Source organism: Lithobates pipiens, unplaced genomic scaffold (genome assembly GCF_037356315.1).
Source record: "Lithobates pipiens isolate NorthernLeopardFrog02 unplaced genomic scaffold, aLitPip1_a1.2 Scaffold_10, whole genome shotgun sequence".
Lineage (NCBI taxonomy): Eukaryota > Metazoa > Chordata > Amphibia > Anura > Ranidae > Lithobates > Lithobates pipiens.
The window spans coordinates 183,291,983-183,580,340 of NW_027507686.1; the positions used below are offsets into that span (position 1 = coordinate 183,291,983).

The window sequence follows — 288,358 nt, forward strand, 5'->3', positions numbered from 1 at the left end:
GAATTTCCGCCAGCCAAAAATTGATAGCATGTTCTCAATTTTCCCGACAGAAAAACGTTCTATCGGAAATTCTGATCGTGTTTATGCAATTCCGACATGCCAAAAATCACACATGATCAGATTCAACTACGAGACGGAAGCTATTGGCTACTGGCTATTGAACTTCCTTTTTCTAGTCCCGTCATACGTGTTGTATGTCACCGCTTTCTAAACTATCAGAATTTGGTGTGACCGTGTGTAGGCAAGACAGCTTGAGTGGAATTCCATCAGGAAAACCATCAGAGCTTTTTCCGACGAGAATTCCGATCGTGTGTACGCGGCATTAGGCTCCTTTCTTGAATAATCAGTCTAGGGGTTTTGGTTGTTTTTGATGTTTTATTTGAGAACTTGGACATGGAAGGGTAGATAGTGGGAACTCCAGATTCAACTGATTACAGGGTGGACAACTGCTTCAACTTGACTGTGGAATTTCTATTTGCAGAAACATTGAGCAATGAGGACAGACTATTGGTTTTAAGGACACTAGCCAGTATCCCCTTTCTACTGTACCCAGTGGCTGACTTTCCTAGCACAGACTACAAAAGAACAGACCCCTAGATCTTTGTAACAAAGAGAGAAAACAATAATTGTCACGCTAAGTACTCCAAGGGCAGAAGCGAAAGCAACAACACTTGGGAGTTTAAAGTGTATAAGACCATACACAATAGCAGAAATGTATTCAAAAGTTGTGAATGTACGTGAAAAAAGGGGGCAATGGATGTTAAACTCAGAGGGACAATGGTGAACACTATTGGTCCAGATTCCATGTAAAATGGCAGTGGGGAGAAGATAATGATTAAAATGAAATGTTCAAAACAAAGTCCTTATGTCCTGGGTGGTGGCCACAGAGAATGGGATGAGGGTCTTGAACTTACACTGGAAAGGCAGCAAGCTGAAGAGCAGAAGAGACTCTGGGATAAAAGCATAGGAAAACAGAAAAGCAGCAGCAATTGTGTATCTATTTTGTATCAATTTTGAAAAAAAATTATTCTAAAAGTAATGCAAATGTAAAAGTAATGTTAAAAACAAGCACATCAAGGATGGTAAGGACCCGACCGTATGTAGTAATTACAGACCCATTTCCCTTATAAACATGGACCTTATGCTGTTCACTAAAATACTGGCAAAGAAGCTAGCCCGTCACATGGAAAACCTAATCCATCTAGATCAAGTGGGGTTTATTCCCACAAGGGAAGCCAGAGACAGTGCAACGAAAGTGCTGAACCTCATTCATATAGCTAATCAGACCCACAAACCATCTATATTTGTCAACACCGATGCTGAAAAGGCGTTTGACCGCGTTCACTGGCATTACATGTTTGTGGTCCTAAAGCATGTCGGGCTAGGGGAAACTATAATTAAATGGATTACCCAAATTTACTCAACCCCTACTGCACAGGTCAAAACTAATGGCATCCTATCAGATCCCTTACAGATCACAAACTGAACTAGACAGAGTTGTCCGCTGTCACCCCTCTTATTTGCCCTATCCCTAGAGCCATTCCTATGCAAGGTCAGACTGAACCCAGGTCAGACTGAACCCAGACATTCAAGGCCTCACAGTTGGAGACACACAATACAAAGGCTCAGTGCATGCTGACTGTTATGGAATTATTTGTGATTGGGACTCTAAAACAAAAGTTAATACTGCAGCTGTAGGAACAGATTCACAGGACGCAATCACTGTCCGTTCAGTACCAGAATGTATTATTACATGTTATTTTATACATAGATAAGAAAGGGGTGTTGTGAGATGTTATTAAAAGCTAACAAATATAACAATTGCAAGAGTAAAATGTTGAGAGGGGAGGGTTGAGTAGAGAGAGAGAGAGCTTCTAGCAGAAGATGTATCTGTGTGTTAGATGAAGGTTACAGAACACATTTCAACAGTACGAGCAAAATGGAGTCTTTTGTTCTTAAAGAAACAATACAGTGAATGTCCATGTCATTTTCCTCCTTTTGTTTATTTGACACCATTCTGTTCCGTATTACATTCAGCCAATTGCTGATAACTCCTGTTACATTGGCACAGAGAGACGGCATCTTGTTCGGCTCTCTTCTAGCTTTCTCACAATCATAGGTTCATCAAGGCTGATGGACCATTTGTTGGTACAGCGGGTAGTCACACAGAGGCATAGCCTGATGAGGAAGTAAATAACAAATAAGGGAAATAGGAACATCACAATGTAAGTGCCTAATTTCTGTAACCATGTTGCTATTCCATATAAAAAGTCACCAAAACCTCCTAAAGCCTTAAAGGGGTTCCAGCCATCTTTAGCAATATCTCAGGCCTTATTCTGTAGTTCTCTTATCGTAACAAAATGCTCTTTAATAATGTCCTCATTATCAGAAATGTATATACAACAGTCAGTGTGAAATACCTTACACATCCCACCTTGAGCTGCAGTGAGATAATTTAGCATTAATCTGTGCTCTAATACAACTTTTTTTAAGCTGAGCCATTTCTTCAGTTAATAAACCTATATCAGTGGTAGTAAGTAATAATCTCATCTACAATTCTAGTGTAATTATTTATTCTTCTCATTGCTTCAATTCCATAAACTAAAGGGTATTCTTGACTTTAATCTGGCCGCACTGTATTTTTGCGAACAGCCAAAGCAGGTGCTAACTTCACAATATAATATGTACCTGTAACATTAGTAGGAAGCCAGGCGTAAGCTTTATTTCCACATAATATGGAACTCTACGTATTGATGGTACACCTGCTCCAAAAAAACTGGAAGCAATAACATGGAATCTCAGGTAACCAATATTTTCACATATTGGGAACTGTGAGCAATTTGTACTATAAAGGGTTCTATATAGTTCTGGATCTGGGATATAATAATATTGACCATAGTTTCCTCCATAAACTGTAATCTTTTCTTCGGTGCTATCTGAATTGCCCAACCGTGTACATTTAGTGTTAAATGGGCATGTAATGTTTAAACAAATCTGTGGAGTGTCTATTTGTTTTGAAACATCACATTTACTGATCTGTGCTCATTAGCTGTGAGGACTATGTATGAGCCATTTATTCTGGTTCTGTTTAGATCTGTGAAGTTGAGAGTCATTGCTATCATGGGTATTGTTCCTGTTTGGGGATGCAAGTGAGAACACACCCAGCAGTTCTCACAAACAAAAAGAAAAGAAACATCATCATAATTGTTTCAAAGAATATCATCAATTCAGGATTTTCTTGCAGTGACTGGCAGGTGGGCTTTCTTTCCAACTTGACAGCGGTTGACAACCGGTTGTCAAAAGCACCAAATGTGGTCCATCAAATTTTGGTTCTAGCTTATAAACACCTTCATGTATTTTATTCAATGTTCTTTGCAAAATCTGAACATATTCTAACAGTGAGAAGCCTGCAACTGTTGGGGAAAATATAGCTGTTTTGGGTGGCCCTCTAAATAAAATCTCATAGGGGGACAGCCCATGTGGTTGTTTAGGGGTAGTCTGTACAGAATATAGAATATAGAGCTAATGGCAAAGCTTCCACCCATCCTTTTCTTGTATCTGCTTTAATTTTTGCACATCTGTTTTTTAAGGATGATAAGGTGTATGGAAAGCTTGCTGTATGTGAAGGGATTCCATTACCTCTTTCATTACTTCCCCAGTAAAATGGGTTCCTCTGTCACTCTCAATAGTTTCAGGAACCCCATATCTACAAACTATTTTGTTCAAAATGTTCTTTGCTTTTGTTTTTGCATTTGCTTTTGCTCCCGGCCAGCACTCAGGCCAAACTGAAAACATGTCAAGGCACACTAGAGCGTACTCATAGGTGCCTATTCTGGGCATCTGAATGTAGTCTATTTGAATTCTTTGGAAAGGGAAATCTGGCTTAGGAGAATGCTTTTGGGGGAACATGGGCAGGCCTCCCGGCATTGTACAGAGCACAAGTGAGACATGAAGCACAAAACCTGGCTGCAAATGCACTAAATCCAGGTGCTATCCAATAGCAGTCAGTAAGTGCCACCATCATGCCCTTAGCAAGATGACTGAGGCCATGTGCCAGTTGCGCTAAAACTGGGTGCAAACTCCTGGGTAGGGTTGAGCCGAACACCCCCCGGTTCGGTTTGCACCAGAACCTTCGAACGGACCGAAAATTCATACAAACTTTAGAACCCCATTAAAGTCTATGGGACTCGAACGTTCAAAATCGAAAGTGCTCATTTTAAAGGCTAATATGCAAGATATTGTCCTAAAAAGGGTTTAGGGACCTGGCTCCTGCCGCAGGGGACATGGATCAATGCAAAAAAAGTTTTAAAAACTGCCATTTTTTCGGGAGCACTGATTTTAATGACGATTAAAGTGAAAAAAAAGTGTGAAATATTCCTTTAAATATCTTGCCTGGTGGGTGTCTATAGCATGCCTTTGAAGTGGCACGTGTTTCCCGTTTTTAGAACAGTCCCTGCACAAAATGACATCTAACGGAAAAAAAGTCATTTAAAACTGCTCACAGTTTTAATGCAATGTCTGGTTCTGCCAATATGGATGAAAATCATTGAGAAAAAGGGCATGAGTAGCCCCCCCGTCCCATTACCAGCCCCTTTGGGTCTTGTACGGATATTAAGGGGAGACCTGTACCCAAATAAAAAAAAAAGGAAGGCGTGGGGCCCCCAGGCCCTATATACTCAGAACAGCAGTATACAGGCGGTGCAAACAAGACAGGGACTGTGTAGGTTTGTTGTGTTAAGTAGAATCTGTTTGTAATTTTGAACTCGTTCATTTTTAAAGTGTAGCTCCAGTCAAAAAAATCTATTTTTAAGCTTTTTGGAAAACATAGGGAAGGGTTATCACCCCTGTATAATTTTTTTGACTGTCCGTCTTTTTTCATCTCACTTCCTGTTGTCATCTTCCGTTTGCAAGTAGGAGACGTTAGTAAGTTGGTTGTTTGAAAGTAGGGGCCTGCCCTATATGCTCTACATAAATTTGGCCCTAAGGTGTTGGTGTTGCCACAAGTTAACTCTGTAAGCCCTCAAAGTGACTCTTGGTGGGCGATGGAGCGCCCTGCTGTGAACTATTATATCAAGAATTGTAATTGCATGCCATTGTTGAACAGTGGTAGAAAAATTGGGCCTTTGGTGGTTGTGGTGGTGGTGGTGCTGGTGCTGGTGCCACAACACTGTAAGTCCTCACAGTTACTCTGGGTGGGTGCTGGAACAGGCCTTGCTGTGAAATATATCAAGAATTGTAATTACATGCACCTGTTAAACAGGGGCTGAAAAATTGGGCCTTAGGCACTGGTGCCACAACACTGCAACACCTCACAGAATCTCTAGTTGGAGATCAGGAATGCTGCAAAGCATTGGATCAAAAATTGTAATCACACACCCCCTGTTAAACAGGGGCTGAAAAATTGGGCCTTAGGTACTGGTGCTGGTGCCACTGTTAAACAGGGGCTGACAAATTGGGCCTTAGCCACTGGTGCTGGTGCCACGACATTGCAATCTCTCCCAGATACTCTAGTTGGAGTGCAGGAATGAGCCCTGCTGCAAAGCATTGCATCAAAAATTGTAATTACATGCCCCTGTTAAACAGGGGCTGAAAAATTGGGCCTTAGGCACTGGTGCTGGTGTCACGACACTGCAACCTCTCCTAGATAGTCTAGTTGGAGTGCAGGAATGAGCCCTGCTGCAAAGCATTGCATCATAAATTGTAATTACACGCCTTAGCCACTGGTGGCGTCACCCAGAACCAAAAATGTTCTTCCAAGCTATCAGCAGGATCATTGAGGAGGAAGAGGATAGTCAGTAAACATAACAGGACAGTCACTCAGCATCAGCATAGGCAGTCTTTCAGGGGTGTGACATTTCAAAAAAAAATATTCGGTTACATCAGCTTCAGGTGCTTGGTAGCTGGTGGTTATCCAAGACTGATTTATCTTTATGAAGGTCAGTCGATCAACCGAGTCGGTGGACAGGTGCACCCTGTGATCGGTTACAAAGCCTCCTGCAGCACTGAATGTGCGTTCCGAAAGAACTCTGGATGCAGGACAGGCTATTAGCTCAATTGCATACTGTGCAAGCTCTGGCCAGTGATCCATCCTCAAGACCCAGTAAGCTAGAGAATTTTCGGCGGGAACGGTGTCCAAGTCTTACCTTGCCCCTAGGTATTCCTGCACCATGTAAATCAGATGCTGGCGATGGTTGCTGGAACCGATCATACCTTGGGGCTGCGGACTAAAAAATTGTCTGAACGCATCGATCAGACGGCCACCTTCTCCACCGCTCCTTCTGTGACTGACTGAAGCCTCAGCAACACGTTGTCCAGAATAAAGAAAAAAGGTGAGATTGCGCTATGGATCAAACACAATGGGTAAGAGCTGCCTCTACCTTATATGTCCAACCTGTTGAGGTGGGCCTATGCTAGTATGAAAAGGAGTTAAGTAGAGTTGGTGCTATACCTTTAAGTGGTGAGTATAAAAAACTTTCCAAAAAAAATGAACAATATTAGAAATAGAGAATTAATAATTATGTTCCTTTATGCCATGAATATACTCCTCCTATGGTGTACTACAATGGAAAAATCCTGGTGACAATATTTAATATGTCAGGGCGCCGTGTCCTCTGAATTAATTTATACCGTAAGTGCACCCCTCTTACTGGGTATTACAATAGGTGAATCGGTGACAATATTTAAAAGTATTGCCTCCCCTGAATCAATTTGTGCGTCCCTCCCAACCTTGCAAAATGTGGGAAAAAAAATATTAAGTAAATAAAAATTGCGGTGTATAGTAATACGTATCTGAGATCGATATCTAATGTCCAGTTTTCAACAGTAAACAATCATTATACGTACATGCATGCCTCTAGTATATAAACTGATAGATGATAAACAGTTGACTGTACAAGGGTGCATGCATATGGTAATGTGCATGAATAAAGCAAGTGAGGTAAAAAAATTCTACATAAATAGTCCCAAAAAAGTTTTTTTTTAAAGTGACTTGTGCAGACTTTCTGTAGTTATTTCAAAGGTGGAAAGAGCTCCCGGTGCGCTTTTCTGTGAAAATAAATGATATTGCGCTCACCAGATACCCTGCCCCTGTGGGGGGGGGGTAGATTCGCCGTCACAGTGTAAGCCCCTGTGCCGCTCTCTGGTGTTTCCCTGGGAGTTTAATTTCTCATCCACTGGTATAAATGCCTCATTCATATATTCAATAAAAAAGAAAGGTGAGGGAGATAATAGTCCAGGATATCTCCAGAGCAAAGGGATAACCATATATACAAAATAGTTCATATGCAATATGCTTTCCTAGAATAGGGTCAAATATAGTATATACCTAAAATGATCCCCTAGCGTATTGGAAGGTCAGATTTATAACAGTTCTTGGGAACATGGTCATACCGTTTAAGGGTTCTGGAATTCACTTAAAAGGAATACCACTAGTTTCACAAGATTGGGTCTAACATTCAAAAGATTACCATTCTATTTAGTATAAAGAACCTGAATTCTTATATAAGTAGGATGGTGCTTAACAAAATACAATAGCCCAATGGGTTCCTAGATCGCAGTACATGTCTTTTTTCTCTTATTGCACACAAAATTTAAGCAAAGAATTTTTTCATGTCACCTTTCTTACCTTCCCCTTCCCCAAAGGAGGCAAGTGGATAAATAATTATAGCAATACTATCTTGGAATAAATTTAACACAAATTTTGGATTTTTTCCCAATGGTTTGGCCCTTAGGATCTTTTTGTCCTGTTTGTTTTTTCCCACTTATAGGAATATTATGTGGAATAGACCTAATACAAAACATTGTATTCATTGATGGCCCTCTGCTGCATGTGCAGCCGCTGCAGCATGGCCAACGTTCCATTCCTGGCTTAAGCTGGCATGGCGTCAACCACCTCTCAGCCTGCCCCTTTAGAGCTGACAAAATATCTGACCCAGTGTGGCTCTACAATATCTGTTGCTGATGCTGTTTTCAGTTGGGTGATTTTATCCTTTATTCCCTCAATCTGAGTGATACTCAGTGGGTACTGTTTAATCTGTGGGAGATGGGCTCCTGGTTTAATTTTTATCATGACTGGGGTGCAATCCAGCAGACCTACATCATATTTGCTGGCGCTCCATAAATCAGCAGGAATCACTTTCAATTCTAGTGGAAATGGCGGAGTGAAGTCTTGGATTAAAAATACTCCACAGGCAGAATTTAAAACTTCTCCTGACTGACTACTGACCACTTGGACTCCTGTAGGAGTTTAGTCTATGTTTGCTAAAATTTGGTTCAAAATGTCAGCTCCCTAAAGATTGTTAGGAACTGTGTCTGAAACTAACACTTTAGTGACAATTTCTGTTTGCTGTCCTACCCTGAGTTTAGGTGGCTTGGACTCAACCAAATTTAGTAGATGTCCCGGTTAGGCCAACACCAGAGATAACATTTGTAGGTAATAGTCCTGGAGGAAAGTCCTCTATATTAAAAACACTTTGGCTTTCACCAGTATCTATTAAACAGGTTAATTCTATTTCTCCTCCAGGATAGGGGAGTTCTTGTGAAAATACTTTTACTCTGGCCTCTGGATCATTTTCTCCATAATTTAACATGACTGATACTGGCATGCCATTTTCCTATGCCTGATCCAATGCTTTTGGCAGAAAACTGGGATCAGCATGAGGTGCCTCTAAGCTCCTTTCAGGTTCCTTTCCAGTCTACGGTCAGGATGATGGCAGAATTTGTCTATGTGTCCTTCTCCATTACAATTGTAGCATATAGTTGGTTCCAGATTGCCATGGTTTATGAAATTCCCTTTGCCTCTTCCTTTTCCTCTCTGCTTCCCCATGTACATAACCTTGGGTTTGCTGTCTTTTTGGTTAATCCTGTTTTCTATGGATAACAGGATAGGCAGGAAGTCTCGAATAGACATATTGCCTGCCTCAGGCCTTGCTGTGAACATCTTTTCTTTCAACTGGGGTATTAAACCATCAAGAAACATTTGTTTCACCAGTTGTGAAGATGGACTTGCAGTTTCTCACACCTTCTTTTCCTCTATTTTAAGGCCTGCTTCCTCAGCCATATTGCTTAACTGCCTCCAATAAGCCCCTGCTGCTTCCTCTTTCCCTTGCTTAGCATTCATAAATTGAGCATGTCTGGTTAGTCAATATATTTGGGGCAATTTTTCCTTCAATTTCTCACAAACCTCCCATTCACTAACCATCTTATCTAGATTTTTGACATGTACACCACATTCTTTACGTATATAGCCAAACATGTTGCTTCCCACTGCTTTAATAAGAAGCTGATGAATGTCAGTAGCAGAAGCCTCATATGCTTCCTGTGTAGCACTAAGTTTGTATGCAATCCCAATTGGATTCTTTCTAGGATCTCAAAATCCCTCTAATATGACTCTCATTTCTTGGGGACTAAAAGGTACATGCCATTTAATTTGAGACTTACTGTCAACAGCATTACCTTCAAAAACGAATTGGGTTCTGACAGAATAAATAACAACAGATTGCTCTGTGCCAGGGGAAAAGGGGTGGTGTCTCTCTTCCTTCTCTCTTCATCTTGCTGCCACAATTGATTTATGACAATCATCTGTTTCTAGTATATGAGCCAAATCCCTCTTTGTAAGTTGATATGGGGCTATTAAACCTCTGCTCTCTACTATATTGCCCAGCTCATTTTTTGTGTGCGCCATGCAATCTAATGCTTGTGCTTTTTTTGGGTGGACCCCTTAAAGCCAAACTGGCAGCCACATAAGGTGGGGGGTCCTCCTCTATAGAGTCTTCTGGCCAAACATATTAAATTTGGCCATTACTTTTATTAAACATCTCTGTCAAGCCAGTTTGATTTGCTACTTTAACTTCTGTCCTCCACGTGCAAGCTATTCTCCACATTCCTTCACTGCACAGTAGTGGGCCATAATCATGCAGAAAGTTTGCCATGCTTGTAAATCAAAAGTCCCTGCAGATTTTAAAGGTTTAGTTGTTCCCTTTGTCCATTCTACCCATTTACTGTATCTAGGCGCTCAGTATAGGCGGACCCGTACCTACGCTTCATATAATCTCCAGCGCTAATCTTGCGCTGGGCATTTTCAGAAGGCCTCTCACTCTTCTTCTCTACTTGTGCCTATACCCTCTTGCCTCTAAAACAAATTGTACAGCAAATCTGCAGATTTACAATAGTCTCCACTTATCTACATGGATAGAAGGGGTGGTGTAAGAAGTTATTAAAAACTAACAAATAGATATATGTTATTAAAAGCTAACAAATAGAAGTATATTATTGAAAGCTATCAAACGGAACACAAACCCATCTATCTCACTGCGGAACCTTCTCCAAGAATTTGACATTTATGTAACCATATCCAATTTGAAAATTAATTATACCAAATCAGAGGCGATGGGTGCCAGAATACCATCTATCCTCATGTTCACACTCCGCTCTAGTTTTAATTTTAAATGGACATCCTCCACCTTCACATATCTAGGTACCTTGATCCCAGCTGACTTAAAGAGGAAGCAAAGCCAAGCTATAAAAAAAAAAAATAGACCCTGCAAGGCAATGGCATAATGAGCTAGTATGCATAGCATAATGGCATGATCGCCGTTAGCAGTGGCATGCTCAGTATGCCTGCACGCTGATGTCTACGGCGCATGCGCTGTAGATAGCGGTGCCTGTCTTTTGCAAATATCTCCTAAACCGTGTGGTAAAATGAAGGCTTACCTGTAGGTAAAAGTGGTCTGTAAGGGTTTACAACCACTTTAACCCGCACTTTGGACCTGAACTTCCCTCCCCTACTGACCAAGACTCAAGCCCTGCTAGACTCATGGCAAAAAGGTCTGCATTCATGGTTTGGCAGATGTAACCTGATTAACCACTTGCTTACTGGGCACTTAAACACCCTTCCTGCCCAGACCAATTTTCAGCTTTCGGTGCTCTCACACTTTGAATGACAATTACTCAGTCATGCAACACTGTACCCAAATTTATTTTTTGTCCTTTTTTTCCCACAAATAGAGCTTTCTTTTGGTGGTATTTGATCACCTCTGGGGTTTTTATTTTTTGCGCTATAAATGAAAAAAGACCGAAAATTTAGAAAAAAAACGCATATTTATTTGTTTCTGTGACAGAATTATGCAAATTATAAATTTTTCTTCATAAATTTTGGCCACAATTTATACTGCTACATATCTTCGGTAAAAATAACCCAAATTAGTGGATATTATTTGGTCTTTGTGAAAGTTAGAGAGTCTACAAGCTGGGGTGGGTGGCACTGGGGCGGATGGCACTGGGGCAGGATGGCACTGGGGCAGGATGGCACTGCTGGGTGAGGATGGATGGCACTGCTGGGTGAGGATGGATGGCACTGCTGGGTGAGGATGGCACTTTTTTTTTTTTTACTTTTACTGCAGCCGTTCATCTCTCCCCTCTCACACGCTGTCTGTGTGAGGAGGGAGAGCGGCGCTGAGAGATGATCTCATATGTTTACATATGAGATCATCTCCCATTTGACACGCCGATCGCGCTGTAAACGGCCGCTGTGATTGGCCGTTTACAGCGATCTGTGTTTGCCTGTCCCCGGGGGACACGGCGAACACAGAACTTCCGCGATGCGTGCCCGCGGCGGCACGCATTGCGGAAGTAAACATTAGGACGTCCAGGGACGGCCTCCCGGACGAACGCGCCTGCCCTACGGCCGTCATTCGGCTATAGGGCGGGCGCGAGGTGGTTAAGATGTGCATCCTACCCAAATTTCTATACTTATTACAGACACTTCCAATCTCAATTCCCTTGCAGTTCTTTAAAAAAATACATGCGCAATGTAATACTTTTATTTGGGCAAACAAGAAACCGCGCTTACCCTGCAGCCTTCTGTCCCTCCCCAAGCTTATTGGGGGCCTGGCGGTTCCCGATGTGAGGAAATACTACCAGGCTGCTCACTTGGGCAGGGTCATTGATTGGTGCCGTCATCAGGAATCCAAATTATGGACACATTTGGGACATTTTTGTGAGCCCGTGAGGTAAGGGCACATCCATCCACATATTGGATAAATAGGAGGATTAAGTCACTGCACATGTATGCCTGCATGGATCACTGAAGTTCAAAGCTAGTGCTTCCCCTTAGAACACAGCACGTCCACAGGACTGAATATCCCAGACTGATTACCAGCACCTTATTTTTATGTGTTTATCATTTCACTTGTGTTGTAACGTTTTTTTGCTGCTAGCACTATTTGCACTTTAGAAACACCGCATGGAACATGCATTTTGTTATATTGGATTGATTGTTATCTGTATTTTTTTCACTTGCCACTTTATAAACACTGCATGGAACATGCATTTTGTTATATTGGATTGATTGATATCTGTGTTTTTTCCACTTGGCATGTCACATGGGATTGTGCTTATGTGATTATTCTCACTGTACACTTTTAGTCATATATTTTGGACTATCACCTTAAGTTATATACTCATTTATTATCAGCATATTTTATTGCAGTTTTGCACAGCACCCACGATTTGTATGTCTATTGTTTCAGGCATTCATCCATTACTGTGAGTTTTTATTTGTATGGCACTCTATCAGATTCTATATTTGATTGCCACTTTCTAACATTTATTTTAGTTTAGCACGTACTGAACAAGGATTTGTGCACACCCAGACACATATAATTTTACACTAGCACTTTTTGACCTTTACCCTTTTATCCTTTACCTGCATACTCATCTGTTCCCCTTCCCCCTCCCTGCCCTTTCTTCCCCTTCCCCTTTTTCTTTTCTCCTTCCCTCTCTTTCTCCCCCTTTCCCCTCCCCCCTCCCTCTCCCTCTCCCCTCCTTTCTTGTATTCCCCCATTTGCGCAACACTAAAACCACTTAATCGATATTGCCCAGGGAGCAGGTGAAGCTCCCTTCAGTGTTTGCAGCATCCCTCTATTCCCCTTGGCAAGGTGGTTGGCGCAGAGGTACTTTATACACTAATTGTTTGCTACCCACTTTTCCTTCCCACCTTTGCTGCCACCATGGACATATTTTCATTCTTGGATAAACGACAAATTAATCTGGAGGAAATTTTTAGTACCACCATCCCTAGCAAAAAAAGCAACGACCTGGAGAGCCTAATGAGGAGATTGGGCCATGCTATGGAGAAGAAAGTCAATCTATGGTGGGATATAGTAACTTTTGAACAATACATGAAAGACAGTATTGTCCCGAGAAGACTAAGATGGGACATAACCCCTAATGATGGACTCATGGATCAGGAATCCATCAATGAATGGTTCAAGTTCTTCAATGAGAAAGGCTTAGAATTACTTGCCTTCCTATTAGAAAGAAAAAAGAAGAAATTGAGACTAATAGAGGAATTGATCTCTCAGATTAAAAGGGACCTGGAACCCTGGAAGGATAAGGCTGAATTCCTTACTCTCACATCACAATTGAACAAGGATCTCACTAAAAGGGATAAAGAAGTCCAACAGAAAAAAAGTAAAAAATACATCAGGGACATAAATGATTTTAAAACGGATCATACTTTTAAATGGCAGAACCATCATAACCAAGCAGACCCAATATCTACGTACTCAACACCAGAGAAAACAGTGAGAGTTAACCCCCCCCCCAACCAAGCAGAAATGACACACAACATCTACCTCAAGATGACCATCAAAATCACAGAGGGGAAACCACAGAACATCAAAGATATGATGAAAGACATATTACTTACCAACAATATACACCGTATAATAATGAAAGAAGATACCAACAGGAAAGGACCCCAAGAAATGGCTGGAAAAAGCCATTTTGGAAAAACTTTAGGAAGAATAATTATAAACAAAAACCTGTATATGAACAGAGGCCCCCATACGAACAGAGAGATGAAAGAAGATACCCACAAACGTACAGGGGGACACCCTATCACAACAGGGATCGCCCACAAGATACAAATAGACTAAGAGCGAGAAGCCCAGAATACCAACACCAATATGATAGAAGAGATGGAGATGGCAGAGGACCACAAACACAAGGGCTGTACAGACCATATGAGAGGAGCCCAACCCGAACGCACAATTATGAGAGAAGAGATGGAGACAACAGAGGTCCACAACCACATAGTTCATATAGACCGCACGAGAGGAGTCCAATCCGAACCTATAACTATTATGCGCCCCTATTAAACAGACCAGAGAAAGATAGACCCGACAGAGGACAACACTCAGACACAGAACATGACAGGTCTTTTTTGGAACGGGGCAGGGAAAACCACCCGGTAAGAAATGCCGAAGAAATGAGATACGTAAGACGCACCCCAGAAAGAAGAGAGGACGAAGAGGAGGGAAGAGAGTACAAAAGAAAAAGAGAGTGAAAGGAGGAGGCATTTTTAATCTTAGTGGGAAACAACTTACACATGAGGAAATGGTACATTAGACAAGGGTCTCAAATATGCCCCCATAAAAAATTTAGATAAATTTCAGACATATATAGGCATTCAGAAGTATATAAGGAAACTCAACATCAAGAAATACATTGCCAGTAACCCTTGCAAAACCAAAATATCCCACACCAATGACAATACCCTACATAGTACCTTGAGGAATAAATCTACCTTCAATCCACCAGCAAAAGATAATAAACACATCGATGTGTTTAAGAGAATTGTAACAGACGAATTAAAGTCTCTAAAAATCAGAAAGAAAGAAGACCCCAAACACATCAAGAGTGGAATTCGGAAACTAACAAAAAGAAAAGACCTGGTAATCCGACCAGCGGATAAAGGGGGAGGAATTGTGATCCTCTCCAAGGAACAATATAATTTAAGTATGGAAAAATTATTAGAAGATGAAAACACATACACACGTCTACCAAGTAACCCTATGTTCAGATGCAGAAAGGCACTAGAACAAGTAGTCCACTTGGGTCTTAAAAGGGAAATCTTGACTAAGAAAGAAGCAAAATATCTCATACCGGAATCGTGTCGTACTCCCATTATATATACAGTCCCGAAAATACATAAAGACCAGAGTAATCCCCCACCAAGACCAATAGTCAATGGGATAGATTCATTAACATCACGCATAGGACAATACATCGACTTTTATTTACAACCCGCAGTCCAGAAGACACAAGCATATTTAAGGGACACTAAACAAATTCTACAAATACTAGACAATCTCCCTGTCAATGAAGAACCGTGGCTCTTGGCCACAGCAGATGTAGCTTCTTTATACACAGTAATTTTACATCACCAAGCATGTGAGGCAGTAAAATGGGGACTGAGGAAATATACAACCTTACCATGTAGTCAGAGGAAATATATAATAAAATGCCTGGATTTTACTTTGAAAAATAGCTATTTTTGGTACAACCGCAATTACTTTTTACAAAAAACAGGGGTGGCTATGGGAGCCAAATTTGCCCCAAGTGTGGCGGGCCTATTTATGGCGCAATGGGAAGAAGAAGAGGCACTAAAAAACATCCCAGAAGACTTACATCTATACAAGAGGAATATTGATGACATAATAATAATATGGAAGGGTAAGAAGGAATCACTCATCAACTTCCTAGTAGGCCTGAATACCAATAACAGAAATATCCAATTAACATGGGAGATCAGCGATAAGAATATCAAATTTCTAGATTTAGAAATTATACAGAAGGACAACAAAATTTCCTCCCAAACACACTTTAAAGAGGTAGACAGGAACAGTTACCTTCCAATAGGAAGTTGCCATCATAACAACTGGCTGTTCAATATACCCAAAGGACAATTAATGCGAATAAAGCGGAACTGCACTGACGATCAAATTTTCAAAGTACAAGCAGAAACCCTGAGAGATAAATTCTTGGAAAAAGGATATGACAATAAATTTATCAATAAAAAGATCATGGAAGTTGCGGAGATAGACCGAAAAACACTACTAGAAGATAAACTGAAACATATACCTAAAGACGATGTAGTACCAATTATCCTCGACTATAGTTCCCAATTTAAAGAAGTGGAGAAAATCATCAGACGAAATTGGAATATCTTACTAGCAGACCAACAGCTACAACAGATACCCCCTTCAAAACCCAAATTTATATATAGGCGGGCTCCGACTATTCGAGACAAGCTAGTAAAAAATGTCCCGGATCCCCCTAAAAATAACTTTTCATTCTTTACTGGAAAAGGTTTCTTTCCTTGTAGAAGATGTTATGCTTGTTTAAAAACGGGATGCCAGAATAAGAAACGAAAGGAGTTCACATCTACAACTACTGGAAACACATATGAGATAAGAGATTTTATAAGTTGCAACACTGAGGGAGCGGTCTACGCACTGGAGTGCAATTGCGGCCTCCAGTACGTGGGCCGCACAAAAAGACCCCTTAGAGTTCGTCTGAAGGAACATGTAAAGAACATCTCAAAAGGCTTCGACAAGCACAGTGTATCCAGGCACTTTGCTGCTGTCCACAACAAAGACCCATCCCAACTAAAATTTTGGGGCATAGAACCTTACACCAAACATTGGCGCGGAGGACACAAAGTCAGAACATTAAGCCAATTGGAATCGAAGTGGATTTTCACCTTAGACACTTTTGCCCCTCAAGGGTTAAATATAGAGTTTGACCTGAACTGTTTCATCAGCGATTTTTAATACATACATGTTTTTTCATTAAACTCCTCCCACTAAATTTTAATCATTTTTGCCTGTTATGAGTGCTTTATCTAACCTTTAAAGTCATTATATATTTTTTACATTTTTATATTTATTAATATTTTTAATAATTAATTCGGATAAACCTCTCCTCCTTTAATTATGTGTACACCGATGTACAAACACATTTACACTCTCTCCCCCTAACATAACCGACAGATTTTATATTTATATAAGTGCACATTGACGTAAATTTATTTATACTCTCCTCTCTCAATTCACCTTGGCGCGTTATATTAGTTCTATGCTCTATTTTACATACACAAATCTAGTTTTTATCTAATATAGCTTCCATATTTTAATATATTTCTAATTTTTAGGCATGCATATTGATACAAATATACTTTTTCCTCTCACATTATATTTTATAGTTTTTATATATACCTTGGTGCAGCATACTATTTTTTATATTTTTCATTTCCACATATTTAAAAGGGTATTTTTATATAATATTGTATTTCACTGCACTTTATATGAGCCCAGCGATATATTTCAAGGTGCTGAGTAGTCCCCTGGTGTCACTCTCCCTCTAACCTGAGCTTGGTGTAATTTAGCTTGATATACCTCCAATTCAATGAATGCTGGTATATTTCCGGCGACATACCTTACCAAAAATGGCCGCCATGGAACTTCCTGTTCCGGTCTACAAGAAAATGGCCACCGTAAGTACGAACGATCAGCATAAAAACACAACTCCTTTCTCTCTATTCATTTCCCTGAAGAAGTCACGTGACGGTGACGAATGCGCAAGGAAGGAAGTGAGAGAGACACTAGGAAGGACATTGGAACGCACCGTTCGTTACTCTGCTTGTTGCTCTATTACTGCAGTTTTTATTCACTCAGAATGTGAGTACCCTGTCACTATACTTAAATAAAATTCAATTGGTTGAAACTACTACACTATGGGACATTATCTTTTTATCTTGTGAGGCATACCTATCCCAGGAACAGGAGCCAGTTACCCACCTATACTATTAAGGCTGTAACCTCACAGCCGTGAGGCATACCTATCCCAGGAACAGGAGCCAGTTACCCACCTATACTATTAAGGCTGTAACCTCACAGCCGTGAGGTAAGGGCACATCCATCCACGTATTGGATAAATAGGAGGATTAAGTCACTGCACATGTATGCCTGCATGGATCACTGAAGTTCAAAGCTAGTGCTTCCCCTTAGAACACAGCACGTCCACAGGACTGAATATCCCAGACTGATTACCAGCACCTTATTTTTATGTGTTTATCATTTCACTTGTGTTGTAACGTTTTTTTGCTGCTAGCACTATTTGCACTTTAGAAACACCGCATGGAACATGCATTTTGTTATATTGGATTGATTGTTATCTGTATTTTTTTCACTTGCCACTTTATAAACACTGCATGGAACATGCATTTTGTTATATTGGATTGATTGATATCTGTGTTTTTTCCACTTGGCATGTCACATGGGATTGTGCTTATGTGATTATTCTCACTGTACACTTTTAGTCATATATTTTGGACTATCACCTTAAGTTATATACTCATTTATTGTCAGCATATTTTATTGCAGTTTTGCACAGCACCCACGATTTGTATGTCTATTGTTTCAGGCATTCATCCATTACTGTGAGTTTTTATTTGTATGGCACTCTATCAGAATCTATATTTGATTGCCACTTTCTAACATTTATTTTAGTTTAGCACGTACTGAACAAGGATTTGTGCACACCCAGACACATATAATTTTGCACTAGCACTTTTTGACCTTTACCCTTTTATCCTTTACCTGCATACTCATCTGTTCACCTTCCCCCTCCCTGCCCTTTCTTCCCCTTCCCCTTTTTCTTTTCTCCTTCCCTCTCTTTCTCCCCCTCCCTCTCCCCACCTTTCTTGTATTCCCCCATTTGCGCAACACTAAAACCACTTAATCGACATGCACACACCTCCCCCCGTCACATGCACACACCCCCAGTCACAAACACACACCCCCTAGTGACATGCACACACCTCCCCCAGTCACATGTTCACCCCCCCTAGTGACATGCACACACCCCCCCATTCACATGCACGCACCTCCCCCAGTCACATGTTAACACCCCCCAGTCACCTGCATGTACACTCCAATCACATGTTCACCCCCCTAGTGACATGCACACACCCCCCCAGTCACATGTTTACCCCCCCCCTAGTGACATGCACACACCCCCCATTCACATACCTCCTCCAGTCACATGCTCACACCCCCCAGTCACATGCATGTACCCTCCAATCACATGTTCACCCCCCCTAGTGACATGCACACACCCCCCATTCACATGCACACACCTCCCCCAGTCTAATGCCTGTACCCTCCAATCACATGTTCTCCCCCTCTAGTGACATGCACACACCTCCCCCCGTCACATGCACACACCTCCCCCCGTCACATGCACACACCTCCCCCCGTCACATGTTCACCCCCTAGTGACATGCACACACCCCCCCAGTCACATGCTCACACCCCCCCAGTCACCTGCATGTACCCTCCAATCACATGTTCACCCCCTAGTGACATGCGCACACACCCCCAGTCACATGTTCACCCCCCTAGTGACATTCACACACCCCCCCAGTCACATGTTCACCCCCCTAGTGACATTCACACACACCCCCAGTCACATGTTCACCCCCCTAGTGACATGCACACTCCCCCCAGTCACATGCACACACCTCCCCGTCACATGCACACACCTCCCCTAGTGACATGCACACACACCCCCAGTCACATGTTCACCCCCTAGTGACATGCACACACCCCCCAGTCACATGTTCACCCCCTAGTGACATGCACACACCCCCCCAGTCACATGTTCACCCCCCTAGTGATAGGCACACACCTCCCCCCGTCACATGCACACACCTCCCCCCGTCACATGCACACACCTCCCCCCGTCACATGCACACACCTCCCCCGTCACATGCACACACCCCCCAGTCACATACACACACCCCCATCACATGTGCCCCCAGTCACATGTTCACCCCCCCCAGTGACATGCACACACCCCCCCAGTCACATGCTCACACCCCCCCAGTCACCTGCATGTACCCTCTAATCACATGTTCACCCCCCTAGTGACATGCACACACCTCCCCATCACATGTTCACCCCCCCTAGTGACATGCACACACCCCCTCAGTCACATGTTCACCCCCTAGTGACATGCACACACCCCCCAGTCACATGTTCACCCCCTAGTGACATGCACACACCCCCCCAGTCACATGTTCACCCCCCTAGTGATATGCACACACCTCTCCCCGTCACATGCACACACCTCCCCCCGTCACATGCACACACCTCCCCCCGTCACATGCACACACCTCCCCCAGTCACATACACACACCCCCATCACATGTGCCCCCAGTCACATGTTCACCCCCCCTAGTGACATGCACACACACCCCCAGTCACCTGCATGTACCCTCCAATCACATGTTCACCCCCCTAGTGACATGCACACACCCCCAGTCACATGTTTAACCCCCTAGTGACATTCACACGCACCCCCAGTCACATGTTCACCCCCCTAGTGACATGCACACACCCCCGTCACATGCACACACCCCCTAGTGACATGCACACACCCCCCGTCACATGCACACACCTCCTAGTGACATGCACACACCCCCCATTCACATGCACACACCTCCCCCAGTCACATGCTCACACCCCCCCAGTCACATGCATGTACCCTCCAATCACATGTTCACCCCCCCTAGTGACATGCACACCCCCCATTCACATGCACACACCTCCCTCAGTCACATGTTCACCCCCCTAGTGACATGCACACACCCCCCATTCACATGCATGTACCCTCCAATCACATGTTCACCCCCCCCCCTAGTGACATGCACACACCCCCCATTCACATGCACACACCTCCCCCAGTCACATGCATGTACCCTCCAATCACATGTTCACCCCCCTAGTGACATGCACACACCCCCAGTCACATATTCACCCCCCTAGTGACATGCACACACCCCCCATTCACATGTACCTCACACATAAAGGCTATGTCCCCTCACAGCTCGTCAGCACATCCTCAGCTCACTGAGCTCAGTAGTCAGTCGGCTGCACACAGACAGGCTACAGCGAGAGGACTGGAATTGGCTCCGCCTCCACCACAGAAGCCCTGCCCTGGAAGGAGGGTGGACTCGCAAACCTGCTGAGGTGCTAGCTGTACCCAGCCTTTGCACAAGATATCAGCTCAAGGGACAGACATCATTTTCTGGCGGGGCTGTGAGGGGCGGGGCAGTTGCTAGTCTCTGTCGGCTGTTCCAATGGAGACTGGGCAGTCATCTCATGGGGCGTGGTGTAACAGAGCAGAAAGGAGGAGGAGGACTGTTTGTAAACTGAAGGAGGTGGGCACAAAGCTCCCCTGCGCTGACTGTACTAGGATTGATGCAGGAGGATAGTAGAGGCAGCTCTTTAGGCAAACTAGGCGGTGACGAGGCTCCTGAGAGGGCGAGGCCCTTGAGAGGGCGAGGCCTTAGGCCATCACCTAATTTGCCTAATTAGAGAGCCGCCTCTGCGTACAGCAAGTACGACGGGACTAGAAAAAGGAAGTTCAAGACCCAGTGTGCCACCCTTTGGCCTCATTCTGCTAATCTCATGTTAGTAGAAGTTTGGTTAAAGGTTAAAGAAGTTCGCTTTTCAGACTCCAGCTTATTCTGATCATTTTACTGCTGTTCAGTTTGTGCTTGTGGGTTTGTATCTGGATTTAGTGCGTGTTGGTCAGTTCATATCTGTATTTCAGTGCGTTCTGGTCCGCTCGTTACTGATCTTCAGCTCGTTCTTCATAGGCCTTGCTGTTCTTCAGTGCATTCGTTTAAGTTCGTTCTGACCAGCCTACCATTTTGAAACCATGATGCAGGTACGTACTCTTTGTCGAGTTCGTGCTGTGTGGGGGCTTGGTGTTGGGGTTCATACTTTGACCTGAGCCCAGTCCATGAACAGGACGAGGAGGAGTTCATGGACCAAGAATTGGTTACTCCAGTGTGACCAATTCTCGCACATACCTTTGCTTCGTGAGATTCAGGAGAATAATCCTGAGGATTTCAGGAATTATCTCAGGATGACAGACCCCGTTTTTTACCATCTGTTGGTTTGCTGACCCCTTATATCAGTAAGCAGGATATCTGCATGCGGCAAGCCATCACTCCGGAGGAGAAGCTAGTCGCCACCTTGTGGTGGCGACTGGGAGAAGTCTACAGGACCTCAAGTTCTTGACAGCATTTCCCTCCAGGCTCTGGGGATCATTATTCCAGAAACCTGTTCTGCCATCATCCAGGTCCTGCAGACGGATTATAATGAGGTGCGTTTTCTCCTTTAACATCACATTTATGTATTTAATGTTTGCTAATGTATTGTATTTATTTCATAATTCCCTAATTATCATGATTGGAATATGCTGTAAATGTCCCCTTTATCCTCATGCATGCTGGAAGCTCTTTTAATACTCCCTTTTTGGCCTACATGCATATTTGCCCTCACTAACCTCCCCTGCATGCTATCCAGGGCCCATATACACCTATAGCCTAGTCACTTTAACAATGTATATTGTCAGCTCCATTGTACTGCTTTCCCCGAAACACCCCCTAAAATGTGTCCAAATGTAATGTGTGTCCTTAAATGAATTTAGAACACCCCTCCCCCCCCCCCAAATGTGTCCAAATGTAATGCGTGCCCTTAAATTAATTTATAAACCCCCCACCCCCTAAAATGTGTCCAAATGTAACGTGCGTCCTTAAATTAATTTAGAACCCTCCCCCACCCCCTACAATTTGTTCAAATGTAATGTGTGTCCTTACATTAATTTGGAACCCTCCCCCAGCCCCTAAAATGTGTCCAAATGTAATGTGTGTCCTTAAATTAATTTAGAACCCTCCCCCACCCCCTAAAATGTGTCCAAATGTAATGTGTGTCCTTAAATTCAGGAAGATTGCCTGAGGCTTTTTTTGGGCTCCCAAAGTCACCTCAGTTTTACCAACATCCCCAGACTGGTGGCCTGGCATTGCCACCTGATGCGGACAATGTGGAAGGACTCCCCTTTGTCTTTATTGCTGATGAAGCGTTCGGTCTGGGCAAGCACCTGATGAGGTCATTCCCCCAAAGGACCCTCACCCCGGAGAGGAGGGTTTTAACCAAATGCTGCCTGGGCCATAGTTGAAAGATGGCTACAGTGCAGTCGGCTTGTTCTGGGAGGGCGTCCATGGACCCTCATCCTGAACTCGCACTTTCCGCATGCCCCCTGGGGTGTGCTCGCGGAAGTGTTCATGCTCGCCGGGTTCACGAGACCCAGCGCAACACGGATCGTGGTAATGGGCCAATGATATCGGCCCTTTAGCATGTGATCGCTCCCTCCAATGAGGAAGCAATCAGAATGTAAACAAACTGGGGTCATGCAGAGGTCCCAGCTCTCTTCTCTCTTCACACCGATATAGCATGCGAGGAGAACAGAGAGATCGAGAGCAATAGAAAGTTCACAGTGTACAACAGTGCCCAGCAGTGCCACACAAGTACTAATCTGTGTCCTACAGTGCCACAACACTACCCATCCATGCCCCTACAGTACCCATCTGTCCACCAGTGCCACAACAATACCCATTAGTGCCACTATAGTACCCATCAGTGCCACTATAGTACCCATCAGTGCCACTAGTGTCCATCAGTGCCACTACAAGCTCATCAGTGCCACAACAAGGCTCATCAGTGCCATATTGGTTCCACCAGTGCCCATCAGTGCCACTTCAGTCTCAATCGGTGCCACCGGTGCCACTACAGTGTTCATCAGTGCTCCATCAGTGCCACTACAGTGCCCAGTGCCACTACAGTGCTCATCTGTGCCACCAGTGCCCACTGGTGCCATGTCAGTGCCCAATGCCAGTAAAGTGCTCATTAGTGCCATCAGTGCCACATCAGTGCCACTAGTGTCCATCAGTGTCACTGCAAGGCTCATCAGTGCCACTACAAGGCTTATCAGTGCCACATCGGTGCCACCAGTGCTACTTCAGTGCCCATCTGTGCCGCCAGTGCCCATCAGTGCCACTTCAGTGCGCATCTTTCCCACCAATGCCACTACAGTGCCCATCAGTGCTCCATCATGCCAGACCAGTGCTCATTGGTGCCACCAGTGCTCAACGGTGCCACCAGTGCCAATCTGTGCCTTGTCAGTTCCCAGGGCCACTACAGTGCTCATCAGTGCCACATTAGTGCCATCAGTACACATCAGCGCCACTATAGTGCTTATCTGCACCACTTCAGCGCTCATCAGTGCCATTAGAGAGCCCAATAGTGCTCATCAGTGCCACCATATCAGTGAATTCTCATCAGCGCCCATCAGCGCCACCATATCAGTGCACATCAGTGCAGCCTCAGTGTGGTGCATTAGTGTACATCAGTGCACCCTCATCAGTTCCCAGCAGTGCACCCTCATCAGAACCCAGCAGTGCACCCTCATCAGAACCCAGCAGTGCACCCTCATCAGAACCCAGCAGTGCACCCTCATCAGAACCCAGCAGTGCACCCTCATCAGAACCCAGCAGTGCAGTACATTAGACCAGCTTCATCAGCACCCATCAGTGCAACCATATCTGTCCAAGTGTCCCTACCACAGCAGTTTGTCACCACATCCCACAGTCACCAGTGTGGTGGAAAAAAAAATTCTGCTGAGGAGGCATACCAACAGTTTTGCTTGACTGACGAGAGCAGCAGGGAGCTCTCTGAGTCTGCGTCTGATTCTGGTTTATTATATGAACCCATTGTAAGCAGTGGGTCTGATACAGAATAGGACGAAGAGCAAAGTGTGCCCATGAAAAGAAGGCGTTCTGCCATGGAGCAGAAGGCTACCACAAGTAGTGCTGTGGCATCAACCAGTAGCTCAGTGCCATCCACCAGAAATGCAGTTGCATCAACTAGCAGCTCAGTGACATCCACCAGTAGCACAGTGCCATCCAGAAGAAATGAAGTACCACTACAGCAAAGGCCAAGAACCAGCGGGGTGTCATCTCGGCCCCAAAGTGTTAGGACCCATGCAGGCCTTCCCTATGCCCTTGAAAACCCTCTGTGGCTTCCCCCTAGTTCAAGAGCAGCAAACATCCCCCCTTTCACCACCCAGCCAGGTGTTCAGGTGAACACAGAGAATTTTGCCCCTATTGATTTTTTAAAATTACATTTTTACCCAAGACCTATTATCCTCCATCGTGGCCCAGTGCAACCTCTATGCACAACAAATTATAACGCGCAACCCTGGATCAAGTTATGCCCGTCCCTATGAGTGGAGAGCATTGACAGTGGAGAAATTAAAATTATTCCTAGGCCTAACATTCAATATGGGACTCACAAAAAAATTAGTTATACTCCTATTGGTCCACCAACCCGATCCACCACATACCAATCTATTCCTCCATTATGCCAAGATCAAGATACCTCATGATAATGCGTTTCCTCCATTACAATGACAACACCCAGTACCCTCCCCGAAATGACCCATCACATGACAAATTATTTAAAATTCGGGCACTTCTAAATTTTTTCTCAGAGAAATTCCCCCCCGGCTATTTATCCCCGACCAAAATATCTCTGTGGATGAGTCATTGGTCCACTTCACAGGCAGGCTTGGTATCAAGCAGTTTATCCACAGCAAAAGGGCCCGATATGGGGTTAAGCTCTACAAGCTATGCGACCGAGAAACGGGGTATATCTATGCCTTCCGGGTGTACGAAGGGAGGGACACCCAACTGCATCCCCCTGAATGTCCAGAGCCAGCGGAAAGGTTGTTTGGGAGCGTGTATATCCACTCCTTGGAAAGGGTTACCACTTTTATGTGGATAATTACTATACAAGCTTATCCCTCTTTCGCAATCTTTACTGCAAGAACACTCCAGCGTGTGGTACAGTGTGAGCCAATAGGAAGGGCTTCCCTAAAAGGCTGGTTACTGAAAGACTATGACAAGGGGAGACAGCGTCTTTGTGGAATGATATTGGCTCTCAGGTGGAGGGACAGACAAAACGTCCACATGCTCACAACGATCCACAACGACACCTACGTGGAAACCCCCAGAAGAAACGGCCCAATCCAGAAAGCAAAATGTGTCCATGACTATAATTTGTTCATGGGAGGAGTCGACTTCAATGATCAGATGATCGAACCCTACCTTCCCACAAGAAAAAGCTTTTGGTATAAAAAAAGTCTCCATTTATCTTTTTCAGTTTGGCCATTTACAATAGTTTTGTTATGTACCGTAAATCTACAGAGAGCCCCGTATCTTATCTTCAGTACCAAGAAGAAATAACCTCCACCCTTTTGTACCCTGATGGCCCTCAAGAAAGCATTCGCTTGGATTCAGTGAGCAGACTCCACAAACGCCACTTTCCTGAGAGACTCCCCCGCCATGAAACAGGCCGGAAACATCAGAAGAAATGCCGGGTGTGCACCAGATGAGGAGCTAGAAAAGACACAGTGTATTATTGTCCCCAATGTCCTTCCCAACCAGGCCTTTGTATTGGTAAATGTTTCCGCCGTTACCATACTTCTCTACATTATTAGGAAAGTATGGTAAACATAATTGTCATTTACCGCCACACTCCTTTATGCCACTGTACATACCACTGCCTTCTCCAAAACTGACCCTGGCCTGCTAAACTACCACGCTTCTGCCTAACGCTAAATTGTACCTACCTCTGCCTGCTCTGGAACTGACCCTGGACTTTTTGACCATGTTTTTTGCTTTCCTCCTTGACTGGTCTTTTACTCTGCTACTGGAGTAGCGGGCTTCATAACACAGGGGTCTCACATACGTGAGGGGCTCCAGAATTGTTTTTCTGGATGAAGAAAAATTTTTTTTTAGCTTTCTCATTCCCGGATTAGGGTCTGGAGACTCGGAGGCTTCAAAGAGATTTGGGTGGGAGAAGCCTCAACCCTGTCACCATTCTTTCCTGGCCAGCTACTTGAACCATGTTCCTGCTTACTACACGGCCCAATATTTTGCCACTGCTGGCAATGTCTTTGCTTGCACTGACCCTGGACTGTATATGGACAGTATCCCTGCCTGTTCTGATTATGGACAATATTCCTGCCTGTTGCCTGGACAATTCCATTCCCTGTCGCTGACCACGTCCCTACCTGCTGCCTGGATTAGGGCTCTCCTCCTGTGGACAACTGCACTACTAAAACCACAGGTAATCTTGCTTACCCTTTCCTCAGCAGAATGTATTTTAGGGTGTAATTCTTCGTATGTTCATGCTATGTGTTAAAAATATAAAGGGCCTTCAAAAATGTGATAGAATGTAAGGAAATTAGATGTGTAGTTAATGCTCCTAGAACACTTGAATGTGCTACTTCAATGTTGGGCCTCTGTATGTGGCCAGGCTGTGGAAAAGTCTTACAAATGTGGTATCGTCATACTCAGGAGGAGTAACGGAATATATTTTGGGATGTCATTTTTGCTATGTACATGCTATGTGTTGGAAATATCTTAGAATTTGACAACTTTGTGTAAAAAGAAAATGCGTTTTCATTTTTTCCACATCTTCCACAAACTTCTGCAAAAAAAATAACCGTTCAAAAACTAATTATGCCTCATAGATTATACGTTGGGGTGTTTGTTTTCCAAAATGGGGTCATTTGTGGGCGTTTCCATTGTCCTGGTGCTCCAGGACCTTCAAAAGTGAGATAGATCGTCATGTGTAATTTTGCTCCTATAATGCCTGGAGGTGCTTGGATATTAGGCCTCTGTATGTGGCCAGGCTGTTTAAAAGTCTCCCACATGTGGTATCGTGGTATACTCAGGAGGAGCAGCAGAATATATTTTGGGGTGTCATTTGTGGAATGTACATGCCATGTTAGAGAAATAACCTGTTATAATGACAATTTGGTGTGAAAAAAAAAGATGCCTCTTTCTAAATACCTTGGAATGTCTAATTTGCAAAAAGGGGTCATTTTGTGAGTATTTGTACTTTCCTGGCTTGTTAGGGTCTCAAGAAATGAGAAAAGCCTCACTACATCAGGTGTGATCAGATGTGATCAATTTTCAGTGATTGGCACCATTGCTTGTAGTCACACAGACTAAATGATATCCACTAACTTGGGTTATTTTTTACCAAAGATATGTAGCAGTATACATTTTGGCCCAAATGTGTGAAGAAAAATTACTTATTTGCAAAATTGTATAATGGAAATGAAGAAAAATTAATTTTTTTACAAAATGTTCGGTCTTTTTTCATTTATAGCACAGAAAATAAAAAACCCAGAGGTGATCAAATACCACCAAAAGAAAGCTCTATTTGTGTGAAAAAAAAGGACGAAAAATTAATATGGGTACAGTGTTGCACGTAATTGTCATTCAAAGTGTGAGTGCACAGAAAACTGAAAATTGGTCTGGTTAGGAAGGGGGTATAAGTGCCCAGTGGTCAAGTGGTTAACTACTGGCTGGCCAGAGCGAGAAGAGTCATTGAGAATACCTTCGGGATAATGGCCAGCTGATTCCGCCTGTTTCTGACAGCAATCCATAAGGCGGATTATGGGTAGGGGGCCATTGCAATGCCAGACAATGTATAACATTTTTAGTAATTACATTTTTTTTCTGATAAAATCTAGAATTTGATTTATCTGTTTATTTGTCTCCTATGTTCTCCTAGTACACTTGTAGTGCCACGTGGATTTTCTTTTAGTAAATAAGCCCCATTGTCACTGTAAACACAAAATGACTTACAAAACTGGTACTGAAAGAAGAAGCCAAACGTTGTATTTCAAAATGTTTACTATGTGCACATTCACACATGTGCGTTTATAAAATGTGTTAAACTTTTTTTGGTTTTTCTCAATTTTTAAATTACACACACATTGTAATCCAAAATATACACCCATCTTCCCTCCCCCCCCCCGTATGATTAAAAAAATAAAAATAAAAAATAATAAACAATATATTATCCAATAGCCCCAATCACAAAAACAATTAAAAAACCGAAAGTCTCCATTATGTAGCAAAAAAAAAAAAAAAAGAGAAAAAAATAAAAATTAAGGGGGGAATCAAACAGTTGCCTGGGTATTCCTATAGAGAAAGTCCAAGTCTATAATCATCATTCTTCTTGCCCATTAAGTTCTCTTTTAATGACGGGGAGTCCACTCCCTCCATGGTAACATCTCTGTCCATACTGGAACCTCTATAGCCTCTGTTCCCAAAAAGTGAGATAAATCTGGTAGCTGGTCAAAGTCATGCCAGTAAAAACTATGCTCCTCCTTTTTAATATGTAACAAAAGAGGATACCCCCATTGATATGTGGCACCCTTAGAGCGAATTAAATCCAATAAGGGTTTCAGCATCCGGCGCCTATTTTTTGTCTGGGGACATAAATCTGGATACACTTGTATTTCAGCCCCCTTATATACCACTGAGCCTTTCTGCCAAATTGCCATTATTATGTCCTCTCTCACTCTAAAAAAGTGTATCCGACACAGCATATCCCGAGGCTTAGCATAGTCTATATTACTGGCAGTGGGGATTCTATGTACACGGTCTATTTCAATCATATTTTCAGGAGGATTATCCAATATTTGATTAAAGATCTCAGATACTATTTCACGTAGATTCATCCCCATACTTTTTTCAGGTGATGGTAGAAGAGATTACGGGTGTGAGGCTTGGAGATAATCCAGTGGCTTATTTACTTCACGACATCTCGATATCAAATGAGAAGTATGAAAACTCACTGTTAAAACATCTGCTTACTGCAGCCAAAGCATGTATCCCAGCTATGTGGAAAAGTAATATACCCCCCTCCAGATCCGAATGGGTGGGTAGGATCTCAGAGATCCAACAAATGGAGGATCTGACTATGACACTGAAAGAAAAAGAGGAAAAATATCGGAAGATCTGGGCCCCATATTTGCAATACAGGGAGCGGGTCATTTTGGCTCATAGAGGATGAGGACTGAGGGGGGGAGGAAGGAGAGGAATGGACATTTTTTTTATCTTCTCTTCTCTTTTGGGTGTCCCTATCTTTAAATGGGTGATACCGGGAGAGGGGATGGGATTGGGGGGAGGGATTGGGGAGGGATAGAAAGAAAATGGTATATATTTGTAATGGAAGAATGTGAAGGCAATTCGAAAATGAATATTGTGTGATAATAACGTAACTGTAGGTTATTGGATACATTTCTTGATGAGAAGGGTTCATTACTGCTTTGTAATGACATAAAGAAAAGGAAAAATAAAGAATAATAAAAAAAAAAATGTCTTGACATTGCCTTCATCAGATGGGGTGATGTCACCCCTGTAAAAGACAAATTTTGAAGATGCACACAAATTGGGAGTGCAAATGGGTAATGTCAACATATGCTATCTCCCATCATGGGGATCAATGGACGTGCTTTGTGGGTGCAATCCCTTCCTCTCACCTACAAGCTTTATGAGGAAGGTGTTGCACCCACAAAACATGTACATTGAGATCCCCTGATGGCAGATAGCATATGTTGACACACCGTGTGCATCTATAAAATTTGGCTTTTAAAATGTACAAATATAAAAAAAAGAATCTGGTCATCTAAAAAGAAAATGAAGAACATGATCAATTTTATTTTAGGGGAAAAGGGATTATATTCTCCCCAATCATGTTCTTAATTTCCTGCTGCATTATGTGCAGGCGATTGCACATTTCGATCTCCCCATTCCACGCCATTTTGATAATGAGGGTTTGGCTGCTGGCGCTAGTAAAAGGTTCCACTACTTCACCTTCCACAACCAGAACATCACCTAAAATTGATGAAAAAATATGTATTTAGAAATATGCAGGCATACATAGATTACCTGAAGCCGGGGTGTCAGACACTCACCTGGTGGGGTTCCCATGTTGCCCACTTCCGCCACCTCTCCTTCCTCCACATCCTTGGGGAGGCTGGGGCTTACTTGCCATTCAGGCTGGCAAGGTCGGGGGTCCCTGGGATCCTGTTGCCTGAGTTTTTTTCTCTACTATGAGAATGAAACAAAAGGTATACTTAGCAAACAGATATTTGAGTCCAGAAATAGGAATATGAACATTGCTTTGAAGTGGTGTACAATTGTCTGTTTGAGAAGAGAGCCAAGTTGAAGACATGGTCAAAATTCCCTTTTAACCAAACTGTTATACTTATCTTTTTTGGCCAAGTTCCACAGATGGAGACACCCCAAGTATCCCCTGGAGCACCCGTGTGGGTTACCCTAAAAAAAATTCTCTGGTGTCCCACACCAGTGCTCTTGAGTCCAGATGTGTAAACAGCTGCCGAGTGTCCTCTCCTTACATTCCACTGAATCAAGTTTGCAATTCATTCTAATTTCAAAGACATCTACACAACAATATCCTAAATTTCTTTTAATAGGACAAATTATCTTGACCAAAATCCTGTACCAGCTAAATACATCGTATTTATTGGCAAATGAATGATGTTTCCTACAAACAATGTTTTCTACAAACAATTACTGTGCCCAGGAACATGAAAGTAGCCATTTCAAACTGTACAACAGTAAAGAAAAGCACATGGCGCAGCATACAAATTAATTATCATAACAAGAACACAAGACAAGTACTTACTTTTTTGAAGTACCTTCTTGATTCTTCAATACTGATCCAGCTCCCTCAGTTTAAGGTCAGACTAGCGCTTTCTTAATTGGTCTTTAGACCGTCCTACCCCAAAATGCAGCTCCAAATGGTTCACAACTGAGGACATTATTAGGACATAAATTGTGATGGGTGTACGGATCATTTTTGCCATCATAATCCTCCCACTTTAAAATGTCTTCCATCTTCACCATTTCTTCAAAGGCCATGTTGGTGGCCTTCAATCGCCTCCTGAATCCAGATGTTTGGGGCTCTGGGCTTTCCTTCGCGCAAGTTCCACAATATGTCTCCACCATTTTTATCAATATACTCCTACTGCGCCCCGAAGAGAGAAGGGGAGGGGAATATTCGTGAAAAAGAACATCAGGGGCAGGTGACGCAGGCGGAGTTTGACACATGCACAGTGTATATAAAGCTAACACGCATCTGTCGTGCGTCCGATCTGTGTGTCAAATGAACGCCAGTGGTGAGCGTCCTAAACTAAGGTAACATTTGAACTTGGCCCATCACAGTGGCCTATACTGCTTCATGTTGGAGGCCTATATTGGGTATAATAAGATAATAAGAGTTTAGACTGTGTTTTTATCTTGTGTATTGTCTTACAGAAAAAATTAATCCGTTTAACCACTTTCAGACCGGACCATTTTGCTGGTAAATGACCAGAGGTCAATTTACACTTTGGCACTGCGCTGCTTTAACTGGTAATTGCGCGGTCATGCAATGTTGTACCCAAACGAAATTTGCGTCCTTTTCTTTCCACAAATAGAGCTTTCTTTTAAAGGTATTTGACTGACTCTGCGATTTTTATTTTTTGCGATATAAACGTAAAAAGACCGCAAATTTTGAAAAAAAATGATATTTTCTACTTTTTGTTATTAGAAAAATCCAATAAACTCAATTTTAGTCATACATTTAGGCCAAAATGTATTCAGCCACATGTCTTTGGTAAAAAAAAAGTCAATAACTGTATATTTATTGGTTTGCGCAAAAGTTGTCACATCTACAAACTAAGGTACGTTTTCTGGAATTTACGCAGCTTTTAGTTTACGACTGCCTATCTCATTTCTTGAGGTGCTAAAATGGCAGGGCAGTACAAAACCCCCCCAAATGACCCCATTTTGGAAAGTAGACCCCCTAAGGAAATTGATAAGTGGCATGTTGAGCCCATTGAATATTTTTTTTTTTTTTTACACAAAGTTGTCATTAAATGATATATTGCTCACACATGCTATGGGCATATGTGAAATGACACCCCAAAATAAATTCTGCTGCTTCTCCTGAGTACGGGGATACCACATATGTGGTACTTTTTGGGAGCCTAGCCGCGTACGGGGCCCCGAAAACCAAGCACCGCCTTCAGGCTTTCTAAGGGCGTAAATTTTTGATTTCACTTTTCACTACCTATTACAGTTTTGAAGGCCATAAAATGCCAAGATGGCACAAAACCCCCACAAATGACCCCATTTTAGAAAGTAGACACCCCAAGCTATTTGCTGAGAGGCATGTTGAGTCCATGGAATATTTTATATTTTGCCACAAGTTGCGGTAAACTTACAAACTTTTTTTTTTTTTTTTTTTACACAAAGTTGTCACTAAATGATATATTGCTCACACATGCTATGGGTATATGTGAAATGACACCCCAAAATAAATTCTGCTGCTTCTCCTGAGTACGGGGATACCACATATGTGGGACTTTTTGGGAGCCTAGCCGCGTACGGGGCCCCGAAAACCAAGCACCGCCTTCAGGCTTTCTAAGGGCGTTACAGTTTTGAAGGCCATAAAATGCCAAGATGGCACAAACCCCCCCCAAATGACTCCATTTTGGAAAGTAGACACCCCGAAATTTACGGGTACACTAGTGAGACTAGGTAATAAATGGCGGGTGCCCTGAAACTATAAAAAAATAACTAACCAACCAGCGTCACCTGTAACAGTTATATGGTGATCACTGGTGAAAGGGTTAACTAGGGGGCAATCAGGGGGCTTTATGCGGTAGTATATGGGGGTCCCTGGCGCTATAAAAAGCTGCGGCAAACCTAAATACCTACCTGCCTAACTAGCGTCACCTGTGACACTAATACAGCGATCAGAAAAACAATCTCTTATTAGGCTGGGTTCACACTGGAGCGATGCGGGAACGCCACGAATCCGCGGCGGGTTCCCGCATCGCATGCCTCCCGGCGGCAGTTCACACTGCCCTATGCGAACTGCTGGGAGTGTCAGTGAAATGTTAATGACACCCCCAGATCAGTTTGCATATCGCAGTGCGATCTGCAAACTCGGATCGCATGGTGTGAACACCCATGCGATCCGATTCTGCTGCGGACCAAAAAAAGGGTCCCGTGCGAATTTGCGGCGGGTGCGGAGGGTGGGGCGAATGGCTGAACTCGAATCGCAGAGATCGGATGTGATTTGCACTGCAGTGCGGTGCGAATCACATCCGTTCTCATAAACCGCTGCAATGTGAACCCAGCCTTAGTGACACTGGCGACGGGGGGTGATCACGGGGTTAAACCTTTATTGGGGGGGTTAGGGGGGTACATTAGAACTAAAGGGGGCTAACCCTAACTGCCCTAACAGTTATTACAGTCACAAATGACACCAATGCAAAAAAAAAAAAATGCATTGGTGTCACTGTGACTGGGGGGGCAGGGGTAATTGGGGGGGGTGATCGGGGGGTAAAGGGGGGGTGTGAGTGTGCCTGGCATGTTCTACTGTGAAGTGTCGTGTTGGTGCAACTCACCGATCCTCTCTGCTCGGTGCCGGAACGAAAAATACCGACACGAGGAGAGATTACATCACTTCCTCTGCCTGTGTTTACATTACAGGAGAGGAAGTGATGTCACAAAGGACAATCAAATAAGAACACAGTGCTATAAGAAGCTAGGAGGGTGCTGCTCACCCCAAGTAGATACAAATAGAACTAGTTCCCCCACAAGCGGGGTTTTTAGGCAGCAAGAGACAGTAATAGAAGCCAATAGAAGTAGTATAAAAGGTATTTTAATAATAATGATTGGTAAAAACAAACATGAGCTTCACCTGAACACTTGGATAACAGACAAAATCATGTATATAAAGTACATATAATGTCACATGGAAGTAAAATAACAGACACAACTATGTTACACTGTATGAGTAGATAACAGTGAAAGCATAAAGCTAACGCGTTTCGACCCCAGAAGGGGTCTTCTTCAGAGATGGTGGTCTGTTAAAAGAAAAACAAGATTACACTGAATAAATAAATCCGGTGTTATACATATTAGGGATACCCAATATCAATTTAAAAATGGTTTACCCAATAATGTACTTCCAGGTAGGTAAGATGGATTGTAGTGCTTCAGAAGAAAGGTTCTCCCATAAGGCAATGTCTCAATTTCCTTTACACATCTTGAGTGGTACTTGGTCCGTATGTATTGCCAAGATGCCAGACGGAAGAAGAGGCAGTGTCACATATCCACTGACGTGACTCACGGGAGGTCACACTATTGCCTTGCCCCCCAGAGGAGGAAACTCCGGGGGGGTAGGTGCGAGTAAGGGTACACCGAAGATATGGCGGGTCACACCTGCAGCAAAATCCCAACAGTGGCAAAAAATTAATTAATTAAATAATTGAAAGCAAGGATTATTTAGTGTTGGAGACATGGAGTGCATACATAATATGGGGATAATAGTATCATATCCCCGTTATGTATGCCAAGGGTTGTGCACATGTACACATATACATATACACACTTGCACCCCCAATTGTCCAAATGTCCATATAACATGCTTTCTAAAACCCGGACAAAGAGAGAAAGAAGAGGGGGGAAAAAGAAACCACGCCTGGGAATCCAAGGAGCCTAAGAAAGAGGGGAACAAAGGAAAAAATGGCCTAGGATGAGTGAGTGTGCAAATGTGTGTCAGTGTGTGAGCTCTAGTACACAGAAAAAGAGGGACGGGAGAAAAAGAAAAATGGAGAAGAAAAAGAGGAATAAAGGTGATGGAAAGTGAACTGTGTGAAAACGGTGTGAGTATGCGCTTAAACAGAGTAAGAAAAAGTGCGCAAAGGAATAGTGAGAAAGTGAAAACATGAGTAAATAATAATATATGCGGGTCATACAACAAACAAACAAAAAAGACACCACATGTGAAAGTGTGCAAAAACAAGATGCGCTGAACTAGGTGACAGTGGTAAGGGACATAATCAATAAGAGTGTCAAGTGCATAATGATATATACATATAAGAAAAGTGTGTAAATGTGATGTGTGAGAAAATACCACATCGGTGTATTAGCGTCATTGGAATAGCCAGGCAGGTGGTGAGGTTATTACCTGAATTGTAAGACCTAATAGGAAACTGTTCCAGAAGGTAAAGATGAGGGACGGCGACTTAGGCGTTAATCCACAAGTGGTAACTGGCGCAGTCCCTACAACGTATTTCCTGAAGTCCGATCTGTAAATTAGTTTAGATCAGTCCTCATATTGAACAGCCAGTAAAAAGGGCTTGTTTTGTGCAAGGCGCATCGTGATCCTAGGTAGATTGCCCATAGGGTCATCGCGTGTCTTTTTGGAAAACAGAAGATCCTTACGAGGTAGGGTTACCACCCTATTAAACGCCCTCCGTAAACATGAGCGGCTGTACCCGCGTGCTAAGAATCTAATCTGAAGTTTATAAGCTTCTTCTCTGAAGAGGCTATCATTGGAGCAATTCCTGCGAAGACGCAGGTACTGCCCATATGGTATGGACTGTTTTAAGGCGATGGGATGGAAGCTGTCGGCATGTAGCACCGTATTGCCCGCTGTGCTCTTCCGGTATAGTGAGGTGTAAATAGAATTTTCTGGGGTGCGGCCTATGATGACATCCAAGAACGTAATGCTCTGGGTGTCATACATCATGGTAAATTTTAAATTGTACTTATTTGTATTGATACAGGATTCAAATTCCAATAAAGCCTTCTCTGATCCCTCCCAGATGATGAGGACATCATCGATGTACCGGCGCCACATAGCAATGTGACGCGTGTACCCGACAAGGCCCTCACCACCCAGGAGGGATTTTTCCCACTCCCCCAGGTACAGGTTGGCGTAAGCCGGGGCACAACACGTACCCATGGCCACGCCCTGCACCTGGAGGTAGTGGGAATTGTCGAATAGAAAAAAATTATGATGTAAGATGTAATTCAAACCATTTGCGATGAACTCATTCACCTCACATGCATATTTACCGCTGGTTTGGAGTAGGTTCCGTATCACTTCAACCCCACAATTGTGTGGGATGGAGCTATATAGAGCCTCCACATCAATGGCCACCAGAATAGACTTGTCAGTTAGGGTATAGTTTTCGGCCTTCCAGGACGCCGGGGCGGCCACACGAGGCTGATCCTATTCAGGCAGCCAACACGTTTGGATACGCCGACTGATCGGTGGGCGTTTGCACCTGCAGCCAATCTCCAGGCTTTATATACGAACCTTCATTCATAGGAGGTGTATATTCATCCAGGAGGAAAGAAACCTGTACCCGTGGTTAGGTGAGCACTTATTTCCCCTTTGTACTTGACCTATACTTGGTGATATACTGCACCAAAACAAGCCCTTTTTACTGGCTGTTCAATATGAGGACTGATCTAAACTAATTTACAGATCGGACTTCAGGAAATACGTTGTAGGGACTGCGCCAGTTACCACTTGTGGATTAACGCCTAAGTCGCCGTCCCTCATCTTTACCTTCTGGAACAGTTTCCTATTAGGTCTTACAATTCAGGTAATAACCTCACCACCTGCCTGGCTATTCCAATGACGCTAATACACCGATGTGGTATTTTCTCACACATCACATTTACACACTTTTCTTATATGTATATATCATTATGCACTTGACACTCTTATTGATTATGTCCCTTACCACTGTCACCTAGTTCAGCGCATCTTGTTTTTGCACACTTTCACATGTGGTGTCTTTTTTGTTTGTTTGTTGTATGACCCGCATATATTATTATTTACTCATGTTTTCACTTTCTCACTATTCCTTTGCGCACTTTTTCTTACTCTGTTTAAGCGCATACTCACACCGTTTTCACACAGTTCACTTTCCATCACCTTTATTCCTCTTTTTCTTCTCCATTTTTCTTTTTCTCCCGTCCCTCTTTTTCTGTGTACTAGAGCTCACACACTGACACACATTTGCACACTCACTCATCCTAGGCCATTTTTTCCTTTGTTCCCCTCTTTCTTAGGCTCCTTGGATTCCCAGGCGTGGTTTCTTTTTCCCCCCTCTTCTTTCTCTCTTTGTCCGGGTTTTAGAAAGCATGTTATATGGACATTTGGACAATTGGGGGTGCAAGTGTGTATATGTATATGTGTACATGTGCACAACCCTTGGCATACATAACGGGGATATGATACTATTATCCCCATATTATGTATGCACTCCATGTCTCCAACACTAAATAATCCTTGCTTTCAATTATTTAATTAATTTTTTGCCACTGTTGGGATTTTGCTGCAGGTGTGACCCGCCATATCTTCGGTGTACCCTTACTCGCACCTACCCCCCCGGAGTTTCCTCCTCTGGGGGGCAAGGCAATAGTGTGACCTCCCGTGAGTCACGTCAGTGGGTATGTGACACTGCCTCTTCTTCCGTCTGGCATCTTGGCAATACATACGGACCAAGTACCACTCAAGATGTGTAAAGGAAATTGAGACATTGCCTTATGGGAGAACCTTTCTTCTGAAGCACTACAATCCATCTTACCTACCTGGAAGTACATTATTGGGTAAACCATTTTTAAATTGATATTGGGTATCCCTAATATGTATAACACCGGATTTATTTATTCAGTGTAATCTTGTTTTTCTTTTAACAGACCACCATCTCTGAAGAAGACCCCTTCTGGGGTCGAAACGCGTTAGCTTTATGCTTTCACTGTTATCTACTCATACAGTGTAACATAGTTGTGTCTGTTATTTTACTTCCATGTGACATTATATGTACTTTATATACATGATTTTGTCTGTTATCCAAGTGTTCAGGTGAAGCTCATGTTTGTTTTTACCAATCATTATTATTAAAATACCTTTTATACTACTTCTATTGGCTTCTATTACTGTCTCTTGCTGCCTAAAAACCCCGCTTGTGGGGGAACTAGTTCTATATGTATCTACTTGGGGTGAGCAGCACCCTCCTAGCTTCTTATAGCACTGTGTTCTTATTTGATTGTTAATCAGACTGGGTGGATAAACACCCTTTTCCTTTTCTTCCTTTCTCTTTTTTCTTTTTCTCTTTTCTTTTCTCTTCATACGATCCCTTTCCTTTTCTCTCCCCCGAATTGAACACAGGAGGGTTCAAACATGAGCTTGGCCTAGCATAACTAACATTGAGGAATTGATTTGTCCTTATATGTATATTTTTATGCAAACATTGTTATGGTAAATAAGAATATGTTTCAAGGTAATGATTGGGATCTGTTGATGTTAGGGTATGAAACAGAATTTGAGAAAAATGATCGGGTTGATACTGAGATTACTACTTTGACTTTCAAACTAATGAGAACACTTGAAAGAAAATCAGCACTATTTTGGCACATCAAATCGTTCGAAAGATATAAGAATGAAAAGATTAACCCATTGGGTCTCAGGGTCCAAATTTTTCCAAATATAGATCTAATTAGCAATGAATGTAAAACAGAATGGGAGGCCAACCTAAATGCTTGCTCTCAGCAAATGATGACTATCCTTGTCAAGGAGTACACCAGGCAGATTGAACTCCTCGACAAGGAGATTCACACCTTGGAAATGGCTTTACAACCCTATGCGTCACATACCCTAGCTGTAGAAACCCGGACCAAACTCCGGGATGACTTATCCATCTATAATAAAAATATTTTACGCAAGAAGGAATCCAAATACTGGAGGGATAAATTTGCCTTCTCAGAGGGACGAGCCTATAAATGGAGTATTAATACACAATCCAAAAAGAATGTTAATGGAAAGATACATCTTCCCAATAAGAACACAAATAAATCCAAGGACCTGTCTAAACCTAATGAACCAACTAAACAGGTGCAAAAATCACGGGGAAAGTTTAAAAGGAACCGTAGCAACAAAGATTCCCCTGAAGGTAACACTAAAAAACGCATTACCGATAACACCCCAACAGGGAGACCCGAGAACGGTCGGGATCTGCATGCAGATGCACAGGAGGCATTTGCATTTGGGGAAGTTCCATGCAAATACCCCGACGACATAGGCACTTCCACACGTGACAATGGGTCACGCAGTGGGAGAGAGAGGGATGCCCCGATATTCCAAGGGGAACCTAATCGTAATATCGAGGCTATTTGTAACAATGGGACATCTAATGGACATGCTAGGGACATTGTAGCACCCAGCCTAGAACTATGTCAGAGCTCTTTAAACCCGAAACGGGGATTTCCCTCACCCCATCCAAACAAGGGAACAGGAAATTTGGACGCATTTGTCACACGGATTCAGGTGAATCACTCAGTGTGATTAATCTTTCGTCCTATGCACTATCTACGGTTGAAAGCGATGTTCTGGCACGCGGCCTGACATTTTGCCCACAGGCAAACCTAGACCCCTTCGGGGCCATTATTGATATCCAACTATTTGCACGCAGGCTCCTACTAAAAAGCCTGCATGCAAAAAGTATTACCGACATCGATATTACCGACTGGTCAAGGTTTAGTATGAGGGAATTTAAGGCCCTACGGGACTTAACACTCCTATACGAAGAAAACAACACAGTGGACCTTATAGACCAAATAGACTTGGAAGCGCTACTCGAAAAGGCTGATGAATCCACACATAGAATTCAGCATAATTTTAAGAAACCCTCAGGGAAATTTCCTCCCTTGAGTTTAAACTCAAATATCGACATATTTGTTAAATTAGTAGCTAGGGACATCTGTAAATTGGCATACAGGAAATCGGATCCTGATAATCTAAACAAAGAGGAAGCTAAAGCCCTTGATATGCTGACAAAAAATGCCAACATTACAATAAAACCCTCCGATAAGGGGGGGAACGTAGTCCTAATGGATAATTCGGACTACGTACGGATGTGTCAAGATATCTTAGACAACAAAGAATGGTACAAGGTCATTTCAAATAAACTAATACAGACCTACTATGATAAATTCTACAATTTCATTGACACAGCTCTTACTAAGGGAGGCATTACAAGGGAACAACATGCCTTTGTTAGAACGAAACATCCTAGGGTACCTACCTTTTACAGCTTACCCAAGATCCACAAATGTCAATCACGACCACCCGGTCGGCCGATTGTCTCGGGGAGAGGTGGAATAGCTGAAAATCTCAGCAAAGTCATCGACTCATATTTGCAACCATTTGTCACATGTATGCCCTCGTATGTGAAGGATACGACACATCTGTTACAGACAATCGAAAACTATACCCTAACTGACAAGTCTCTTCTGGTGGCCATTGATGTGGAGGCTCTATATAGCTCCATCCCACACAATTGTGGGGTTGAAGTGATACGGAACCTACTCCAAACCAGCGGTAAATATGCATGTGAGGTGAATGAGTTCATCGCAAATGGTTTGAATTACATCTTACATCATAATTTTTTTCTATTCGACAATTCCCACTACCTCCAGGTGCAGGGCGTGGCCATGGGTACGTGTTGTGCCCCGGCTTACGCCAACCTGTACCTGGGGGAGTGGGAAAAATCCCTCCTGGGTGGTGAGGGCCTTGTCGGGTACACGCGTCACATTGCTATGTGGCGCCGGTACATCGATGATGTCCTCATCATCTGGGAGGGATCAGAGACGGCTTTATTGGAATTTGAATCCTGTATCAATACAAATAAGTACAATTTAAAATTTACCATGATGTATGACACCCAGAGCATTACGTTCTTGGATGTCATCATAGGCCGCACCCCAGAAAATTCTATTTACACCTCACTATACCGGAAGAGCACAGCGGGCAATACGGTGCTACATGCTGACAGCTTCCATCCCATCGCCTTAAAACAGTCCATACCATATGGGCAGTACCTGCCTCTTCGCAGGAATTGCTCCAATGATAGCCTCTTCAGAGAAGAAGCTTATAAACTTCAGATTAGATTCTTAGCACGCGGGTACAGCCGCTCATGTTTACGGAGGGCGTTTAATAGGGTGGTAACCCTACCTCGTAAGGATCTTCTGTTTTCCAAAAAGACACGCGATGACCCTATGGGCAATCTACCTAGGATCACGATGCGCTTTACCAAACAACATAACATTATTTACAACATTATTCAAAAATATTGGCCCATCCTAACTGATGATCCCAAAATTGGACGTCTTGTTGCTACACGTCCCTCTATTTCTTTCAAGAGGGCTACATCACTGCACGACAGATTAGTGCAAAGTGAGTATATGCGGCAAAGAGATCCAAACACTGTTCAGTTTTTGGCTCTTTTCCTTGCAACCATTGCTCATGCTGTAAGTACATTAGACGGGATAAGATCTTTTGCCTACCAAATGGTGGCATCTTTCGACCTATTCATTTTGTAAACTGCCAAACACGTGGAATAGTATATCTTATGGAATGCGAATGTGGGGCATACTATGTGGGTAAAACCAAGCAGGAATTCCACCGTCGCATATCCAAACACGTGTACAGTATGGAAATCGGCAATTATTATTTGCCAGTTGGTCGACATGTTGTAACAGTACATAACTATAAGATGCCGAAATTTACATTTGTGGCCTTAGATCGCATACACATACCGGCCCGGGGTGGGGATTGGAACAAGGCCTTATTGCAACGGGAACAGAGGTGGATACACAACTTGGACGCCACCTCTGCCCCGGGCTTAAACGAATCGATCTCTTTTGCCCCCTTCCTCAAAGGTTTTTCCTCTGGAAGAACACAATAAAGCCTCCCTTGCTTTGCAGTGGGGGCCTCACCTCTCCCCTACCCGGGCCTCTCCCTTTTTCCCTTCATCACTACATCTCAGGCTCTTTTTCGGTATCCGCCAACAGATTACTCTGGATTGTTTTGTATATGCAATGTATCCTTATACCAATAATTACCCAGAAAAACCATGTGTCTAACTGTCATGCGTTTCAATTGATGTACATTTTACTATAGTTTGCATATTTGCTCCGTTCAGGCTCTTGATAGAGACTTATATTTACATGACAATAGATGCCATTAAACTTTGAAGAGTATTATGGAAATATACAACTTGATTGGTGAATTCCACTTGGCTTTTTGTGATGGTATGCCCCGACCTGCCATCTACCTCTCTTTTTCCCCCACCCTTGGATCTTCTTCCCCTTCACGAGCACAACCTCCTTTTTAATTTCATTTTTTTTAATTTCATTTTTTTAATTTCATTTTTTTTAATTTATTTATTTATTTATTTATTTATTTTTTCCTCTTGAAGATCCCGGGTGGGTGCTTAGGGGGTACCTGGCTAGTCTCGGCCTTTTGACATCACTTAATATTAATTTTTACTTTATAACAACTTTTTTTCTTCCGGTGAGAATATGTCTCTCTTTCCTCGAAATCTCCAACGGTCCTTTGCCGAGTTACAGAGGGGAGGAGGGGCTAATGTGTCTGCCCCCTGCTCTGACTCCCCGGCAAGGGCAGGAGGGGTTTCTGCCTGTATTTTACGGACAGGCCTCTCCATTGGTTCCCCCTCCCCCCTTGTGGAGGGATGGTGGACATATATTCCCTTGCCGGTGGCATCCTCGGACACTTCCGGGCGCGTACCTCGGGCGCGTCCGCTCGTTTGGGCGAACGTGCGTGATATATACTTCGCGGGCGTCCGTTCGATCGAACGGACGTGCGCGACGTTGTGACGCCACGTTTTTGCGACGGAAGTGACGAAATTTCGGGGCCGGTTTCCGGCCTTCCAGGACGCCGGGGCGGCCACACGAGGCTGATCCTATTCAGGCAGCCAACACGTTTGGATACGCCGACTGATCGGTGGGCGTTTGCACCTGCAGCCAATCTCCAGGCTTTATATACGAACCTTCATTCATAGGAGGTGTATATTCATCCAGGAGGAAAGAAACCTGTACCCGTGGTTAGGTGAGCACTTATTTCCCCTTTGTACTTGACCTATACTTGGTGATATACTGCACCAAAACAAGCCCATTTTACTGGCTGTTCAATATGAGGACTGATCTAAACTAATTTACAGATCGGACTTCAGGAAATACGTTGTAGGGACTGCGCCAGTTACCACTTGTGGATTAACGCCTAAGTCGCCGTCCCTCATCTTTACCTTCTGGAACAGTTTCCTATTAGGTCTTACAATTCAGGTAATAACCTCACCACCTGCCTGGCTATTCCAATGACGCTAATACACCGATGTGGTATTTTCTCACACATCACATTTACACACTTTTCTTATATGTATATATCATTATGCACTTGACACTCTTATTGATTATGTCCCTTACCACTGTCACCTAGTTCAGCGCATCTTGTTTTTGCACACTTTCACATGTGGTGTCTTTTTTGTTTGTTTGTTGTATGACCCGCATATATTATTATTTACTCATGTTTTCACTTTCTCACTATTCCTTTGCGCACTTTTTCTTACTCTGTTTAAGCGCATACTCACACCGTTTTCACACAGTTCACTTTCCATCACCTTTATTCCTCTTTTTCTTCTCCATTTTTCTTTTTCTCCCGTCCCTCTTTTTCTGTGTACTAGAGCTCACACACTGACACACATTTGCACACTCCCTCATCCTAGGCCATTTTTTCCTTTGTTCCCCTCTTTCTTAGGCTCCTTGGATTCCCAGGCGTGGTTTCTTTTTCCCCCCTCTTCTTTCTCTCTTTGTCCGGGTTTTAGAAAGCATGTTATATGGACATTTGGACAATTGGGGGTGCAAGTGTGTATATGTATATGTGTACATGTGCACAACCCTTGGCATACATAACGGGGATATGATACTATTATCCCCATATTATGTATGCACTCCATGTCTCCAACACTAAATAATCCTTGCTTTCAATTATTTAATTAATTAATTTTTTGCCACTGTTGGGATTTTGCTGCAGGTGTGACCCGCCATATCTTCGGTGTACCCTTACTCGCACCTACCCCCCCGGAGTTTCCTCCTCTGGGGGGCAAGGCAATAGTGTGACCTCCCGTGAGTCACGTCAGTGGGTATGTGACACTGCCTCTTCTTCCGTCTGGCATCTTGGCAATACATACGGACCAAGTACCACTCAAGATGTGTAAAGGAAATTGAGACATTGCCTTATGGGAGAACCTTTCTTCTGAAGCACTACAATCCATCTTACCTACCTGGAAGTACATTATTGGGTAAACCATTTTTAAATTGATATTGGGTATCCCTAATATGTATAACACCGGATTTATTTATTCAGTGTAATCTTGTTTTTCTTTTAACAGACCACCATCTCTGAAGAAGACCCCTTCTGGGGTCGAAACGCGTTAGCTTTATGCTTTCACTGTTATCTACTCATACAGTGTAACATAGTTGTGTCTGTTATTTTACTTCCATGTGACATTATATGTACTTTATATACATGATTTTGTCTGTTATCCAAGTGTTCAGGTGAAGCTCATGTTTGTTTTTACCAATCATTATTATTAAAATACCTTTTATACTACTTCTATTGGCTTCTATTACTGTCTCTTGCTGCCTAAAAACCCCGCTTGTGGGGGAACTAGTTCTATGTGATGTCACAAAGGATTTCCATTCGTCGGGAGCGATCGCGAGGGGGTGGCCATGAATGAATGGCCGCCCCCTCATCCCGGATCGCTCCCGAACGAATACCGACCGCCGCAGGCACCGGGGGGGGCCCCCCACCCGCGGGAAGGCAGGGACTTATATATACGCCCATATGCCTGCCCGTGCCATTCTGTCGACGTATATCGTCGTGCGGCGGTCGGCAAGTGGTTAAGGAACCAGAATTTCTGTCAAGTTTTATTGACAACTACAGGGAGATGAGGAATCTGTGGGGACTTGTGAACAGACGTAAACTTCGTGTGAACTTTAGGACCCTATTAAAGTCTACGGGACTCGGACGTTCAAAATCTAAAGTGCTTATTTTAAAGGCTAATATGCAAGTTACTGTCCTAAAAAGTGTTTGGGGACCTGGGTCCTGCCCCAGGGGACACGTATCAATGCAAATAAATGTTTTAAAAATTGCCTTTTTCGGGAGCAGTGATTTTAATAATGATTAAAGTGAAACAATGAAAGTGTAATATTCCTTTAAATTTCGTACCTGGGGGGTGTCTATAGTATACCTGTGAAGGGGCGCATGTTTCACGTGCTTAGAACTGTCCCTGCACAAAGTGTCATTTCTGCAGAAAAAAAAGTCATTTAAAATCACTCGCTGCTATAATGAATTTTCGGCTCCCGTAATACAGAGAACACTCATTGAAAATCATTGATTAAAAAAAAAAGCTTGGGGTTCCCCCAAATTCAATTACCAGGCACTTCAGGTCTGGTATGGATATTAACAGGAACCCCGCGTCAAATTAAAAAAAAAATTGATGTGGGGGTCCCCCTAAAAATCCATACCAGACCCTTTATCCGAGCATGCAACCTGGCAGGCCGCAGGAAAAGAGGGGGGATGAGAGAGTGCCCCCCTCCTGAACAGTACCAGGCCACATGCCCTCAACATTGGGAGGGTGCTTTGGGGTCCCCCCCAAAACACCATCTCACCATGTTGATGGGGACAAGGGCCTCATCCCCACAACCCTGGCCTGTGGTTGTGGGGGTCTGCGGGCCGGGGGCTTATCAGAATCTGGAAGCCCCCTTTAACAAGGGGAACACCAGATCCCGGCTCCCCCTGTTTGAAATGGTAAGGGGGTAAAAAAGTACCCCTGTCATTTCACAAAGAAAGTGTAAAAAAAAGTTAAATAAGACAAACACACTTTTAAAAAATTCCTTTATTAAAAATAAAAAAAATAAAAAAAAGATTCCAGCAGTGGTAATCCACTCTTGCTATCCAGCGACGGATCATCATCTCTCCGGGGGCCAGTGATGGCTGATCTGATCCAGCGATGGGTGATCTCTCAGTCCAGTGCAGTCCATTCATGCATTCTCTGTCTCCACTGTTGGAGACACTGCAGGATCCCGGCGGCCTGACGTTTCTTATATGAGGAGGGCGAAAAAAATGTAAAAATATTCCCCATGGGATTTTTTAGCAGAAAATTGAGAGACATCAAAAAAATGTCCAAGATATTTTATTACTTATAGAACACTAAGTGACAAATATCACAATAGATAAGCATGATAGGATTAAAATATAAGCTTTGGTGTGACAATAAAGATCCGCAAGCTTTTTTACAATGATACTGAGTTTACAATCCTAAGTATAATATATCTCCGTTCAATCAAAGATCTCTCCTTATGGGTTCCCAAATTTTCTTTACATGTTATACCAGAACCACTTAAAGAGGAAGTAAACCCTGATGAGTTTACTTCCTCTTTCATTCCCTGCAAAGGTAAAGCATAATGGACTACTGTGCATCGCATAGTAGTCCATTATGTGTCACTTACCTGACACAGGAGCCAGCGAAGTCACCGCTGTCCCCTGTAGTCCACGGCATCCATCTTCTCGGTGGGTCTCGCTGCTCCGCCGCTGTCATTCGGCGAAGCTGCGATGACGTCACTCCCGCGCATGTGCACGGGAGCTGCCACTCGCGGCATATCACCGTTGACCGTGGCGCACTCAGTGCGCCTGCGCGCCGCTGTCTACGGCGCATGCGCTGTAGACAGCAGTGCCTGTCTTTCAGCAAATATCTCCTAAACCGTGTAGGTTTAGGAGATATTTCATGGACCTACAGGTAAGCCTTAATCTAGGCTTACCTGTAGGTCAAAGTGTGTTGTAAGGGTTTACAACCGCTTTAATACAGGGAAATACCCCAATGCATTTAGACTTGGAACTAGTCACAGTCTTCTTCAGGGGGTTCTTTATTTCTACCAATGTAACAAGTAAATAATTAATATAAAATACAATATCATTGAACAGGCACCTATACAGACATCTCCATATATTTACCCTTTCCATAAGTGATGTGTGTGCAAGCCAGAAGCTCTCATAACATCCAATTCCGCTGAAGGCAAACCCGAACTGTCCACACCCTGCTATCCATGTCCACACAGTCCCCCGGGGAGGAAAGAGGAAGAAGATAGTTTTCTACAGGAACCGGGGAGCCTTGTGGGACCTACAAGCGGTCACAAAGCTTTTGAGGCTTCCACCATCCAAACAGAGGAACGGAGAATTGCACCTCCTGGCCATTATGCATGGCCCGTTCGTGGCCGCCTTGGCGTTCTGGAAGACGCTAATTGCGTCCCAGGGAACCCCCTGACGTTGCCGTCGCAACAGCATGACGTCAGAGGTGAGGGATAACTTGCGCATGTGCAGCACGCCGCAACATCCCAACCCGGCCACCCGCACGTGCGCTAACATCCCCTCACTAGACAAGACTGCGCACGCGCAAGACGGGCATCAAGCCGGAAACCAAATGGCGGTGCTCACGCCCACTCCTCCCCCACCTCCAGGTCCGGCGGCGATCACAGGATGGCACTGGCACTGGGATCGCCCGGCGGTCGTTTCACGGTGAATTTCGGCTGTTCGCGGTCCGCCCGATCGGCAGACTATTGCCGCCGTTCGCCCGGCGGACTTCCATGTTTACTGTGTAAAAGAACTTTGACCTGTGATGACACATCCATCATGGGGTACAGGACAGCCAATTAAGACATTACAGCACATGGACTGGTATAGGTGTAGTTCAGGATATAGGTTTGAGGCACTGCTGTGCTACTGATTGTTGCAGCAGCCTGAGTGTCTTTTGTTAGTTTAGAGAAAGGGACAGGACGGTGTGTGCTGCAGGGACAGTCAGTTTAATCATTAGCTGTTACTATCAGGTCCACAAAAGTGCTATTCAAGTTATTGTTCCAGCAGCCTCTGTTTTGTCAGTTTATATAGTGTAATATTTGGGGGTTATTTTAGCTTAAAGGTAGAGCTTACCAGTGAGCTGGATCCACACCAGATGTCGTTTAAGGGCTCGTAGGCCCACTTTTATTAAAGAAAGAAAAGTCAGATAACAAAATAGTTGCCCACACAGGGGTTTCAGCTTTCCACAGCAGTAATGTATGTAGAACCAAAAATACCAAGCCACCTGGCTCTCTTTAGCAGCACTGCTGCTCAGACTTCTGCTGCAGCCCTCTTGGCTCTTTAACAGAGTTCCTGTACACCCAGTACCTCAGCACTCTTTAACAGCTTCTCTTTCAGCCCACAAGCTTGGACCCTCTGTCTGCTCTGACAGACCGACCTGTGCAGACATGCACACTTCTTCTCCCTTGCACGCCTGGACTCCTCGGGAGGGTGGAGCCCAGAACCATGGTGTTGGCTTTGTTTTAAGCCCAAGACCCACCTGTGCAATCATCCAGCCAGACTTCTGGCTGTTCCCAAAACCCGGTCCCAGGATTGGAGATTCCGAACTACCACATATCCCCCCCCTTTGTTTCGACCCAGAGGGCGGAACACCCAAGTTACTTTTGGCACCTCTGTGCCAGATACCATTTACAGAAGTACCCTCCTGTCCAACCTCGCTTCTCCTAACGGGGAACTCCACCCAATGCCTCCTTTGGGGTCTCCCTCTAAGCCTTACTGTCACTCTGCTATGAGCTTTGATGCGACCTTCCCAACTTTTCTTCCGAGTGAATTTCCATAAGCACTTCCTCTCCTGAAATCTAAATGGGTTCCCGTTGGTCTTTCTACCAACCCTTCTGCCTCCACGCTTCAGTTTCCCAGGTTTCCCCAAAACTCTCTCAGCAGTACTGTTCCGAGACTGTAGGGGGCCCATTTCTATAGTGTTTAGAACGGAAACCCACCTCTTATTTCTGGTACTTGACGCAGCAGTCACTAACTGATTACCAGGTTTACCTGTACCTTTGGACACCACATTATCATGTACCATTAACACATTATTTGGTTCATCATTGACAGACATATTCAAACCAACATTAGACCTCTCAATGTTGCACATGTCACCAATGCCTTTTTTTTCAAAATTTGCTAGGGCAGAGTCTGCAGAGGGCACACATACTGGAGGGCCGCCATCACCCACAGGAACCTCACAGGACGCCACCTCTCCTGGGTTCACCCACTCTGCAGGCAGCTGTCCTACCACTTGACCCGTTCTGATGCCATCTGTATTTTTATCCACCGGAACAGGCAAGCTCTGGTCTGATCCACATACAATTTTTATCACGCTCCTTGCCCATTCCCCTGTCCCGGGGACCTTATTAGGTTTGTCACCTAAACCAACCATTGGACTGGGGACCCCAGTCTCTTTAACCACCTTTGTTTGAGCCCTGGTCAGGATCTCTGCTGCTTTCAGGTCCACACGTGGCCCTTCCACCTCATGTGGTTTTTCTACTGGTGCAGTATACACGCCCTTCACCAACAACTGACCAGCACCACACTGGACCATAGCAGCAGAAATGCTTCCCATCTGGCTGTTAGGAGGTGTAACCACAGACATTTTAGGCTTATTTTCAACTTCTCCAATATCTGTCTCAAATATTTCTTCTGGAGCTAATCTAGCAGCATACGTAGCGGCAACTTTTAACAAAAGTAGCAAATTTAGGAATAAATCATTCATTTCCTGTATTGCTTTGCTCTGTACAGCCTGCCATAAAGTGCTCCACCTAGTGGTACTCCGCAGTACCGGACCATCAGACTGTGGAGGAGACACACTAGTATAGATTGGTTGTACATCCCAAAGTTCAAGCATCTCTTTTAATGCTTTGGTGAATAACCAGGCCCTTGACTCCAGACCTAAGTCCTTCCTGGGGATTTTCATGACACTGGGGATGCAGAGAGACTCACTTGCTGAGACTTGAAAAGTTGCAACGTTTAACGGAACCTCCTCCCGGCTGGAGGTAAACACAGCCTGGTGCTCCACCAGAGCGCTGCCAGGTGCTGGACTTATACACAACTTCTCAGGCCCAGCATCAGTGAACTGCTCCAGAACATTACTAGTGACAACGTCACGTTGACACTCCATGCCAACCTCAGTTTTGTGGGTCACGGACAATGCCTCTGCTGTGCCCTTATTTGGTTCATCCTGCTCACCAGGGTTAACCCCTGCAGCAGCCATCGCGCCCTCAGGTACAAGCTGTTCTGCAGCCCCTCCTGCTGGCCCAGCAGAAACCGTGTCCACCTTATCTTTGTGCATAAAAGCCTCATCTATCAGGGAGATAAGATTTTTGCTCCAACTATCCCAATCTGTTGTATGTGCGCTCCCTTCTGCGGTACTCCTCAGCACCGATCCATCTGCCCAAGGAGACACATAAGAACAGACTGGCTTAGTTGCAGACTCATTACACCAATCATTGTAAATCATGTCAGACTGTGGTAGCACAGGTTGCAATACACCATATTCACCACCTTTCTCAGCTTGCATTTCATAAGCCTCACACACCTTTGCATTTTCCACAGGTTGTGTTAATCTACCATTTACCTGCACATTTTTAGTACTAGCAGCTTGCACTAACACATTACCATTACACGGTACAGTTCCATTCTGTCCCACCAGAGTGACATCGCAGTTGTCCAGGGCAACCTCTGACTCCAACACATGAAGTTCCCTGGAGATTCCTGTGGACAACTGTGCTGTCTTACCACCAGTTGCTACAGGCAACGGCCCATTTTTGATAACCCCAGGTTCTTTCAGAGCAAAAGTTTTCCCAACAGCATTAAACTTTTCATTAACAGTAACACTTATAGCATTTTTCGCATTTGTAGGCTGTCCTAGCCCATGGTCAACTTGAGCCTGATAGTCACTAGACACAACACTTTTAGTCATCAACACAGGTTCTATTTGGATTTTAACCCTTGCATTCCCACTATATAGGGAAAAGTCATTCTCAAGTGCACATTCAGTGGCCCCACTAACTGGGGTCACTCTCACATCATCATGGACAGTCTCGTAACCAGTCCTTTTATACATGAAATCAGCAGTTCCAGCCATCATTTCATTAAAGACAGTCTTACCCACCGCAGTAGTTGGTGTCACCATCTTCATTTGAGTACGTTGTCTTATGCACCAGTCCTCTGCTGCACTTTTACTGGCCAATTCCTCCTGGTGGCCATGGGATGAAACTACAGCAGGCATCTCCCACTGTTTAGCACCCCCTGCAGGCACAACAGGAAACTTCTTGTTGCTAGGGGTGACTGCAAACATATTTTCACCGGAATCTGGTCCTACAGACAAAACTCTCTCAGCAACATTATCTTCAGCTGTATTCCACAACCTAGGGCAAGAAAACCTGCCATGCCCCAGCTGGCCACATTCCAGGCATGGTACTGGACGATTTTTTTTCCAAAGCGATTCTCTCCTGGTGATTCCCAGCTGGCCGGAATGCACAGGCCTCTTTGTGGGGACGCTGAACCAAACCTCTACTGCAGCTCCTTTCAGGCATAAATTTCACTCCGGTTGCCATGGGAGACCGCACTCTCCCAGCAGAACTTTGCTGGCTCTCTCCAACATGATAAATTGGCTCCTCCTTAAGCCACTTTCCACGATCCTTATTAGACATAGCCCATGGTACAGAGACAGCCCGACTGGCTTCCTCTGCGTTGCTATGGGCAACCACTCTCATCCTCAGCCTTTGATCAGCCTCTCTCCTTGCATATAGCATGGGCTTCTCTCTGCTGGATCCCATCTCATGCTGTGACACATTCACATCTTTCACAATAGCTGTTGTTTTAACTGCAGCAGCTTTGCCAGGGGCAACAACAGCCCTCTTCCAGTTATGGACATCCAGCGGCTTTCCCCTTGCACTGAGGGTTGGCTTCCTTTCCTCTGTAGCTTGGTTCAGTGCTGCTAAATGCCGCTTGCACCAATCCACTGCAGATTCAAATGCTGGTGGACTCTCCATAACAGCAGTCACCTGTGCACTCATTGCACCAGTGTTGCTAGGGACAACCCCAGCCCTTTTTCTCCTTGATAAACTCTGATCAGGTATGTATGGGGCTCGTTCGGGCGGTAACATCCCCTCCAACCACAGAGCTCTGTCTCTCATTTCAGCAAACCTGGCTTCTTTTAAGAGCTTTGACCGCCCCATACTTAGAGACTCCAGAACAACTTTACACCGTCCAGGAAAATGAAAGTGTCTCTTTTAAAGCAAGTTGCTTTTCTCTTCATGCAAGCTTTCCTCACCTGCACATTGCACACACTGATTGTGCTGTCTCATACACACAAACACAGTTCATAGTAAGAGAAAAAAAAAATTTGACTTTTCATTCACAGGTACACCACCTGCAACACGCAATGCCTTTTGCCTGGCTGCACTTCCACACACAGCCAATAGTTCCTGACTTGAACTTACTGTAGAGCAAGGACCCGGATTCCACCGTCTTCTGCCCGCATTCGAACACCACTTGTAATATTTGGGGGTTATTTTAGCTTAAAGGTAGAGCTTACCAGTGAGCTGGATCCACACCAGATGTCGTTTAAGGGCTCGTAGGCCCACTTTTATTAAAGAAAGAAAAGTCAGATAACAAAATAGTTGCCCACACAGGGGTTTCAGCTTTCCACAGCAGTAATGTATGTAGAACCAAAAATACCAAGCCACCTGGCTCTCTTTAGCAGCACTGCTGCTCAGACTTCTGCTGCAGCCCTCTTGGCTCTTTAACAGAGTTCCTGTACACCCAGTACCTCAGCACTCTTTAACAGCTTCTCTTTCAGCCCACAAGCTTGGACCCTCTGTCTGCTCTGACAGACCGACCTGTGCAGACATGCACACTTCTTCTCCCTTGCACGCCTGGACTCCTCGGGAGGGTGGAGCCCAGAACCATGGTGTTGGCTTTGTTTTAAGCCCAAGACCCACCTGTGCAATCATCCAGCCAGACTTCTGGCTGTTCCCAAAACCCGGTCCCAGGATTGGAGATTCCGAACTACCACAATAGGGACAGGCAGGAAGCTGTGTGTGAGGCAGTGAGGGTCAGTTTAATCAGTAGCTGTTACTATATTAGGTCCACAAAGGTTCTTTTCAGGACTGGTATGGTAATAGGCTTGTACACGTATAATATTCTTTCTTCCAAATATAGAAAGAATATTATACTTGACTGCTGCCCTTCTGCTGCAGTCTGCTAATCAGTCACAACCTACTTGTTCCATAAAGGTCCTTATAAGGACTGGTAAGGTCTAGGGTGCTACAGTACATAGGGTTGAGTGAGGTACAGTTTGCTAATCTGTAAGGACTGGTATAGGTCCACAATACATAGGGTTGAGGTGCACTACTGCTGACCGCTGCCCTATACCGCAGCAGTCCTTCATCAGTATAGGGACTGATGTACAGTCTGCTAATCAGTCACACACAACCTCCTTGTTCCACAAAGGTCCTTATAAGGACTGGTAACTTGGTCTAGGGTGCTACAGTACATAGGGTAGAGTGAGGTACAGTGTGCTATTCTATAAGGACTGGTATAGGTCCACAATACATAGGGTTGAGGTGCACTACTGCTGACCGCTGCCCTTTACTGCAGCAGTCCTTCATCAGTATAGGGACTGACGTACAGTCTGCTAATCAGTCACACACAACCTACTTGTTCCACAAAGGTCCTTATAAGGACTGGTAACTTGGTCTAGGGTGCTACAGTACATAGGGTTGAGTGAGGTACAGTCTGCTATTCTGTAGGACTGGTATAGGTCCACAATACATAGGGTTGAGGTGCACTACTGCTGACCGCTGTCCTATACTGCAGCAGTCCTTCATCAGTATAGGGACTGACGTACAGTCTGCTAATCAGTCACACACAACCTACTTGTTCCACAAAGGTCCTTATAAGGACTGGTAACTTGGTCTAGGGTGCTACAGTACATAGGGTTGAGTGAGGTACAGTCTGCTATTCCGTAAGGACTGGTATAGGTCCACAATACATAGGGTTGAGGTGCACTACTGCTGACCGCTGCCCTATACTGCAGCAGTCCTTCATCAGTATAGGGACTGAGAGTTTTGTCACAGGGTAATTTAAAAAATGACAGGCAGAGGAAGAGGCAGGCCCTTCAGCAGGGGTGGTAGGGGTAGGGCAGGAGCAACAGGCTTGAGCCAAAGTGGGAAGTTGCAGAAGGTGCATTCAATTCATTTAAAGGACGCACCAGACTTGGTTGAGTGGCTCACTCAGCCTTACTCTTCTGCACTCTCCTCATCCTCTTGATCTGCACCCTCTTCTCAACTCTCTGCTATGTGCACCCCAAAGACACTACCACCAACAACACCACCACCACCACATACCTTCCGCTTGAGTCACAGGAATTATTTTCCGATCCATATCAAGACATTTCTGATGCGCAGCCACTCTTGATATTGGATCAGGAAGAGGAGGTAGCAAAAACCGCTACTCAGCAGTCTGACGACAGTACCCAGATCAGCCCAAGGAGGAGGTTGGTCCCCGGTGTTGTTGCCTACTCCGAGATCTCTACTTATGGCGGTGGGGAAGGTGACGTCGATAATGATGTGTCTAGTGATGTCACGTGGGTGCCCACAAGAGATGAAGAGGAGGGGAGTTCAGAGGGAGATATGGACCAGCAGATAGGGAGGAGAAGCAGGAATAACTTACATTGCACAGGAGGGACATAGCAGACTGCAAATGTATCAGGAGCGAGTCATCGACCATGTACGGTCACATCTGGCGCTCCCAGGACACCGGCACATGGCTCCGCAGTGTGGGCTTTTTTTAACGTGTCCGCTGCTGACAATAGCGTTGCCATCTGCAATCTTTGCAGTCAACGCATTAGTCGCAGTAAGCCCAACACTCACCTAGGGATGACCGCCTTAAGAAGGCACATGAGCAGCCATCACCGAGCCCAGTGGGAGCAACGGAACACACAAAGCCACACTCCAGGCTCTCACCATCCAGCCTCGTCTTCTACTTCTCCTTCTCCTCTCTCCTCACAATTGTCCTCCACTCCACCTTTCATCACGCCAAGCTCACATTTTTCTGCAAAAAGGCAGGCTTCCGTGGGCCTAATGTTCAAGCGTAAAAAAATGATGACGCCGGATAACCCTCTTGCCCATCGGTTGACGGCTGATTTGTCAGAACTCATAGCCCACCAACTACTGCCATATAAACTGGTGGACTCGGAGGCCTTTCGCAAATTTGTGGCCATTGGAACACCTCAATGGAAGGTCCCAGGAAGGAAGTAATTCTCACAGAAGGGCATCCCAGAGCTATATGGCCATGTTCAGCGGCATGTGAATGTATCTCTGGCACACAGTGTCGGTGCCAAGATACATCTGACCACAGACACGTGGTCTAGCAAACACGGGCAGGGAAGGTATATCACTTTTACTGCCCACTGGGTGAACCTTCTGACGGCCGTCAAGCATGTAACCCATGGCATCCGTGTAGATTTGGTTTTACCGCCACGGATTGCATGCAGGCCTGACTCTTCTTCTTCTCCTCCTCCTACTCCATCCTCCTCCCTCTCCTCCTCGGCTGACTCCTCCTTTTCCGCTGCTAGCGTCTCTTCCGCTGCGCCACCCAAGCTCCCCAGAACCTATTCGACATGCCAGGGGAGATGTTGCCATGCCGTGCTGCGTCTGTTGTGCCTGGAAGCCAAGAGCCACACTGGCCCGGCACTCCTTTCAGCTTTGCGTTCACAGGCAGATCAGTGGCTAACACCGCTCAATATGACAGTTGGTAAAGTGGTGTGTGACAACGGTGCCAATCTGCTTAGCGCATTGAAACAGGGTAAAATCACGCACGTGCCATGCATGGCACACGTCTTAAACTTGGTCGTGCAGCGATTCGTTGTCAAATACCCTGGGGTCCAGGACATCTTGCGGCAGGCAAGGAAAATCCCGGCCCATTTCACAAGATCTTACACAGCCATGGCTCGCCTTGCTGACATTCAGTGGTGACACAATCTGCCGGTCAGACGTCTTATTTGCGATTGCCCGACGCGATGGAACTCAACCTTCTATATGCTTGATAGGCTGCTCCAGCAGAAACGTACAGTTAACGTCTACCTGTATGAACTCTGCGGCAGAACCGGTTCTGGGGAGCTGGGTTTTTTTTCACCGCGCCAGTGGCTGCTCATGCGCGACGCATGCAGACTTCCATTTGAGGAGATCACCAAACTGGTCAGTCACAGCCATGGCGCCATCAGTGACATGGTACCTTATGCCTTCTTTATGGAGTGTGCTTTGCGTCGTGTCATTGATCAAGCTGTGGAGGAGCAGGAGCGGGAAGATGAGGAAGTCGCAATGCTGGACGAATTCCCATGGGGGGCTACTCTATCTGAGACAAGTCAACAACAGGAGTCTGAAGAGGAGTCAGAGGAGGATGGTTCCGGGGCGGATGAGGAGGAGCAAGAAGAGCATGCTTTAAACCTTTCTGGGATCCCTGTTGTGCTTGGAGGGGGAGAGGAGAATGAAGAGGATGACATTATCCTGGATGATGAGCAGGAGCCAGGCCACCACACCGCTTCCAGTTTACTGCAAATGGGGGCCTTCATGCTCCAGTGTTTTAATAGGGACCCCCGTATAAAAAGCATAAGGTCAAGGACCAGTACTGGGTGGCAACGTACTTAGACCCCCAGTACAAACACAAAATGGCAGAAATGTTACCGCCGTCACAGAGGGCTGGCAGAATGGAGCACTTCCAGGCCTTGCTTTGAAAAATGCTGCATTCTGCCTTTGCGTGCGCTGGCAGAGGAGCAACTCCCACTCCCAGAGAAGAAGTTGCGGGTACCAATCCAACAGCGCCTGCAAGAAGAGGCCGGTTTGAAGATGTGTTGGTGACTTCGGATATGAGGTCATTCTTTCAGCCGACCCATCGACAGATGTCATCCGGATCCAGCATCAGGGAATGCCTAGACCGTCAGGTGTCCGACTATATCGGGTTAACGGCCAATGTGGACGCTCTGAGGAGTGATGAACCCCTGGACTACTGGGTGGGCAGGCTTGACCTCTGGCCAAAGCTTGCCCAATTTGCAATCGAACTGTTGGCTTGCCCCTCATCCAGTGTCCTGTCCGATCGTGACCGATAAGCGTACTCGCCTAGCTCATGACAGTGTTAACTACCTCACATTTCTAAAAATGAATGAGGCATGGATCTCGGAGGAATTCAACACATGTGACCAGTAGACCATGTATATGTCTATAAACAATTTTTTTAATCGAGCACACAGACCTTCTTTCTTCATTTGGCTCACTTCCTTGTCCAAAAAAAGCACACCGTACTATATGCCCGTACCCTCCTCTTTGAAGAGGTTGAGCAGTGTCATATTTCTACTGGGGCTGCTTATTATGAGGGGCTCCCACCATCCCTGTGCTGTGCTGACATCCTCCTGGGGCTGTACCTCTGCTGTGCATATTATGAGGGGCTCCCACCATCCCTGTGCTGTGCTGACTTCCTCCTGGGGCTGTACCTCTGCTGTGCATATTTTGAGGTGCTTCCACCATCCCTGTGCTATGCTCATTATGAGGGGCTCCCACCATCCCTGTGCTGTGCTGACTTCCTCCTGGGGCTGCTTATTATGAGGGGCTCCCACCATCCCTGTGCTATGCTTATTATGAGGGGCTCCCAGCATCCCTGTGCTGTGCCGAATTCCACCTGGGGCTGCTTATTATGAGGGGCTCCCACCATCCCTGTGCTATGCTGACATCCTCCTGGGGCTGCTTATTATGAGGGGCTCCCACCATCCCTGTGCTATGCTCATTATGAGGGGCTCCCACCATCCCTGTGCTATGCTCATTATGAGGGGCTCCCACCATCCCTGTGCTATGCTCATTATGAGGGGATCCCACCATCCCTGTGCTATGCTCATTATGAGGGGCTCCCACCATCCCTGTGCTATGCTGACTTCCTCCTGGGGCTGCTTACGGTGCAGGTGTCAGTGCTGTATATCACAGTGCTGATGTCAGTACTCTCTATCACGGTGCTGCTGTCAGTGCTGTATATCACGGTGCTGGTGTTAGTGCTTTATGTCACGCTGCTGATGTCAGTGCTCTCTATCATGGTGCTGTTGTCAGATGACTCTATCACGGTGCAGGTGTCATTGCTGTATGTCACGCTGCTGACGTCAGTGCTCTCTATCACGGTGCTGCTGTCAGTGCTATATTTCACGGTGCTGGTGTTAGTGCTTTATGTCACGCTGCTGATGTCAGTGCTCTCTATCACGGTGCTGCTGTCAGTGCTGTATATGACGGTGCTGGTGTTAGTGCTTTATGTCACGCTGCTGATGTCAGTGCTCTCTATCACGGTGCTGTTGTCAGATGACTCTATCACGGTGCAGGTGTTATTGCTGTATGTCACGCTGCTGGTGATCATCTCCTGCACCCTCTTCTTTGCCAACCCTGACCTTCCCTCTCCTCCATTGCCTTCATGCGCTCCACAGTCCTGAATTGTCACAACAATTTCCCATATAAAAAAAAAATGCTTGTAGTTGTCGATCCCAGATTCACCTCATACATGTGTGATGTCATTGGCCATGTGGTGGGACTATGTTTGCACAGCTATTAATTATTTTGTGGCTGCAAATTTGACCTGTAGGTTTGCGAAGTTCGCCTCCCATTGAAGTCAATGGGGCCCGCCGCAAACGTTCCGGTTCGCGGTCCGCGTTCGCAAAACGTCCCGTCAGAAGTTTGTCCATCACTACCCGGGACTGTCCCGGGAAATTCGGGACAGTTGGCAACTATGCCAAGGTATACAGGGAGGTATCGCTACAACCCTCCTTCTCTGCTCTGGTCTATCTGGTCTCTCTGTTTGTCTCTCTCCAGACTGAGTGCTCCTGGAATACACCTTGCTCGTGTCCACACCCGTCCACAGCGCACCTGTTCACTGATGTGCTTCAGCCCCTCCTGGTATAATACAGCTAAGGCAATCAACGAAGGCATGGGGGAAAAAATAAGCGTAGAGCTAAACTAGCCCACTCACATGGTCTTCCATCTCAGGCCACTTCCTCTCCACTTGAGAGAGCAGCATCTTTAACTACTTAACCACTTGCCGACCTCCTGCTCACCATCAATCGGCGGCAGAATGGCACTCCTGTGTGAATCGCCGTAGTTGTATGGCGGGCACTTTAAGGAGTATAGGGGGCACGTGCCACATGACGTAGGAGCCCATGCGCGTGGCCAGTGCCCACTATGGCTGACGGCTACCCGTGATTGCTCCTGAGAAGGAGAGAATGGAGATCTGTCAATGTAAATAGACAGATCTCCATTCTGTCAGGGGTGAGGAGAATGATCTGTTGTTCCTACTGCTTAGGAACAACGGTCGATCTCCTCACAAAACAAACAAAATTTACATACATTTTTTCCCACAAATAGAGATTTCTTTTGGTGGTCCTTGATCACCGCTGCGTTTTTTATTTTTTGCACTATTAACAAAATAAGAACGACAATTTTGAAATAAAAGCAATAATTTTAACTTTTTGCTATAATAAATATCCCTAAAAATATATATAAAAAAAGTCATTTTTTTGTCAGTTTAGGCCGATATGTATTCTTCTACCTATGTTTGGTAAAAAAAATCGCAATAAGTGTATATTGATTGGTTTGCGCAAAAGTTATACAAAATAGGGGATAGAGTTATAGCATTTTTATTATTTTTATTAGCATTTTTATTATTCATTTTTTTTACTAGTAATGGCGGTGATCTGCAATTTTTATCGTGACTGCGACATTATGGCGGACACATCGGACACTTTTGACACCATTTTGGGACCATTGTCATTTATACAGCGATCAGCGCCATAAAAATGCAATGATTACTGTGTAAATGGCAATGGCAGGGAAGGAGTTAAACACTAGGGGGTAATCAAGGGGTTAAGTGTGTCCTAGGAAGGTGTTCTAACTGTGCTGGGGATGGCCTACAACTCACATTACAGCGTTCACTCCTCCTGATGACAGGGAACAGTAGATCCCTGTCATGTCACTAGGCAGAACGGGGAAATTCCTTGTTTACATAGGCATCTCCCTGTTCTACCTCTCCATCCCGCAATCACGGGCCGCGGGCGAACATCAAGCTCCCAGGACCCGCAGGCACGCTCCCACGGCGGGCACGTGCACCCGATAGGTGGCAAATTTAGTGTTGAAAATATTTTTATTGAACATTTCAAGTAAAAACAATAAGACAGTAACCGTCATGAGGCAAATACAAGCAGGAACAGTAACAGGACTACATTTGTGAATGGACGGCTAACGACTATCAACCACAGTCGGTCCCGTCGGAAAGTTTGGAAAACAAGGAAAACAGCCTGTTCCCGATCCACAAGGCCACAGTAGGGAAAGAATACTCATGGGTTACTACATGAGACAACGTGTAAGTAGTATTACGAAGAAGACAGAAAGAGAGAGAGAAAAGAAAGGGAAGAGAGGAGCAAAAAAAAGAGGAACAGAGTGTTACAGGAAAAAATTAATATCAAGATGAGATGAAAGGGAAAAGGGGGGAAGGGGAAGGGATACGGGTAGGGGGGGGGAAGGGTAGGAGAGAGCCCACAGCGTCCCTACGCATTCAATATTTGTTCCATTAAGGTGTCAGAGGAAGAGAAGCGGAGCCAGATCGACCATTGAGATATAAACTTTATAAACTTGGTGTAAGTATCATTGTCCAGTGCCAACATCTCCTCCATTCTCATGGTGTCATTCATGATGGATACCCACCGTGACAATGGGGGGGTAGTCGTCGTCTTCCAATAAGCAGGTATCAGCTGCCTAGCAGAGGACATAAAAAAACGAAGCAATCTTTGTCTCTGCGATTTAATAGACCCGGGCAGTATGGAGAGTAATGCAATTTTCGGAGAGATAGGAACCGGAGTATCAGCTAGAAGATTATAACATTCAAAAACCTGTGTCCAGAAGGGGCGGATCCTCTCACAGTCCCACCAGACATGTAGATAGGTGCCGACTGAGGCTTCACAGCGCCAGCAGGTGGCTGGCGTAGACGGGAAGATTTTGTGTAAAGTAGCAGGGTCTCTGTACCATCTGGACAGCAGCTTATAGTTCTTCTCTTGAGAGTAGCAGGAGATGGTCGACTTGTGGGTGAAGTGGAAAGAGGTTTGCCATTCCGGCACAGAGATGTCTTCACCCAAATCTGCAGACCACAGCCTAGTATAAGGTGGGAGCTGATCATGCGCTAAAGTCTGTAGTAAGTTATATAAGGAGGATAGCAGGTGTTTGGGGGTTTCTGGGAGGGAGCACAATACCTCAAAGTTGGTAAGCTTGCGGTGTATTTGAGAGGAGGAGTGTAGGCGTTTGGTAAATGCGGACACCTGTAGGGCCGTGAGCCAATCTCCAGAGTCTGCCAGGGGGACCGGGGTCCCCTGAGAGGGATGTACAAATGTGAAAGCTCCGTACGCCTAAAGGGTCCTAGGGAGGCTGCCCCTGTACTTTGTGGTAAAGCAGGGTGATCAAAGAGGGACGTCAGGGGGCCCGGATCAGAGGAAAGGGTGGTGTTTAGCCCTGTCTTATACCATAATTTCAGAGAGGCCAAGGTCAATGGGGATAAGGATGTCATACTAGAGTAGTCCTGATTGTATCCCCATAGAAGAGCTCGGAGATCCACAGGAGAAAGGTCCTGTTCAACGGCCACCGAGGCCTTGCAAGGAGGACGGGGGAACCACTCTATGATGCGAGTCACAAGAGCAGCCGTGTGGTAAGTCTCAAAGTCAGGGAGGCCTGTTCCCCCCATAGTCTTCGGGAGTGTAAGCAGTTTAAATTTAACTCTGGGGAGGCCCCTGTTCCACATGAACCTGATGGCTAACGAACGCAGGGAGATGAAAAATGATTTGGGGACTTGGATGGGGATGGTTTGAAATAAATACAGGAGCTTGGGCAGGATGTCCATCTTTAGGATATTAATCCTTCCGAACCAGGGCAAGGGAGACCCCCCCCATTCCTCAAGGTCCTTCCGTATACGGTTAAGCAGGGGAATATAATTCAGGGAAAACAGGTTAGCTAGGTTGGAGGGTATAATAACCCCTAGATAAGAAATCCCCTTGGTCTGCCATTTAAATGAGAAATTGGATTTTAGAAGGGACAGTGTGGACGGGGCGAGGGATATGTTAAGGGCTTCAGTTATAGTAATGTTGATCTTGAAGTTACTATGGGTACCAAAACGTTGAAATTCTCTGAGTAGGGATGGTAGGGAGGTGTGCGGATTCTGAAGGTACACAAGGAGGTCATCAGCATACAGGGAAAGTTTGTGATGCGCAGACGGAGTTTGGATACCTAGAATGGAGGGGTTTTGTCGTATGGCACAGGTCAAATGTTCAATAATAATGACAAAGAGGAGGGGGGACAGGGGGCAGCCCTGGCGGGTACCGTTTGCAATGTCAAAGGGGGCTGATGTGGTACCGTTGACCAGGACCGTAGCCGAGGGTCGTGAATATAGGGACATAACTTTAGAGATGAAGGGAGTTCCGAGGCCAAGTTGTTGTAGGGACAGCTGTAGGAACCTCCAGCTGATCCTATCGAAGGCCTTTTCAGCGTCAAAAGATAAAAGGCAAGCTTTCAGACCTTTACGTTGGATCAGGGAGATAAGATGTATCGTCTTGGAGGTGTTGTCCCTCGCTTCTCTGCCAGGGACAAAACCCACTTGATCGTTATGAATAATTTTAGGCAATAAAGGGGACAGACGGGTAGCCAGAACTTTCGCAAATAGCTTAATATCTATGTTGAGCAGGGATATGGGTCGATAGCTGCTGCATTGGGATGGGTCCTTGCCCGGTTTAGGGATAATAGAGATGTTGGCAGATAAAGATTCCTTGGAGGGGAGGTTAAGACTGTCTACCGAATTAAAGGCCTTTGTCAGAAGGGGTGCAAGTTGTGGGGCAAATGTCTTGTAGAACCGGGGTGTAAAGCCGTCAGGACCCGGGCATTTGCCCACTTTAAGGGCTTTGATGGCCTACAGAAATTCAGAAGTAGTTAGGGGCTCATCTAGGGACGTAGCGTCTGCATCATCAATAGTGGGTAGAGCAGTTTCCATAATATAATCCTGTGTGGGGTCGGGAGAGGGGGGGGACCGGTCGGAGGGGTTTACACGCGGGAGGTTATAAAGCTGTGAATAGTATTGCCGGAAGGATTCAGATATCCCGGAGGTGTTAAACGTTTTCCTAAGGTCCGATTGGACGATAAAGGGGATAGAATGTCGTGGGGGTCTAGGGTGAATAGTTCTGGACAGGTGTTTACCACATTTATTCGCCAGGGAGTAGAAGCGATTCCGTGCTTTATCCCTGGCAATTAGGGAGTGCGCGTCTAAAAGCTGGAGCAAGTCTCTGCGGGCGTTGGAAAGCTGGACAAAAACCGTAGGGTCCAGGTCTTTTTTATGAAGGGGTTCAAGGTCCGCTATGGTAGAAAGGAGTTTGCGTATGTCATGAGCGCGGGCCTTCTTAAGGCGGGAGCCGTGTTGTATGAGGGTACCCCGGATCACACATTTGAGTGTGTCCCACTGGTTCAAAGGGGAGGTTGTGTCCGCGGAGTGGTCACCTATGAAATTTTTAATGACTTTGGAGACATCCGCCACGCACACGGAGTCCCGCAGCAGATTGTCATTAAGCCTCCAGCTCGCCCCCCGGCGGGCAACAGGGGGGCGGACTAGAGTCAGATAGATGGGGGCATGATCGGACCATAGGAGGTTACCGATCGCCGTTTGGAGAGGCGTGTCTAGAAGTGATTGCGATATGAGAAAGTGGTCCAATCTACTGTAGGAGTTGTGTGAGACTGAAAAATAACTGTAATCCCTTTCTGTGGGATGCTGGACTCGCCAGGCATCCACCAGATGGGAGGAATGGAGGAGTGATTTAATACGTGTCAAGGTGGAACAAGGTACAGAAGACTTACCCGAGGACGTGTCTGCGGATGGGGAGAGGGCAATATTGAGATCACCTCCAACAATAAAAGTCGACCCTCCAAAGGAGGATAGTCTGGTGAGGACTGAAGAGAGGAACCGAGCCTGGCCCACGTTTGGCACGTAAACGTTAGCTACTGTAAAGAGAAAATCATTTAGTTTCAGTTTCAAAAATACATAGCGGCCTGAATCGTCTATGAGAGAGTCCAGAACCTCCGGGTTAAAAGATTTATGAAAGGCAACAGATACCCCCTTGGATTTGGCCTGTGGATTAACACTGTGGAACCATTGAGGGTAGTACCTATTGCGCAGTGCCGGAATAGCTCCAGCTCGAAAATGTGTTTCCTGGAGCAACAGAATTTTCGCGCGCTTTTTGTGAAAATGGTAAAGCGTCTGGCTCCGCTTCTCGGGAGTGTTGAAACCCCTACAATTAAAGGAAGCAAAAGTTATCGACTCGTCACTAGCCATGGGGGATCATTGGGGTGGAGCTCGGGATCAATAGGATGAGTGACACTATGGGCAAACCCCATTGGGGTAAGGAACAGGAATAGAGGATGTAAAGGGGAGGTAAGGGAGGGGGGAAGGGGTGGGAGGGTAAAGGCAGAGAGAAGGCGGAGGGGAGAAGAGAAGGAAGAAGAGAGAGAAAGAACAGTACAACAACCTTGCATAGGTAGTAACAACAGTGGCAGGTATGGCAACCCATTCCCAGCACAATAAACAGAGGGACATGAAACAGGGCATTTAGAAACATCAGTGACAGGAGATGGGCCCAGTAGGTCAGGCAGAAAAGAGGAGTAGGCAAGAAAGATAAAATAAAAATAAAAACAAAAAAGGCCACTAGGTGGCTCCAAAAGGCAAACATTACAAAGAAAAGAAGCCTGTCATAAAGGCACAAATCAGTGCATCGCACAGTGATCATAGGATCACCGTGGGGCGCACAAAAAAAAAAAAAAAAAAAAAAAAAAAAAACTCCGTAAGGGGGGGGGGGGAGGAGTGTGGGATAAAAACACAGAGTCGGGCAGCTCCCAGCACCTCGGCCCCACGGGTAAACCAGTATCAGTTGCGACCTAAGGAGTAAACTAAAGAACATATTAAGCATAATCATCTTAGTGGTCATCAATAAATGCAATTGTAAACCGGCATTAAATAGAGAACATCTATGAGTCATAGGGGGAAGGACATGCAATAGGCCCAACAAAGGGGTCAGATTAAACAAAACAATAATCGTAAAGTAAGTCAAGGGCAACACGGAGGGGACCGTTGTATACAGTGGGTTGCAAAGACAAGTCTTGAGATCAGTCCAGGAACTATCAGCACAACGGAGAACCCCAACTATAGGGAAAGGGGGGAGGGGAACACAGCAACGGGGGTTATAAAAGATACGTAAAAAACCTGTAAACAGAAGGGTTAATCAACATGTGAGATATTCGACCCATATGGGTCCAAGGCCATCACAGGGGAAGGCCCCAGCGGCGGGAGGAGAAAACAGGCCCGGGGGGCCCACTGGATCGGGTCAGTCGTTGGGATCCTGAAGCTGCGGGGACCGAGGGGTGCGCTTGCGTCCTTGCTTCTGCCATTGCGGGGTGTAGGGTAGACCTGGAGTGGTCGGTGCAAACGGCCAGTCAGGTAGGGCGACTTGAGGCAGTTCAAGCGTACTAAGAAATGTAGGCAGGTCTCCCAATGTACGAAATACAGCGGTTTTACCCGCGTGGTGCACTCGGAGATGAACCGGGAAACGCCATTGGTATTTGATCTGTCTTGCTTGCAGGAGTTGCGTGAGGGGTCGTAGGGATTTCCGCAAAGCCAGTGTTTGGCGAGAGAGATCAGGAAGAAGCATGACGGGTGTGTCATTGAAGAGGATCGACTGCTGCGTGCTAGCGGCCCTCATGATGTTCTCCTTTACTTTGTAGAAATGGACACGGCACAACGTGTCACGAATGAAGGAGGGGTCAGGGGTACGGGGACCCGATGTACGGTGCACCCAGTCCAATTCGATCGGGTCATCCTTGGGTCTTTGAAGCAGTTGGTTGAAGATAGCCGTCACAGCTGCAGGCAGATTTTTGGGGTCAACCGATTCGGGAATCCCCCGTATACGTATGTTGTTGCGGCGACTGCGGTTTTCGAGGTCGTCCTGTTGGTATGAGAGCTGCTGAAGCAGGACAGTGTGAGTATTGAGGATCCGATCATGCGATTGTACGGTGTCCCGTAGGCCATCCACTGTGCTATCCACATCATCAAAACGCACCCCCACATCTTTTCTCAAGTCAGAGATCTCCTTTCGGTACGTTTCCTCGATCCGGAGTACACAATGTTCAAAGTCAGCTTTGGTGGGTAGGGACCTCATGTAGCTGTGCAGGGATCTAATCTGTGATTCCATGTCCCATCCATCCCCCGAACCTAGGGAGGCATTAGAGCGGCTTCTGGTAAGCCTGGGGGAGAGGGCAGAGTCCTCAGAGTGTGAAAGCAGACTGTGGGGTCTCACCTGAGACTGCAGAGCTGATTCAGAGCGTGCCGGGGATGGAGGGGCCGGCGTCCCCTTGGATGCCGGTCGGTGCTGTGAGGACGACCGACCATGGCCAAAATAATCATCGAGATCCCCTCCCGGGTGACGGCTATTACCGCTCTTGTGTGCTTTGGGCTTGTCTTTCCCCATGGTGCTGTGAATAGCTGGTTTACTGTCCGAAATAAGGGCCGTGGGGCCGGGGGAGCCAGGAGCTGAGCGTAGGCCCGACCTACATCTCCATACATGGGGGCAGGCCCTCACAGGTGAAAGTCCAGATCATTCAGGAGGGACTTGCATAAATCAAAACGTGGTCCTATAGTTACAGACTTGAGGTAGAGCAAGGTGACCTTCGCCGTAGTAATTCTGTGAGGTATAGTGACGTATAATCTGAGAGAATGAAAGGATTATCCAGGCAAAAGGAATGTAAAGTGGTCAGTCCCCTGCTGCAGTAGAGTAAATGAGTATACCAAGGTAGCCAGAGCAGAGTCTGTGTGCAGAGGGCTGCAGGGGATGCCTGGAACAAGGATGCCTGGAGTAGTGGACCAGGAGAGCAGGCTGGGGTCACAAACAGAGGTGGATGGAGAACCACAAGCAGGGGGACAAGTCAAATAAAACAATCCTCTGTGGAGGGGGTGGGCAATAAGGCCTGAGCCGACAGGCAAACCGCAGGAGTGGGCCAGAACATCCGCGGAGCACGTTCCCGGGCAGCAGCCGTAGGAAATCCCGGGGATCTTCAGGCCTCAGTAGGCCGCACTAGGCCGGAGCCGGCCGCGGGGCCCACCCGGGAGCCACGGGGGTCCGAAACCACCCCAATTACAATCCGGGCGGGGGGGGGATAGCTGGAGAGGGCCGATGACAGCCCCTTACCTCACCCGCCGGCGTGGCTCCGGAGGTCTCGGGCGATCCCGGAGGCCCAAGATGGCGGCGGCCGGCGGAGAAACAAACTGCAGATCCAGGCGGCTGGGAGCCCCAATTCCGGGGAAAAATCGTCTGGGATCCCGTGGCGGCACAGCGCGGACCGGGCAGATCGAGTGGTTAGGCAGATAGTGCACAATTAAAGGTGGATGGCGACGGATAGCTCCGTGGGCGGCAGGAGCTCCTCAGCTACACGTCCGTCGCCATTCACGTCAGGCCACGCCTCCCCTAGGTGGCAAATTTAAAGGGACGTATGGGTACGCCCATTTGCCTGCCTGTGCCATTCTGCCGACGTACATCTGTGTGTGGCAGTTGGCAAGCGGTTAATTTAATGAATTAAAAAATATGCATACCAAAGCAGTATACAGGGGGGATTTACTAAAACTGGAGCACCCAGAATCTGATGCAGCTATTCATGGTAGCCAATCAGCTTCTGTATCTTTAGCTTGTTCAATTAAGCTTTGACATCCAAACCTGGAAGGTGATTGGTTTCTAAGCAGAGCTGCACCAGATTTTGCACGCTTAAGTTGTAGTAAATCTCCCCCATTATGTTTTTATTTGTTTTATTTTTATTACATTTTGGAAAGAATAAACAATACAATAACATAAGCTCATATTTAGGGTGTCTGTGCTCTAATTCATTTTATTGTGTTCAGTGAATAGGTAAGGGCCATCCCCTACTTTTAGACTACATTTGCATTTTTAATGTAGTGCATTTTCATGTAACATAAGGAAAGGACTGTCCTTTATCTTCTGCTGATTGAAATATGGATTTGCAACCTTAAAGGAAGTAAAGGCACTTAAAAATAAATAAAAAAATGCAACCTGCAAAGCAAAGGCATAATGAGCTAGTATGCATAGCATACTAGCTCATTATGAATAACTTACCTGAGAACGAAGCCCCCAAAGCGGTCCTCCGTCTCTATGTTCGCCGCTGCCATGTATCCCCGGAGTGACTTCCGGGTCTCGCTGCTCCAGCTCTGTGATTCGCCGGAGCCACAATAATGTCACTCCCGCGTATGCGTATGGGAGCCGCCACGAGCGGCATATCGCCGTGATCTGCGGCCTGCCCAGTGCGCCTGAGCGCCGCTGTCTTTTTGTAAATATCTCCTAAACCGTATAGGTTTAGGAGATATTTCTTGGACCTACAGGTAAGCCTTAATCTAGGCTTACCTGTAGGTAAAAGTGGTTTGTAAGGGTTTACACCCACTTTAAGTCAGTCATGGACAGTTCAAATTTTGGTCAGTTTAGCAGGAACCAGCCGAGATTTGTATCCATGTATGGACCGGCTGAATGTACCCAAGTTGATCGATCAATCAACTTGGGTACAACCAGCATTTCAGATTTTACAAGCGATTATTGCAAGCAGCTAGTAGGGATGAGCTTCGTGTTCGAGTCGAACGTACGTTCGACTCGAACATTGGTCGTTCGGGCATTCGCCGAATTCCGAACGTTTGGGCCGTTCGCGGCAAAATTCGTGTGGCCCACAATGCACTGCGATGGCGCAGTGCATTGCTGGCTCATGATTGGCCAAGCATGCACTGTGACCCCGCATGCTTGGCCAATCGCAGCGCCAGCAGCGAGGAGAGCCATGATTGGCCACGGGCGTCCTGCCTGTGGCCAATCATAGCTCAGGCTGTGTAGTGCACGCCCCACACTATATAAGGCCGCCTTTGAGGCGGCCTCGTGTAGTGTGTTGGCATCTGAAGCAGTGGGTGTTCTGTGTACCTTCAACACAGTTACACACCAATCGTTTTTGGCTGATTTCCTATCTTGCTCTTGTGTAGTGGTTATTGTCTGTGCCCTGACCGCAGTATACACCACTATATTCACCTCATCCTATATAGCTAGTGATCTAGCTTTAATAATAGAGCTTGCAGTCAGTAGTGTTAGGAGATAGTGCGTGCTGTCTGCGTGCTCTGTACCCAGTACATACCGCTATAATCCACCTACATAGCTGTTCTCTATTTGAGCCCAATTGCCATCTGCAGGAGTTATTGGAAGTTGTGTGTGCCTCCAGCACAGCACAGTATACATCTGTATATACCCCTTTATCTCTGCTGTTTTCTGGTTATTGTCTGCGTGCCCTGACCGCAGTATACACCGTGATATTCACCTCACCTATATAGCTAGTGGTCCATCTTTAATAATAGAGCTTGCAGTCAGTAGTGTTAGGAGATAGTGCGTGCTGTCTGCGTGCTCTGTACCCAGTACATACCGCTATAATCCACCTACATAGCTGTTCTCTATTTGGGCCCAATTGTCATCTGCAGGAGTTATTGGAAGTTGTGTGTGCTTCCAGCACAGCACAGTATACATCTGTATATACCCCTTTATCTCTGCTGTTTTCTGGTTATTGTCTGCGTGCCCTGAACGCAGTATACACCGTGATATTCACCTCACCTATATAGCTAGTGGTCCATCTTTAATAATAGAGCTTGCAGTCAGTAGTGTCAGGAGATAGTGAGTGCTGTCTGCGTGCTCTGTACCCAGTACATACCGCTATAATCCACCTACATAGCTGTTCTCTATTTGGGCCCAATTGTCATCTGCAGGAGTTATTGGAAGTTGTGTGTGCTTCCAGCACAGCACAGTATACATCTGTATATACCCCTTTATCTCTGCTGTTCTATAAAAAAGGCATCTGCAGGAGTTAGTGGGTGTTGTGTGCCTCCAGCACAATATAAACTACCCAACTACTGTTTTACCCAACTCCCTTCAGGCCATTACCATGTCTGGAAGGCCAGCAAGGAGAGGCAGACAGGCGCGAGCCGATAAAAGAGGGCAAGCAGGCTCTGTGTCTAGAGACAACAGTGCTGGTCGTGGACGCGGTGCATTGTCATCAGCACGTGGCCATGGGACATGCTTGTCCTTCTTTTCTGCAGCTGGACATGTTGAACCGCAACATGCCAACGACTTGGTAGAGTGGATGACCAAGCCCTCTTCATCCTCCTCATCCTCTCTCACCCAGTCTCAGGGTAGTAGCAAAGCAGCTGCCAACACATCATCTTCCCTCCTCTCAATGTCATCATCAGTGACTCCTTCCCTAGACCCACCACGTCCTCCTGAGGAGTCTCCTGAACTCTTTGAGCACAGTGTTGGGTACATGCTCCAGGAGGATGCCCAGTGTTTGGTGGGCTCTGATGATGACACTCAGCTAGAGGAAGGCAGTAGCGTGAGCGCAGAGAGAGGGGATGCTCAAGAAGGACAGCAATCTGGCAGTCATGTTCCACAAGCTGCAGCATACTGCCAGGTTTGCTACAGCGATGAAGAGGGAGGGGATGATGAGGGCACTGACTCCACGTGGGTGCCTGGAAGGAGGGAGGAGGAGGAGGAGGAGGAGGAGGAGGCACATGTCCAACGAGGCAGGATGCCCTCCGGGGGTCAGCTTAGGGGCAGCACACCAACTGAATCACACCGCAGAGCTCCGCCTGCGCAGAGCGCTTCCTCTGCGCGTTATTCTAAAAGTTCTTTGGTGTGGGCCTTTTTTGAGACGAGTGCATCAGATCGCACCGCTGCTATTTGCAACATATGTCTCAAGCGTATCTCACGTGGCCAAAACATCAGCCGCTTGGGCACCACATGCTTGACCAGACATATGTTGACCTGCCATGCAGCTCGTTGGCAAGCGTACCTCAAAGACCCACACCAAAGAACAAAGCAGACCTCTCCTTGCTCCTCATCAGCTGGCATCTCCAACCCCACTAGACCTTCAGTCCTCTCTGAAACCTGCTCTGAGAGGAATGAAGGTGTAGAATTAGGTGTGTCACAGCCAAGTGCTTCCGGGAACTCTGCTAGTGGTACATCCACATCCGATTATAGCAGGCAAATGTCCCTGCCCCAGCTGCTGGACCGGCGGAAGAAGTTTACTCCCAGCCATCCACATGCCCAGCGGTTGAATGCTAGCTTGGCTAAATTGCTAGCACTTCAACTGCTGCCTTTTCAGTTGGTAGACTCGGTCCCCTTCCGTGAGTTTGTACAATGTGCGGTTCCTCAGTGGCAGGTCCCCAAACGCCACTTTTTCTCACGGAAGGCGATTCCGGCTCTCTACCGGCATGTGGAAGGCAATGTCCTTGCCTCGCTGGACAGGGCGGTCAGCGGTAAGGTGCATATTACCGCTGACTCATGGTCCAGCAGGCATGGACAGGGACGTTACCTGTCTTTCACGGTCCATTGGGTCACTCTTCTGGCTGCTGGGAAGGATGCAGGATAAGGTGCAGTAGTGTTGGAGGTTGTTCCGCCACCACGCCTCCAAAATGCTACTATTGGTTGTGACACACCTCTCTCCTCCACCCCCTCCTCTTCTTCTTCCTCCATGGCCTCTTCCAGTGCTCTGTCCTCAGAACCAGCGGTGCTCCGTAGGCGTTCCAGGGGCTACGCAAGTACGCAGGCAAAACGATGCCATGCCGTGCTTGCGCTGGTTTGTTTGGGGGACAGGAGCCACACTGGGGCGGATGTTTTGTCTGCTCTGCAGGGGCAGGCCGAGAGGTGGTTGACGCCACGCCAGCTTAAGCCAGGAATGGTGGTTTGCGACAATGGCACCAACCTCCTCTCCGCCCTCCGACAGGGACAACTGACCCATGTGCCCTGTGTAGCTCACGTCCTTAACCTGGTGGTGCAGCGGTTCTTGGGCAGGTACCCCGGCTTACATGATGTCCTGAAGCAGGCCAGGAAAGTCTGTGTGCATTTCCGCCGATCATTTAATGCCTGTGCTCGGCTGGCTGAGCTCCAAAAGGAGTTGAACCTGCCCAAGAACCGCCTTATATGTGACATGCCCACCAGATGGAACTCAACATTGGCCATGCTGCAGCGGCTGCACACGCAGCAGAGGGCCATCAATGAGTACCTGTGCGACTACGGCACCAGGACAGGGTCAGGGGAGCTTGCTTTTTTCTCACCACGCCAGTGGGGCATGATCAGGGATGCATGCACTGTCCTGTCACCGTTTGAGGAGGCCACAAGGATGGTGAGCAGTGACAGTGCATGCATCAGTGACACTGTACCTCTTGTCCACCTCTTGGAGCATACGCTGCGTGGAATAATGGACAGGGCACTTGAGGCAGAACAGAGGCAGGAAGAGGAGGACTTCCTTGCCTCTCAAGACCCCCTTTATCCAGACAGTGTTCCTGCTGTGCCACCCATCACACAGGAAGAGGGTGAGGAGGAGGAAGAGGAGGAGGAGGATGATTGTGTCAGCATGAAGGTGGAGGCTGGCACTCAGCATCAGCATCAGCAGCAGCAGTCTTATAGGGATGATTTACAGTCCCAAGAAACACGTGGACTTGTACGTGGCTGGGAGGAGGTAGCTGCGGATCATGTTGTCCTTAGTGACCCAGAGGACTCCGGACCGAATGCCTCAGCTAACCTACGCTGCATGGCCTCCCTGATCCTGCAAAGCCTGCGGAAGGATCCTCGTATTCTTCGGATCAAGGAGAGGGACCATTACTGGCTGGCCACTCTCCTTGATCCACGGTACAAGGGTAAGGTTGCCGACCTTATCTTGCCATCGCAGAGGGAGCAGAGGATGAGACATCTCCGGGAGGCCTTGCAGAAAGCTCTGTGCAACGCGTTCCCAGAGACTGTGAGGTCACAAACTCCTGGTCCTGGACAACGTGTTGCTGAGGCATCAGTCAGAAGGAGCGGTGGAGAAGGTGGCTGTCTGACTGATGCTTTCAGACAATTTTTTAGTCCGCAGCCCCAAGGTATGATTGGTTCCAGCACCCATCGCCAGCGTCTAATTTACATGGTGCAGGAATACCTAGGGGCAAGGTCAGACTTGGACACCTTTCCCACTGAAAATCCTCTGGCTTACTGGGTCTTGAGGATGGATCACTGGCCAGAGCTTGCACAGTATGCAATTGAGCTACTGGCCTGTCCTGCATCCAGCGTTCTTTCGGAACGCACCTTCAGTGCTGCTGGTGGCTTTGTTACCGATCACAGGGTGCGCCTGTCCACCGAATCAGTTGATCGACTGACCTTCATCAAGATGAATCAGTCTTGGATCACCCACAGCTACCAAGCACCTGAAGCTGATGTAACCGAATAATTTTTTTTGAAATACCACATCCCTTCAAGACTGCCTATGCTGATGCTGAGTGACTGTCCTGTTATGTTGATTGTCTATCCTCTTCCTCCTCCGCTGATATGTTGGAAGAACATTTTTGGTTCTGGGTGATGCCAGCAGCCCAATTTTTCTGCCCCTGTTTAACAGGGGCGTTTAATTACAATTTTTGATGCAATGCTTTGCAGCAGGGCTAATTCCTGCAATAAAACTAGAGTATATGGCAGAGGTTGGAGTGTGGTGGCACCAGCACCAGTGCCTAAGGCCCAATTTTTCTGCCCCTGATTAACAGGGGCGTTTAAGTACAATTTTTGATGCAATGCTTTGCAGCAGGGCTAATTCCTGCAATAAAACTAGAGTATATGGGAGAGGTTGCAGTGTGATGGCACCAGTGCCTAAGGCCCAATTTTTCTGCCCCTGTTTAACAGGGACATGTAATTACAATTCTTGATATAATATTTCACAGGAGGGCCCCTTCCTGTGCCCACCCAGAGTAACGGTGAGGACTTATAGTGTTGTGGCACCAGCACCACAACCACCAAAGGTCAATTTTTCTATCACTGTTCAACAATGGCATGTAATTACAATTCTTGATATAATCGTTCACAGCAGGGTGCTCCAGCGCCCACCAAGAGTCACTTTCAGGGCTTACAATGTTGTGGCAAAACCAACACCTTGTTCCGCCATTTCTGCAGAGCATATAGGGCAGGCCCCTACTTACTAACATCCAACTTACAAACATCAGACAGCAGCAAGTGAGATGAAAAAAGATGGACGACAAAACAAATTATACAGGGGTGATAACCCTTCCCTATGTTTTCCAAAAAGCTTAAAAATATTTTTTTTTTGACTGGAGCTACACTTTAAGAATGTACCAGTTGAAAATTACAAACAGATTCAACTTAACACAACAAACCTACACAGTCCCTGTCTTGTTTGCACCGCCTGTATACTGCTGTTCTGAGTATATAGGGCCTGGGGGCCACACGCATTTCCTTTTTTTAATATGGGTACGGGGTTCCCCTTAATATGCGTACAAGACCCAAATAGGCTGGTAATGGGCAGGGAGGGCTACCCATGCCATTTTTCTGAATGATTTTCAACCATATTGCAGGAACCAGATATAACATTAAAACCGCAAGCAGTTTTAAATGGTGTTATTTCCGTTTAATGTCATTTTGTGCAGGGACTGTTCTAAACACGGGAAACACGTGGCACTTCACAGGCATACTACAGACACCCCCCAGGCACCATATTTAAAGGAATATTTCACTTTTTTTTTTTCACTTTAATCGTCATTAAAATCAGTGCTCCCGCTAAAACGGCCGTTTTTAAAACCTTTTTTTGCATTGACCCATGTCCCCTGAGGCAGGAGTCAGGTCCCCAAACCCTTTTTAGGATAGTATCTTGCATATTAGCCGTTAAAATTAGCACTTTCCATTTCGAACGTTCGAGTCCCATAGACTTCAATGGGGTTCTAACGTTCGTTTCGAACGCGGGGTCCGTTCGAAAGTTCTGGTGCGAACCGAAGCGGGGGGTGTTCGGCTCATCCCTAGCAGCTAGTATAGCCACTAACAGCAATATTTGTGTTCCCCCGGCGGGGACAGGAGAACACAATGGACGGGAGAACACAATGGTTCCATGGAAGGAATTATTCTCCCATCAACACTGACAGTGATGATGGGGGAATCGAGCAATTTTCTTTCCTGTGACCCGTGTTTGCAGAAAAGAAAATCGCTCCGTCTATGTCCAGCTTTACTTGGCAGCAAAAGCTTCCACACACAAACCTCCAACTTGACGTGGCACAAATCCATAAGCTTGGCTGACAAGCCGATAATCCTCAAAGAAGCATCGTCACACAAAAAAGATTAAATAAGCAATGCCGAGCCAATGCAATAGACAGGCTTTCTCAATATCTATTCATGTCATGTTGCTGTAGAGGTTTCTCGTAACTGAGAATCTTGAGTAATGCCTACACGGGGCTCAAAATTTCAAGTCCTGAGCTACTAACCAGGCCTTAAGGGTTACTTGCCACCAGACCCAATCCCTACCATGCACCGTCCCTAATTCTGCCCCTATACAAGCCCTCATAAATGATCTCATGAAATTAAACTTAAATATTCTATGCAGAATTAAGTTACAAATATAAATATTAACAACAACTTTATCAGTGCCCACCATTGCAGCCTCAGCTCACCTGTGCCCACCATTGCAGCCTCAGCTCACCTGTGCCCACCACTGAAGCCTTAGCTCACATGTGCCCACCACTGCAGTCTCAGTTCACTTGTGCCCATTATTGCAGCCTCGCCTCACCTGTGCCCACCATTGTAGCCTCAACTCACCCGTACCCACCATTGCAGCCTCAGCTCACCTGTGCCCACCATTGCAGCCTCCGCTCACCTGTGCCCACCATTGCAGCCTCACCTGTGTCCACCATTGCAACCTCATCTCACCTGTGCCCACCATTGAAGCCTTAGCTCACCTGTGCCCACCATTGCAGCCTCAGCTTACTGTGCCCACCTTTGCAGCCTCAGCTTACTGTGCCCACCTTTGCAGCCTCAGTTCACTGTGCCCACCATTGCAGCCTCAGCTTACCTGTGCCCACCATTGCAGCCTCAGCTTACTGTGCCCACCATTGCCGCCTCAGCTCACCTGTGCCACAATTGCAGCCTCAGCTCACTGTGCCCTCCATTGCAGCCTCAGCTCACCTGTGCCCACCATTGAAGCCTTAGCTCACCTGTGCCCACCATTGCAGTCTCAGCTCACCTGTGCCCACTATCACAGCCTCGCCTCACCTCACCTGTGCCCACCATTGCAGCCTCCACTCACCTGTGCCCACCTTTGCAGCCTCAGCTTACCTGTGCCCACCATTGCAGCCTTAGCTCACCTGTGCCCACCATTGCAGTCTCAGCTCACCTGTGCCCACTATCCCAGCCTCGCCTCACCTTACCTGGGCCCACCATTGCAGCCCCCACTCACCTGTGCCCAACTTTGCAGCCTCAGCTTACCTGTGCCCACCTTTGCAGCCTCAGCTTACTGTGCCCACCTTTGCAGCCTCAGTTCACTGTGCCCACCATTGCAGCCTCAGCTTACCTGTGCCCACCATTGCAGCCTCAGCTTACTATGCCCACCATTGCCGCCTCAGCTCACCTTGTGCCACAATTGCAGCCTCAGCTCACTGTGCCCTCCATTGCAGCCTCAGCTCACCTGTGCCCACCATTGAAGCTTTAGCTCACCTGTGCCCACCATTGCAGTCTCAGCTCACCTGTGCCCACTATCACAGCCTCGCCTCACCTCACCTGTGCCCACCATTGCAGCCTCCACTCACCTGTGCCCACCTTTGCAGCCTCAGCTTACCTGTGCCCACCATTGCAGCCTTAGCTCACCTGTGCCCACCATTGCAGTCTCAGCTCACCTGTGCCCACCATTGAAGCCTTAGCTCACCTGTGCCCACCATTGCAGTCTCAGCTCACCTGTGCCCACTATTACAGCCTCGCCTCACCTCACCTGTGCCCACCATTGCAGCCTCCACTCACCTGTGCCCACCTTTGCAGCCTCAGCTTACCTGTGCCCACCATTGCAGCCTTAGCTCACCTGTGCCCACCATTGCAGTCTCAGCTCACCTGTGCCCACTATCCCAGCCTCGCCTCACCTTACCTGGGCCCACCTTTGCAGCCTCAGCTTACCTGTGCCCACCTTTGCAGCCTCAGCTTACCTGTGCCCACCTTTGCAGCCTCAGCTTACTGTGCCCACCTTTGCAGCCTCAGTTCACCTGTGCCCCAATTGCAGCCTCAGCTCACTGTGCCCTCCATTGCAGCCTCAGCTCACCTGTGCCCACCATTGAAGCCTTAGCTCACCTGTGTCCACCATTGCAGTCTCAGCTCACCTGTGCCCACTATCACAGCCTCGCCTCACCTCACCTGTGCCCACCTTTGCAGCCTCCACTCACCTGTGCCCACCTTTGCAGCCTCAGCTTACCTGTGCCCACCATTGCAGCCTTAGCTCACCTGTGCCCACCATTGCAGTCTCAGCTCACCTGTGCCCACTATCCCAGCCTCGCCTCACCTTACCTGTGCCCACCATTGCAGCCCCCACTCATCTGTGCCCACCATTGCAGCCCCCACTCACCTGTGCCCACCATTGCAGCCTTAGCTCACCTGTGCCCACTATTGCAGCCTGGCCTCACTGTGCCCACCATTGCAGTCTCAGCTCACCTGTGCCCGCCATTGCAGCCTTGGTTCGCTGTGCCCACCATTGCATCCTCAGCTCACCTGTGCCTACCATTGCAGCCTCACCTGTGCCCTCTAATGCAGCCTCAGCTCACCTGTGCCCACCATTGCAGCCTTAGCACACCTGTGCCCACCATTGCAGCCTTAGCTCACCTGTGCCCACCATTGCAGTCTCAGTTCACCTGTGCCCACTATTGCAACCTGGCCTCACTGTGCCCACCATTGCACCCTCAGCTCACCTGTGCAGAGGATCATCACAGGGAAAAGGAAAGCCGATGGATCACAGAGTTATAGCCTGCTGTTACATCTTACATTACAATTACCTCCGATTGTGATTACACACAGCCTCGCCCTCCTGACCCCACGCATGTGCCCACCATTGCAGCCTCCGCTCACCTGTGCCCACCATTGCAGCCTCAGTCTCCTGTGCCCACCATTGCAGATTCAGCTTACTGTGCCCACCATTGCAGCCTCAGTTGCCTGTGCCCACCATTGCACCCTCAGCTCATCTGTGCCCACCATTGCAGCCTCAGCTCACCTGTGCCCACCATTGCAGCCTTAGCTCACCTGTGCCCACCATTGCAGTCTCAGCTCACCTGTGCCCACTATTGCAGCCTGGCCTCAGTGTGCCCATCATTGCAGCCTCAGCTCACTGTGCCCACCATTGCAGCCTCACCTCACCTTCTCCCACCATTGCAGCCTCAGCTCACCTGTGCCCACCATTGCAGATTCAGCTTACTGTGCCCACCATTGCAGCCTCAGTTGCCTGTGCCCACCATTGCAGCCTCAGCTCACCTGTGCCCACCATTGCAGATTCAGCTTACTGTGCCCACCATTGCAGCCTCAGTTGCCTGTGCCCACCATTGCACCCTCAGCTCATCTGTGCCCACCATTGCAGCCTCAGCTCACCTGTGCCCACCATTGCAGCCTTAGCTCACCTGTGCCCACCATTGCAGTCTCAGCTCACCTGTGCCCACTATTGCAGCCTGGCCTCAGTGTGCCCATCATTGCAGCCTCAGCTCACTGTGCCCACCATTGCAGCCTCACCTCACCTTCTCCCACCATTGCAGCCTCAGCTCACCTGTGCCCACCATTGCAGATTCAGCTTACTGTGCCCACCATTGCAGCCTCAGTTGCCTGTGCCCACCATTGCAGCCTCAGCTCACCTGTGCCCACCATTGCAGATTCAGCTTACTGTGCCCACCATTGCAGCCTCAGTTGCCTGTGCCCACCATTGCACCCTCAGCTCACCTGTGCCCACCATTGCAGCCTCAGCTCACCTGTGCCCACCATTGCAGCCTCAGCTCACCTGTGCCCACCATTGCAGCCTTAGCTCACCTGTGCTCACCATTGCAGTCTCAGCTCACCTGTGCCCACTTTTGCAGCCTGGCCTCAGTGTGCCCATCATTGCAGCCTCAGCTTACTGTGCCCACCATTGCAGCCTCACCTCACCTGGTCCCACCATTGTAGCCTCAGCTCACCTGTGCCACCATTGCAGCCTCAGCTCACCAGTGCCCACAATTGCTGCCTCGCCTCACCTGTGCTTTCCATTGCAGCCTCAGTTCATCTGTGCCCACCATTGCATTCTCATCTCACTGTGCCCACCATTGCAGCCTCACCTCACCTGGGCCTTCCATTGCAGCCTCAGCTCACCTGTGTAGAGGATCATCACAGGGAAGAGGAAAGCTGCCGGATCACAGAGTTATAGCCTGCTGTTACATCTTACATTACAGTTGCCTCTGCTTGTGATTACACACAGCCCCGCCCTCCTGGCCCCATACCTGTGCCCACCATTGCAGCCTTCGCTCACCTGTGCCCGCCATTACAGCCTCAGCTCACCTGTGCTCCCCATTGCAGCCTCAGCTTACTGTACCCACCATTGCAGCCTCAGTTGCCTGTGCCCACCATTGCAGCCTCACCTCACCTGTGCCCACCATTGCAGCCTCAGCTCACCCGTGCCCACCATTGCAGCCTCACCTGTGCCCACTATTGCAGTCTCAGCTCACCTGTGCCCACCATCGCAGCCTCAGCTCATCTGTGCCCACCATTGAAGCCTTAGCTCACATGTGCCCACCATGCAGTCTCAGCTCACCTGTGCCCAACATTTCAGCCTCAGCTTACCTGTGCCACCATTGCAGCCTCAGCTTACTTGTACCACCATTGCAGCCTCAGCTCACTGTGCCCACCATTGCAGCCTCAGCTCACTGTGCCCACTATTGCAGTCTCAGCTCACCTGTGCCCACCATTGCAGCCTCACCTCACCTCACCTGTGCCCACCACCTGTCCCACCATTGCAGCCTCAGCTCACTGTGCCCTCTATTGCAGCCTCAGCTCACCTGTGCCCACCATTGCAGCCTTGCCTCACCTGTGCCTTCCATTGCAGCCTCAGCTCACCTGTGCAGAGGATCATCATGGGGAAGAGGAAAGCCACTGGATCACGGAGTGATAGCGTGCTGTTACATCTTATATTACAATTGCCTCCGCTCGTGATTACACACAACCCACCCTCCTCACCCCGCGCCTGTGATAGACAGAACGCCAGTTCAATTAACCGGGGGCGAACAATGGTAGAATGACTCCCGTTCAACCCCGCATGCTGTTGGTACTTGCCCCCCCACTCCCAGGCAACCCAGCTCCTCGCCAGAAACAATTTTCCACTCGCAAAATGCAGGTAGGCGAGTGGAAAATGTGAGGGCTGGTCTAGTACACTGGGCTGAATGTCAGGAGACATCGGCCGGTTCAATAAAAAATGATCAACGTTCGGCCTATGTGTATATTAGCCGGTCCAACAAAAGCCAGCCGTTTGGCCAGCTTCTGTCAGATGAGCATGCTGGAAAACCAGCAGCCAACCCTCTCCCGATAAGCACTCTCAGCCAATGGTAGAGAATGCTGATTGGAGTGTTCTGACAGGGGGGCCGTCCACCTGTGCGAACACAATAGCTCAGCAGGGGAGATTGCCGTATTAATGTCATATTGTTAGTACAGCGGCTCCGAACTGAGCTGTCAGTTTTCATTCAACCTGTTGAGTGGAAAAAAAATGATTATGCCCCATACACACGGTCGGATTTTTCAAAGCAGAGTTTACGCTAAATTTGAGATCTGGTTCTCAAATTTTCTGACAACATAATCCGTTAGCGTAAATTCTAATCGCGTGTACACAATTCCAACGCACGAAGTGCCACGCATGCTCAGAATAAATTATGAGACGGCAGCGCTCGGCCTGGTAAAACTAGCATTCATAATGGAGATAGCACATTCTTCACGCTGCAATTTTTAAAATAGTTTAATGCAACACTTTCTCTTCTTTATAATTAGGTTGTTTTGCTGCTGATATTCACACAGAGTTCTGACAAACTGATTTATTTATTATTTCTTTTGATCTCATGAATAATATTAATTTTGTTTTTCGTCAGATCTCAATAATAATGTTTACAATTTTTGTTACTTTTTTTTTATATTCAAGATCTAATTTTTTTTTCTACTGCTCTCCATAATAGTATTTCTCGTTTTGTGTGTCAAGTTACCACAACACCATTATTATCTTGTATTTTTTAACCTCAAGGAGGTTGGTTTGTGTTGGTGCCCTATGTTAATTTGACATTGTATTTAGGAAAAGTACCTGCCTACTCACAAACAAACTCTCCTTTTTGAAGTAAAACACATAGGAAAGTGTTTGTGAAAAAGAAATAACCATTTATTCTGGATCATAACAAAATAAAGAGGAAGGCAACGCTGGAGAAACTGGTGACATTTGTGAAGCCTTTGCAAGACACAAGACAAGACAAACCCTAATGTCAGGCAAAAACTCTCATAATCTAAACTAGGGATGAGCTTCGAGTTTAAGTCAAACTCATGTTTTGGGGTGTTCGCGGCAAATTTCGAACACCCTGTACAAGTCTATGGGAGAAATCTAAAGTGCTAATATTAAAGGCTAATATGCAAGTTATTGTCCTAAATAGTGTTTGGGGACCTGGGTCCTGCCCCAGGGGACATGGATCAATGCAAAAAAAAGTTTTAAAAATGGCCCCGAAAACCAATCACTGCCTTCAGGATTTCTAAGGGTGCAAATTTTTGATTTCACTCCTCACTACCTATCACAGTTTCGAAGGCCATAAAATGCCAAAATAACACAAACCCCCCCCCCCCCAAATGACCCCATTTTGGAAAGTAGACACCCCAAGGAAGTTGTGGAGAGGCATGTTGAGCCCATTGAATATTTTTTTTGTCCCAAGTGATTGAATAATGACACAAAAAAAAAAAAAGTTTACAAAAAGTTGTCACTAAATGATATATTGCTCACACATGCCATAGTTATATGTGGAATTGCACCCCAAAATATATTCTGCTGCTTCTCCTGAGTACGGGGATACCACATATGTGGGACTTTTTGGGAGTCTAGCTGCGTACGGCACCCCGAAAACCAATCACTGCCTTCAGGGTTTCTAAGGGTGCAAATTTTTGATTTCACTCCTCACTACCTATCACAGTTTCAAAGGCCATAAAATGCCAAAATAGCACAAAACCCACCCAAATGACCCCATTTTGGAAAGTAGACACCCCAAGCTATTTACTGAGAGGCATGTTGAGTCCATGAAATATTTTATATTTTGCCACAAGTTGCAGGAATATTAAAAATGTATTTATTTTTTTGCACAAAGTTGTCACTAAATGATATATTGCTCACATATGCTATGGGCATAAGTCAAATTACACCCCAAAATAAATTCTGCTGCTTCTCCCGAATACGGGGATACCACATGTGGGGGACTTTTTGGGAGCCTAGCCATGTACGGGACCCCGAAATTCAAGCACTGCCTTCCGGATTTAAATATAAAATGCTACCAAAAAAACTGTTAGCGATCGCAGGGATCAGGCCTGACTCTGCGATCGCTGCAGTTATGTGTTTAGTGTTTTGTAAGTGACAGTGATCGATCGATACTGCACTTGGGTGGGCTGGGCAAAGGGGCAAAACGCAGGTGCCAGCAGGTATCTGGGCTGATCCCGCTAACAATGCGTTTTTTTGGAACCCTAAACTGCTGGGGATGCTAGTATAGATCTGATCAGATCAGATATTGATCTGTTCAGATTCTATACTACTACGGGAGGTTTATGCTTTGCATGTGGGTGTTAGCGGTACTGGCACTAACCTAGCGCTGCCTGGGGCGACGCAGACCCTGACCCTAAAACCTAATTGATATCACCCGCCGGGTGATCAGGGGGTTAAACCTTTATTGGGTAATAAATGGTGGGTGCCCTGGTGCTATAAAAAGCAAACTAACCAGAGTCCCCCATAACACTTATACGGGGATCACTGGTGAAAGGGTTAACTAGGGGCAATCAGGGGGTTCACATTTTTATTAGGTAGTATATGGGGGTCCCTGGCGCTATATAAAAACCTGATGGGGAACCTAAATAACTAACTGGCTAACCAGCATCACCAGTGACACTTATACTGTGATCGCTAGTGAAAGGGTTAACTAGGGGCAATCAGGGGGTTAAAACCATTATTGGGTAGTATATGGGGGTACCTAGCGCTATAAAAACCTGGCGGTGAACCTAAAAAAATAACTAGCTACCTAGCGACATTAGTGACACTAATGCAGCGATCAGAAAAATGATCGCTTAGTGACACTGGCAAAAGGGGGTGAAAGGGTTAACTAGGGGCAATCAGGGGGTTAAAACCATTATTAGGTAGTATATCGGGGTACCTAGCGCTATAAAAACCTGGCGGTGAACCTAAAAAAAATAACTAACTACCTAGCGGCATCAGTGACACTAATGCAGCGATCAGAAAAACGATTGCTTAGTGATACTGGCAAAAGGGGGTGAAAGGGTTAACTATGGGCAATCAGGGGGTTAAAACCATTATTGGGTAGTATATCGGGGTACCTAGCGCTATAAAAACCTGGCGGTGAACCTAAAAAAATAACTAGGTACCTAGCGACACTAGCGACACTAATGCAGCGATTAGAAAAATTATCGCTTAGTGACACTGGCAAAAGGGGGTGAAAGGGTTAACTAGGGGCAATCAGGGGGTTAAAACCATTATTGGGTAGTATATCGGGGTACCTAGCGCTATAAAAACCTGGCTGTGAACCTAAAAAAATAACTAGCTACCTAGCGACACTAGCGACACTAATGCAGCAATCAGAAAAATGATCGCTTAGTGACACTTGCAAAAGGGGGTGAAAGGGTTAACTCTAGGGGCAATCAGGCGGTTAAATCTTTATTGGGGGGTGGTAGGGGGCTACCCTGGACCTAACACTAACTGCCCTGACAGTTTTTACTTTTACAACTGACACTGAATGTAAATAAATGATCACTGCAATCAGTGACACTGTGACTGGGGGGGGGGAGGGATCAGGGGGCAATTGGGGGGGTGATTTGGGGGGGTTCGTGTACCTATGTGTACCTATGTGTTAGAGTAGTGTTTGGTGCACTTACTTGTAGTCTTCTCCTCGTAGTCCGGTCAAAAAGACTGCCCCGAGGAGAATGACATCACTTCCTCCCTGCCTGTGTATACAATACACAGTGGGAGGAAGCTTCTCATTCGCCAGGAGCGATCAAGAGGGGGTGGCCAGAAACCAACGGCCATCCCCTCATCCCGGATCGCTCCTGAAGCGAACTGGACCGCCGTATCCAGCGGGAGGGGGTCCGATCGGATCCCCCACCCGCTGGAAGACAAGCACGTACATGTACGTGCTTGTGCCTGTACGTGCCATTGCAATGACGTACATTGGCAATACGGCGATCCTTAAGTGGTTACATTTTGTATCTGGGGGGTGTCTATAGTATGCCTGTGAAAGGGGCGCATGTTTCCCATGCTTAGAACTGTCCCTGCAGAAAGTGTCATTACTGCAGGAAAAAAAAGTCTTTTAAAATCACTCGCAGCTATAATGAATTGTCGGCTCCCATAATACAGAGAACACTCATTGAAAGTCATTGATAAAAAAAAAAAAAAAAAAGCGTGGGGTTCCCCCAAATTCCATTACTAGGCCCTTCAGGTCTGGTATGGATATTAAGGGGAAACCCGCGTCGAATTTAAAAAAAAATTACGTGGGGGTCCCCCTAAAAATCCATACCAGACCCTTTATCCGAGCACACAACCTGGCAGGCCTCAGGAAAAGAGGGGGGGGACAAGAGAGCGCCCCCCATCCTGAACCATACCAGGCTACATGCTCTCAACATTGGGAGGATGCTTTGGGGGTCTGTGAACCCTCAAAGCACCATGTCCCCATGTTGATGGGGACAAGGGCCTCATCCCCACAACCCTGGCCGGTAGTTGTGGGGGTCTGCGGGCGGGGGGCTTATCAGAATCTGGAAGCCCCCTTTAACAAGGGGACCCCCAGATCCTGCCACCCCCTGTTTGAAATGGTAAGGGGGTACAAAAGTACCCCTACCATTTCACAAAGAAAGTGTAAAACACACTTTTGAAAAATTCCTTTATTAAAAATAAAAAAAATAAAAAAAAGATTCCAGTGGCGGTAATCCACTCTTGCTATCCAGCGATGGATGATCATCTCTCCGGGGTCCAGCGATGGCTGATCTGATCCAGCGCAGTCCATCCATGCATTCATCTTCTGTCTCCACTGTCAGAGACACTGCAGGGTGCCGGCGCTTGGCGTTTCTTACATTAGGAGGGCAGGGCCACCCGTCACCTGACCCCACCCTCTCTGAAGCTAGTGAGGGAAGCCGGGGTTCCCCAATGACGTATGGGTGACCCCGCCCCCTCTGATGTAACGCAGGTTTCCGTTACATCAGAGGGGGCGGGGTCACCCATATGTCATTGGAGAACCCCGGCTTCATTTCAAACAGGGGTGGCTGGGATCTGGGAGTCCCCTTGTTAAAGAGGGCTTCCAGCTTCTGATAAGCCCCCCGCCCGCAGACCCCACAACCACCGGCCAGGGTTGTGGGGATGAGGCCCTTGTCCCCATCAACATGGGAACATGGTGCTTTGAGGGGTCACAGACCCCCAAAGCATCCTCCCAATATTGAGGGCATGTGGCCTGGTACGGTTCAGGAGGGGGGCGCTCTCTCGCCCCCCCCCCCTTTTCCTGCGGCCTGCCAGGTTGCGTGCTCGGATAAAGGGTCTGGTATGGATTTTTGGGGGGACACCTCATCAATTGTTTTATTTAAATTTGACGCGGGGTTCCCCTTAATATCCATACTAGACCTGAAGGGCCTGGTAATTGAATTTGGGGGAACCCCTTGCTTTTTTTTTTTATCAATGACTTTCAATGAGTGTTCTCTGTATTACGGGAGCCGACAATTCACTATAGCCGCGAGTGATTTTAAAGGACTTTTTTTTCTGCAGAAATGACACTTTGCAAGGACAGTTCTAAGCACGGGAAACATGTGCCCCTTCACAGGCATACTATAGACACCCCCCCAGGTAGGAAATTTAAAGGAATATTACACTTTTATTGTTTCACTTTAATGATTATTAAAATCATTGCTCCCGAAAAAACTGCAGTTTTTAAAACTTTTTTTTGCATTGATCCATGTCCCCTGGGGCAGGACCCAGGTCCCCAAACACTTTTTAGTACAGTAAATGGCATATTAGCCTTTAAAATTAGCACTTTAGATTTTGAACGTTCGAGTCCCATAGACTTTAATAGGGTTCTAAAGTTCACACAAAGTTTAGGTCTGTTCGCAGGTTCTGGTGCGAACCGAACAGGGGGGTGTTGGGCTCATCCTTAATCTTGACCCAATATAGGCCTCAATCTATAAGCAGTATAGGCCACTGATGCACCAAGTTAAAATTGTACCTTCGTTATAACGATCGTCGCTTCTGCTGCTCTGTCCTCCACTCACAGATCGTACATATGATGCACGCGTGTTCTGCTTTATATACACTGCACATGCATGAAACTCTTCCCACCCCTGACGTTCTTTCTAGTATATTCCCCGCCCCTTCTCTTTCAGTGGGAGAGCACATGGTGGAGAGACAACAGCACGCAGAGGAGAGCAGCAACGACAAAAAGCAGGAGCCACAAACGCCCTGATCCCAGAGGAGATTTAAGGCCTCAAATATGTCCTTTATAGAGATGTTGGACATCTTGACGAGGACCGACTATGACAGGAAGCATGGACCTTACCCAAACCCAAATGTGAGAAAAGCTAAGATCATGACTAAAGTTGTGAAGAACCTGCACAGGAATTTTGGGGTATGGTGATCCGAGGAGCAATTGAGGAAACAATGGTCAGACCTCAAATTGAGGGAGCACGATCAGTACAGAAAGATCAGGAAACTGCTTCTAAAAAGTAAGTACTTGTCGTGTGTTCCTATTATTAATTGACTTGCATGCTGCTCCATGTGCTTTTCTTTACTGTCGTACAGTTTAAAATGGCAACTTTCACGTTCAAGGGCACAGTAATAGATCGTAGGAAACATTGTTCGTTCGCCCACTTATAAGATGTTTTTCGCAGATACAGGTTAAAAGAAGTTTGTTGTCTAGATGAGTTTGTAACCAGAATGAAATGCAAACTTGATTCAATGTAAGGAGAGGACACTCAGCAGCTGTTTACACATCTGGACTAGGGATGAGCTTCGTGTTCGAGTCGAACGTACGTTCGACTCGAACATTGGCTGTTCGTCCGTTCGGCGAAATCCGAACTCTTGGTCAGTTCGCGTCAAAATTTGTGTGGCGCGCACGGCCCACAATGCACTGCGATGGCGCAGTGCATTGCTGGCTCGTGATTGGCCAAGCATGCACTGTGACCCCGCATGCTTGGCCAATCGCAGCGCCAGCAGCGAGGAGAGCCATGATTGGCCACAGGCAGGATGCCTGTGGCCAATCATAGCTCAGGCTGTGTAGGGCACGCCCCACACTATATAAGGCCGCCTTTGAGGCGGCCTCGTGTAGTGTGTTGGCATCTGAAGCAGTGGGTGTTCTGTGTACCTTCAACACAGTTACACACCAATCGTTTTTGGCTGATTTCCTATCTTGCTCTTGTGTAGTGGTTATTGTCTGTGCCCTGACCGCAGTATACACCACTATATTCACCTCACCTATATAGCTAGTGATCTAGCTTTAATAATAGAGCTTGCAGTCAGTAGTGTTAGGAGATAGTGCGTGCTGTCTGCGTGCTCTGTACCCAGTACATACCGCTATAATCCACCTACATAGCTGTTCTCTATTTGAGCCCAATTGCCATCTGCAGGAGTTATTGGAAGTTGTGTGTGCTTCCAGCACAGCACAGTATACATCTGTATATACCCCTTTATCTCTGCTGTTTTCTGGTTATTGTCTGCGTGCCCTGACCGCAGTATACACCGTGATATTCACCTCACCTATATAGCTAGTGGTCCATCTTTAATAATAGAGCTTGCAGTCAGTAGTGTCAGGAGATAGTGCGTGCTGTCTGCGTGCTCTGTACCCAGTACATACCGCTATAATCCACCTACATAGCTGTTCTCTATTTGAGCCCAATTGTCATCTGCAGGAGTTATTGGAAGTTGTGTGTGCCTCCAGCACAGCACAGTATACATCTGTATATACCCCTTTATCTCTGCTGTTTTCTGGTTATTGTCTGCTACCCTGACCGCAGTATACACCGTGATATTCACCTCACCTATATAGCTAGTGGTCCATCTTTAATAATTAAAACAATTTTTGATGCAATGCTTTGCAGCAGGGCTAATTCCTGCAATAAAACTAGAGTATATGGCAGAGGTTGGAGTGTGGTGGCACCAGCACCAGTGCCTAAGGCCCAATTTTTCTGCCCCTGTTTAACAGGGGCGTTTAAGTACAATTTTTGATGCAATGCTTTGCAGCAGGGCTAATTCCTGCAATAAAACTAGAGTATATGGCAGAGGTTGCAGTGTGATGGCACCAGCACCAGTGCCTAAGGCCCAATTTTTCTGCCCCTGTTTAACAGGGGCGTTTAAGTACAATTTTTGATGCAATGCTTTGCAGCAGGGCTAATTCCTGCAATAAAACTAGAGTATATGGCAGAGGTTGCAGTGTGGTGGCACCAGCACCAGTGCCTAAGGCCCAATTTTTCTGCCCCTGTTTAACAGGGACATGTTATTACAATTCTTGATATAATATTTCACAGGAGGGCCCCTTCCTGTGCCCACCCAGAGTAACGGTGAGGACTTATAGTGTTGTGGTACCAGCACCACAACCACCAAAGGTCAATTTTTCTACCACTGTTCAACAATGGCATGTAATTACAATTCTTGATATAATCGTTCACAGCAGGGCACTCCAGCGCCCACCAAGAGTCACTTTGAGGGCTTACAATGTTGTGGCAAAACCAACACCTTGTTCCGCCATTTCTGCAGAGCATATAGGGCAGGCCCCTACTTTCAAACATCCAACTTACAAACATCAGACAGCAGCAAGTGAGATGAAAAAAGATGGACGACAAAACAAATTATACAGGGGTGATAACCCTTCCCTATGTTTTCCAAAAAGCTTACAAATAGTTTTTTTGACTGGAGCTACACTTTAAAAATGTACCAGTTGAAAATTACAAACAGATTCAACTTAACACAACAAACCTACACAGTCCCTGTCTTGTTTGCACCGCCTGTATACTGCTGTTCTGAGTATATAGGGCCTGGGGGCCACACGCATTTCCTTTTTTTAATATGGGTACAGGGTTCCCCTTAATATGCGTACAAGACCCAAATAGGCTGGTAATGGGCAGGGAGGGCTACCCATGCCATTTTTCTGAATGATTTTCAACCATATTGCAGGAACCAGATATAACATTAAAACCGCAAGCAGTTTTAAATGGTGTTATTTCCGTTTAATGTCATTTTGTGCAGGGACTGTTCTAAACACGGGAAACATGTGGCACTTCACAGGCATACTACAGACACCCCCCAGGCACCATATTTAAAGGAATATTTCACTTTTTTTTTCACTTTAATCGTCATTAAAATCAGTGCTCCCGCCAAAACGGACGTTTTTAAAACTTTTTTTGCATTGACCCATGTCCCCTGAGGCAGGAGTCAGGTCCCCAAACCCTTTTTAGGACAATATCTTGCATATTAGCCGTTAAAATTAGCACTTTCCATTTCGAACGTTCGAGTCCCATAGACTTCAATGGGGTTCTAACGTTCGTAACGAACGTGGGGTCCGTTCGAAAGTTCTGGTGCGAACCGAACCGGGGGGTGTTCGGCTCATCCCTAATCTGGATGCAGGAACACTAGTGTGGGACACCAGAACAAACTTTTTAGGGTGACCCACACAGGTATTCCAGTGGATACTATAGGGGTCTCTACATGTGTGATACTTTAACAAAAAAGGGAAGTATTCCGTCTTCAGAAAGGAAATACAATTTTCTTCAGCTTGGAACTCTGGCAAAACAGACAATTGTAAAACACTTCCAAGCAATGTTTCATATTCCTATTTCTGCCCTCAAATATCTATGTGCTAAGTATACCGATTTTTTATTCTAATAGGGGAGAAAAGACTCTGGACATCTGAGGACACCAGGGACCCCTCACCTCCTAAAAAAGGGGAAATCCCCACAGCTCAAGCAAAGGATGTGGAGGGAGACGTTTATGAAGTGGGCGAAATTGTCACCACAACAGGTGAGTGTTGGGGACCACAGCTTCAGGTAATAGATGGATGCCTGCATATTTATAATACATGGTGTGTTTTTTTCTTTTAGGTGATGTGGATTTTGTGGAAGAAGAATCTCATTTCACAAGTGAAAGTGCCCAGATCCACATCGGGGAAAGAATGGGATGCAATCATGATTTAGAAAATATAAAGGAAAACATCAATGATGTTCAACAAAAAATCAAGAACATCATTGATGTTTTAGGCAGAATATAAAACACACAAAAATTATACAGTTTTCTCGTGTATTTTTGATTTTAAAAAAAAATTACATTTTTTTGATGTGCTATCTGCCATCACAGGATATCAATGTACGCGTTTTGTGGGTGCAACCCCTCCCTCACAACTCAATTAAGTGAGAGGAAGGGGTTGCACCCCAAAACACTTCCATTGATCCCCCATGATGGGAGCTAGCACATGTTGACGTTAGACATGGGATAAAGAGGGAAATCCCCAGTTTGAATCCCAATTTGTGTGCATCTTCAAAATTTGGCTTTTACAGGGGGGACATCACCCCATCTGATGAAGGCACTATCATCACAGTTTTGACATACTAATGTCTGATATTGCCTTCAATTTATCAAAGTTGAACTTTGTAAGTTCCTCAGTTGTTTATGTTATGCTTTGAAATATGCCTGTTTAACCAAAAAAAGGATCTTCACAATGTGAAAAAAAACTATACACCAAAGATGTTGGTTTGTTCAAAAAGCCTTTTCTAATGCACATGTGAATGTGCTTTGATTAAAATGTTTTCTACTCAACAATGTGTGGCTTCTTTTTTCAATGCTCAATAGTAATTTTTGTAGTAAGTTGGTTTTTACAGTGACAATGGGGGTTATTTATTAAAGGCAAATCCACTTTGCACTACAAGTCCAGTTTTAGTGCAGTTTCAAGTGCACTTTTGCAGTGCACTTGGAGTGCAAAGTGGATTTGCCTTTAGTAAATAACTCCCACGGTGCTTTCTAATTTGCCACAATCACTCCACAAAATTCATTCATGGTGCAGAAAATGATGAATATTTTTATCAGTAATGCATTACATACATTAACAACAAAAACAAGTTGTGTGTAGCAGACCCACAACATAATAATAGTTTGCTGAAGAAGAGAATGTGATCTCCGGCCTCAGGCCCAACTGAGGCCACATAGTTCATTGAATTTCTCCTTAAAGAGTTGTATAGAATGCAGCATGCAAGGATTATCTGGTTAAGTTTATATTCCGCCATGTTGATTGGCGTAAGGAATAGGCGGAACTGGCTGGCCATTATCCCAAAAGCGTTCTCCACCATTCTTCTGGCTCTGGCCAGACGGTACTTATAAACCCTCTGGTCCGGGGTGAGGGTCCTCATGGCTTCAAAATGGTTGGCTGGTCAGAATGAACTAACAGAAAGCACTGAAAAACATAAAGGCCGGAGCTGAAAATCATAAACGAGCAGACAAGAACACACTGAAGATCAAATACATCATAGAAATACGAACCCACAAGCACAAACTAAAGAACAATAACGATCAGAAAAGCACGAGGCTGAAAAGCGCAAATTGTCTGTCACCAAACTTCTACTAACACGAGATTAGCAGAAAGAGCTCAAAGGGTGGCGCATTTGGTATGGAACTTCCTCTTTCTAGTGCCATCGTACATGTTGTACGTCACCGCGTTCTTGATGTTCGGAATTTCCGACCAACTTTGTGTGACCGTGTATATGCAAGACAAGTTTGAGCCAACATCCGTCGGAAAAAAAAACATGGATTTTGTTGTCTGAATGTGCAATCGTGTGTACGCGGCATTAGTGTGTACGAGGCTTAAGGATATCTCATCCAAGTCGATGCAATTTTCCAGTTAAGTAAAAATAATCTTCCCCTCCCTGACTGTACACTAATTACTGCTCAGTTCTAAGTCAATTATAAACTCACTTGAGTGAATTATATGTTTTAGTTACATAGGTTGAAAAAAGAAGTTACTCATTACCTTACAGTGATTGTAAAGTTATATATATATATATATATATATATATATATATACAGTGGTGTGAAAAAGTGTTTGCCCCCTTCCTCATTTCCTGTTCCTTTGCATGTTTGTCACACTTAAGTGTTTCGGAACATCAAACCAATTTAAACAATAGTCAAGGACAACACAAGTAAACACAAAATGCAATTTGTAAATGAAGGTGTTTATTATTAAAGGTGAAAAAAAATCCAAACCATCATGGCCCTGTGTGAAAAAGTGATTGCTCCCCTTGTTAAAACATACTAGAATTGTGGTTGTCCACACCTGAGTTCAATTTCTCTAGCCACACCCAGGCCTGATTATTGCCACACCTGTTCACAATCAAGGCATCACTTAAATAGGAGCTGCTTGACACAGTAAGGTCCACCAGAAGATCCTTAAAAGCTACACATCATGCCGAGACCCAAAGAAATTCAGGAACAATTGAGAAAGAAAGTAATTGAGATCTATCAGTCTGGAAAGGGTTATAAAGCCATTTCCAAAGCTTTGGGAATCCAGCGAACCACAGTGAGAGCCATTATCCACAAATGGCGAAGACATGGAACAGTGGTGAACCTTCCCAGGATTGGCCGGCCGCCCAAAATTACCCCAAGAGCGCAGCGACGACTCATCCAAGAGGTCACAAAAGACCCCACAACAACGTCCAAGGAACTGCAGGCCTCACTTGCCTCAGTTAAGGTCAGCGTTCATGCCTCCACCATCAGGAAAAGACTGGGCAAAAATGGCCTGCATGGCAGAGTTCCAAGGAGAAAACCACTGCTGAGCAAAAAGAACATCAAAGCTCGTCTCAATTTCTCCACAACACATCTTGATGATCCCCAAGACTTTTGGGACAACATTCTGTGGACCGATGAGACAAAAGTGGAACTCTTTGGAAGGTGTGTGTCCAAGTATATCTGGCGTAGAAGGAACACTGCATTTCATAAAAAGAACATTATACCAACAGTAAAATATGGTGGTGGTAGTGTGATGGTCTGGGGCTGTTTTGCTGCTTCAGGACCTGGAAGACTTGCCGTGATAAAAGGAACTATGAATTCTGCTGTCTACCAAGAGATCCTGAAGGAGAATGTCCGACCATCTGTTCGTGTACTCAAGCTGAAACGAACTTGGGTTCTGCAGCAGGACAATGATCCTAAACACACCAGCAAGTCCACCACCGAATGGCTGAAGAAAAACAAAATGAAGACTTTGGAGTGGCCTAGCCAAAGTCCTGACCTGAATCCTATTGAGATGTTGTGGTATGACCTTAAAAAGGCCGTTCATGCTCGAAAACCCTCTAATGTAACTGAATTAGGACAATTCTGCAAAGATGAGTGGGCCAAAATTCCTCCAGGACGCTGTAAAAGCCTCATTGCACGTTATCGCAAACGCTTGGTTGCAGTTGTTGCTGCTAAGGGTGGCCCAACCAGTTATTAGGTTTAGGGGGCAATCACTTTTTCACACAGGGCCATGATGGTTTGGATTTTTTTTCACCTTTTAATAATAAACACCTTCATTTACAAATTGCATTTTGTGTTTACTTGTGTTGTCCTTGACTATTGTTTAAATTGGTTTGATGTTCCGAAACACTTAAGTGTGACAAACATGCAAAGGAACAGGAAATGAGGAAGGGGGCAAACACTTTTTCACACCACTGTATATAAGTAGTGATAAATACACATTAAATGGTATTAAATGGTGTTCATAAATATTTAATATTTATGAATAGGTGCATTATTTTACATTTAGAAACATTGAACTTTAGTCTCCACTGCTTTAACTAATCTTCCAGCAATGTCAAATCATCTTCCATGTTACAGACACCTCAAGGTATATCAACCCTATTACACATTAGACACACGTGCAATTTGTTTTGGTCCGAATACAAATTTTGTTATTCGGAGAATCGGATGTATCCGAATCTTCAAATGAAATAGTAATGAATAGTAAGGAATTTAGATGAAATCCATTAAATATAATTGTGTTTATTCATTCTCTAACGAATTCCAACTTTTCAGAACAATTAGAATTCGGAATGGTCGAAAAACGATTGTCCGATTCAAATTCTGTGTGAAGAAATAGCTGGCTGTTTAGCAGCAGGGCGGGAAGCCGGCCGTCTGCGTCTTTAACAACCATGAGTCGTCATCTGTCAGCGGGCTTCCCCACTGATAGATGAATGTAATGATAAAGAATACCTGCATTTCCCGGTAATAGATTTTTTTTTTAAAAATGGGTATCGGGTACATTGTACCCCTACCCATTCACCAATAAAGTGTCAAAAAATCAAAACCCCACGAAACTGTTTTTGACAATTCCTTTTTAAACATAAAAAAATTAAAAATAGCGTCCCTCAATGTAATTCATTGTCAATCACGACACCCTCCGGACCTGAAAAATCGAAAAAAAAAATAGAAGCGCTCCGCCTTCTGGGAGGCTACCACCATATGCCCGCTCTGCTCTTTGACAATTCTCATATAGGTAAGGGGCAGGGCCACCCGGCTACGTCACCTGGTGGCACCGCCCCTTCTAATGTGACATGGCATCACGACCCGCCCCTTACCTATATAAGAACTGTCAAAGCGCAGAGCGGGCAGACGGCAGGAGGCCTCCCAGGAGGCGGAGCGTTTTTTGTTTGTTTTGATTTTTCGGGTCCAGGGGACCTTGATGGTGGATTTACATTCAGGGGCACTCGTTTTTTAATTTTTTAATCACTTCCCTAGCCGACAATTGTCATATAAGGTCCGCAGGTGGGATCTCCCATCCTGGATAGGCGTCATATGATGTCCTCAGATTCCCGTGGTATGGGGGGCAACACACCCGCCATGTCACAGAGGAGCCGATGCACGTGCACGGCTGCTGCCATGTCCGCCAGGCACACGTGGTCGCTCGTTACAGAGCAGGACCATGGAACTGTGTGTGTAAACACACAGATCCAGATCCTGTCAGGGGAGAGGAGACCGATCGTGTTTTCATACTAGGAATGAACACTGATCGGTCTCCTCCCCTAGTCAGTTCCCTCCCCCTACAGTTAGAATCACTCCCTAGGTAACACATTTAACCCCTTGATCACCCCCTAGTGTTAACTCCTGCCAGTTACATTTATACAGTAATCAGTGCATATTTATAGCACTGATCGCTGTATAACTGTCAGTGGTCCCAAAATAATGTCAAAAATGTCCAATATGTCTGTCGCAATATCACAGTCACAATAAAAATCGCAGATCACTACCATTACTATTAAAAAATAATAATAATAATAAAAATGCCATAAATCTATCCTCTATTTTGTAGACGCTATAAATTTGCGCAAACCAAGCAATATACGCTTATCACAATTTTTTATACCAAATTATTTTTTTTTTAATGGGATATTTATTATTGCAAAAAGTAAAAAATATTGTGTTTTTTTTTCAAACTTGTCGCTCTTCTTTTGTTTATAGCACAAAAAATAAAAACCACATAAGTGATCAAATACCACCAAATGAAAGCTCTATTTGTGGGGGAAAAAATTATAAAAATGTAATTTAGGTATGGTGTTGCATGACCACACAATTGTCATTCAAACTGTTCCAGCGCTGAAAACTGAAAATTGCCATGGGCAGGAAGGAGGTGAAAATGCCCTGTATTGAAGTTGTTAATAAAGGATTTTTTTAAAACTGTCTTGTGTGGTTATTACTTTTTGACACTTTTTTGGTGAATGGGTAGGGGTACTCGATACCCATTCACATGGATCTGGGGGCCCCCTTATTAACCTTCCTAGCGGTAATCCCGAGTCTGGCTCGGGTTGGGATTTTTATTACAAGAGCGGTAACCCCGAGCCAGACTCGGGATCGCATCGCTCGATGCAGGGGAGGACACAGGGAGAGTTACTCACCTTGTCCCCTGGATCCAGCGATGTCCTCCGCGCTGTGTGATCGAGCTGTCCTCCGCTCGATTCACAGTGCCGAATGCATTCCCGAGCTCCGTTCCCTGCGACGTTACGACGTACGGGAGTGGAGAACGGCGGCAAATTCAAAAAAATAAAAACACACAAAACGCACACAGCACTGTAATCTTACAGATTACAGTGCTGTAGTAAAAAATACACACCCCCTTTGTCCCTAGTGGTCTGTGCAATGCCCTGCGTGCACTTTTATATTATAAATACTGTTTTTTACTGCCTGGAATTTGGAGATTGTCCATAGCAACCAAAACATGTCCCTTTTTCAGTTTTTTTTGGATTTGATTACATTATTGAATAATTTTTATTATTCTTTATTATATTATAAACTTTATCATACCCGGGATGTCTGCTAGACTCTGGTTTGAAGAGATTTCAGAGCGTTATTCCTAAGAATTACAGGACTACAAAATAAAAGCCAGATTTCCATGCAAAATAATTGTACCGCTTTCAGCACCTTATTCCAGACTGAATTATACTGCCAGGGAGATTAAAGGGGGCTTATAGATTCCAATAAGATCCCCACCGGCAGATCCCCCCGCCCCAAAGCACCCACCCCCCATGTAGAGGGCATGTGTCCTAGTATCGTTCAGGAGCACTCAATCGTCCCCCCCCCCCTTTTCCTAACCATCCAGGCTGCATGCTCAGATAAGGGTCCGGTATGGATTTTGGAGAGCCCTACGCTGTGTTTTTTTTTTTACATTTTTGCATTTTTACATTCTGCCGTGGGGTTCCCCTTAAAATCCATACCAGACCCAAAGATATTATTTTTATGGGGAGAATCCTAAATTTTGGGTTTTCTTTAGAGAAGGTGAATCTCCCTCCTGGGGCACAGGCAGCCATAAAAACTGACGGGGTTCTAATCCCTCTCCACTCTATCCAAAACTCAAAAAAAGTTTTGCTTTTAGTTATACTTTAACCACTTTAAGATCGCCCACCGCACATATACTGTGGCAGGCGGCTCCATTGCGGAAAACGACGTACCTGTACACCCTTTCAAGCAATAGATACTGTGGTGGTGCGCGCGGGTCTGGCAGACTCGATGTCCGCCGGCCACCCACGATCGCTGCTCAGAGAGGCAGAATGGGAATCTGCCTATGTAAACAAGGCGGATTCCTGTTCTGACAGGGGAAAACATGGAGATCTGCTGTTCTTAGTGATTAGGAACAGCGATCTCTGTGTTGCCCCAGTGATTCCAGCCCTCACACAGTTAGAACACACCCAGGGAACACAGTTAACCCCTTGATCGCCCTCTAGTGTTACCCCCTTCCCTGCCAGTGTCATTTATACATTGATCAGTGCATCTGTTTAGCACTGATTACTGAAATAATGTCACTGGTCCCCAAAAAGTGTCACTTGGGGTCAGATTTGTCCGCCGCAATGTCGCAGTCCCGCTAAAAATCACAGATCACCGCCATTATAAGTAAAAGCATAAAAAAAGTCTATAAATCTATCCCCTATTTTGTAGCCGCAAACCAATCAATATATACTGATTAAGATTTTTTTTAACCAATAATATGTAGCAGAATACATATTGGCCTAAACTGATGAATAAATTTGTTTTTTTATATATATATATTTTTGGATATGTATTATAGCAGAAAGTAAATATATTGGCTTTTTTTCAAAATTACGGTCTTTTTTGTTTATAGTGCAAAAAAAAAAAACGCAGAGGTGATCAAATTCCACCAAAAGAAAGTTCTATTTGTGGGGAAAAAAAAGGACATCAATTATCAGTTAAATTGGCGCAGTGCCTTATCGCAAAAAGTGGCATGGTCTTAAGGGGGTAAATCCTTCCAGGGCTGAAGTGGTTAACTTTATTGATATCACATAGGGGACAAATAGCTATTTATAATTCCAAATTCTTTTTAACCTCCATGGCGGTATTACTGAGTCTGGCTCGGGATGGAATTTCAGAACCAAAAGCGGTGACCGAGCCAGACTCAGGATCGCATCGTAGGATCCAGGAAGAGCTTACTTACCTTGTCCCCTGGATCCTGCAATGTCTCCCCACAGTGTGAGCGGCTCGTCCTCCGCCCGCTTCATCATGGAGCTGGGCTCCATTCCCTGTGAGTGTTGCGACGCACGGGGACGGAGTAGGGCACCAAATTCAAAAGGTGAAACACACACTATACATACAGTACACTGTAATCTTACAGATTGCATTACTGCATGAAATAATTTCACATCCCTTTTGTCCCTAGTGGTTTGTCCAGCGCCATTCATGGAGTGTTATATTATAAAAACTGTTCTTTCTGCCTGGAAATTGGAGATTGTCCATAGCAACCAAAACCGTCCCTTTAAATCAAAAGTGGTTTTAGACCAGCTAGAAAACAGCGATAATAAATTAGAAATCACTCGCAGAATTGAGCGATAGTGATTTGTGGGGAGATCCATCATCAAACACTGAAAAGTAATGACAGTTACAATTCTGCAACTGATCAAATTTCAGTGTTTTTGATTTGATTACATTATTGAATAATTTTTATTATTATTATATTATTATTTGGTAGAATTAGTTATAGTTATTTATTATATTATAATTTAGGATTTCGTTTTTCAAACTTTATCATACCCGGAATGTCTGCTAGACTGGACAGATTTAAGTGAGTTATTCCTAAGAATAACAGGCTTACAATATAAAATGCTAAATTTACATGTTAATAATGGTACCACTTTCAGCACCAAAAATCTGAAATAATCATACTGCCAGGGAGGTTAAGGAGACTTTAATGAGACATAAGGGGTCATTTAGAACCCTGATGTCTGCCCTGAAGTTAATAGTGCACAGATCATTGTCCATTAACTTCTTCCACAGCCACAGCAGCAGAGAAAGTGAAAGTCTTCTAGGTGCCTGGGGAGCCGCACGTGCTACCAGCAGCTGCCAATACAAATGAATGGCTATATGTGGCAGCACCGAGTTAAATACTGATGTCTGCTGCATTAGCATTTCCCTGCGTATGCTCATACACTGCTTTTCCCCAAACATGAAAGTGTCCTATCCAGGGAGAAGCGCAGTATGCACATGTGCAGGTAAATGCCAGAGCAAAAGGCATCTGCATCTAGCCAAGCATGGACACATAGAGCCCTTCACTTGTATTGGTGGCTGTACATGGCACATGCGGCTTCTGGGCTACTGAGAGCCCTGGGAAATGTATGCCTGAGCACATAGGGGTTGATTTACTAAAGACAAAAAGCATGTGGCATTTTGCAAGTGCAGTTGCTCCAGAGCTTTGTAAATGAGCAGAAGCAAAAATGTTGTTCTTTTTATTTTCCTTGCATGTGATTGGGTTCTCTTTACAAAGTGAAGCCTTACCTCATTGACTAAGCTCTGGAGCAACTGTACATGCAGAGGGCTACAGTGTATTTGTCTTTAGTAAATCAAACCCATAGGATCTAATAAGCATCCATGTGAATGAGGCCTAAGTAATCCAGTTTTTGTTCTTTCCATTCTGATAAGGTGCACTAAAGTATGCATGTCGCTATTCCACCTTAACATATCAAAAACAACTGTAATTTGCCAAATGCTATGAATGTTCACTTTAAACATAAACATACTATATGTGACAAGTAAAGCGGCAGGTCAAAATGCACACATGTTGTGCTTATAGAGCAAAAAGCAGAATATGTAGAGATATTTATCAAAGTGTATCAAATTGTGTACACGTACTTGTCGTAGCCACAGAAAGCACCATAATACCCTCATAGCAGCATGTGCTACGGCTAATGTTATTTCATTATTTTACAGTGTTTTATAGTGTGCCATTAAGTTATCTGCACATGATTAACGTTCCAAAAGTATGTCCAAAAGCTTTATTATCAGAGCTATCAAGTACCAATTCTGCAAGATGTACTTTACTGCTATGCTATTATTTTATTTATTGCAGAACCAGAAAAAATAATATGCCAAATAAGTCTATTGAAGAACCGTAGAGAATTCCAATGCAACCTGCGTTCACCTGCATGTAATAAAGTTTGCATTTGGTGTATGATTCTTCTATTGTGAATACCTGTTCTGACGTTACAGGTGAACTAATTTGTTCAGACTAAAAAATCCTATAATGGATATGATGTGGGAAAAGAAAAGATACACCAAAGGATCAGTGTAATCCCAACTATTACATGTTCAGATCTATTATGAAATTGAAGGCTTAAAGCTTGGTTTTTGTGTAATTAGCTGGATCAAAATTAAGTCTCTACTGATATCTCCCACTGGGAGGGTCAATACGGCTGGTCTATATAAACAGCCAGGGTAGATGGGGGAACCAGAACGCTTGTGTCCACTGTCAGTGAAGAGTGGCACCATGGGGACTATGGGTCCAGTTATTTGGATCCTTTCTACTTTGACTCTCACACATTCCTTAAGTACACCACCACCACGAGGTAAGAATTTTCACAAGCTGTTTATCTTATGGATCCAGAGGGCCAAATTTACGATAAAACTTATTGTTATACATTATGACATACTTGTTGCCAAAATTTGAGATTAATTTTTTGTTGCCTATATGTATGGTCTTATTTTTCAGGTTTGTTTTTTTCTTCCATTTCTATCCCATTTTATGTTGGGTGATCTCTAAATTTGATGACAGCCGACAAAGTTATAAAGTGACACCGTCACTTTACCCATTCAGGTCTGTAACTGTCTCCCCTAGTAGCTCATTCCCCAGCTAAGATCTGCTCATGATTGTCACTCCTTTAACACCTCTGCCAGGGCCCTCATTCTATTGCTTGAATGGAGTAGATTTTCCTGGTATGGGGGAACTTATTATCTTCCCCCTTGTGACAGCCAATGGGCCTGATCACTGTCATGTCCAACACCATCCAAAACTAAGATTCACCTAAGGTGAGCTCCTGCAGCTCCTACAGGGATTGTAGACTGGCAATTATATTTTCTTGGGGATTGGTGGGGACTATCAGCATCCACTGTCACTTTGATCTAAATATGCAAAGGTACAATGTCTCTTTAAGGAAAAGCTAAAGAATGCACATTCTGAGGTATTATTGTAATATACCAGAAGGATTGTGAGTAAGTGCTGTGCATTTTACCAGAAACATTCCAACATAATGGGCACCTTGTGCTGGATTGTAAGGGAAGATGATAGGAAGTGCAGCCAACCTGTCCTCTTATGGCACATCTCTTCAACTCTACTATTGGGCTCAGCAGTCCTCACTACAGCTGATATTGACAGAAAGGTTGTAGCTTCCTCAGTTTCTTATAAAAGTTATAAAAGGTTTTGTAATTTTCCTTTCTTGGTGCCAATCCTTGGCAGCATACTGAACCCACATAGTTTATTCCAATAATTTTGCAAGGATAGGACTGTTGTGTGGGTGTCAAAACAGTTTTGTACTGGTCCTGTGGGCTAGAAATAGTTGGTGCTACTACCACACGTACGCTGCCATAGATTGGCATCAGGAAGGGAAAATTACAAGGTTCAGTTTCTGGCTGAAGGTGGAATAAAGATATTGGGGTTGATTTATTAAAACTGGAGAGTGCAAAATCTGGTGCAGCTCTGCATAGAATAAGCTTCCAGGTTTTATTGTCAAAGCTTAACTGAACAAGCTGAAGTTAGAAGCTGATTGACTACCACGCAAAGCTGCACCAGAGTTTGCACTCTCCAGTTTTAGTAAATCAACCCCATTGTGTCACATTGTAGATGCATGTCCTATTGTGCTTTAAAGTCCATAGGTAGCAATTATAAATCCATTGTTTTTAGATCAGTCCTTATTCATACACTTGCTTTAAGAGAGAAGTGCTATGCAGTGCTACTAAGCAACAAGCACAATCTTCTAATGTAATGATTAATTAATAACTCATTCTTTAATGATTATTTCATAATAATAATTACTCCTGCCCCCATGTAAATCTGCACGCTATCCTGAGAAATATATATATTTTTTTCAAACATACAAAAACTTTTTCTTTTCCATCTTACAAATATGGCATATGTCATATATCTGTGAAGGGCACATAAGGAGCAATGCAGGATGGCCTTACTTTCTGTTATTTACATTGCATATACATTAATAACTGTAATAAAAATTTTCAAAACTATAAAGATTTATGTGTATCAAGGCCCCTGTGGTTGTAGTCCTTTTGGTCACATGTGTCCTTCGTGTATAATTTCTTCCCCTTCTTCCCTCGGCTATGCTGCAGCCATCGAGCAGAGTGGGGTACCACTGTCCCCTAACCAGCGGGGAGTGGTGTGTAATTTTAACAATAAACATTAACCATTGGGTAAAGAAACTTTAACCATTCTAATATCTGCAGGACCTATTATGTGCATAGTATATGCCTTCTGGATTATTCTAACAAGTAAAAACGCTTTCTCCCCTTCATCTATTCTTAGTTAATTTCTCTTGGCTCTGTAATCTACATTGGTGTTATTGTCGGTGCTAATCTGCCCCCTAAGATTCTATTGTGGACTAAACATAATGGTGTCAGATCAGGAGTGTCCACCCAGGGCTCTCATATGTTTTCGAATTTGCTCGGTCTACTTCGGTGTTTGTATGTAAGTTGCTCTCTGATAAGAGAGTCATTCACAGATGTAATCCATTCTGCCTGTGTGGGGGCCATTGTAGATAGCCACTTTCTAGCTATTAGTTTCCTAGCCAGGAATAATACTCTAAGAATGGTGGTGTATGTGTGTGGTGTGTAAGACAAAGCTTAGGGTTCGTTACAAGTTTGAGATTCCATTAGTGACCATATTTACCAAACCTGCCCCGTACCTTTTTAGTTTTGGGCATTTCCACAACATATGGACAAGTGTACCATTGTCAACAAGACCTTGTGGGCATAAGGGATCATCTCTTCTATGCCACTTGTGCAGTTTCTCAGGTGTACAGTAAGTACGGTGGATGATGACTAGTTGGGTAAGTTTCTGAGAGGAGGATAGTGACACTTTAAGCACATCTAATATGGTATTTCATTCCTCATACGAGACATGCCCTATGTCATCTCCCCATCCAGTCATTGTTTTAGATACCTGGCAGAGAAGGGAGCTATAGAAAGAAGAAATGTGTCCCTTCCGGGATGATGACATAATTAATTGTGTAAGCACTGTGGGCCTGGATAGTTCCCAACTGGAAGGTGTGGCCTGTGTCGTTATAGCATGTCTCAGCTGCAGGTATTGGAAAAATTAGGTATTCAGTAAATCAAATTCTGCACGGATTGATTGGAAGTCTCGAAGTATACCCCCACAATATAATTGCAGAATGAAGTTCACTCCTTTCCTTGACCAATTAGTGAAATTTTGTAGTTTGTTTAGTTCTGGGTAGTTTTGATTGTTCCATATAAGTGACCAGTTTGTATAGCCAGTGTATTGCAAGTGTTGTTTGGTTTTGTTCCATATTTTATCTATAAGCAATAGTGTGGGTTATTGGGTCCCTGAGAAACAATTTTATTTAAAACCCCATGGATGACTTTATTTGTCATTGCCACAGAAAACAAATTTTTTGCGGGAACTAATGACACATACACTAATCAGTGTCTCTTCCTGATCAAGTATTCAACATAAATATACTGTATACACTTGTTCGTTAAAGAAGACTTCTACATAAACATTACCAGTCGGCTCAATACAGTTTAATGCCACTCTAGCTTATGCAATGAAGCAAATCAAATATAATACAATTGTGAAAGTTGGGTAACACAGTCAGTATCACAATGGAAGTTGCCTTTTATTATTTTAACTAGGTCTGATCAGTATCATTTTCAACTGGAGCTGGGCTTTTCATTTTGCCTTGTCTAATTTCCTTTACCTGAAAAGGGTAGAAATCTCATTGGGGACAAACTACATATATCTCTTCACTCCTATTTATACCAATTGATACTTTTTCTAACAGTGATGAATCCGGCACACAACAACCTTGTCTGCAGCACTTGGGGAAATTTTCACTATAAGACCTTCGATGGAGAAATCTATCAGTTTGCAGGAACTTGCAACTATATATTTGCCTCAAACTGTAAAGACACATATGAAGACTTCAACATCCAGATACGACATTCTTCAAGCTCAGATAGGACAGTGGTGTCCCATGTGGTGATAAAGATTGCGGGCCTTGTCATCGAGATGAAGAAAGGTGTGATCGAAGTGGGAGGGAAAAGGTAACTGATTGAGAATGCACAGATTAATGTTAAATTGAATCCAAGCATATACAAGTTTCTATAAAACAACTTTTCTTGCAGGGTCACTCTTCCATACAGCCAGTTTGGAGTACAAATTGAGTACATCAGTGTATATGTGCAAGTTTCTTCCAAGCTGGGAGTAGCGATTTTATGGAATGAAGCTGATGCTGTCACGGTAAAAAACTTTACTCATCTCATCCACAATTATTTTCAAAAGTTTGTGTTAGTGACACACCGAATCCTTTATCAAAGTAGCTCTCTTATATCTTAATGTCCAAAGTTTTCATTGCGTTATTATAAGCAGCCCATTTAAAATTAATGAACTGTCAAGACATCTCAACACATGGAAAAATAGGTCCTGCACCACCATTTATTAAGCAGTGAGCACAACGCACAGACCATAAGTATCTGGGTGTTGTGGTGTTCCTTAATGCAGATACCTTGTAGTGAATTGTAATTCTGCATTGGGATGCAATTAACTTTGCATTGCTACAAAAAACTGCAGTACACTACCATGTGTTGGGGCAACACTTATTATAATGTGGGCCATGATGCATGCTATGGTGTGAAGAGCCCTAAATCTACCCTATCCACCATTACTATAGCTTAAGATTTGATCTGCAATGTCCAATAGTATGCTTTTCTTTAGAAATAACATTTAGGCTTTATGCACACATCTGTACAGGAACTGTACAGCATGCAGAGTCTGTATACTCATTTTCAGGGGACAAACTGCTGCTGCATACAGCCACCCATGAGATGAATTAGAAGATGTGGCTGTACGCAGTTATGCTCTAGGGGTTGTGTAAAGCACCACGTGCTCACAGACCTATGCTCTGAACACATATGATCTGTGTTCAGAGCAAACTTTAGTGTGTGGGTGCTTTGAGTAACCCCGGCGCATAATTGCATACAGCCGCATTTTTTATTCAACTTGATGGGTGGCTGTATGCAGCAGCAGTGATTATGCATTTCTACACACTGTACAGCCCGTGTATGCAGTGTGCATAAAGCCTTATACAAATGTGACTATCATTAAGAGAAACTTAATTTTGAAAGCTGTGCTCAAAATAAAACCGGCAGAGGCCAACGGACTAGTTACCAGTATTGCCTGCAGTCTTCCTGTAGCTGATCTTTCTCTATTACTGACTTACATATTATTCTGAGACTAGTAGTTACAGGTAGCAAACCCTTAAAGCATTTGTTAACCCAAAAGAATAGATCCTGTTGCTTTTTGACAAAGTTCTTGTGCTGTGTCATTTGGCCACCTGTAACGCCTAAAAAAAACCTAGCTGATCCTGCCAGTTTCTCCCCTCCTCTCTGTAAAGTGACCACGGTAACTGTGGCTGCTGAGCCCTGACACTGTGGTCAGTCTGCTGTCCTGTGTCTCCTCTGTCTCCTGTGTCCTCCTTCCCCAACCTGCAGGTCAGCTCATGCCAGTGTCACCCCATCCACTCCTGTTGCTTAACCTTCCTAGTGGTAATCCCAAGTCTGGCTCGGGTTGGGATTTTACTAACACGAGCGGTAACCCCAAGCCAGACTCGGGATCGCATCGCTGGATGCAGGGAGGACACAGGGAGAGTTACTTACCTTGTCCCCTGGATCCAGCGATGTCCTCCACGCTGTGTGATCAAGCTGTCCTCCGCTCAATTCACACAGTGCTGAATGCCTCCGAGCTCTGTTCCCTGCGACGTTTCGGCACCAAATTCAAAAAAGTAAAAAGACACATAACACACACAGCACTTTAATCTTACAGATTACAGTACTGTATTAAAAAATTACACACCTCCTTTGTCTCTAGTGGTCTGTGCAATGCCCTGCATGCACTTTTATATTATAAATACTGTTTTTTCTGCCTGAAATTTGGAGATTGTCCATAGCAACCAAAAAGTGTCCCTTTTCAGTGTTTTAGGATTTGATTACATTATTGAATGATTTTTATTATTCTTTATTATATTATAAACGTTATCATACCCGGGACGTCTGCTAGACTCTGGTTTGAACAGATTTAAAAGAGTTATTCCTAAGAATTACAGGACTACAATATAAAACGCCAAATTTTCATGCAAAATAATTGTACCGCTTTCAGCACCTAAAACCAGAATGAATCATACCGCCAGGGAGGTTAAATAACTCTAACTTGTATGCACCATCCGTGCTGTCTTCTTATGCAATGTCCCCCTCAGTGTGCGATTTATATAGAAAAAAATGCTGTAAATACCTCATGTAAGAGCCGAGATCCACGATCACATGATCGGCTGGGTGTCTCCTCCCCTCCTCCTCCCCTCCGGAGGGACATCAGCGGGAGAATCTCGGTCCCTCCCGCTGCATCTGACAGAGGAGAAAAGGAGAGATCCTGCGGATCATGTGATCGTGGCTTTTGGCTCTTACATAAGGTATTTACAGCATTTTTTTTAATAAATCACACACAGAGGCAGAGGGAGACGCATAAGGAGAAAGAGTGGATAGTTCATATTTGTTAGATTGTCTTAACCTCCCTAGCTGTATCCCCGAGCGTGACTCGGGTTTGTTTTTTTCTTGTACTATCGGTAACCCCGAGTCACGCTCGGGGTAACATTGCAGAGCGGCGAGCGGAGATCTTACCTTCTCCCTGCGCTCCAGCGATGTTCTCCACTGTCCTCCGTGTCCTCCCCTGTGATCGCCGACGCAATCGCCGGCGAGGTCACGCCATCCTGACTTCCTGGTTCCGTTCTCTGCGAGCAGCAGCGGCGCACGGGAGCGGAACTGGGCGGGAAATTCAAAAAGTTAACACAACACAAACACATAAATAGAGGTGATACATTGTAATCTGAGAGGATTACACTGTATCATCTCTATCTGACTGATAAACCATACAGTGCCCCTTGCCTCCAATAAAATAAAATATAACATGGCATCAAAAAAGCGCCAATTCGCTACAAAATCACCATTGGACCAGCTGAGTGACAGCGATAGCGACACGGAGTTGCTCGCAGAAATTAGCGATAGCGAGTCGTGGGGAGATTTGTCGTCTGACACTAACCTGGATCTGACAAGTGACAGCGGTGATGATCCTGCACCTGACCTCAGCGATGTGCGCAATTGGTGCCCTATCGACTGCGATACAGACCAGGTAGCGCCGCCAAGATTCCCTTTCACTGGATCACCTGGGATGAAGGTAGATGTCGTACGTGACAATCCTCTGGCATACCTGCAATTATTTCTCACTGAGGATGTAATTGAAAAAATTGTCACAGAGACAAATCGCTACCAGGTACAGCAATCCGCTATGCTGCATGCCAGGTTTTCCCGAAGCAGAAAGTGGGAACCAGTGACCAAAGAGGACATCTGGCAGTTCCTGGGACTCATCATTCTTCAGGGAGTGGTGGGGAAACCGCTCCAAAAATGGTACTGGACCACCAATAAATTACTGGCCACTCCGTTTTTTGGCACCGTGATGTCCGAATACAGTTTTTCCCTCATCATGAAATATTTCCATTTCACGAACAATGAAGAGTTTGATGAGGCCACGCATCCTGCACCCAAACTCAAAAAAATCTGGGAGGTATCGCAAATTATTGTGAGCAACTTCCAACGGACCTACATGCCAGAAAGGGATGTCTTCGTGGACGAAAGCTTGATGGCCTACAAGGGACGCCTGAGCTGGATACAATTTATTGCATCCAAAAGAGCGAGATTTGGCATAAAGTCCTACATGCTCTGCGAGTCATCCACCGGGTACATATGGAATTCGGTCATTTACACCGGTAAAGGCACGAAGTTCAACCCCAGGTACAGCGGCTATGGGATGGCCACATCATCAGTCCTCACACTGCTGGAGCCATTGCTGAACCAGGGATATTGTGTCACCATGGACAACTTCTATACATCTCCGGAACTTTTTGATGTTTTGCTAAAAAACAAGACCGATGCGTATGGTACTGTTAGGCCCAATCGACGTGACATGCCATCTCTGTTCTCCCGAAAAAATCAAAAAACCGGAGAAATGGTTGCCTGGCAGAAGGGTAAGATGATGGCAATGCGATGGCGAGATAAGAAGGACGTGTGTCTCATGAGTACCGTGCACAATACCGCCACTGCCATGGTCCACACCAAACGTGGGAAAGATGTGCTGAAGCCGCAAGTCGTCATAGACTATAATTGCACTATGGGAGGCGTGGACAGAGCCGATCAGGCAATTACATTTTATCCGGCTATGCGCAAGCAGCAAAAAAAATATTATAAAAAGATTTTTTGGCATCTTCTGGAGCAATGCCTTTGGAACGCATATGTCCTATATAGAGCACAGAGTCGCAAGCCTCTTATTCATGCTGATTTTACCTGGAAGGTGGCTGAGCAGATTTTCCTCCAACACCAGACACCATCAGGACCTGCGATCAGACCTGGACGACATGCTGTTGATGTTGTCAACCCAGAACGCCTAACAGGTCGTCACTTTGTGGACTACATACAACCAACCGCAAAAAAGGCAGCACCTACCAGGATGTGCGTGGTTTGCTGCTTAAAGAGAGATAGCAGTGGAAAAAAAGTCCGAAAAGAAAGCTGGTTCTATTGTCCGGATTGTGATGTTGGACTGTGTGCTGTACCTTGCTTCAAAGTGTATCACACTCAGGATGTTTATTGAATTTTCTTTGTTTGACAAATTTCATTATTTCACATTACATTATTGAATAAAATTATATTATTTATAAGATTATAATTCATGATTTTGTGTTTCTAACTTTATCACATCTGGGATGTCTACTAGAGCCTTGTTTGGTCAGGTTTTAGTAAGTAATTACTAAGAATTGCAGGCCTATGATACATAACACCAAATTTTCATGCAAAAGAATTGTACCGCTTTTGGAATAGAATTCCTGACAGAATCATACCGCCAGGGAGGTTAACAACCACTTTAATTTTACACTGGAGATATACAGATTTGAGGCTGTAGGCACAGAAGTGCCTAGGCACAGTCACATACCAGGAAGTGCACTGCTACTTTTCAGGAGGAAATACAAACAAAAGGTACATTTTGCAGGGCATTGCTAAAGCACAGTTATCATTTGTAGATGTTCAATATAAGGGTGCATTCACAGCTACCGGCTTTTGCATTTAATTGTGGCGGCTCACACGTAATCGTGCAGCGATCAGCTGCCAGTGATTAGCCCCAGGCACAGACTTCTTGTGTTCAGGGATGATCACTCTCCAGAGTTCTCCCATGCAATTGATATTGGGCGTATTCGCAGGTGTGAATGCATCCTAACATAGTAAATCTTCACTTTTTGAGTTTAGGCCCTTTTTAATGTAATTGCATGTTTATTATTAGACTTGACTAAATAATAATCAACTATTTCTTCTTTCATGCTGCCATTACTTCCTTTCTTGACAACGTTTTTGCCTATGGCAGGCATGTGACACAGAGACCTTTTATTCTTTGTATCTTACACTTATGTTAATTTGATTTACAGGTGAATGTTCCATCAAAATACATGAACAGCACATGTGGATTGTGTGGAAACATGAATGGACTGACTCAGGATGAGTTTGTGGATAAAAGTATGTTCTACTACTTATAATCCTGTATTATAACATATTCTTAGTACTTTTTTTATTTACAGAAACTCACTTTTTTTCACCGAATACAATTTTTCAACAAAGCTATTTTAAATCAAATTCATTTTATAATATAGCTATCAGCACATATTGTAGAACAGGTCACATAAATGTAGTATTATTAGTAGATAATTATCCAATCACTGTATACTAAAGCCATATTATACTGAAGATGAAATAAAAATATCAGACATAATTGGGCACAGTGGTGTTATGTGGAATTGAATCATAATGGCTTTGGGTCGAATTAAATTTGTTTTTTCAAGAAGAATTTAAGGTATGGATATTTGTACATATTTATCCATACCATACACATTATATTTACATCTGTCCATCTTGGACCAATGGAACTATAAGGCCGCGTACACACGCGGGGACTGTTCGCCCAACTTTGTCCGTCAAACAGTTTCGGCAAACAGTCCGCTCAAACTTAGCATGGACGGACATGGCCACACACGACGGACGAACAGTTTGCTGAAACCGTGCGCGATGACGTGAACGGCACGTACGACGGGACGAAAAATACGACGCCCTATACACTGCATTATAACTTTCGGCGTGTAAATCCTTTCTGAGCATGCGCGGAACTTAGTTTGACGAACAAGCCTACACACGAGCGGACTGTTCGCTGAAACAAGGTTTCAGCGGACAGTTTTTCGGAAATTCCGAAAAACCTTGTTCGTCAAACTGTCCGCTGAAACTGTCCGCTGAAAGCCCACCCACGAGCGGACTGTCCGCCCAAACACTGTTCAGCGGACAAAGTTGGGCGAACAGTCCGCCCGTGTGTACGCGGCCTTAATATACTATGGGATCCCTCTATAAGCTGGAAATCACTGTAAAAGACACCGATACTCCTTTGACATAATTTTTTATAAAATATATTGTACATACTATGTTGGTGAAAATATGTGTGTTTATACAGATATCGAGCTGACACCTGTGCAGTTTGGAAATCTGCAAAAGATGGATGGACCTACGGAGCAATGTGAAGATGTTGTACCATCTGCCCCTAAAAATTGTAGCAATCTGGTAAGATTTTAGAAAGAATTTTAAAACGAAAAGACAAAGAGAGGAATTTACTAAAATTCAAGCAGATAGAATCTACAACAGCTGTGTAAATCCAACCAATCAGCTTCTAGCATTCTAATGATAGAATGATAAAATTTTCAAAGTTTAAAGTGAAACTTTAGTCAGAAAATTAAGTCCTGATAGATCACTTTAGGCTGGCTCCTTTTGCAGGTATAGTTATGTAAAAAAATCTAAATAAGTGCCTATACTGTTTATAATCCAGTAATACACTGCTTCACCCTGCTCTGTACATACTCAGTTTCTCTCCATTTTTAGGCATTTTTAGGCACTGCTGAGTAGAGGGTGATCTGCTGACAGCCTTAAAGCAGAATTAAACCCTCCTCTCCTTTACAACCAAGGAAGCTGCTTCTGTTTGATCTGCAACTGCCATGGTGCTGCCCATGTGATCAGTTATGACACCAGCCATTTGATGGTTTGACAGTTTGGTTGAGGACACAAGCAAATATGACAGCAATCCCAGCATTCCAGGAATATAACTTTTTTTAAACTGTTAAATTGCTGGGTTTAGTTCCACTTTATGATTTACTGCTGTTATGGGGCTCTGGGCTTCAGCAAAATGGCAGCCTCCAGTAAGAAGAAACGGGAGCCATGCTGGAGGCAATTTACAACACACATTAATTTTGGTATTGTAATTATTAATGTGGAATGTATGTTTCTTGCTAAAGAACATTATTTTTTATCAAGTTGTTATGGGTAAAGTTCCACTTTAAGTGAAGAAGCTGAATTAGCTGGTTTCTGATCCAGCTGGTTACTGTGCAAAGCTACTTGAGATTCTGTCTGCTCCAGTTTTATTAAATTCTCCTCTCTCATATGTTTTATTGCTGTTCCTATAATGACTTGTAGATTCTGCTGTTAATTATGTAATAGGGTAACTGAAAAATTCCAACTCATTCTTGCACTCAAAAGGAATGCTGCTTAGCATTTTTGTGTGCACGTGATTGGACGATGGAAGTCAATGGAGTTCCACCTAATTTACTAAGCTAGGGAAAACTTCCCTTGCAAAGTTAAAGGAGTTTTTTTGGTCATAGCATACACTTTTATTTTATAATAATTAGCATTCTACTTGCAAAAGTAGAAAAACCTGGCAGTGACTGGCCCCCCAGCCCCCCCCCCCCCTGTCTTACTTACCTGAGCCCTGGAACTTCACCCGGCAGGGACACGGTGTCTCACTTCCCGGGGTTCTCGGCTCTTGATTGGATAGATTGATGGCAGAATAGCCATGGGCTCCTGCTGGGTGGCGGAGCCGAGTCATACATTTGGCGGCTATGAATGCCGAATACTGGACTCAGGAGCGTGCTCTCAAGCTAACCCCCTCAGGAGAGCACTTCTCCTAGGGGGTTATCTGATGTGGGGAGGAGCCGCAAGAGCCGCCGGAGGACACCAGAAGATGAGGTTCGGGGCCACTCTGTGCAAAGCAAGCTGCACAGTGGAGGTAAGTATGAAATGTTTGTTTGTTAAAAAAAAAACCTTACAATCGCTTTAACAATCCAATATAGGCTTGTTTTAAAAAAATCGCCTTTCATGTTTCATGCCCATCTGCTGGCCATCTTTTTCCACAACTTCCTGGATTCCCCGCGTGCTTTGCAACTGCTCTTTTGCTGTTTACTTTCGATTTCTAAGGACTACATATCCCATGGTACCTTGCTGCCTGCAAGCTATGATTCCTGTACAGACTCCATCTCCTAAAACTCTTTGCTGTAGTACAGGAGGCAGGTTCTGTGAAATGTGTGACACAGCAGTGCCTACTCACAAGGCATAGTGAAGACATGTCACAGAATTTTGAAAAATAAATGCGTGGGGACCTTCACAAGGTAAGTTTACAATCTTAACAATTATTCGGATTAATAGGAGTAGGCTAGAAATAATTGAAATAGAATGTGGAAATAAATATAAGATTTTAAATTTTGAATATATACTATATACTTTAACAGACTAATTGGTTTGGTAAATTAACCCCATAGTCCTTGTCAAAAGTAAGCTCAAAACTAGTATAGTTTTATAATGTGAACCATTATTTCCTCTTCTGCTCTTTAGGACAATTGAAACTTTTCTTGCAGTTTGCAAGATCACAGGTGAAATCATGAGCATGGATCCATTGAAATGTTGCTAATTTACACACAAGTATCCCCATTTCAAAGTGTGGAAACCATATACTGTATACGGATAGGCAATACTGCTACATAAAATGACAGTATGATGGTCTTTATTTCATGTTGGTAGTTACACATTATAATGATTACAGCCATCACTACATTCTGTCATGAGCTTAAGGTACACATACAGTATGCTTACATACAGTGCAATGTTAATGTTTTTGATCTTCTCCATGCAGAGAGAGACCTGTGTCCGCATGCTTTCCAATGCAGCCTTCGATGACTGTGACCTGCGTGTGCCTCAGGATCTGTACATCAAGGCCTGTGTGTCTGACCTCTGTAGCTGTCAGAATTCATCTGATGCCTCGTGCTTCTGTGATACCCTGTCTGAGTATTCCAGGCAGTGCACCCATGCTGGTGGGATGCCCAAAAATTGGAGAACCGGCACCATGTGTGGTAAGTACATTTTTTCTTGGCCTGTTTAATTGTCTATGTCCTTTTCTCTGCATAGGAACCAATTAGCTTATAAGTTTTATTGTCAGCTTAATTTAACAAGCTGAAGTTAGAAGCTGATTGGCTACCATGCTCAGCTGCACCAGATTTAGCACTCTCCAGTTTTAGTAAATCAACCCGATGTGATTTGTAGGTGTATGAAAGGAGTGCACATACAATGTAGTAATAATGAAGCTGATCATACACCAGTGGTGTACTTAGGTTTTGTGCTGCCCTAGGCCTGACTAAACTCGTGCACCCCCTAATTTAAATATGGTACGCCCCTTCCTGTCAAGGTCACACCCCACCCTGCCATCTATAAACCACACCCCTTCCTCTTTAGGGCCCACCTTTTCCTCCTAAAGCTCACCCTCCAGTCTATTGGAAGGCAAACTCTGCATGAAGCACAGGTAAATGCAGGTCAGAAGGAGGTCAAATGCACCTGTCAGTGAATTGACACTGAAACGTCTCAAACTGATGTCAGAACAAATGCCAGTGCTAAGTGATAACAAAGGCACTTTGTTGTGTTGGAAGTGCTCATATTCACCTGTTAAAATACCCCTAAATTACATCACATTGGGCCAGCAAATAGGGTTGGACTAAATCCATATTTGTGGATTATTGGACATACAATGGTGATCTGACCACACAGGTACCACTCTTGGTTGTCAGTGCCACTTATCCCAGGAAGAACACTGGGGATGGGGACCTGCCCAACTAATGTTCTATTTGATGGTGGTCATGTAAATTCACAAACCAGTTTCATAGTCAAAGAATTAGGACTCAATCAGGCCAAAAATAACCCAAAAATATGTCAACACACAGATTGAAAGATATTTAACCTGTGTATGTTTAATTTCAATACATTTTCCTAAATAAAACAGGAGTAACTGCATAAAGATATTCCTATAGAGGAAAAACAGCAGGTTGCAAAAACCATGCGTGAAAAAAGTACATTAAAAGTGTAGCATAAGGCAGTGGGGACTCTTTTCATGTGGGAGTCAGGAGGAGGCTGCTTTTTTTCATGCGGGGGGGGGGGGGATGCAGCAAAATGCTGCCCTCGGCCTGGTCCTTGTTGGCCTAGGCCAGGATACAGCATTGCCATACACTCTGCAATATTTTCAGGTGGTCTAATGGATTTCAGCATTTTTTAATAAATAGAATGTACTATGACCAATCCAAGCATTTTATAATGTGCTTTATAGTTCTTTGTGGCAAGTGCTCTTGCAGATTCCAAAGAAAAAGATAACAATTCTTTCACTGTTAAAAAAACATCCAAAAACGTCAGGAACCAGAGATGTTGGTGCCACCTATATGATGGTCACTGTAATGATCAGACTTTATAATGGCCCATAAGATCTGCCCATGTATGTCCCCTTATGTTGCTTTAAGAACATATCAGCAAGGATAGTTCAGAAGTAACCATAGAAAAAAACATTGATGAAAGGAGTAGTTGATACAGGAATAAACTTCCAACAGAGGTAGTAAGTTAGTCAACAGTAGGTGAATTTAAACATACTAAGGACAAACATAGAACTATACTCAAATAAAAAAAAGGTTAAAAAAAAGGGGGCAAACTCAATAGACCATTATTTTTTGGAGGACATTCTTCTGTGTTTTTATTGACCAGTTGTAAAGCCACTACTTTCTAAAATATGTCACTTTTTACTGACTTTGAGTCTCTTATTGGCAGAGAGGACCTGTCCAATGAACATGAAGTATAATGAATGCGGTTCCCCTTGTGCTGATACTTGTTCCAACTCCGAGCGGACGCTTGTTTGTGAAGATCATTGCATAGATGGCTGCTTCTGTCCACCAGGTAAAATCATTTTTATTTATTTAACAGCAAGCATTCCTTGTGTGTTTTTGGTGATTATTCTGAGTTAGGTTATTTCTACAGATATATAACATATTCAACTACTAAATCAACATCCTCTAAAGGAATGGGAAACTCAAGGGATACATAAGCTAGCGCAAATTGTTCAGGGTTCAGCTATTGGGTCATTTGCTGACTTAAGATCTGAATTCTCCTTATCAAACCGCTCATTTTACAAATATCTCCAGGTCAGACACGCAATTCAGGCCCAATTTAGATCGCAGGAGATACAGTTGATCCAGATCCCGGTGATATCTCAAATTATGTCTCGAGATACGCTTAAAGGCTTGATTTCATTCATATACACTAGGCTGGGGGATAAATTGTTAGATCGAAGTGGCATGATCAAAAGTAAAAGGAAATGGGAGAGGGACGTGGGACCAATGTCCGTACCCGACTGGGAGTGGATAATGGATCAGGGAACCAAGGTTTCTATTTCTCCGGCACAGAAAGCCTCCCAACTTTTCTTTTTTCACCGGGTATATCATACACCTAGGAAAATGTTTAAAATGGGGTGGAGAGACAATGATCAGTGGAAAAGAAAAAAAAAAAAAAAAAAACATCCTCTAAAGTTATCTGAAACTCAGTTGTTCAAAAAGGATGACAAAATGTAGGTCATTTCTTTACAGAAGTTGAGAATCTGTAGCTGTGTTCACTTTGATTATCCAATACAGGAATTTTCTTTTCACATGCTTACATATTTGAAATGAATTCAGTTTTCGGAGTGAAGATTCTCAACCCCTATAGAGCCCCTTTTGTGATGAGGGAGGGTGGCGCCAAAAAAACACATAGTTGATCTGCATTTTACCCACCCTCCACTTAAGTTGCAAAGGCAGCAGATGGGGGTGTACACATGCTGTGGTTGTGGTGCTTTGCTTTGGCTGTGGCAAAAAATGATGCCCCTGTTGTGGTCTGCAGACAGCCTGCCACCAAGCATGACCCATTCAAGCAAATAGGGGCAACATCACAACCCCCCAGCAACCATGTCCAATGCCTGTGGTTGCAGTTCAGTGATGCAGCATTTACGGGGTTAAAACAGGCAACATATCACCTCCTCACTGCCTGCAAATGTATATGAAAAGCTATCTGACTCCTAGTGTAAGCATAAAATAAGTAAACTGGCCTTAGTAAGTCATTGCAGCATTTACTGGTTATTAGTACCATAATAATAAGAGTTATTAGAACCATCTTTTAATCTCAGTCAATGTTTTTTTTCAGGAACGGTACTGGATGATGTTGATAATCGAGGTTGCATCCCTCTCAGTAAATGTTCCTGCACCTACAACAATAAGAAATTTGCACCAGGATCATTTTATACCAGCAACTGCCACAACTGGTAAGAACTAAAAATTAGCTGTGAAAGTGCTCAGTCATTTCTTGGTGTATTTCTTACCAATTTGTACAGTAATCCAGCACAAAATAACTCCTCCACTTTGCCTCTTTAGAAGAGCTTTGTGTAAAGAAGACCAGTCACTACTGATCCCTCTCCTTGTGCTATGTGACTGGTCATGTCTCCGCCCCCTTCTGTAGTTTCCTTAAAGGGAGCCTATAGCTCAAGGACCTGCTGGGCCCAATCAACAGCTCTGCTCTCTCACAACATACACTTTTTTGTACAAATTACATATTATGTAATATATTATGTTATATCTGGGTTTGCAAAGGCATTTGATGCACATTGCCTGGTTACTGAGGAATACATTTAACGTTTTTGTGCCTGGAGTTCCTCTTTGCTAGTACAGCTTTTCCTATGGGAAAGGTCTCTTTTATAAATTCTCTATCAGAATTCTTCATTAGTATCCTCTTCTCATAACTGCAAAATACTAATACATACATTTTTGAACATCAGTCTTAAATAGAAACATCTATTTTAAGTTGGAAAAGCCGTCTAAAGCTTTTTGAAATTACAAGAAATGAATTTGAGCAATAAACATGAATAATATTATTGTATCTGACTGTGTTTGCATTGTTTATTATAGCACTTGTCATGGTGGTCAGTGGAGCTGTAAGGCTTTGCCTTGTGCTGGACGCTGCTCACTTGAGGGAGGCTCACATGTCTACACCTATGATGGCGGTCACTATAACTTCCATGGAGACTGTAGCTACATCTTTACCAAGGTAACATTGCTCATCAAGCCTTCGAGTTCACAGTAGTAGCCATATGGTGAATTTTGATATGCACCATATTTACCCATTGTAGTTCTACTATAATGTTTTATGTAGTTATTTTCAGAAAAAATAAATCCTGTAAGTCAGAGATTCAATTAAAGCTGTCCATACACTTACAGATTTTTTTTTTGTTCAGCTTGAAGGTTGCATTTCCAGCTGTGGCTTCCAATGTATTCCAATATAATGGACTGGCGGCTGTCAGAATACCTGAACAGCAGCTGCATCTGATTGGATGCATTTGCTGTTTGTTTGACGATTTTCTGCCCAGCTCCATTGATTTTTTTTATTTAAAAGATATCAGGCGGGACGGTGCCAACCGGACCATCTATTTAGTGAAATTCAGCCAGTTCATCAGAAACCCCAAACAATGTGAAGTGTATGCCTAGCATAAAGCATTCAATTTTACATAAATTCTGGCAGGTGGGTAGGTGGAGCGTAATAAAACATTTTTGTTGAAGAGATGAACATGATATATTATCACTAAATTTAGATTATTTTTTTCTAATGCAAAACAAACACCAGAGTATTGCTGATCAGTAATCCTTAGAATGACGCTATTTACATACCACATTCCAATAACTCTCCCCTTGGTTCTTGCTTGTAGGACTGTGTCACAAACATGTTCACTGTGCTGGCCGAGTTGAGGAAATGTGGAGTGACCAATACCGAAACTTGTCTGAGAAGTATCACCCTGTCTTTGGTTAAAGGACAAACAGTGAGTAGTGCTCAGTGCACCAGTACAATTTACCTCTCTTTCCAGATACTGACTAAAAATATCCTTGTAGTATACAAAGTGAATATCACTTTTTGCCATTTTTTTTGCTCATTGTTAGTCCTGTTTAAAACTTGAGTTGCCCTAGCCTTTTTTTTTAGTTTGATCACTTTCCTAAATTGATGTCACCTCTGTAATCTGTAGGTTCTGACAGTGAAGTCATCAGGAACTGTGCTTCTGAATGGGATCTACGCTCGTGCACCACTAGTTACAGGTACAGAATTCTGTGTGATATCATACTGTACATTGAAAGGTGGTCATACACTGCCTAAAAAAAGGAACATTTCTGAGCCAGGCAATGAGATTTTCCAATCTGTTTCCGTATCCTTCTGGGTGCATATCTCATAGTCTGCAGGTAGCTTATTGCTTCATCTTGCCCTATTCTTGGATTGATCAAACATCCTGTGTCTAGGCTTGTGTCAGTGCCATTACCTTTGGTTGCCATTGGTTACAATTACGATTAGAATTTAGTTTTTCTTTTCTGTCTGCCACCTGCTCTGATTTTCTGCTTAAACCTCAACCATGCTGATCTACCTCTTACTCTGACCTTTGGACCATCCTGACCTTCATGTGTATCTAAACCCAAAACCAAAAATGTAATACATTGCAGCTTACTAGTCTTTGGTGTAGTGCTTTTTTTTTTTGTTTCAACCTTCTTTTGCTTTACTTTTACCTAGTAATCCTGCAAATAACTCACTTCCTGTTCCTGGGTAGTTAAGACACTCCTCCACTGTATCTATGGGGGAGTTATGGTTGTCACCCAGACTGCTTTCCTGATATGGGTTACAAACTTGTTTGTAGCTCTTCACCTCCATTATGTGAGTAGCACAGGCAATTGGTAGCTTACAGAAGATTGTCTTCAGTGCATTTCACAGGAAACGACAAGGGCACTGCTTTTCTGGCAAGATTATCGGGTATTTTGTGTACACAAATGTTCCTAGTTAGAAATAAAAAAAAGAAAGCAAATTCACCCCCTACATCTAAGGACTGGTAAGCTGTGATAAATATTTTTTTGTTCTTTGTTTTAGTTACCAATTCACTTTCACATAACTGTTTGGTACTCTGCTCTGCTTTTGTCCTACTTGAACTATTAGATGTCTCCAGCCAGGCAATTCTGAAGGTAGCACTCTGAAAGTTCTTGGCGGGATATATTTCTTGCCATTAGCAGCTCTTGTAAAGTCAAGTTTGGGGCCCATGCCTTAGTGTGGCCCTTCTGCTACCTGTTAGGATCATAGATGATCCACCTCACCTGTGATATAAATGAATGCATGTATGGTATTGATGAGGTCCTGGTGCAAGTATCTTCCTGTCTGCCATTTATAGGTAATTGTCGATTTTTGACCGGTCTACATTGCAACTATTGTCAGGAATGTACAGTGCCCTTTTAAAGGGAGTGGTGAGATTATAACTATTCCAGAAGCAGAGAATCACATACATGGGCAGGTGGATAAACTGGTTTTCAAATCCAGGAGTTAGAGGAGATAAAATATATGCAGTTCCATAATGGCAGATAAATAAGTCAGTTTTGTTTTTTTAACTGATTTGACTCTGTGTATACTGTAGAGTGCAGCATTATAATTAAATAAGCTAATCCACTGGGCCCTAATTAACCAGTTAATGAAAGAGCACAATAGATCTAAGTAGTCTTTGGTGTACACTGCAATGTTGATGCATATAACCCAAAATCATGGCATTACTAGGCAGCAATGAAAAAAAGGAATATCAATGTGGGCGAAAAAATACAATGGCAAGAATGTCAACCTGTGGCAGTTCTAAAACCTGAAATCCTCTATTCATATGGTCAGCACAGTCCCACTTCTACTTTGCAGCACAAGGTACCCTGGTCCAAATCCCAGTTAAAACACTATTTGCATGGAGTTTGCATGTTATCTCTGCACTTGTGCATGCATATATGATAGGGACCATAGACTGTAAAATCCTTGAGGGTATGGACTGCTGTGCATATATAATATGTAAGTGCTATGTGAATTGTTAGTTTTATATAAAGAAATGTACAGAGTTAATCAAACATAAATGCATGTGATGAAACAGATGGAAGCATGTCACAGCTTTTGCTTAAGAAGTACAAGTAAAATATCTACATACTATATTTCTTCTTGGATTTCCTTTGTTTATTGAATACCAGGTTGTTAATTTACATTCTTTACATTTGTCTTTTTCAGATAATTTTGCTGTGTTGCAGCCATCTTCTTTTTATCTGGTCATTCAGACCTTCAATGGGATCCAGATCCAGGTTCAGCTTGTTCCAGTCATGCAGGTCTCAGTGAGCCTGGACCCTGAGTACCAAGGAAATGCATGCGGTAAAAGTTTATCCATGTCTTTTTATTTGGGGCTTTAGTCTTTAATGTTCCTGGGAGTATAGTAAATGTGAACAGGTGTAAATAAGGCTTGATTTACCGGTGGCCCTTCGGGACACTACATTGCTTTTTATTCATTTTAACTGAATATTGTTATTTTCAATGTTTTTAGGTCTCTGTGGAGACTTCAATAAGGTCCGGACAGATGATTTTAAGTCTCTGAGTGGAGCACTTGAGGGGGCAGCAGCTTCCTTTGCCAACACCTGGAAGAGCCAGGCAGACTGCAGTGATGTGAAGGACAGTTATGAAAACCCATGTGCACTCAGTGTAGACAATGGTATGTGAGGAATCTTTTTATAAACATATTATGAGATTAAATTTTCAAATATTTTTGAATACCTTAATAATATATATTTTAGTGATTTGGGATTGTGGGGTATTAATGTAGGGTTAGCAAAGGGAGGACTTAATTGCAGAGCCAAGTGTGCAGTTTGAGGGTGCAGAGAAAACTAAATTGCAAAGCTGCTAAATCTGAATAATGGTGTCATGATCTTTTGATCATAAAACTGGTAATCTGCTTTATAGTGTGTTGAGATATGCGAGTCATACAAGTGGGAGAAATCCTGCCCTTGTAAGTTGTTGTCCGCATATGTTTATTAAGTGTGTGTATGTGTAATAGTTTGGAGTTCCTACATAGCTTAGCTTAAATTCCATTGTTTATGAGAGATTATGTAAATGTCTAATTCCTGCCCTGTGTAAGCTTCAAGTCATAACTCCGAGCTTATAGAGGACTTTCCTTACATCCATATGACCGTGCTGGGCTAATCACCAAGCATCAATATTGTCTTCCATATCCAAACCTAATGGGTATTTCTATTTGCTCCCAATGGGCAAATAGAGTACTGCTTGAGGGTTAGTGGAACATAAAATGAATCTGTGGCTTTGTTGTGCATAAAATAAACACAGGTGCACTTTATGGTAAAATTATGAATATCGTATAGACTTTCAACAAAGCTAATCTGTATAAAAAGTTGTTTAGTTATTTAATGGCATCTAACCCTTTTTTTACTAATCTTTAGAGAGGTTTGCTAAGTTTTGGTGCTCTCAGCTCTCGGACAGCAAGGGAACCTTTGCTCAGTGCCATGCTGTTGTGCATCCAGCTGTGTATGAGAAGGTGAGTGATCTGTGTTAAAGAAAAAATAAATGTGTTAGATAGTCCACATGGCAAAATAGACCATGTATGTCCATAAAAGACACTGAGATTGATTTACTAAAACTGAAGGGTGCAAAATCTGGTGCAGCCGTGCATAGTAGTCAATCAGCTTCTAACTATAGCTTGTTCCATTATATTTTGACAAAAAAATAAAAATAAAACTGACAGTTGGTTGGTTTTTATGCAGAGCTGCACCAGATTTTCCACTCCACTATCTTAAAGAAAATATGGTGTTAAATAATTTATTATGACGTTTTAGTTTACCTGCTTTTGGCAAAGCCTTATTTTTATAACTTTCCTAAATCTAAATAATGTATAACATTCAAAATCAATATAATAGCAAAATCAATAGTCATTTTAATATTTACCAATTATACTCAGTTACACAGGAATAATAAGCTATTTGTAAATGTTTTACATAAACTTTCTATAAATCAGCATATTTCTTGCAAACCTTCAGTAGACCCTCCTATTTTAAGATTGATCATTAAGAAATGATTTATAATTATGTTTTGTACCAACAGAACTGTATGTATGACAGCTGTAACTATGAGAATAGTGAAGACCGTGTTTGTGCAGCCTTATCTGCCTATGCACGGGCCTGCGCTGCTGAGGGAGTGACTCTGGTTGGATGGAGAGGCGACCTCTGCGGTATGTATGGAGGTTTTTATATGGTGGATATTATCCAAGACATTTGCATTATACCTTGACAACATTTTTTTGGCAATGATTACTTTTGAATAAAAATGTAAAGTAACATTCTGTGTATTTGAGAAATCTGTCTTCTGTTGTACAGAGAGTTTAGTATCGCAATTTTTATTTTTTAGATCAGCTCTATTACATAATGTATAAATATTATACATAAGTTTACAAAGATCTGCAAAATGTCTCAAATTTAGAATTAAGCTGTATCTTTGCTATAACTCAGCAGTTCTGGGTGTACATTTACACCCAGTATCCTAATATGAGAAGTAGTCTCCTTATTTTTGCAATTTGTGATTGAATAGGTAATGTATATACCTTCTAGTCTAAGTAGGTGCTTATGTGCTTCTTTGTTGTTGAAATATAAACATCTGTAATTTTAGGAAGGAAAATAATAACTTTTAGTTTGATTATTTCACTCAATCTTATGGAAGTTCCTGGATATTTTAAGGAACAAGTTTGAGTGGGTTTATGAGAAATAAATTAGTATAAGTTAAAAAAAAAAGAATAGAGAAAAAGGTAATTTGGATTTTTGGGGATCTAGTAGGGGGTTGTATGAAGTGTCTAGCTCTGACTCTGTGTTATATTCCATTACCTCCTTGTTTTTCTAGGTTTGGTGGTAAGTATAGATTGGTTGACACCGATCAATTGATACATATATTATATAATAAGATGCTTATTATTTTTGACAAGATTAGTACCTTGTAGTAAAATGTAAGGTTTACTTATGATATTAGAGATTCCACTCCTTTGACAAATCACCATTAAAGTGTAAAAAAAGCAAACCTGTGGGGGGAAAAGCAAAATATATAATTATCCCCGGCTTCTGCCCATTGTACCTAGGTGAAGGTGATAAAGAGATCCTGGGAACGCTGTTTGCAATGTTTTGGTCTAATTTCCTTATGAGATTTGGAATTAAGATTTTTCTAAGGGTCTCACTGGAAAGATCATTATGTAATCTTCTCCAGTGCAGAAACCAGGGGTAATTTAAGTATATTTACTAACGTTACTCCAATCGATTTTTTCACTTTTTACTATTAAATGTGACAATATGTTATGGGGTTTGGGGACCCTGATGAAATAAGGAAACCTTATATTTAAGTGTAAGGTTGGCTCTAAGACATTTTTCTAAACTTGTTTCATTTCTATATTAAAATGGCTTTATGAAAGTCAAACTTTTAAACTAGATACCTACAGAGGTGCAAGCTATCTTTTGATATTAAATCAAATATTATCTGCTGCTTTAACCAAATTTAGGGTGATTTAGGGTGAAATCCTTACAAATGAAAAAAAGTTGTCATGGCTAATGTAATTTTCATCTTTTCCAATTTTAGAAAAATACACAAAGGGCTGCCCGAAAAACAGCACTTACCAGTACTCTATTACTACTTGCCAGAAAAGCTGTCGCTCTCTCAGTGAGCCTGACCCCAGCTGCAGCTTCCATTTTTCTCCCCTGGATGGCTGTGCTTGTCCAAATGGAACATTCATTGATGACAATGGAGCCTGTGTACCAGCTGGGAACTGCCCTTGTTACTACAATGGTTCAATGGTACCCCCAGGAGAGGTCATTTATGACAATGGTGCCATGTGGTAAGCTATATAAAAACAGGGTAATCAGGGGTTTCAATACAAGCTAATACAGAATTTAAGACATTACTTCAATTTATTTTTATTTAGCTGTTTATTATTATTTACTTTTCCCATTAAGTTTTTTTTTTTTGCCAGGATGTCCCCAAAATCAGTATCTGTTTGTAAGTATAAATGGTTCCCTTCTTCACCCTCATAGATAACCCAAAGGGCATATATGCAAGGTGGTCTATGTACCACAGCATCTTCCACACACCTGCATATGTGTGTGTTTAAGTTTCTACTGCAACAAAAGATTTTATTGACGAAAATGTCCTAATGTTAACCCTGGTATATCAATTCATGAGCCTGGGTTAATTAAAACAGCTTACCGCGACTCTAATGAATACTTATGCAAATTTTGAACATTTATCAGCATGCTGGCCTAACAATATTTCACACAGTGCTGAGAATGAACCTGGATTGGTGCAGATCCTATTACCGTACTTATCAACGTATAACACGCGCCAGCGTATAACACGCACCCCAAGTTTAGGAGGGAATTTTAAGGAAAACAAATTTTAGGAGGGAAGTTTAAGGAAAAAAAACTTACATTAAAATGCCCATCAATGCAGCCTTTTCAGTGTCCATCTACAGCCTTGTCCATCATTGCAGCCAAGCCCAGTGTTCCTCTGCAGCCTTGTCCATCATTATAGCCTTGCCCAGTACCTTTTTAGCCTTGCCCAGTCTCTTTGCAGTATTTGCCTGATTTCAATTTGGCACCCATTTCCACTGACTGTGAGCGGACAGCAGAGCGGAGTGAGCGGAGCTGAGATACAGAAAGCTGAGCGTACTTCGGCTTTACTCTGCTTTTTTCACAGTCCCACCCATTTACACTGATTGCGAGAGGAGAGGAGCGAGCGCCACTGACATACAGAAAGCCGAGTGTACTTCGGCTGGACTCGGCTCTGTTCACAGTCAGGGGCGGGACTGCGAGAGGAGCCGAGACTAGCCGAAGTACATTCGGCTTTCTGTATGTCAGCGGCGCTCGCTTTTCTCGCAATCAGTGGAGGTGGGCGGGACTGCGAGAGGAGCTGAGTAAAGCCAAGTGTACTTCGGCTTTGTATATCTCGGCTCTGCTCACTCATTTCCTTAACACCCCGGGGGAGATCGGCGGGGATCGGCATATAACACGCACAATAAATACGGTACTTGGTTTAAAAAATGTTATTGTGTCTACTGCCATGGCCTATGCCTAATATCAACAGGATAGAATAGGAATAGGAAACGTTTGCTGTAATTCTTGCAATACATTTGTTTTTGTTTTGTTTTTTCCAATAACAAAGTCGGAGTTTCATTTTAATCTTCATGGTCCATATATTGTGTTTTTTTTACTTTTCTAATACAAAGCTGAGTTTAATTTCAATCTAAATGTTTCATACATTTCTGTTTACCACAACCTTTCAATGTGGTCTGCCAGTATGCACAGCAGGCATCATAAAACTGTGTTCTCTGGTGTTTTTCTTACTTCTTCTTTGTTGCCTAGGCATAGGATGAGGCTGCAACCATTTAATTATTAAATCAAACTAATGCTTTGCCCATGAAGGACAAAAGTAACAGGTTCACTTAAATGCCACTCTTCCCAGCTACATCTATGTGGCTTCATTTTGCTAACCCATTACTCCATTCAGACACCGAGATCAAAGAGAGGAAGCCCTCTGAACATAGAGCTAAAGACCCTCTCCCTACTTATGTATGACAAAGCCAGGGACATCACCAAGTTCTTTTACATGTAAGGAAGGAGAGTGTGTTTCCTTCTCCTGGTGTCTAAAAGGGAGGGAAGGAAAGAAGAGTATGTGCAGCTGGAAAAGGTGACAGTAAAATGAACCTTTTGTTTTGCCCTTCATGAGAATTTGAGATTTTGAGAATTTGAGATTCCTACTGTAAATGTGTTGCAATATGCAGAATAGCCACAATATGGCACCATTCACAATTGTGTAGACTCCTACAGTACATCCATACTGTATGTCTGTTCTTGTCTATAAGCTCCTTAATATTTTATTGGATATATAGAAAATGTCAAATGTATAAACTTTATAAAACTAAAAAAGCCTTTATTATCGTACAACTTTCAAAATGTTTAAAATGTTTCAATATTTTAGTAACAGGGTACAGCGTATAACAAAATATGCTGACAAGCACAGGTTAACATACATGTATTTGATTCTTCATTCCAGCACATGTAAGAGTGGAAGACTACGATGTGTTGGGAAAACACTCAGTATTGCAAGTAAGAAAATATTTAAAATGAGATATGATAATATACCATTACTGTTAATTGTAAATCCATCGGATTCACTCAGATGTTTAGTGACCATATAAATGCACCAGACCAAAGGCCCCACTGAATACTAAAGTGTTTTCCACATCCCTAACTGATAAAAAGGGGTATTCTTATAATAGACTAAAACTTCCAGTTACAGAGGCTGAGAGATATTTTGGGATGTACAGGCATACCCCAGTTTTAAAGAGGAAGTAAACCCTGATGAGTTTACTTCCTCTTTCATTCCCTGCAAAGGCAAAGCATAATGGACTACTATGCATCGCATAGTAGTCCATTATGTGTCACTTACCTGACACTGGCGCCAGCGATGTCACCGCTGTCCCCTGTAGTCCGGCGCATCCATCTTCTCGGTGGGGTCTCACTGCTCCGCTGCTGTCATTTGGCGAAGCCGCGATGACGCCACTCCCGTGCATGCGCACGGGAGCCGACACGTGCAGCGTCTTCGTAGTCGACGATGCCACGCTCAGTGCACCTGCGCGCCGCTGTCTATGGCGCATACGCCGTAGACAGCGGTGCCTGTCTTTCGGCAAATATCTCCTTAACTGTGTAGGTTTAGGAAATATTTCTTGGACCTGCAGGTTAGCCTTAATCTAGGCTTACCTGTAGGTCAAAGTGTGTTGTAAGGGTTTACAACCACTTTAAGTACACAATGGGGTTTATTTACTAAAGCTGGAGTGCAAAATCAGGCTCACTTCTGCATAGAAGCCAATGAGCTTCCAGGTTTTATTACCAAAGCTTAATTGAACAAGCTGGGGTTAGAAACTCATTGGTTTCTATGCAGAAGTGAGCCTGATTTTGCACTCCAGCTTTAGTAAATAAACCCCATTGTGTACTTAAAAGTGGGGTATGCCTGTACATCCTTTTGTGAGGCATCGAGAGATAAGCTTGGACAAATTCACAATACAGTTGGGCTCTATCACTGTATCAGAAATGCTAACCACCTTACCCAAAAATCTAAAGGACATCTAAAGCCAAAGCTTTTTTTTATTGTAATAAGAGTGGGGAATATGTCAGACCCCTTTAAGATTGTATTGTCCTCTTTCTCCCAATTCTGCTTGGTTTTATTTCCTGACACTGATGAAGAAAACAACATAAAGCTCCTTCCCCCTCCAGGATATGAATGTTCACACTAAACTCTGACATATGAAGGGTGATCTTAATGTCACTTGGGATTATCTTTTGAACAATGAAATAAAAATAAAAATGTATGCATTTGTTACTTATGATTATGACTAATATGCATCTCCACTCCTTGCCCTTTATTCAAAACTAAGAAACATTTCTACAGGTTTCTAAGTACCACAAAATAATCTGAAAGAGGAGAACTGCCAAAAAAGAAAAAAAAAAGTCTCATCATACTGTATATTTTCCTTAGTTACCTAAGGGTAGGCTCTCAGCAAACATAGGGGTCAGCAGGCAGAAAATGTGGATGCAGTCATATTAATTAATTTCTCATGTCATTCTTTTTTTGTGGTAAAAATTAAAGATCACAAAGAGAGATAGTGATTCCCTGTTTCTCTGCTACCTAAGGTGAGATGTTTCTCTCTCCTTGCAGCAGGGTCATTGTTAAGCTGGCCATACCCACATGACTCAATAAAAGAACTGTAAGAGATTCCTTCATCCACGCTCAAGAAAGCAGTTAGACGAATATTCCCTGCCAGCTATTGTATTCTGACAGCTGGCTTCAGCGGCTGTCAGTATACCCGAACAGTGCCTGCATCTGATTGGATACAGGCTCTGCTCAGCCAACAATTTTCTATTCAACAGATGGCTTTTGTCAAGCCGGGCTTTGGGGGTAAGGGCATTAACTGCCCAAATGTTGCCTGATTTAGCATGAATTGGCTGGAATTCCAGCCATATATAGCAACCTTAAAGCCCCATACACACTATTAGATTTTTCTGAAGATTTTTGTCTTCGGATTTACCAAAACCATGTAGTGTAAGGGCCTGCCTGATTGCATACAAATTGAAACTCCTAAGGGTTGACCTCATATTATATGGCATTGGTAAATCTGAAGACAAAAATCTGGAGCAAATCTAATAGTGTGTATGGGGTCTAAGTTTCATGTATTACAGTGTTCATTCACACCAGACATGCTGGACAAAATATGTGGCATGTATATTCTTTATAAATTTCCAACACAATTTTAAATGAATGAACTCTGACAGTTGGTGTTATGAATCCATTAATAAGCCATAAAGCTTTCCCTGCAAAACAAAATAGAGTAAGTACTTCCCTGCTCAACTGCCTGTACCTCTAAACCTCTGTTCAGAAACAGGAGTCAGGAGTGTGGATCCTCTGGTCCCACGCTGAGTCCAGTGGTTCTTTCTACCAACCTTCCTATCATTAAGGTGTCCTGTATTGACGTGAAGGTCAGCAGGGGGAACCATTGAAAGTGGCAGGGGAACAGTAGATCAGTACTCCCAGAACTATTGGTTTCTGAACAGATTTCAGGGGAAGATTTCTCTTCAGTGGAGTTGCGTTTGGCAGAGTCGAAAAAAGGTTGTAGAATCAGTATGGTATCTCACATTGTGTTTTTCTTTAGCGTGCCCAAAAAACATGGTTTATTTTGACTGTGCCAATGCGACACATGGAGCAAAAGGAGCAGAGTGTCAAAAGACATGTCAGACCCTGGACATGGAATGTGTAAGTCTCTATATACACAGCTGTCACTAATAATATTTCACAAATGTATTATACATATATTATACATATCTCACACATTAGGAGTTTCTCTTGACATTTTATTGTCCCCTTGGGTGGATCATTTTTGAATTTTGGTGTGAGAATCTAACAGGATAGTGTGGAGGTAGTGGTGATAGGCAGTGGTGGCTGGTGAAGTTTTAGGATGGGGGGGGCAAGGCCCCACTCCTCCATGTTGGCCCATCCCACTTCTCATAAGCTACACTCCTTATAGAATCCACATCATATACCAGGCTGCACATTATACACAGGGCTCTGCACATCATATACCAGGCTGCACATTATACATCGGGCTCTGCACATCATATGCCAGGCTGCGTATTAAACACAGGGCTCTGCACATCATATACCAGGCTGCACATTATACACAGAGCTCTGCACATCATATAACAAGCTGCACATTATACACAGGGCTCTGCATATCATATACCAGGCTGCACATCATATACCAGGCTGCACATCATACACAGGGCTCTGCACATCATATACCAGGCTGCACATTATACACAGGGCTCTGCACATCATATACCAGGCTGCACATTATACACAGGGCTCTGCACATCATATACCAGGCTGCACATTATACACAGGGCTCTGCACATCATATACCAGGCTGCACATTCTGTGTAGTAGTATGAGATCATACTACGATCATGGGTCACAGGTATGGCATTATAATACAATCAAGGGTCACATGTAGAACATCATACTACAATCATGGGTCACAGGTATGACATTATAATACAATCATGGGTCACAGGTATGACATCATACTACAATCATGGGTCACATGTAGAACATCATACTACAATCATGGGTCACAGATATCAGAGCATACTAGGACCATCGGTTACAGGTATGACATCATACTGCAAGCATCAGCCACAGGTATGAGAACATACTGAGATCATTGGTCACAGGTATGAGATTATACTGCGATCATTGGTCACAAGTATAAGATCTTACCACAATCATCAGTCACAGGTATGAATTTACTGAGATCACACTATGATTATCAATCACAGATGTATGTTAATGGAGATCATACTGCGATCATCGGTCGCATGGATTTACTGAGATCTTGCTGCTGTTATTGGTCACAGCACAGGTATTCATTTACTGAGATTTTACTGAGAAGAGTCACAGGTCACACATGTCCTTACCCTGACATTGTATGTGATGTGTTCTGTGAGTTGTCATTTGTTTCTGTAGACACATGCAGACAGGTGAAGGACAAGCCATGAGCTGACATCTGTAGTGTAAGGATCAGCATCCTTATGTCTCTTAGAACATTACATTTTGGCAATCTGCATTGCTGTTCTGTCTTTTTTTTTTTTTCATTGCTGTCCTCTCTTTTTTTTCTTTACCCTTATGTATACAGTAGTAATTGGCACTGAAATGTACAAGTAATGTGCACCATCTGCTGCTATCCGACCAACCGAAGTTTAACCGAGTTAATAAGCAAGGGAGGCATGGGCATGCTGCCATCCAACCACCAAAAAAATTGATTAAGTTGATGCTCGGGGGGGGGGGGGGGGGGTTCTGCTGCCGACCACCAGAATCATAATAAGTTGATAAGCTGGGCGGGGGGGGGGGGTTCTGTGGCGGCCGAACACTAAAATTTTGAGCTTTGGTTTACCTGCTGATCTACTCAGTCGGGACCCGGCGGAACCTGGTTAGACTGAGCAGCAAAGTGCCAACGTCACTTCCTTGAGTGACGTCGGAAGCGCTGGTTACTAAATCTGAGTCCATCACACCGGAAGCTTTGGCGCGATTAACCGCACCACAGAGTAAGTTTTTTTGGGGCAAATTAAGTGCCTCGTCTACAATGCAAAGTTAAATTATGAACATGACTTCCATGTTTTAAGCCCACGCGATATCCGAGGCCATTTTACTAGGGAACTAATTGTTATTTTGCAGAGGCCATCCGGATTCCTGACAGTGGAGCCACATAGACACCTGCAAGTAATAGGGCTTATAGAGTTATAAAGCTGGACTTTAGGAGGCCAAAGAACCTTTGCTTTAATAGAGATTATTATCTTAATAGAGATTATTATCTTTAAATTTACAACATCAGCTTAACTTCAAATATACTTGGTCAAGCTTAAAAAATATACAATGTAATGTTTCAAGAGCAGAGCCACATTTTCTGCATTGGTTCCTGTAATCACACAACCGTATGCTGACAAAGGAACCACCCTCACCACCTCTGCTTGGGTCACTTTTTTATGCAGAACATTTTCTCGTTTTAATGGTCCATACCCAGCTGACTGAAGTTTATATAAGATGCTTTATTTCTGCAGACAATGAGAAAAAAGCAATCAATGTACAATGAAAATCTACTTCATTGCACGTGCTGTTAATAGGCACAAACCTACTGTGCCTAATAGTGAATCTGGCTATGTTCAAGAGCCCAAGTTCTAAACATGCAATAAACAAATGCTCTAATACATCCTATAGACAGAAGATTACAGTTCCCAGGCACGGCAATGGTCCTCTATATCCAACTCTATATTCATGTCTACAAATTTCTAATGATGACTATAAAAGTGAATACAATTTCTGCTAATTACTAATTTTAAAAATTAAACATGAAGGTGACAAAGAGTATTTTTCAGATTAATCTCTACATTTCCAACAGTGTTACATTACAATCATTCAACATATACATATTTCACACTTGTAACTACAAAACAATATCTTCACGTAACCAAACTAAAGGTTTCTTTTCTTTTTTTATAACTCAGTTAAGTATTCAGTGTGCCTCTGGCTGTGTCTGTCCGAAAGGGCTTGTGCTCAATAACAATGGCAATTGTGTGCCCAAGGAAGAGTGTCCATGTATACACAATGGTGAGGTTTACTACAGCGGGGAGAGCATTCTGCAAGACTGTAATACCTGGTAAGTTATTTTACTTCACAAAGTAAGACAGTCATACATTCATTTGATGAATTCATAATACCACAGGCTGTCTTAATGTTTTCTTAATAATTGGTAAGCTATAGATACAGTTTTGACTTCCCTACTTCTTAATTGATCTCTATACAGAAAAGGTAAAAGGTAGATTAGGAATCGCTTTACATTGCCTATAATTGAGAGAGTAGCCCTAAAATGTCAGAACATTACATAGCTATATAGCTCTGTTTAAATAATAAAATGTATAGGGTCAGTCCACTCAAACCTGATAGTAACATTTTGTACTGACACAGGGAAGATAAGTAGCCCACTGTCTTTGCATATCTCTTAAGGGCACTAGTGGACAATTATCTATTCTTTAGTTCCCAGTTACACTCATCTGTTGAAAGGTTACATAGCATGGATCTTACTGGTTTAGTTGTTCTGTTTCTTTACATTTCTAAAGATTAAAGAAGAAGATGAGGAGAGTTGAAGTAAGGTTGCTAAATAAAATGTATAATTAGGTTTTAATTATAACCAGCCACACCTAGGGAGAGGTACCCTCATCAAAAGTAGTTGAAAGTCACCTATGACTCTGAAGACACTACCTCAGGGCTCTTTTCACAAAATTTTACTCAATTGTTGAAAATTATGATATCAAAGTCAATTTGAACCCAAAATTATTTATGTATAATTTTTGCTAACTCCTTTATGTTTTAGTATTTGCAAGGACCGGAAATGGCAATGTACTGAGAAAGAGTGTCACCAGACCTGTGTAGTATATGGAGAAGGGCACTATAGGACATTTGATGGCAAACGTTTTAATTTTAACGGTGTTTGCGAGTACACTCTGACACAGGTACTTAAAAGTCTATCATATGTAAAAATGTCAAGCTTACAATATAAAGTATTCATAGTCAGAACTTTGCACAGAATTAAAGGTTAACAATGTTCATGCATCTTTTTTATTGAATACACACACACGTGATCCTACCTTGTAGACACATATGCTATGGATGTGTGGAAACACGTAATGGTCTGTGAAGGCCAGACTAAAGACATTTTGAAAACAATTATGTATATTCTATTTAAAGAGGAGCACTCAAAGCTAATTTTCTCTATGTGATTGCCCACAGAGCCAATGCTTTTCAACTGCATTTTAATTTGGTACAGTCTAGTACAACCTCAACAACATCCTCAGATTCCTCCAGCTTACACAAACTTTTTTGTAAGGCCTTATCAATAATTTAAGAATAATAGTTCACATTTTACAAGTATTCCTAGAAAATTAAGGCAAATGTTGACTATAATAGGACTGTAATCAAGTGAAATAGTTCACTATAGACCATTTATATGTATAAATATTTGTTATTTATTAAAGCGTCACAAATTGTTGATTCCAATGCTTTCTTTTAATTTGTAGGACTACTGTGCATCCAACCCTGGAAATGGTTCATTCAGAATTATCTCTGAAAACATCCAATGTGGAACAACTGGGACTACCTGTTCCAAAGCCATTAAAGTGTTTTTGGGGGTGAGTACTGAGTGTTCAGAACTTCACATATATGCTACATCTCTAATACATTTCACAAACAACAACAAAATAAAATATAGCTTACCTTAAGTGTGGTAGCCACATTACTTTTTTTCAGGTTAAATACATTTTCTGCAAGTACAGAAAAAATACCTGTTGATCCTGTCAGAAACCAAGTGTCCTTATAGCTTTCTGTGCACTGAACTGAAATCGAAATCAATGTTATCAGTTTTCTCATCTATCATCTGTGAACTACAACCCCCCCATGTAATGGAGATGTGAAGAGAGGACGGTGTTTGTAGCTCAAGTTAGGATGCCAACACTGCATCTCCATAGATACAATTATACTGTAGTTTTGTGTAGCTCAACCACATGAAGCTAATAATAAGCTAATAAGCTTTTTAATTTGCCCTACATGGATTATATTATTTGGTTGCATAATAATTATTAGATTCCTGCTTTATAGTGTGTTACTTGTACTTTACAGAACTTTGAGTTGAAATTGAGTGATGGATCTTTTGAAGTAGTGCAAAGAGACACTGGTGGTGATGTCCCCTACCAGATAAGGAAGATGGGAATGTACCTGGTGATTGAAGCCAAGAATGGTTTGATCCTCATGTGGGACAAGAAGACAAGCATTCTGATCAAGTTAAGCCCAGAGTTCAAGGTAAAGAAGCTGTCATTATTCAGAAAGACAATAGTAGAGATTTACTGAAACTGGAACACTCAGAATCTGTTGAAGCTGGGCATGGAAGCCAGTTGGCTTCTAACTTCAGCTTGTTCAATTAAGCTTTGACAAAAAAAACATGGAAGCCAATTGAAATAATAAAGCTCCAGTTTAGTAAATCCTCCTTAACCACTTGCCGCCCGCCCTATTACAAATTGACGGTGGCAAAGTGGTTTCATAATCCTGACCGGACGTCATATGACGTCCTCAGGATTATGAGCCGCTGCGCGCCCCCAGTCTGACACCCGGCAACTACGATCTCGGTAAAGAGTCTCCGACAGAGACTCTTTACCACGTGATCAGCCGTGTCCAATCATGGCTGATCACAGTGTAAATGGGAAGAGCCGGTGATCGGCTTTTCCTCACTCGCGTCTGTCAGACGCGAGTAGAGGAGAGCCGATCGGCTGCTCCTCTGACAGGGGGGGTCTGTGCTGATCGATTATCAGCACAGCCCCCCCCCCCCCGAGGATGCCCACATTGGACCACCAGGGACGCCACCAGACCACCAGGGAAAAGGTAATCCTCCCTAGACCACCAGGGATGCCAGTCAGCACAATGGATGCCAATCAGTGCTCATAATGGATACCAATCAGTGCCCACAATGGGCATCACTGATTGGCATGCATTATTGTTTGGCACTGATTGGCATCCATTAGTACAGTATAACACCAATGCCGCCTATGAGTGCCCACCTGTGCCGCCTATGAGTGCCCACCTGTGCCACCTATGAGTACCCACCTGTGCCGCCTATGAGTGTCCACCTGTGCCGCCTATCAGTGCCCACCCATGCCCATCTGTGCCGCCTATCCATGCCCATCTGTGCCGCCTATACATGCCCATCTGTGCCGCCTATCCATGCCCATCTCTGCCACCCATCCATGCCAATCCGTGCCAGCTATCAGTGCCAATTTGTGCCACCTATCAGTGTCCATCCGTGTCACCCATTCGTGTCGCCCATCCGTGTCGGCTATCAGTGCCGCCTATCAGTGCCGCCTATCAGTGTCCATCAATGCCACCTCATCAGTGCCACTTCATTGGTGCCCATCAGTGCCGCCTTATCAGTGCCCATCAGTGTAGCCCCATCAGTGCCCATCAGTGAAGGAGAAAACGTACTTATTTACAAAGTTTTGAAACTGAAACAAAATAAAAACATTTTTTTTTTCAAAATTTTCGGTATTTTTTTATTTGTAGCGCAAAAAATAAAAACCGTAGAGGTGATCAAATACCACCAAAAGAAAGCTCTATTTGTGGGAAAAAAATGATAAAAATTTCATTTGAGTACAGTGTAGCATGACCGCGCAATTGTCATTCAAAGTGCGACAGCGCTGAAAGCTCAAAATTGGTCGGGGCAGGAAGGTGTTTAAGTGCCCTGTATTGAAGTGGTTAATATTGACCACCAGTTGCTACTAAGGCAATAAATGTTGTGTTCAACAAACTGTTTTTTGCAACCATCCATAAAGCACTGAATTTAGAATGTGAGGGTTTAATATTTGAATTACTCCTTCTTAATATTATAATACACTATCCTTACCGAATGCATTAGACTTTTATTTTTTTAGATGAACAAGCTCTTTATTGAAAATTGAAGGAGTATAATACAAGGAGCAACAGAATAAACACCAGTACATGATAGTACAGGACAAATAAACCCACACACAGTAAAAGGGCGAATGCACTAAACTTTTGATCAGCTACAGCTTCTATCTAGAGACTTTGACATTACAAAGCAAAGTTAATACATTTTAAAAACACACCTAACTCTGAAAATATCTAGTTTAAGGAACAATTAACATTGGATATGGTTTTATATCATCTTGCTGTATACCTTATGGATGGTTAATTAAAGCCCAACTTCAGCAAAAACTTTTCACTTAGTTTTGAATAAAGTGGCTTGGAGACTCCATCAGGTTTTATTGCTGTCAGTGTGGGGATATTTCCAGTCACTTTCTTTTTCAGAGTGAGAAAGAATTAGCACTTACAATCTATCTTTTTTTGCTGTCTATGTTCAGGGAAGAGGTACAATACAGGGGATGAGGAGAACTCTTCCAAATGGTACCACTGATCCCACCTGACAGAAATTTTAAATCATAACTCCAGCCAAAAACTTCTTGTTCATGTTTTTAAAAGGCAGAGAAAGGGTCAAAACTGTCTCTGTGGAGGAAAATAATCTGTAAAAGGGATATAGACAGTAATGAATAACTTACACATGGTATAGACTTTTGCTAAAGTTCATCAGATAAGGAAACTGAGGGCTATCTTCCTCACAGGGCCATTGACAGCAGAAAAACTGACAAATGTTATAACCCTTCCCCAGTTCATCCAAGACTAGAAAAAATAGTTTTATCTAGAGGTGCACTTTAACTTTTCTCTACTCTATAACTTTATTAATTCCCAGACAAAGGGATTTCGTCATTTGGATCCTGTGGACAATTATATCATGGTTTCCATGGTAATACCACACATATATTTTGATACCAGGCATCTCATTCAGTCTTCAGTTAAGGGGAAGATAAGCTAGTTTTTGTAGATAGCAGGGCTCTATCCAGATAGAAACACTCCTCCTCCCCCCAATATAGTAAAGGATGGTGTTTCAAACTTTCCTAAAGCTGAACCACAGCCACAAAAACTTTAATTTAAACATGTTCCTCAAAGAACACAAATCTACTTTGTGTGCACCAAATGCCTTTAAAGGCCCAGATAATTCCATGTAAAAATATGTGTGACATCACCTGTGTTGAACAAAGTTTGTGCAGAGAACACAGCTGTGGAAGGGGTTAAGCAGGTCCACCCACTACAGACTGCCTACAGAAAACTACAGAAGGGGGCAGATACAAGACCAGTCACCCTGCAAAAGGGGAGAAGTCAGCAGTGACTGGTTTTTATTACAGGAAGCGTTTGCACAAAGGAAACATTTTCCTGCACAAATGGAGGAACTTCATAAAGGATGCCAATATTCAAGTAAGAGTACACAAGCCTCTTGTATTTAAATAACATTTGCTTATCCTGGAGTACACTTTTAAAACCCCATAAAATATAGAAAAGTCCTTTCAATAGAACATCTGTATACAGATTCCATTGTTATTTGTAGAACTGTAGGATAAACATGAAGCAGCTACAAAATTTATGTGTATAATTTTTACTACCTATGCTGTGTTTTATAGCTTCTGGTGTGTGTTATATATGTATGTGTGTTATATTAACCATTTAAAAAAAATACATTTTCCATTAGGGAATTGTTTGTGGCCTCTGTGGAAATTATGATGGCAGTGTTTCCAATGATTTCACCACAAGAACACAATCAGTTGTGGTCAATGTAGAAGAATTTGGAAACAGCTGGAAAGCTTCGCCAACCTGTCCTGATGCTCAGTTTCTAAAGGATCCATGCATTGCCAATCCATACCGTCAGTCTTGGTCTCAGAAGCACTGCAGTATTATCATGGACGCAACATTCTCGAAGTGCCATTCTAAAGTGGGTTCTTATGTTTTAATAGATGTGATACCGTGTTCTAATAATTCATGTGTTAGTAATCTCACCCAAACTTAATTTTTTTTTGTTTGAATATTTGATAAATGTTTGATTTCAAAGGGAGTGGGGAAGTGGGGTCAAATTTAAAAAATTGGTCACACAGCTTAGCTGTCCATAATCTTAGCTGTTCCCTTGCATAATGCTTCCTACTGAGGTAATTTTAATTTGTGTTCCCATATTAACAGATAGAAGTTAATACTGCACACAGCTGCTAGCTATTAAACCCAGCAGTCATTTGCCGCTTTGGTTAGGAACCAATCAACGTGGTTCCCTGTATTGTGATCACAATGACAGCTATGACATGGCTGGAGCGTCTATTCCGAAAACAACTTGCAGCCTGCAAATGCCTGAAAGATGGCAATGTGCCTCAGCCTAATACTTTAATTGTCAGATCGAATTACATATTAAATGAAAAGTTATATATTTATAAATAGATATCTATCTATCTATCTATCTACATCTATATATATATATATATATATATATATATATATATATATATATATATATACGTATATATATATATATATATATATATATATATATATATATATATATATATATATATATATATATATATAGATAGATAGATAGATAGATAGATAGATACAGTATATAGAGTTATTGGAGGTTGTTTACTAAAACTTGCAAGTGCAAAATGTGATGCAGCTGTGCATGGTAGTCAATTAGCTTCTAACTTCAGCTTATTCAGTTAAGCTTTGACAATAAACCTTGGAAGCTGATTGGTTTCCATGCTGAGTTGCATCAGATTTTGCACTGTCAAGTTTTAGTAAATAAGCCTCATTGTCAAGTTAACAGATCGATATTGGGACTGCTTAATTTGGCCTGGACATTGAAGCTTTACGTTCAATACATTTTTATTGTTTGAAAAAATTATCATGACTAACATTGCTATATAAATTCCAAAACCCCAAAAGCAAACTAAAAAAAAAAAGACAAAAAAAAGAATTTATCGATATCAAGACAAGGAAACAAAAAATAAAAACAAAAGAAAAAAAACACTAACGACACTTTAGAGAATCCAACATGTGTAGCAAGTAACATAATAATGAGAAGGGTTTGCTTATTAGTCTAGAAGTGCACTTAATGCAATCAGTTACCAATAATAGTAAAACAGTAAGTCATCCTAGTTTAACCTCGATATGGGATTTCTCGTTGCTGTAAAAGAGAAGAGAAAGGAGAAAACCAGAGAGATAGATGAAAGAAAAAATGGAAAAAATGAAAAGGAGTAATAATATGGGGATAAAATCCCCAAAATAAGCAGAGAACTAGGACGAACATGTAGACATATTGGGAGCAGAATATCTCAGTGTCTGCATAGTGCATGGGGGTCAAAGACAAAAGTACGTGGATATTTGATGCCCAAGGTTCCCAAGTTCATTCAAACAGAGCACTTTGAGCATTGATAATACTAGCAATTTTTTCATGTATCATAATGACATCTAAGCTTTAATGACTCCTGGTCTCAAAAGGGTTAAAATTCCTGACAGAGAGCTGACAAAAGATTCAACCCAACAGTGTCAACCCGAAAACGAATATTTCACTTTCAAGTGAACCTGCTATATTACATTACTATCCATTTGAAATTACTGAAGTGTTTTAACTTCTCCCAAAAATTAGAGCAGTATTAAATGAATGAGCTGTTGAGGATGAAGAGTCTAACCATGATCTACTTTTAGGTTGACCCTACTCCATACCTTGAGGCTTGTGTTAGTGACACGTGTGGGTGTGACACTGGAGGAGACTGTGAGTGCTATTGTACAGCTGTCTCAGCTTATGCCACAGCTTGTAATGATGCCGGAATCTGTGTTTCATGGAGAAGCCCAGAAATATGCCGTAAGTTGACTAAGACTTATTAAGAAAACTATCATGTTATTATGCAAGCTGGTTCCAAGATATTGACAGAGGATACTGAATATTGAAGGCAGCAATAGCTAAGGAACTAGCATATCCAGAAATAGATTAGCAATTGCAGCTCTTGTATTTTTCTCATGTAAGGCTTCCTTTAAAGGTCACTCTTTCTTTGGAAAAAAAGGTGGCAACTAGGAGATTTGTTCATTTGTTACATCAGTAATTTTAATGTCGTAAAAAATGACCAAATCAACACTGCTGTAACATAAATTAAATCATATGCCAAATGTAGGGCAGACATTTGAAAACAACACATGTTATTTTAATAATTTAAAACAATTAACTTTTATTTGAGGAACTGTTCTGTTGTTTAAATAACATACTTACGGCATTTAAGGATCTTGATTCGGACTTACCCCATTCCTATGTTCTATACATCAAACTGGAGTTTCTCATTGAAAGATGAACTCCAAGCAGATAAAAATACCAATATCGTTTTTGACATCTTTATTGATATCAGCTGTCTATCCGCACTCAGATTGAGAGAGAGAGGGAGGACTAGGAAGCAATTCAATTATTCTGTTTGCACACGTGTTGACTGAGAAGGAGAAATGTAAGGTAGTGTGGAGCACATCCCAACCATGGGGCCATGACAGACCTTGAAGATCTTTTGTTTCAGACACAATACACTATATGGTACTTACTTGTATTAGCTGCTGTTGCATGTGGATGCCATGGAATTGGCCTTCAAAGTGGAAATCAGAGTTTGGAGCTGGATGGATTTTTTACAAGGTAATGGTACTTACCTTGAGCCTCCAGTGACCTATAAAAGAAAGAGTAGTACATCATTAAGTTGGAGAAACAGAAGATATCTGACACAAAAGCATCCCACCCTTCCATTCAGTGTTATGGTCCTGGGTTATGTGGTTTAGTCCCTTTAATCGAAGGGGATAGTGTAATTTAATAAATGTTATGTTCACGTTGAGCTGTAATGGCTGAGCTGAACTTAATATTAATGTTAAATGTAATGTTCTTATTTGTTACAAGTATTGGCTTGTATTTAGTTATGGTTTATGGTTAACAACATACAGGTATATAAAATGTAATACAAACATAAAAGCACACACACAAGTTGGACTTCATGGACTTGTGTCTTTTTTCAACCTCACCTACTAATTTACTATGTAACTATGTAATAATACAATTATTTCATTATGTGTTTATCATCAAAACCAATTAAAGGGCCTGCCACAATTTTCAATTTACAATGTTGTATTGTATTCTATTAATTTGGGGTTCTGTCTATGGTCCTATGAGCAGCGTATGTATTCAGGCTGCAAGCAGAGATGGCATCACTGTAATCCGGTTTATTTAGCGGTTGTATGCCCGCAGAAAAAAACGTAAGGCAAAGGCATTATGAGCTAGTATGCTACAGATAACCCTTATTATAGGCTTACCTGTAGGTAAAAATGTGAAAGTGGGGTATACAACCACTTTAAAGCTGAGTATACATGCATTTTTTTTCGTTCAACTGACACAAGAGGTTGTACTGTGAGAGCTGGGAGCCTCAACTGTCAGAATGCCCTGATCATCTCTGAAGCCAATTGACTGCAGCATCAGATTAAATTAAGTTTTCCAGCAGTTTCGTTGGGCAGAAATTGAACTGCCTATTGACTTCTGTTGAACAGTTAGGCCACACACATTTCAACATTCAGCTGGTTCCTGCTGAACTGGCCAAATATCAATACGCGTGTACTAGAGTTGGACTGATACCACTTTTTTAACGTTGAGTATGAGTATCAATACTTGTATACAAGTACTCGCCGATACTGAGTACCGACACCTTTGCAGTGCGATTTGAGCCCATAATAAGGGAATGCACTCAAATCACAATGCAAAGAATTATACGCAATTTGAACAGGTGTAAGTCCTGTCCGAATTGCATGCGGTTTCTTGAACTTCTCCTGTGTGAACCCAGGCTGAAGTCACTATGACAGACACACAGAAGCAGTGAGGGAACCGCATGTGATTCAGACTGGAATTGCACCACATTCCTGTTCAAATCACATGTGGTTCTTTGCAGTGTGATTTTAGCCCATTCATTGTGTATGGGCTCAAAACGCACCGTAAAGGTATCAGTTTTAGGTTTAAGTACTCATGCAAATGCTTAGTATCTGCACCCATACAGGTATTGGTGCAACCCTGGTGTGTACTCCAACTTAACTCTAAGGGAAAACAGGGTGTTGGTCATCTGGCAGAGCTATCTGGCAGAGATGTATACTGTAGATCACAAAAGTAGATTGGACAGAAGTCTTTTGGCAGATAAGATGACTAATATTTATCTTACTTTTCCTATCTCTAGCTATGTTCTGTGATTACTATAACCCAGAAGGAGAGTGTGAGTGGCACTATAAACCTTGTGGAGCTCCCTGCTTGAAGACTTGTAGGAACCCCAGTGGCCAATGTATGAACAACCTGCCAAGATTAGAGGGTTAGTGGAATCCATTAAAATACTTTTTATACTACATAAATAAAAGTGTTTTTGCTGTCCGTGAAGCTTCTTTACCACTCCAAATATACGCTTTTTAAAAGCATGTTTGAGTGACTGTCATTTTCTTTAAACACTGCATTTCTTTTTATATTAGTAGAATCAGAAGCTCTTTTTCTCTATAGCTAAGTAGTTAAAAATAGGGAGCTGTCACATCCCATTTCTTGTTTCATTTTAGTTTTCCTTCTATTTGCTGTAAATGTTTATGGATTTAAAGATTTTTTAAATTGTTACACATTCTATGCCAGGATGTTATCCGAAATGTCCCAAAGCGCGACCCTTCTTCGATGAAGACATCATGAAGTGTGTAGCTCAAGCAGACTGTGGCTGCTATGATGATGAAGGTGATCGGTACAATATTGGGGATATGGTACCCTCCTACAAAAACTGTGAAAGCTGGTAACTGTCTCTCTGCTTTTTATTCAGTTTATTATTATTTTATTTTGAAGTGGAAATCCTTCTAAACTCAAATTTATTTTTCAGCATTTGCACCAAGAAAGGTCTTCGCTGTCACATGGATCTCAGAGGTGGGTGCTATCCTTCATCTCTTTTTTTTGTTCTGTATTTAAATGGTAAACTTGCCCTTGGCCCCTATTGAGGAACTATGTGTCATTCTCTCCTTTATAAGAAACCTTTTTAATTAGTTACTTTGTCACCAAACTGCAGGTAAAAGCACAGAAAATCAAGTATTTGAAATTCTTAATTGTAATGTGCATTTGGACTTACCAAGGAATATGATTACTACAGAAAGAGTCAATCCCCTAGCACAGTCTCCTCCCTACTTTCACAACTTAGCCCTCTACTCTTCTGAGAATATTTAATTACTGTCTGTGCTGGCCAAGCTCTTCAGCCCCTCACTTTTACGTAGCTTATGGCAGAGGAGTGAAGGACAATAGTGTAGATTGTCACTTTGGTGACAGCTGTGATACTGTTGATGCTGCTGTCATTATATCCAAGAAAGAGGCATCCAGCAAAAGTCTTGGGGCTTTTGGATTTCTATGCAAGGGAGGCTTTTATATGTAAATAATATGCATTAAACACACATAATCTCATGGAAAGATTGTTGTTGAAATCGATAGTCTGGAAACAGGGTCCCTTTAATCACGTAAAGGTTGATTCAACTTAGCAGAAAAATCTCTGCTGAGTTGTTGAAAAGCCTGTAGGGCGTTAGTGTGCCCATGGAGAAAAAAAAATCACATTAAAACATGTCAGTGCTTTGTCCATTCAGGGAACAGCATTAAGATTACTTCAATCCCCCATTCCCATCAGCACATGCTTACCTTTCCCTCTTCACTCATGAATCATATCATTTTGGTGGTGACATTATGTTTTCTATTCAGTAATATGAATAATCAAAGAATGACAGTTTATCCTTAGGGCAGCCTAAAGCTGGGCACACACTATGAAAAAATTGGGCGAATGATCATCCGGTTTTCCTCATTGTTTCACAGCAAGTCAGAAACTGAGGAAGGAAATAATGTACAAAGGCTTTTTTTATTTTTTGTTTCTAATCATGTGCAGAATTTCATATCTGATTTTTGTCGTAAGAAAACCGTACAAAAACAATACACATAAAATAAAATAAAAATTTCTGTTCACATACGGGAAACATTTTGGAGTTTGTCCCTTTTTCATTTGCAAAGTCTGAATCAGATGTCGACAGTTGTATACAACACCTATGGAATTTTTCTTTTGATTTTCTCATAGTGTGCACCCAGCATAACACTGCCTTGCCTCTCGTTGGCCACAGAGCAGGGTACCTGTGATTAGCTGTGCTTTGCTATCAACTTTCTGTTATGTTTTGGTACATTTTCTGAAAGCACATTAAAAGTCTTGCATGCAGGACTTTTGGTGCGCTTTCAGATATTGCACCAAAACCATCGGACATAATAGAAGTCTATGGCAAAGAGCAACTAACCTGCATCAAAACCGCAGGCACACTATGATCTGCACCCACTGCAGCCAAATTGCAGTGGGGCGTTGTGAAAGTGGCATATCATATAACAAAAAGATGATAACGAACAACCTCAAATCTCTTAAAATCTCCCCAAGCATGTACATTGCTATGTACAATAAAGAGTCTCTTTACATACGCTGTACCAGTGCAATTAAAATAAAACAAAAATTGTCCAGCTGATTGGCTATTGCAAAGTCATTGAGCTGTTCCCTGATCTTTCACCACGTGTGTATAATCAAAAAGTCATCAATGCTAATTTTGAGCAATTATTTGTTCCTATGAATGCTTATGGTTTGTAATCACTCTCTTTAACTCACAGCATGCTACTGTTACTATGGCAATATGAAGTTCAACTATGGTGACATCATCTACAATACCACTGATGGAATTGGGGGATGCATAACTGCTACATGTTCATCAAATGGAACCATTAATAGAAGTGTCTATCCATGCTCAACAACGACCAAACCTGCCACTACCTTTCATTTTGATACCACAGTCAAGCATACAGAAAACATGTCCACTCCAGGTAGGATTTCATCTTGAATGTTCGTACTTAGCAGTTCCAACTACAACGTCTTTACAACAACTGCTGATTTTTCTAGTACAGGTTATAAAATAAAAATGGAGAGCACTTTCTATAAGAGATAAAGACAATTTTCCTTACATGTTTACTACATCTGGTTAGTATGTTGTACACACAACTGAACTCAGGCCAATATAAAATACATACATTAATGCAGTTCTATACTCATTAATAGATCATTAAATGCACATACTTTATGCAAGCAAATGTAAAGGTTTGACTTGGCACCAGCCTCTTGCAGTGCCTTTACAGCAAAGCTCAGACTGCAAGAAAGAGAAGCAGCATAAGGAGTCAGTCTGTTGCACTGCAGGTCTCATGTGCTCATGTACAAGGAGTGTGCTGATAGTAGAAGAAAGCAGAATGACAGAGAGGTGTTTTTCCAAGTCAGGCAGGTTTTGTGGCAGACCTGTGTAAAAGGCTCATGTGAAGAAGTGTGCTCATAGTAGAAGAACGCAGAATGTAAGAGAGGTGTTTTTCCCAGTCAGGCAGGTTTTGTGGCAGACCTATGTAAAGCTCCAGACACAATAAAGACAAATGCAAATCCATTGGCAGATAACACAGCTAACTTATAAGTACCAATCTGTGTATATATCGATGGTAGCATTCAGTTCAGCTGTAACCTAGTAATTATCTTGAAAAGCTTTATTTTATACAGGGGTATAAAAAAAAAACTAAGATCTGCACAACTGCTGCAGTTGTCAGACTGCCATTGAAATCTTGGCTGTAGCTGTACAGAACATATATGCCTCAAGGGGCATAAACATGGCCCTTCTGCATATACAGAAACAAAGAGAGAATTAGTAATAGATTACATTTAGAAATGTAAATAATTTTCTTCTTCTTTTACAAACAATGTTAACTAATACATTTACTTTTGCAGACACAATATATATATGTTGCTGAGTAATTATTATTATCTTTCTCCTTGCAGTACAAGCTTCACCAACCTCTGTGTCTTGCCTTGAAGAAGTATGTAAATGGTCAATGTGGTATGACATCACTTGTCCAACATATGGCGAAAATGAAGGAGACTTTGAAACCTTTGAGAATATAAGAAAAAAGGGCTACACTGTATGTAAAATACCATCCCTAGTAGAATGTCGAGCACATAAGCATCAACATATCTCTATTGCTGATTTGGGTCAGATTGTTACGTGCAATACATCTGTCGGTCTTGTGTGTCATAATCGAGATCAGTTCTCCCAGCTCTGCTTTAATTATGAGATCCGAGTTCTGTGCTGTAGCTTTGTGCCTTGTGGAGAATCAACCAATCCTTCTTCTTCTAACACTATTGCTCCTTCACCATTCATGACAGTAACATCAGAATTTACAACGGCCTCAACTGTCCAACCAGAAGGCACTGTTAGCAAAGCACCGATTCACTCAACCCAAGGTTTTACATCAATAAAAGCAACAGCTATATCTACTACTGAAAAGTCAAGACTAACAAGTACACCATACCAATACATATCTAAATCCCATGAAACAACTTTTACCACTCCCTGCAAAAAACAGCAATGCTCTTGGACACCTTGGTATGATGTTCATTTCCCCAGTATTGGTAACTCTGATGGAGACTTTGAGACCCTCGAGAATATCAAAGCTGCTGGCAATATTATATGTGAAAAACCAGACAATATTGAGTGTAGAGCTGAGAGATTTCCAGATAAAAGCATTACAGATGTGGGCCAGGTAGTTACTTGTGACATCACTCATGGTCTCATTTGCAATAACAAAGATCAGAATTCAAACTTTCCACTTTGCTACAATTATAGGGTTAGGTTCCTTTGTTGCTCCATGGAGGATTGTAAATCATCCACTACTTATGTCCACTCTACAATCAAGGATCACACAACAGAACATTTGAAAGAAACCAGTGCTGTATTTTCAACAATTGCTTACAAAACTACTAAAAACACCATCATATCCAGTACAGTTAAAGCAACAAAAAATCCATCAACACCTCAGACAGACCATACTACAAAAAGAGGAAAAATTACAACTTCAGAAATAAACTGTATACCTGCATGTGAGTGGTCACAGTGGTTTGATGTTAGCTTTCCTAACTTGGACAAAAATGGAGACTTTGAAACTTACGACGAAATAAAGAAGTCAGGATTTCAAATCTGTGAAGAGCCTTCGAAAATTGAGTGCAGATCTGCAGATCTCCAGGACATTCCACTGGAAGAATTACAGCAGAATGTGCAATGCAATGTTAGCTATGGCCTTGTTTGCCAAAATGAAGATCAAACTGGACCATTTCCATATTGTTACAACTATGAAATTCGTGTCTTTTGCTGTTCTGGCTGTGCATCTACAATGGTTTCACCTGCATTTACAGATCATAAGACATCTGATGTAGAGGTTCATACATATGCACCACTATCAACCAAAACAACTAAAGTTATAACAGCACCACTGGAAATGGAAACTACAAAACCCACACTGAGCACAATGAAAGTAATATCTACTACTAGTAGGGTTTCCACAATTAAATCCACTACCAAATATGGTGAGATGACAACTAAAGCTACATCTCCTAAAGTAACCAGTGCATCCCACATACCAACCACAGAACATAACCATGAGTCCACCTCTCATGAACCAGGTTTCACCAAGACAACTAAAATGTCTACAAAACCAACTGAAGTGACATTTGTCTACAAATCTACATCCAGCAACCCTACAACAAAAATAACATTTCCTAACATGCATACAGCATCTAATAAAACAACCACAGAATCCGAGGTTACATCTGCCCATAAGTCTACATCAAGAAAACCAGTAACAACAAAGGCAACATCTCAGAAAGTAAGCACGCCATCCCATGTATACACCACAGAATCTAAACATGAAGAATTCACCTCTCATAGATCAGTTTCTATTAAAATTACTAAAATGTCTACAGAATCTGGGGAAGTGACATCTGCTCACAAGACTACATCTGTGAAGCCTATTACAACCAAGGCAACATCTCATAAAGTAAGCACTGCATCCCACGAATCAACTACAGAATCTGAAGCAAAAAAATCCACCTCCCAGAGATCAATTTCTATTAAAACCACTAAAATGTCTACAGAATCAGAGGAAGTTACATCTACCCACAAGTCAACATCAAGTAAGCCTATAACAACAAAAGCGACATCTCAAAAAGTAACCACTGCATCTCACAGATCAACTACAAAATCTGAACATGAAAAATCCACCTCCCATAGACCAATTTCTATTAAAACCACTAAAATGTCTACAGAATCTGAGGAAGTGACATCTGCTCACAAGTCTACATCTATGAAGCCTATTACAACCAAGGCAACATCTCATAAGATAAGCACTGCATCCCATGAATCAACTACAGAATCTGAACATGGAAAATCCACTTCCCATGGACCAATTTCTTTGAAAACTACTAAAATGTCTACAGAATCTGGGAAAGTTACATCTGCCCACAAGTCAACATCAAGTAAGCCTATAACAACAAAAGCAACATCTCAAAAAGTAAGCACTGCATCCCACAGATCAACAACAGAATCTGAACATGAAAAATCCACCACCCATAGACCAATTTCTATTAAAACCACTAAAATGTCTACAAAATCTGGGGAAGTGACATCTGCTCACAAGTCTACATCTGTGAAGCCTATTACAACCAAGGCAACATCTCATAAGGTAAGCACTGCATCCCATAAATCAACTACAGAATCTGAACATGGAAAATCCACTTCCCATGGACCAATTTCTTTGAAAACCACTAAAATGTCTACAGAATCTGGGAAAGTTACATCTGCTCACAAGTCAACATCAAGTAAGCCTATAACAACAAAAGCGACATCTCAAAAAGTAAGCACTGCATCCGACAGATCAACTACAGAATATAAACATGAACAATCCACCTCCCATAGACCAATTTCTATTAAAACCACTAAAATGTCTACAGAATCTGGGGAAGTGACATCTGCTCACAAGTCTACATCTATGAAGCCTATTACAACCAAGGCAACATCTCATAAGGTAAGCAGTGCATCCCATGAATCAACTACAGAATCTGAACATGGAAAATCCACTTCCCATGGACCAATTTCTTTGAAAACGACTAAAATGTCTACAGAATCTGGGAAAGTTACATCTGCCCACAAGTCAACATCAAGTAAGCCTATAACAACAAAAGCAACATCTCAAAAAGTAAGCACTGCATCCCACAGATCAACTACAGAATCTGAACATGAAAAATCCACCTCCCATAGACCAATTTCTATTAAAACCACTAAAATGTCTACAGAATCTGGGGAAGTGACATCTGCTCACAAGTCTACATCTGTGAAGCCTATTACAACCAAGGCAACATCTCATAAGGTAAGCACTGCATCCCATGAATCAACTACAGAATCTGAACATGGAAAATCCACTTCCCATGGACCAATTTCTTTAAAAACCACTAAAATGTCTACAGAATCTGGGAAAGTTACATCTGCTCACAAGTCAACATCAAGTAAGCCTATAACAACAAAAGCGACATCTCAAAAAGTAAGCACTGCATCCGACAGATCAACTACAGAATTTAAACATGAAAAATCCACTTCCCATGGACCAATTTCTTTGAAAACCACTAAAATGTCTACAGAATCTGGGAAAGTTACATCTGCTCACAAGTCAACATCAAGTAAGCCTATAACAACAAAAGCGACATCTCAAAAAGTAAGCACTGCATCCGACAGATCAACTACAGAATTTAAACATGAACAATCCACCTCCCATAGACCAATTTCTATTAAAACCACTAAAATGTCTACAGAATCTGGGGAAGTGACATCTGCTCACAAGATTACATCTCTGAAGCCTATTACAACCAAGGCAACATCTCATAAAGTAAGCACTGCATTCCATGAATCAACTACAGAATCTGAACATGAAAAATCCACTTCCCATGGACCAATTTCTTTGAAAACTACTAAAATGTCTACAGAATCTGGGGAAGTTACATCTGCCCACAAGTCAACATCAAGTAAGCCTATAACAACAAAAGCGACATCTCAAAAAGTAAGCACTGCATCCCACAGATCAACTACAGAATATAAACATGAACAATCCACCTCCCATAGACCAATTTCTATTAAAACCACTAAAATGTCTACAGAATCTGGGGAAGTGACATCTGCTCACAAGACTACATCTGTGAAGCCTATTACAACCAAGGCAACATCTCATAAGGTAAGCACTGCATCCCATGAATCAACTACAGAATCTGAACATGGAAAATCCACTTCTCATGGACCAATTTCTTTGAAAACCACTAAAATGTCTACAGAATCTTGGAAAGTTACATCTGCCCACAAGTCAACATCAAGTAAGCCTATAACAACAAAAGCAACATCTCAAAAAGTAAGCACTGCATCCGACAAATCAACTACAGAATCTGAACATGAACAATCCACCTCCCATAGACCAATTTCTATTAAAACCACTAAAATGTCTACAGAATCTGGGGAAGTGACATCTGCTCACAAGTCTACATCTGTGAAGCCCATTACAACCAAGGCAACATCTCATAAGGTAAGCACTGCATCCCATGAATCAACTACAGAATCTGAACATGGAAAATCCACTTCCCGTGGACCAATTTCTTTGAAAACTACTAAAATGTCTACAGAATCTGGGGAAGTTACATCTGCCCACAAGTTAACATCAAGTAAGCCTATAATAACAAAAGCAACATCTCAAAAAGTAAGCACTGCATCCCACAGATCAACTTCAGAATCTGAACATGAACAATCCACCTCCCATAGACCAATTTCTATTAAAACCACTAAAATGTCTACAGAATCTGGGGAAGTGACATCTGCTCACAAGACTACATCTGTGAAGCCTATTACAACCAAGGCAACATCTCATAAGGTAAGCACTGCATCCCATGAATCAACAACAGAATCTGAACATGGAAAATCCACTTCCCATGGACCAATTTCTTTGAAAACTACTAAAATGTCTACAGAATCTGGGAAAGTTACATCTGCCCCCAAGTCAACATCAAGTAAGCCTATAACAACAAAAGCGACATCTCAAAAAGTAAGCACTGCATCTGACAGATCAACTACAGAATCTAAACATGAACAATCCACCTCCCATAGACCAAATTCTATTAAAACCACTAAAATGTCTACAGAATCTGGGGAAGTGACATCTGCTCACAAGACTGCATCTGTGAAGCCTATTACAACAAAGGCAACATCTCATAAAGTAAGCACTGCATCCCATAAATCAACTACAGAATCTGAACATGGAAAATCCACTTCCCATGGACCAATTTCTTTGAAAACTACTAAAATGTCTACAGAATCTGGGAAAATTACATCTGCCCACAAGTCAACATCAAGTAAGCCTATAACAACAAAAGCAACATCTCAAAAAGTAAGCACTGCATCCGACATATCAACTAAAGAATCTGAACATGAACAATCCACCTCCCATAGACCAATTTCTATTAAAACCACTAAAATGTCTACAGAATCTGGGGAATTGACATCTGCTCACAAGTCTACATCTATGAAGCCTATTACAACCAAGGCAACATCTCATAAGGTAAGCACTGCATCCCATAAATCAACTACAGAATCTGAACATGGAAAATCCACTTCCCATGGACCAATTTCTTTGAAAACTACTAAAATGTCTACAGAATCTGGGGAAGTTACATCTTCCCACAAGTCAACATCAAGTAAGCCTATAACAACAAAAGCAACATCTCAAAAAGTAAGCACTGCATCTGACAGATCAACTACAGAATCTGAACATGAACAATCCACCTCCCATAGACCAATTTCTATTAAAACCACTAAAATGTCTACAGAATCTGGGGAAGTGACATCTGCTCACAAGACTACATCTGTGAAGCCTATTACAACCAAGGCAACATCTCATAAGGTAAGCACTGCATCCCATAAATCAACAACAGAATCTGAACATGGAAAATCCACTTCCCATGGACCAATTTCTTTGAAAACTACTAAAATGTCTACAGAATCTGGGAAAGTTACATCTGCCCACAAGTCAACATCAAGTAAGCCTATAACAACAAAAGCAACATCTCAAAAAGTAAGCACTGCATCTGACAGATCAACTACAGAATCTAAACATGAACAATCCACCTCCCATAGACCAATTTCTATTAAAACCACTAAAATGTCTACAGAATCTGGGGAAGTGACATCTGCTCACAAGACTACATCTGTGAAGCCTATTACAACAAAGGCAACATCTCATAAAGTAAGCACTGCATCCCATGAATCAACTACAGAATCTGAACATGGAAAATCCACTTCCCATGGACCAATTTCTTTGAAAACTACTAAAATGTCTACAGAATCTGGGGAAGTTACATCTGCCCACAAGTCAACATCAAGTAAGCCTATAACAACAAAAGCAACATCTCAAAAAGTAAGCACTGCATCCCACAGATCAACTAGAGAATCTGAACATGAAAAATCCACCTCCCATAGACCAATTTCTATTAAAACCACTAAAATGTCGACAGAATCTGGGGAAGTGACATCTGCTCACAAGTCTACATCTGTGAAGCCTATTACAACCAAGGCAACATCTCATAAGATAAGCACTGCATCCCATGAATCAACTACAGAATCTGAACATGGAAAATCCACTTCCCATGGACCAATTTCTTTGAAAACTACTAAAATGTCTACAGAATCTGGGAAAGTTACATCTGCCCACAAGTCAACATCAAGTAAGCCTATAACAACAAAAGCAACATCTCAAAAAGTAAGCACTGCATCCCACAGATCAACAACAGAATCTGAACATGAAAAATCCACCACCCATAGACCAATTTCTATTAAAACCACTAAAATGTCTACAAAATCTGGGGAAGTGACATCTGCTCACAAGTCTACATCTGTGAAGCCTATTACAACCAAGGCAACATCTCATAAGGTAAGCACTGCATCCCATAAATCAACTACAGAATCTGAACATGGAAAATCCACTTCCCATGGACCAATTTCTTTGAAAACCACTAAAATGTCTACAGAATCTGGGAAAGTTACATCTGCTCACAAGTCAACATCAAGTAAGCCTATAACAACAAAAGCGACATCTCAAAAAGTAAGCACTGCATCCGACAGATCAACTACAGAATATAAACATGAACAATCCACCTCCCATAGACCAATTTCTATTAAAACCACTAAAATGTCTACAGAATCTGGGGAAGTGACATCTGCTCACAAGTCTACATCTATAAAGCCTATTACAACCAAGGCAACATCTCATAAGGTAAGCACTGCATCCCATGAATCAACTACAGAATCTGAACATGGAAAATCCACTTCCCATGGACCAATTTCTTTGAAAACGACTAAAATGTCTACAGAATCTGGGAAAGTTACATCTGCCCACAAGTCAACATCAAGTAAGCCTATAACAACAAAAGCAACATCTCAAAAAGTAAGCACTGCATCCCACAGATCAACTACAGAATCTGAACATGAAAAATCCACCTCCCATAGACCAATTTCTATTAAAACCACTAAAATGTCTACAGAATCTGGGGAAGTGACATCTGCTCACAAGTCTACATCTGTGAAGCCTATTACAACCAAGGCAACATCTCATAAGGTAAGCACTGCATCCCATGAATCAACTACAGAATCTGAACATGGAAAATCCACTTCCCATGGACCAATTTCTTTAAAAACCACTAAAATGTCTACAGAATCTGGGAAAGTTACATCTGCTCACAAGTCAACATCAAGTAAGCCTATAACAACAAAAGCGACATCTCAAAAAGTAAGCACTGCATCCCACAGATCAACAACAGAATCTGAACATGAACAATCCACCTCCCATAGACCAATTTCTATTAAAACCACTAAAATGTCTACAGAATCTGGGGAAGTGACATCTGCTCACAAGATTACATCTCTGAAGCCTATTTCAACCAAGGCAACATCTCATAAAGTAAGCACTGCATTCCATGAATCAACTACAGAATCTGAACATGAAAAATCCACTTCCCATGGACCAATTTCTTTGAAAACTACTAAAATGTCTACAGAATCTGGGGAAGTTACATCTGCCCACAAGTCAACATCAAGTAAGCCTATAACAACAAAAGCGACATCTCAAAAAGTAAGCACTGCATCCCACAGATCAACTACAGAATATAAACATGAACAATCCACCTCCCATAGACCAATTTCTATTAAAAGCACTAAAATGTCTACAGAATCTGGGGAAGTGACATCTGCTCACAAGACTACATCTGTGAAGCCTATTACAACCAAGGCAACATCTCATAAGGTAAGCACTGCATCCCATGAATCAACTACAGAATCTGAACAGGGAAAATCCACTTCCCATGGACCAATTTCTTTGAAAACCACTAAAATGTCTACAGAATCTGGGAAAGTTACATCTGCCCACAAGTCAACATCAAGTAAGCCTATAACAACAAAAGCAACATCTCAAAAAGTAAGCACTGCATCCCACAGATCAACTACAGAATCTGAACATGAAAAATCCACCTCCCATAGACCAATTTCTATTAAAACCACTAAAATGTCTACAGAATCTGGGGAAGTGACATCTTCTCACAAGTCTACATCTGTGAAGCCTATTACAACCAAGGCAACATCTCATAAGGTAAGCACTGCATCCCATGAATCAACTACAGAATCTGAACATGGAAAATCCACTTCTCATGGACCAATTTCTTTGAAAACCACTAAAATGTCTACAGAATCTGGGAAAGTTACATCTGCCCACAAGTCAACATCAAGTAAGCCTATAACAACAAAAGCAACATCTCAAAAAGTAAGCACTGCATCCGACAAATCAACTACAGAATCTGAACATGAACAATCCACCTCCCATAGACCAATTTCTATTAAAACCACTAAAATGTCTACAGAATCTGGGGAAGTGACATCTGCTCGCAAGTCTACATCTGTGAAGCCCATTACAACCAAGGCAACATCTCATAAGGTAAGCACTGCATCCCATGAATCAACTACAGAATCTGAACATGGAAAATCCACTTCCCGTGGACCAATTTCTTTGAAAACTACTAAAATGTCTACAGAATCTGGGGAAGTTACATCTGCCCACAAGTTAACATCAAGTAAGCCTATAACAACAAAAGCAACATCTCAAAAAGTAAGCACTGCATCCCACAGATCAACTTCAGAATCTGAACATGAACAATCCACCTCCCATAGACCAATTTCTATTAAAACCACTAAAATGTCTACAGAATCTGGGGAAGTGACATCTGCTCACAAGACTACATCTGTGAAGCCTATTACAACCAAGGCAACATCTCATAAGGTAAGCACTGCATCCAATGAATCAACAACAGAATCTGAACATGGAAAATCCACTTCCCATGGACCAATTTCTTTGAAAACTACTAAAATGTCTACAGAATCTGGGAAAGTTACATCTGCCCCCAAGACAACATCAAGTAAGCCTATAACAACAAAAGCGACATCTCAAAAAGTAAGCACTGCATCTGACAGATCAACTACAGAATCTAAACATGAACAATCCACCTCCCATAGACCAATTTCTATTAAAACCACTAAAATGTCTACAGAATCTGGGGAAGTGACATCTGCTCACAAGACTGCATCTGTGAAGCCTATTACAACAAAGGCAACATCTCATAAAGTAAGCACTGCATCCCATAAATCAACTACAGATTCTGAACATGGAAAATCCACTTCCCATGGACCAATTTCTTTGAAAACCACTAAAATGTCTACAGAATCTGGGAAAGTTACATCTGCCCACAAGTCAACATCAAGTAAGCCTATAACAACAAAAGCAACATCTCAAAAAGTAAGCACTGCATCCGACATATCAACTAAAGAATCTGAACATGAACAATCCACCTCCCATAGACCAATTTCTATTAAAACCACTAAAATGTCTACAGAATCTGGGGAATTGACATCTGCTCACAAGTCTACATCTATGAAGCCTATTACAACCAAGGCAACATCTCATAAGGTAAGCACTGCATCCCATAAATCAACTACAGAATCTGAACATGGAAAATCCACTTCCCATGGACCAATTTCTTTGAAAACTACTAAAATGTCTACAGAATCTGGGGAAGTTACATCTTCCCACAAGTCAACATCAAGTAAGCCTATAACAACAAAAGCAACATCTCAAAAAGTAAGCACTGCATCCCACAGATCAACTACAGAATCTGAACATGAACAATCCACCTCCCATAGACCAATTTCTATTAAAACCACTAAAATGTCTACAGAATCTGGGGAAGTGACATCTGCTCACAAGACTACATCTGTGAAGCCTATTACAACCAAGGCAACATCTCATAAGGTAAGCACTGCATCCCATGAATCAACAACAGAATCTGAACATGGAAAATCCACTTCCCATGGACCAATTTCTTTGAAAACTACTAAAATGTCTACAGAATCTGGGAAAGTTACATCTGCCCACAAGTCAACATCAAGTAAGCCTATAACAACAAAAGCAACGTCTCAAAAAGTAAGCACTGCATCTGACAGATCAACTACAGAATCTAAACATGAACAATCCACCTCCCATAGACCAATTTCTATTAAAACCACTAAAATGTCTACAGAATCTGGGGAAGTGACATCTGCTCACAAGACTACATCTGTGAAGCCTATTACAACAAAGGCAACATCTCATAAAGTAAGCACTGCATCCCATGAATCAACTACAGAATCTGAACATGGAAAATCCACTTCCCATGGACCAATTTCTTTGAAAACTACTAAAATGTCTACAGAATCTGGGGAAGTTACATCTGCCCACAAGTCAACATCAAGTAAGCCTATAACAACAAAAGCAACATCTCAAAAAGTAAGCACTGCATCCCACAGATCAACTAGAGAATCTGAACATGAAAAATCCACCTCCCATAGACCAATTTCTATTAAAACCACTAAAATGTCGACAGAATCTGGGGAAGTGACATCTGCTCACAAGTCTACATCTGTGAAGCCTATTACAACCAAGGCAACATCTCATAAGGTAAGCACCGCATCCCATGAATCAACTACAGAATCTGAACATGGAAAATCCACTTCCCATGGACCAATTTCTTTAAAAACCACTAAAATGTCTACAGAATCTGGGAAAGTTACATCTGCTCACAAGTCAACATCAAGTAAGCCTATAACAACAAAAGCGACATCTCAAAAAGTAAGCACTGCATCTGACAGATCAACTACAGAATCTAAACATGAACAATCCACCTCCCATAGACCAATTTCTATTAAAACCACTAAAATGTCTACAGAATCTGGGGAAGTGACATCTGCTCACAAGACTACATCTGTGAAGCCTATTACAACCAGGGCAACATCTCATAAGGTAAGCACTGCATCCCATAAATCAACTACAGAATCTGAACATGGAAAATCCACTTCCCATGGACCAATTTCTTTGAAAACCACTAAAATGTCTACAGAATCTGGAAAAGTTACATCTGCCCACCAGTCAACATCAAGTAAGCCTATTACAACAAAAGCGACATCTCAAAAAGTAAGCACTGCATCCGACAGATCAACTACAGAATTTAAACATGAAAAATCCACTTCCCATGGACCAATTTCTTTAAAAACCACTAAAATGTCTACAGAATCTGGGAAAGTTACATCTGCTCACAAGTCAACATCAAGTAAGCCTATAACAACAAAAGCGACATCTCAAAAAGTAAGCACTGCATCCGACAGATCAACTACAGAATTTAAACATGAACAATCCACCTCCCATAGACCAATTTCTATTAAAACCACTAAAATGTTTACAGAATCTGGGGAAGTGACATCTGCTCACAAGACTACATCTGTGAAGCCTATTACAACCAAGGCAACATCTCATAAAGTAAGCACTGCATCCCATGAATCAACTACAGAATCTGAACATGAAAAATCCACTTCCCATGGACCAATTTCTTTGAAAACTACTAAAATGTCTACAGAATCTGGGGAAGTTACAGCTGCCCACAAGTCAACATCAAGTAAGCCTATAACAACAAAAGCGACATCTCAAAAAGTAAGCACTGCATCCCACAGATCAACTACAGAATCTAAACATGAACAATCCACCTCCCATAGACCAATTTCTATTAAAACCACTAAAATGTCTACAGAATCTGGGGAAGTGACATCTGCTCACAAAACTACATCTGTGAAGCCTATTACAACCAGGGCAACATCTCATAAGGCAAGCACTGCATCCCATGAATCAACTACAGAATCTGAACATGGAAAATCCACTTCCCGTGGACCAATTTCTTTGAAAACTACTAAAATGTCTACAGAATCTGGGGAAGTTACATCTGCTCACAAGTCAACATCAAGTAAGCCTATAACAACAAAAGCGACATCTCAAAAAGTAAGCACTGCATCCCACAGATCAACTACAGAATCTAAACATGAACAATCCACCTCCCATAGACCAATTTCTATTAATACCACTAAAATGTCGACAGAATCTGGGGAAGTGACATCTGCTCACAAGACTACATCTGTGAAGCCTATTACTACCAAGGCAACATCTCATAAGGTAAGCACTGCATCCCATAAATCAACTACAGAATCTGAACATGGAAAATCCACTTCCCATGGACCAATTTCTTTGAAAACCACTAAAATGTCTACAGAATCTGGGAAAGTTACATCTGCCCACAAGTCAACATCAAGTAAGCCTATAACAACAAAAGCAACATCTCAAAAAGTAAGCACTGCATCCGACAGATCAACTAAAGAATCTGAACATGAACAATCCACCTCCCATAGACCAATTTCTATTAAAACCACTAAAATGTCTACAGAATCTGGGGAAGTGACATCTGCTCACAAGTCTACATCTATGAAGCCTATTACAACCAAGGCAACATCTCATAAGGTAAGCACTGCATCCCATAAATCAACTACAGAATCTGAACATGGAAAATCCACTTCCCATGGACCAATTTCTTTGAAAACTACTAAAATGTCTACAGAATCTGGGAAAGTTACATCTGCCCACAAGTCAACATCAAGTAAGCCTATAACAACAAAAGCGACATCTCAAAAAGTAAGCACTGCATCTGACAGATCAACTACAGAATCTAAACATGAACAATCCACCTCCCATAGACCAATTTCTATTAAAACCACTAAAATGTCTACAGAATCTGGGGAAGTGACATCTGCTCACAAGTCTACATCTGTGAAGCCTATTACAACCAAGGCAACATCTTATAAGGTAAGCACTGCATCCCATGAATCAACAACAGAATCTGAACATGGAAAATCCACTTCCCATGGACCAATTTCTTTGAAAACTACTAAAATGTCTACAGAATCTGGGAAAGTTACATCTGCCCACAAGTCAACATCAAGTAAGCCTATAACAACAAAAACGACATCTCAAAAAGTAAGCACTGCATCCCACAGATCAACTACAGAATCTGAACATGAAAAATCCACCTCCCATAGACCAATTTCTATTAAAACCACTAAAATGTCTACAGAATCTGGGGAAGTGACATCTGCTCACAAGTCTACATCTGTGAAGCCTATTACAACCAAGGCAACATCTCATAAGCTAAGCACTGCATCCCATGAATCAACTACAGAATCTGAACATGGAAAATCCACTTCCCATGGACCAATTTCATTGAAAACCACTAAAAGGTCTACAGAATCTGGGAAAGTTACATCTGCCCACAAGTCAACATCAAGTAAGCCTATAACAACAAAAACGACATCTCAAAAAGTAAGCACTGCATCCCACAGATCAACTACAGAATCTGAACATGGAAAATCCACTTCCCATAGACCAATTTCTATTAAAACCACTAAAAGGTCTACAGAATCTGGAGAAGTGACATCTGCTCACAAGTCTACATCTGTGAAGCCTATTACAACTAAGGCAACATCTCATAAAGTAAGCACTGCATCCCATGAATCAACTACAGAATCTGAACATGGAAAATCCACTTCCCATGGACCAATTTCTTTTAAAACCACTAAAACATCTACAGAATCTGGTGAAGTGACATCTGTCCACAGGTCTACATCATGTAACCCTAAAACCACAGCTACATCTCATAAAGTAAGCACTACATCTCCCAAATCAACTACAGAATCTGAAATTAAAAAATCCACCTCCCAGGGATCAATTTCTATTAAAACCACTAAAATATCGACAGATTCAGGTGAAGTGACATCTTCCCACAGGTCTACATCAAGTAAGCCTATAACAACAAAGACTACATCTCATAAAGTAAGTACTGAATCCTCCAGATCCACTACAGAATTTGAGCATGAAAAATCTACCTCCCATAGACCAATATCTATTAAAACCACTGAGAGGACAGCAGCGACCACCAGGGAAAAATTCAGTTCTCAACAATCTGGGTCAACCAAGCAATCAACGTCATCTACATTTGAAAGTCATAGCACTAAAAGCACTGCTACCAAGACATCACGACCAGTTACAGCAGGCACGGAATCATTTTCTACCACCAGGTGTATGTGCAATTTTAACGGAACTATAGTTTCTCCTGGTAAGTATGTTTTTAGTTTGCACAAAAATTCTAATTTAAATGCACTATTCCATTTCTTCATGTTTTCAAAAAGATGAAGATATGACATAAACAATGTATAGACTAGAACCAAAAGCTTAAGTTTTATAAACAATGTAATATGAATGAGAGATTACTTTTACAAATGAGATTGGGGCAAGTGAACCAGAAGCAGTTAAAAATAGCTGTGAACATTAGACATATACTGAGGGATAAAGCTGAAGTGGTAGAGTCCAAAAACAGTGTTTACAGGTTTTATATGCAGGAAAAATGTAAATGCCATAGCAATTCGTGTTCAAAAAATTGCAAATTGACAAGAACTTACCTTATGTACAGGATGTTAATGAGATACTACTTTTAGCAGTTCATTTTCACACAGTTTACACACAGCTTTCTCTATCATTACACACAAAATGAAGATAATGATGTAATGTTTACCTTATGCATGCTGCTGTGTTATAAATTTTGCATTTCCAGGTTGGCTGATACCAAGCATTGTTCAGCCTCTTCATGTAAATCCAGGCGGGTATGGACAGACCCCCTGTATTGCTTTGGGATACATGTAGTTGCATTTTCACACTGCCTGGGTTCACCAGTCCCCAGTAGCAAAGACATTTTCCCTTATTTGTTCATTGCATGCTGGAAAAAGTAGTCTTAGGACAGTGCACTCATGTCAAAATGTTTCAACATGATAGTTCTGCCAAAGTTTGTCTGCAGCCTACTGCACAAAGTAGGCAGAAGAGGCAGTGGTCATCACATGACCACAAGTTTTAGAGATGCATTAAAGTGGTTGTAAATCCTAACATATACCCAGTGAAGTGACTGGCCTTAGGTAGGGATGAAACAAATCCTACTACATAACTTGTACCTGTCTATCTACAGCCATCTTTCCCCTGCATCCATTCAAAGTGCAGAATTTACAAAGGATCTCTCAGCTCTGAAAAGCAGGGGTGGAAAGCTAAAGTTACATCAGTGAGGAGAGCTCTGACAGCTGATTGGAGGGAAGCGACACATGCCCCTTCACACAGGAACAGAGCTGAGGTTGTCAATCACAAGCTGTGCCCTCCCCTGTCACCAGTTTTCTCTTGGTGTCAGGAAAGCTTGTCAGAAGTGACTCATGCTGATAATAGAGGAACAGGGTAGTGGACAGAAATGACACTTAGTGCTCTGTATTGAGACAAGTACACACTATAGAGGGGTATGCTTTGTTCATATTTCATGTCTAATGTTTGCAACCACTTTAACCACTTGCCGACCGCCGCACGACGATGTACGTCGACAGAATGGCACGGGCAGGCATAAGGGCTTACATGTACGTCCTTGCCTGCCCGCGGGTCGGGGGCCCGATCGGGCCCCCGCCCGGTGCCTGCGGCGGTCGGTATTCGTTCGGGAGCGATCCCGGACGAGGGGACGGCCATTCATTCATGGCCACCCCCTCGCGAACGCTCCCGACGAATGAAAATGTCCCGTGACATCACTTCCTCTCCTGTAATGTAAACACAGGAGAGGAAGTGATGTATTCTCTCCTCCGTGACGGTATTTTTCGTTCCGGCACTGAGGAGAGAGCATCGGTGAGTTGCACAAGCACTACACTACACAGTAGAACATGCCAGGCACACTCACACCCCCCCTTTACCCCCCGATCACCCCCCAATTACCCCTGCCCCCCCCAGTCACAGTGACACCAATTGCTTTTTTTTTTTTTTTTGCATTGGTGTCATTTGTGACTGTAATAACTGTTAGGGCAGTTAGGGTTAGCCCCCTTTAGTTCTAATGTGCCCCCCTAACCCCCCCAATAAAGGTTTAACCCCGTGATCACCCCCCCTCGCCAGTGTCACTAAGGCTGGGTTCACATTGCAGCAGTTTATGAGAACGGATGTGATTCGCACCGCACTGCAGTGCAAATCACATCCGATCTCTGTGCGATTCGAGTTCAGCCATACAGATAGTATGGCTGAATTCGTGTCGCACCCGCCGCAAACTCGCACGGGACCCTTTTTTTGGTCCGCAGCAGAATCGGATCGCATGGGTGTTCACACCATGCAATCCGAGTTTGCAGATCGCACTGCGATATGCGAACTGATCTGGGGGTGTCATTAACATTTCACTGACACTCCCAGCAGTTCGCATAGGGCAGTGTGAACTGCCGCCGGGAGGCATGTGATGCGGGAACCCGCCGCGCATTCGTGGCGTTCCCACATCGCTCCAGTGTGAACCCAGCCTAATAAGCGATCGTTTTTCTGATCGCTGTATTAGTGTCACAGGTGACGCTAGTTAGGCAGGTAGGTATTTAGGTTCGCCGCAGCTTTTTATAGCGCCAGGGACCCCCATATACTACCGCATAAAGCCCCCTGATTGCCCCCTAGTTAACCCTTTCACCAGTGATCACCATATAACTGTTACAGGTGACGCTGGTTGGTTAGTTATTTTTTTTATAGTTTCAGGGCACCCGCCATTTATTACCTAGTCTCACTAGTGTACCCCTAAATTTAGGGGTGTCTACTTTCCAAAATGGGGTCATTTGGGGGGGGTTTGTGCCATCTTGGCATTTTTTTTTAAATATTCTTTATTTAAACTTCAAGGAGGTTACATAGTCCAGTTACAAACATTTTCATAAATACATATAGACATTCATCGGTGCTCAGTCCCTTTTAATCTCTACCGAAAATACAATTTCCCTAGTTTGCATAACTGAGAGCCCATTTCTTATTTATCTCTACTGTTTTTACGTATTCCACTTTCCCTCCTTTTATTTTAGTTTTTTTTTTTTCCCCTTCCCCCCCCCTCCCTCCCACCCTCCGAAAAAAAAGAAAAAAAAAAAAAAAAAAAAAAAAAAGAAGAAAAAAAAAAAAAAAAAACACCCCTTCTGCTTCCAGCCCATATAATTTACCTATTCCCACTACATGTTGATCTCCTTATCTTTCCCTATTCCCCAGCAGTTTCTTTCCCTCTTCAGAAGAGAGGAAAACATTCCATCCCGCCCATATCCTGGCATATTGCTCGCTTCTGTCTTGGGCCGAGTATATTAAATCTTCCACAGCCCCCACCTTCCTCACATTATTTAACCACATTGTTATTGTTGGTGGTTTAGAGTCTTTCCAGGAACGAGCAATGCAACCCTTAGCCTCATTAACCATGTGACACAATACCGAGCCCTTATATTTTCTTATTGGGATATGTGAGAGGTGCAACAAGAAAAAAGCCGGATCCTCCGTTATTGGATATTCTGTAAATTTTTGCATAATTTTTTGCACGTCTTTCCAATATTGTTTGATCCTGGGACATGTCCAGAAAATATGTAGTAAAGTCCCCCGTCCCCCGTTGCACCTCCAACATTGATCTGATGCTCCAGGGAAAAACCTCTGGAGCTTCGATGGGGTATAATACCACCTCGTCAACAGTTTGTAATTCAATTCCTGAATTCCAGTACAGATTGATGTGTTTAACGAGAGGTATATCATCCTTTGACGTTGATCTAATGAGAATGTCCTATCCAAGTCCCTTACCCACTTTACAAAGCATGGCATCTCATAATTATCTGGGGGGGCTATAAGCAATGTATATATCTTTGATATCGTACGAGACAGAGGTTCCTTCTCTTCACAGTAAATTTCAAATCTAGTTAGATCTTGTTTATAGTTTATTGCTGGTCCTAATGACTCAAAAAAGTGCCGGAGCTGCATTGCATGCCACATCTTCACTTCAAATTGGCCCCCTTGTTGAGTCAAAGTAGTCACTGTTGGCCAGACATTAGATTGTAAAAAATGTGATACCTGCATATACCCCTTTTCCCACAGGTTCTTAAAGTCTCTCCTCTCCATTCCTGGTTTAAAGCTGGGGTTACCTAGCACCGGAACTAATGGGGAATGCGCTGACGAAAATTTAGGGTTCTGACTAATTCTAAATCCTGTTTGTAATGTTGGGCCTATAAGCGGATGCTTTTTCATAGAATCTGGTAGATATGTATAGCACCAAATCGCTCTTCGGAGAGGTACTATACACATTTCTTGTTCTAATTCTATCCAGATCTTAAATTCTGTGTGTCGGCACCAGTCGATAATCCTCCCAATATGCACTGCCTTATAGTATTTAAGTAAATCTGGTACTGCTAAGCCTCCATCTCTTTTTAGCATAGTCATCCGACTTCTACTGATCCTCGGTCGTTTACCTGCCCAAATAAATTTCGTAAACATCGTATCTATTTTACAAAAAAAAGCAGATGGAATTTCTATTGGTAGGGCCTGTAGTAGGTATAAAAATTTTGGCAGAATACTCATTTTAATGGAGTTGCAGCGGCCAAACCATGAATGACGTCCCTGTTGCCATTTCTCTAACAATATTTTAACTGCCTTGAGAAGCGGGGGGAAATTCAACTTAAATGTCTCTTCTATTTTAACTGGGATCTGTGTGCCCAGGTATTTCAGGGCTGTCCCTACCCATTTAAATTTAAAGTTGGGTTGTAACATTTGTTGTTTTTCCCAGGGGAGGGCTACCCCCATTGCCTCTGACTTTGAATAATTGATTTTAAAATTTGCCAAAGCACCATACTCATCTATTTCCTTCATTAAATTTGGCAGTGAGATATGTGGACTAACCAGGGAGAACAGCAGATCATCTGCATAAGCAGAGATTTTATAGCTCCTATCTCCAACTTGTAGACCTTTAATATCTGCGTTTAGCCTAATTTTATTCAATAACGGTTCTATCGAGAGAGCGAACAACATAGGGGAAAGTGGGCACCCCTGTCGTGTCCCATTTGAGATTTTAATCGGTTCTGAGAGTACCCCATTGACTTTGACCACGGCCTGCGGAGAGGAGTACATTCCAGATATCCACCTTATCATATGCTCACCTAGTCCCATATGCCTCAATACTTCGAACATAAACCTCCAGTTCACCCTATCGAATGCTTTTTCAGCATCTGTACTTAAAAAAATAGAGGGCGTTCTAGTTTGATTGGCATAGTGGACCAGGTTGAGTACCTTAACAGTGTTGTCTCTCGCCTCCCTAGTAGGGATAAACCCTACTTGGTCTCGATGTACCAGTTGATTTAATAATGGTTGGAGGCGGGAGGACAACAGTTTGGTGAAAAGCTTCAGATCGCAGTTTAACAATGAGATAGGTCGGTAACTCCCACAGTCCGCAGGGTCCTTCCCTTCCTTTGGGATTACCGAGATATGAGCTCTTAGTGCATCCTGTGGGAGGGCCGCAGCTTGGCCAATTGCATTAAAGGCCTTTAGCATATGCGAACCTAAGATTGGGAGGAAACTCCTGTAGTACTGGATTGAAAATCCATCGGGCCCCGGTGCTTTCCCTTGTTTAACTGTTTTCATTACTGCATTCAACTCCTCTGTCGTTATAGGGGCTTCCAGTCTACTACGTTCCATGGAAGAAAGCCTACATAGGCCTGCTGCTGATAGATACTCCTCCATTCTAGCCTGGGGTACTCGGGGTAGTGACAAATTGTAAAGCCCAGAGTAGTATTCTCCAAATCTTTCAGCTATCTCGCTGGGTCGGGAGATCAGACGTCCATTTTCCCCTTTAATATGAGGGACATAAACCATCTTCCCCTTTTCTTTAAGTTTCCCTGCTAATGCTTTGCTACACTTATCCCCTAGTTCATACGTAATTTTCCTGCCAAACTGTATTGCCGCCTTCGCTTTACATCGGAGGAGATCTGTCAACTGTCTCCTCAGATATGCCAACTCATTTCCTATAGATGTAATTTGTATATTCTTGTGGAGAGTCTCCAACTTCTGAATTTCATCTGCTAATTTTACCATCTGTTCTTCTCTTATTTTCTTTAATCGAGAGCCATGTTTAATCAGCACTCCTCTCATTACCGCCTTGTGTGCCTCCCATATCATGCCCGGATCACTCCCCTGGGCGTCATTTATCTGGAAGTACATTTCCATTTCTTTCCCTACATCTTCCCGTATTTCGGGAATCTGCAACAAACTTTCGTTTAGCCGCCATTGGCGCCCTTTGGATAGGGCCGGGCATGACATGGATATCTGTAGTGTCACTGGTGCGTGATCAGACCACGTTATATTTCCTATCTCTACTTTCTGTACTGCTGGCAGCAAATAATGGGGTATCAGGAAGAGATCGATGCGGGAGTAGAGTTGATGTGGATTTGAAAAAAATGTATAATCTCTCTCTCCTTCGTGTAGCAACCTCCATACATCCACTAGATGCATCTCTTGCAACTTCCGCATTATCTTCCCCCTGACCCCCTTAGGGACTGATGAGACTCCCGTTGATGTGTCTTCCCTAGGGTTTAATGGTATATTCAAATCTCCTCCTAAGATCACTTTTCCTTCTGCAAATTCCATTAATTTAGTCAGGGTTTTATTTAAAAAATTATCCTGATGTACATTTGGCGCATATATAGTAGCTAACGTTACTTTTACCCCCCCTATTTGTCCCTTTATAAAAAGGAAGCGTCCATCTACATCTTTCCGCATATCCAGGAGAGCCCAGGGTATTCGGTTCGAAATTAAGATGGACACTCCCTTCGACTTCGATACTTGATTATGTACATGGTATACACATGGGAAAATCTGTTCTGGAGATACGGAAGATCACTCCTTTTGAAGTGTGTTTCTTGTATGAACGCCACGTCCGAATTGGATCGTTTTAGTTCATTAAGGAGTATCTTTCGTTTCTCCGGTACATTTAATCCTTTTGCATTTATGGAAGTTACCCTTATCTCCTCCATCTTTCCAAGGGATATAAGAAGACAGTAGTGGGCAGAAGAAAAAAAAAAAAAAAAAAAAAAAAAAACCCCAAACCCAATCTTTTCTAATCTGAATCTAACCCCCCTCCTTTCCTATCAGCCCCTAGGGGAGGCACCCCCGTTCTGAACCTCCAATTATACGGTTCGCGTGGGTGCAGACCTATTTAGGGGGTTGACTTGAATCGGCCAGAGTGCTCTGCTCCTATACCCTCCCTCCCGTCCCCCTCTTTTCTCAGCCCCTTAACTTTCTTCAGCTACACAGCACTTTTTATTTCCATATTAGAAGGAATTCCCGTCCTTTGCTATCGTAATCCCCTATTCTCTCATCCCTATCCTTCCTCCTCCTCTCTCTTCTATTCCTCTGGTCCCTTTCCCCCTTTTTCCTTCTCCTTCCCTCCTCCTCTCCTCTTCCCCTCCTCCTCTTCCCATCCTTCCTCTTCCCTCTTCTCGTTTCCTGACCTCCCTTTCCTCTCTCTCCACCGCCCCCCCCCCCAAACCCCCCTTCCAACCTTCCCCTCTCTTCCCTCTCCCCCTCTCTATCCCCCTAGAGTTTTACTTCTTTCTTATTACTTCTCTTTCATTAACTTTACTCCTCTTATTACCTCTAACTCCTATTCCTTCTATTTAGTTACTCCACAGGGTCTTCCCCATCCTATATACCCACCACACCTACCTAACCTCCCCAATTCACCCTCACAGTGACAGTGTGGATTAAAGTGCCTATACCCCGTACCTCCTCCCCCCCCTCACAATCTTCTACTTTACTACTCCCCCCCTCCTCTTAACCCCTCCTCCTACTATTTCTCTTACACACCGCTATCCTCCCACTTTAATAGGTGCCCAAATTATTTCCCCTTTCTCTTTACCCCTTTTTTTTTTTTTTTTTTCCTGTCCCTTCCTCCCCCCTTTCCCCTACTCCCCCCCCCTCTAACCCCTGTTACCCCTACTTACTTACCCTTCCCCCTTCCTCCTGTCCTATTTGTGTTGTTACCTTATCTTTTCTTGTGTTTCATTTTTCTTTTCTCATAGACCATATAACCAACAGTATAATAACTAAATACCCAAGCCCCTGGGAGCACCAAAAAAAAAAGAGAAGAAAAGAGAGAGAAAAAAAAGGGGAGTTTTTTAGATCCTTCTGCGATAGGTTGGAATTTAATGGAGGAGTTTTCTGAAGGGGTTAACCTCATTCATATCTTATACAAATTATCATATATACATATTTATATAATTCATACATATCCATATTATATTTCCTTTCCCCCTTTTTCTCATCTTCCCCCCCTCTTCCCTTACCCTTCCCCCCTTTATAAATTTTATACATTTACACCCCCCCTAAATCAAAAAATATATAGCACTTCACAGTTTTGCGTATCCTCTTTACTCATTAGTGCCCATCTTCCCATCATTGCTCCTAGTACTACCCAAATGTGTTCTTGTGTGTACTCATACAAAGACTGTGAGAAGAAAAAAAAAAAAAAAAGTAACTAAGTGAAATTATATTTCCTATTTTATATTTTATATATTTATACTGAATATTTCCCCCCCCCCTCCTATTAACTCCGTTAGAGAGGAGTAGGCAGAGAGCCCCCCTTTGGGTGTTTCCGCCTAACTTCTCTTTCTTCTCTATACACCAAAAAAAAGACAATAATTAAGAAAAAAAAAAAAAAAAAAAAAACCAATCCTTTTCTTTACCCCATCCAACCAGAAAGAAACCTAATGTGCGACTACAAAACAACAGCAAAAGAAAAAAAAAGGGGAAAATTTCCCAATCACTATCTTCCCATTCACATCCAACCCCCCTCCCCTCCCTCCCCTCCTGAAAAAAAAAAAAAAAAAAAAAAAAAAAAAAAGGGGGGGACAAAAAAGGAGGGGACCCTCAACCAATTTTCCTTCAAGGGACAGGGGAGACACTGGGGGAACCCCAAAAAAAAAAAAAAAGGAAAAGGGGGCGGGGAACCTCCAATCAGTTCCTCTGAAAAGAGAGGGGGGGCCAATCAGGGGAAAATATTTTTCAAAAAGAAACCAAAAAAGTTGGACCTAGACAGCGTCTCACCCCACCCCCCCCCACCCAATTGTTCCGCTGAAAATTGCTATCTAGTTTCTCCTCTTCTCTGGGGGTTTAAGTCCATCCCCCCTTCGAAAGGTCTTTGTTTTTTCAGGGGTCCTGTTATTGATTGGAGCCAGTTCGGAACTTCTAAGGCTTCTGTTCCTAAGAAGGAGAACAGATCCGGGAGTTCTGCCGGGTGTCGCAGACTAAAAGTCATTGCATCTTTTCTTACAGTCAACGCTATAGGGTATCCCCACTTATATGCCCCTCCAATATGTTTAATTCTGTCCAAAAGTGGGCGCATCATTGCCCTCCGCTGCAGGGTAGCCCGAGATAAGTCGGGCAATACCTTCACCTTCGCTCCATCATGCTCTATATCACCTGCCTCCCATGCTTTGCGACTTATTAACTCTTTCTGGGAGCAACGCAAGAACTTGCATATAACATCTCTCGGTCTATTTATATTTGTTGACGGGGGTCCTAGGGCTCTGTGTACCCTCTCCAACTCCCAATCCTGGGGGAGAGCGAGAGCTTGCAATTGTTGACAGATAGCTTGTACCGTAAGCTGTAGTGCGTCCCGACCTACTGTCTCAGGGATCCCCCTGAATCTCAGATTCTGACGGCGACTGCGATCTTCCAATTCCTCTATTTGCAACTGCATATTAGAGACACATAGAACATTTAAAGTCTGTACCTGCTCCAGCTGGTGTACGCGCTTCTCCAGGGATACCCTCTGATCTTCCTCCCTTAGTAGCCTGTCTGATAAATGCTGCACTTCGGTTTGAACCAACTTCATCTCCCGTCTGAGTGTATCCTCAAACCTAGACACCATTGTTTCCATATCTGCACGTGTGGGAAGCGCTTGAAACAGTGCTCTCAGTTCTGGATTTCCCATAGGTAGCTGTGCATCTCCCTGGTATTCCTGGGGGCTCTCATTTTCCTCCCTCACCTCCTCTCTCTGTAGTCCCTTCGTCTTACCCGTCTGTAGCTGGGGCGTAGATCTTCTTCGTTCCTGCAACTCGTTCGTTTCTCTTCCGGAGGACGCCGAAGCACCCTCTCTCGGCTTGTCTCCACCTCCCATTGAGTCACGTGGTCCCGCTGATTGTTTCCTGGATACCGCCGCTCTCGTATGGGGGAAGAAGCGTTCTATCTCCGGCTGTTCCTTCGGCTTTTGTCCCCCCTTCTCCTTCTTCCTCATCACCGGGTAAGCGCCTACTTTGTGGAGCTTGCTATACTTGCTCTGTGTCCCTTGCTATAACACGCTGTTTGAAGAGGGGGGATCCGTAGCATCGTACGCTCTCTGTACCGCCTTGTTTAGAGAGAGTGAGGAGGACTAGGCGCGCTGTGCTGTATCCGTAGCATTGCTGAGGGACCAGGTGGAGGGAAGGAGCATGTACGAGCGTGTGTCTCCTACTCCGCCATCTTCAAGCCACTCCCCTCCCCGCCATCTTGGCATTTTATGGCCTTCAAAACTGTAACGCCCTTAGAAAGCCTGAAGGCGGTGCTTGGTTTTCGGGGCCCCGTACGCGGCTAGGCTCCCAAAAAGTCCCACATATGTGGTATCCCCGTACTCAGGAGAAGCAGCAGAATTTATTTTGGGGTGTCATTTCACATATGCCCATGGCATGCGTGAGCAATATATCATTTAGTGACAACTTTGTGAAAAAAAAAAAAAAAAGTTTGTAATTTTCCCGCAACTTGTGGCAAAATATAAAATATTCCATGGACTCAACATGCCTCTCAGCAAATAGCTTGGGGTGTCTACTTTCTAAAATGGGGTCATTTGTGGGGGTTTTGTGCCATCTTGGCATTTTATGGCCTTCAAAACTGTAATAGGTAGTGAGGAGTGAAGTCAAATATTTACGCCCTTAGAAAACCTGAAGGCGGTTCTTGGTTTTCGGGGGCCCCGTACGCGGCTAGGCTCCCAAAAAGTCCCACATATGTGGTATCCCCGTACTCAGGAGAAGCAGCAGAATTTATTTTGGGGTGTCATTTCACATATGCCCATAGCATGTGTGAGCAATATATCATTTAGTGACAACTTTGTGAAAAAAAAATAAAAAAAAATTAAAGTTTGTAATTTTCCCGCAACTTGTGGCAAAATATAAAACATTCCATGGACTCAAAATGCCTCTCAGCAAATAGCTTGGGGTGACTACTTTCTAAAATGGGGTTATTTGTGGGGGTTTTGTGCCATCTTGGCATTTTATGGCCTTCAAAACTGTAATAGGTAGTGAGAAGTGAAATCAAAAATTTACGCCCTTAGAAAGCCTGAAGGCGGTGCTTGGTTTTCGGGGCCCCGTACGCGGCTAGGCTCCCAAAAAGTCCCACATATGTGGTATCCCCGTACTCAGGAGAAGCAGCAGAATTTATTTTGGGGTGTCATTTCACATATGCCCATAGCATGTGTGAGCAATATATCATTTAGTGACAACTTTGTGTAAAAAAAAAAAAAAAAATTTTTTTTGTCATTATTCAATCGCTTGAGGCAAAAAAATAAAATATTCAATGGGCTCAACATGCCACTTATCAATTTCCTTAGGGTGTCTACTTTCCAAAATGGGGTCATTTGGGGGGGTTTTGTACTGCCCTGCCATTTTAGCACCTCAAGAAATGAGATAGGCAGTCGTAAACTAAAAGCTGCGTAAATTCCAGAAAACGTACCTTAGTTTGTAGATGTGACAACTTTTGCGCAAACCAATAAATATACAATTATTGACTTTTTTTTTACCAAAGACATGTGGCTGAATACATTTTGGCCTAAATGTATGACTAAAATTGAGTTTATTGGATTTTTCTAATAACAAAAAGTAGAAAATATAATTTTTTTTCAAAATTTGCGGTCTTTTTACGTTTATATCGCAAAAAATAAAAATCGCAGAGGCAATCAAATACCATCAAAAGAAAGCTCTATTTGTGGGAAGAAAAGGACGCAAATTTTGTTTGGGTACAACATTGCATGACCGCGCAATTACCAGTTAAAGCAGCGCAGTGCCAAATTGTAAAAAGACCTCTGGTCATTTACCAGCAAAATGGTCCGGTCTGAAGGTGGTTAAGGTAAGTTTAAAAAATATCTACAGTATGTATATATGGGGAAGTGGGGGGGGGGGGATATATTCGTTTGCAGCCTTAAGTTGGGTTTAAAGGCAAATCTAACCCCAAGAACTATAAATTCATAAATTGCAACTTAGAAGTCATTATATGTGGTAGCTGCATTTGTCTTTGTTTCTCAGGCAGTACAGAAAAATTTGAGTATCCTTCCAGTGTACTGAACCTAAACAATTCTGTCAACCTTCCCAGCTATCTTTTGTGAATTAAACTAGGGATGCACCGAATGGGTTTTTTGGTGCCGAAACCGATACCGAAAATGAAAAATACACTAGGCCGAAAACCGAAACCGATACCGAAACAGCACCGAAACCGAAAATGGCTTTTTTTATATATTAAAAAAAAAATATATATATATATATATAAAATCGCCTTATATAGTAGTATTCATTATAGTATTCATATTCAACTGAATCATTAATTTTATGAATAAAAGAATAGTCCAGTAATGGAAAATAACAGTACTTTAATAAAGCAACCCAAATAAATTGGACAGTGGACACAGAAGATAAAATCATAAAATCAAATAAAATACAAAATTAAATGATAAATTACTACCGCATATCCTACAGTGTAGACTGCAGTCAGTGCACATTGAACCATAACAACAAAATAAATAAAAAAAATGAAATAAAATAATATAAAAATAAAACGACTAAGACTAAGTCTAAGAAGACTTAATGTCTTAGACTTTATTAATTTTCAACTTAAACCAGAAGAACTAGTAGTAATTCAGTTCTCTCCCTAAGGTGTCAGCGGCTGCATGTGCGATAAAAGTGTATGTATGTAGCTGCGGGTTACACACACAGTCATACAGTAGACCACACTGTTTTCCGGCCCCCGGGTATGAGCAGAGACATCCTGGAACACAGTCTACAGTCTGGTCTACAGCAGCGGTGTTCGGGCAATCACAGCAAGCAATGTAGACTAGTCTGTTTCTGGAAGTCTCTGCCCATATCTGGAACACAGTGTGGTATAGTGTATAGTACTGGAATATGTAGACAGCCACAGATACAGGACATACAGTTTTGCACATGCAGCGGGCTGAAAGCTTAGGGAGAGACAATCAATGACTGACAGTTTTGTCCCAACAACAAACTATAAAGAATAACAATGGCAGAAGGCTGTTATTCTGTTTCACAGTAATATATAAGTATGCTAAATGCAATAAATATTTTCCAACCTGAGAGAACTGTAGTAATTTATTTTTTCCCCCCTAAGTTCTCTCCCTAAGGTGTCAGCGGCTGCATGTGCGATAAAAGTGTATGTATGTAGCTGCGGGTTACATACACAGTCATACAGTAGACCACACTGTTTTCCGGCCCCCGGGTATGAGCAGAGACATCCTGGAACACAGTCTACACTCTGGTCTACAGCAGCGGTGCTCGGGCAATCACAGCAAGCAATGTAGACTAGTCTGTTTCTGGAAGTCTCTGCCCATATCTGGAACACAGTGTGGTATAGTGTATAGTACTGGAATATGTAGATAGCCACAGATACAGGACATACAGTTTTGCACATGCAGCGGGCTGAAAGCTTAGGGAGAGACAATCAATGACTGACAGTTTTGTCCCAACAACAAACTATGAAGAATAACAATGGCAGAAGGCTGTTATTCTGTTTCACAGTAATATATAAGTAAGTATGCTAAATGCAATAAATATTTTCCAACCTGAGAGAACTGTAGTAATTTATTTTTTCCCCCCTAAGTTCTCTCCCTAAGGTGTCAGCGGCTGCATGTGCGATAAAAGTGTATGTATGTAGCTGCAGGTTACATACACAGTCATACAGTAGACCACACTGTTTTCCGGCCCCCGGGTATGAGCAGAGACATCCTGGAACACAGTCTACAGTCTGGTCTACAGCAGCGGTGCTCGGGCAATCACAGCAAGCAATGTAGACTAGTCTGTTTCTGGAAGTCTCTGGCCATATCTGGAACACAGTGTGGTATAGTGTATAGTACTGGAATATGTGGACAGCCACAAATACAGGACATACAGTTTTGCACATGCAGCGGGCTGAAAGCTTAGGGAGAGAGAGATATAGTTTGGCCCAACAGCAACAAACTATGTATGATGTGTGTGACTGTGTACAGTACTAAAACTGGAGATCTCTTAAATTGAAGAAGTGCAAAAACTGTAGAACTACTACAATGAACAAACAACTAATGGCAGTATGGCACAACTAGACAACTGGAACATACTGGTAGTCAGTCATACTATGTTGTATGTTCCAATTGTCCAAATAGCACAGTCCAATGCCAATTCATTTACTATGTTCAACAACATGGTAAAGGAATTAGTCTATGCTACGGATTTATAAATCTATTTCAGTATAAGTGGCAGATTTAGCTTTAAGAACAAAAGTTGCTCCGCTTTCTCACAGGAGAGACGGTTTCTCTTCTCGTCAAGAATATGAGATGCTAGACTGAATAGTCTCTCACTCTCTGTACTGGTGCTTGGGGCAGATAAATATCTGCGTGCAATCTGTGCAAGCAAAGGAAAAGGTTGTTTGTTGATGCGCCAGTACACAAGGGGATTGTCACTTCTGGCGATAGGCTGTTCAGCTAAATAAATGTCCAGCTGTTGGGTAGCTGCACTTGTTGTTGCACTGCTATGGACCGGGGTGCATTCATGTAAAATTTCTTCAAACATATCAGATATGGAGGGAGCGTGTTCCTCTTCACTTGTATGCAACCGTTTCTTCTCACTTTCCTCTGTGCTACACCTCAAAACTCCTTCACCGGATGCTTCCACCACCTCCATTTGTGCCTGTATCATTTCCCAGTGCACGCTGCTTTTTCTCAACATTAAAATAATGCTCTTTAAATCGAGGATCTAGAACTGTTGCAATGCAGTACAGAGGGTTGGACTCGGTGTCTTGAAACCGGTTGGTAACAGCCTCCAGTAGAGTGGTTTTAGCCGTTTTTAAGCCATGGTCTGTTTCTATCTCTTTTCCTAGCAGACGCTTCAGTGCGGCAATCAAGGGAATAACTTCAGAAATGGAAGCATTAGTTGAGCTTATTTCTTTTGTTAACTGTTCAAATGGAGATAGAAGAGACAAACTATTTTCAACTAACATCCAATGATGTGCACTCAGTGTTGCCGGCAGCTCGTAATCTGCAATGTATGCAGCTAAAACACGCTTTTGTTCAAAAAGACTTTGCAGCATATAGTAGGTGCTGTTCCAACAAGTGGCTACATCTTGCTGCAGTCAATTCGGTGGCATTCCAAACTGTATCTGCAAAGCTTGTAATCTGGAATAAGCAAGTGGAGAATGCTTAAAGTGACCCACAATTTTTCTTCCTTTTGATACAATATCAGATATGGTGCGCTGACTCAGCAATCTTTCATTCACAGCCAATTGCAGCGTGTGTGCCATACACGGTATGCTTTTATGTTCACTGTCCTCCATTGCCTTTGCCATGTTGCGCGCATTATCTCGTACAATCAAATGCACTTTAGACTTCTCAATGTGCCAAGTGTCAAGCATGGATTTTAAAGTGTCAGCTATTGCTGCTGCAGTATGTGATCCAACAAACTCATGTGCGTTAAGTAGGATGTTTTGCAATTGAAATTTGTCATCTATCCACTGCGCTGTCAGGCTAAGCATGCTCGTTGGACTGACGTCTGAACTCCAAATGTCGGTAGTAAAACTGATTGCTATGATGTCGGTAGTCATGAGCTCTTGAACGTGTTTTCTAACACTGCAAAACAATTCAGGTAGACAGGTATCTGCAAAGTAGCGTCTGCTTGGTAGTGAGTAACGCGGCTCAATATGTTGCATAAGCCTACGGAATCCAATGTCCTCCACAACAGAGAATGGCTGGTCGTCTAATACAATAAATTCCATAATTTTATCTGTTATGGCACGAGCTTTGGGACTGTCACTTGCAAATTTTTTAACCTTTTCAAAGACCGCGGCCACAGATGGTGTTGAGCCTGAGTCACTTTTTGGAAGTGGCACTGTTTTCTTGTAATCTGAATGCTGAACTGGATGTCGTGTTTTCAGATGGTGTATCAAACCTGTTGTTGAAAAATGCCTTGGCATGGTACCCCCTCTTGAAATTTCTGCTGAGCAAAGACTACAGATTGCAAATTTGGGGTCTTTATCAGAAACTTTAAAATATTTCCACACTGCAGACATGGTCCACCTTTGCTGGTAGCGCAGAATAATAGCAAAGAATGATCTATAGTGGGAGTGAAATCTGAGGGGGAAAAGAAAAAAAAGGACGAAATTAATTTTAAAGCTAAACCCCAGGAGGCAGCTTTAAAAAATACCAAACTATCACTTTTTTTTTAAACGCTGCAGCTCTTGCCATGCAAGGTAGTTAATATGTCTGCACTGCAGTATATCTCCTGACTTGTACCAAAAGATAATATAATTGCACTGATTAAATTTCATTGCAAATGGAATGGATTGCTTGCATGCAAATTGCAATTTCATGCTATATTTAATTTTTTGGGCGCTATTCTGCAGTATAATATAATACTATAACTTCATGTGCTTGTTGTTGTACAATAAAATATATAATATATATATAGTTGTTAAATATAATATATTATATTGCGTACTGTCATGTTTTAAAAAAATGATAAATCATGTCATGTCAGTGTGCTATACTATACCAAATGACAAATTCAATGACAACAAGGGCATACATTTTATAGTATACTAGTACTACAGAATAATAAATATCATGCCATTCCATTTCAAATCAGTTTACATTTTTTTTTTTTTGCTACATCACGATGTACTGTAAGACATTTAATTAATACCATACTGCATGGCACAAAAGGCACAAAGGCGTAAGTAATACATGTTGTTTGACTGCTATGACAGTTTCAGTAGTATAGTAAAATAAATTAGTTGGATTGTTTGGCAGTTTAAGGCAAAAAGGCAATGCATTGCTCACCGGCGAATAGTAGTAATGGCAGCCATCCAGGAGGGACAGTGCCCACTGTTGTACTTCAGTATGTGCAGCCCTCTATGAAGCCGTCTCGGGTCCCAGCAGCGTCTCTCGGGTCCCAGCAGCGTCTCTCGGGTCCCAGCAGCGTCTCACAAGCACGAGGAGCGTCCGCGGGGAAGGTGCCAGCGTCTCAGCAGGGAACGTGCTTACGAGTGCGGTGTCTTATCCGCGAGGAACGTGCAAGCCGCCCACAGAACGAGTGATGTCATCCGAAGTTTCTCCCACCGCTACTGCGCATGCGCGATTTTCGGCGCCATTATCGGCAAGAATTCTCTTTCGGCAAAATGCCGAAAAGGCCATTTTCGGCCGATATGTTTCGGCGGCCGAAATTTCGGTGCATCCCTAAATTAAACAACCCTTTACCTTTCCCTTTATGTAATGTGAATGGGGAAATTGGGATATGTTAGTAGTCTTTCTTCAAGGTGATACCTTTTATTGGTTGTTTACATTGCCTAGCAAAAGAGTTTGTATTGCTGCATTGTAGCTTTCCTGACCTTTAGTTAATTGTTGTTCTAATTATTACTTATTTGTTTTCAGGCAATATTCTATATAACACAACAGACAATGAAGGCTGGTGCTTCTACGCAAGATGCAATGAGAATTGTCAGGTAGAGAGATACAGTGAACCGTGTTCTACTGTGCCTACTGTGTCAAGCAGCACCAAAACTGCTAAAACTGTGACTGTTAGCACTGCCGGTACTACCACCTCAATAACAAGAAGCACAACAAAAACACCCGCAACAAGCACTAAGACTGCACAGACGAAGACTTCAGCATCAAGTGTCAGCTTAGCGAGCACCCCAACTCCTGGCTGTAGTGCAGTTATGCCTCCAAGAAAGGTAAGGGTATACCTAGTTTTCATCTGTAACATCACTTAGATGCATATGGAATCGAATTGCAAATTATTGGTTATGTAAACTGTGAGGGGGTTAGCTCGGTAGCAGGTGTGTGTGACCCCCTGGATGGGTTCACAACACAAAGTCAGGCACAGCAGACAGCGGTGTAGGTGCAAAAAAACAAAGGATCCGGTTTATTTAGGCTACATGCAATGATACATATAACAGCCAAACAAAATAAAACAAGAAAATAAATCCTGGTCAGCTTGACCTCTAACTACACACGTAGACTCCCTGTCTAACAACTGGGTGCAGCCTTGTGCTGCCCCAGTCCCTGTCTCTATTGTAGGGGTTTGCCACACAGGCGTTAACTCACCGCACAGAACAGATCTCAGACTCCCCAGTCTATACACACAAAACTGGTTCCAGGATGGAGCATCTCCCTCTGCATGCTGGGGTTTTTTGTAGAGGCCTTAATGAGCCCACTTAATTCAGCTGGGCTCATTAACTCTTCCCCTCTAATTGTAAAAGTCTGCATAAAGCCTGAATCTAGGACACACATATTTACCATCCTGGATACAACCAGGTGATTTTACCTGCGTGCTGCCACATACCCCCCCCTCTTGTTTCAACCTTGGGGTTGTAACACAAGCAGCCAGACACGCATGTATCCGAGACAAAGCATCCACATTCCCCATTTTAACACCAGGGCGATGCTTAACTGTAAAGTTAAATTCCTGTAGGGCCAGGAACCACCTATTTACCCTTCTATTGGTCTCCTTGTTTTGAGCCATCCACTTTAAAGGAGCGTGATCAGTCACCAGGTCAAAGTGCCTACCTAGCAGATAGTACCGAAGGGAATCTAGAGCCCACTTCACTGCTAAACATTCCTTCTCAATCATGGAGTAATTTACCTCATGGGACTTCAACTTCCTGCTGAGGTAAATGACTGGGTGCTCTTCCCCGTTCCAGACCTGGGATAACACTGCTCCTAACCCAACGTCTGATGCATCAGTTTGTACCACGAAGTCCTTAGAGAAGTCTGGTGAGTACAACACTGGCTGGCTACATAAGGCTGTTTTTAAGGACTGAAATGCTTCTTCAGCCTCTGGGGACCATTTAACCATAAACGACTCTTTCCCTTTTGTCAGGTTGGTGAGGGGCACAGCCTGAGAAGCAAAATGGGGAATGAATCGTCGATAATAGCCAGCGATTCCCAGAAAGGCTCGTACCTGTTTCTTGCTGTTGGGACGTGGCCAACTCTGTATGGCCTCGACTTTATTGACTTGGGGTTTTATCACCCCCCTCCCAATAGTGTACCCAAGATATTTGGCCTCCTCCTGTCCAATGGTACACTTCTTTGGATTGGCCGTAAACCCAGCTTCCCGGATAGAGTCTAGGACTGCTTGTACTTTTGGCAAATGTGAGACCCAGTCTGTGCTATGGATAATCACATCATCCAGGTAAGCTGCAGCATATTTCTGATGGGGCCTCAGAATCTTATCCATTTTCCGCTGGAATGTTGCCGGTGCATTCTGTAACCCAAACGGCATTCTCTTATATTGGAATGCCCCATCTGGGGTTACAAACGCAGTTTTCTCCTTGGCCGACTCGGCCAGGGGAATTTGCCAATACCCTTTGGTGAGATCAAGAGTTGTCATATATCGGGCTGTTCCCAGCCGGTCAATCAACTCATCTATACGTGGCATGGGGTAGGTGTCAAATTTTGTAACTTTATTTAATTGTCTAAAATCGTTACAAAACCGCCAGCTCCCATCAGGTTTGGGCACTAGTACAATAGGACTGGACCAGTCACTCTGGGACTCCTCTATCACACCCAATTCCAGCATCCTTTGAACCTCCCCACGTATTGCCTCCCGTCGGGCCTCTGGTTTTAGTTTTACCCTTTCTCCTGGCGGGGTGATAATGTCATGCTCTACGCCAGATGTTTGTCCTGGAAGCTCAGAGAAAATCTCTTTGTTACGAAGTACAAACTCTTTAACCTCCTGTTGTTGGGGTTTCGATAAGGTGTCTGCTATTCCAACCTCAGGAACTAAGCAATCAGGCTGTACTTGTGACAAAGTCTCTGCGACTAGGGATTCCCTATCCCTCCAGGCTTTCAGCAGATTGACGTGATAGATCTGCTCCGGCTTTCGCCTTCCTGGCTGTCTAACCCTGTAGTTCACCTCACTAATTTTTTCAATTACTTCATATGGACCTTGCCATTTGGCCAGAAATTTGCTTTCAACCGTAGGGACTAGCACCAAGACCCTATCCCCCGGGGAAAAAGTACGGGTCTTGGCCCCACGGTTGTACACTCTCTGCTGTGCTAACTGCGCTTGGGTTAAATGTTCCTTTACAATTGGCATTACCTGTGCAATTCTATCTTGCATCAGGGCGACGTGCTCAATCACACTCCTGTGAGGAGAACTCTCATTTTCCCAAGTTTCCTTGGTGATATCCAGCAGCCCTCTTGGGTGTCTCCCATAGAGCAACTCGAAGGGTGAGAAACCCGTAGAGGATTGGGGTACCTCCCTAATGGCAAACATCAGATAGGGTATTAGACAATCCCAATTCTTTCCATCTCTATCCACCACCTTCTTTAACATTTGTTTTAGGGTTTTGTTGAATCTTTCAACCAACCCATCTGTTTGGGGGTGATACACAGATGTACGCATTTGCTTCACTTTGTACAACTTGCATAATTCTTTCATAACCCGGGACATAAAGGGTGTACCTTGGTCCGTAAGCAGTTCCTTACAAATACCCACGCGGCTAAAAACAAGGGATAGCTCTTTGGCTATGGTTTTGGCCGAGGTATTTCGGAGAGGAATTGCTTCCGGATAACGGGTGGCATAGTCCAATATAACCAAAATGTACTGATGCCCCCTAGCAGACTTCATTATCGGACCTACCAAATCCATTGCGATCCTCTCAAAGGGGACCTCAATGATAGGAAGAGGTACCAGTGGGTTACGGAAATGTGGCATAGGTGCCGACTTCTGACACACAGGGCAGGAGGAACAATACTTTTCTATTTCCTTCATGACCCCAGGCCAATAGAATCTCTGCAATACCCTCTCTCTGGTTTTCTCTGTCCCCAGATGACCTCCCAGAATGTGTCCATGAGCCAATTCTAACACCAACTTCCTGTAAGGTTTGGGTACTACAAGTTGCTCAATGGTTTCTTCTGCCCTTTGAGCCACTCAATATAGCAGGTCCCTTTCCATAGTGAAGTAAGGATAAGGGCAAGTCTTATCTGGGTTCACTAACTCGCCATCTACTTTCACTACATTTTCCCGTGCCTTTATTAGGGTGGGGTCTTTTAACTGTTCTGTGGCAAAATTTTCCCTGTGAACCTCAAGATCCGAAAACTCCACAGACGGCATGTTTTCATCTGAGGATGTTGGCTCCTCCCCAGTTTCTCGAGTTTCCCCCGCCAATACCGACAAGGGAAATTCAGGAGAGTCCTCACCACTCCCAGAGGAATTCTGGTCATCTTCCTGGTTTATAGGGGCACCAATGGGGGCCTCAGGACAATCCCAGAGTTCCCAGAATTTTGGAAAATCCCTTCCCACAATAGCATCATGTGGTAACTGAGACACTAACCCCACCTGATGAGAGAGGTTACCTTTGGGGGTCTCAAAAAACACTGAAGTTACAGGATACTCTCGGGTGTCCCCATGCACACAAATAACAGCCACCCTGTTCTTCCCAGAGACCTCTGTAGTAACTAATTCAGCTTTTATCAATGTTACCAGGCTACCTGAATCTAGCAACACATCAACATGTCTACCATTAATATACATTTTACATAAATGTTTCTCAGGTCCCCGAATGGCCGTGCATGCAACTGTCGCAAACAGCGACTGACGTCTCTCCCTTATAAAGTCACATTGCATAGGCTCATCCACAACTGGGCAATTGGCTGCAATATGTCCCTCTTGCCGGCAGCGGTAGCAAATAATTTTTTCCGCTGCCTCTTGCAGCCTGGGCTTCCTGGGCTGCTCCCGCCAGACCTTAGGTAGAACTCCCACCCTCTCACTCTCTCCACCCTCACCCCTTGGAGTCATCTTACCCGCCACTGGGGATGATCTGGTCTTAGGGGGGAAAGTCCGTGAGTCCCTGGAAGAGGTGGTCAAGTTCTCTGTAGCCAAGTACCTCTCAACCAGATCCACAAGTTTATCTGCATTTTCTGGGTCTCCATGGCTTACCCATTTTTGGATGGCAGTAGGAAGAGCTCTCAGGAAACGATCCATAACCACACGTTCCACAATGTTTGGTGCGGTCAAAATCTCTGGCTGCAGCCACTTCCTGCTCAGGTGAATGAGATCATACATTTGAGACCTGGGAGGTTTTCCAACCTGAAAAGTCCAGTTATGCACACGCTGAGCCCGGACTGCCAGGGTGACACCCAGCCGTGCCAATATTTCTGCTTTTAGCACCACATAGTCTTTTGCTTGGTCAGGCTCTAGGTCATAATAAGCTTTCTGCGATTCCCCAGTTAACAGAGGGGCCACCAGTCCAGCCCATTGCTCCTTAGGCCACTTTTCCCTTTCAGCAGTCCTTTCAAATGTGGTCAAAAACACCTCCGGATCATCCTCTCCAGTCATTTTTGTCAGTAAACGGCTCACACCAAAGGATGCGGTATTATTGTACCCACTTGCTTCATTGGTCTGCGGACGTTGCTGTATCAATGTCTCTATTTGCTGTTGAAAATTCTGCTCTTGCTTCTGCAACAGGTCTATGAAGCGGGCTTCAGATCGCTGCTGGGCTTGTTGCTGAGCTTCCAAACTCTGCTGCAAAGTTGCATTTGTCTGCTGCTGGGCTTGTTGCTGAGCTTCCAAACTCTGCTGCAAAGTTGCATTTGTCTGCTGCTGATTTGCATTTGCCTGCTGCTGGGCTTGTTGTTGAGCTGCAAGGCTCTTTTGTAAAGCCGCATTTGTTTGCTGCTGATTTGCATTTGCTTGCTGCTGATTTGCATTTGCTAGATCCAGCTGTCTCAGTATCTCCTCCATGCTGGCCTTTTAAAAAAAAATTGAAAAAAAGACTGCCAAAATTCTCCACCAACTGTGAGGGGGTTAGCTCGGTAGCGGGTGTGTGTGACCCCCTGGATGGGTTCACAACACAAAGTCAGGCACAGCAGACAGCGGTGTAGGTGCAAAAAAACAAAGGATCCGGTTTATTTAGGCTACATGCAATGATACATATAACAGCCAAACAAAATAAAACAAGAAAATAAATCCTGGTCAGCTTGACCTCTAACTACACACGTAGACTCCCTGTCTAACAACTGGGTGCAGCCTTGTGCTGCCCCAGTCCCTGTCTCTATTGTAGGGGTTTGCCACACAGGCATTAACTCACCGCACAGAACAGATCTCAGACTCCCCAGTCTATACACACAAAACTGGTTCCAGGATGGAGCATCTCCCTATGCATGCTGGGGTTTTTTGTAGAGGCCTTAATGAGCCCACTTAATTTAGCTGGGCTCATTAACTCTTCCCCTCTAATTGTAAAAGTCTGCATAAAGCCTGAATCTAGGACACACATATTTACCATCCTGGATACAACCAGGTGATTTTACCTGCGTGCTGCCACAAAACCAAAAATAATAAAATAGGGTCCTGTCAGTCCAATAACCCTAAAAGCTCTGTACATGCTTCAAGTAGGCATATGTAAGCACTGTATAGAAATACTGGTATATTAAGTACTACTGGCAATGCATGACTGGTCACACACACAGAAGACTTGTGATGGTCAGTGCATAATGGAAGAAATCACACATTCATACCTGCACTCAAGGCCTATGTTTGGCCTGCTGGGTTGCTACTGCCAGAGCAGGTGATATTAGTCAATGTAAACTTGGTGAATACATAGAAAATTAATTCTAGCAATATTGGTGGGAATTCATTTTGGGTTGATGAGCTTGATTGTGTGCTGGGTCATTTTTGTATTTCTCAGTATACTGCTATGCCCTTGTTCTCCTTTCCTATACTAGTTGTTATAAATGGATCTGAGAGTAACTACCATATTCAGCCATATTGGGAGAAACATAGTCTTCTCAGATGTTCAAAACTTTTTTGAACTATATTCAGCCTTTAACGATATCTTTCAACAAGCAGGGTTTATATAGCAGGTTTAGCGCAATAGCCCATCTCCAGGATAAACAGGGTAGCCGGCCAAAGAAAAGTGTGATAATTTGCAGCAGGTTCTACTGTTATAGCAGGTCAGTTTGGTAGTACTAGTCCAAGAAGGGTATTCCTCTGTTCAGTTGCCCATTATTACAGCACTGACACCCAGCGCATCCTGCAATTAGCACAAGGGTTCTTGTTGCTCTTGCTTTCAATTACAGTGTCATCTTTTATAGCGTGGGCAATGTTACCTATTTCACTCTGCATCTCTTTCAGCATTGGATAAGAAATATGGCATTCCCTTGCAAGTCAACACTGAATACAACAACCCCGTATAATAACTTTACTTCTGTCCTAACTCAACAGCAAAAAACTCCCCCAATCCTACTGTAACAATAGCAAACATTTTTGTGGAATGACCACAATCTCATATATATCCTTCTTGAGATTAAAATCCTATTAAAGGTTTAGCTTTTTAAATAAAATAAAAAAATAACAAACATGTCATACTTACCTGTTCTGTGCAATGGTTGTGCACAGAGCAGACCCAAACCTCTTCTTTTCAGGTCCCCCGTCGACGCTCCTGGCTCCTCTCCCTTGATCAGTGCTCCCAATAGCAAGCCACTTCCTTTGGGGGCACTGGTGAGTTCTTGCTCCCAAGCCCTGCTCTATGCATCCACAAGACACATAGAGCTGTGGCTCAGTCCCACCCCCACTCTCTCTTTATTGGCTCACTGACTGTGACAGTAGTTAGAGCCGATGGCTCCCATTGCTGTCTCAGCCAATGAGGAGAGGGAGTCCCAGGACAGCCGAGACTCCTAAAAACCTCAATGGATCGAGAGAGAGCTGAGTATTGGTGGGGGGAGCAGTACAAAGAAGGTTTTTTTCCTTGAATGCATGAAGGTAAACAACTTCAGCCTTTACAATCACTTTCAGATGAAGTTCCTGCAAAAGAACAAAATGGTGAAGGTGTCAATTGTAATTATTTATTTATTTTCTCCACAGGTGAATGAAACATGGATGATAGATCAATGTACCCATGCTACCTGTATTGGTCAAAACAATATTGTTGTAAACAAAAAAGAGTGTGCACCAGTTAAAAATGTGGTCTGTGCTAACCGTTTAAAGCCCAGGAAAACATTTGACGAGAGTGGCTGCTGCTATCAGAACGAGTGCGATTGTGAGTCCTACAAAGTAGATTTTTTTTGCTGCATGTAATTATTTAATTAATTTGCTGTAGTATTTGCTAAGTTCTCTTTTTTTATGCCCTTAGGTGTCTGTGGTGGTTGGGGAACATCCCATTATGTGACCTTTGATGGTACCTACTATGCTTTTAATGGCCAATGCACATATATCCTTGTTCAGCAAATCACTCCAGTCTTCGACCACTTTCGGGTTTACATTGATAATTTCGCTTGTGACCCCGATGACCCATCTTGTGTTAAGTCCCTTCATATTATGTACAATAATGAAACGATCGTCCTGACCTCTCAATCTTTGATCAGCCGAATAACAAACAAGGTAATCAATTTCACCTTCTAAATAGTTTTGTAGTTTGATAAACTGTAAACCTATCATGGTCATTTGCTGAACATTAAAGTGTATGTTATGGCAAAAATAATACATATGCAGTATATCTCTCAAATATATACACACAGAAAAATACCTGGTGATGTGCCAAAAATGCACTCAGTTCCTATTTTCTTGTTGTTGGCAACAGCACATCCTATTTTTGTGGACTCAGTGGTATTAGCTCTGCCCAAGTGTATTCTGTTAACCTACTGAATCTCTTCCCACTGCCCTCATCTGCACAACATAGGAACAAATGTTTCTGTAGTGAAGACAGAAACTGGTAATAACACCACACTGGAAGGTAGCACAGGACACAGGACAACTCTCATCAACGGGCATTTGTCACACAGATACTGTATAACAAAACATGGTTTATTTCAAAGGCTATGGCTGGCTATTTAGCAGGATTCGGCTGAGAGTTGAATTGTCTATAAGAAGGCTGAATGTACCAAGTTGATCGAGCAAATAACTTGGGTACAACCAGACTGTCGGATTTTACTTGCAATTATTGTTAGCGGCTGCTATAGCAACTAGCAATAATCACTGTCTTCTCCTGATGGGGATGAGTTCCCCTGCCCCCGTGGTTGCAGGAAAGAAATTTGCACCATCTATGGCCTTCCTAAAAGGTAGCAAATTAGAAATGTTTATTGTTAGAAGTAACATACACTTTGCATTTCGGCCAGTACTTTTTTTTCATTTCAGGTTTAGTTATTTATTACTCAGTAACTTTTCCCTTTTTATCTAACATTTTTGCATATATGTTACAGATTTATATCAACAATGAAAGAGTATACCCTGCAATCAACAAAAACGGTATAACTATTACATCCTCAGGCATTTTTATGGTAGTGGAGATACCGGAACTTGGAGCATACATCTCCTTCAATGTTCTTAGTTTCACTGTCAGGTTGCCAATCAGCAAGTTTTCAGGCAATACTGAAGGTCATTGTGGTAAGTCTCCAAAATGTTGTATTTGTTCTGTTTGTTCTGCATTATATAAATGGTCATACTAATAAATGCACCCAATTTCAATAGGAAAGTGTTCTAACAGTCAAGCAGATGATTGCATTTTGCCTAACGGGCAGCAGGCTTCATCATGTACTGAGATGGCAGGACATTGGGGAGTACCTAATCAAGACTCGTCATCATGCAGTTCCATCACCACTAGTGCCCCCACTGTTAGTAAACAGCCAACATTATCTTACTCTCCCCTCCCATCCACATACTTCTCCTCTCACTCGTCCAGTATACCTCAAACTCTACCAACTGTAGTTCCATCAACGGAAGTGTCTCTACTTCCATCAACATTTTCCACTAAGGTCCAGACAACAGAAGAACCCTGCAACACCCCTGAAGTCTGCAAGGTTATTCTGAGCAGGTGAGCTTTTTTTTACTTTAGGAATAACTGAAGTCTTGTAAAGATTTGGGTAAAATTGAAGATATGAGGGAACCATGCAATCAATGAAGACACATTATAACAGTGTCATTAAAGCCGCATAACTTATTGTAGTTGACTTTGAAGATTGTGCCACACTGCTTTACACTAAAGCCATTAACTTTTGGAATTTTCAATAGTGTCTTCAAGGAATGCCATAAAGTTGTACCACCAGAGCCATTCTTTCAAGCTTGTGTTAGTGATGGCTGCACCAAAACAGAAGGTGAGGTTTTGTGCGCCAGTTTACAAAGCTATGCTAGGCTTTGTGGAATTGAAGGTGTCTGCATCGACTGGAGAGATAGCACTAATGGCGCATGCCGTAAGTATAAATTCCGTCATAAGAACCAGTTATGCTTTGCATTTAAATTGCTAGTTACTTGCATATTACACAGATAAAGATAACTTCTTTATCTTTGTACAGCCAAGAACTGTTCCTCACACCTCGTATATAAGCCATGTGGGCCTTCCGTAGAATCCACCTGTAACTCTAAGTAAGTGTATTTTTTGTTGATTTTTTTATCTTTGTTGGGATTTTGTTTTTTTGCTCTAACTTCTGTTTTCAATTTTAGGTACAATCATGAATTTTGTAACAAGACCCAAGATTTCTTGGAAGGATGCTACTGTCCTGAGGGCACTACTAAATTCAACACCATATCAGACAAATGTGTAACCAGTTGCGGTATGTAATTTTCCATCTAGTTCAAGTATTCAGGATCTAATTGACTGCTCTGCATAGTTATAAATATACTCTCTGTTCATGCAGGATGTACTGGCCCAGATGGAATGCCTAGAGAGGTAAGGAATATAATAGTTATATAATTGGAAACAAATATGTGGCAAATAAGACTGTGAAGAATGTTAATTTACTTGCAGCCGGGAGAAACATGGGAAAGCAACTGTAAGACTTGTATCTGTGATAATGCAACAATGAGTGTGCGGTGTGCAGCAAAATCCTGTCCAATGTCTACTCCTGCATCCTGTACTGAAGAAGGATCTATGCCGGTTTCTGTACTCGACTCTTCTAACCCCTGCTGTCATATCACAGAATGCCGTAAGTACAGTGGTCGTTGTAAATTCAAATCATAGTGAAAATGTACCAGTAGACAGACTATTAAAGCATTTACATATTCTTAACTAACATTAAAAGTACTTTCATACAAGTCCCCAATCACCTCTCTAGCTGCTTGTAGGGTAAAGTAATTATATCTCAAAGAACCTAAAAGTTTACAGCAAAGACTCTAAAGTCAGTTTCAGTGAGTTTAGAACGATCTGCTATAATATAAAAAACAAACATCTGCTGTTTGTTTTACATTAGGAAGGTTGGCAGGCTGCCAAGATCTGCTCTCCATTAAAGTATATGTAAATCCTTGCTTTGTAAAACAATCCATTCAGTTTAAAATCAAAATCAAAGGCATTGTATATGCATATACAATATGCAATGTATAAACAATGTATTATGTATACATATGAAAAATATTATACTTACAGTTTTCCCCCTTTTATTATAAGTGAACACATAACCTCTGTTCTCAGCTGTATAAGGAGCTCAAATAGCTGGGGAAAGAGAAACAGCAGAACACCAATCTTCTCAGTAAATGGCTGTGCAGAGAGGTCATGTCAGCAGAAGTGTGATCATTGGAGGAGAGTAGGCTGAGTTCTAGCGCAGCTAGAAAACTGACCAGGGTGCTCTCATGCCTAGTGTGGTAAATTATTAATAGGAAAGTAAAGGGACTGGCAGGAACACCAGGGATTTCACACAAAGGAAGTAATGCAAAGAGAACAGGATATTTTTCATACAAGTACATGGTACAGCAGGCACATATCAGAAATATAAAATGTTGGGGTTACATATTCTCATTCTAGGGATGAGTGAATATGCATTGATTCAGTTTTTGCAAATCTTGCTCAAAGGTCACACACTTTGAGACGAACGCCATTAAAGTTTATAGAGGGAGGAATCTTGTTATTCGATTCCACCCATTTTTAGGGCTAATAAGCAAGAAAGCTATTTTCAAATACAATGCACAGTAAGCTGGGCACTGCCATGGGGTACGTACCGATGACAAAATGAAAGAATAAGAATAAAATGTTGGTTTGCCTACAAAGGTCTAACAGGAGCTCAGCAATATGGCTGATGTGTGCCCCCCTTCTCAACAGAAGGGTTGGGTTACCCATTTTGTTTTTAAATTATTGACTTAATGACTTGATATTGATAACTCAGCTGACCAGGTAAAAGGCTATAAACTGCATTATAAATTGCTCCCTATTTCTGATTACAAACCTTTCAGCAGAAAGTGCGGGATTTGAGAACCCAAACTTCATTCCTACTCTTCCTATAAAAAACTGATATCAGTTTGCACTTTGAAAATGAATATATGAGGTCTTGTTTTAAAGTGTTTTTTAGAAATATGGACAGATAAATTCAAATGGCAGATCCCTATCACAGGTAGCCTGAATAAACTTCCCCTTTCTCCATTACAATGTATATAGAGTGAATGATCAGTTGTTTTTCTTCCTGCTAACAGGTTGCAACATCAGTCTGTGTTCTGATGTAAAAGCAGATTGTGAGCCTGGCTATGAAGCTGTGCTGCAGATGAATGCAGGAGGTTGCTGCCCAGTCTACGAATGTGGTAAGTGATTGTCTCCTTTCTCAATATTGAGTTTCCAGTATTATGAAAATAGTCTGTTTAATTGATATTATATGTTCAGTCATTACCTAATCGTGCCCCCAAATCTCCCACTCTAGAGCATTCCCCGGCATCATGTGTTTCCTCCACCATGTTCCTATAGGGAGAAACAGTTTTCACTATTCAGTGTGGCTGGTAAAATTCCTAAAGAGGCTGCTGCTTGGAGGTCACTTTATGTAGGCATGGCCCTAAAACTACATCTACACTCAGTGAGTTTGATCTACTAAAGGCAAATAGACTGTTCACTTTGCAAGGGAAGTTACACTTTAATTAGAGCTTAGTGAATGAAATTCATCTCAGGTGGCTTCCATACAAGCAAAGATGGTGTTTCTTTTCATTTTCCTTGCACGTGAGTGAATATTCTTTACAATGTGACATGTCACCACATTCACTAAGGTCTTGGAAAATTCTCATGCAAAGCAAAATTTTACTTGCAAAGTGAACATACTATTTACCTTTAGAAAATCAACACCAGTGTGCGAACTGGATCTTTGGAGTCCAGGCAACAGCATTATTTTGTTGGATAAGAAGACAATGGGGGTTATTTACTAAAGGCATCTCCACTTTGCACTGCAAGGGCACTTGGAAGTAAAGTTGCTGTAGATCCGAGAGGGACATGCAAGAAAAATAAAAAACAGCATTTTAGCTTTGGATAATACAATCAGCAGAGCTTCCACTCATTTCAGATCTACCCCTTAGATTTACAGCGACTGCACTTCCAGTGTACTTGCAGTGCAAAGTGGATTTGCCTTTTGTAAATAACCCCCCAATGTATGCAAATAGAGTGACAGGGCATGGGGATAGGTGGAGCTCTGTCGTTCAGCAGGCAGGAATGACAACCAGTGGAGGCTGGTGCTGGAGGATTTTTGGGGGAGGGTGCAGATGGGCCCCTCCATGTCCACACTCACCCTATGAGCAGAGCCCTGCAGTGGCCATGACTCCCTTGGTGCCTTGCACAGCAGCTTCTGTATTGACCTGGTCTTCTTTCTGAGGTTCTGGGTCTTTGGCCTTCTGTCCTGATTGGTAGGGGCAAGAACCCGGAAGCTGATGGCGAGTGTTGATTAGCTGTTATCACAGGGTGGGAGTTGCTCTGCGCCTGGAGGACAACATGAAACAGGCCAACTGGGGCCTCAGGCTCCAGTTACATGCTTGTGAGGGGTTGACTGACCCTGGTCTAGACCTGTTGGTCTGGCACCATGCACAGTGCATGGCCACACACATGGAGTGAGGATTGTGTGGGCTGGGGGGGAAGCATCCCTTGTGGACCGGCCTCCACTGATGCCACACTGGATAGTAATTTAAAGGCACACTGGAATATTGTCAGATGCACAGTTATTTCTTTCTTCTTGCTGCAGTTTAAGGGATAAAGCATAGGTTTACCTGTATTGGATAGCTGTACTGAATATGTTTTGTTCCCTAACATGTACATTGATTTTGTTTATTTCTCCACAGTTCCAAAAGATGTCTGTGTTCATAATGGAACAGAGTACCAGGTAACAACAACTGTAACCCATCTCCTCTGTACCAGCCTTTGTTGCTTATATTGCTTTCTTTAGATGTACTTTGATAAATTATTTTTACTTTATTATGTTTTATCATGTTTTAGCCAGGTGGAATTGTTCCTTCTTCAAACCCCTGTGAAATGTGCATGTGTGATGGCACAATGAATATGACTTCAGAAATGCACAATATAAACTGCACTCCAGTTTTGTGTAGCACCAAATGTGCAGAGGTAAGTCTCAGAAATATAACATACCCAAGATCCTCCCTGGAAGCTACATTTTTAAGTGACACTCCCTGTGTTGTATCCCCTAGGGCTTTACTTACCAAGAAGTTCCTGGACAATGTTGTGGAACCTGTGTACAGACTCAGTGTATCATGGATCTTCCTGATAACTCCACGCATCTGCTTAATGTAAGCGCTGTAGTTTTTAGGCTATGCAAAACTTTTTAGATCTACTGAGGATTTTTTTGCCTACACATCTGTTTGTGTTTTTCTTAGCCTGGAGAAACCTGGTCACATCCTGGAGATAACTGTACTGAGTATGAATGTGTGAAAAAGAAAGGAAAATTATTGCTTGTGGCATCCAAAAGATCATGTCCAAAGATCAACCTGGATGACTGTGTACCGGTAAGTATTGAAACAGTGACAGCTTGAGCACATTTGATGTATTACCAATGCAGACTATTCACTTACCAAAGTGAGGCTGTGTTTACTTCAATTATCCATTCATGTGCAACCAACATTTTTTTTATTTCCCTTGCACTTGATTGAGCATTAAAAGTGAACACAGCTTTATCTTTCTTTAGTAAGCTAAGTGATCATTCATTTTCTTAAGTGCACAACCTCTACTCCTTAAAGTGGGGTGCCCCCTAAAATAAAAAAATTAAAAGTCAGCAGCTACAAATACTGCAGCTGCTGACTTTTAATAATCGGACACTTACCTGTCCCAGGGTCCAGCGATGCGGGGGAACGAAGCCCCCCCTCATTCCCCACTCCGCTCGCAGCGCTGGCATTCTTACTGTGGGCACCCGGCAGTGATACGCCGCAAAGTCATCTGGGACACGTGACAGGTCCCAGATGACTGTGCGGCGCGAGGGGAAGTGATGTCACCAACCTGGGCAAGGAAGAAGGCAGACTACGAGGGACCCCCTAGCAACAGGCATTTAGAGGTGAGTAAACATTTTTTTTTTCCAATTATTATTTTTTTTTATGAATTTTCTGCAATAGTAAATATATAAGTAAATTGATCCCATTAACATGAAGTAAACCTTCAGCTAATTATCATTCAATTAACAGTCACAAAAGTAAGGCTGGCCATACATTATACAACTTTCTTTTAGATTTCCTTTAGATTTACCAAAACCATATAATATGAGGTCAAACCTAAACGTTTTCAATTGGTATGCAAGCAGGCTGGCCCTTGCACCACATAGCTAAAGGTAAATCTATAGGAAAATTTAATAAGAAAATTGTATAATGCATGGCCAGCTTTACTTCTCTATTCAGTTTTAACATAACTGATAATTATCTAGCCCAGAGGTCTCAAACTGGCAGCCCTTCAGCTGTTACAAAACGACAAGTCCCATCATGCCTCAGCCTGTGGGATTCATGCTTGTAACTGTCAGCCTTGCAATGCCTCATGGGACTTGTAGTTTTGCAACAGCTGGATGGCCACCAGTTTGAGACCCCTGATCTAGCCCATTGCCTATGTTTTTTGCAGAATGATCTTGTATCCAGTCACTATTCAGTTCTTTATATATTTTGCCATTGAGTTTTGTAAATTTACAGATTATTTATTACATACAATAAATAATTTTGATTCATTCCATTACCATCTACTCTTTTATATATATATTCTTGATGGGTGAATATGTCCCATGGAAACATTGTGTTTTCCCGACAGGGAGCCACCCCTGCCAGGAGAACATAGTGATTATTGCTGGCAGCTATAGCCATTGGCAGTAATTGCATGTAAGAATCCAACATGCTGGTTGTTCCCAAGTCGATCAATTGATTGACTTGGGTACAATCAGCCTGCCCGTAGATGGTTTGAATTGTGGCTTGTCCCTGCTGAACTGGCTGAGATTTGACCATCTATGAACAGCTTTAGTGAGGATGGAAAGATGTATATGTATATTGCTAGCCTAAAAATAAACACAGTTATGATTCATAAGCTCCAATACTACTATCATATCTCTCTTTTCAGGGAACAATTGGGAAAGACAGTAAAGGATGTTGCCTAACTTGTAAGTATTTTATCTGGCTCTATTCAACGTTAAGGTTTTTCAAGAGATATATTTTATCAATGCTTTATAAAATGCTATAAACACATTTGTAAACAGATAACACACAAATCATAAAAATAAAAGAATTTGTTGTTTTTAGTTATTTTTTATGAACAAACTCATTTGAAATTATTTGAATGTCAACAAATAATGTATTGCTGGTGTATCAACTATTTCTTTAAAATGTCAGACAGGAAAAACACACGGAAAGGATCGTCATAACAATAAATTTCACTGTTATTTCATCCAGGTATCCAAGAAACAACCAAGTGTCAGAGTGTAAAAACTGAGGAGATCATCCTTCAGAATGGCTGCAAGTCTCTGAAGCCTGTAAAGATGTCCTATTGCAAAGGGGGGTGTGAAAGCTACTCCAGGTATGTCGATTGCTAATGACTAGTAGGATACTGCTGTGTAGCACACTGTATAGTTAAAATATAATTAAAGGCAAAACTTTTTTTAGTTTTGGATTGAGTGGAGAGGAATTAGAACTCCTGTCAGCTGTTATTGCTGTCTGTGCCCCCGTTAGAGAGATTCACCCTCTCTATTTGTCCTGTTTACCCTTATCACAAGTAAAGAAAATGCCAAATTTTGTGTTTTTCCCAGAACAGGAAGAGTGGGGATATCTTCCAATGGGGACACTAGTTCTGGTGACCTAGATGACAACCAGGAATTCCCTCATACGAGAAATTCACTAGAGGAAATTTCTCTCACTTTATGTTTTGGCTATGGGTCAGAAAGTGAAGAGCAATCTCCTCAATGGGAAACAGATGGCAAAAGTAAACCTGACAGGGGTTATAGCCCTCCCTAAAGCCTGGTACACATTAACAGTTCTTTCATCATGCAACTCAGCTGTACTAGTACAGCGATCTCCCCCACTGAGCTGTTGTGTTCTGACAGGGGGACGCCTCCCCCCGCCAGAGTACTCCACCATTGGCTGAGAGTGCTAATCCGCTGCCGGTCAGCTGACTTCTGTTGAACAGACCAACATACACATGGGCCGAATGTCGGCTGTTTCTTTTTGAACCGGTAAAGTCGGCCCGTGTATAACCGGCTTTACTCTATCAAATAAGAAGAAAAAAAAAGTTTAATTTTAATTTAAGCTCAATCACCAGGCCCTTGCTTATTTACCATGTTTAAAATAAATAGCAAATTGGGTTCATTTACAAAGAAAATTGGCAACACAATCACATATAAATCAGGTTGTCTCTCATTTCGAAACATGCCACATTTTCTGAGTATTTGGAACCCCTTCAGCTGCAATACTTGGCAGAAAACTGCGACAGGTATGCAAAGTTTTGAAACAGAGTAATCACTTGAGATGACGCAGATTTTCACACAAGTGATCAGGGGCAGGTTTCATTGTATTGAAGTGCTACTGTAGAGTAACACATGGATAAATTATTAATCATGCTTTCTAATTATAATGAAACTACCCCATATTCTGTCTTACTGCTCCTGTTTAGCAATTTTTTGCTGTGCAATGGAATTGGTAAACGTCCCCTGATTGTTTTTATGCACTTATAAACAGTACTGCCTATATGTACATTTTTGCCAATGGTTTTTGTTATTTTCTTCCTATGTTAAAAATACTGAGGCTCCAGCTGTTTTTGTTTATGTGGTTCATGCTCCACTCCCTATGAGATGCTTGAACCCTCTGTTAACCCTGTTTATTGCTTAAAAATCACCCTATCTTCAAAAATATATGAAATATATGCCTGCCTGAGCTTTCTTTTGTTTCTGTTTTTATGACAGTTGCATCTTAGTCTGAGTTATGTATAAATTGTATGCTTTTATTTAGGGAATCACTGAGGCCAAATTAAAATATTACTTACCGTATATCTGTACATGAGCTGATTACATTAAAGCATGGGTGAACCCCAAAAGCATACATGTAATATATTTCAGCCTATGATTCTTTAGATGTAATGCTTGCATTTGTTTTTACCTTTTCAGTCTAAGAACAATTGCAGCAAGTACACATCCTGTGAGATTAAAGGAAAGCACAAAGTGCTGTATCTTTATTTTGTAAGCTACTAGTCCCATTAATCCACCAAATAATGGAGATGAACAAAGACAGACATGTTTGAAGTTCAGTCTGTGGGACTACCATGGCTGCCTATATTGATACAGTGGAGAAATAATGCATAATAATGGCATTAAAATCAATGGCGCTTTAAATTTGATTGTCTTGTACGTGCTCGAAGGTCTGCCTAATCATATGACCATTGTGATTGGCTCCTGATCTTTATTATAAACTGAGAGCTGTCTTTGACAGTTCAGTTTCTAAGCTGGGAGCAGGCAGTGAGCACCCAGTTGTGCCAGGCGAGCACAGTGGGTACCCAGTTAAGTCACATTTGGTTTAATGACTGGACAACACTTGTTTAATTGCATTTTTTGTACATCGACTGAAAACCATGAGAATGAATGAATGCTAAATACCTATTTTGTTTATCTTCAGGTACTCAGCAAAATCCAAATCTATTGAGCACAAATGCAGTTGCTGTCGGGAGACAAAAACAGAAATAGTAACCATTAAATTAAGCTGTCCGAACGGTAATATAATCAACTACAGCTTTGTTGATATCAAGAATTGTTCCTGTGCTGTTTGCAGTAAAGAAAAAGAAGATGGAGAAGCTTCTTATGTGACAAACTCTATACCTCAAACCACTGTAAAAGTAAAGAAGGCTACAAAGCTGGCCAAGGACAGCAAAAGTCAACAATCAGAGAGCAAAGAATCAGAATCAGAGTCTATTGAAAACAAAGAGCCTGACACTAGCTCAGAGGAGACAATTAAATCTAAGCCAATATCACAGCCAGGTGGGAAACAAGTAACAAAGCAAGTCCCACAGAGCACAAAGAAAAGTCCAAATACATCAAAGAAATCCACAGAAATGTTGAAGGAAAGCAACATGCCAGGAATTGGAAAATAAGTAATATGTAAAAAAAAAAAATGTATCTTTTATTTGTGGAATTAATACTTGATCACCTAATCAAAATTTCCAGTTAAGGTTAGAGGAATGGCATTGCATTTTTGTACTCTCTGAAAATATTCTTAGCTTAGAAAAGGAAATGCGTCAACCACATCTAAGGACTGATAAGCTGCAATATATTACTTTTTGTTCTTGGGTTTAGTTATCCTTTGAATATATAACCAATGTAATTAAACCTTATGACTAAATTTATTGTACCTAAATTATGGCCTGCTGGGTGAGATTCCTTTGTGAACAATAATGTCTGTACTCAAAATGTTGTAATTTATATTTATAACGTTGATTAATAAACTTATTTTGAGCAAGTTAGCCTATTGTTTTTTTTTATGAAGGTCAGGTGTAATTTGAACTTATAATATGACTGTTCTTAGGAGCCCCTTGAATACTTTCTCTTGCTTTATCTCTTCAGCTGGGTAATTTCCACAGCCAGGCACACACTTAGGCTCATTTCTTGAATAATCAGTCTAGGGGTTTTGGCTGTTTTTGATGTTTTATTTGAGAACTTGGACAGGGAAGGGTAGATAGTGGGATACTCCAGATTCAACGGATTACAGGGTGGACAACTGCTTCAACTTGACTGTGAAATTCCTATTTGCAGCAACATGAACTCTTGAGCAATTTCTCTATGAGAAGGACAAACTATTGCTCTTCAGGACACTAGCCAGTATCCCTTTCTGCTGTACCCAGTAGGTGACTTTCCTAGAACAGAGGGGTAGCCTACATTGGTACAAAGAGAGAAAACAATAATTGTCACACTAGGTACTCCAAGGGCAGAAGCAAAAGCAACAACACCTCTATTGGGGAGTTTAAAGTGTATAAGACCATTCACAATAGCAGAAATATATTCAAAAGTTGTGAATGTATGTGAAAAAAGGGGGCAATGGATGTTAAACTCAGAGGGACAATGGGGAACACTATTGGTCCAGGTTCCAGGTAAAAAGACAGTGGGAGAAGATAATGATTAAAATGAAATGTTCAAAACAAAGTCCATAAGTCCTGGGTGGTGGCCACAGGGAATGGGATGAGGGTTTTGAGCTTACACTGGAGAGGTAGCATACTGAAGAGCAGAAGAGACTCTGGGATGAAAGCATAGCAGAACAGAATAGCAGTGCCAATCTGAGTGTAGCAATTTTGAAAACAAATGTATTCTAAAAGTAATGCACTGACTTAGAGGTGGTTAAAAACAGGCACATCTAATAAGAACAGCAGATGAGTTCCAGGGGTCCAGATCAGTATCCATGATACCTCTTTCCAGCATGCATGGGATGCCTGGAATTGGCTAGGCTGGCACCAAGTGGCGGCTGGTGCTAATTTTTTTTGGGAGGGGGGGGGGGGCGGCAAACAGTGTGCCCTTAGTGGATGGGCCGTCCCCGATGGCACCCATATTCATGCCACTGATCTGCATGAGTCACTCTTGTTCACCCAGCAATTTCCAAAACTGTATGGATACAGCTGAGTAAATGCAAATCCAATAACACTTTTTAAACACACAGGACTTCCTGGCTGCACCAATTCAATATCCTTGTTAGGCAGGTAAATTACTATGTTTTACCTTGATTTCCTGTTAAGCAGGTGGTAAAACTATGCTAACTATATACATCCTAGCAACCTACCTAGGAGGGTGCTAATATGCATTGTTAAGATTAGGAATATAAGCATTCATTGGGTATAAGCATTCATAAGCAATTTATTTGTTATTTGATAAAAAGTGAATGACACCAGCTGAGTAAATGACAATACAGATCCACTTCCAAATGTAACTATCAATTAGCAAAAGAGGGAAAGGAACCAACCAAGGGGAAGAGCCTCCTATTTGTTCATATAGGCCTTTAAGGGGTGTATATTGTCAGAGAGGCAACAAAGTAAAATTATTATATTAAAATCAAGTTAGCATTATCATAAATTAATAAAAGCATAAATCTGGTCAAGTAATGACCACATAGACTTTAACAGTGTCACAATTTCTTATGATTTCAGATTTTTAGTTCCAACGCAATTCGCAGACTTGATCTGCTTCCTCCTTTGATATCCATCTAAAGAGTCATCATTTTCTAACAAAATAATTTGAATTTCACAGTTCCAATGTTAACATAATTTGTATATAAGCCAAACAAAGCAGACTAAAAAAACACACATATGCTCACCAACTGTACATTGGGAATAGTCAATTGCTGCAGCTCAAGGATGGAAAGAGGAACACCACAGTTCCACTTCTGTCAAAAAAAGCAAAACTCGGTTTTGCTTAGCCACTTCAGCCCTGGGAGGTTTTACCCCCTTAATAACCAGGACATTTTTTGCGATTTGGCACTGCGTCACTTTAACTGACAATTGCGCAGTCATGCAACATTGTACCCAAACAGAATGTATATCCTTTTTTTCCCACTAATAGAGATTTTTTTTGGTGGTATTTGATCACCTCTGCATTTTTTATTTTTTGTGCTAAAAACAAAAAAAGACAGACTATTTTGAAAAAAAATATATTTTTTTGTTTACATTTTGCTATAATAAATATCCCCAAAAAATATATAAAAAAAAATGTCTTCATCAGTTTAGGCCAATATGTATTCTTCTACATATTTTTGGTAAAAAAAATGCAATAAGCATATATTGATTGGTTTGCGCAAATGTTATAGCGTCTATAAAATAGGGGATGGATTTATGTCATTTTTATTATTGTTTTATGTTTTTACTGGTAATGGCGGAGTTCTGAGATTTTTAGTGGGACTGCAACATTGCGGCAGACAAATCTGACTCCAAGTGACACTTTTTGGGGAACAGTGACATTATTAAGTTGATCAGTGCTATAAAAATGCACTAATCGTTGTATAAATGACACTGGCAGGGAAGAGATTAACACTAGGGGGCAATCAAGGGGTTAACTGTGTTCCCTGGGTGTGTTCTAATTGTATGGATGGATACGCCTTATTTACATTCTGTCTCTGTGTACCACAATCGATGGTGGACATCCAGTCCGCGGGGCCCACAGCACGCATGGGTGCCGCCAGCGACGTGTGCATGCCCGCAGTTTAACATGCACTGACCGACGTACGGGTACGTTGATTTGTGCAGGAGAGCCGACCTGCTGCAGTATATATACTGTTGCCAGTCGGTAAATGATTAAATAAATAAAGACGTTATATAACGATTAACGCTGTGTTTGTGGTGCATGTTCAAACCTTAATACCATAAATAATAACATATTCGATTTTTCACTCGAGGAGTATATAATACGTTTGGAAATTGTTGAAAAATGCTCAAATAATGCATTACATTTTAACTAAGCCCATTCGATTTTAGTCGACTAAATACGACTAAAACAAAAAAAAGTTGCAGATGACTAAAATGGGACTAAAACTAAAATAGCATTTTAGTCAAAAGACTAAGACTAAAACTAAATTGAAATTTACTGCCAAAATTAACACTACAGGTACCTAATGTCTGAGGATACTTGTTGGCAGGTGCAGTTAGTTTGTCTGCCACTAGATGGTACTGTTCCGATTATACTAAGGTAAGGGGCAACATGTAAATAGGTATTAGCTCCCCTTTTAGATCATCAGTGTCAGTGGGGAAAACATGCCACTGCATCACTGGTGCCAGTCTGAGGAAGACAGCTAATGTGGATAAGGGAGGGAAGGGGAGGTGGGTTCAGAGGGATGCATAGATCTAAAAAAAATCTGGGGGCTCTGAAGGAGGAAGGGGTGCTGAAAAGACTCTTTTAGACATGTAGCTATCATTGCTGCCACTCCAAAAATCTATCTGTAGCAGATAACTTTTCAGAGGGCGTTTGACAGGCAGTGGGAAGGCAGTACCTCACCTCCTTGCTGCATATTTTCACCCATTAACCCACTGCACTGCAGTCCTGTACATTGCATTGCAACTGCATCTTCTTGCTGGTATGTGGGAGGCTGTAAAAACACATCTTAGCTGCTTGCTTTTACCACTCTCCTGTCTCTGCTGTCCACCCATTTGAATAAACCCTAAGGCCTGACCACTAAGGGGGAGATTTATTAAAACTAGAGCACTCACAATCTAGTGTGGCTGTACATGACTAGTGTATAACATATATGCATTTTGCTACCAACCTATACTCCACTTACCTCCCCATTATATAATAAATAAGACCATCCCACTTTTGGAGTAAAATAGGCCGTAGCAGCCATTAATTTATTAAACTGTATAAAATATCCAAAAATATATAACTCTTTAAATAACATAAACCATAATAAAAACAGTAACAAAACAATAACATCAGTTATGACGAAAACATCAGCTCCCCCTAGTGTTGGTCTTTGCAGGTACACCAATAACCCTCAGGTTATATCCAAAAATTATGACACTGCGGTCCCTCTGACGTGAGTTATTGGGCCTCAAGCCGACAGGCTGACTCAGAGACACCCACCTACCGCAATGCCCCCATAACCAATTACCAGCTAACCTCCGTTAACTGGAGTACCACCCACAGGACCCGTACCACCGACAGAGTCTGACTCTTCATTCAGAACTCTCTTCCTCACCCACAAAGACCAAACACCAGCCACAGCTAACAAGGGTAACCCCCTTACCCTTGGGAGTCCCGCCACACACGCAACGCGCGCTGCGCTCCATCCTGTATCCCCAGTGCCCACAGATCAGTCCCCACATCATTAAAGTGCACTCCATCCTTCTTCCAGTACCGCCAAGTTTCAAATTCCAGCTCCAGATGTCTGATCCCCAAACCTCCATGCTGTATCACAAACCTGCTGATACCCCTGTTTATTTTGCGTCTGGCCCTGTTCACACCCTCCACCGACCTGGCCATCCTCCAAGACTGACGAGCCACCATGTCGGACCACACGATGATAGTGTCCGGATAAGACATAAGCAGCCGCAGTATGTCGAACTTCATGTCCCGTGTGATATCCAACATGGACCTGACTCCTAAGTCGTTGCCCCCCACATGTAAAATCAAAACATCTGGAGGCCGGTCCCGCCGTGCAAAATGGTGAACCTCCAATACCATTCTGCTCCATAACATACCCGGAAACCCCAACCAACGAACACAGGCTTCTCGGTTGGAAAACCCCAGCTGCCGCCCGTTAGGCCGGACATCTGCCCTTCTGGCCCCCCAGCAAACATATGAGTGGCCCAAAATCCAGATCAGGCACTGCACCGCATCTGGAATAAAAGAAAGACAAACGTGCCACCATGACCATCCAAAACAACTTTAACCCCAACTCAACATATCCTGAGCCCCCCAAAACCAAACTGCCATCACAACAGGTGAGGGCGGACATACAGTCTAAACCTCCTGGATTCCCACCGCCCAATGCGTTTTACTGCTTCCTTGTCCAAACCGGACCTAGCCGCTTCAGTCGCTGCCCCTATCCTGAACGAATGAGAAGAGAAACCTTTGTCCTCCAAACACATACCCCGTAAACACTTCCGGAAAACAGCGACAAACTGAAATTTGGACAGCGGGGACCCATCCACATGCAGTAATAATGAACCTGTAAACCCCGGTCTGTGATCCAAAAACCCCCTAACCGCCACCACTGGACATAAATCCGATCCCGGCAAGGGGTAGACGTACACCATCTTACCCCTGCCCGCTTGATCCATTTTTGATCTCCGCAGTCGCACCGAAACCCCGTCTGCAGCGCACTGGACGTCCTGAAACTCAATGCCCCCTTGGACTTTCTTAGACGGGCTAACCAATTCCCCAATTCTAAACACCCCAAAAAATGCCAACAGAAAAGCCGCCCTGAATAAACCCAGCTCATAGGTCGAGGCGCAAACCCCCACCAACTGCTCCAGAATGCCCCCCAGGATCGCAAAAGACACAGGTCTCCTAGCATCCTTCCGCCCAACCGAATTCTTGTAGCCTTTTATCGCCTGGCGCACCCAAAAATCCTTGGTAAAATCCGGAAGCCCCTGCCATTTGAACAGAAATGCCAAACCTGCCATTTTCTTGCTCACTGCAGCCCCTGAGGCTCCCTCCTCTATCTGTCTAGATAGGTAATACAGCACCATCCAGTGAACTACCGGGCCCGTGGGATCCTCACCCAAACCCTGAACGAAAACCCCCCATTCCTCCCATACCTTACCATATGCTCTCCATGTGGGTTCGCGCACCGACTTCCTAATCCATCCCGTGAGTCGCCCAATGCAATCGTCCACAACCAGTCGGAACAGGGCACTCCGTGTTGCTCCGCGGCCGGCGCCAACTCCCGGAAACTGTCCCACTGAAAGCGAGACAACGAATCAGCAATCACGTTCTCCACACCTGGCAAGTGCACCGCATAAATGAAGATATTCAGCTGCAAACACCGTAAAACCAGGTGTTGCCGTAGCTTGATGACCGGAGGGGACGATGCAGATACTCTGTTAATCACCTGCACCACCCCCAGGTTATCACCATGGAACCGAACCTTCCTGTCCCGGAACGATGCCCCCCAGAGCTCCACCGCCAGCACCACCGGAAACAATTCCAGCAGCACCAGATTTTTGGTGAACCCAGCATCCACCCACGACTTCGGCCAGGGGCCCGCACTCCAACAGCCCTGGAAAAAAGCTCAGAAACCTGATGCCCCCGCCGCATCAGTGAATAATTCCATATCAAAATTACTCACCGGTCCAGACATCCACAAAGCCCTTCCATTAAAGGCCTCCAGGAAACGGTGCCAAATCCGCAGATCATCCCTATGCACTTTAAGCAGCCGCACATAGTGCACAGGTGACCGCACACCTGCCGTGCTCGCCGACAGCCGCCGACAAAACACCCTACCCATTGGAAGAATTCTACAAGCAAAGTTGAGTTTCCTCAACAGTGATTGTAGAACCTTAAGCTGCACCTTGCGCTTGTCCAACAGTCCCTGAATGACGGTCTTCAGATCCCCAAGCTTGTCCTCCGGCAACCTGCATTCCATCGCTTCAGAATCCAACACAATACCCAGAAAGGTGATGACCTTCCTGGGCCCTTCCGTCTTGTCGGGTGCCAACGGGATGCCGAACCGTTCCGCTACGTGTTCCAGCTTCGCCAGCAACACCCCGCACACTCTGGAATCTGGCGGACCCACGCAGAGAAAGTCATCCAAATAATGGATAACAGAGTTCAGCCCTGCAACATCCCGCACCACCCATTCCACAAATGAGCTAAATGTTTCAAACACCGCGCACGAAATGGAGCACCCCATGGGGAGGCAACGGTCAACATAAAACATGTTGTCCCAATGACACCCCAACAACCTAAAACTTTCGGGATGGACGGGGAGCAACCGAAAAGCCGACTCAATGTCTGTTTTCGCCATCAGCGCCCCCCGCCCATATCGGCGGACTCAACTCACCGCTGCATCAAAGGACTTGTAGCTAACTGTACACTCCTCAGGATCAATGGCATCATTGACCGACCCCCCTTTCGGAAAAGACAAGTGGTGAATTAGCCGAAATTTCTGCGGTTCCTTCTTTGGAACCACCCCCAAAGGAGAAACCACAAGATCAGGGAAAGGTGCCACCCGAAAAGGGCCTCCCATCCGTCCCAACTCTACCTCCCTACGCAGCTTCATAGAAACCACGTCAGGATGCAGCAAGGCCGACTTCAGGTTCCGTGGTACCGGCGGGACCACCTCTAACCTACCCGGTATCCGAAACCCCTCTGTGAAACCCTCCTCCAATAGGCGTGCTGCCTTCCTATCCGGATACCTACCGAGAAACAGTCGCATCCTTTCCACCATCACTGGTGTCCTCCCTCTTTTGCGCAGCATCTCCAGCTCTGTTCCTGCCCTGTTTAAAGCAGCGTGACAAAGGGTGTGTTCCCCCACAGCGGGAACACTCGTGCTTGTACCGACAGGATCCGCCGAACTTACAGGATCCCTCGTTGAACTGCCAACACGTTCCCTTCTTTCTACTGGCCGATTGTCCGGGAGCGGAAGATCCACCGCCCCCCCCCCCCCTTTTTTTTTACTTACCAGAAATGCCTGTTGCTAGGCACTTTCTCCTAATCTTCCTATTCCTCCTCCGCGGAGATCTTGTGTCTTCTCCCTTCGTCGCGGCGTCTTCTGGGTAATGAGTCGCGCTGTGTTCTGGGAACTGTGTGTTCCAGAACACAGCGCGTCCCATTCAGAAAGCGCTGCGGGACTCGCGCATGCGCAGTAGCTGCGGGACTCGCGCATGCGCAGTAGGAAACGGGCAGTGAAGCCATCAGGCTCCACTGCCTGTTTCCCTTACAACGAATGGCGGCGCCAGGACCCGAGAGCCGAGGGACGGGTCGGCCTCGGGCGGCCGACATCGCGGGCGCCCTGGACAGGTGAGTGTGTTTATTAAGTCAGCAGCTGCAGTGTTTGCAGCTGCTGACTTTTTTATTTTTTTTTTTAAACGGACCTCCTCTTTAAGAACCAGCTCGGGTGAGGACACCACTGGGTGCCTGGACAGGTAAGTGCCCTAATAGGAAAAGTCAGCAGTGTCAGAAACCATTAAACAGACTGAGACAGAAGTACAATCAAATCACACTTGTTTATTAATAAAAATAAAAAGGTAAATAGAAAAAAGCGTAGTCAAGCATAGCCAGAGTCCTGTAGCCAGATCGTGTAGTCAGCCAGTCCAAAGTTCATTAACCAGATTGGGTAATCAGCCAGGCCAGAAGTCAAGGAGAGCAATCGCAAGCAGGATAAGAAGCCAGGTGGGATGTCAGCAAGCCAGTTTTGAAACAAACAGCAGGAGATGGTTCTCTGTGATGTGACCAACGAGAAGGCAAATGAAAAAGTGAGCAGGAAGGCTTTAAATAGGCAGATCAGACTAGCATCATCGGGAACAGCTGGTAACTGTGGAAAGAGAAGAGAGCTGGCAATTAGCCGACAGCTGAGCGGCCAGCCCAGAGGAGGAAGGGCTAAGCCAGCCCTGACAGTACCCCCACCCAAAGACCCCTCTCCCTCAGAGGGCCACCGGGCTTGAGGGGAGACCGTCTATGGAACTCGCGGAGGAGAACAGGGGCATGTACATCAGAGGATGAAACCCAGGAGCTTTCCTCCGGACCGTACCCCTTCCAATGCACGAGGTACTGTAAGCACCCACGGAACCTATGGAGTCAACAATGGATTGTACCTCATGCTCTTCATGGTTCTGCACAAAAGGCTCGCCAGAACCGGGAGACAAACTGACTGCCCTTGTCTGAGACAATCACCTTGGGTAGCCCATGTAAGCGAAAGATCTCCTGAGCAAAAATGGAAGCCAGTACCTTAGAGGTGGGCAACTTCTTAAATGGAACCCAATGACACATCTTTGAGAACCGGTCAACCACCATAAGGATAACAGTGTTGCCTTGAGAGTTGGGCAATTCCACAATGAAATCCATAGACAGGTGAGTCCAGAGCCTCTCTCCATTGGGTATGGGTTGTAGGAGGCCCCCTGGAAGGTGTCCTGGAGTCTTACTCTGAGCACACACGGGACAGGCAGCTACAAAGGCAGTAACATCAGCCCATAGGCCACCAGAATTGTTGGGAGATGGCCCAAATGAGTTGATTCTTCCCAGGATGGCCAGCTGCCTTGGGAGAATAGTAAGTCTGGAGTACTGCAGTACGGAGACTCACTGGGACAAAGCAGCGGTCACAACGTTTATCAAGAGGAGCATGGACCTGAGCAGCAAGAATTTTGCCACCCAAAGGAGAAGTAAGACTGGTGCGAACCGTAGCCAAGATACGATCAGGGGGAATCATAGGAACCGGAACCGACTTGGAAGTGGAGGAAAATTGTCGTGACAAGGCATCAGCCCTTACATTCTTAGTACCGGGTAAGAATGAGACTACTTCCTGCAACACAAAACCGGAGTTTTTAATAGATTTTTTTTCTCCTACTAACTTTCTATTTAGTGAATGGTGGCAGAGTTCTCTTGAGTAATAAGGCTATTTCTAGTATATGTGGATTCAAGACACTTCTATCTGGAACCTAGTATACGCACCCAATTGAACTATTTCTGCCCCTTGCACTATTTATCTTGTGGCCCTGGCCATTTTTGTCTGGCGTTCTCATATACAAATCAATTCATTTTTTACGTTTTTTATATATATTATTTATGGTTTTTGATGAATTTTTAAATTTTTGTATTTTTTCTTTTATTTTGATTGTGTGTATTTTCAGTTTTTTGATGAATTGTATGGCCTTTGGGCCGCTCTGTAATTTTAAAAAAATTTTAACGAATAAAAAGCCTTTTTTCTGGTGACACAAAGTTACTGCACTATGGAATATATTTTTTCATCTCCTTGAGGATCTACTGGCTTACCTGCTATTGACCTAAAGAGGAATCACCTGCATAACAGAGAAGTGAAACAAGGTGGATGATCTGGCTGACAAGCGCCTGGAGATTGTGATTTACACGCATAATTACCCCTTGGGGGTACAGGGATCTGGTGAGTGGGGACCTGAGGGGAGGAGCACAGAAGTCACCGATGTTTTGAATGAGCACTAATGTCACCTTATCGTCCAGACGTATGAAGATGCGTTATATATAGAACTTTCTTCCTATGGAATTTTTGTGATATTCTTGCAGACTTTTGCACATTAGAGTATAAAGAGCTTTGAGCATATGCTTTCCTTGCACTTTGGTTTTTGCACACGTTTACTTATCACTTACAATTAATTATTATTATTTTTATGGCTATATATACAGACTGTTTCTTATTGTAATTCTGTGGTATTTTGCACCTTTTTCTTGCATTTTTGCACATTTTTTGCATCTTTGCACACTCTTCCTTTTTTTTAAAAAATTTTTTACAACTTTTTCACATGTGGTGTGGACTTTATATAGTATTTAAAGCGGAGGTCCACCCTAAAGTGGACCTTCCGCTCATCGGAACCCTCCCCCCCTCCGGTGCCACAATCGGCACCTTTCAGGGGGGAGGGGGGTGCAGTTACCTGGATAATCCAGGTAACTGCACCCACTTCCGGGATAGCTCTCTGCGGAAAGGGGCGTAACTTACGCCCCTTTCCGCAAGTGCCCGCCCCTTCCCGCAAGTGCCCCACTGCCTGCTGGGAAACACACAGATCCCAGAGGCAGCGGGGATCGTCCTCATTGCGCAGCGCGGCTCGCGCATGGGCAGTAGGGAACCGGGAAATGAAGCCGAAAGGCTCCATTTCCTGATTCCCATACCCAAGATGGCGGCGGCAGCACTCGAGTGTCGATCTAGAGATCGGCTTCAGGTGCCGACATCGCGGGTGCGCTGGACAGGTAAGTGTCACTATTTTAAAAGTCAGCAGCTGCAGTATTTGTAGCTGCTGGCTTTTAAAAAAAAAAAAAAACGCGGAGTCCCGGTGGACTCCCGCTTTAACTAATCCAGTGAATCGGATTGAGACACCTGTTACACTTGTTTGGAGATTCCTAATGTGGACTGGTTGCACCATACTTAATGAGGATTGAATGAACTATATAGAGCTAGTTAAGTGTGACATCATACTGAGCTATATGGGCCAGTTATTGTTCTTTTAAGTTTTTTTACTCCGTTTTTTTGCTTTATTTTACAAACTTTAACCACTTTCAGACCGGACCAATTTGCTGGTCAAAGACCAGACCACTTTTTGCGATTCGGCACTGCGTCGCTTTAACTGACAATTGCGCGGTCATGCGACGTGGCTCCCAAACAAAATTGACGTCCTTTTTTTTCCCACAAATAGAGCTTTCTTTTGGTGGTATTTAATCACCTCTGTGGTTTTTATTTTTTGCGCTATAAACAAAAATAGAGCGACAATTTTGAAAAAAACGCATTATTTTTAACTTTTTGTTATAATAAATATCCCCCAAAAATATATAAAAAAACATTTTTTTCCCTCAGTTTAGGCCGATACGTATTCTTCTACATATTTTTGGTAAAAAAAATCGCAATAAGCGATTATTGATTGGTTTGCGCAAAAGTTATAGCGTTTACAAAATAGGGATAGTTTTATAGCATTTTTATTAATAATTTTTTTTTTTTTTTTACTAGTAATGGCGGCGATCAGCGATTTTTATTGTGACTGCGACATTGTGGGGGACCCATCGGACATTTTTGACACATTTTTGGGACCATTGTCATTTATACAGTAATCACTGCTATATAAATGCAGTGATTCCTGTGTAAATGACACTGGCAGTGAAGGGGTTAACCAGTGGGTGGCAGTGTAGGGGTTAAGTGTTCCTAGGGGCGTGTTACTAACTGTGGGGGGGTTGGGCTTTCATTTAGTGAACACTGATCTCTGCTCCAATCACATGGAGCAGAGATCAGCGTCACTAGTTGCTAGGCAGAATGGAGAAATGTTGTTTACAACGGCACTTCTCCATTCGGCCGCTCCGTGAGACGATCGCGGGGATGCCCGCGGCAATCGAGTCCGCGGGTCCCGCGACCGGACTCACGGGGGTCCCGACCAGTGCGGGAGCGCGCCGCCAGTGGCGCGCTCCCGATGGCAGGGCAGCAAATTTAAAGGGACGTACATGTACGCCCATTTGCCTGCCCGTGCCATTCTGTCGACGTACATCGTCGTGCGCTGGTCGGCAAGTGGTTAAATGGTCTTCTGATTATGTAATAATAATGTGATATACCTCAGCTATTCATACTATCCCTATTACATAGTACCCTCATAGATCTAGTAGGTGCATATAGGTAAGAGGGGGTCCACTTGGATCTTACCCTGTGACTAATACCATACACCTAAGCTATATAGAAACATATAAAATCATCCCAATTGTGTTTGAACTATATGGTTCGGTTTTTTGTACCTCGTATACTGTAGAGGACTCTGAAATCTTTTTATTCCCGTCTTCCACGGGGTATAGGTCTAACACAGCAGATAGACCTCATATTGTCTTTGATAATAAGAGTGTACCCTACAATACAATTTTTAGGTAGGTTCTCGGTCCCTATTCCTATTTATATTTCAGCTGCAAATTCACTGCCTTCAAGGGGGCTAAGAATTCGGGGGACGGCAGCAACCTATTAGACTAATACCTTAGTGTGTTTTTTTTATCTGTATTTGTTAACCTATCAGATTAACCCCTTAGCGCGGCTTCTTCTATTTTTATATAAGAATGAGACAATGTAATTAAAGCTCGACAAGAAAAGGGCCCATTGCGCCCTTCTGGGAGAGAGTCGCTTAACCTCAGACAAGAATGTAAGATTCTTATGGTCAGTAAGAATAAGAACGGGCACAGTGGTACCTTCAAGGAGATGTCTCCATTCTTTCAGGGCTAAAATGATCGCCAACAGCTCTCTGTCACCAATCTCATAATTGCACTCAGCAGGTGACAATTTCTTGGAAAAGTAACCACACGGATGCATAGCGCTCTCAGAGTTAGGACGTTGAGACAGAAGGGCTCCAACTCCTGTCTCAGAAGCATCAACTTCTAGGATAAAAGGCAACATAGGATCAGGATGTGCCAACACAGGAGCAGAAACAAAGGCAGCCTTGAGAGTCTCAAAGGCCTTAATGGACTCCGGAGACCAACTCTGTGGGTTACCGTCCTTTCTGGTCATATCAGTCAGAGGCTTGACCAGAGACGAGAAGTTACGAATAAACTTCCAATAGTAGTTGGCAAAGCCCAGGAAACGCTGCAGAGGACGTAAAACCACGGGTCAAGGCCACTGTGGGACTGCCGACAGTTTCTCTGGGTCCATCGAAAAACCAGCAGTGGAAATGACATAGCCCAGGAATGTAACCTGTTCACGATGGAACTCGCACTTCTCCAGTTTAAAATAGAGATTGTTCTCTCTTAGTTTCTGAAGTACACGACAGACATCTGTGTGGTGGCTCTCCAGGGACTTGGAAAATATGAGAATATCATCGAGATAAACCACCACACACAATTGCAACAAATCTCGGAGGACATCGTTAATAAATTCCTGAAAAACTGCCGGGGCGTTACAAAGGCCAAAAGGCATTACCAGGTATTCATAATCGTGACACGATTGAGACCCCTATATTCTATACAGGGTCTCAGTTCACCGCTCTTCTTTTTCACAAAGAAGAAACCAGCACCAGCAGAAGATGAGGACTTGCGGATGAAACCTCGAGAAAGTGCGTCAGCAACATACTCCTCCATGGCCTTATCCTCAAAGACCGACAAAGGGTAAACATGGCCACGAGGAGGTATGGCACCAGGTTGAAGGTCTGGAATGTCGGTGTGGAGGCAAACTACCAGCTTGACCTTTATCAAAGACATCGCCAAAATCACGGTACTCCTCCGGGAAGAAGGGGAGTGAAGCGGTGCACAGGACCTTGGATACCTTCAGGAAGCATGTCTCACTGCATTGTGGTGACCAGGAGAGAACCTCAGCATGGAGCCAATCAAAAGAGGGGTTGTGCCTCTGTAACCAAGGATAACCAGCAGAAATCTGGGTGAAGAAATAACTTGGAATCGGATTATCTCATGGTGAAGAGCCCCTACGGCCATGGAACCGTCTCATGAGTCACATGGGCAGGCTGTAAAGGTCTCCCATCAAGAGCCTCAATGGCAAGTGGAGTGTCACGCAGCTGCAGCGGAATCGAGTACTGTGAAACAAATGCAGCATCAATGAACAGGCCTGCAGCCCCAGAGTCGATTAGAGCCTGTATCTCGATGGACGATTCAGCCCAAGAAAGGGTGACCAAAACCAGGGGTTTATCCTTCTGGATAACTGGGGACGAAACAACGCCACCTAAGGTCTGTCCATGACACGACCTTAAGGTTCGGGCGTTCCCTGGACGGGTAGGACAAGACTTCAAAAAGTGACCTGCCTGGCCACAATAAAGGCACAATCTCTCCCTTCTCCTAAAGGCTCTCTCATCCGCAGAGAGATGCATGAAACCCAGGTGCATGGGTTCATCTTCACTGACCAACTCGGTGCCAGGAGGCATGGGAGGTGAGGGAGGCATGGGTGGGACTACAAAGCTCGGAGGCAAACATACAGGAGGCTTCCGCAAGCACTCCTTAAGAGAAAGTCTTTCTCTGAGTCTGGAGTCAATAAGGATGGCAAACGAGATCAAGCTCTTCAGCTCAGTGGGTATATCTCGGGCTGCTATCTCATCCTTGATGGAATCCGAAAGACCATGAGAAAAAGCAGCCACGAGGGCCTCATTGTTCCAAGCAACCTCTGCTGCCAGAGTACGGAATTCAATGGCGTAGTCGGCAACAGTTCTCGTACTCTGTTTGATGGACATGATGCACTTGGCATCAGAAGCGGAGCGTACGGGAACATCAAAAACCCTTTTAAAGGAGGCCACAAACTGAGGGTAACTCAAGACAACAGGTTTTTGTGTCTCCCATAGAGGGTTAGCCCAGGCCAAGGCTCTCTCAGAAAGCAAAGATATCATGAAACCTACTTTGCTTCTGTCCGTGGGAAGCGCCTGGGGCAGCATTTCGAAGTATATCTCAACCTGATTGAGAAACCCTCTCCATTGAACTGGATCGCCCCCAAATCGCTGGGGAAGTGGAGCAGAACCAGACATACCTCTTATAGAGGTAATACTCGAGGCGGGTGCCTGCACAGAGACTGGCGCAGCAGCAGGGACGGCCTGCGACTTAGGTTGTACCGGAGCAGCCACCGTGGGGGATTCCAGATGAGCCGTGCGATTCAGGAGCGTTTGTAACGCCAAGGAAAACTGAACCATGCGGTGATCTTGCTCATCCAATCTGTAAAAAATATTACCAACAAGTGGATTGACTGTATCTTCTGAATTAATGGCCTTCGCGTACTGTCAGAAACCATGAAACAGACTGAGACAGAAGTACAATCAAATCACACTTGTTTATTAATAAAAATAAAAAGGTAAATAGAAAAAAGCGTAGTCAAGCATAGCCAGAGTCCTATAGCCAGATCGGGTAGTCAGCCAGTCCAAAGTTCATTAACGAGATCGGGTAATTAGCCAGGCCAGAAGTCAGGGATCCAAGGAGAGCAACCGCAAGCAGGATAAGAAGCCAGGTGGGATGTCAGCAAGCCAGTCTTGAAACAAACAGCAGGAGATGGTTCCCTGTGATGTGACCAACGCAAAGGCAAATGGAAAAGTGAGCAGAAAGGCTTTAAATAGGCACATCAGACAAGCATCATCGGGAACAGCTGGTAACTGTGGAAAGAGAAGAGAGCTGGCAATTAGCCGACAGCTGAGCGGCCAGCCCAGAGGAGCAAGGGCTAAGCCAGCCCTGACAAGCAGCTACAGCAGTGCCAGGACAAGGTCATCCAGCACCCAAGGCAAAGATGCCAAACTGCCCCCCCCTTAGGGTTACAGTCAGGCTGTCCCCATCCCTGCAATAAACCATTGCACCCAGGGCAGCCACCCCTCCTGCCCACCGCTTGTTCCGGCCCTGAGCTACAGTATTTGTACCCGCTGACCTTTAATTTTTGGAGGGGGGCCGGCACTCAGCTTCAAGGCCGAACACAACCCATGCAAGTGAATAGGGCTGAGCTGCAACCACCCTGCAACTGCGGGCAATGCATGCAGTTTTTGTGCAGTGGTGCAGGATTTTAGGGGTTAAAACAGGCAGTAAGAATATGACATAATTCATGACCTTCTTCTGCAAGTCTTGTAGAGGGGTACATAAGACCTTGAAAATCTTGGGGTCAGTAAAAAAATCCAGGCATATATGTTTGAGACTTCGTCTATAACTGTTATTTGTCACATTTAGAGATGGGAAAGCCTTGGGGAAAAAAATGAAAAATTGTGAAAATAACATTTTTTTTCCTCATTTTTATTTTTTAAGCCATTTTTTGTTTTTATTTCCGGAAAAATTGGAATAAAAAGAAAGAAAAGTGAAATATGTTCTTTTGCAATGATAAATAATATATGTATGACATGACATTCAAACTATATACTGTAACATAAAGACCTTGCTGAAAGATTTCTGGGACTTTATGTAAAGACAAGTTCTGTCAGCTGAAGACAAGCCAATCCTGGGGTACAGTTCAAGTAATACTGTACTTCTCAATGCAATGCTCAAACAAGAGAAATATGCGTTCTGCCACTAGGGGGCACTACAGGAGAAAGGCTACAGTTTAGTTTGCTTGTGGGCTCCATCATGTACCTCCTACAATTGGGTGTTATTGGGATACAGTAGATGATAGTTTTTGTCCTCTCAGCCCTTAACTGACAGACAATAAGGTAAATTTGACAAACTTGTTTATTTTTATAATGTTTAACCCTTTCATGACTAAGCCTATTTTTGGAATTTGGTGTTTACAAGTTAAAATCCATATTTTTTGCTAGAAAATTACTTGAAACCCCCAAACATTATATATATTTTTTTAGCAGAGACTCTAGAGAATAAAACGGCGATTGTTGCAATATTTTATGTCACATGGTATTTGCGCAGCGGTGTTTTAAACGCAATTTTTTGGGAAAAGGGACACTTTCATGAATTTAAAAAAAACGAAACAGTAAAATTAGTCCAATTTTTTTGCATAATGTGAAAGATAATGTTACGCCGAGTAAATAGATACCAAACATGTCACACTTTATAATTGCACGGACTTGTGGATTGACGACAAAGTACGGTACCTAAAAATTTCAATAGACGAAGCTTTAATTTTTTTTTACGGTTACCAGGTTAGCGTGACAGGTACTCTCTCTAAAAGACCCCCCACCCCTCCTTTACACTTCAATGTATTCAGATCGCCGAAAACGGCGATTCTGAATACCGTATATATTTATATATATTGATGTCCCGATCACGGCCGCCGGTGATCGGCTTTTTTTTTTTCTCCTCGCGCTGACAGCGCGAGGAGGAATAATAGCCGATCACCGGCTCCGTTATATCACATGATCAGCTGTCATTGGCTGACAGCTGATCACATGATAAGGGGTCGGGATCGACCCCTTGCACAGATCGGTGATCAGGCGAGTCTCCTGGACTCCGATCACAGAGCGCGCCGCGCGCGCCCCTCAGGGGGCGCGCAGGCCGCTCGTGCACGGGACTACGTCAATAGACGTAGTCCCGGAAAAGGAGATCCGCGCTGTAGCCGTCATTTGGCTATAGCGCGGATCTCAAGTGGTTAAAGAGGAAGTAAACCCTGATGGATTTACTTCCTCTTTGTCTCCCTGCAAAGGTAAAGCATAATGTGCTACTATTCATCGCATAGTAGCCCATTATGTGTCACTTACCTGACACAGGAGCCAGCGATGTCACTGCTGCCCCCTGTAGCACGGAGCATCCATCTTCATCCAGGTATAGCTGCTCCAGCCACTCAAAGCGCCGGAGCAGCTATGACGTCACTACCGCGCATGTGCACGGGAGCCTCCACTAACGGCATATCGCCATTAGCAGCGGCATGCCCAGTGCACCTGCATGCGCCGTAGACAGCGGTGCCTGTCTTTTTGTAAATATCTCCTAAACCGTGTAGGTGCCCTTTTCAGAAAGTGCATAACACCTGCAGGATATAATAGAATTCTATGGCAAAGTGCAGCTAACCAACAGAAAAGCCAGAGGTGCACTGCTCTGGGTAGACCACAGCACATCAGTGAGAAAGCAGCCTTAGGCCCCTTTCACATGATCGGTCCGACCCAATCAGACCCAACATTCACCTCCTATGGAGCGGCAAATGTAAACAGACTTGTGTCTTTTTACACCTGCATACCTTCAATCCGATCCGCTAAAAGAAAAAAAACAGAAGGGGATCTGTCCCCTTCCATCTGGGCAGATTGGAGGGCCCATAGAGTAGAGTGGGCTATGTCCATGTCCGCTCTGCATAGTGTACATGGACCTGTCATCCGCCCACTCCGCTCATTGTGGCCCACAACTGGTTACCAAGTTGCTTAAGTGGCCCTTGCTCTTCTAAAGGTTGGGAACCCCTGGCCTAAACTGATGAAGGAATTTGTTTTTTTTTATACATTTTTTGGGGATATTTATTATAGCAAAAAGTAAAAAAAATATATATTTTTTTTAAAATTGTCAGTCTTTTTTTGTTAATAGCGCAAAAAAATAAAGACTGCAGAGGTGATTAAATAACACCAAAAGAAATCTCTATTTGTGGGAAAAAAGGACGTAAATTTTGTTTGGGTACAGCGTCACACGCCCGCGCAATTGTCAGTTAAAGCGACACAGTGCCGTATCGCAAAAAATTGCCCGATCAAGAAGGGGGTAAATCCTTCCGGGACTGAAGTGGTTCATTTTTCAAACTTGGTGTTTATAAGCTAAATTATTATTATTGCTAGAAAATTAAACATTATATATTTTTTTTCATACACAGTCACACTGTCACACCGTATTTGCACAGTGGTCTTACAAGCGCAATTTTTTGGGGAAAAAAGACAACAGTAAACTTAGCCCAATTTTTTTTCATATAGTGAAAGATAATGTTACACCAAGTAAATTGATACTCAACATGTCATGCATCAAATTTGTGGAATGGCGAAAAACTTTGACCCTTGAAAAGTTTTGAGTTACAGAGGAGGTGTAGTGCTAGAATTATTGCTCTCGCTCTAACAATCATGGCGCGACTTATGTATGAGTTCACTTTTGCGTGCAAGTTCAGCGGAACAGGGCTCTACTTTTTTTTTCTTATTTATTTTACTTTTTTTTTTACACTGTCCTTGTAAAATACAAATTTGGGTCTACTTTTATTCCTATTACAGGGAATGTACTGTACATTTTTTCCTTAACTGATAATTTCATACACTACCTAGTTGGATATAAATTCAATTAATTGTTTAGGTAGGTTACATAGTTATCGTTAAAGTGGGTCTAAAGGCAGCAGATGTTTTATCTTAATGCATTCTATGCATTAAAATAAAAATAAAAACTTCTGTGTTCAGCCACCCCCCAAAGCTCCCAACTGTCCCTGATTTTGAGGGACTGTCCTTGATTTAGAGCAATGTCTTTCTGTCCCTCATTTCTCCTCATTTGTCCCTCATTTTGGTCTGATCTATATAGTTGTATATAAAAATGCACTTTTTATCTTTCAAAAAGTGTTTACCAGTGATAAACTCATTCAAATTCTAAATTGTTGCATTTTTCAATTTTAAAAGCCAATATAAAGGAATAATAGTGGTAAAAAAAAAGCACTTGTGGATTTAATTAACCTTTTTTTATTATTTCCCCTTTAAGGGGGCATGGCATGGGGTGTGCCCTATGCCTGAATAAGTTTTCTAGTAGGTGTCCCTTATTCCCATCTCAAAATGTTGGGCGGTATGGCCCCCCTAATACTTACGTGAGCCCCATCTCGATCCAGCGATGTTATACAAGAGCCATAAAGTCCAGGGACTGTCCCTCCTCATTGGCTGAGATGGCAGTGGGCGCCATTGGCTTCCACTGCTGACAATCAAAGTCAGTAAGCCAATGAGGAGAGAGAGGGGGGCAGGGCAGAGCTGCAGCTCTGTGTCTGAATAGACAAACAGAGCGGTGGCTCGGTCCAGTTCTCCCCCCCCCCCCCCGTAGTGTAATGTGTGATTAAGCACATCTGAACTGTGTGAAATGCATCTACCAGGCAATCTGGTCCTGTGATTGCACTTAGGATGTCCAATAAAGGATCTTGGATCATTACTTTGGTGCACAGAGCAGGTAAGTAAACTTAAAAAAAGAAGACTTTAATATCAATATAAGTTATGAAGATCTTACGGATCATATCTGCTGAAGCCAGACATAAATCTGAGAACATTAGCCTGATCTGGCCAATTTTTTTCAGATCAGGGAAAGTTCATATGTCTGTAGGCCCTACTTGAGAGCAACAGAAATCCCTGTATAAAACCAGCCATGATTCGACAAATCTATGGGCAGGCTGGTTGTACCCAAGTTGATCCATCAATTGTCTTGGGTACAACCATTGAGTCAAAATTTTCTTTTACACCTGTGGTGGAAGGAAAGAAAATGGAATCATCTATGGTTTGGGAAGTCACTTGAAGTAGATTTTTTCATCTGATTCCTATTTCTCTCATCCATGAAAGGATGGTATCAAGAGTTGTTTGTGTGTGTTTCCTTTGTGCATACTTGTGGAACAATCTGTAATTATCTTTGACAGCCAGATTGTGCATGTATGTCCAACCAGTACGAAATGTCTGCAGATATACTAAAGCCGGTGTTCTGGCGTATAGAGTCCGGGCATCACATAGTGAGCAGACGAAGCTTCGGAAAATCTCCGAAGCTGAACGGCGCCTGCGCCGTGAGTGGAGGTGGTAGCCCCACCATCCAAGCGGACATGGGGTTGTGAATTTTAGAGGGCCCCTCGCGGGCGAGCTTCGCTCGCCACGCTTCAGGCTCGGCCTCGCTGCGCTCGGCTCTTTTTTATTCTAACTCTATGTCCACTTGGATGGTGGGGATAGAACCTGTACTCACGGCGCAGGCGCCGTTCATCCTCAGCAATTTTCGGAATCTGTGTTCCTGTGTACTGCGCATGCGCAGTACGCAGGGGACACTATCTGATGGAGGACGCTATTTGACAAGACACCGGACATGCATGTAGCAAATTCCTGATGAGCAGCTCAAAATTCGTGCTGTGGGTGGCCCATTGTCAGCTGAACAATGTCTACATCCAATCAGATTCAGGCACTGTGCAGGAATTTTGACAGCCAACACAGCAGCCGGAGATTCATCCATCCTCACTATACTATATGAATACAGTCTTTACATATACATACTGTAAATGAGTGTGTGTATGGCCAGCTTTAGGCAAACTATAGACTTCAGAAAGATCTTTCTTATGAGTGAGATTTCATACAAAAGATATTCCCATGAATGGTAATGTTCTTATCTACTAACAAGTGCCAAATATAGAAATATTTATTCCAAGTACGAGTTATGCTCATGCATATTTTTTTTTTCCTACCATCTTTTGACCTTTTTTTTATTATATTTTCCTAAAAAGGGATGTTGAATGTGAATAAATCACCCATACCACTGTCTATCTGTATAAAAGTAAAGCCTGGGGCTGCCCCAAGCATACCCCTGCATGGAGTGGAGGATTTTGGACTATCTCGGTACCCATGGATTTAGGCAGAAATATATTAAAAATAAAATTCATTAGTAGAAAAGCATGATTAAAAACAATAAAGTGAAAACCATATTCACAATACAATCAATAGTTACAGCCGTGCTTAATATTTCGAAGTTGCAGAAGAGATGTTGATGAACCCCAATATTGACATGGGGTACCAGATATAATGAAGCTTGGCGACAGTTTTCTAGGGCTCAAAATTTCAAGTCCTGAGCTACTAGCCAGGCCTTAAGAGTTACTCACTACCAGTTGCCCCACCCAAGCCCTACCCTGCACCGTCCTTAATTCCGTCCCTAAACACGCCCTCATATCTCACGAAATGACACTTAAATGTTTTATGCAGAATTAAGTTCAGTGCCTATCAGTGCAGCCTCACCAGTGCTAATCAGCACAGCCTCATCAGTGCCCATCAATGCAGCCTTGTCAGTGCCCATCAATGCAGCATGACCTGTGCCCATCATTGCCGCTTGACCTGTGCCCAGCAATGCAGCCTTACCTGTGCCCATCATTGCAGCCTCACCTGTGCCCACCATTGTAGCATGACCTGTGCCCATCATTGCAGACTCACCTGTTCCCATCATTGCAGCATAACCTTTGCCCACCATTGCAGCATAACCTTTGCCCACCATTACAGCATGACCTGTGCCCATCATAGCAGACTCACCTGTGCCCATCATTGCAGCATGACCTGTGCCCACCATTGCAGCCTCACCTGTGCCCACCATTGCAGCCTCACCTGTGCCCATCATTGCAGCCTCACCTGTGCCCATCATTGCAGCCTCACCGGTGCCCGCCATTGCAGCCTCATCTGTGCTCATCATTGCAGCGTGATCTGTGACCACCATTGCAGCATGACCAGTGCCCATCATTGCAGTGTGACCTGTGCTCATTGTTGAAGCCCCACCTGTGCCCACCATTGCTGTCTCTCCTGTGCCCGCTGTTAAATCAGGTTAGGGAGTCTCCAAACAAGACCAGAGGAGAGAGTAGATCCAAATCTTTGTAGAAGAAAATTAGGTGCTTTATTCATACACTGCAGTGGAGAGATACAACACACAAAGATATTCAGCTCTACTGGGCCAAATGAAGAAGGAAGTGTCTCTGATTTACAGGAAGAGAGAGCGGCCGGATTATCACAGGGGAAGAGAGTGTGGAGGAAGAGGAGAGCTGGTGGATCACAGAGCGCGGAAATAGCCCCGCTGTAACAGTTTACATAAGAATTGCATCTGCTCATGGTTACACACAGCCCCACCTCCTGACCTGCATCCCAGCATTGGACTGGTGTCGTTCTGTCTAACACAGGTACAGGTCAGGAGGTGGCGCTGTGTGTAACCACGAGCAGACGACAATTGTAATGTAAGCTGTTATGTCAGGCTTTATCCACCCTTTGTGATCTGGCGGCTCTCCTCTTCCTCCACGCTCACTGTCCTCGAGGAGATCAGTGGGAGAACGGCTCCCTGCCAGCGGTGCTCGCCCCCCATCTCCCTGGCAGCCCACACTCGCAAGCCCTCATTTTCTACTCGCGAAATGCGACTAGGCGAGTGCAAAATCTGAGGGCTGCTCTACACGTTTCGCAACATATGCTGCTTCTTCAGGAGAAGCCAATCAGTGTTATCTATCAAATAAATCACATTTATGATTCCATGTTTTATTGGCCATGACAAAAAGTCAGTTGTTACATTTGTATTTTTAATACATAGTGTAATGCCGCGTACACACGATCGGAATTTTGGTCGGAAAAGCTCTGATGGTTTTCCCGACAGGATTTTGCTCAAGCTGTCTTGCATACACACAGCCACACCAAATTCCGACCGTCAAGAACGCGGTGACGTACCACACATAGCACAGAACCTGCTCTCAATCTTTTGCTGGCAGAAATTTGGCTAGCAAAATACACATGGTTGCATTTTCCTACAAAAAGCTCTCATCGGTCTTTTGCTGTCCAAAATTCCGAACGTGTGTATGTGGCATAAGGTTATATTCCTACATTGTGTATATATAGTGAAGTAGCGCTAATTAGTAAACAAATCAATAAAGTGCTATGTAAGCAAAAATATATATTTTAATGAATCTCTCAAGTGCAACTCATTAAGAGAGATTCTTAAAATATGCGTTCAATATGAAATCCTATAAAGTGCATCACATCAAAATATTATTCAAATAAATGTTTGTTCAATAAAATCCAATAAAGTGCATCACATCAAAATAATATTCAAATAGATACAGTGGGAATAATCAAGTTATAATAAAGAGCCAGTGATCCCAGCCTCTCACCATCAAATTCCTTTGAGTGCTCTTTATACTCGATTATTCCCACTGTATCTATTTGAATATTATTTTGATGTGATGCACTTTATTGGATTTTATTGAACAAACATTTATTTGAATAATATTTTAATGTGATGCACTTCATAGGATTTCATATTGAACACATATTTTAAGAATCTCTCTTAATGAGTTGCACTTGAGAGATTCATTAAAATATATATTTTTGCTTACATAGCACTTTATTGATTTGTTTACTTATTAACGCTACTTCACTATATATACACATATTTAAAGGGTGTTGGCAATGCTGCAGAAGTTTAGCCGCTTTTTATATTTTATTTAGCACTTTATATCATGCACTTTATATTAAGCACTTTACTCGTCATCAATAATTTTTTGGTAGCGCATTAGTACTTTCTTTTTAATATTTTATAATCATACATTGCTTTCCTGGAAGAGCTACGGCTGCGAACAGCACAATGGGGGGGTTGGGAAAGAATGGTGGGGGAGGAGAAAAAGAGGGAGAGGAAAGAGAGGGTGGGAGAAAAATGGGAGTAGTAAAGGAAAGGGAGGAGGAATAAAAGGATTATAAATAAAAATGTATTAAAGATAAGGGTAAACATAGATTAATATAATTATCCATCCAGTAAAAAACCAAGCTAGTATATCTATGTATCTGGCATAACACCCCGGAGATCGGAGATAAGAGGCTCAGAGTAGATTCTTTTAAATTATGTTAACCGGTTCCCGACCAGCGCACGCCAATATACGTCGGCAGAATGGCACGGGCAAGCATATTGGCGTACCGGTACGTCCAATCTTCAATGCCACCCTGCCATTGCAAGCTCGCTGCCGGCGGCGCGTTCGCATGCTGGTCGGGACCCCCGTGAGTCCGGTCGCGGGCCCTGCAGACTCGATCTCCGCGGGCATATCCGCGATCATCTCACGGGACGGCTGAATGGAGGAAATGTCGTTGTAAACAGCATTTACCCATTCTGCCTAGCAACTAGTGACGCTGATCTCTGCTCCATGTGATTGGAGCAGAGATCAGTGTTCACTAAATTAAAGCCCACCCCCCCCCCCCCACAGTTAGTAACACACCCCTAGGAACACTTAACCCCTACACTGCCACCCACTGGTTAACCCCTTCACTGCCAGTGTCATTTACACAGGAATCACTGCATATATATATATGACAATGGTCCCAAAAATGTGTCAAAAATGTCCGATGTGTCCGCCATAATGTCGCAGTCACAATAAAAATCACTGATCGCCGCCATTACTAGTAAAAAAAAAAAAAAAAAATTATTAAGAAAAATGATATAAAACTATCCCTATTTTGTAAACTCTATAACTTTTGCCAAACCAATCAATAATTGCTTATTGCGATTTTTTTTTACCAAAAATATGTAGAAGAATACGTATCGGCCTAAACTGAGGGAAAACATTTTTTTTATATATTTTTGGAGATATTTATTATAACAAAAAGTAAAAAATAATGTTTTTTTTCAAAATTGTCGCTTTATTTTTGTTTATAGCGCAAAAAATAAAAACTGCAGGGGTGATCAAATACCACCAAAAGATTTGTGGGAAAAAAGGACGTCAATTTTGTTTGGGAGCCACGTCGCACGGCCGTGCAATTGTCAGTTAAAGCGACGCAGTGCCGAATCGCAAAAAGTGGTCTGGTCTTTGACCAGCAAAATGGTCCGGTCTGTAAGTGGTTAAAGAGAGCACTTTTGGGATATTCAAACAAAATAAATTATACCTAAAAATGTGTACTGCAAATGATATTTAAGAAATAATTAATTAGCGCTAGATACAATACATACGTGATCTGTATAAAAATAATCACTATAAATATAACACCCAGTGATAATGTGCTATATAATAAACAAAGTCCATTGATAAAGGTGCAAGGGAAAAAAAAAAAAATATTCATCCAATCCTTGAATCTTCCATCACGCCGACGTGTCAGTGATTCCTCTCCCAATTAAATTGCATTCACCGACACCCAACATGTTTCGTCATACCGACTTCTTCCTAGGGATTCAGTCGGTATGACGAAATATGTCGGGGGAATGGCCACACGGACATAGATTTCATTGATACTGGACATCACTGGTCGGAGTGGTTCGAAGACGGTCGGAGCGGGTCGAAGTTGGTCGGAGCAGCTGGTATATTGCTCAGGACTCGTATACCTTCCTCACGAATAGTGATCGCAGAGTGGGTGAGAGTTGAGGCACACTTCGAATCCACCGCGACTGTAGTGCACCATCGCAATTTGTTGCACACAGTTTGCTGTGAGAGGTTTTATTTGCTGGCACTAATTTTAAACATGTGAGTGGAAACATTGGAGTGTGGTTTTAATAAGTTTTAATAAATCAGTTAAATAGTATCACGCTATGCGGAGCACTTTTTTTGTTTGTTTTTCACATATGGATATGCCTGGCTGGGTTTAACCGTGTTATTGACCCAGGTGTGGTCTATCTGCTCTTTTGCCAAACACGAAAGTGGGAGGCAACATCAGCTGGTGAGTGCAATTTCATTGGGAGAGGAATCATTGACACGTCAGTGTGGTGGAAGATTGAAGGATTGGATGAATATTCATTTATTATTTTTCCAGCACCTTTATCAATGGACTTTGTTTATTATATAGCATATTATCACTGGGTGTTATATTTATAGTGATTATTTTTATACAGATTACATATTTATTGTATTGTATTATGTAGCGCTACTTAATTATTTCCTAAATATCATTTGCAGTACACATTTTTAGGTATAATTTATTTTGTTTCTATATGTTGTTTCACGAAAGTAGCAGCTGTTTTCATTTTTTTCACTTTATTGTTTCTTTGGCGCGGTGGAGGTATTGAATATTTTTTTGGGGAGGCCATTTTCAGTACCAGGAGACTAGACTTTCAGGATATTGCTTGCTGGTGAGAGGTGTAGTAGTGGTGTTTCCATAGAAATTATCCCAACAAGATCATTGCCCCTAGATGGTGTACATATATGTATATAAGAGAGAGCATATGTAATAATGTATATCAGTCTACGACATATATGCATATGCATATATATATAAAAAGGGCAGAATTGTGGCCTCCATTCAGTATCTGGGGATCCAGATAACCAGGGACCCCTCCGATTATATAGCCCTTAACATCGAACCCCTGATCTCTTAGGCCGCGTACACACGCGGGGACTGTTCGCCCAACTTTGTCCACTGAACAGTGTTTCGGCGGACAGTCCGCCCGTGTGTGGGCTTTCAGCGGACAGTTTCAGCGAACAGTTTGCTGAACAAGGTTTTTCGGAATTTCAGAAAAACTCTCTGCTGAAACTTGGTTTCAGCGAACAGTCCCCTCGTGTGTAGGCTTGTTCGTCAAACTAAGTTCCGCGCATGCTCAGAAAGGATTTACACGCCGAAAGTTGTAATGCAGTGTATAGGACGTTGTATTTTCCGTCCCGTCGTACGTGCCGTTCACGTCATCGCGCACGGTTTCAGCAAACTGTTCGTTCGTCGTGTGTGGGCAAGTCCGTCCATGCTAATTTTGAGCGGACTGTTTGCTGAAACTGTTTGACGGACAAAGTTGAGCGAACAGTCCCCGCGTGTGTACGCGGCCTTACCTAAAATCTAAAACTCAATCATGGGCCAGGCTCCCCCTCGGTGTCATGGGAAGGATAAACTTAATCAAAATGATTCTTCTCCCCAAGTTCCTCTATAAATTCTGGCAGGCTCCTACTTATATCCCCCTCAAATATTTTAAAACTATAGACACTATTCTTAACTCGTTTGTCTGGGGCTCCGGTAGGCACAAGTTGGCCTGGAATACACTTAAGAATCCTACCGATATGGGGGGTGCTGCACTCCCAGACTTTCACACCTATTATGTAGCCGCCCAGCTCTCCCACTTCTTCCACTTACACAAGATGGATGATTCCAGGTACCAGACATTGCTATGTGGGAGGTCTCATAGCTGTGCCATTCCCCCTTCCAGGTTTTATTTAGGGGGAGGGAGTCAGGCAGGAGAGTGAGGGGATGTGCCCCTCTACTGACCCAGCACAGGCGGATATGGGGCATTGCACAGAAGATGTTGGGCGCAGATTGGGTGCACTCCCATACACCCCTGTGGTACAACTCCCAGTTAAGGGAGCTTCGGGTGCTGCCGGGTGCGGGTCTCTGGGCCTCCAAAGGGGTGGTGTACTTGTATCAGGTCATCACCCCGCTGGGAGTACGCAGTTTCCGGGCGCTGCAGAGGGAGTTCGAGCTCCCCCCATATATGATATTTCGTTTTGCACAGTTGTCCCACGCCCTTCGGGCTCAATTTGAGGGGGGGTTCCCTAATCCACAGGAACTGTCAGTCGTGGGTACTATAGTTGGAGAGGAGCCCACGAAACTAATCTCGACACTTTATGACTCCCTTAGAAGACGTGCCGTGGCCGGTCTCACAGAGGTAGCAAGGTATAGGTGGGAGGAGGATGTAGGCCCGATTGAGGGGGAGGAGTGGGAGGAGATCTTAGATGTGGTTAAAAAAGTCTCCCCTAGGGTGACTGACAGGTTGACTCAATTGTACATCCTACATAAGTCTTATCTTACACCTGCCAGGATTCGCAGATATAAACCCTCCCTGGAACCGGGGTGCCCGCGCTGCGGGAGTCTCCCATGCTCCTTCTACCATTTAATGTGGTCCTGCCCAGACATTCAGGCCTTTTGGTTACAGGTAGTTCGTTTCCTGCATGACCACATGGGCTCCCCCCTCCAGGTGGACCCTAAAACTTGTTTATTGGGTCTCGAGCTAGGAGGCCCGTGGGAAACCCTCGAATGCTGTTTTCATCCAGGAAACATTGTTCAGTGCTAGGAAATGAATTGCCCGGTTGTGGATGCGGCCTGAAACCCCGACACTTAGGGCTTGGATGACTGAGGTTAATTCTACCTTGCCAATAAAGAAAGTCATATATGCACACAGGGGGTGCCCTGGCAAGTTTAATAAGGTTTGGGATCCTTGGCTTAATGACCCCGATACTTGTGGGAACTAGCTGGTGAGTCGAAACCTCTATGGGTGTGCCCTGTGAGGGATCTGTTTTCAGGCGCTACTGGGTTCCCCGTCCTGTTACTCTATTTACTCTGCAACACTGCTACGGTGCTCACACATACATACTTGACGCTGTTTTTATAGATCTGCTCTGGGTTTCTCGATGTGATGGAGCTACTTTTAAATGTTATCACCATTGGCTGTAAAATGTACCAACACCTGTAATTCTTCCTTTTTTTTTGTATACTGTGCCATTTACCAATAAACTCGTTTTGTTTAAAAAAAAAAAAAAAAAAGGGCAGAATTAAAATTTGCAATAATTCCGGTCCATTCAATGTAAGACTACGTCCAGCACATCTCGTATGAGGTAGCAAGTGCTCAAACTAAGTATACAAGTAGTATACAAGTATATGGTGTCTATAGGAGTATCTGCTGGGATAAGATTTAACTCACCATATGCTGCCTCAACACACATATATCCCCGTGGAGTGGCCACCTGACTAGGAGCCGCTCCGTGCATCCTTATGTACCTCCAATCTGGTATCACGCCCACCAGCCAGCCCCGCAATTTCTTTCCCAACCCCCCATTTCCTTTGCTATATCCCCCATTTCTCTCTCCCCCTTTCCCTTCCCCCTTCTCTTTTCCCTCTATTTGTTCCTCCCTTTCCTTCCCCTCCCCCTCCTTCTACCTTTTCAAACTTCCTCCTCCACTTTCTTCCTTTACAACTCTTCCTCCCCCCTTCCCCTTTCCCTCCCTTTTCCCTCTTTACTCCCCTCCTTTTCATTTCTCCTTTTCGATCTTTAGATTATTATTAGTAGTAGTAGTATTATTATTATTATTTTTATATTTTCAACCATTTTCTATAATGGATTATATATGGATTGAAGATACTATCCAATAATTTTTAAAATCTAGAACCCAGCGTTCCCTAGTGTCTCCTGTGTCTATTGTGGGGATTATTACCTTCGGTGCCTCTGTTGTGCTGTTTGGCAGCCGTAGCTCTTCCAGGTAAGCAATGTACAATTTTCTCCAAAAATTTACAATAACCTATATATTAAAAATACAAATATAACAATTGATTTTTTCATCATGGTTATTTAAACATGGAATTATAAATATGATTCACTTTATAGGTAACAATTATTGCCTTCTCTTGAAGAAGCAGCATATGCTGCAAAACATGTAAAGAACTGATGCCACGATTCATTATATCTGGTACCCCGTGTCAATATTGGGGTTCATCAACATCATCAACATCTCTTCTGCAACTTTGAAACATTATGCATTGCTGTAACTTTTGATTGTATTGTAAATATGGTTTTCACTTTACTGTTTTTAATCATGCATTTCTATGAATACATTATATTTATATTATATTTCTGCCTAAATCTTTGGGTATTGAGATAGTCCAAAATCCTCCACTTCCGGCCAGGGGTATGCTTGGGGCAGCCCCAGGCTTTCCTTTTCTATATAATAATATGAATGATGGTACCTACCCCTACCTAAAAAATACCTTAATTGAGGCATACCTTTAAACTACACTGTCTATCTGTAGATGGTCTTAGATGTTAGATGTGTAGTGATTAGCACTCTCACCTAGGGTTCAAATCCTAGCCACTACACTACCTGCCTGGAGTTTGCATTTCTCCCTGTGCCTGCGTGGGTTTCCTCCGGGTACTCGGGTTTCCTCCCACACTCCAAAGACATGCAGGTAGGTTAATTGGCTTCTGTCCAAAAATTGGCCCTAGTATATGAATAGGGACCTTGTTGTGGGCTCCTTGAGGGTAGGGACCGATGTGAGTGTGTAATATACAGGAATAGGAACAATTGTAGACACTCACTCAGGTTGAACTGGATGGACTGGTGTTTTTATTCAACCTTACTATCTATGTAATTATGTTCAATATGCAAAAGTCACCTACTTTCAGAGACTCAAACAATGAAATGGAAGCTATTGGTAAATAAGATCTTACATGAATAAATTTGCTTTTAAAAAGAGAACTTTGCTAAAGCAGGATTTACACAAGAAGCCTAAATGGAGGCTGGCATGTACGCACACAATTAGGGTGGTTTCAGTTTTTTTTGCCCTGGGCATTTTGAGTAAACAACCCCACAACAAACTTACATTACATTGATGAACCTTTAGATTTTCTCCCACGCTTTCCATACCGCCTGTCATGTACCTGAAGGGAGACTGAAACTACGAGGTCAGCCTCTTTTGTATCTCCAGCCCAGGTCCCGCTGAGCGTGAAACAGAAGGAGCCGAGGGACAGGAGGCACACGAGTGCCTGCAGATGAAGACCCAGAAACCTGTAGCAGGAAATTGCAGACGGTCGCAGGACTGTAGTTGCTGAGCAGGAAGTCGCAGCTGGTCACAGGACTGCAGTTGCAGAGCAGGAAGTTGCAGCTGGTCACAGGACTGTAGTGGTAGACACTCAGGTAACAGTGCTGAGTCGAGCAGGGCACCAGAGCAAGGTCACAGGGATAGCTGGGTTCTTTAACAGGCGGGCAGGAGGGTACTGGAACATCAAGCAGAGGCAAGTCAGAGGGTAAGCCAGGATTGTTAACAGACGGACAGCAGGGTACCATAATATCAGGCAGAGACGAGTCAGATGGGATGACGGGATCAGGGACCAGAGATCTGATATAGCAGATTTCAAGAGCAGTGTCAACAGGAGCCAAGGTAAGCAACAGGAATCAGATGGAACAAACACAGGTTTCAGGGTAACAGGAGCACAGCTGAAGACCAGTCAGCACCGATCAGTGGTTGAGACCCACTTTAAGTAGGCTGTCTGGCGCCAATTGGCGCTAGGGGCGCGCTCCTGCTCGTGCATACTGGGCGCCGCACATGCGCATAAGTGCGCACTGGCATCTGTAGTCGCCCATGAGCACGCGCCAGGCGATTTCTACTGGTTTCCTTACATTGCCCTCCCCTTAAGGGCTGCCTTTGTATGCCCACTAAGGAATTCTTCTGATGATCTTATGATGGAGGCAAAGATTGGCTTGAACCAATCGTCGCAGCATGCACATTAGAGCAAGATTCCCATGAATTATCTTCAGGGCAATAGCCCTTCCACTTACTAAGGAACTGAGTTTGGCCCCTTCTCTCCCTGCAATCTAGGACAGCTTCCACCTCAAATTCCTCATTCCCTTTAACCAGCAGTGCAGCATGAGTCTCAGGTTCTTGGTCAGGAAAGGGATTAGCCACAGAACGTTTCAAGACAGACACGTGAAACACCAGATGAATTCTTAGATTCTCTAGCAGGCTCAACTCAAAGGCAACAGTGTTAATCATCCTTTTTACAGAGAAGGAACCAATGTATCTTGGTCCTAACTTCTTTGAATGGCAGGCCAGTTTCAAGTTTGGGGTAGATAGCCACACCTTTTCTTTGGGTTTCAGTTCCAGATTACCTCTCCTACTTCTGTCATAGAACCACTTGTCATCTACCTGGGACTTGCAGAAACTACTTGTTAGCTCTCCAGAACTCCAGACGATCCTGTACTGCTGGTACCGGGGACTCTTGTGGAACATCAGGAAAGAAGGATGGGTGAAGCCCATAATTGGCAAAAAAAAAAGGGAGTTTGCTTGATAGAGTAGTGTATTGAATTATTGCAAGCAAACTCTGCCAATGGCAAAAGAGATGCCCAGTCGCCCTGTGAGAAAGAAAAAAAACATTGAGATATTGTTCCAGGGTCTGGTTCATTCTCTTTGTTTGGCTGTTCATCTGGGGGTGGTAGGCAAATGATAGGCACAGGTTAATGCCCAACACTTCACACAAAGCTTTCCAAAATCTGGAGGTAAATTGTACTCCACGATCTAGCATAATGTTGACAGGAATACTATGTAGATGCACCACTTCCTTGACAAAAGATGAGGCAGTCTCTGCAGCGTAAGGGGTACCTCTTAGGGGCACAAAGTTGGCCATCTTGGATAAGCGATATACTATGACATAGATGGTGGTGAATCCCTCGGATGGAGATAACTCGATGATAAAGTCTATAGGATCATGCTCCATAATTTATCTGGTACAGGGAGAGGCTCCAGCACATCCCAATTCTTGGTTCTGCCCATCTTGTTCCTTGAACATGTTGTGCAAGATCTCACATAGTCTCTGCAATACTGTATTAAGTCTGGCCACCAGAAAGAGCGAAGGACTAGCTTTGAAGTTTTGTGTACCCCAAATGCCCTGCCAGAGGATGATGGTGGCACATGTAAAGAACTGTCATCCGTAATTGTCCCGGAACAAAGATCTGTTCAGCGTGGAAGTAGAGACACTCCTTAAGTTGGAGGTGAAGTTCTTGGGAGGGAGGATGTTTCAGGACTGCTGTCTTGATTTTGGAAATGAGATCAGTTTGCAGCAAAAGGACGTTTTTAGAAGGTAAAATGGTACCAGGTCCAGGAATACTTCAGTATCTTGAAACATGCGTGAAAGAGAATCAGGCTTCCCATTCTTGGATCTGGGCTGGAAGTAATGTGAAAGCAGAAGCTTGAAAAGAAGAGAGCCTATCTGGCCTTGCGAGGTCTTAATCTTTTTCTCAAGTATTCTAGGTTTTTGTGATACGTGAATACAAGAATAGGGTGTGCGGCTCTTTGGGACAATATGGCTACCACAGCTATTTCAGAGGCATCAACCTCAAAGACGTAGGGAAAAGCAGGATCTGGGTGTTTCAGGATGGGTACAGATGTGAATAGGCCCTTCAGTTTCTCGAATGCAGTCTGAGCTTCTGAGGTCCATGAGAAGATTATGCATAGCTTGGTTAATTTGGTGATAGGGGATATGATACTGGAAAAGTCTTTAATAAATTTCCTGTAAAAATGAGCGAACCCCACAAACCACTGCACGGATTTCTTATCAGTAGGGGAAAGCCAATCAAGTACTGCAGGTACCTTCTGTGGGTCCATGGCAATTCCATCTGAACTCACACTTCTCTGCATTGGCATAGAGATGATGTTTCCTTAGTCTGCTTAACACCTTCTTCACATGAACCCGATGGGACTCTAAAGAGGTGGAAAAGATTAGAATGGCATCTAGATAAACAATAGTAAATGAATCAAGAAAGTCAAAGGGCATCACCAGGTACTCAAAGTGCCCAAAACAAAACCTAAAGGCCGCCTTCCATTCATCACCTTCTCTTATTCTGATCAGGTTATATGCTCCCCTTACTTTAGAAAATTCACAAGCTTCCCGTAGCCTCTGGAATAGTTCAGGAATAAGAGTTAAAGGGTACCAATTTTTAATGGTTACTTTATTTAAGACCCAGTAGTCAATACAAGGCCAGAGAGAGTGATCTTTCTTTTCCACAAAGAATGAAGAAGAAGATGAAGATGTTCGGATAAACCCCTTATCAAGATTTTCATTAATGTACTTCCATAAATACTCCAGTTCTAGTTCTGAGAGTGGGTAGATCCTGCCAAAGGGAATTTCTGCACCAGGTAAGAGTTCGATAGGATAATCGTACGGTCTGTGAGGGGGAAGAGTGTCAGCATTCTTATTATTGAAAATGTCCAGGAAGTCATGGTAAACAGAAGGCACAAGTTTAGCAGTTTCCGGGTCCATATTGATGCAGAGGAGCGGTTCTTCAGAAATGGGTGAAGGACGAAGGCAAAACTCTCTGCAGTAATTGGAAGGCAAGGTCACATCCCCTGTGGCCCAATTAATAGATGGAATAGAGGAGATGTAATAACATCTAAACGTAGAAGCTCACGATGCCCGGAAGTGGTGAGGCACAGGATGGGTTCGGGAGGACTGTGAAGCTGTTTTTCTTGGCACACAAGGGCAGTTCATGCATGGTTGCAAAGGCAGAGGCCACAAAACAGCTACAGGCCCCAGAGTCCACAATGGCGGAAACAGCAAGAGTCTTTCCATTTAACTGAAAAGAGACTGGCAGCAGGGTGTGACATTGGCTGGAACTTAGTGCCGCAATTGTAGCAGATGGAAGGAAAGGTTTCCTACAATGTCTTTGGGAACAAGTCTGTAGAAAGTGCCCCTCATCACCACAGTAAAGACAGAGGTTGTTGCGGCGGCGTCGAGACCATTTTTGTTGGGACAGAGGAGGCCTAGGAAAGCTGGCTTGTGGAACCTTCTTGACGTCAGAAACATTTTTAGGCATAGTTGAGAAGGAGGCAGGTAATGGGTCCATGGAACAGGAAGTCATAAGGTGAAGATTCCCAGCTCTTTCGAACTGTCTTTCATGCAGGCGACAGTCAATTTGTATACAAAGGTGGATTAAGTCATTTAGGGAGGTGGGTATTTCCATTCTGGCAAGTTCATCCTTGATGGCTTCTGACAGGCCAAAACGAAAATAGGATTTTTATAACAGCTTACCTGTAAAATCCTTTTCTTGGAGTACATCACGGGACACAGAGCCACAGTAATTACTGTATGCCTTCTTACATCCACCTGATAGAATCTGGTGAATGTACGGACTGAAGACCAAGTTGCGGCCTTACAGATTTGAGCCATGGAGGCTTGGTGATGCCCTGCCCACGAAGCACTAACAGCTGTGGTGGAGTGTGATTTGATTTAAAAAGGTGGAACTTTTCTCTTCAAACCATAAGTTTGAATAATTACTTGCCGAATCCATTTGGCAATAGTGGATTTCGATGCTGCCTGTCCTTTCCTAGGACCTTCAGGCAACACAAATAAAACATCTGTTTTGCGAACCTGAGCAGTCGCCTTCAAATAGATTTTGGAATGCTCTCACTACATCCAAAGAATGTAGTGATATTTCAGCCTTAGAACAGGGTTCTGGAAAAAATGTAAAACAATATCCTGGTTTAGGTGAAAAGTCGAGGTAGCAGCAGAATAGGAGGGAATGCATAAATCAGAGAGAACTGATCCCATGGAGTCACCAACACATCTGTTCCGCATGCGAGTGGATCCATTGTTCTTGACACAAAGTCATCGACTTTGTTGTTGAACCTGGACGCACACAGATCTACATCCAGGATCCCCCATCTTTGGCATATATAGCCAGGAAGATTCCCCCAGGGACAACTGCTGGGGACTAAGTAGTCCTCCTGCCAGTTCTCTACTCCTGGAATGAAGATTGCCGATATGCACGGCACATGCTTTTCTGCCTAGGTTAGGATCTGGTTTACCTCTCCCTGGGCTGCCTGACTTTTGGTGCCCCCCAGGAGATTGAAATAAGCCACTGCCGTGGCATTGTCAGATTAAATCCTGACAGGAGAATTTTGCAACCTGAATGTCCAGGCCCTTAGGGCTAGGTACGCTGCCCGAATCTCTAAGACGTTGATGGACAAAGTCCTTTAGGTTCTGGACCATTTTCCTTGGACCAACGTCTCTTCCAGGACTGCCCCCCAACCTGAAAGGCTGACATCTGTTGTTACCACCTTCCAGGTAACTGATAAGAAGGATTTCCCCTTCTGCAGATTCTTGGGAGCCTCCACCAACTGAGGCTCTGATGCACTTTTGGAGATAAACGCATCGGAATATCTAGTGCTTGGATCTTCTTGTTCCAAGCCGATAGGATACTGTTTTGCAGCAGTCTTGAATGAAACTGAGCATAGGGAACCGCTTCGAATGAAGCCACCATCTTCCCCAACAACCTCATATAAAGGCGGATAGAAGAATCCTTCTCTGCCCTGACCACCTGAATCTGCTCCTTTATGGTGCTGATTTTGCCTAAGAACATCCTCTTCTGGGCTGTATCTATAATCAGACCCAAGTACTCTAATCTTATTACTGGTTTTAAAGAAGATTTCTCTAGGTAGAGGACCCAACCTGGGTATTCCAGGTAGTTGACTGTGGTGACCATGCTTTATATAGTTACATAGTCAGGTTGAAAAAAGACACAAGTCCATCCAGTTCAACCAAAAAAATAAAAAATATATATAATAAATATCATACCAGCTCATATACCCAATTCTATACCCACAGTTGATCCAGAGGAAGGCAAAGAACCCCAGCAGAGCATGATCCAATTTGCTAAAGCAGGGGAAAAAATTCCTTCCTGATCCCCCGAGAGGCAATCGGATTTTCCCCGGATCAACTTTACCTATAAATTTTAGTACCCAGTTATATTATGTACACTTAGGAAATAATCCAGGCCTTTCTTAAAGCAATCCACTGAGCTGGCCATAACCACCTCTGCAGGGAGTCTATTCCACATTTTCACAGCTCTTACTGTGAAGAAACCTTTCCGTATTTGGAGATGAAATCTCTTCTCCTCTAGACGTAAAGAGTGCCCCCTTGTCCTCTTTGTTGACTTAAAGTAAATAACTCGACACCAAGTTCCCTATATGGACCTCTTATATATTTGTACATGTTGATCAAATCCCCCCTTAATCTCCTCTTATCAAGAGTGAATAAATTCAGTTCCTCTAATCTTTCCTCATAGCCTCTTATAAGTTTGGTTGCCCTTCTCTGCACTTTCTCCAGTTCCCCGATATCCTTTTTGAGAACTGGTGCCCAAAACTGAACGGCATATTCCAGATGAGGTCTTACTAATGATTTGAACAGGGGGCAAAATGATATCTCTCTCTCTGGAGTACATACCTCTCTTAATACAGGAAAGGACTTTGCTCGCTTTGGAAACTGCAGCTTGGCATTGCATGCTATTATTGAGATTATTATCTACCAAAACCCCCAGATCCTTCTCCACTATGGATTCCCCCAGTTGTACTCCCCCTAGCGTGTATGATGCATGCATATTCTTAGCCCCCAAGTGCATAACTTTACATTTCTCAACATTAAACCTCATCTGTCACATAGTCGCCCAATTAGACAGAGCATTGAGGTCGGCTTTTAAATTGGTGACATCCTGTAAGGACGTTATTGCACTGCATAGCTTGGTGTCATCTGCAAAGACGGAAATTTTACTTTTGATCCCAGACCCAATATCATCTATAAAGATATTAAAAAGCAAGGGTCCCAGCACTGAACCTTGGGGTACACCACTGATAACCTTAGACCATTCAGAGTAAGAATCATTAACCACTACTCTCTGAATTCTGTCTTTTAGCCAGTTTTCTATCCATCTACAAACTGATGTTTCCAAACCTGTAGACTTTACCTTACACATGAGCCGTGTGTGCGGAACTGTATCGAACGCTTTTGCAAAATCCAAATATATCACGTCCACCGCCACCCCTCTATCCAAGGTTTTACTTACCACCTCATAAAAAGAAATCAGGTTTTTCTGACAACTTCTGTCTTTCATAAATTCCAATCTCTTATAAGTTGGATCCTTATGCATTTGTGCATTGTCAACCGGACAAGTCAAACTTTTATTCACAGAGGATATAACAGCATCAATTGTTGGTATACTCCACATCTTAGTGAATTTTTCCTCCATAGGATAACGTGTTAAAAACTTTTTAGGAGGGAAAAAATGCTTATCTGGGTGATGCCACTCAGAATATATAAGCTTTTCCAGCAAAGAATGTACAGGAAAGGCACGCAAGGCTTGAGGAGGCGCTAGTAAACCCAAAAAAGAAGTGGGATCTTCAGTTAAGGGTATCTCAAATGTGGAGCTAACCATTTCAGTAGGAGAATGCACCAGCAACTTCTCAGCATGTCAAGCTGAAGAAGGTCCTTCCCCACTTGATCCCTCAGAAGAGGAGTCAGTCTCTCCATGGTCCCCTGAGGGGGATTCATTTCCCCCCTCCCACTGTTCCTGTTTGAGGATCATAGGTGGTAGAAGGGGACCTAATGCACTTCCTTCCATTCTGTGAAGATGCAATTAAAGTCGCTAACCTTTCCTCTAATCCACTGATAGTTGAGGAAAAAAACATCCTCAGTTACAAAGACAGGAGCTGAAGTGTCAGAAGCAATTGCAGCCCCTGATGACCCCGATGGCTCACTCTAAACAGCCTCCCTAGATCTTTCAGGGGGGGTGGTGTTGCAGAGGGGGGTTCTTAGGGCCTGAGGGTGACCCTTTTGTGCCCTTATTTTTTGAGGTATTTGTACCATTTCCTCTAGTTATGGTGCTGAGCACAAATGTGGAGGTGCAGCCAATAAAATGCACCTACTGCTGAGCAATAGTCCAGCAACTACCGCTGCTATTAAGCTCAGCCTGATGCAAAGTAAATGTGTCCTGGGAATGCCTGTGTCAACCAACACTCACATGCAACCTGTCTGCTCTGTGTCCCTCCTTTAGCTGTATGCACCTGAAAAAAGGTGCACTTTATAGCTACACAGCCGGCATTGTGGGTACTGAAGCATGCCTATGCTGCAAAGCCCCTCCCCCTTTCCTACGACCACCCACCGCACCCCCTCTCTCATTTTTCTCAAAGATACAGCTTTCCCACGCAAGCGGGTTCCGATCCGCCAGATCATATATGGAGGAGGGCTGGGGAGGAGGAGAGCTGGCAGATGGAGGACCGCCGTAATGGTGGCAGCAGCGGGAGCCACACGCCACACAGCCAACTGAGTCATGCTCCCTCTACCTCCTGGGGTGAAGCTGTCCAGGTGGGGGAACATTCCTAAAATGAAAAAAAAAACCTTCTCTGCATCTTATCTGGCGCTGGATGGGAAGTATATTGCATGGCGAATGGTACATTCTTATAGGCGGATTCTCCTTTATTGTGGTAGTGTTACATAGGTCAAATAGAATTGCAGTAGAATTGCATAGTAGTATAGAATATATATATATATATATATATATATATATATATATATATATATATATATATATATATATATATATATATATAATTATAAAAAACTCATTAGACATATAGAGATATATAGAAAATAAAGACATATCTATATATATATATATATATATATATATACACACACATTACACATATGTCCATGCACAGTGCATGTGCACATGACAAATGTATATATAAAAAGATGGCTGTAATCTAGTACAGGACACCATACAGCACCAGACGGCATCACGTCAGGGAGACGGCAGGGATAGCCAAGCAACGATTTTGGCATCCAGCCACAGACCACTGGCTGCAACATCAAACCAGCAATTGGGTCTTGAAGACCAACAGCAATTACCAATATATGACATCATCCATCTGCGTATATACATATATCCTCTTATGGTGCTGAGAGTGCTGTAATGCTGAAAGAAACCACAATAAAGGAGAATCGGCCAATAAGAATGTACCATTCACCGTGCAATATATCTCCCATCCAGTCGTTTCTCTCTATATAGACATATCACACCCTACAGACCAGTTGTGGCTGCCTAAGGCTCTGATGAAGAGTTTATTTATTTATTCCTTGTATGGGCATCAATTCATACTATTTTTATCAAATGAGATCACTGTCATTTATTTATTCATCAACATGTAGTATTTTCCTTGTATATACCAATTTGTTTGGGATAGACTTTTTTATCTTGATTAATGCATCCGACCACACGCCTTCATCCTTCCTTTTTCATACATAGCCTCTTTGACTTCCCCTAGTCAGCTTAGGCAGTGGGGCATGCTTGATCACTTTATATTTACATCATCAGGAAATACTACCACTTTTCACTAAGGCCCTCCACATCAGCACAGAAGAATATCTTTTCTGTCTAAACCGTTTGCAGCAGACAGCTGGATGAAGCCCACTGTCAGCTGATGTCACAGTCGCTGAGAGCCTGAACTGGCCGCTCCGGCCCTCTCCACAGCAAAGCACTCCAGTGAGCATGGAGCGTGGGGGGCAGAGCAGACAGAGATGACTGTCACTAGTTCTCTGACCAGGGAGTCCTGAGAACCTAGCAATCAGCGGTGTTTGATCACTCAGTTCACAGTATTAGAGCTGGTAGGAGACAGATGCAGCATCAGTGCTTACCACCTACAGTAGGTAAGTATGATTGCAATAAACAAAAAACAAATTCCCATACTTCTCTTATAAGCACCGTTCCTTGTTGGCTAAAAAAGGGAACAAATGCTTTTGGTTGAAATAGTATTTCAGGGAAAAGAACATACTATCCAGTTTTTAAGGTTCTCATTTATCCAGGTCTTGGTATAGCTAATAGTAGTTAGTCATTCAACTGAGCTTGTAAAATGTAACTTTACAGGACAATTGCTACTGGGTACACTGTCCCGTTTTCTCAGTTTTATAAAGATCCCCTATGTATTTACTATGGTCATAGTGCTGTCATATTTTCTGGACATATATCCTCTAACTGGTTTGTAGACATTTATATTGGAACACTCAACAGATTCCACTTGCCAAGCCTTATCTTTGTTTAACAATAATGTTATGCTGGGAACACCCGGCTTCCATTGTGTTGTTTGTTCATAGATAGGGATTAGCAAATGTGCCCGGGTTAGGTTTGTGGGAGGTTCAAGGAATCCAATGTAAATTCCAAAACCCCAAAGTTATCTCCAAACTCCATGGAAGTCTATAGGAAGGGAAACTAGCTATTTTCCTCTGTCCATTTTTCAAAGGGAACTGGGCACTATGTAGGATATATACCAATGAAAAGAAAAAGTGTATAATATTTAGTGGGGAAAGTGTCTTTTATGCAGTTCAAAGGGCAACATTACAAAAAAAAATCCTTTCAATTGCATGCTTAACCACTTAAGCCCCGGACCATTTTGCTGGCCGAAGACCAGAGCACTTTTTGCGATTCGGCACTGAGTCACTTTAACTGACAATTGCGCAGTCCTATGACGTGGCTCCCAAACAAAATTGACGTATTTTTTTCCCAACAAATAGAGCTTTCTTTTGGTGGTATCTGATCACCTCTGCGGTTTTTATTTTTTGCACTATAAACAAAAAAATAGCGACAATTTTTAAAAAAATGCATTATTTTTGCTATAATAAATATCCCCCAAAAATATATAAAAAACATTTTTTTTCCTCAGTTTAGGCCGATACATATTCTTCTACATATTTTTGGTAAAAAAATCACAATAAGCGTTTATTGATTGGTTTGCGCAAAAGTTATAGCGTCTACAAAATAGGGGATAGTTTTATGCCATTTAAAAAAAAAAAAAAAATTTATACTAGTAATGGCGGCAATCACTGATTTTTATTATGACTGCGACATTATGGCGGACACGTCAGACAATTTTGGCGTGATTTTGGGACCATTCACATTTATACAGCGATTAGTGCAATTAAAATTGAATTGACTACTGTGTAAATGTGACTGGCAGTGAAGGGGTTAACACTAGGTGACGTAGGGTTTAAGTGTGGCCTAGGGATGTGTTCTAACTGTAGGGGGGAGGGGCTAGCTGTGACATATCACTGATCATAGGTGCCCGTTCACACAAATGCGATGTGAGAACCCATCGCACCCGACACACACGGCAGTTCGCACTGCCATATGCGAACGGCTGGGGAGTGTCATTATATGATAACGACACCCCCATTTCAGCTCACGTATCGCACTGCGAACTGACAGTTCGGACATGAATCGGATCACATATGTGTGAATACACATGCGATCTGATTCTGGTCCGAACAGAAAAAAGGGTCCTTTGTGTGATTGGACCGAATGCGGTGCAATATCAGCCATACTATCTGTATGGCTGACATCACACCGCACCGACATCACATGTAATGTGAACAGCAGCGGCGCTGCGAATTACATGCAATGTCTGGCATTGCACTAGTATGAACCGGCACTAGCTCCCGATCACAGGGAGCTATGATCAGTGACACTGTCACTAGGCAGAACAGGGAGATGCTTCTTTACATTAGCATCTCCCCGTTCTTCCTATCCGTGTGACGATCGCGGATATCCCCATGGACATCGAGTCCACGGGACCCGTGACCCAACTCACGGAGTTCCCGGCCAGTGTGCGCGCGCATTTTCCCAGCCGTGCCATTCTGCCGATGTACATTCGCGTGCGCCGGTCGGGAACCCGTTAAAGGATGTCTTAAGGAACAATATGATATAGTCTGAGCAGCCAGGAAAGTTTGGGCAGCAAGTGTGTGCCTGTCTCCATTATAAAAAAGAGCGCCCCCCATATAGAGTTGGGGAAAAGTTTGAGCCAAGCAAAAGTTTGGCCCCAACGTCGCCTGTTTGGCAAACACCCGAATTTGCAGGGTGCTCGGCTGGATTTTCTATTACTTTAATAGCCAAATTTGACTAGTATATGCTAAATCTTATGACAATATTTTAAGCTGTGTTAGGTTGGCCATAGATGGGGTCAGTTTTAATGGGTTGCATGAAAAAAATTGACCTAATTCCCTCATCCACACATTCAAGGGGGATTTATGCCGCATACACATGATCGGACTTTCCGGCGGACTTGGTCCAGCGACCAGAGTCCGTCGGACAATTCGATCATGTGTGGGCTCCAGCAGACTTTTTCTTCCCAAAAGTCTGGTGGACCTAGAAATAAGACTGGCTTCAAATTTGTCCGCCTTTTAGCAGACAATCCGTTCGTCTGTGTGCTAGCCTGACGAACTATAACTGACGCTAAGACAGCTATTGGCTACTGGCTATGAACTTCCTTATTCTACGTCATCACGATCGAATCCGTCTGACTTTTGGAGTGATCGTGTGTGGCCAGACCCAGCTTGTCGAAAAGTCCGGTCGTGTGCATAAGGAATTCTCCACGCTGTGTCATTGTATTTTGACAGCGGGGAGACTTCCCCACCATCAGAATACACTGATTGAGAGGAAATTTTCCAGCAGCTGTGCATAAATTCCTAAGAATTACAGGACTACAATATAAAACGGCAAATTTTCATGCAAAATAATTGTACCGCTTTTAGCACCTAAAATCCGAAATAATCATACCGCCAGGGAGGTTAAAAGTTAAATGATTTCCTGTTTTTGACCTTACAGGAAATTTGAGCTGCTACAATATTATCTATTGTACAGACCAGCTGAACAGTAGACAACTTACTGCCGCAAACATTATTAAAACCAAATGCCTAACTCCAGATGTAGAGGTGATAATTCTTTATCTTGTAAGTGGTGCCACACCCACTATCTCCCTCTAATCAATGCTGATGCTGCCTAACAATACACTGTATTTCTTTGAAGGTACTGCTCTGTCTCAGACATTCTGGAGCCTCTAGTTCAGGCAGGCTGAACTCAAATGATGCAAAGTGCCATTGAATAGGATACAGAGATAATAGAAGGTAGAGAACAAATGTGCATTTACAGTCCAGATGCTGAAAAAAATTTCTTGATATAAGTGTTGTCCAAGCATGTGTGTTCACTTTGGGCATATGTGCATGTTTTGATCCATAGAGAGAGGATAGAGTACTTTGGGTCAGGGAAAAAATACATTTGGGAAAACATCTTGTCTGGGGAGAATGCTGGTCTAGGAAATGGCAGGAAGGACTTACAGACCTATCTGACCATGACCAGAAAGACCATGTGAACATTCTCTTACATGCATATGCACCTTAGTTATGACGATAGATTGGTGAATATCTCTCTTAAGATGATAGATTGTAAAATATCTGTCCATTCTCATCCAAACTTAATCACTTTTATTATGTGTTGCAATGCATTCACCATGATTACAGTAGGGCATATGCAATATTTTTTATCCTTCCCTCCTGTATATAGAAGAGTGGTGGATCAGGCCCTGTTCAAATACCAATCTTTAGCAAGTTTGAAATCCTCATTCAGAACGCTTGAGATTCTGACTACTGTCCTTTTGAAGTCCAGTGGAAATCAGGAGTATTGTTTGTTTTATTAACCTGTCTCTTCTAACTTAAACCTAAATTACGAAGCACCTGGTATGGATTTTGGATTATGAACCCCCACACCATTATTTTTTACATTTTGTTCCCCTTAAAATCCATACCAGACCTGAAGTGCCTGGTATGGATTTTGGGGGGAGACCCCCACGCCATTTTTTTTTACAATTTTGGCACAGGGTTTCTCTTAACAACTGCAATGCAATGGGGGTTATTTACGAAAGGCAAATCCACTTTGCACTGCAAGTGCACTTGGAAGTGCAGTCGCTGTAAATATGAGGGGTAGATCTGAAATGAGGGGAAGCTCTGCTGATTTTATCATCCAATCATGTGCAAGCTAAAATGCTCTTTTTTATTTTCCCTGCATGTCCCCCTCGGATCTACAGCGACTGCACTTCCAAATGCACTTGCAGTAAAAAGTGGAGTTTCCTTTAGTAAATAACCCCCATAGTGTTAAATAAACTACATTGCCTGCATTGACTGAATATAGAGTTTACACTGAATATATAGGCTACACGGAATGCAGAGTATATATATATATATATATATATATATATATATATATATATATATATATATATATATATATATATATATATATATATATATATATATATATATATATATATATATTTATTTATTTATTTATTTATTTATTAGTACTATAATACTAGACTGTATATATATATATATATATATACTATATATATCTCAAATACACTGCTTGCACTGACTTGAATATGGAGTCTACACTGAATATCTAGTCTACACTAAATGCAAAGTATATATATACAGTGGATATAAAAAGTCTACAAACCACAGAAAAAAACGAAAATAATGTGGTTGCATGTGCACCCCTCCTTATAACTGGGGATGTAGCTGTGTTCATAATTAAGAAATCACATTAAAAACTCATGTTAAATAGGTGTCAGTACACACCTGTCATCATTTAAAGTGCCTCTGATTAACCCCAAATAAAGTTTAGCTGTTCTAGTCGGTCTTTCCTGACATTTTCTTAGTCGCATCCTACAGAAAAAGCCATGGTCTGCGGAGAGCTTCCAAAGCATCAGAGGGATCTCATTGTTAAAAGGTATCAGTCAGGAGAAGTGTACAAAAGAATTTCCAAGGCATTAGATATACCATGGAACACAGTGAAGACAGTCATTAAGTTAGTCAAAATTTGGCACAGCAGTGACATTAGCAAGAACTGGACGTCCCTCTAAAATTGATGAAAAGACGAGAAGGAAACTGGTCAGGGAGGCTGCCAAGAAGCCTACAGCAACATTAAAGGAGCTGCAGGAATATCTGGCAAGTGCTGGCTGTGTGGTACGTGTGACAACAATCTCTGGTATTCTTCATATGTCTGACTATGGGGTAGAGTGGCAAGTTGGAAGCCTTTTCTTATGAAGAAAAACACCCAAGCCTGGCTACATTTTGCAAAAACACATCTGGAGTCTCCCAAAAGCATGTGGGAAAATGTATTATGGTCTGATGGAAAATTTAAAGTGATCAATTTCCAAGGTTGATTAATCAACACGTCCCTTTATAACAGAGAGATAAAAAGAGCCCCTGACCGAGAATGGATGGGACTTTCTGGGTGCTATTTATATACTCATCAACAATAGTTATAATTAAAAACATATTTTCTTTTGACACAAACACATGAAAGAAAAAAAGTATATGATAATACAATTCTTCCATTTAAAAAAAATACCACACTTTTTGTTTTACATGTTTCGCCTTACGGCTTCTTCAGGAACATGCGTGGATATTCTTGTCTGGATATTTACAGAAACCTTGAGATATGTAACTTTGATGCCGCGCACACACGATCTGAATTTTTAAATTTTTTTTCCTGGCGGGGATTTCGCTCAAGCTGCTTTGCGTACACACGGTCACGCCAAATTCCGACCATCAAGAACGCGGTGACGTATAACGCGTACGACAGGACTAAAAAATGGCAGTTCAATACCCAAGTATCCAATAGCTTCCATCTCGTAGTTGAATCTGAGCATGCATGGGTTTTTGCGCATCTGAATTGCATACACACAATGGGAATTTCCGATAGAATGTTTTTCTGTCTAAAAAATTGAGAACATGCTCTCAAATTTTTGCGGGCAGGAATTTGGCCAGCTAAATTCCGATGGAGCATACACACGGTCGCATTTTTCGATGAAAAGCTCTCATCAGTCTTTTGCTGGCCGAAATTCCGATCGTGTGTACGCGCCATTAGTTCACTTGTCGAGTAATCAGAGTATGTTCTGAAAAAAATTACGTCAGAGCAATTTGTCGGGCACAAAAATGCTGACCCCCAGAAAAGAGAGTCATCTCCAAAACAGCTAGGGTCTCTAAAGTGGGGAATATTGGTCTTGCTATTAAGTTGACTTGCCTAAAGTCTAATTACATAGCACATTTGAGTGACATTGTATACCTAGGAGCCGCATTCCATAATGGTAAGCACTGCAGAGGTTTGAGCTATATTTTTAGAAATTGACACTCACATTTGCCAGTCTGATGGGCACAAGTGGCTGCATTTGATAGGCACAAGTGGCTGCATTTGATGGGCACAAGTGGCTGCGTTTGATGGGCACAATGGCTGAGTTTGATGGGCACAATGGCTGCACAATAGTTATGACCATAGATTGCAAAATACCTGCCCATTCTCATACAAAATTAACCATTTTTATGACCCTCTGCAATCCATTCACCATGATTACAGTAGGGCATATGCAATGTGCTTTGATTCTTCCCTAATGTATATAGAAGAGTGATGGATCGGGTCCTGTTCCTATACCGATTTTTAGAAAGTTTGAAATTCTCATTCGGAACTTGAGTTTTTGAGTTCTCACTACTGCCCTCTTGAAGTCCAGTGGAAATCAGGAGCATTGCTTGTTTTATTAAAGAGAAAAGATATCCTGAAGCGCTGCAGGGGACTGTAGGATCATATAAGATTGGATGTAATTAAAATAAACAATCCGTGTTCAATAATGATCAAACTCAGTGCAGCTGACATAACACTGGAACAATGTGAAACAAACAAAAGGAACTATAAGCAGTAAGATCCAAAGTGTGGTAGTCATAAAAACAGGCACCAGTAACCAAGCTTTTTTCTGTTCATTACATCATTGTTTTTACACCTGTTTCCGAGCTAAAGTTTAGACTTTTATTTTTAGACTTTGCATCAGCTCATCATATCTATGATGGAATAAACAGGCACCAGTAACCAGCTATATCACCATTCACCATATCCTTCAGCCTCTGGGCTCCTTGGGACCAGATTTCCATCCTCTTCAACATGGGTATTGGCACCCCATGTGATACCAGCGAGCCTTCCGAATGTCTGTTCACGCCTCTTCCCCATCTAACGTCACCTATGGTAACATTGAATAACTTTTTTCTGTTCATTACATCATTGTTTTTACACCTGTTTCCGAGCTGAAGTTTAGACTTTTATTTTTAGACTTTGCATCAGCTCATCATATCTATGATGGAATAAATCAACCGTCTAAAGTCTAAACTTCAGCTCGGAAACAGGTGTAAAAACAAGGATCTAATGAACAGAAAAAAGTTATTCAATGTTACCATAGGTGACGTTAGATGGGGAAGAGGCGTGAACAGACATGCGGAAGGCTCGCTGGTATCACATGGGGTGCCAATACCCATGTTGAAGAGGATGGAAATCTGGTCCCAAGGAGCCCAGAGGCTGTAGGATATGGTGATATAGCTGGTTACTGGTGCCTGTTTATTCAAGCATAGATATGATGAGCTGATGCAAAGTCTAAAAATAAAAGTCTAAACTTCAGCTCGGAAACAGGTGTAAAAACAATGATGTAATGAACAGGAAAAGGTTATTCAATGTTACCATAGGTGACGTTAGATGGGGAAGAGGCGTGAACAGACATCCGGAAGGCTCGCTGGTATTACATGGGGTGCCAATACCCATGTTGAAGAGGATGGAAATCTGGTCCCAAGGAGCCCAGAGGCTGTAGGATATGGTGATATAGCTGGTTACTGGTGCCTGTTTATTCAAGCATAGATATGATGAGCTGATGCAAAGTCTAAAAATAAAAGTCTAAACTTCAGCTCGGAAACAGGTGTAAAAACAATGATGTAATGAACAGGAAAAGGTTATTCAATGTTACCATAGGTGACGTTAGATGGGGAAGAGGCGTGAACAGACATCCGGAAGGCTCGCTGGTATCACATGGGGTGCCAATACCCATGTTGAAGAGGATGGAAATCTGGTCCCAAGGAGCCCAGAGGCTGTAGGATATGGTGATATAGCTGGGTCGAAGATGGATGAAGCCGATGCAAGCGGGAGGATGGAGGGCCATGTATGTCCAGACTGGGAAGGGGTGGGGTTGCCTGAATGTGGCCAAAACACTCAGACCACTCGTCAGTGACACCACAACTAAGGGGAACTGGAGGAGGTGAGCAGAGCCAAGAGTAACCAATGTGCCTGAAGTGACGTCAGTGCTGCACCGGAGACAGAGGAAGGGGCATCTGTGGTCAGCTTGTGACCTCACTTCAGGAGCATTGGTTGCTCTTGGCTCTGCTCACCTCCTCCAGTTCCCCTTAGTTGTGGTGTCACCCACGAGTGGTTTGACCTGCTGAGCCCAGTGTTTTGGCCACATTCAGGCAACCCCACAACTTCCCAGTCTGGACATCCATGGCCCTCCATCCTCCCGCTTGCATTGGCTTCATCCATCTTGGACCCCGCTATATCACCATCTCCTACAGCAGGGATATGCAATTAGTGGACCTCCAGCTGTTGCAAAACTACAGGCCCCATCATGCTTCTGCCTCTGGGTGTCATGCTTGTGGCTGTAAGAGTCTTGCTAGGCTCATGGGACTTGTAGTTCTGCAACAGCTGGAGGTCCGCTAATTGCATATCCCTGTCCTACAGCCTCTGGGCACCTTGGGACCAGATTTCCATCCTCTTCAACATGGGCATTGGGGGCCCCAGTGTGATACCTCATCCCTCTTCCCCATCTGAGGTCACCTGTGGTAATGTTGAACAACTTTTATCTGTCCATTACATCATAGTTTAGACTTTTATTTTTAGACTTTGCATCAGCTCATAATATCTATGATGGAATAAACATTGTTGGATAATCATTCCATGGCTACTAGTGCCTGTTTTTATGACTACCACACTTCAGATCTTACTCACAGAGCTCTGCTAACAGTTTCTTTTGCTTGTTTTATTAACCTGTCTCTTCTAACCTAAATTACGATTGTTATACTTTTTTAACTTTAAGACTTTTCATTTATAATTATAATTAAAAAGTCTCAATGACGTAACGCATAAGGCAGAGACTGACAATGCTTACCTGGAAGTGACGAAACAGGTTTGACAAGCTTGGGTAACAACAGGGACACGGCCGGGTCCCATATGAGTTATTATAAGCAAATATATACACTATATTACCAAAAGTATTGGAAAACCTGCCTTTACACGCACATGAACTTTAATGGCATCCCAGTCATAGTTCGTAGGGTTCAATATGGAGTTGGCCCACCCTTTTCAGCTATAACAGCTTCAACTATTCTGAGATGGCTGTCCAAAAGGTTTAGGAGTGTGTTTATCGGAATGTTTGACCATTCTTCCAGAAGCGTATTTGTGGGGTCAGGCACTGATGTGGGCGAGAAGGCCTGGCTCACAGTCTACGCTCTAATTCATACCAAAGTCATCGTGAAGAAGCGTCAGTCGGCAGGAGCATCCCATGGATGCAGAGTTGCTGCAGGTTTTTTTTCTTTTTTTAGTCCGTCGGGTGCTGTCATCAGAGATGTATTTACATCGTGGGACATTTTTATTTTTTAATAAAGGACTTATCCCAAAATGTCTCCTGTCATTTTTACTATTTTTTACACTTTTTTGGTGAATTGGTACCAATGTAACCTATACTCATTCACATGGGGGGGCGGGATCTGGGCGCCCCAGATTCCGATAAGCTCCCTATCTGCAGATCCCCACAACCACCGGGCAAGGGTTGTGAGGACAGGGCCCTTGTCCCCATCAACATGGGGAGAATATGTTTTGGGGGACCCCAAAACATCCTCCCCATGTTGAGGGCATGTGGCCTGGTACGGTTTAGAAGGGGGAGGGGGCCACTCTCTCACCCCCCTTCTTTTCCTGCTGCTTGCCAGGTTGCGTGCTCCGATAAGGGTCTGGTATGGATTTTGGGGGGACCCCTACGCCATTTAAAAAAATGACCCAGGGTTCCCCTTAATATCCATACCAGACCTGAAGGGCCTGGTATGGATTTTTGGGGGACCCCCACACATTTTTTGGTGCGGGGTTCCCCTTAATATTCATATCAGACCCAAAGGGCCTGTTAATGGATGGGGGGGAATCCATTCCTCTTTTTTCAATGAATTTTTTATATATTGCCGGGATCCAACAACACATTACAATCAGTTTTAACCAATTGAACCCCGCCGTACACAGACGTACGTCGGCAGAATGGCACAGGCAGGCAAATGGGCGTACCTTTTATGTTCCCTTAAATTTTCCTCCTATTTGTCGGGCGCATGCCTGCAGGTTCTGGGAACTTGATGTTAAATTACTTTTTATCCTTTAGAAATGTCATTTTGCTTTGGTATTGTTATAAACATTGGAAAAATTTGCTACTTTACAGGTATACTAAGGACACCCCCCAGGCACGATATGTAAAGGAATATAAAAATTATTGTTTCACTTTAAACATTATTAAAATCACTGCTCCTGAAAAAACTGCCATTTTTTTAACTTTTTTTTTGCATTGATACATGTCCCTTGATGCAGGACCCAGGTCTCCATGCCGTTTTTTCAATTATTTTTATCTATATTGCCCGGATCCGACAATACATTACAGCCGCGATCAGTTTTAAATTACTTTTTTTCCTTTAGAAGTTAAATTTTGCTGTGGTATTGTTCTAAACATGGAAAAAATGCGCTACTTTACAGGCATACTAAGGACAACCCCAGGCATGATATTTAAAAGAATATTTAATTTTTATTGTTTCACTTTAACCACTTTCAGACCGGACCATTTTGCTGGTCAATGACCAGAGGTCTTTTTACAATTTGGCACTGCGCTGCTTTAACTGGTAATTGCGCGGTCATGCAATGTTGTACCCAAACAAAATTTGCGTCCTTTTTTTCCCACAAATAGAGCTTTCTTTTAAAGGTATTTGACTGACTCTGCGATTTTTATTTTTTGCGATATAAACGTAAAAAGACCGCAAATTTTGAAAAAAAATGATATTTTCTACTTTTTGTTATTAGAAAAATCCAATAAACCCAATTTTAGTCATACATTTAGGCCAAAATGTATTCAGCCACATGTCTTTGGTAAAAAAAAAGTCAATAACTGTATATTTATTGGTTTGCGCAAAGGTTGTCACATCTACAAACTAAGGTACGTTTTCTGGAATTTACGCAGCTTTTAGTTTATGACTGCCTATCTCAGTTCTTGAGGTGCTAAAATGACAGGGCAGTACAAAACCCCCCCAAATGACCACATTTTGGAAAGTAGACACCCTAAGGAAATTGATAAGAGGCACGTTGAGCCCATTGAATATTTTTTTTTTTTCCTCAAGCGATTGAATAATGACAAAAAAAAATTTTTTTTTTTTACACAAAGTTGTCACTAAATGATATATTGCTCACACATGCCATGGTTATATGTGGAATTGTACCCCAAAATACATTCTGCTGCTTCTCCTGAGTACGGGGATACCACATGTGGTTGACTTTTTGGAAGCCTAGCCGCGTACGGGGCCCCGAAAACCAAGCACCGCCTTCAGGATTTCTAAGGGCATAAATTTGTAATTTCACTCCTCACTACCTATCACAGTTTTGAAGGCCATAAAATGCCAAGATGGCACAAAACACCCACAAATGACCCCATTTTAGAAAGTAGACACCCCAAGCTATTTGCTGAGAGGCATGTTGAGTCCATGGAATATTTTATATTTTGCCACAAGTTGCGGGAAAATTACAAACTTTTATTTATTTATTTTTTTTTTTCACAAAGTTGTCACTAAATGATATATTGCTCACACATGCTATGGGCATATGTGAAATGACACCCCAAAACAAATTCTGCTGCTTCTCCTGAGTACGGGGATACCACATATGTGGGACTTTTTGGGAGCCTAGCCGCGTACGGGGCCCCGAAAACCAAGCACCGCCTTCAGGCTTTCTAAGGGCGTAAATTTTTGACTTCACTCCTCACTACCTATTACAGTTTTGAAGGCCATAAAATGCCAAGATGGCACAAGACACCCGCAAATGACCCCATTTTAGAAAGTAGACACCCCAAGCTATTTGCTGAGAGGCATGTTAAGTCCATGGAATATTTTATATTTTGCCACAAGTTGCAGGAAAATTACAAACTTTTATTTATTTTATTTTTTTTCACAAAGTTGTCACTAAATTATATATTGCTCACACATGCTATGGGCATATGTGAAATGACACCCCAAAATAAATTCTGCTGCTTCTCCTGAGTACGGGGATACCACATATGTGGGACTTTTTGGGAGCCTAGCCGCGTACGGGGCCCCGAAAACCAAGCACCGCCTTCAGGATTTCTAAGGGCATAAATTTGTAATTTCACTCCTCACTACCTATCACAGTTTTGAAGGCCATAAAATGCCAAGATGGCACAAAACACCCACAAATGACCCCATTTTAGAAAGTAGACACCCCAAGCTATTTGCTGAGAGGCATGTTGAGTCCATGGAATATTTTATATTTTGCCACAAGTTGCGGGAAAATTACAAACTTTTATTTATTTTTTATTTTTTTTCACAAAGTTGTCACTAAATGATATATTGCTCACACATGCTATGGGCATATGTGAAATGACACCCCAAAACAAATTCTGCTGCTTCTCCTGAGTACGGGGATACCACATATGTGGGACTTTTTGGGAGCCTAGCCGCGTACGGGGCCCCGAAAACCAAGCACCGCCTTCAGGCTTTCTAAGGGCGTAAATTTTTGACTTCACTCCTCACTACCTATTACAGTTTTGAAGGCCATAAAATGCCAAGATGGCACAAGACACCCACAAATGACCCCATTTTAGAAAGTAGACACCCCAAGCTATTTGCTGAGAGGCATGTTAAGTCCATGGAATATTTTATATTTTGCCACAAGTTGCGGGAAAATTACAAACTTTTTTTTTATTTTTATTTTTTTTCACAAAGTTGTCACTAAATTATATATTGCTCACACATGCTATGGGCATATGTGAAATGACACCCCAAAATAAATTCTGCTGCTTCTCCTGAGTACGGGGATACCACATATGTGGGACTTTTTGGGAGCCTAGCCGTGTACGGGGCCCCGAAAACCAAGCACCGCCTTCAGGCTTTCTAAGGGCGTAAATTTTTGACTTCACTCCTCACTACCTATTACAGTTTTGAAGGCCATAAAATGCCAAGATGGCACAAAACCCCCACAAATTACCCCATTTTAGAAAGTAGACACCCCAAGCTATTTGCTGAGAGGCATGTTGAGTCCATGGAATATTTTATATTTTGCCACAAGTTGCGGGAATATTACAAACTTTTTTTTTTTTCACAAAGTTGTCACTAAATGATATATTGCTCACACATGCCATGGGCATATGTGAAATGACACCCCAAAATAAATTCTGCTGCTTCTCCTGAGTACGGGGATACCACATATGTGGGACTTTTTTGGAGCCTAGCCGTGTACGGGGCCCCCGAAAACCAAGCACCGCCTTCAGGCTTTCTAAGGGCGTAAATTTTTGACTTCACTCCTCACTACCTATTACAGTTTTGAAGGCCATAAAATGCCAAGATGGCACAAAACCCCCACAAATGACCCCATTTTAGAAAGTAGACACCCCAAGCTATTTGCTGAGAGGCATGTTGAGTCCATGGAATATTTTATATTTTGCAACAAGTTGCGGGAATATTACAAACTTTTTTTTTTTTTTTCACAAAGTTTTCACTAAATGATATATTGCTCACACATGCCATGGGCATATGTGAAATGACACCCCAAAATAAATTCTGCTGCTTCTCCTGAGTACGGGGATATCACATATGTGGGACTTTTTGGGAGCCTAGCCACGTACGGGGCCCCCGAAAACCAAGCACCGCCTTCAGGCTTTCTAAGGGCGTAAATTTTTGACTTCACTCCTCACTACCTATTACAGTTTTGAAGGCCATAAAATGCCAAGATGGCACAAACCCCCCCCCAAATGACCCCATTTTGGAAAGTAGACACCCCTAAATTTAGGGGTACACTAGTGAGACTCACAGGTAAAAAAGCACCTAGGCTGTCAGCGACTGTATCAAAACGCTACAAAAAAAACTGTTAGCGATCGCAGGGATCAGGCCTGACTCTGCGAACGCTGCAGTTATGTGTGTTGTGTTTTGTAAGTGACAGTGATCGATCGATCGATCGATACTGCACTTAGATGGGCTGGGCTGGGCTTGGCGGAGGGGCTAAACGCAGGTGCTAGCAGGTATCTGGCTGATCCCGCTAACAATGCGTTTTGGGAAACCTAAACTGCTGGCGACGCTAATATAGATCTGATCAGATACTATATTACTAAGGGAGGTGTATGCTTTGCGCGTGGGTGTTAGCGGTACTGGCACTAACCTGACGCTGCCTGGGGCGACGCAGACCCTATCTGGCCCTCAAACTTATATCACCCGGGTTAAACCTTTATTAGGTAATAAATGGCGGGTGCCCTGAAACTATAAAAAAATAACTAACCAACCAGCGTCACCTGTAACAGTTATATGGTGATCACTGGTGAAAGGGTTAACTAGGGGGCAATCAGGGGGCTTTATGCGGTAGTATATGGGGGTCCCTGGCGCTATAAAAAGCTGCGGCGAACCTAAATACCTACCTGCCTAACTAGCGTCACCTGTGACACTAATACAGCGATCAGAAAAACGATCGCTTATTAGGCTGGCTTCACACTGGAGCGATGCGGGAACTCCACGAAGCCGCGGCAGGTTCCCGCATCACACTGCCCTATGCGAACTGCTGGGAGTGTCAGTGAAATGTTAATGACACCCCCAGATCAGTTTGCATATCGCAGTGCGATCTGCAAACTCGGACAGGAATCGGATCGCATGGTGTGAACACCCATGCGATCCGATCCTGCTGCGGACCAAAAAAAGGGTCCCGTGCGAGTTTGCGGCGGGTGCGGCGGGTGCGATGCGAATTCAGCCATACTATCTGTATGGCTGAACTCGAATCGCACAGAGATCGGATGTGATTTGCACTGCAGTGCGGTGCGATTTACATCCGTTCTCATAAACCGCTGCAATGTGAACCCAGCCTTAGTGACACTGGCGACGGGGGGTGATCACGGGGTTAAACCTTTATTGGGGGGGTTAGGGGGTACCCTAGAACTAAAGGGGGCTAACCCTAACTGCCCTAACAGTTATTACAGTCACAAATGACACCAATGCAAAAAAAAAAAAATGCAATTGGTGTCACTGTGACTGGGGGTGCAGGGGTGATTGGGGGGGTGATCGGGGGGTGAAGGGGGGGTGAGAGTGTGCCTGGCATGTTCTACTGTATTGTGTAGTGTTGGTGCAACTCACCGATCCTCTCTCCTCGGTGCCGGAACGAAAAATACCGACACGGAAGAGAGATTACATCACTTCCTCTGCCTGTGTTTACATTACAGGAGAGGAAGTGATGTCACGCTTCACTTCCATTCGTCAGGAGCGATCGCGAGGGGGTGGCCATGAACGAATGGCCGCCCCCTCATCCCGGATCGCTCCTGAACGGATACCGACCGCCGCTGGCACCGGGGGGGCCCGATCGGGCCCACCACCGGCGGGAAGGCAGGGACGTACATGTATGCCCATATGCCTGCCCGTGCCATTCTGTCAACGTACATCGTCGTGCGGCGGTCGGCAAGTGGTTAAGCATTATTAAAATCACTGCCCCTGAAAAAAACTTCAGTTTTAAAAACTTTTCTTTGCATTGATACATGTCCCCTGGGGCAGGACCCGGGTCCCCAAACACTTTTTATGGCAATAACTTGCATATAAGCTTTTAAAATTAGCAGTTTTGATTTTTCATGTTCATGTCCCATAGACTTTAACGGTGTTCGCTTGTTCGTACAAATTGTTTGCCTGCTCACTAGACATGTATGAAATTCAATTCAGATTTGTACGAAATACAAATTTTCATTAGATTTGTAAACTTTTCGTTAAATAACCCTTTATCCCTATCCCTTTAGTTACATTGACTTTTCGTTAAAATAACGAAAATTCGTTATGATGAATTTATCATTATGAGGGGTTCCCACCATCCCTGTGCTTTGCTGACTTCCTCTGATTGGTGAACAAAACACCAGTCATGTTTCTGTTAATTTGTATCTGAAATTCGTAAACAAAATTTCGTATTTTGTATGAAATTTGTAAGCATAGAAGTTCCCAGGTCTGTACACCTACTGTGTGTCCGTAATGAAGGGTTCCCACCATCCCTGTGCTGAGTTCCCAGGTGTTTACACCTACTGTGTGTCCATTATGAGGGGTTCCCACCATACCTGTGCTGAGTTCCCGGGTCTGTACACCCACTGTGCCCACTATGAGGGGTTCCCACCATCCCTGTGCTGTGCTGACTTCCTCTAATTGGTGAACAAATCAACAGTCATGTTTCTGTTAATTTGGATCCGAAATTCCAAAATTCGTTAACGAAATTTTGTATTTCATATGAAATTCATAAGCATAGAAATTCCCATAGGGTTCCCACCATCCCTGTGCTGACTTCCTGGGGTTTTAACTTTTAGGTTCATTAACTTTTGGTAACAATTACGAATTTTCGTTATGATGAAGTTATCATTATGAGGGGTTCCCACCATCCCTGTGCTGTGCTGACTTCCTGGATTTTTAACTTTTAGGTTCGTTAACTTTTCGTTAATTACGAATTTTGATATTGAACTTGGATCCGAAATTCGTAAACGAAATTTAATAATTTGTTCAGAATTTGTATGCATAAAAATTTGTATTTTGGATTTGTACGAATGTACGAATTTTCGGAAATTCATTTGAATTTTCATATGAAACTAATCGCACATGTCTACTGTTCATGTTCACATGTTCTGGTGCAAACCGAACTGTGGGGTGTCCGGCTCATCCCTAATACCCAGCTACAAAAGTAGAATTCAAGATTATATACAATATATATAGACAGACAGGATTATATATCAGATTAAAATTAATCAATAGTCAATATCTAAAGGAATAAAATACTACATGTGACTTTGAAGCACATTATCACCAACAAGGTTTAAATAAAGCCTGGTGTGTATAAAATATATATTTGTGCTTACCCAAACAAAAAAAATTATATATAAAGATGCTGCTGCTTACAATAGCCTAAATACTCAGCTAGTGATACCTATAGAGAAAAAATACAATAAATCATATTGTGATACAAATTGAGTAAATTCAAAATCAGTATGTTTTCATAACAAAGAAAACAAAAAGAATGTATAATCAGCACTGCTTACCAGAACCGGAGATTCTTCTTAGACGTCACTCTAATAAGTATTTAGTGCATGGTGAGTGATGTCTGGGAAGAGTGTCCAGTCACAGTTGATGCCTCTTATGGATAAACGCGCTGGGTGGAGCAGCATTCTTTGACGTCACCGCGTATCAGCCTGCTGGATAGATCCGCGGCTGTGTGTTACTTTAATTTTCTACCTTTTTTTTTATGCAAGTTGTACATATTTTTAATTAAATGCATCTTTGAAATACTACACTATGAAACCTCTTCCTTCCATTATCTCACATATTTGCGACAACCTAGAGAGGGATGATCCGTGTCTTGGAGAGATCTATTTAACTGAACAGCCCGTTTACTGGAGAGGAGCAGTGTTTGGAGGAGTCAGAGAGGTGGATTACTCCTGTCGGCTGACATTTGTGTGAACGTTTACGATTTCTATAACTTGAGATCCAACTGTTCTGGTAAGCGGCGCTGATTATATGTGAAAAGGAGCACTGGCTGAAACACTGGGGGTTATTTACGAAAGGAAAATCCACTTTGCACTCCAAGTGCACTCGCTGTAAATCCGAGGGGGACATACAAGGAAAATTTAAAACAGCAATTTAGCTTGCACATAATTGGATGATAAAATCAGCAGAGCTTCCCTTCATTTCAGATCTACCCCTCAGATTTACAGCGACTGCACTTCCAAGTGCACTTGTAGTGCAAAGTGGATTTTCCTTTCGTAAATAACCCCCACTGTGTTTATAAACCACTTTGCACTCTTTGGAGCACCTGTTGGACTTTTTTGTTTCAAATAATCTTGGTCTTTGTTATGGTTATTGATTAAGCGCTTATATTTTTTTCTATATTAAATAAAGCCTTCTAAAACATACTTGTAAAAATCTGTGTAAAACTGCATGGGAAAACATTTTTCTTGCCCAGAGTTGGGCTTTATACAGACTTATTTACACTTCCTTGTCTCATTTTAAACATATTCCTATCATTACACCCCTATTCAAAAAATGTATGGAAGAGATAATGGTATGGTACATGTGGGCTCTATCTTGGTTGGGATGAGATTTATGTAATAAATATGACTATTATTACCAAAGCTGATGTACCATTTTAGATCTCTCATTAGCAAGTTACAGACAATGGAACTGAAGATATTTTAGACATCCTTACCCAAACTTAAAAGGAGCGATAAGAGATGCAAGTGACCCACAAAAAATACTCTATATGCCATGTATAAATGTATACTTTTGCTCAATGTATCAAGAGTTTCTCATAGGGATTGGATGTAGGATCCCTTACCTGTAGCCCACTTTAACTCATTTTGACATAAGTTGCTAGTCAATGCACAAAAGCTTAGAACAGCCAAACAAACTTTATACTACCCTGACTTCAGTAGTTTGGAATCTGGTTGATGTAAAGCATGTAGCTCAAAAGTGGTCATTGCAATGCTTTCTGAATTTGGCCTGTGGACATTAGACTGCCATACTGAGCAGTCCCTCTGTCTCCACTGGCGGAGACACTGAGGGATCCCGGTAGCCTGTAAAGGAAACTTGCGTTACATCAGAGGAGGACGGGGTCACCCACACTTCATTGGGGAAGCCAGGCTTCCCCACTTGCGTCAGAGGGGGGCAGGGTCAGGTGACGGGTGGCCCGCCCTCCTCATATAAGAAATGTCAGGCTGCCGGGATCCCGCAGTGTCTCCGCCAGTGGAGACAGAGGATGGATGGACTGCGCTGCGCTTGACAGAGAGATCACCCATCGCTGGATCAGATCAGCCATCGCTGGACCCCTGAGAGATGATCATCCGTCGCTGGATAGCAAGAGTGGATTACCACCGCTGGAATCTTTTTTTATTTTATTTTTTATTTTAATAAAGGACTTTTTAAAAAGTGTATTTGTCTTTTTTGACATTACATTTTTACACTTTCTTTATGAAATGGTAGGGGTACTTTTGTACCCCCTTACCATTTCAAACAGGGGGGCTGGGATCTGGGGTCCCCTTGTTAAAGGGGGCTTCCAGATTCTGATAAGCCCCCCACCCGCAGACCCCCACAACCACCGGCCAGGGTTGTGGGGATGAGGCCCTTGTCCTCATCAACATGGGGACAAGGTGCTTTGAGGGGTCTGTGACCCCCAAAGCATCCACCCAATGTTGAGGGCATGTGGCCTGGTACGGTTCAGGAGGGGGGGCCGCTCTCTCGTCCCCCATCTTTTCCCTCAGCCTGCCAGGTTGCGTGCTCGGATAAAGGGTCTGGTATGGATTTTTAGGGGGAACTCCACGCCATTTTTTTTTTATTTGACGTGGGGTTCCCCTTAATATCCTTACCAGACCTTAAGTAGGCCTGGTAATTGAATTTGGGGGAACCCCACGCTTTTTTATTTATTTATTTATTTTTATCAATGACTTTCAATGACTGTTCTCTGTATTATGGGAGCCGACAATTCATTATAGCTGCGACTGATTTTAAATGACTTTTTTCCTGCAGAAATTACACTTTGTGCAGGGACAGTTCTAAGCACAGGAAACATGCACCCCTTTACAGGCATACTATAGACACCCCCCGGGTATGAAATTTAAAGGAATATTACACTTTTATTGTTTCACTTTAATCATTATTAAAATCACTGCTCCCGAAAAAACTGCAGTTTTTAAAACTTTTTTTTGCATTGATTCATGTCCCCTGGGGCAGGACCCAGGTCCCCAAACACTTTTTAGGACAATAACTTGCAAATTAGCACTTTAGATTTTGAACGTTCGAGTCCCATAGACTTTAATAGGGTTCTAAAGTTCACACAAAGTTTAGGTCTGTTCGCAGGTACTGGTGCGAACCGAACCGGGGGGTGTTCGGCTCATCCTTAGTTGGCAATCACTGCGATCCTTAAAAAACTATAATGTGCTGAAATCTTCAAAAACAGTGCTCCACCACATGTGTTCAAAAATGCATGCTCACCAAAACCATAAGGCCAACAAAGTTAGCAAAGTTAGAGAGGGACCATAGAGTGGGTTACAACTGAATCCTCCTCCTAGGGGGTTAAGGCATAGTGTTTTCCCAGCACTCTATTAAAGTTTAACTAAAGGAAAAAAAACAACTTTTTTTTAGATTTGGATGGAGTGGAAAGGAATTGGAACCCATATCAAGTTTTTATTTCTGACTGTGCCCCCGTTAAGGACATTCACCCTCTCTATTTGTCCTGTATACCATTATCATTGAAAGTTAAAGTAAAAGAAAATCACAAATTTTGGTTTGATCCCAGAAAAGTAATAGAGGGAAAATCTAGTTCTGATGACCCGGGGGTCCCCAAGAAATCCTCCTAATTTGCAGGGATTTCCTATCACTTCCTGTTTGGCTATGGGACAGGAAGTGAAGGGAAATCTCCGCAATGGAACACAGATGGCAAAAACGAATCTGACAGGAGTTGTAACCCTCCCTCCCCCTGCTCTATGCAAAATGAAAAAAAAAAAAGGTTTTCCCTATAGTTCTACTTTCCTTTTCTCTATGCCAATCTATATCACTAAAATAAAGTGCTCCAGAGCGGACCGCAAGAAGAGGGTATATAGTGTAGTATGTTTATTCAAGCATTAATACAAACAAGATAAAAGTGTGCACTCACATAAAAATGTAGTAAAACAGCATCTAACGTGTACAGCTTGCCAGCTGCAGAATATGTCAAACTCGTACCACCGCTTCTTGTCCCAGAGGCGGCATGTGTTCCACAGCCCCAGAAGTGATATAGGGGTAGATCCAGAAATGGAATAGAGAAAATTAAGCGAGTGCTGGGAGAAAAATATGCCTTAACCCCCTAGGAGATTGATTCAGTTTTAACTCGCTCGATGGTCACTCTATTGGCCTAATGCTTTTGGTGAGCGTGCATTTTTGTACACGTGTGGTGAAGAACTATTTATTGAAGATTTGGGTATGTTATCGTTTTTGACAACTTATCATATATATGGACATTTGATATTCATATACGTTTTGATAACTGTCTATGTAATTACATTGTGGATTGTGTTGTTTTTTTGGATGTATAGGGCAGTGCCTACCTTTTTGATTTATATATAATTAGACTTAATGAAAGGGATGAAGGGCAAGACGGTTTGGGAAATAAAATTTGACTTACTGGAAGGGACTAATGTCAAAAGGTATCTGGAGATACAACTGGACTTACTGGAAGAGATCAAGGGCAAGAGGGTTCTGGAAATAAAATTGGACTTACTGAAAGGAACCAAGGTCAAGAGTGTTCTGGAGATAAAGTGGAAATATCTACTCAGAACCAAGTAGAAGAGGATAATGGTAAGAGAGCTGACACTATAGTAAATGACCATATATAGGGTTCTACCATTGTAAAAGATGAAAGACAGGTCTCAGGGATGGAACCAAGCAATGATAACAAACATTTTAAACTTTTTTTTACATTGTACAATTAGTATTTGCATACAGTTGAGGTAAAATGCACAAACACATAACGTGTTTGCATTCTGCATGTACTTGCCATTTACTTTTTTGTGAATAAAATTGGTTGTTTTTTTTTGGGGGGGGGGGGGGGGGCGGTATTATTGATATGTTTTAATTACAGGGGATCTAATCTAGTTAATGGAGAAACAGGTAAAATAAATTCTATTTCTATCTAAAAATTATAACAGTGGTTCAATGGACCCAAAAATTGCAGAGAAATCCAATTATTTTACATCTTTGGCATGGGATACTTACCGTTAACTGCTCTGTGGATGACATTTATATATTTAGCTAAACCACATTACAGAAAGCTTGAGTATTTAAAAAAAAAAAGATTTTCCTATGTATAGCCATCCTAAAGTGAACATTCAGCCACGATGAAAGTGAAAGTCCTGTTTAATAACAAGAACCACAAGGTATCTGGTATTATCTCCATGTACCCAATCATATGCCCACTATTTAACCCCTCATCACCACTGTTTAACCTACTCAGTTACCCATATCAAGTTGAACCAGATAAATTGCAGTTAATTAAAATAAAAAAATGGTATATTGGGAGTCTTGGCTCTTGTGATCGAGATAAAAGGGACAAAGTAAACACTTGAGTATTTGATTTAATGTCTTATGACGGTGACTCTCATCCTCTTTTCAGTCGTGCCATCCTTTAAATGTATGCAAAATCTCGAGGCACCCTGGTCTGAAATGTAAAGAAAAAACTGTACTTATCAATGGGAAACCTGAGCCTGGGAGACATACAATCCTTTTGATTAAATTAAATCTCTCTTACATAGCAGCGCTTAGGAGCATCTTTTCTGGGTATTTTATTGTATCATTAAATCTATGGGTAGTTTGAAGTTGATCATATACCAGAGGGATGTTGAATCTGAAGATGTGATATAAACATGTTCATACATTTATGATGACCAGAGTTTTTCTAACCACAATAAAGCATACAAAGCCCTTGTACACACGGTCGGACATTCTGACGGAAAATGTCCGATCGGACCGTGTTGTCGGATAATCCGACCGTGTGTGGGCTTCATCAGACTTTTTCCGTCGGAATGTCCGACCAACAAAGTTTGAGAGCTGGATATAAAAAATTTCCGACAACATGATCCGATCGGACTTCATCCGATCGTTTGTAGAGAATTCCGATCGGAGAAAGTGCCACGCATGCTCAGATCAAATTCCTAGACCAAAGCTATTGGCTACTAGCCTGAACGTAGTCCCGTCGTAACTAAATAACGTCATCACGTTACGAACGATCAGATTTTCCAACAACTTTGTCCGACTGTGTGTATGCAACACCAGTTTCGGACAAAATCCGAGGATTTTGTTGTCGGAATGTCCGACCGTGTGTACAAGGGCTAAGAGTTCATCCCAAAATCCAGCTAGCGCGGGACATGCCATTTAATGTCTATGGACACAAGTTGACCAATGTATGCAACACCATTGTCATAGTATTCAGGGGATGGTTAACTGGCCATGGCAGGTTTAATTAGAAATGCAATTGTTTCACAGGATAAGCATTTGCTTAACGCACAAGTGATGTGCACACTTTTATCACCTGAAGGTACGTATAGCTCTATGCAAATATCTATTGTCTATCTATTGTCAGGAGTTTGTATTATGTCTACCATCTTATACCAGGAGCCACCTTTAAATTTGTGAAATCAAGGTTGCTGTCTTTGTACATGGTAAATAGGCAGATTTACACTTTTATCTAAAATAAGTAAAACTCTACTGTATTCTCCCTCTGAAATGCTGATCAGTTCATGTGATAAAACACCAAATGAGATCCCTTTGATGTCTACTGGCAGGATATGCCAACATGGTGTCCTGGCAACATCACATTGTCCTGAAGGCATAGTTTTATTCCAGACATTTGGATGACTCTATTAGTATGTTGTAAAACACATGTATTCCCGGCTACAGAAGTAGAATTCAAGATTATATATAATGGCTCTAGACAGATAAAAATTTATATCAGAATAAAAATAGAAATGTTGCTGATGAAAATGTAGTTGAGCTTGTATTTGTATTTAAAACATTACAATCTAAAGGAATACCATGATACATACGTCCTTATAACACATTATCACCAAAAAAGTTTTGAAAAAAAGGTACGTTAAAACAGACTTGTTTAAGACTTACTGTCTGCTTAACCTCTTCTGTCTCAAAAATTTTTTCAACTATAACCCCCCTTCCCAAAAAACAAATGCAAGCTATATATTATGCAATTTTTGATGGAAAGAAAATTGCTTTTGCTTGATTCCCCCATTAACACAGCCAGTGTCCATGGAGGAATCCGTCCCGCTGCACTATTGTATTCTGACATCAGGAGGTTTCCTAGCTACCGGCAGTAATCAGACAAAAAAAACTTCACAGGATGCTCGTTGATCAAATTCAGCAAAGCAAACATATACACTATATTACCAAAAGTATTGGAACACCTGCCTTTACACGCACATGAACTTTACTGGCATCCCAGTCATAGTCCGAAGGGGTCAATATTGAGTTGGCCCGCCCTTTCCAGCTATAACAGCTTCAACTATTCTGAGATGGCTGTCCAAAAGGTTTAGGAGTGTGTTTATGGGAATGTTTGACCATTCTTCCAGAAGTGTATTTGTGAGGTCAGGCACTGATGTGGGCGAGAAGGTCTGGCTCACAGTCTACGCTCTAATTCATCCCAAAGTCATTGTGAAGAAGCGTCAGTCGGCAGGAGCATCCCATGGACGCAGAGTTGCTGCAAGTTTTTTTTCTTTATTCGGTCCGTCGGGCGCTGTCATCAGAGATGTATTTACATCGCGGGACATTTTTATTTTTTAATTTTTTAATAAAGGACTTATCCCAAAATGTCTCCTGTCATTTTTACTATTTTTTGCACTTTTTTTTGGTGAATTGGTACCAATGTACCCTACACTCATTCACATGGGGGGGCGGGATCTGGGCGCCCCAGATTCTGATAAGCTCCCTATCTGCAGATCCCCACAACCACCGGGCAAGGGTTGTGAGGACAAGGCCCTTGTCCCCATCAACATGGGGAGAATATGTTTTGGGGGACCCCAAAGCATCCTCCCCATGTTGAGGGCATGTGGCCTGGTACGGTTTAGAAGGGGGAGGGGGCCACTCTCTCATCCCCCTTCTTTTCCTGCTGCTTGCCAGGTTGCGTGCTCCGATAAGGGTCTGGTATGGATTTTGGGGGGACCACTACGCCATTTAAAAAAATGGCCCAGGGTTCCCCTTAATATTCATACCAGACCTGAAGGGCCAGGTATGGATTTTTGGGGGACCCCCACACATTTTTTGGTACGGGGTTCCCCTTAATATTCATATCAGACCCGAAGGGCCTGTTAATGGATGGGGGGAATCCATTCCTTTTTTTTCAATAAATTTTTTATATATTGCCGGGATCCAACAACACATTACAATCAGTTTTAACCAATTGCTGACCGCTGTACACAGAAGTACGTCGGCAGAATGGCACAGGCAGGCAAATGGGCGTACCTTTTATGTTCCCTTAAATTTGCCTCCTATATGTCGGGCGCATGCCTGCAGGTTCTGGGAACTTGATGTTAAATTACTTTTTATCCTTTAGAAATGTCATTTTGCTTTGGTATTGTTATAAACATTGGAAAAATGTGCTACTTTACAGGCATACTAAGGACACCCCCCAGGCATGATATGTAAATGAATATAAAAATGTTACTGAATGAATGCACGAAACTAATGCGCTCCACCTGGCTAATATTAAATGTGTGAAAAAAATACCTAAAAAAAATATATATATATGTGAGCCTAAAAAATATCCAAATACGTGTACATATGTAGGAAGCCGCCAGCAAAAAATAGTGATCTCAATACCAAAAGAAATATAAAAATACAAAAAAATGTGGCGCTACCTAAAAGACCAATAAAATGCAATACTAAAACACATGTAGTGCAACAGTGAATCCACCTCACTAAAAGTGATAAATGTGCAATATTCAACCGTGAATACTATAGTATCCGATAAAATAAAGTGTATAAATCTTCAAAACATCATGCGTGAAATATTAACAAAATATTAAATGTGAACCTTTGAAAAAGTCACGAGGTCGTGACGCAACGCGTCAGGGAGGGAGTTTTTGGTGTTGCACTCATCACTTCCGTTCGCGGCCAAGACCGGAAGTTCCGTTCGTATTTGCGTAGTTTGTTGTCATTTGCTCCGTTCGTACTTGCGAAGTTTGCTGTCATTTGCTTTAATGTAAGTGATTTATTTTATCTATTAAAACGCTACTGTTGATTACTACCCATGAGAGCCTCCCCTTATCTTTCCTATGTACCACGAACAATAATCTCACCTGTTTGAAGATATTGGGGAAACACTATTCCTATATATACAGTGGTATCCTGCTGAAGCTGGACTGCTAAGGACGAGTGAATATCGGTTTTGTTGCAGTGCTTATATATTTGATTTCTGAGGTGAGAGGCTGGGGGAAACAGTGGGTGCACGGAATTGTGGCACTGAAATTGGGCACTGAAGTTGATCGGTGGACAGTCACGGATTTGGAGAACACTATACTAATTTTGCATGAACTGTGATACATGCTCACTGTTTAATTGCATGGACTTCATTAGAGAAGCACTTTTTACTTATTATTCGTCATTTCTTGTACTGTTTTTATAAGAGTATTTATTCAGCAATTTTCACATTTAATATTTTGTTAATATTTCACGCATGATGTTTTGAAGATTTATACACTTTATTTTATCGGATACTATAGTATTCACGGTTGAATATTGCACATTTATCACTTTTAGTGAGGTGTATTCACTGTTGCACTACATGTGTTTTAGTATTGCATTTTATTGGTCTTTTAGGTAGCGCTGCATTTTTTTGTATTTTTATAAAAATGTTATTGTTTCACTTTAAACATTATTAAAATCACTGCTCCTGAAAAAACAGCCATTTTTGAAACTTTTTTTTTGCATTGATACATGTCCCTTGATGGAGGACCCAGGTCTCCATGCCGTTTTTTTCAATTATTTTTATCTATATTGCCCGGATCCAACAATACATTACAGCCGCGATCAGTTTAAAAAAAAAATTTGTGTACGAAATTCAATTCCGATTCGTACAAAATACAAATTTCCGTTAGATTCGTAAACTTTTTGTTAAATAACGAAAGTTCATTATGATGAATTTATCATTATGAGGGGCTCCCACCATTCCTGTGCTGTGCTGACTTCCTGGGTTTTTAAAATTTAGTTACGTTGACTTTTCATTAAAATAACAAAAGTTTGTTATGATGAATTTATCATTATGAGGGGTTCCCACCATCCCTGTGCTGTGCTGACATCCTCTGATTGGTGAATAAAACACCAGTTATGTTTCTGTTCATTTGGATCCGAAATTTGTTAACGAGATTTTGTATTTTGTATGAAATTCGTAAGCATAGAAATTCCCATAGGGTTCCCACCATCCCTGTGCTGAGTTCCCAGGTCTGTACACCTGCTGTGTGTCCATTATGAGGGGTTCCCACCATCCCTGTGCTGAGCTCCCAGGTCTGAGTGTACACCCACTGTGCCTATTATGAGGGGTTCCCACCATCCCTGTGCTGTGCTGGCTTCCTCTGATTGGTGAAAAAGACACCAGTCATGTTTCTGTTAATTTGGATCCGAAATTCGTAAACTAAATTTCGTATTTTGTATGAAATTTGTAAGGATAGAAATTCCCATAGGATTCCCACCATCCCTGTGCTGAGTTCCCAGGTCTGTACACCTGCTGTTTGTCCTTTATGAGGGGTTCCCACCATCCCTGTGCTGAGTTCTCGGGTCTGTACACCCGTTGTGCCCACTATGAGGGGTTCCCACTATCCCTGTGCTGAGTTCCCATTTCTGAGTGTACACCCGCTGTGCCCATTATGAAGGGTTCCCACCATCCCTGTGCTGTGCTGACTTCCTCTGATTGGTGAACAAATCAACAGTCATGTTTCTGTTAATTTGGATCCGAAATTCCAAAATTCGTTAACAAAATGTCGTATTTCGTATGAAATTTGTAAGCACAGAAATTCCCATAGGGTTCCCACCATCCCTGTGCTGACTTCCTGGGGTTTTAACTTTTAGGTTCATTAACTTTTAATAACAATTTCGAATTTTTGAATTTATCATTATGAGGGGTTCCCACCATCCCTGTGCTGTGCTGACTTCCTGGGTTTTTAACTTTTAGGTTTGTTAACTTTTCATTAATTCCGAATTTTTGTTATGAACTTGGATCCGAAATTCGTAAACTAAATTTCGTAATTTGTTCAGAATTCGTATGCATAAAAATTTGTATTTCAGATTCGTATGAATGTACGAATTTTCGTTTCGTACAAAACTAATCGCACATGTCTAATGTTCTGATGCAAACCGAACTGGGGGGTGTCTGGATCATCCCTAATACCCAACTACAAAAGTAGAATTCAAGATTATATACAATAGATATAGACAGACAGGATTATATATCAGATTAAAAATCATCAATAGTCAATATCTAAAGAAATAAAATACTACATGTGACTAGACATGTGCATTCGTTTTCGTCCGAATGCATTTTCGTCCGAATTTCAGCTATTTTAGTTTTCATTTTGACAAACGATAACGAAAGCACAAAATCCGAAAAACGAAAGATCCGACATAAATAAATGCTTTATTTTCGTTTTCATTGTTACAACAGTTCGATATAGAATAGGAGATTCGACATGACTCTGACAACAATCTGTCTATAGAACCTGTGGTCGAATGTGCTTAACCTTACCTCTATTAGTCCAAGATTATATAGAGAAAATATTCGACAGAGAAAAAAGATTTGACAGAGAGAAAAGATTCTGCAAGTTACTGTCCTAAAAAGTGTTTGGGGACCCGGGTCCTGCCCCAGGGGACATGTATCAATGCAAAAATTTTTTTTAAAAACGGCCGTTTTTTCGGGAGCAGTGATTTTAATAATGATTAAAGTGAAACAATAAAAGTGTAATATTCCTTTAAATTTCGTAGGGGGGGGGGGGTTGTCTATAGTATGCCTGTGAAGGGGCGCATGTTTCCCGTGCTTAGAATTGTCCCTGCACAAAGTGTCATTTATGCAGGAAAAAAAGTCCTTTAAAATCACTCGCAGCTATTATGAATTGTCGGCTCCGTAATACAGAGAACACTCATTGAAAGTCATTGATAAAAAAATAAATAAATAAAAAAGTGTGGGGGTCCCCCAAATTCAATTACCAGGCCCTTCAGGTCTGGTATGGATATTAAGGGGAACCCTGCCTCAAATTTAAGAAAAAATTTGACGTGGGGTTCCCCCTAAATATCCATAACCAGACCCTTCAGGTCTGGTATGGATATTAAGGGGAACCCCGCATCAAATTTTAAAAAAAATTGACGTGGGGTTCCCCCTAAAAATCCATACCAGACCCTTTATCCGAGCACGCAACCTGGCAGGCCGCAGGAAAAGAGGGGGGGACGAGAGAGCGGCCCCCCTCCCTCCTGAACCGTACCAGGCCACATGCCCTCAACATTGGGAGGATGCTTTGGGGGTCTGTGACCCCTCAAAGCACCTTGTCCCCATGTTGATGAGGACAAGGGCCTCATCCCCACAACCCTGGCCGGTGGTTGTGGAGGTCTGTGGGCGGGGGGCTTATCAGAATCTGGAAGCCCCCTTTAACAAGGGGACCCCCAGATCCCGGCCCCCCCCTGTTTGAAATGGTAAGGGGGTACAAAAGTACCCCTACCATTTCACAAAGAAAGTGTAAAAAATGGTTAAATAAAACAAACACACTTTTGAAAAATTCCTTTATTAAAAATAAAAAAATAAAAAAAAGATTCCAGCGGCGGTAATCCACTCTTGCTATCCAGCGACGGACGATCATCTCTCCAGCGATGTCTCATGTCATCCCTCCGTATATAAGAAACGTCAGCCGCCGGAATGCCTGCAGTGTCTCCGTGGAGGAGACAGAAGAAGGATGGATCGCTGCGCTGGATGACATGAGACATCGCTGGAGAGATGATCGTCCGTCGCTGGATAGCAAGAGTGGATTACCGCCGCTGGAATCTTTTTTTTATTTTTTTATTTTTAATAAAGGAATTTTTCAAAAGTGTGTTTGTTTTATTTAACCATTTTTTACACTTTCTTTGTGAAATGGTAGGGGTACTTTTGTACCCCCTTACCATTTCAAACAGGGGGGGCCGGGATCTGGGGGTCCCCTTGTTAAAGGGGGCTTCCAGATTCTGATAAGCCCCCCGCCCGCAGACCTCCACAACCACCGGCCAGGGTTGTGGGGATGAGGCCCTTGTCCTCATCAACATGGGGACAAGGTGCTTTGAGGGGTCACGGACCCCCAAAGCATCCTCCCAATGTTGAGGGCATGTGGCCTGGTACGGTTCAGGAGGGAGGGGGGCCGCTCTCTCGTCCCCCCCTCTTTTCCTGCGGGCTGCCAGGTTGCGTGCTCGGATAAAGGGTCTGGTATGGATTTTTAGGGGGAACCCCACGTCAATTTTTTTTTAAATTTGACGCGGGGTTCCCCTTAATATCCATACCAGACCTGAAGGGTCTGGTTATGGATATTTAGGGGGAACCCCACGTCAAATTTTTTCTTAAATTTGAGGCAGGGTTCCCCTTAATATCCATACCAGACCTAAAGGGCCTGGTAATTGAATTTGGGGGACCCCCACGCTTTTTTTTTTATTTTATTTTTTTTATTTTTTATCAATGACTTTCAATGAGTGTTCTCTGTATTACGGAGCCGACAATTCATAATAGCTGCGAGTGATTTTAAAGGACTTTTTTTCCTGCATAAATGACACTTTGTGCAGGGACAGTTCTAAGCACGGGAAACATGCGCCCCTTCACAGGCACACTATAGACAACCCCCCCCCTACGAAATTTAAAGGAATATTACACTTTTATTGTTTCACTTTAATCATTATTAAAATCACTGCTCCCGAAAAAACAGCCATTTTTAAAACTTTTTTTTGCATTGATACATGTCCCCTGGGGCAGGACCCGGGTCCCCAAACACTTTTTAGGACAGTAACTTGCAAATTAGCCTTTAAAATTAGCACTTTAGATTTTGAACGTTGGAGTCCCATAGACTTTAATAGGGTTCTAAAGTATGCTATATAATTAGCTCCGTCGAATCTTCTTTATACATTCGACAGACACCATAAGCCTTCCAAGACAGATTCGACCGTAATTCATGTGGATTTTCGGACGAATGCAATTTTTGAACGAAAAACGAAATAAATAAAAACGAATTTCGGGAGTAACTAAATAAATTAAGTTTTCGGACGAAAACGAAATTCTGAAACGAAATATTTTACTCTGCACATGTCTACATGTGACTTTGAAACACATTATCACCAACAAGGTTTAAATAAAGCCTCGTGTGTATAAAATATATATTTGTGCTTACCCAAACAAAAAAAATGATATATAAAGATGCTGCTGCTTACGATAGTCTAAATACTCAGCTAGTGATACATATAGAAAAAAATAATACTATAAATAATATTGTGATACAAATTGAGTAAATTCAAAATCAGTATGTTTTCATAACAAAGAAAACAAAAAGAATGTATAATCAGCACTGCTTACCAGAACCGGAGATTCTTTTTAGACGTTACTCTAATAAGTATTTAGTGCATGGTGAGTGATGTCTGGGAAGAGTGTCCAGTCACAGTTGATGCCTCTTATGGATAAACGCGCTGGGTGGAGCAGCATTCTTTGACGTCACCACGTATCAGCCTGCTGGAAAGATCCGCGGCTGTGTGTTACTTTAATTTTCTACCCTTTTTTTATGTAAGTTGTATATATTTTTAATTAAATGCATCTTTGGAATACTACACTATGAAACCTCTTCCTTCCATTATCTCACATATTTGTGACAACCTAGAGAGGGATGATCCGTGTCTTGGAGAGATCTATTTAACGAACAGCCCGTTTACTGGAGAGGAGCAGTGTTTGGAGGAGTCAGAGAGGTGGATTACTCCTGTCGGCTGACATTTGTGTGAACGTTTATGATTTCTATAACTTGAGATCCAACTGTTCAGGTAAGCGGCGCTGATTATATGTGAAAAGGAGCACTGGCTGAAACACTGGGGGTTATTTACGAAAGGAAAATCCACCTTGCACTCCTAGTGCACTCGCTGTAAATCCGAGGGGGACATACAAGGAAAATTTAAAACAGCAATTTAGCTTGCACATGATTGGATGAAAAAATCAGCAGAGCTTTCCCTCATTTCAGATCTAACCCTCAGATTTACAGTGACTGCACTTCCAAGTGCACTTGTAGTGCAAAGTGGATTTTCCTTTTGTAAATAACCCCCACTGTGTTTATAAACCACTTTGCACCTGTTGGACTTTTTTCATTGCTACATTCTTTTTGTTTCAAATAATCTTGGTCTTTGTTATGGTTATTGATTAAGCGCTTATATTTTTTTCTATATTAAATAAAGCCTTCTAATGCCCCGTACACACGAGAGGGATTAAGTCTGACAGACCTCCAAAGGAGTTCCGCCGGAGTTCCGACGGAGTTCTGGCGGACTTTTCGACCGAACGGACTTGACCACACACCATCACACCAAACTCCGACGGAGTCGAACGTGATGACGTACGACTGGATTCGACGTAGGAAGTTCATAGACAGTAGCCAATAGCTGCCCTAGCGTCGGTTTTAGTCCGTCGGAGTAGCACACACACGAGCGAATTTTTCGAAGGGGACCGGGTCCGGCGGAGTTCCGTCGGGAAAATTTGAAGCATGCTTCATTTCTAAAGTCCGTCAGACTTTAGCGAAGCTAAAGTCCGTTGCAGCCCACACACGATCGGATAGTCTGACGGACTCAGTCCGTCGGAGTTTGGATGTCGAAAAGTCCGCTCGTGTGTACGGGGCATAAAACATACTTGTAAAAATCTGTGTAAAACTGCATGGGAAAACATTTTTCTTGCCCAAAGTTGGGCTTTACACAGACTTATTTACACTTCCATGTCTCATTTTAAACATATTCCTATCATTACACCCCTATTCAAAAAATGTAAGGAAGAGATAATGGTATGGTACATGTGGGCTCTATCTTGGTTGGGATGAGATTTATGTAATAAATATGACTCTTATTACCAAAGCTGATGTACCATTTTAGATCTCTCATTAGCAAGTTACTGACAATGGAACTGAAGATATTTTAGACATCCTTACCCAAACTTAAAAGGAGCAATAAGAGATGCAAGTGACCCACAAAAAATACTCTATATCCCATGTATAAATGTATACTTTTGCTCAATGTATCAAGAGTTTCTCATAGGGATTGGATGTAGGATCCCTTACCTGTAGCCCATTTTAACTCATTTTGACATAATTTTCTAGTCAATGCACAAAAGCTTAGAACAGCTAAACAAACTTTATACTACGCTGACTTGAAATGTCATTTGTGTATTTCTTGTATGAGCACAAATGAGAGTGGGGCTACCATTGCTAACCTCCTTATATCTTTAAAACGTTAGCTGACTAACTGGTATAATAATTGCAATATCAGATTCTTTCTAATTTGTTTTGCCTTTGCAGCCTAGCAAAAGGATAAATAAAGTTATTTCTATTGTTATTCCAGACCAGGCAGACAGTTTACAGTTACATGGCAGCTATCACTATAACTATGTATACAGTGCGGATCGAAAGTTTGGGCACCCCAGGTAAAAATGTGTATTAACCACTTTCAGACCGGACCAATTTGCTGGTCAAAGACCAGACCACTTTTTGCGATTCGGCACTGCGTCGCTTTAACTGACAATTGCGCGGTCGTGCGACGTGGCTCCCAAACAAAATTGACGTCCTTTTTTTCCCACAAATAGAGCTTTCTTTTGGTGGTATTTGATCACCCCTGCGGTTTTTATTTTTTGCGCTATAAACAAAAATAGAGCGACAATTTTGAAAAAAACGCATTATTTTTTACTTTTTGTTATAATAAATATCCCCCAAAAATATATAAAAAAACATTTTTTTCCCTCAGTTTAGGCCGATACGTATTCTTCTACATATTTTTGGTAAAAAAATCGCAAAAAGCGATTATTGATTGGTTTGCGGAAAAGTTATAGCGTTTACAAAATAGGGATAGTTTTATAGCATTTTTATTAATAATTTTTTTTTTTTTTTTTTTTACTAGTAATGGCGGCGATCAGCGATTTTTATTGTGACTGCGACATTATGGCAGACACATCGGACATTTTTGACACATTTTTGGGACCATTGTCATTTATACAGTAATCACTGCTACATAAATGCAGTGATTCCTGTGTAAATGACACTGGCAGTGAAAGGGTTAACCAGTGGGTGGCAGTGTAGGGGTTAAGTGTTCCTAGGGGAGTGTTACTAACTGTGGGGGGGTTGGGCTTTCATTTAGTGTACACTGATCTCTGCTCCAATCACATGGAGCAGAGATCAGCGTCACTAGTTGCTAGGCAGAATAGACAAATGTTGTTTACCCAGCATTTGCTCTATTCGGCCGCTCCGTGAGACGATCGCGGGGATGCCCGCGGCGATCGAGTCCGCGGGTCCCGCGACCGGACTCACGGGGGTCCCGACCAGCGCGGGAGCGCGCCGCCGCCGGCGCGCTCCCGATGGCAGGGCGGCATAGAATATTGGACGTACCTGTAAGCCAATATGCCTGCCCGTGCCATTCTGTCGACGTACATCGTCGTGCGCTGGTCGGGAAGTGGTTAATGTGCATAACGAAGCCAAGGAAAGATGGAAAAATCTGCAAATGGCATCAAATTACAGATTAGACATTCTTATAATATGTCAAAAAAAGTAAATTTTATTTCCATCATTTACACTTTCAAAATTACAGAAAACAAAAAAATGGCATCTGCAAAAGTTTGGGCACCCTGCAGAGTTAATATCTTGTACTGGCCCCTTTGGCAAGTATCACAGCTTGTAAACGCTTTTTGTAGCCAGCCAAGGGTCTTTCAATACTTGTTTGAGGTATCTTTGCCCACTCTTCCTTACAAAAGTGTTCCGGTTCTTTGAGATTTCTGGGCTGTCTGTCAGGTCTATCCATAGATTTTCAATAATGTTGAGGTCAGGAGATTGTGAAGGCCATGGCAAAACCTTCAGTTTACGCCTCTTGATGTAATCCCCTGTGGATTTTGAGGTGTGTTTAGGATCATTATCCATTTGTAGAAGCCATCTTCTCTTTAACTTCAGCTTTTTCACAGATGGCATCAAGTTACCATCCAAAATTTGCTGACATTTTATTGAATCAATTTTTCCTTCTACTCGTGAAATGTTCCCTGTGCCCCTGGCTGCAATACAACCCCAAAGCATGATTGATCCACCCCCATGCTTAACAATTGGACAGAGGTTCTATTCATTAAATTCTGTGCCCTTTCTTCTCCAAACGTACCTTTGCTCATTCCGGCCAAAAAGTTCTATTTTAACCTCATCGGTCCACAGAACTTGTTTCCAAAATGCCTCAGGCTTGTCTATATGTTCATTTGCAAAGTTCAAACGCTGATTTTTGTGGGGAGGACATAGAAGAGGTTTTCTTCTGATGACTCTTCCATAAAGACCATATTTGTACAAGTATCTCTTTATAGTGGAATAGTGTACCACAACTGCAGTGTATGCCAGATCTTTCTGGAGGGATCGTGCAGTCAAACGTGGGTTTTGAATTGCTTTTCTCACAATCCTGCAAGCTGTTCTGTCTGATATTTTTCTTCTCGTCTTCCAGATCTTGCTTTAACTTCCATTGTTCCTGATGACTGCCATTTCTTAATTACATTCCAAACAGAGGATATTGACATCTGAAAATGCTTTGCTATCTTCTTATAGCCTTCTTCAGCTTTGTGAGCATCAACTATTTTCAGTTTCAGTTTTCTAGACAACTGCTTAGAACAGGGGTCTCAAACTGGTGGCCCTCCAGCTGTTACAAAACTTCAAGTCCCATGAGGCATTGCAAGCTTGACAGTTACAAACATGACTCCTACAGGCAGAGGCCTGATGGGACTTGTAGTTTCGCAACAGCTGGATGGCCACCAGTTTGAGATCCCTGGTTTAGAAGAACCCATGGTGCTGATTGTTGGGGCAAGGTCAGATGAGTCTGGCCATTTAAAACCTTTGAGATTGACATCACCTGGTCTTCCCAGAAGATGATTGAGAACAATCCATGACACTGGCAGGTCTCAGCTTTGCAAAGGGGGCAGTACAAGATATTAACTCTGCAGGGTGCCCAAACTTTTGCAGACACCATTGTTTTGTTTTCTGTAATTTTGAAAGTGTAAATGATGGAAATAAAATCTAACTTTTTTTGATATATTATAAGAATGTCTAATCTGTAATTTGATGCCATTTGGAGATTTTTCCATCTTTCCTTGGCTTCATTATGCACATTAATACACATTTTTACCTGGGGTGCCCAAACTTTCGATCCCCATTGTATACTGTAAATGGAACTATATTCAATTATGAGGATGCTAATGTGTTATAACAAGGATTTCTGTGACCTCTCTATAAGTATTAGCATTACATTATGAAGGCAGATAAGAGGAAGGATTTTTTTTTTACACCGATATTCTTTTGATTTGGGTAGTAACACATGTTGTTTCATTTCATAGAAGCTTACTGAAGGAAAGCTGGTTGCCAGAATTAAAGAGTAAGCCCTTGTGCACATGGTCGTACATTCCGACAGCAAAATCCGTCGGATTTTGTCCGACGGATTTTGTCCGAAACTGGTGTTGCATACACACGGTCGGACAAAGTTGTCAGAAAATCTGATCGTTCAGAACGTTATAAAACTTTGTCGGCCGGATATTCAGACGGAAACAGTCCGATGGAGCCCACACACGGTCAGATTATCCGACAGCACGGTCCGATCGGACATTTTCTGTCGGAATGTCCGACCGTGTGTACAAGGGCTTACTAATTCTGTTAAGAAAAAAACAACCCCCTCCGGGTTAATAATGTATATTAAATGGATTTTAACAAACTTTGTAGAAGATTTCTACCTTTTGTTACTCTGAAACTGTTTGTTTCATCCGGCCTGATTGTAAACCGATTTTTACTTGGAGTGACTGGTTCATTATAATCTTCTGGTACACTCCCATTGTTTTAATGCGAAAAGCTACATCCTTTTAGAAGTATTTAACCATTGAAGAGTATCACACTAAAACTAAAATTCCTATTGCAGGAGGTGCCTAAAATTCGACTTGTGAAAAGAATTGTCAGAAATTTTCTGGGGGCTTCTCTATACCAACAGTGTATAGAACACCTTCAGGTTGTTTTTTTTGCTTTTTTTATTTAGTCTGTTGGCTGATCGAAAAAAGTCATCTATGGCCAGCTTTAAGGTTGGCCTATACTTCATTTACTAGGACAGTAATTGCATTTCCAGAGTGGCAAAATAGCCTTTGAGCAAAATACTGAATCCCAAAATGACAACTCTTTTCTTGTTTTCAAATCAAGGTTTTGGATATATAATTAAACTTCCAAAATGCAACACTTGGTGACTTTATTGCTGCTGCCCCTTAAAGTGCAAATTAAACACTATACAAATATACAAATCAAAAAAGTCATCCCTGCCCCTATACATCCAAAAAAATCAACACAATCCACAATTTACCCCCTTGCCCACTGGGCACTTATACTCCCTTCCTAACCAGGCCAACTTTCAGCTGTCAGTGCTCTCACAGTTTGAATGACAATTACTCAGTTAGGCAAAACTGTACTCATATGACATTTTTGTCCTTTTTTCACACAAATAGAGCTTTTGGAGTTATTTAATCACCACCAGATATTTTATTTTTTGCGCTTTAAATAAAAAAAAGACCGAATATTTTGTAAAGACATGCATTTTTCTTCATTTCTGTTATAAAATTTAGCAAATTAGTAATTTTTTTCATAGATTTTGACCACAAAATCTTCATAGATTATTTCTCTCATGTGGCATATGTATACTTGCAACTACACCCCAAAACACATTTTACTACTCCTCCTCAGTATGGCGATACCACATGTGTGAAACCTTTTCACAGCATGACCACATACAGAGGCCCAACATTCAGGGAGCGCCATGCCGTGTTCTAGGGACATAAATTACACATCTAACTTCTTGTCTACCTATTACACTTTTGAAAGCCCTGGAGAATGGAAACACCCACAAAATGACCCCATTTTCGAAAGCAAACCCCAAAGTATATTCTATGAGGCATTATGAGTCTTTTGAACACTGGGGCACTGATGAACACTGTTGGTATGAATGTGGCACTGATGGTGCTGTAGGGGACTGTTGGCACTGTAGGGGCACTCATGAGCACCCTTGGTCTTTTAGGGGTAATTGTGAGTACTGCTGGCACTGTATGGACATTGATGAGCACTGTTTGGGCACAGATGAACATTGCTTGGGCACTGATGTAGCACAGTTTTGGCACTGCTGGCACTGTTTGGGCACTGATTAGCAATTTTTGGGCACTGATTTAGCACTGTATGGGCACTGAAGAGCACTTTTTGGGCACTGGTGTAGTACATTTGGGCACTGATGGCACAGTTTGGGCACTAATGAGCACTTTTTGGGCACTCATGTAGCACTGTTTGGGCACTGATGGCACTGTGGATCGTCCCAGCTCAAGCCGCTGCAGTATTTCTCTCTCCTCTTCTCATACCGATATAGTGTGTGAAGAGGGGACAGAGAAACCCTACAGCAGAGCGAGCTGAACCGGCCATGGTGCTGGTTTGTTGGTCTTTGGACAGAGAGATCATGTGGTAAAGGGCCACTGTGATTGGTCCTTTACCCTGATTACAATGTGTGGGGTCCTGAGGACCCAGCCATCACAGATGCTTCCTCCTGCACATCCAGGGGGTGCTCGAGAACGGCAGGCCATCATATGATGGCCTCCCATAACTAGCTGGCCACGCTGTAGCCATCATTTGGCTATGGCACAGTTGGCAAGAGGGTAATTAGATAAAGTTATCAAAATGTATAATTTTGATGGGATGATAGGGATGAGCTTCGAGTTCGAGTCAAACTCATGTTCGCCTCGAACATTGCCTGTTTGACCTGTTCGGTGAACAGTGAACAATTTGGGGTGTTTGCAGCAAATTCGAAAAGCCGCGGAACACCCTGTACAAGTCTAAATACCTGGAGGGTGTCTATAGTATGCCTGTAAAGGGGCGCATGTTTCCCGTGCTTAGAACTGTCCCTGCACAAAGTGTAATTTCTGCAGGAAAAAAAGTCATTTAAACTCACTCGCAGCTATAATGAATTGTCAGCTCCCGTAATAAAGAGAACAGTCATTGAAAATCATTGAAAAAAAAAACCTGTGTTACATCAGAGGGGGGTGGGGTCACCCACACATCATTGGGGAAGCCAGGCTTCCCCACTTGCATCAGAGGGGGGTGGGGTCAGGGAACGGGTGGCCCCGCCCTCCTCATATAAGAAATGTAAGGCTGCTCCTCCTAGGGGGTTGAGGCATAGTGTTCTCCCAGCACTCTCTTAAAGTATAACTAAAGTTTTGGATGGAGTGGAGAGGGATTGGAACCCATATCAAGTTTTTATTTCTGCCTGTGCCCCGATTAAGGACATTCACCCTCTCTATTTGTCCTGTATATCATTATCATTGAAAGTAAAAGTAAAAGAAAATCACAAATTTTGGTTTGATTCCAGAAAAGTAATAGAGTGGAGATCTACTTTTGGTGGCCCGAGGGTCCCCAAGAAATCCTCCTAATTTACAGGGATTTCCTATCACTTCCTGTTTGGCTATGGGACAGGAAGTGAAGGGAAATCTCCGCAATGGAACACAGATGGCGAAAACAAATCTGACAGGGGTTATAACCCCTAATCAATAATAATCGATTATTGAATAATAAACTATTCAACCCCTCATCACCACTGTTTAACCTACTCAGTTATCCATATCAAGTTGAACCAGATAAATTGAAGTTAATTAAAATATAAAACTGGTATATTGGGAGTCTTGGCTCTTGTGATCGAGATAAAAGGGACAAAGTAAACACTTGAGTATTTGATTTAATGTCTTATGACGGTGTCTCTCATCCTCTTTTCAGTCGTGCCATCCTTTAAATGTATGCAAAATCTCGAGGCACCCCGGTCTGAAATGTAAAGAAAAAACTGTACTTATCAATGGGAAACCTGAGCCTGGGAGACACATACAATCCTTTTGATTAAATGAAATCCCTCTTACATAGCAGCGCTTAGGAGCATCTTTTCTGGGGATTTTATTTTATCATTAAATCTATGGGTAGTTTGAAGTTGATCATATACCAGAGGGATGTTGAATCTGAAGATGTGATATAAACATGTTCATACATTTATGATGACCAAAATTTTTCTAACCACAATAAAGCATTGGGTATTTCTTTTTATATAAGCCTATGGAGCCAATAGGCAATCTAGTGTCTGTAGGATCCCATAGACATAAGAGTTCATCCCAAAATCCAGCTATCATGGGACATGCCATTCAATGTCTATGGACACAAGTTGACCAATGTATGCAACACCATTGTCATAGTATTCAGGGGATGGTTAACTGGCCATGGCAGGTTTAATTAGAAATGCAATTGTTTCACAGGATAAGCATTTGCTTAACGCACAAGCGATGTGCACACTTTTATCACCTGAAGGTATATATAGCTCTATGCAAATATCTATTGTCTATCTATTGTCAGGAGTTTGTATTATGTCTACCATCTTATACCTGGAGCCACCTTTAAATTTGTAAAATCAAGGTTGCTGTCTTTGTACATGGTAAATAGGCAGATTTACACTTTTATCTAAAGTAAGTAAAACTGTACTGTATTCTCCCTCTGAAATGCTGATCAGTTCATGTGATAAAACACCAAATGAGATCCCTTTGATGTCTACTGGCAGGGTATGCCAACATGGTGTCCTGGTAACATCACATTGTCCTGAAGGCACAGTTTTATTCCAGACAATTGGATGACTCTATTAGTAAGTTGTAAAACATATGTATACCCAGCTACAGAAGTAGAATTCAAGATGATATATAATGGCTCTAGACAGATAAAAATTTATATCAGAATAAAATAGAAATGTTGCTGATAAAAATGTAGTTGAGCTTGTATTTGTATTTAAAATAACTTAACTCAACAATCTAAAGGAATACCATGATACATACGCCCTTATAACACATTATCACCAAAAAAGTTTTGAAAAAGGTAAATTAACCACTTACAGACCGGACCATTTTGCTGGTCAAAGACCAGACCACTTTTGCGATTCGGCACTGCGTCGCTTTAACTGACAATTGCGCGGTCGTGCGATGTGGCTCCCAAACAAAATTGATGTCCTTTTTTTCTCACAAATAGAGCTTTCTTTTGGTGGTATTTGATCACCCCTGCGAGTTTTAATTTTTGCGCTATAAACAAAAATAGAGCTACAATTTTGAAAAAAACGCATTATTTTTTACTTTTTGGCATAATAAATATCCCCCAAAAATATATAAAAAAATATTTTTTTCCCTCAGTTTAGGCCGATACGTATTCTTCTACATATTTTTGGTAAAAAAAATCGCAATAAGCGATTATTGATTGGTTTGCGCAAAAGTTATAGCGTTTACAAAATAGGGATAGTTTTATAGCATTTTTATTAATAATTTTTTATTATTATTTTTTTTTACTAGTAATGGCGGCGATCAGTGATTTTTATTGTGACTGCGACATTGTGGGGGACCCATCGGACATTTTTGACACATTTTTGGGACCATTGTCATTTATACAGTAATCACTGCTATATAAATGCAGTGATTCCTGTGTAAATGACACTGGCAGTGAAGGGGTTAACCAGTGGGTGGCAGTGTAGGGGTTAAGTGTTCCTAGGGGTGTGTTACTAACTGTGGGGGGGTTGGGCTTTCATTTAGTGAACACTGATCTCTGCTCCAATCACATGGAGCAGAGATCAGCGTCACTAGTTGCTAGGCAGAATGGAGAAATGCTGTTTACACTGCATTTCCTCCATTCAGCCGTCCCGTGAGACGATCGGGGGGATGCCCGCCGCTAAAATGGCAGGGCAGTACAAACCCCCCCCCCCCCCAAATGACCCCATTTTGGAAAGTAGACACCCCAAGGAAATTGCTGAGGGGTATGTTGAGCCCATTGAATATTTATTTTTTTGTCCTAAGGGATTGAATAATGACAAAAAAAAGTTGGCACTAAATGATATATTGCTCACACATGCCATAGTTATATGTGGAATTGCACCCCAAAATATATTCCGCTACTTCTCCCGAGTATGGGGATAGCACATGTGTGGGACTTTTTGGCAGCCTAGTCGTGCACGGCACCCCGAAAACCAATCACCACCTTCAGGATTTCTAAGGGTGCAAATTTTTGATTTCACTCCTCACTACCTATCACAGTTTCGAAGGCCATAAAATGCCAAAATAGCACAAAACCCCCCAAAATGACCCCATTTTGGAAAGTAAACACCCCAAGCTATTTACTGAGAGGCATGTTGAGTCCATGGAATATTTTATATTTTGCCACAAGTTGCGGGAATATTACAAACTTTTTTTTTTTGCATAAAGTTGTCACTAAATGATATATTGCTCACACATGCTATAGGCATATGTGAAATTACACCCCAAAATACATTCCGCTACTTCTCCCGAGTATGGGGATAGCACATGTGTGGGACTTTTTGGGAGCCTAGCTGCGTACGGGACCCCGAAATCCAAGCACCGCCTTCAGGATTTCTAAGGGTATACATTTTTTATTTTACTCCTCACTACCTATCACTACCTATCACAGTTTTGAAGGCCATAAAATGCCAAGATAGCACAAAACCCCCCCCAAATTACCCCATTTTGGAAAGTAGACACCCCAAGCTATTTTCTGAGGGCCATGTTGAGACCATTGAATATTTTTTTTTGTCCCAAGGGATTGAATAATGACAAAAAAAAAAAAAAATTTTTTTCAAAAAGTTGTCACTAAATTATATATTGCTCACACATGCCATGGTTATATGTGAAATTGCACCCCAAAATACATTTTGCTGCTTCTCCTGAGTACGGGGATACCACATGTGTGGGACTTTTTGGGAGCCTAGCTGCGTACGGGGCCCCGAAAACCAATCACCGCCTTCAGGATTTCTAAAGCCGCGTACACACGTAGCGGTATGTCCGACGTACTTAGTCTGGCGGACTTCCCGCCAGACTGTCCGTCGGACTTTCCGAACGGGCTACTTGCCCACACACGGCACTTTTTCAGCGGACTAATACGGCCTACTAAGTCCGCCGTACTGCCCGCCCTACTTTTGAAATGAACGGACTTGCCCACACACGCAGAGGAAAGTCCGCTCATTTCGAGCGCGTCTCCAGGTAGGCGGGGCCCACGAAGGAGACGTCGCTGGCCCTGCCGCCTGGTATGGAGTTAAAGGGGAACCCCTACGCCGAAAAAAGCGGTGTGGGGGTCCCCCCCAAAGTCCACAACAGACCCTTGTCCGAGCACGCTACCCGGCCGGCCAGGAAAGGGGGGGAGAGCGAGCGCCCCCCCTCCTGAGCCGTACCAGGCCGCGTGCCCTCAACATGGGGGGTGCCTTGGGGAAGGGGGGGGCCGCGCGGCCCCCCCACCCCAAAGCACCTTGTCCCCATGTTGATGAGGACAAGGGCCTCTTCCCGACAACCCTGGCCGTTGGTTGTCGGGGTCTGCGGGCGGGGGGCTTATCGGAATCCTGCGGGGGGCTTATGCGGCCGGAGAGATCGTCGAGTCAACATCTCCTGGAGAAGAAGAAGAAGAACGGAAGGCGGCGGCGACAGAAGACCGGGCCACCGCCTGTAAAAGAGCTATAAGAAGGCGCGGTGGCCCGGCAGAAGAACCGAAGAGGGGGACAAGACCCCCGAAGTCGGAAGAAGAGGCCGGCGGCGAGGAAGAAAGCCGGACTACTCCGCTAGCAAAAGAGCTACAAGAAGATAGCGGAGGAGTCCGGCGAGAAGACCCCCGAAGACGGAAGACCCCCGGAGCTGTGCAATAAAGTATTTTATCTCGTGTGTTGTGTTTTTTTTGTACTTTTATTTTACAGGTGAATGGGTAGGGGTACATTGTACCCCATACTCATTCACATAGGGTGGGGGGCCGGTATCCGGGGGCCCCCTTATTAAAGGGGGCTCCCGGATTCCGATAAGCCCCCCGCCCGCAGACCCCGACAACCAACGGCCAGGGTTGTCGGGACGAGGCCCTTGTCCTCATCAACATGGGGACAAGGTGCTTTGGGGTGCCCCTTGCCCAAGGCACCCCCCATGTTGAGGGCATGCGGCCCGGTACGGCTCAGGAGGGGGGGCGCTCGCTCGCCCCCCCTTTCCTGGCCGGCTGGGTAGCGTGCTCGGACAAGGGTCTGTTGTGGACTTGGGGGGGACCCCACGCCGATTTTTTTCGGCGTTGGGGTTCCCCTTTAAGTCCATACCAGGCGGCGGGGCCAGCGACATCTCCTTCGCGGGCCCCGCCTACCTGGAGACCCGCTCAAAATGAGCGGACTTTTCTCCGGGCGGGAAAAGTCCGCTCATTTCAAAAGTAGGGCGGACTGGCATACACACGGCCGGATTGTCCGCCGAAATGCGAGTCCGGCGGGAAGATTGGAGTGCAACACGGCATTCTAAGTCCGCCGTACTTTCGAGTCAAAAAAGTATGCTGGAGGCTACACACGGGGGGATTGTTTGGCGGACTTGAGGTTGCCGGACTTTTCCACCGGATTGTTTGATCGTGTGTATGCGGCATAAGGGTGAAAATTTTTGATTTCACTCCTCGCTACCTATCACAGTTTCGAAGGCCATAAAATGCCAAAATAGCAAACCCCCCCCCCACAAATGACCCCGGGAATAGTACAAACTTTTTATTTTATTTTTTTGCTCAAAGTTGTCACTAAATGATATATTGCTCACACATGCTATAGGCATATGTGAAATTACACCCCAAAATACATTCTGCTGCTTCTCCTGAGTACAGAGATACCACATGTGTGGGACTTTTTGGGAGCCTAGCCGCGTACGGGACCTCCAAATCCAAGCACCGCCTTCAGGATTTCTAAGGGCATACATTTTTTATTTTACTCCTCACTACTCATCACTACCTATCACAGTTTTGAAGGCCATAAAATGCCAAAATGGCACAAAATCCCCCCAAATGACCCCATTTTGGAAAGTAGACACCCCAAGATATTTGCTGAGGGCCATGTTGAGACCATTGAATATTTTTTTTTGTCCCAAGGGATTGAATAATGACAAAAAATAAAAATAATTTTTTTTTTTACAAAAAGTTGTCACTAAATTATATATTGCTCACACATGCCATGGTTATATGTGGAATTGCACCCCAAAATACATTTTGCTGCTTCTCTTGAGTACGAGGATACCACATGTGTGGGACTTTTTGGGAGCCCAGCTGCGTACGGGGCCCCGAAAACCAATCACCACCTTCAGGATTTCTAAGGCTGAAAATTTTTGATTTCACTCCTCGCTACCTATCACAGTTTCGAAGGCCATAAAATGCCAAAATAGCACAAGTAGAAAGTAGAAAGTAGACACCCCAAGCTATTTGCTGAGAGTCATGTTGGCTGAACGAAAAAAAAGAGATTGATCGGTGGGTATGCCCACCATTAGAATACCTCCCTTCATCTACCCACTTCTAATGATGGACATACATGCACCATTTATATATGCCGAAGCATGGGGGCATCCTCCCGCAAAAAAGTAATGCCGCTTACACACGGTCGAACTTTTCCACGGGCAAGCCCTCCGTCGGAATTTTGACCGTATGTACGCGGCATTAGGAGCAAAATCACTCCTCCGCCCCAGCTGCCCCCATGCTTCGGGCATATATGCTCTTTTTTTTTAACTGTAGTGGTGAAATCACCTCCTACAGCGTTGGAGTCGCGGCTTTATGTATCGTGGGAGCAAACGCTGTTGCTGTCAAGATAAATAAATCCACGCTGCAACTGAATGGCGTACCTGCTAAGCAAATTATGGTTAACGTTAAAACAAAGTAACATTACAGTATAACAGTAAAACCTTACCATACCATACCTGCAAAGCAAATGCCCAAAAAAACTGTAAAAAATAAAACATTTTTTAACACAACCTGTACCTAAAATATATATATATGCCGAAGCATGGGGGCATCCTCCCGCAAAAAAGTAATGCCGCATACATATGGTCAAACTTTTCCACGGGCAAGCCCTTCGTCGGAATTTTGACCGTATGTACGCTGCATTAGGAGCAAAATTGCTCCTCCTCCCCTGCTTGCCCCCATGCTTCGGCATATATGCTCTTTTTTAACTGTGGTGGTGAAATCACCTCCTACAGCACTGGAGTCATGGCTTTATGTATCGTGGGAACAAACGCTGTTGCTGTCAAGATAAATAAATCCACGCTGCAGCTGAATGGCGTACCTGAAAACCAGAAAAATGGTTAACAATAAAACACAGTAAACAGTAAAGTATAAAAAATTTGAGAGAAGAGAGAGAGAGAGAGAGAGAGAGAGAGAGAGAGAGAGAGAGAACAATAAAACGACTATTTTTGGTTTTTATATTTTATATATTTTTTGTTTTATTTATTTTACTTTTTTTTTATACACTTTTTTTGAACTGTAAACTGTAACAACTGTAACATTTCGGGTCTCTCAAAATGCGATGGCATCTTGGGAGACCCTGTGAACGTGTGCCTAGCCTGTGAAATGCTGTACCCTACGCTAATACTTCACTAGTTCATAGTAGCGTTCAAAACACTCACCAAGGCAAAGACCAGGATTGCCAGGACAGCGTGGACAATAACAACGGGTGTCACACCTATATCCGCGCTTGGTACAGACACGACATCTTTTTTGGGGGGCTCGTTGGGTAGGGGTACTCGGGATGGCCTAAGAATAATGCCTCTCATGCAGCCGGCTTACTGCATTTGGTTGGGAATGGTGAAGTGCAGAACCGTCTGGATACAGAAGCTCTGTGACAACCTCTCTTTGGAAGAAAAGAAAGGTTAAAGTCCCGCCTGAAGCTTTGTATAGCACAAAAGCATTCAGCAAAGCCAATTGAAATAAGTAAGCAGACACTTTTTTGTACCAGCGTCTGGCCTTACGGGAAACTAGATACGGCACCAACAACTGGTCATTAAGGTCCACCCCTCCCATATTTTTGTTATATTCGTGTACACAGAGGGGTTTCTCCACAATACCAGTCGCCGTAGAAATTTGGACCGTCGTGTCTGCATGAAGGGAGGTAAGAAAGAAAACATTCTTATTATCCCTCCACTTCATAGCGAGCAAATTATTACACCAATAGCAGACTCTCTCCCCCAGCCTAAGACGGGAATCTACAAGCCGCTGGGGAAAGCCCCAGCGATTAGGTCGCACAATGCCACATGCTCCAATCTGATGATCAAACAAGTGACTAAACAGTGGCACGCTGGTGTAATAATTGTCCACGTACAAGTGGTACCCCTTTCCGAATAAGTTTGACACCAAGTTCCACATTATCTTGCCAGCGCTTCCTATGTAGTCAGGGCAGTTCTCCAGCTCTACGTAACTATCTTTACCCTCATAAACCATAAAGCTCCATGCATAGCCTGTGGCCCTGTCACAGCACTTATAGAGCTTGACCCCGTATCTGGTACGCTTGTTGGGAATGTACTGTTTGAATGACAAGCGACCAGTAAACTTAATCAGGGACTCATCAACGCAGACAACTTGATGGGGAGTAAACAAGTCTGCCAAACGTTGGTTGAAGTGGTTTATGAGGGGCCGAATTTTGTAGAGCCGATCGTATTCAGGGTCTCCACGATGACGACAAAGTTCATTGTCACTGAAGTGCATGAACCGCAAGATCTGCTCGTATCGTTTCCTGGACATGGAGTTAGAGAACACAGGCATGTGGTCAGTCGGATGCATGGACCAATAAGCCCACAACGTCATGAATTTATGTGTGCCCATGTTGAGGGAAAGGCCCAAAAAGGTCTTAAATTCGGAAACCGTAACTGGTTTCCAATCTCTGGCAAGGGAAGGCAACTGGGGATTAGCGGCGATGTGTTGACCAGCATATAAATTGGTTTGGTCCACAATAGATCTATAGAGATCTTCCGTGAAATACAGAGAATAAAAATCAAGTGGTGTAAAATCATCTGTATCCACCTGAATACGGGGTTGGGCAGTGAATGGGGGAAGTACTGGTGCTGCGGAAGTGGTGGGCACCCAATCAGGATTGGCGAATTCTGCAGGAAGGGCACTAAGGGAACGACGGGCCTGCCTTCGTCTTCTTTTTGGTGGCAGCGGGACACTACTTGTGCTTGCCACCTCGCCAGCTTGAACTGCACTTATGGGGCTCGCCACGTCACCACGTGATATTGCAATGCTGGATGTACGTCCAGGGTGTACTAGGCCGCTGGTGCTTCCCAGTTCACCAAAAGGATGAGCGGCGCTAGTACTGGCTCTCTGCTCTATACGCGGGACCTGCGGTTCCTGCACCTCAACAACATCAGAAGATCGGGGTCGGGTACGCCTGACGTTAGCAGGGACCTCATCTTCGTCATCAGAGCTATCTGTCATGGAGCCACTGTCCTCTACAGGTTCGTATTCAGAGCCTGAGTCTGACAGATCAGTGTCTTCCTCTTCACTATCTGTCATGCTCAGAAACCTGTAGGCCTTTTCACTAGTGTACCTTCGCTTTGCCATTTTGGGCTCTAAATTTAGGGGTACACTAGTGAGACTCACAGGTAAAAAAGCACCTAGCCTGTCAGCGACTTTATCAAAACGCTACAAAAAAACTGTTAGCGATCGCAGGGATCAAGCCTGACTCTGCGAACGCTGCAGTTATGTGTGTTGTGTTTTGTAAGTGACAGTGATCGATCGATACTGCACTTAGGTGGGCTGGGCTGGGCGGAGGGGCAAAACGCAGGTGCTAGCAGGTATCTGGATTGATCCTGCTAACAATGCGTTTTTTTAGAACCCTAAACTGCTGGGCACGCTAGTATAGATCTGATCAGATCAGATATTGATCTGTTCAGATTCTATACCACTAAGGGAGGTGTATGCTTTGCCCGTGGGTGTTAGCGGTACTGGCACTGACTTAGCACTGCCTGGGGCGACGCAGACCCTATCTGACCCTAAAACCGAATTTATATCACCCGCCGGGTGATCAGGGGGTTAAACCTTTATTAGGTAATAAATGGCGGGTGCCCTGATGCTATAAAAAGCGAACTACCTAACCAGCGTCACCCGTAACACTTATACGGTGATCACTGGTGAAAGGGTTAACTAAGGGCAATCAGGGGGTTAAAACCTTTATTAGGTATTTATATGGGGGTACCTGACGCTATATAAAAACCTGACGGGGAACCTAAATAACTAAATAACTAACTGGCTAACCAGCATCACCAGTGACACTTATACAGCGATCGCTGGTGAAAGGGTTAACTCTAGGAGCAATCAAGGGGTTAAAACCTTTATTAGGTTATATATCGGGGTACCTAACGGTATAAAAATCTGGCGTTGAACCTAAAAAAAAAACTAGCTTCCTAGCGGGACCTGTGACACTAATGCAGCGATCAGAAAAACGATCGCTTAGTGACACTGGTAAAAGGGGGTGAAAGGGTTAACTGGGAGGGCAATCAAACTTTTTACAGTCACAACTGACACAAATGCAGTGATCAGTAAATGACCACTGCAATCAGTGACACTGTGACGGGGGGGGGGCGGGGGCCGATAGGGGGGGTGATCGGGAGGTGACTGGGGTGAAAAGTGTGCCTATGTGTACCTAAGTGTCAGTGGACTGTTGGTGCACTTACTTGGATGTCTTCACTCCTCGCCGTCCGGTCAAAAAGACCGACACGAGAAGTGTGACATCACTTCCCCCTTCCTGTGTTTACACTTACACAGGGGAGGAAGCTTCTCATTCGCCAGGAGCGATCGAGAGGGGATGGCCAGAAACCAACGGCCATCCCCTCATCCCGGATCGCTCCTGAAGCGAACCGGACCGCCGTATCAGGCCGGAGGGGGTCCGATCGGACCCCCCACCCGCTGGAAACCAAGCACGTACATGTACGTGCTTGTGCCTGTACATGCCATTGCAATGACGTACATTGGCATGCGGCGGTTCTTAAGTGGTTAAAACAGACTTGTTTAAGACTTACTGTCTGCTTAACCTCTTCTGTCTCAAACATTTTTTCAACTATAACCCCCCCTTCCCCCAAAAAAAAAATGCAGGCTATATATTATGCAATTTTTGATGGAAAGAAAATTGCTTTTGCTTGATTCCCCCATTAACACAGACAGTGTCGATGGAGGCCGTTGCGCTATTGTATTCTGACATCAGGAAGTTTCCTAGCCACCGGTAGTAATCAAACAAAAATAACTTCACAGGATGGTCGTCGATCAACTTCAGTACAACCAGCCTACCCATAGATGGATCAATTCAAAATTCGACCAGTTCCTGCGGAATTAGACTAATTTATATCGGCATAGCCCATGCAAGGACTCTGTACACACATAATAATATACTGGCAACAGTTAGCAACTGCCAACAAGCCCAACTTTCATATCACTCCTTAGGGTCAGACCTCCTTATGTGGGATAAACTATTTAATGCCGCACTTTATCGTTGTCATTGAATCTGTGGGATTCTTTGGGTAAAATAACTCCAACGACTTTTCAGCCTGATAAACAACAATTTTGGTGAATAAATCAGGAAC

At 43.1% G+C, this 288,358-nt stretch overlaps 1 protein-coding gene across 1 annotated transcript; it reads left to right on the forward strand.

The window, feature by feature from the left end:
- The first annotated feature begins 100,640 nt into the window (after positions 1-100,640).
- On the forward strand, positions 100,641-197,237 carry LOC143926064 (uncharacterized). The gene is made up of 54 exons (XM_077450223.1): positions 100,641-100,719; positions 104,179-104,440; positions 104,522-104,636; positions 109,912-109,999; positions 110,979-111,085; positions 113,478-113,694; positions 115,424-115,549; positions 116,825-116,942; positions 117,583-117,721; positions 118,377-118,487; positions 118,689-118,758; positions 120,728-120,865; positions 121,035-121,199; positions 121,942-122,036; positions 122,600-122,726; positions 124,112-124,367; positions 126,581-126,633; positions 129,234-129,334; positions 132,139-132,290; positions 133,005-133,143; positions 133,708-133,818; positions 134,306-134,485; positions 137,775-138,014; positions 139,772-139,928; positions 142,306-142,434; positions 142,740-142,890; positions 142,975-143,018; positions 144,768-144,977; positions 145,966-148,343; positions 148,701-148,836; positions 149,311-150,239; positions 150,441-150,581; positions 150,924-155,369; positions 156,054-157,464; positions 157,804-159,302; positions 159,630-160,608; positions 178,027-178,328; positions 185,462-185,636; positions 185,730-185,977; positions 186,796-186,979; positions 187,064-187,406; positions 187,604-187,782; positions 187,885-187,954; positions 188,033-188,142; positions 188,227-188,258; positions 188,337-188,514; positions 189,989-190,093; positions 191,603-191,643; positions 191,757-191,882; positions 191,966-192,064; positions 192,152-192,280; positions 193,860-193,899; positions 194,189-194,312; positions 196,397-197,237. Exons 1-54 carry the CDS (start codon positions 100,641-100,643, stop codon positions 196,866-196,868), a joined length of 18,756 nt encoding a protein of 6,251 aa, XP_077306349.1. The 3' UTR covers positions 196,869-197,237.
- The last annotated feature ends 91,121 nt before the right edge of the window (positions 197,238-288,358 follow it).

Coding starts and splice junctions, on each gene's coding strand:
- LOC143926064 (XM_077450223.1), top strand. CDS start 100,641: ATGGGGACTATGGGTCCAGTTATTTGGATCCTTTCTACTTTGACTCTC. Junction 142,891..142,974: donor TACAAAAACTGTGAAAGCTG/GTAACTGTCTCT, acceptor TTTATTTTTCAG/CATTTGCACCAAGAAAGGTC. Junction 150,582..150,923: donor CCAAGGCAACATCTCATAAG/GTAAGCACTGCA, acceptor ACATCTCATAAG/GTAAGCACTGCATCCCATGA.